This window comes from Boleophthalmus pectinirostris, unplaced genomic scaffold (genome assembly GCF_026225935.1).
Source record: "Boleophthalmus pectinirostris isolate CB_2022bp ecotype Guang Dong unplaced genomic scaffold, ASM2622593v1 HiC_scaffold_5, whole genome shotgun sequence".
Taxonomy (NCBI): domain Eukaryota; kingdom Metazoa; phylum Chordata; class Actinopteri; order Gobiiformes; family Gobiidae; genus Boleophthalmus; species Boleophthalmus pectinirostris.
The window spans coordinates 20,124,655-20,413,012 of record NW_026571404.1 but is presented as its reverse complement, the minus strand read 5'-3'; the positions used below and the strand labels follow the sequence as shown (position 1 = coordinate 20,413,012).

The 288,358-nt window shown below is 37.7% G+C and overlaps 3 protein-coding genes across 3 annotated transcripts in view; 1 reads left to right on the top strand and 2 right to left on the bottom strand.

Moving 5' to 3' along the window:
• The window catches only part of dst (dystonin), a 317,525-nt gene extending 306,626 nt beyond the window's left edge, over positions 1 to 10,899 (bottom strand). The window contains 1 exon segment of the mRNA XM_055163095.1: positions 10,894 to 10,899. The gene's annotated coding sequence lies outside the window, so the exon portion shown is untranslated.
• A 113,708-nt stretch (positions 10,900 to 124,607) lies between these two features.
• Positions 124,608 to 239,537, top strand: adgrb3 (adhesion G protein-coupled receptor B3). Its single transcript, XM_020921426.2, has 30 exons — positions 124,608 to 125,361; positions 172,194 to 172,304; positions 174,465 to 174,626; positions 177,708 to 177,872; positions 179,130 to 179,294; positions 181,890 to 182,054; positions 182,505 to 182,606; positions 188,753 to 188,859; positions 190,100 to 190,294; positions 193,967 to 194,035; positions 197,088 to 197,196; positions 202,621 to 202,767; positions 205,248 to 205,323; positions 207,859 to 207,961; positions 208,402 to 208,445; positions 216,953 to 217,079; positions 218,983 to 219,086; positions 219,350 to 219,452; positions 227,375 to 227,525; positions 230,014 to 230,083; positions 230,448 to 230,514; positions 231,779 to 231,864; positions 232,231 to 232,329; positions 233,394 to 233,565; positions 233,887 to 233,982; positions 234,662 to 234,701; positions 235,856 to 236,529; positions 236,627 to 236,662; positions 237,498 to 237,602; positions 238,582 to 239,537. Exons 1-30 carry the CDS (start codon positions 124,608 to 124,610, stop codon positions 238,768 to 238,770), a joined length of 4,593 nt encoding a protein of 1,530 aa, XP_020777085.1. The 3' UTR covers positions 238,771 to 239,537.
• A 6,277-nt stretch (positions 239,538 to 245,814) lies between these two features.
• On the bottom strand, positions 245,815 to 281,084 carry lmbrd1 (LMBR1 domain containing 1). Its single transcript, XM_020921309.2, has 16 exons — positions 280,993 to 281,084; positions 279,765 to 279,941; positions 278,606 to 278,669; positions 271,503 to 271,600; positions 271,002 to 271,069; positions 269,201 to 269,286; positions 266,706 to 266,779; positions 263,057 to 263,182; positions 262,522 to 262,674; positions 260,724 to 260,788; positions 260,547 to 260,649; positions 259,769 to 259,873; positions 259,545 to 259,694; positions 258,230 to 258,293; positions 248,086 to 248,177; positions 245,815 to 246,827 (listed from the first exon to the last, which is right to left on the bottom strand). Exons 1-16 carry the CDS (start codon positions 281,056 to 281,058, stop codon positions 246,717 to 246,719), a joined length of 1,602 nt encoding a protein of 533 aa, XP_020776968.1. The 5' UTR covers positions 281,059 to 281,084; the 3' UTR covers positions 245,815 to 246,716.
• Positions 281,085 to 288,358: the final 7,274 nt, after the last annotated feature.

Here is a 288,358-nt window from a genome sequence, read left to right as displayed (position 1 = left end):
TTGTGGCACTAAGCAGTGACTGGAGGCTGTTCCCTGACAGAGTACAGAGGGATACCCCAGGCAGATGTAGTCCCTCCATCATTGGCTCCAGCTGCAGCTTGTGATCACAGCCCCTGCCAGTTAACGTCTCCATGGAAAAGAAATTGTAGGTAATCCCTGGTGGATGCACAGCTAACTTTGATAGACGTTTCAATTGAAAGATGACTGATGTCTTCATTTTAAGAGTGAGAATTTAGTTTGGACCACGACATTTGTGTCTATAGTCTTCTTATCAGAGAGGCTGTCATGCAGATGGGCCCGCTGCTCAAAGAGAAGCCTCATGTTATATTACGGTCCTGGTGTGGTATAGATAATGGGCTTTGTCTGCGCTGTCACACCTCAAACCAGCCTCAGTTAGATCTCTGCATTATATTTATGACACAATGTGAACTGCTAACTGCACTGTTCTCTGAGCTGACACTAGCTTGAAGGATCCTATGGGAAATAAAATCAGTGACATTTTTTTAATATACTGTCTATGAATAAATGTGTTTTTGTTTCCACAGAAAAAGAGGGTTTTTCAGTAAGACAAATATACAGTACGTGACATATTCAAATTTATGCTCCTCATGCTTGTCTATACTGGATGAATAAATGACGTCAGCAGTTGAGGTAAAGCCATTATAATAATCGTACTGGCTACAACAGCCCAAACAAGGATATTGGTGTAAGTGGGTTAAAGACACAATTCTTATGAGAAAACTTCACTGAAGACGTTAACTGCTCCACACCTAAGCCACCCCTCAGCTTTGCTAATAAAATACTATTTAAACTTTTCATTCTGTGCAGCTGTTGTAGCAAGGACTATTTTTATACCTTCAGTATAAATGGTGGCTTAGACCTCTTTCTGAAATAATTTGAGCAGATTATATGATGTTCCTGTTTTTACTAAATACTATGAGACTGAATGTGCCCTAGATCTGTGTACTGTCATCAGCGCATACTAACTCATTCATACAGAAAATGGAAAAAAGACATGTGCAGCAACTTGAGCACAGGTGTTTAGTGGTGGAGGTCTTTACAAGACACCTGCAAGTGATTTTCTAAATACTGGAAATACAATCATTGTATACAATTATCGTGCACCATTTCATCATTGAGACCTCATAACCATGTTATTGCTATAGCACTAGTTATAATAAACAACATTTGCATAATGAATGGCATTTTTAATCCATGCAGCATAAAAAGTGGAGAGCTAGCCGCATCTATACAGTGCTATTATAATCAAGACTGCAATTTCAGACCACTTATCCCATTTTATTTTTCCAATTGTCAAGTGGCAACACAGACTTTCCTCTCAATAGGGATAACTCTGACTCATTTTCTATCTAATAAAACAGCACAACATTGTGCTAATGTGATTGTCTGAAATAAAATCCCTAACCTGTTTTTTTGACTCATGCTCAATTGTATCTACAATCTACTCATAGTTGCCTCAGAAATGAAAAAAAGGTTACTAAATAGATGCTGAAGCATCTTAATCTAAAAACCTTAGTTAACATGGAACTGCCTGTATAACTGATGGGCTACACCAACACATTAAATTAAAAAATATCTCAGTGTATAAAAATTCACATTCACTCTGCCCTGTACTGGCCAGCTGAAGAAATCAGAATAAATGAGCCGAGTGCCTTAAGTGCCTGTTGCTGCTGTAGGTTGCCATTGGCGTTTGCCTCCCTCACAGTGACACATGTAGAGCACTTTGGTGGCTGTGCACAGTGAGTTTGCCTCCCAGGCTACACACAGGGCGCCCTCAGCCATTTGATTGGTGGAGCTTGATGCGCCTCAATGTTGCCTGGCAGCTCTGCCATCAGCAGGCACTAAACAGGGCAGAAGAAAACACATAACATAAATGAAAAAAACATATTCCTTGCCTTCTGTTAAATTCAAAGGGCAAACTATATCATGGACATTACTACTTACCCATATGGTCTTGGTATCCATATCTACCACACGTTTTCTTACATGTTCTTATTTGTAGTCTTTGAAAAGAACATTTAAAAAAAAATGAAACGTGGCACTAAAAATATAAGAATCTTTGTTAAACCCTGACATCTGTAAAGGTAAGGATGCAACTTTATTCAGTCATATAAGTGAACTTGAACTGTGAAGACCAGAAGACAGGCTGGCCCATATCATTTTGCTCAAGATATATTGTAATTTGCTTCAGTAGCAATATTAAATCTGGAAAATGGCGATATAATTCACTTCTCAAACACCAAGAAATGTAATGACATGGTTTGTGTCTAGAGAGCCTAAAACGCATGAAGACTTAAAGTAAAACAATAAATATGCTCTAGATATCCTTAAACAAGTTAGTACATACCATTAACCAATTTGTCCAGCGGCAATTGCATTGCAAATTTTCTCTTTTGTATGAGAAAATGTTGGGTCATATTGCCCTGCCCTATTCTGAAGTAAATGCTATTTAGAATATATTTATTCATTAATTCAAAATAATACAATCCCTTTAGACAACTGTCCCCATGTGTCTGGGACAATACTGTGATTACTTGCTGTTCCCAGTCCGCAAAAGAAATAATTTCTCTCTGGAGTCTGTTACAGGCAAACAATCAAATAGAACTCACAACAGAAAAGATACCTTAGTAGATAAGTAAGACTAGACATCTTTAGTGCACTGCTTTGATAAACAATAGCTGATAGCACTGTCCTTGGAGTGGACTGCTCCCCCTTCAGTATTTTGACCTGCAGCAGTGAAAACAGGGGTTAAACGTTATAATGACTGGAGAGGTGTATAAAAGCTATACCTCTGAAACCACTGTGCTCACCGATGCTTTTCCTCCTTGTGAATGCAGTGCCTGTTCAGGCCTCAAAACAAAGGTCTCAAAGCAAAAAGTGGAGAATAAAAATGCCCTTTTGCCCTCAGCGATGGAATATCAGTAGCGTGCCAGGACCTCCGCTCACAGAGGGGCCTGCGTTTTATGCCGAGACCTGCTACACCTGCTACATTTCAATATTTCAGTCCTTCACCGACCGCCATCACATTTATAGAATATTACCTAATACTGCTCCTACAAATGTCACAGTGGATTACATGCAGGGGAATGTGCTTAACATGCAGCAAGGCAGAGGCCTTCCAAGTTATGTGCCGTTACCTCATGAGGAAATCTGATTATTCACCTCAGTAAAATAGTCTTTTTTACCTTAGCGTGGCCTTCATCCTATGGCAGAATGCACTGTATGTATTTATAGGAGACCACAGAGCAGTGTTGCTAATATAAATGAATATGAATAATTAAATACATAAATAATATCACTTTGTTGCATTGTTTTTAAATTAAGATTAATACAGAGGCTTGTGTCAGGAACAGCATTCAGTCTGAAGTTTTATAATTTTGCAACTACAACTTCAGAAGATATAATTTTATGTTAAAGCAAAAGGCTTGAAGAGTCGATGCTGTAATGACTTGTCATTTTGCTTCTTAAATATTATAAGTTGTTGCATTCAGGGCTGCTAATTAGTATTTACCCACTATAATTTGCCATACCATAAATTATCATCTTTCATATCTATAATTGAGAATTATTACTTGGATGATCTCACTGGGATATGCTTCAAACATATCTTTTAAGGCTTATAGTTTCTGTGTGCTTCTTCAAAGATGATATGAAGTGTGTGTCAGTGCACTGGTTGGCACAGCCTCCTGGCTGCTCATTAACCAACTGTTTGGTCGGACAGAGTCTCAATCTTGTGGAAGGTGAAGGCTAGTGTAGCATGGCATGCAAATATGAGAAGGTTTGTACTCCATCTGTCCAGGAACACCTCTGGGGATATTCTGGGCCATGGGACCAAATGGTTTTGCATGTGAAGAGACCGCACAATGCCTGAGAATTAATTCACCCATGGCATACGAATCATAATTCCTCAGCTCATACAGGGTACTTGAGGCAAACTATATGTCATTTTTAAATGGCTCTATTTAAATCATGGGAATGTGCCAATGGTTCTTCATAGTCACACTGAAAAATATTATAATGCCACCAGCTTTTTATACACAATAGTTCTTCTATTCTCTATAATTAGCTAAAGATGCTGACTCCACTTCTGGGTAAATGATGGTATTGTATCATGAAGGGCATCTGGTATAAAGTTCAGCTGCAAGCATCACCAGACAGGACTTGTCCCTTTGTAGAAGTCACCTGTCTCTGGTAGTGTTCTCTTCCATTTTTAAGGATATTTTTAGTATTATTGATATTTAATGTTATTTGTACCTTGCTTAAAAAAGCAATTTAGCTAGCTGGATATTGCACTGTGTGTCTACTGGATGTGGATTTTACTTCCAGCTGAACTAGTGAAATTATTCCACTCAATATTGTATTATGGAACCTTTATAAAGCCTTTGTTAGAAAATTCTAAACTTTAGAAAATAGGGTTAAACAACAGTTAACATTGGCCAAACTACACTCCAAGGACACTGTAGCATATGGGCCGTGAATCTAGTGTACCCTCCCCTGTAAACTGCGCTGAACGATGCAGTGCGTGTTTGTTTCATCTGTTGTGGTTGTCGGCCAGTGACCCTCACCCCAACCTTTACTCTAGCTCTCCTGTTTCCAGGCTGCTCCTCTATCAGCTCTGGCACTCCCCGCTGTGGTGCACTCATTAAGGGGAAAGTGGAACATCTGTGCTGGTCAAGGGAAGATGACTTAGGCCTCCTGGACAGAGTCTCAGCGGAGAACAAAAACTCCCCCCAAGAGCTACAGTAATCAGGTGGACTGTGGAAATGCCTTTACATTTTTACTTTCAGAGCATTCTTTCAACCTGGTTTCGCTCTGGCCCGCAGGTCTCACTCTGTACCTTTGTAGACAAAACGCACTTCCATTGTGACTGTGTTTTACAAATCCCCTTAAAACTGCTCCCACCAGGCACCTGCTAATGGCTCCTTTTTAGCTCCTATTGAACTAATACTAAAGTTGCTACATCACCCTTTTTGTGAGAGTGACACAGTGAAGTGTCCAGGGCAAACCAAGAGTGCATACTGTGCATAACAATGCTTTGAATACAGCAGCGCTAATGTATTCTCTATTTTAATGCTTTTCTTTTTGAATAGATGCAGACAAGGGCATTTCTTCTTTTCAAGGTAAATTATATTTTATAGTAAGAAATAATAAAGATAAATGTTTCATTTATATTATATTTATTCATATTAAAGAGCAATTTTGCTTTTGCATACACATAAAAATACTACAGTATGTTTTATGATCAATGATCAGTGTTGGGCAAGTTACTTCAAAATTGTAATGTGGTATTTCTTACTTGTTACTGTCATTTCAAGTTTTTACAATATTACTATATGTAAAATGCAAGGCATTACACTACTATTGCATTTCTTTTCAGTTACTCTCAACAAAATAACTGGAAATATGGATTTGGCAAACTAAATGTAGCTCAGGACACTCAATTAGCTCATCACACATCCAGTGGAAGGTGATGTTGTATCTGACTGAGCTAAACAGGAAGTAGAGCTACTTTGGCTAATCTGCATCCATGTGCTGTCAATGTAAACAGACAGTGGAACTACTGTTGCCTTTTTACTTTTAAAGAATGCCTCAAACTGGATTAATAGCGCTGTTTCGTGGACTGGGTGTCATTATTTGCTGAGGACACAATTTTATAATGTTTGGTGGTCATGATCTGACAGGCCCACTCAGTGTCACACTGACACTACACACACGAGGAGCGCAGTGGCTTCAAAACTGCACACAAAGACAGGTCATGCCTCCCAAACTCAGGGAGAAGAAAATTGTAGCCTAAATCGGGTAAATTCTCCTAGTGTGTGGCAGCCTTTAATAATACATCGTACAACATTGTGTAATACAATGACTTTATGTATCTGTTCTGATCTGATTGGACGTTTCCCCGCTGCTGATCTCACAGTGATTTTAGAGAATTTGTATGAAGAAAAACAAAAAACCCACCACTTAATTCCAGGTTAAAAAGGCATTGAAATGTGCATTACTGACATTTGTATCAGGTCAAATATCATTTTTTTTGTAATTCCTTACATTACTGCTTTACACTAAAAAGCAATGCATTACAGTAATTCTTTACTTTTGTAAGGTATTACTCCCAACACTGATGATTACCCTTCTATAAACAAAAATGTCAACCATAAGAATTATTTTTACTATGAGATTACTATATTGCAAGCATTTTGTAAACCAAAGTTCCCACATGAATTAAAAGCTATCTGCAGAACACATTATGTGACTACAAGTGGATAAACTGTTACTGCCTGCTTTATCAGCAGCTAAAGCTTTGTGTCTGCCCCAGGCTTCAGTGATGTGCAGCTGCCACAGTACCACAGCCCATGGAAAGTCTCTACCTGAGAGTAGAGCAGAGGGATATTATAATGTTTACATATTTAAACTTCCATAATAATAATGTTTTTTTTTCAATATTATAGTAAAGAATTCATGCCTCCTCCCATACACAACAACATGTCTGAGGAGTTAATTGCTGCTGATTCTATAACAAGTTAACCTTGATAATGTTTACCATGAGGTGTCTGTCCTCTGTGAGTGGGATGAGATTTGCTTATGGCAGTAAATCTGGCAGACACAAGCAGACAAATTCTAATTTAATTAGGTCTGGGAATAACATGAGGCCTACACAATTTCCTTGACAAATAACCTACACTATATGGTAAATAACAAGTCTGAAAAATGGTTGCACTGGGATCAAGTCAGGGGTTGTATAACAGCTTTGTGTTTGTTGCGTAGTAGCTCTGTAGGATGGATTTATGGTGAATAATAATAGTGTGAGTCACAATGCTTGTGTGAAGTGAAAACGACCAAGCCCACGCAAAGCTCTTGGTGTAATGTATGCAGCCAGCACCTAATTTCCTATTCCTCTCCAAGGAAGCCTTCTGAAACCAACCCAGTCGCTCTATTTATATCTGGTAACATCTTTTCATCTCTGCACTGATAAAACCATTGGGTGCAACTGGCACCTATACAGTCTTAAGCCCCTCACTTATGCACTTAACACAGGCACAATGATTCAGAATGTTCTAATCTAAATACATGTTCATAAGATACTCATTCATGCAATCAGTGTGCAAGAACATGGACAGATTACATCATTAAATACCGGCTCTTATAAAAGGCATCAGGATCTTCAGCTCTGATTTGTCCCTCTATGACATTGGCATGAAACAAGTAGTTTAACAATGCAGTGTTAATGGACGGGCATCAAGTCTGAAAGCCAAGTCAACCACACAACATATAAATGAATCTGATATAAACAACAGCATTATGCAAAAACTACCATATTTAATCAAGAGTTACTTTGATGACAGACCCAATGTATTCAGTTCTGATAAATGAGTTGCTGATTTTCATCTTGGCCTTGGCCTAGTTTTGCAATGAATATTATCTATAAATAACGGGCAAATACAAAGGAAATTTGCTCTTCCACAGATGTAGTTAGCACAATTAGAAGCTACAGATGAAACAGGATTATTACAGTGTGCCTTTCCCAATTTGCACATTCAGTGGCACATTAAAATACAACTTTTTATCAACAGTGAATTTTACCCCACATTTTCCACAACTGCAGCGATATCAACCAATCGCATACATCAGGCTTATTTAGTCTTGAACATAATCATCTCCAGATGGCAGTGTCAGAGATTTAAGGTGCCATTTGTTTGTGAAAATCTGTTTTTAAGCACTTGTCATGCTGATTTGTTGTAGCATGATATTGTAGAAAAATACTTGAATATTGTTCCGCGGTATGGGAAAAATTTACCAATCATCTGAAAAATTCTACATTTTAGCGACACTTTGTATTAAAACTTTAACTTATTTTGCAAACCAATAGGAAATGTCTGTAGATAAAACTGAGAAAGACAAATATAGAACTATGTTTTACACCTGAAAAAGAACACTGTTTTGGAGTTTGTTCAAGAGTTCAACTAAGGCGTGAAATACCTGTCCTAGGGAGAATGATTTCAGTTAAAGACATTTTTTTGTTTTAATTCATTGATTATTTTAACCGTGAGAACAGTAATATCATACTTTCATCTTATACCGATAACATTTATCATCACCCTCAAAGCAACTAATATACGACAACAAAATATTTTTAGGAAACTCTATGCCGAGATAAGAAGATATTGTATTTCAAATCCCAAACTCATTCAAATAACAGTATGGTGCAGGTTAAGTCATGTCATAGAAGCGTACTGTGTGTGCAGAGCAGTAGTGAAGGTGCGCTCACTCACCAGCTGGGCACATGCACGTGGCTGTTCCATCGGAGCGTGACAGGCAGGTGGAGTGGTGCTGGCAGGGGTCGTGCAGGGGGTGGCAGGGGTCGTAGGGCTCGCTGCACACGGTTCCTCTGTAGAAGGGGGGACAGGTGCAGTGGAACTCTCCAGGTACATCTGACTCCTGACACCGCGCTCCGTTCAGACAGGGAGCCGACTCGCACTCATTCACATTCACTGCACAGTCCGCACCTGTCCACCCGGGCCCGCACGTACACCTCACATAGGCAACAGAACAGAGGTCTGCATTCAAATCAATCCATGATAAACACATTTTCTATGAATATTTTTTACAAGATTATGTATCACTGGTTCAAAGAGATCAAACGCCAATTTTGAACAATCAGTGCTTAAAGGTTTTTTTCTTGTTTGCATTCACCGGAGAAGCAAATAGCATTAAAAAACAGGACACACTGGTGCTATAGATGGTTACTGGTGCAGCTCTGCAAAGCATATTTGTACAACAATAATAAGGCTGAAAAGTTCAACCTGAGGTACAAAAGCACATATTTCATTTGTGTGCTACATTACATTTTAGTATTCCATTATGCAGTTCACCTCTTCTTATTGTAAGTCCGGCATGTATCGTTGTTTAGAGTATTATCTGTTATCTGTAGATTATCCATCACATTAAAATTGATATTATCTACTGCACTGAAAAAAATAATTATAGATATTCTCAGTCATTCATATGTTCTGGTAGTTCCATCCAAATTTGAAAAAAAAAACAAAAACACAAAAAAACACCAAGATGAAAACATCCAACATAAACCCCACTTATCATATCCAAATATTGCTAGGCACTTTTCTATACCTTGACAACAAACATTACATTTTAGCCATTTCTAGCATTTTAGGCAATTCTGTGAAACCGCCGTTTACACAATTTGCTTTGATGGAGTAAGCCATTACGTTGCCTTGCATACAAATCCAGAGTGTTTGCGGTGCCCTGGTCCCCTCCTGCTTCTTACCAGCAGACAGTGCAGGGGATTTCACAGGTTAATTGCACCAGTGGCCAGAGCAGCCTTTAATTCTGGACAGCTGAATGTAGGACACAGGAGGTTAGAGCACTGAGTGGGATTAAATGGAAATGTATGCCTTGTAAGAGACAGACCAGGAGAGCCAATTGTACTGGGAATCCTTGTGTGAGAGAGAGGGGGTATATGTGAAGTGTGCGCTCTTAAGGCAGCTGAATATTCCACTTGGTGGCAGTGAGCACCCGACCACTGCTAACCACTCCACCGCACAGCCCCCCCAATCTCCATCTTTTCCCCCATTTTTCCACCTGAAGCAGTTTTACGTGTCCCCAGTGAGAGGGGCATTAGCTGCAGCAGATAGCGGCTACACCGATGAGGCGCAGATCCCCGGAAACCTTTTCATGCTGTGAGCCATTGATTGACTCATTTGTTTTACCTGCCATCTGCAATTCATTATCTCCACTGCCACTGAAAGGACATTTTGCTACGTATCAAGCAAGACCCACACTACTGTCCATAGAAACAGGCTACAGAATATGAGAAAAGCATGTGCATTAACTATGTAGAACTACGACATTGTGATAAGCCTGTTTTTTTATGATTTTATCGTATATTTTATAGTAACAGCAACAAATAATGGAGTTTAAATTGTTATTTTTAAAACTAAAGTATTCATTTGGTAGGCTGTTTTTTGCTAGCCTGATTCATCCTCACAGACCTCGCAGCAGTAGAAATTGTTCGCTTGACTGTAGGCGGGTACTTTTTTTTTTAACCAATCACTTCTGTTTGGTTGTGACGTATGTTATGCGCCGCTAACAGGGCTAACTGGTATATTAAGCTTTTCCCAAATCCCATAGGAAGAAGGGCAATAACGTCTTTTACCCTGAAAAAATTCACCAAACATTTTCTTTGTTCCGGCTTTAAATCCTTGATCTCGGGAATCATTACCAACACAGAATAGATGGCTCTTCGCTGATTGGCTGATGTTCGGACTTGCACTTCCAGGGTTCTTGCAAACCATCTAGTGTATTTTGATTCCTGACCTAATTGCTGGAGAGAAATGAAATTGAGTGGAGGCACTAGGTGGTGGCAGCCTGGCTAGTTTTCAACTGTTTTGTTTTAACTGTCACTTATGTGGTTAATCAGTAAACATTATTATTCAGGTTGCAATACATTCATAAGAAAAAAAAAATCTTAAGAATTTTAGACACAAAGGTTAATTTCCCTTCAAATGAAACCTCAAGTTTTTTTTTTTTTTTTTTTTTTTTTTATCTGGATGTCACATTAACTTTACTTTATTATTCAACATGTTTGATTTCATAAAGCTATCACATACCACAGGCAGAAGTACTGTCATAGCCAATCCAAATGAGAGAAAATTGTTTCACTGTTGTTTGGTCATGGCAACATTCATTTTGAAGATTTTTTCTCATTTATCGTAACACAAACATTTTTGCAGTTCTTGTTGTGCACTAGTTTTCTCCAACATACCAATGAGGCTACATATATAAAATTTACCTGTCAATAACTAACAACATACTACTTTATAAATGGATGATAATGAATATAAATTGTTGAATAATATGTTGTATTTTTCCTCCCTGCTATATATCGAGTGTGTGATCCCCCAGAAACAAACGTACTTGTATCCATTGTGAAGATCCATGCAGGTGCCGTTGTTTTTGCATGGCTGAGATAAACATTCATCAGTTTCTTGTTGGCAGTACTTCCCTTCCCAGCCGGAGTGGCAAACACACTCATAAGTCTGTGAATACAAAAAACAGGACGATCAGGTTAACAGTGAAATAAAGTGGCACCTTACACCTGCACTTGTCTCAGTGTCGTAAAATAACTGTTTACAGCTCTAATGGGGCTATGGCGGTAATTAAGCGTCAGTGTTAATTAAGCAGTAATACAGTCTGGAGAGGGATAAGGCTGTATTATTTATGACCTTTTAGATTTACTGCACAGATACTGCACAGCTTACAAACTTGTTATTTTGAAAAACATTTAGCCTCCTACTCATACAAGTGTTAATGTTCAAGTGTTAATGCCCACAGTAGCTTTTCAGCCATCGCCATGCAGATGCTTTTCTACCAACGCCTACACTGTATGTAAAAAGAATGTTCAATCTGAGGAAAACTACTAAAAATACTAAATATACTTAAATCTTAAACTTGAACTGTGAACTGAATTGCCCTTTAAGATTAATACAGTTTATTGATTGAATAAAGGTACAGGAAGATAATAAATCTATCTAGACAAAATAACGTAACATGCCCTCTCACTGCTATAACTACTACTTCTATTACAGTTAGCTTTAGATAAAGTACTTCAACCACAATGCCAATATGTATCACTAAAAAGTACTAATATCATCACTGTTATCCATATTAATATAACAGTATAGTAAATAAGTAATGTAAGTAAAGTAGGTTTGGGTTATATGCCAAAAAAATCCAATTCCAATTTCTAATAACCAGATAAATTTTTTTTATTTCTTTATATTGCCTTTACAAGGAAATTGAATAAAGTTATCTGAATCTTAGGACATCTGCTTCTTCTGAGAATGTCTTTCACCTCATTTCAATCTGATTGAATAAATCACTTACTCAGAGGCTTATGGAGGTTGACCACATGGGTGAGAAAAGTGTATTTGGGTACAGCACTAGGGATGCACTGATACAATACTGGCATCAGATATTGGCACCGATATTGAAAGTTTTGGTGTATCAGATATAGGCCTCCAAGATATCAGTTCAGCTAGTATCTCAAGTTGGTCTATAAACTGGTGTAATGAGACAATACTACCTAGTGTTGGCCCAAAACTTCTCATAATATTAAATGTGTAATTTTACAAAGCTGTTCAGTAATTACAAAACACATTTAGATATTTTTTTTCACTTTAATGAAAATATTATGTATTTCATTTAAACTCAAATATTTAAACAAAATACAGAATATTTTCAGTCTCTGCCCTAGTATCATTTGATATCAGGTATCAGCAGAGTATTGATGGAAAGTACAAAACAAACGTATAAACATCCTTCTATCCATTGTTGCCGGAATGAAATCACAGGATCATTCATTTTCTTTGGTTATGACTAGTGATAAATGTCAAAAAGACTTACATTTTCATATTTTACACATACAACTACTTCAGCTAACTAGAGTATTCACTTTTACTACCCGCTTTGCTACTTAGTACAAGTACATCCAGTTCCACTCCTTTCATTTGCATTTAAAATTGTATTATGTTATGTACAAACAACATATAATCCCTTTCTCCTTGAGTATTTGCATTTTCATACGGCAAGGACCACTCCATGTTTATTCCATCAATGATATGTAGTGCACATAGTCGCATTAATCACGCAGCACCAGACGAATGGCTGGTTGTCTGTTGACCGTATAATTTACATGGCTCTCTGCATACAAGATGAAGAGAGTCTTACAGAGTCGAGGGTTTTTCCCACTTCCTTTCCGCCAACTTCCTGTCTAAAGGTCCTGGGTGCGTCTGGTTGAATGCATGCTAATCTATGTTTTATACACTGGGGGGTGAGCTGTTAAACTTTGTCTGATATAATTTGTGCTACAGTAAAGGTGGAGGGAGAAAATGGCGTCATCTGGTGATAAATTAGATACCTCCAGGAGACTGTGATTCCTTACCCCTGGCAATAGGACATAATCTCATTTTTGCTGCTAAGTCACCTTCAGGGACCACACTTCTCTGAAATAAGTGAAAGCTTGGTGGGACAGTGTGTGAGGATGGGCAGGATAGCACTGTAAACAATATTTGAAGGAGAGCCCAATCTATATATCTTTGGAACAATGGGTTGGTAAAATAAATAATAAAAGTAACAAATTCGATAAGAGTATTAAGAAGGGTATCATAAAATTATATTACATAAGGGTATCATTATATAACTATAAACTACCATTTTCAATTTAAGTCATAGAGCCTTAGTAAATGTTTTGTTTTCTATAAAATATGGCAAATAAGCAAAACATGTTATATTAAGTTTATATACGCACAAAAGTTCTCAAGTAACTTTACAGTTCTAGGCCAATCAGCATTGTCTTTCAAGAATATAACAGAATGGAACAAATTACCAGCACATTTAAAACTATGAAAAGACTTTTAAAAAGTTTACTGCTGAATTAAGAAAACTTCTTTTAGTACCAACATTAAGTGCCAACTAATGTAGAAAAAAACAACGTATAACTAACAACTAAATTATACCTGATTAGGGGCACAAAGGAAGTAAGTAGTAGTAAGAAGTAATGGGATAGAGATAATACTAATAATCTCATTGTACTTTTTTATAGCTGTTAGTATATAGATTGCATTGTACAAATAAATACCACAAAAAAATACTGACTATGGCAAAGGAAATAGCTTATTTCAAAATGTTGAAAGTAACTACATTTTGTTCCCTATACTGTGACATTTAGATAATTAGATACTTACATTGACAACATTATTCATTTTTATATTCTGCTGTTATGTCGTCATTTTTACCTCTGCAACAAAGTCACCTTGGATATGAAATCATGGGGCTGTAAATAAAATATTGTCATGGTATTTTACAGTAATTAAACAACAGCAACATTACGTTAGCCACCTACTGTACATTCCAAGGGCGCAGGATTACTATAAAGCTACACCATACACACTATAGGTGTGCGTTGTACAGCAAAAGTTATCCGTCTTTGTCAGAGCGGGGTGAAGAAATCCCCAAACTTTATCTATGTCACATCTGTTTTAGCGCTGCAATCTGTTAGCACATAAGCAGCTGTTGGAAAAAGGCCCCTGGTACTCATTGCACAGTTTGTGAGCAGTGTGCATTTCCCCAAGCCTTTCTGCAGCGGAAACAGATCAATGTTATTGGCTGAAAAAGACTTGAATAAATATAGCCCGGGTTAAAAAAAGGTATATAATTTAGCTCCAAGTGTTTTGCCAGTATGCCTGTAGGAGACAGTGCAATAAAGCGCACACAAGAGAAAATTTCATCCAATGCCAGTCTATTATATTTAGGTAGGATTATATTTGGGTAGAGAAGAAATACTACACAAAATCAGTCAGTTATTTGCAGTAAGAGTTGAAATGACAACTTTAGAAGTTTGTACAAAAATGGTGTTTTCCAAGAACAGTCAAATCTACATACTTTTCACTCACAAATAATTTATGTAAAATCCCAAGTCGTTGTCAACATTAGCTACTGCTAGTATCAGTGCTGTTACTACTGATAGAATACTTCTATGACAGCTATATGATATACATAACAATACAACCACTATTATTACTACATCACAGCTATCTAGTTACTTTATGGTGCTATTATATGCAAAGTTTAGAAAGTGGAATTTAATGTAGGCCTTAATAGTTCATCATATTTCAATCAAAGTCACTCACTTCTAATTGCAAATGACATGCTTAGGCCTTTTTAATCAAGGTCTAAAGCCCATAATCTGTTAGTAAAAGTATTGGGTTTAGAATAAAGACAAAACAAAAAGTGGGACTGATGGAAAAGGAGAAATTCAATTTGTCAGCTGAACAAAAGTTGACAAATGAGCAGTGGCTCAGTTGGTAGATCATTCATCCACTGATCTGTTCGAATCCCGCTCTCGACATAAACATCATGGGTTGAGCGGGGTTGAGCTTCACAGATTGGCTGGTGTACTTCCAGCTCCCACAGATGAATGCTGTCGTTGTGTCCTAGGGCAAGACACTTAATCCACCTCACCCACAGTGTCTGCATACATTGGTGTGTGTGAATGGGTGAGTGGTTCCTTGTTGTAAAGTGCTTTGAGTGCCTTGAAGGTGGAAAACGCTGTAGAAAAATGTGACCATTTACGTTTTGCAGGTCACCCAAGCTCCTTCTTCTGTTTTGGTCAGATTGCTGGTGGACACTGCCTTACATATATAGAAAGGAGCTAACTACATTGAAACTACCCTGAAACTAACACACCTACTCATTTACAGTTTCTGTTTGTTTCTGACAAAAAAAGAAACATTTATCCCATTGACAAATTGAATTTCTCTCTTGCAATGGATTCTACCTGGACGACTGTGGGATTTTACACACACTGGGATTGATCATTTTTTTGTCATATTTCCTAGGCCTGATTGAATGTACTCGGAATACAAATGCATTTTTCAGTTTTAGTTGCCTTAGTTATATGGGCATTGTTATAAAATAGAGCATAATTATTCCATTGACCTATAAGCCAACACATAGGTTAAATAGCATCATTATTAATTTATTGATTCTTATTGCAGTAATCTATCTCTACAGTGAGGTAAAAACAATAGAGTGGGTTTGTTATAGGAATGTACAGTTAATTGAATTTAAATTGAGACCTATTCCAACTTGTAATGTCATGTGGTAGTACAGGAGGTGCTCCACTGCGTTTTTAAACTCCATACACCTTCACTAGAATCATTTGGATAATTTCAGCCCTGAAAATGCCAGCCTCTACTGAACTAAATGTAAAAGATAGTAGTTAACTTGAAGACTACCACTTCATGACATCACAAGGTGGAACAGAGCATTTTGTTCTTTGGAGATGTAGACAGATTAATAATAAAGTTCAAACCTGTGTGAATGAAACAAAACACACCTCCAGGTCTGTTTTTGATGAGGTAACAACATTATAGCATGGATTAAATCTTACATGAGTCAATTTTGCAATATAGGCAGTCAAAACTATTAAAATGCTATTGAAGCGAAGCAAAGATTATATAAAATCAAATCAATATTTTTGTGTCACAGGAGCATATGAGAAGCACCTACCAGGTGAAGGTCCCTACACTCTGAGTTCCTGCTGCAAGAATGGTTCACACAGTCATCGATGTCCTGCTCACATCGGTGTCCAGCGTAGCCGGGATTACACAGACAGTAAAATCCATCCACCACTGAAAAGGCAGGCGAAGAACAACAGTTACTACACCTTGCATCATAAATTATCCAGATATTTCTCAGTAGGCCTTTGATAATATACAGGATCCCCACAAAGGTAAATGCTGATTATGAAGATCAGAAGCCAATACACCCACTGTGACTTCATCTTTTAATGGGTACAGTCATTAAAACATACGTCTCTGTTGTATCACTCAATCCATTTGTGGCTGAATCTATGTGACAGGTGGCCTCCCTCTCCATCACCCTGACAGACGCACTAACCAGCCCTAAATGAACTGTCTGCAGCAGTCATTCACCCACCCTCACTCCCATTTCTGCCTTATCTAACTCTCCTTCAGAGAAAGCCTGAATACCCAAAATAGGCTTGAATCATTTGTTTCACACAGACACACATACTAGAAAAAGAGATGTTATCTGTGGTAACTTAAGATAACATACATGCAAAAGTGTATCAAAGGAAAGACACATTGCATAGCTAGATTAAGTTCAAATTTAGATCAGACAAAGCCTATGGTGGCCCCCCATTTCCATTTCTGTCTTAAATAAGGTGGACATTTAACTGTTATTACCTAGGATTTTTTGAGTTTTAATATTATTAACATCTAAAATAATATAAAACCAGGTACCTCAGTGGGGTGCTGGAGACAAAAGCTGACGTGTCCTTAGGCAAGGCACTTAGGTAGCCTTTTCAGTCTACCCCAGGGCAGCTGTGGCTACAATATTATCTTGACACGATTGACTATGAAGAGAATGAATATTGAATGAAATTGTAAAGGGTTTACCATCTACACAATATAGTAGACACCAAAACTTTTTGTACCAATTGCCAGAGAATATTTTACTCATCTAATATTACACAGTATTTCATTTATTCAGTATTAATGTATTAAAAGAGGAATGCGTTGCTCTGTTTTCCCCCCAACACAACAGTGGTGTACACCACTGACAGAGGTAATTGCGGTTCTTACAGGAGTGAATTTATTACTTCCACGGTCAGGGTCCCAGGATTCTTCATTATCCCAAAGATTTACCACGTAATCTATGCTGTCACTCTGTCTTGGTGCATGTTCTTGCTATTACTCTCATTAAATGCTTTAGGTCTGGGGTGGCAGTAGCATTACTCATCTTGGTCGCTGAGGCTATGCAGGACTCTCCAAATGGGCTACAGGCTGCTGGTGCAGGCAAGCAAAGGCCAAAAGGTCCTGCAGGCCTGGCTCACTAACCCAGGGTGAACAGACTGTATTTGAGATTAGTTAAGACAGCTGGCCACTCTCCACTGTTAACGCTCACTGTAGGATTGCAATGGCATTCTCTGCAATCAAGTTTTTTCTAAGCATTGAGCAGCATTTGAGAACATACAATACTACATTATTCCAAGATAGACGCAGTGGATAATTACTGTACTGCTACTGTAATTAAAAATGTTATTTAAAAAAATATAAGAACAGTGAGAAGGACATTATAAAGGATTTTGTACTTGTGAAAATCTTAAATGTAATATGTTATTAGTAAACCTGTACTTTTACATGGTACTGAGTTGCTCAATTCCTTACCCTTTGTTGTTTATCAAATAAAAAAAATAAAAAATTTCAGCAGTCACTGACAGTTAATTAAGGCCTCAGCTAATGCCTAATGCAAAATATGTCATAAATATAAAACCCATGCTTGAGAGCAACTTTGAACTATCAATTCTTAGCTTTTTAATATAATCCAATATTCAAATTACACCACTGCATTGATGCCTAATTGATTCTATTTGCTCTGATGTTAAGGAACTAATCAAACCTACTCCAGCAGGTAATGTTCCAGATCCTCCCATCACATGGAATAACTCAAGTCTCATAACACAGTAATAACACTATTGCAACTAATAAGCAGCAGTGGTGACCCAATTGAAAACTGCCAGCTACAGCGTAAGTGAGCAAAACCAAATTTGACATATCCGCGGTATGCGTTGGTGTGTGTGGGGGTACCTTTCTGTACTGTCTCTGAATGACTGTTATTAAGCGTGGCGCACAGATAGGCAGCTTCTTACCGTCATAGCAGAAGCCGTGCAAACATGGGCTGGAGCTGCATTCATTCACATTGATTTCACAGCGGGGGCCATCGAAACCTCTGCGACAGCGACAGCGGAAACCCAAAGGGAAATGGTCCTGATCCAACTCCTCCACGCACACAGCACCGTTCTCACAGGGATTACTGGCCTCACAGGGCAGGAACTCACAATTATGGCCTGAAGGGAGCCGGAGAAAGAAACACTCAGGACCAGCACACTACTGAAAGTATGTGAAGAAAAACAGCGCCATTGTATACCTGCGGGTGTAAAGACTAAAGCCATATTGGTTGTTCCCTTGAACCTGGCCTTGTGATAAGAAAGACTACATGCTGTTACAACCCTGCTCTATAAAACACAGACAAAAACAACACATATCCACTGCAAGGCCTATAAAGTGTATCAAAAGACACTTTACTTTTACACTTGAACATTTATAGTGTACTTTCTGAGCACATTTTTATAACATACTTTTACTGAGGTCGATTTGGAATCACGGTTAAGGCTTTTGTGTGTGTTATTTCTGTCATAGCAGGGTGAAGTGAAAATGATTGCATAGCAACAATGGGCTGGGGTAGGTAGAAGTATTTGTAGACATACACTTGCTGTGAGGCATAGAAAGGATTTATATACCCAAGTGGACCAGGCATTAAAAACAAATGAATCATGTCTATACTTGATTGTTTTAATTGCAACTTTTTGATGACATTTTCCTCACACAGCCTGCTCTGCATATGCACTGATGTACACAGTAGTATGTTTTTATATGTTATAGTCATAGACTGTATAAAAGAAGTGGACTAAGCGAGTGTGACGTCACCCATAGCGTTCAGCGTCACTCAAATGAGGCTCGCGATACTAACGATTACAGGAGCGAATCTGGAGCCGGGCTTTATGTTATGAATAGGATTTTTTTGACAGACAAAATAGCAAAAAAAAAATTCAGGATGATGTAGAACGGGTTAATACAAACATTTTAAAACCAAAATGATGAGGCTCACAGCAGCAGGTACAGAGAGAGGAGCCGCAAGATCCTCATGTAAGTTAACTGGAGCCTGGGTCAGAAGGGAGAGCTGGAAGAGCCTCCTGATGAGCTTCCTATCTGGCACGTGGTGACTAGCGCTACTCATATATATGGTCTATGGTTATAGTACATGAATTTGTATTTTGGTATTTTGATCAAACAATCAGATTAGTTTGTGCTCAGACTGAAGTGAAGGTTCATGCTAATTTGAAGCACAATTGTGACTGTGGCAACTGGAACTTTTCTTAATGGAAATTCATGGTTTTAGAGACACAGAAGAAGACTTCACATCCCTTAAAGGGACATGATAAACAATATTTAAAATTACAATAATGTGGATTGTACTTAATTGCATTCACCAGAGAAAAAAAATCTGTCAATGTCCAATCTCCAGTTAACTTTCATGACAGATCATTGACTGCCCCTAGTCAGAATAACAGTGACATGAGTAAAGATTGGATTATGTAACTGACAATATTTCCACATACAAATTGACTAAGTGACTGTGTGTATATTAAAGAGTTGCTGGACCTGTCACTCTCATTGGGAATCAACAACCCACAGCACTGCGCCTCTGTCATCCCCTCTCACTGTTTTTAAATGCCACTGGCTCTTAAGGCGCTCTGGAGTGGAACTGAATGGAGTTCCTGTCATCAAGATGGTTATTGTCATAGCAGCAGGCCTATTGTACAGCTCATTTGGGAATGGACTGAGTAGTATACTGGTACATTCAGGAAAATAGTTAACAAAGGTCATAGACAAACAAAGACTTACTATACAATGTAGCTGTTGAAATATTCAGTGTCATCATGCTATGTGCCAATTGGCTCGGAGGCTCCTAAAAGCTTTAAAGTTACGTTTTGTTATTTTTTTTATGTCATACTAATGTAACTGCACTGCCTGCTGGCCAAATCCCTCACGCAACCTTACATTTTTGTTTTATATTTAAATAGCTCTCACTGGAAATTTTAATAGTATGTAACCAAATAGAAAAACTGTAGTTACATAGTGCTTCATATACTCAAATGAAATAACTCTAAATGACTCAACGTTTTGTTTGATCCCTCAGTACTCGTTACAAAGGATCTTGTGTATTGCATGATTTTTTAGTCGGGCCACTTTAAAGTCTACATCAGCTTTAAAGGCGACAGACATTTACAGAGTGGTGCTATCATCTTAGTCAACAGCCAGTAATCACATTTGGTCTTTCAGAGTTTGACCTTGGGTTGTTACAAAGACTATTTCTGAATATTTTACCAAATTATATCAGATAACAAGCAAGTAAAAATAGAGGTGGCCTGAATGGACTTTCAAACAGATTCATAAAAAACAAATTCTGGTCAAAAGGCATGTAATGTAAGCTTTAAGTTTACAGTTATAAAGGTAATTAAAAATGACTTAACACAGCTGAAACGGCAGTAATTGTTCTGTTCAGCCTTCGATGGCAAATGCAGACATAGTACTTTTATTTAGACATGTGAGGAGGCTTCTTCAGACAGGTAAAAATAATAGCATGTGAAGTTAATTAACTTGTCCCCATTGCTTTTGTCCCTATTCCCTCAGTGCGTATTACCTTTAAATGGAGCCACACATTGGCAGAAGTAATTACCAGGCTGGTCAATGCATGTGGCACCATTCTTGCAGGGGGATGAATCACACTCGTCAATGTCAACTTCACACTTTGCACCTGAGACAGAAAAAAGTGAACATATTTATTTAATCCATGACTGACACCAACTTACAGCACTTCAGTATTTGTGAAGCAGCTATGTGTATATCTATAAAGGTTTATCTGAATTGAATTACTGCCTGGATCAGAAATGTGTCCTTTATACTGGACAGCTTTAAAAAATAAAATAAAAATATATTTACAAGCTGTTAGTGGTTGTATTTTCTTCTAATTGCAGATGCCATTATACTATTCCCTCAGTGAAGACTCAGGGAAGGGTACCTGAGTGTTTATCTGAACAACAAACTGGACTCACAATACAGATGCTGTACTGTAAAAGAAGCACCAGAGCAGGCTCCAACTCCTGAGGAGACTGTGGTCTTTTGGAGGGAGGGGGCTAGTCCTGAGGACCTTCTAAGACTCTGTGGTCTGCTGGAGCAGCAGCATTACAGAGAGGGAGCAGGAGAAATTGGACAAAGTCATCAAGAGGTCCAGCTCCGCCCTAGGCTGTCCTCTGAACTCAGTGCAGGAGGTGGGAGACAGGAGGGTTCTAAACTCACTGTTGCTTAGAGCACTGATGAAGCCTTGTATTTTTAACATGATTATTTATCTTTATTCTTTATTTTTGCATATTCCTGTTGTTCTTGAACTGTGCATGGCAACACTGGAATTCCCCATTGTGTGACAAGTAAAAGTTCTCCTATTTGATCTTATCTTAAGCGTGTTCAATTGCTGATACTTGACCTATTCATACATTGAACATTCAGTTCAAATTTCTTCATAGCGCTACAACACGTACAGTGTAATTTCATCTATTACAATAGATCTATTATGTAACAACCTGCAATACATTCACAGTAAGAATGGTACATTTGCATAGATCTGTACCTGTGTAGCCCGGGCTACAGACACAGTCATACCCAAGCACAAGGTCAACACACGTGGCTTTGTTCAGACAGGGAGATGACACACATTCATCAATGTTGACTTCACAACTGCTGCCTGGGAAAAAGAAAAAAGGAATGTTCTAGAATACGTAATTTGTCAAAACATCCAATTTTACTTTTCAACATGAAAAAAACAGCCTGAAAAGTTATTGTTTCATTACTTCAGTGTCTATCTATGCAAGTGCAAAGTCTTTCTTAGAATTTCTTCCTTTAAAAACTCCACATGTAAAAGGGGAAAAGTACATTGCAATAGAAACAGGGTGCCCCATTTTTCTTTTATTGTTAACTGACATTTCATTTCTGCACAGCTTGTCACTGGCATGAAAAGCAAACAGCCAACGCTTGGTCTCATAAAACAAAAATAAACATCTTCAGCCAGTACAAGCTGCCATGTTGGCTACAGTATTCAATGTACTAAATTATATACCCGCTGTGCAGAGAAGCTCAGGCTTTTATGAACACATAGTATTTCAAAAAGAGTTTGCATAACAATAAATAAATACCTGTTATTCCTGGAGGGCATAGGCACCTAAAAGAGTTGAGTTCGTCAATACAGGAGCCTCCATTTTGACAAGGATGGCTGAGGCATTCATTCACTTCAGCCTCACAGTGAGGTCCTGCACAATGTGGACAATGGGTTCATCGTATAAGTGAAATGATGAATAAAGTTAGAAGTTACTTTTAATCAGCAAATGTGACTTACCGACAAAACCCGGAGCACAAAAGCAGAGAAATCCATTAAGAGCATCTTTACAAATACTCAGTGAGCCGCATGGGTTACCTTCACAGTCATCAATATCTGTCTCACAATATCGTCCTGTTAAACCTGTAAAAAAAAAAACATTAGATATAATAAGTGATCAATTAGAAATGCAAATTTCTTTCAGCAGTTTGATTCAAGAGTAGATAGCTTAAGACCATTAATAAAACACCAGTTAAAATTAATGTTTTAAAAATGGTGAAAAGTGGTGTGTACCAATTCCAAGTGAGTGAACTACAATATAAATTATTATATTGTGTAATACCGGCATATTACAAGATAAGCATGTATTACGTTTGATCCAGAACATGTAAAACAGAAGGCAATGTCTGGATGCCTAAACATTTTATAACATGAAGGGTGTTTTATCTTTGATTTAACACAGAACAGTATACACAGTACAATATACACAGTCTCATTCATTCAGTAACCTATACATTAGAGTACACAGAGTGACCTCCCACACGCGTTGAACCCACCTGATGAACAATAGCACTTGAACCCAGGTGACAGGTCTATGCAGGTAGCTCCGTGCTGGCACAGGTTGTCAACACACTGGTCTATGGCTGTTGTGCAGTGGTGCCCTGTGTATCCATGTCGACACACACATCTGTAAGTGTTTGCCAGATCTTCACAGTGGAGAGTCCCCGCAGGGTCACATGGATTAGACACACAGCGGTTAGCAGATGAGGAGCAGTCGTAGCCGTAGTATCCTGCAAGAAGTGGGATCAAAGCAAAGAGATTGTTGCTATGTACACTATTTACCAAGCTTCCCACATTCATCCATACTTACTCTGGATTGTGAATTTACATAACATTGTCATTGCCAGATTTTTTTTTTCCCTTTCCGATTAACATTGATCCAACCATGGCCTGCAGCGCTATTGGCACTAGAGGAGTATCAACAATAAAAAGACTGCGCGGTGTGGCTTATACCACCATTTGGAATTAATGTAAGCGCCCATGCATGAAGATCCTATATTATTCTATGTGTAAAGCTTCACTACGGAATGAAAGTAAAGAGGTGATTTAAAGATTACTAAACAGTCACTGATAGGCTCTGCATGTGTGAATTACATTATTTACCCCTCATGTACACTACATTTATTAGGATTTCTCGTGCCTTAAAAGACAATGATTTAAAAGCAACACGTAGCATTTGAGATGTGTACTGGCTTACAGAGTCACAAATGTACTGCAACTGGATGACTGTACTATGGTATATAGAAGAACAGAGATTAGGCACAACATAACACCCATCAGCTCAATATACAGTTTAATATGTAACAACCTGAATGAGCTGATTACTTTTTCTTTTGTTTTTATTAATTTAGTATTTACCCAAAAGAGTAAACACTAGATAAGAGTATTACCCAAAATTGACTCTTGTGAACTTTAAGCCATGTTGGAACATTGTTACTTCCTTAAAACATATCTGGAGTTGCGTTTTGTTTGATTCACACGTTTGAGTAATCCTGCACTATAAGTCTATCTTTATGTTCAAAGTTCAAAATGCTCTGTTCTTGTGACGTTATGAAGCAGTAGTTTTCACGTTAACAGCTACCTTTTACCTTTTGTTCAGTACAGATTGACCATTCTGTAATACAGGCCGTTTTATTTAAAATAAGAAAGCAAGAACATTTTGACGCATTTAGCCACAGACGCTCAGCTACTGCCAGTTCACCACAATTCACTCCATGGATCACTTTTGAATTGTCGCTTCAATTTTCAATTTCAATTTGGCCATTGTAAAACTGGGTTATGCTAATTTTAACAGCTTCAAAAACATTTATTTTGACAGAAAAACCTTCTCTAGCTTCTTAAAAACATAACTCACAACAGATGGAAGGATGATGTGTTCCAAACTTCCTGCTTGAAAGAAATCAATTTTAAGAGTTTATTTCAACCATGTTTCAATTGTTTTCCATTCTCATTTACCCATGTGAACTTGTATTTAAGGCGAGATAATACAGGCAAACTTTTATTTATTTATTTTTCATTTTTTTTGTCATCTTGGTTTCTTAGCATATAAGCTTTTACACTGAGACAACAAAATGTTCCATTATGCACTGAAATATGGTCTAATATGTAATTCAATCAACTTGCCTCATAGTTTTATATGAGAAATTGCATTTTCTGTCCATAGAGACATAAGGATCACCCCTTAAAGTAGCACCTACACATAACACAATTTCCAGTTGTACTTGACAAGATTTTGACAAAACGTATGGAATTATTTTCGGTATCTAATTCTGTCTGACTTAATAAGGTTTTAACTTTAAAAAAGTAGACAAAATTATATTTTTTGTTTTCTTACTCAAATAATATATAAGATGTCCAAAATCTCCTCTGTATATTTTTTAATAACTAATATGTCACCAAAAAGAAGCAAGAATTTTAAACCTGCCTTTTTGGATGTTTGTTTTAAATGTCCCAAAAATTGTAAATTTCTTTGCACATAAAATTACTTATTTTTATATGAAAACATTACATGATGAAAAAATAGTTTCAAACTTAAGGATTTTTTCCTATTCACCTGCAGTGTCAGTGATTTATGAATGTTTGAGTAATCTTTATTCTGGTGCATTCAAGATGCTATTACACTGGTCTAATATTCTTTTTTAAGATTAAATAATAAAGTACATTGTCCTTCTGAAAATACCTGGAGGACAGACGCAGCGCAGTTCCCCCACAGAATTGTATGCACACGTTCCTCCATTTTTGCAATACTCGACATCCACCGCACACCCAGAGACAGCTGTCGAGCAATTTTTACCTGAGAGGTGAATAAAGATGTTAAATGAGTGCCATACGACTAATACAAATGAGAAACAAGATCCCACAGCTATTAGATTAGCTCCTCATCCAAGAGACTACAGAAAGTAATGACAATTCATGTGATGGGGTAGAAAGATGGCCAGTGGAGTGTATACGTCTCAGTAATAGAGCCAGTGAGGGTGACATGTCGGGGCCAGATTAAGTTAGACACTCATTCTACCAGTTTCATTTCACAGTCACAAGACAATGGCTGCAGATTATAGTTTTAAAAAGGAAAAAAAATGCTTATTGAACAAAACATATTCCAATTACAATTTAAAAGCTAAAAGCATCTTACAGCACACACATTAGCTTATTATGTGTCTATTGCGTTGTGTGCAGCAAAGCAACTCAGTGTAGAGAACTGGAGACAAATAAAGTATCCTTGATCCTTGAATCTTGATCCTTCAACATCATGTATATTTAGATTCTTATGTACAGACCTCTATTTATTTCATACATTGACAGTTTTGGCTATACGAGGAAACATGCCCACCAGACTGTAAATTAGGATATGAGGGGGCATATTGACTTTCTCACATCTGGGATACAGTTGTGAAGAAGCCGGACTGCAGATGGCACTACTGCTCCAAATAAGAATGCAAAGTCAAAATCTGGTTAAAGATCCTGTATTATGCAAAATTGACTCTTGTGAGCTCTAAGCCACATATATAATATAATGCTCCTCACCAGAAACATAAACAGAGTTGCATTTTGTTTCATTCACACATGCTTGAGTAACACTTTACTCTTGTCTACATTTCCAAAACTCAAAATGTTCTGTGCCACCTTATGATGTCAGGAAGCAGTAGTTTCCAAATTAACAGATCCTTTCACCAATTCCAGACCTGAAATTATTCAAAAGATTCTGGTGAAGGTGTATGGAGTTTAAAAATACAGTGGAGCACTTCCTGTAACACTGTTGTTTGACTGTCTGGTCTAACATAGAACAGAAAATAAGCGTAATATGGGCCCTTTAAAACAGCGGCCCAGACACGTCACAGCAACATCACGTGACACTTCTGAGGCAGGTGGCAGAGTGCAGTTGAAACTGTCAAGGTATGAATGAAATAGAGGTTTGTACACGAGTAAGTATAAACATAACAGGATACCTAAAGAACATAACTGGAGTATCATTACACATTTCCTGGGACAAGGAGTCAGCTGACACCCAACCAGAAAAATTACATGGTGCACCCATAGACTGTATATATAAATGAACACAGTATAAAGCGCTAGTGACCACGTTCCAAATAGGAAGTTCCCATGCGGACTATTCCGGTTCCTACTGTCCCAGGCTCTCATTGACTTACACTGAAATATTGTCGTCCCTCTCTCTGTAACTGCTGTAGTAAGCCTCGTCATTTTGGTCTTAAAATGTTTGTATTAACCCATTCTACATGATCCTGGTGGGTTTTTTTTCGCTATTTTGTCTGTTAAAAAAATCCTATTCATAATACAGAGACTATCTCCAGATTCGCTCCTGTAACCATTAGCAACGCGAGCTTCGTTTGAGTGGCACTGAACGCTGTGGATGACGTCACCCTCACTTAGTTCACTTCTTTGTACAGGCTATGGGTGCACCTTTAATTTTTTTTGTTGTCGTCATTGCAGATTAGATGTATACACCAGCCATTTACAATAACATTGACTTTTTGTCATAATATGATTTCAATACAATTTTTGTCTTGCAATACTAACATTGTGTTTGTCAATATTGTGAACGATCAATCTGTGCTATATTCTGCAGCCCTAATTTATATCTATTTAGTCAGTTGTATTTAGACGAACACAAGGCCATTAATCTTCACTAGACTCAAGTCCAAACGATGAAAATGTTGATGACAGAGATAACTCACCAGAGTAACCCAGAGGACAGATGCACTTATAGTCTCCCGCCAGGTCAATACATGTAGAGTTATTGGCACAGTATCCATAGACGCATTCATCAATGTTGATTTCACAGTTCAGTCCTCCGAACCCTAGTGTCAAAAGAACAAAATATAATATAGTGTCTGTAAGCACTATTGAAAATGACAATTGTACAACTTTCTAATGGTGAATCATGTTATATATATATATATATATATATATATATATATATATATATATATATATATATATATAGGCCTGTCACGATAACAAAATTTGAAGCATGATATATCCCTACAGAGATATACTGCAATAAATGATATTATTGAAACTACTTTATGCCGCTGACACAATAACAATAAAGCAAGATGATCCCAGTAAACCTTTTTTTTAAGTATACTGTATAATCAAAAAGCTTGAGCTGCAACAATCAAATAACAGAATGAATAAATAAATAGCCATAGAAGCTACTTATTCAACTCTCTCCAGCTCAAAACTTGTCCTATTACAACTAAAACAACACTACTCTTACTGAGCCCAAATATATTGAACGATAAGTTGATATAGTAATTATCATGACAGGCTTACATATATATCTAAAGCAAATGTAAATGTCATCAAGTAAAAGTAAAGGATGCCAATTTCTGACATTTTGGTCCCTCATAAATATACTCCAGTGCATGGTCACGCTACAAAATGACTATCATTAGCACTGTCACACACGGCGGCTACAGGAGGCCCATGACTAATGCTCGGCTATCAGCGCCATCGGTGCAGGTCAAATTCTCATCATTTCTCAAACTGACCATGGAACCAATTTCCCCCTCTCTCCATGTCATAAAATTTGACAATTATCTTGACTTCATAAAAAATGCATAACAGACTTTATCCGCAATCACGGTTTAATCAGAGGTATGTCTCATAGGTAAGGTGTCAATTGGAGCACGAAATTATTGGGAAAATGCTGCAATTTATTCCACCATAAATCTAATGTTGTGAGGTACAATTTGTTAAGAAGCATTCAATACAGGCACCACACTAGAGAAACATAAAATAAACATTTGCCAACATGAATTCAAAGTATTCACAGATCACTAATTTGAGTGTCATATATGATAGAGAAAGGTTCCTGTTCATTGGCTCATATTCAACGAGTCAGCGAAATCTGACTTCAGCTGACCTCCAGCATCCTAAGGTTCATAAGTCCCATGAATGTGTAACATTTACTCATATGGACATAAACTGGTAAGACTTATACATTTTATCACATTTCTTATTGTAGGAGAATGAATAAAGTAATCTATCTATTTGTCTATTTATCAATATATCTAAAGAAAATAACACAAAAATACTGCACGTTACATCTATATGATTTGTGACATTTTTTCTAATTAGAAGTATTTGAGGGAAAAAAGGTTATAGACGACAAGGACACTGACCAGGAAGCAGCTCTTTGTACAGTCTGAGGTGGTAAACATTTATTACATTATAAGTAGTAAAGTGGCCTGAAAACCTGACCAGTGTGGTTACTCAGTCTAAATTTAGTGATTCTGAAATGTCACTATATATTACTTCATATACATATCAGGTAGACTGTTTGATAACACACCTGTATCACAAGTGTGTGGTCATAATATTATGCTTAGTGTGTGGTGTATGATCATGCTTTATATGCTCTATATTTTTCCTATTTACTTGCATTAAACATACCATTTTGACAGAGACACTGATATTGGTCGATCCCATCCACACAAACACCTCCATTTTGGCAGGGCCTCGATTCACACTCATTGAGATTTACTTCACAAAATGACCCGGCGAACCCTGCAGCATGTGTAGAAAAGAAAAAAGAACGTTATTTGGTTCCTTAGCTCAATTTGTTTCTTGTGCCAATTACAATCAGCGTGACTGTTTTTCTTTTTACACAAAAAGGCTCCTATTGATTCAAGAGATTACTGGCCACATGCAACCTCAGCTTACGAGATCTCACCTGGTGAATAAGAGTCGGTCATTAGCCTTCTGATTTTTAACTAAATACTCCACCAGTCCTTTTTCAAAGGCAGCACACGAAGTAAAGAAACCAGCTTTATAAACAATTAATATCTAACAAGTGTTTGTTTATGTAGTACGTTTTTTGAAGCACAATCTGTGGGCAACCCCTCACATCTTGTTACTTCTTAATGACTATAGCAGGTTTAACACATTTAAAAGGAAACAATAATATATCCATAATAATAAATGTTTTGCTACTTTACAGATCCCCTGTGGCTGAAGTGTCTGGCTGTTTCATAACAAAAACTAACCACGTAAGCCACGTTCCATAAATTACATAAGCTTCAAATTTAAGATAAATTGTACAATTTTTGTGTTGTGTTGCTGATAATAAAAAACATGGGTGTAAACATTACTTTCTTAATCTTACAAATATATAGCAAAAAGAAATTAAGATTCATTTTGCAATTTTGAAATATAAAACCCCATACAACTGAACAGCACACCACATCACTGATCTGAAATGACACAATTAATATGGCACAATACTTTTCCAAATATGATTTAGTGTAGTCCCTAAATACTAGGTCAAAACCACAGCAGCCAGGAATACATCATACAGTTGGGTGGTGTGTGAGTAGCATGTTTTGCATCACATTACACTTGCAGCCATTAGATAATATGTGTACCCGCACTGCCGGTGAAACATGAAACATCTCCATACAGAGGCAGCAGCTTTGCCCTTGAGAAGTGATCAGGCTAAAGCAGCGCGCTGCAGGTCTTTCTCATTTACATAGAGAATCAGTCACTATCCCTCATGCTGACATGCACCCAGCGGAAGTGCAACAAGAGTAATGAAGTTACCAATATTGATTGAGTTACACCAACTTTTATATAATAGCCAATCATTTAGAGGCTCAGCTCCAGAGGGTGTGTGTGAGTGCCTGAATAATATGTGAATTCTTAAGGAAAATACAAGTTTAGGTAAATTTACTATAAAAGTGCATAAAACATTTTAAAAGCGCTTTGAAGTTTCCAGAACTTAAACATTGGGCTTCACAATACTGGAAGATGTATTATGCAAAGAATATGATCAACATGCTGAACATTGCTATAATGCTATTTTAAAAATAACACATATATATGTATATACAGTATATGGTGATAGTGGTTACGGAGATGGAGTGGTTATTTTATAAGATTGTTAGCTCTCTAACAAGCAAGTACTGTCACTGTGTCTTTGTGCAAGACCCTTAAACCACCTTGGCAAAGTAAATACAGTGGCAGACATATATTGGTATGCAAGTTAGTAAAGTGCCATATGACACTGAGCAAATAGTCAAATCATGATTAAATTCATAAAGAACAAAATTTCAAGAAACATTCAAATTAAATTCAAATTCAAATTTAAGATTAAACTAGGTCAAAACCAGGCTAAGAAAATAGGAATGTCTTATATTCTGTGATAAAACAAACAGCTTGGTAATCATGCTAAAACTCTTGTCTTCATATGAAGTTCTTTGGAAGTCTTTGGAAGTTCTTTGGAAGCGTTCATATGAAGTGTTTCATCGGGAACACAATGCAAATGAAAGAATGAGATGACACAGTGGTTTATACTTGGTGTGTCTTACCTCTCTCACACACACAGGAAACATTGTGTCCATCCCTGGTCTCAGTGCAGATTAATGTATGTGTACTGCATATTCCAAAGGAGCAAAGGTCAATATCCACCGAGCAGTCCTTACCCTTGAATCCTGAAATAATAAGGCTTTAGTGAGTAGACCATATATTAAATATTAGTAAGTAAGTAACTTTTTATTTATGTAGAGCTTTTCACAGATATATGTTACAAAGACACTTTATAGAGCATTATTCATTCACACCACACTCGGTGGTGTTAAGCTATTATTGTAGCCACAGCTGCCCTGGGACAGACTAACGGAAGTCTGATGGCGCAGCCCTTCTAAACACCACCATCACTAACACACACACCACTTCCATACTAGGCAATGTGGGTGAAGTGTCTTGCCTAAGGACACAACAACAGCTTTTTGTGACTGGCACCACTCTGTGGCACCTGATATTCCCAGTGGTCTCCCATCCAAGTACAGGCCCAGCCCGGCTCTAACAGGATCAGGTTTTGACAAGTCGGTATGGCCAATTGAATATGCATCTTATATAAACACTATATTGTAAGAAGCAATTATGAAACACGTTATATGTTATTGTTGCTTAGTGATTCTTCTTCAGCCTAATACTTGTTCTAAACCTACATTATTGTATTGTATTGTATTACTGTATTTTCTGAGATAGATGATGTCAATCTCTCAGACAATGCCATGCAATCAAGAGAGTTTATGTTAAAGGTGCATTATGTAACTTTTTTGGTAGAGGACCTGCCAGTTGCTTGTTTCTATGGAGATGTTATTGCTTTGCCAGCAATATATGGCATTAAATTGATCAGTCTTCATAGAGACAAGCAGGAGATGCCACCATGCCCATTTACAGGTGAGATCTGTGAAGAGGCAACCCCACTCAGTCAGTTATATAGGTTTAATGCCATACTGTGGAACATTAGAGGCAAAGCAATAGCATCTCCATGGTGGTGGACCCCCAATCTGAAAAGCTGTGCAGTGCACCTTTAATGACACTTGGATTAAAATGGTTAGACAGCTTTTATTTAGAACAAAATAAAAGTACTAACATTTAATGCTTGGCACGTTGATTCTGCAAGACTCTGCATTTTTCTGGTGTATCCGTCCAGCTTTATACTTGATAAGCTTAATTAGGTAACTGCAAGTACTTGAATAGCATGATTTCACTTTTACTTCTAATTGAGTATTCATTCCATGTCTGGTTACCTGCTCACCATCGCACTGATATGGCCAAACCCTGAAAAGCGATAGTGGGACATATAGTATATAGTAACACATATTTACGAGGCTGGATGTTTTATTAGGTTAAGACACCTTTTCTTTTGCAGATTAATGAGAGTATTGATTTTTCCTCTGGCAATCTACCTGGAGCGCAGTATGCTAATTGAGTGAATCATTGACAGAGACCCACCCTATACCAAAATGATCTATATCACATTTATCTGCTCCACCAAACCCAGGCCTGCATGTCACTGATAGATACCCGTGTCAATATCTATTGTTGTAAATAAAGCAAGCATAGATGGGGGCTGATGCTCATTACATGTGTTTGGACAAATAAGGATGAGCTAACAGGACAGGCCTGAAATAAATGTTTCATGCACATCATGTGAGGGGAATAGCACAACGCCCACTGTTTTTTTTACAAATATAGCACATTAAGTCACATAGGGTTGACTTAGATTTTAATGCATTGGGAACACATTGCACTCATTATTTTCAATGGCTTTCAGATGTCATTAAAGGCATTATATTACACAAAGTTGACTCATGTGTGTCTTAAGCCATATTATAATGTTGTTACCTCATCAAGTTACCTGGAGTTGTGTTTTGTTTCATTCACACATGTTTGATCCTGCATAGCAAAAACTGGATGATTAATATTTCAGGATAAAATATTTCAGAGTTATTTTTAACACAAAAACTGTGATTTTAACTTTTTGAAAGTTCGAGGGGGGTTCGAGTTGGGGTTATTTGCCAGAGTTGATATGGTTGAAGTTAATTCAACTTTCCCCTAGTGTTCATTCAACTTCCCTTGGTGTTAATTTGGCATCTCCCACCCACCACTTCAAACTCCCGAGAGAAGACCAGTTTGAAGACCAGTTTGATTTCAGGGTTAAACAGGAACTCTGGTCCAGTGTTACTTGATTAACATTTCCAAAAATGTTAAATTAACTCAACAGACTGGACTCATATAAACCCTGAGAAAATATTAAAACTCATTCTGTGAGAGTTAATTTTAACATTCCACTTTTTGCTGTGTGCATTATTAGTCTGTGTACATCTCCAGAGCTCAAAAGGCTATGTTCCATCTTGTGATATCATGAAGCGGGAGTTTTCAAGTTAACAGCTACCTTTTACTTTTTGTTTAGTATCAACTGATAATTTTGGGGCTGAAATTACCCAAATGATTCTAGTGAAGGTGCATGGAGTTTAAAAATACAGTGAAGGATTTCCTATATTGCCACATGACATCATAAGATTGAACAAAGAGAAGAACTAAGTCTAAATATGCAGGTTTTGCATGTTAAACATGTGTGAATGAAATAAAACACAACCGGGTGTGTTTTGGATGAGGAAACAACTTGATAACACAGATCAGTAATATGGGCCCTTTAAAAGATTCTGAAGGTCTATTTTTAGTTTGGCTAGGTTGTATAATGATCATATGGACTTAAACACTACAATATCATTTTTTTCATTTATGGAGTTTCCTTTATGACACTTATTTTTAAATGGTACTATCAAAACAGAAAGCTGTCTCCTGCCCCATGTCTACCTGTGACAGTTTTGTGCACATAACATCACAAACGCCTAGTGTATAGTTACAATCAAGTTTTACTCAAAGTGTCGAGACTTATTTACCATTTACCGAATACGGGTTCAACAAAAATCTGGGATATTGATAACACTGTTCAGTAAAACTTTGGATTAGCTCAACACTATTTCATATTATTTTCCCGAAAAACATTTACCTCTAATGTGCTTTCTCCATCAAATAAATGTGTTCTATTTAGTGCCTGAAAACTCCGCTTCAGTCTCATAGTCCTTTATCACTTCTAGTCCACACAAACAGACAGTATTTAGATTACCCCGGATTATCAATTACACCAAGGTTCAGGAAACTCACCATATTTTATAACCTACCTCTCCCCAGTGCAGTATACTCTACATCAACACATCTATCTGGCTGTTTGATGACCTTCCAACTACCCTTTTCCACTCCTATTATGTATTGCCTTGACTAGTTAATGGACAGCTATTGCCTCCAACAGAGTGTTTCAGAAGTGTTTAATAACCAATTGTGCATGCGATTCACTCCCAGGTTAATGTAGCATGAAGGAATGTCACATTTACAGTGTCACCGTCTCCGAATGGGACTCCCTGTTTTCTAACCCCTTCTGCGAGCTCCGGGCACAAAGTTAGTTTTAAGAGTTAGTGTTTAAATAGAGGTATCGGACACATGTTAAACATACTCTCCTATAATCCACCAAGGACACACAGTGCAGAACAGAACTCTTTAGTTTAGTTTTTCAACTTAAGTAATTGTGTTATGGACATCCAACATTATGCTATATTGAAAAATTTACTAAATCAGATGGTGTATAAAAATTTGTGGCTCAGTATCTTAGTGGCTAGCATTCTCACCTCACAGCAAGTTAAGAGTTAAGAGTCCCCATCAACCCACAACATGCACAATAGTTATAATACCCCAGCTATGGTTGTTCTAACCAATCCCTGCTGATCTGGATATGGTGCTGCAATGTGGGTCACTGCTCCTGGCAAGTCAGTGGAAGGATGAACGATGGGTCAAATACAGATGATGAATAAAGTATACCGTAACCTTAAAGGTGCAATGTGTAACTTTTCTGGGTCTGGCATCTGCTTGTCTCCATGGTGATGTTATAGTTTTCTCTGGGATGTTCCACAGTATGGCATTAAACAATTATCTCTTGCATTTATTCAGTTATAGGAGTTTTTATTTCTCAAAACTCTCACAAAACGTGCATTACTGCTGATACAGATCTAACCTGTAACTTGACTTGGAGACGTGGGACCTTGTTTCCATGGAGATATTTACATTAAATGTCATACTGTAAAACTTTCCAGGAAAAAAACAATAACATTTACATGAAGTCAAGCAGGTGGCAGACCCTCTACCAGAAAAGTTAAAGTACACCTTTAAGCAATGTAGGAACAGGAATAAACCCTGCTACAAAAGCGAACTGGTGCAGACATTGCCTCTACCCAGTGGTGTTAAGTCATACACCCCTGTATTTTCTCACAATGTTAGATTCTTAATCAAAGGAGCAAAGATGACTCATATTGCATTTGCACACAGTACAAAATCTGTTACAACAAAAGCAAAACACATTTGACTTCAAGGACTTGCCAACTACTGACGCATGTAATGTTGACTCCCCTAATTAGACAAATAGTTGATTCAAGATTGTCCTTGAATGACAGTTAATTTTTTTCTATGTCAGCCATTTTGTGACTTGTGATGCAGAACAATAATCACCTAATAACATGGGGAAATAAATCAGTCGGCAGTATGCAGCTGATTTGACTATAGCCTCTGGTGAAAATACTTAATCACTACTTGATTGCACACGTTTGGATGTGGCAGGCAGCACTTGGCATGACAAGTCCAATGTCACATTCAGAGGTAAACAGCCACAATCAACAAAAGCACAAATATTTGAAAAATTAAATCCGCCCGATGTACACGTGTTGACACAGTGCATGCTCACGAGGCAGTGCCAAAATTTTAATACGTTCTGCAAAGAGAACAGTGCAGGTTATCCTTGAAAATAAAATGTGAACATGATTTGAAAGTAAATGAAATGTAGCTGTACTCAATCCCATATCATTCATTATATTTTAGCTCTTAGTGCCAATCTCTAATAAAAATCACCTGCACTTAAATGGACAATAAATCACAATGGATATGGGTGAAGTCTGCACAACATTTACTGTCTTATAACACAAAAACAACACCTGTTTAGAGCTTTTAGGCAGTGTTTTTACGATATTATGGCAAGACTTTCTCCTCAAATTAGATTTTGGGCAAAAACAGAGCCCCAGAATGTCACTAAAGCTTCCATTATGTTGTGGGTTTTAGTGACAGATTTATAGGCAGGTGCTTTTGGCCTCTTTATCTTCTTGTGGAGGATTCAATTAGATAAGTGATCTGTCAGGTTTGCTGGAGTTTCACGCCAAATCCCACAGATATCATTACTTTACTACAGTCCGCCATGTTTTTTCAACATACAACAATAAAAAGAAAAAAAAAGCTGGAAGCATTCATGATTAAATTCACTATTAACATTTTGCATTAATACCAAAAAATAAAACAAAAAAAAACTTTTATATTATATTTACTGGTAGTTTTCTGTTTTTAATGATTGTGAGTCTAATACCTCATCAAAACAGTTTCAGATATTGCTAGCTTTTAGTAGTTATAAAATAAAACCTTTTTGACAATCTGAAAGGGATTTGATACACATACATTGAAGCTTTCTTATCCATCTTGTCTGTATGTAATATACCATGGTTTAGAGAAAATTATTGGGCTGGTATTTTGGGGAACAAAGTGGTTTGTACTCACCAAGAGGACAATGACAAGTGTAGTCATTTGTCAGATCCACACATAGTCCTCCGTTCAGACAAGGCTGTGACCAACAATCATTTACATTCTCTGAACATATTCTCCCTGCAGAACAAAAACAAAAACAAACAAAGTCTGGTGTTATAAGGCCAAAGTTAATGTCATCCTTTCAAATTAATGCATTTCATTGTTTATACACTTCCAAAAAAACATAATTTCAACTCACAATATATATATATATATATATTTTGAAAGCCATACCTAGAATGTCTGACAAAAAAATAGTAAATACAGATTGCTTTTGCTTGCCTAATTGTTTGTTAGCCTCGCATGGATGAATACAACTTCAATTTAAGAATATTTCCTCAAGGCTGGAGTTTGATATGATTTAGGATTTTACTGAGAAATTTAAAGCCCTGCCAGGTCTGGCCTCTGGCGATATTTCAGACCTCCTGGTTCTATGAGTGTGCTCCTCTCTCTGCCCCTGAGGTTACTGCTTTTGCCATCACAAGTTCATAAACAGGTACATGCTGTTAAATAGCAGCAAGACATCTTCGCTTTCATAAATGCTAAGTTTATTTAAATTGTGGTAAATAAGGTTTTTAATTCAATTTTCAGAGAGTAGCATAAGTATAACAAATATACCCCAGCAAAACCGTAGGTGAGTTGCACTGTGGATAATGACCAGTTTGTTGCATGACTAACAAAGCGATGTACAGTGGGTGGACAGATGACTGCACTGTATATTATTTTTCACTTACTCACTGATAAGTAAGATAGCCAATTTGAAATTAACATATAGTTACAAATTGTTATGAGTAAGTTTTAAAAGGAAATGTGTACATGGTTGCTTTATTAGTCTTTGATCACTCCATATAACTAAATAAGCTAATGAAATATAGTCTCATTCAGTGCCACCACCTAATGCTGCACTATCTAATGACATGTATTCCTGTTGCAGGCCACAGTAGAAAGCCCTATAAATAGCGCATACAGATCAGATCTCGTACCCTCAAACCCTGTGGGACAGTGACACTGATAATCACTGATTAGGTCCACACAGGTGGCTCCGGCTGCACACGGCGAGCTGCGGCACTCATCTGTCTCTAGTTCACACAGTGGCCCTTCATATCCATGCATGCAGCGACAGGTGAAGTTAGACTGGCCATCCACACAAACACCATGTTCAGAGCAGGTATGGCCCACGCAGAAATCAATGTCTTCTTCACAGTAAAAGCCTGTGTATCCTTTGGGACAGAGGCAGCTGGCAACAGTTTAAACAGAATTACTTATTATAGTCCTGGAATTTTTTCAACCCTTAGGAAAGAAACGGTAAATGTCACGGCTTCTCCAATCATTCACATTGAGCAGCTCAAATGGCCTGAAGACAATCATGAATTTAACACTTACCTATAGCCATCAATCTCATCCACACAAGTGCCTCCATTCTGACACCAGTGCTGAACACAGTCATTGACATTTATGCGGCAGTTCTGACCGGACCAACCAGGTGTGCACACGCAGGTGTAACTACTGGCATCATTCAACACACAGCGGCCCCCACTAGCACAAGGCTGCAGATGAATAACACAAGATTTTGAGTGAATATACAACATATGTATTATTATAAAATAAGATTAAGAGAATACAATAACCAGCTTTTGTTAGCACAGATGTTAGGTGTTATGATTTCTTCATAACAGTACATCACATTTTTGATGTGATGTACTGTTCCATCCAATATCAATATTTGTACTATATATTTTTTCCTGAAATACTGTTAGTAGGTACTGACTTCTTTAGACCAGGAACACCCCAAAAGAACAGCAGTCAAACTAGCTCAAATGCTTCAATTTGCCAATTTATCTCCATTTTACAAAGCAAGACCATATGATCATTACATTATACATTATAAAGTATAACCCCTGAACCAGTGCACTAAGCATTCATCTCTGTGATACTCACCTCTTCTGTCAATAGTAATACTGACAGCCTGATTGGTTTATGCATTATACTTATTTTGCTCAAGATTTTTTCTGTTGCCATAGCATAAAGCTGCACAACACACAATGCCACCTTGTGCATGATACTTTACAATAAGGTCTAGCCTTACAGTATGTGGGATCAACAATACATCAGAAAATGTATGTTTAGCGCCAGGAAACAAAAGGGCAGAGGAAGGAGTGGGCTTGTGAGGAAGGCGTATAATGCAGACATGATGGCATTTTTGTATAGCAGCCAATGTGAGCTTTTCTGCACAGTGAGCCATCATCTCCATCTGTCAACTGAAGGAGCATCTATGTTGTGCTGTGCTGGCTGCTTTTTACTCAGTGCACAGGGTCAATTCATCCACGTATAAACCAATTCAAATCTGTGCCAGCACTCATCCATGTCAGGTGGAGCAGGTCTTTTCAATCTTCTAAATTTGTTCCCTTTGTTTGGGCCAAAGCAAATGCTGACAAGCCATCACACAATTTCAGCTTTTTTTTAAACACCAAGGCTGTTTATAGTAGTAAAAAGATTGACTACTACATTCAAGGATAAGGCTGAAGAAATTCTGTGTATGCTTATGTGAGAAGATAAACATGGCTTCTCTTGTGTTCTTAGATCCCGACTGAGACTGGCCCATATGTTTTCTTTTTCCTCTGTGAACTGGATAATTTAAAGCACACTTCATGAGCAAAGTAACATATTGGTGCCAGATGATTACCATGCGGTAGTGTAAATCATCATTTGCTGTCAGTCTTGCAGCACTTTGTAAGTAAATGTGGGGCTTGGGATAACATGTATATATTTTTTTAGAAAACTAAAATCCAATTGTAGATACTTGAAGTTTAGTCTGTTAAATTACTTTTTTTTTATTTCAGTTGCTCATATGTGTCTAGTAGATTAGTGATTCAACTCAGTTTGTTTTATTTTCCAAAATCCCATTCCATGGTCATGTGACTGTTGCAAAAAAGCCCCTGTTCACCTAACAGAAATGAAAACCCACAAAAAAGCACCACTTCAGTTGTCAATTTGTGAAAAGGTCCCAGGTTTAAGTGTGGGAGATGTAAAAATGCATATTATAGTAACTGTTGTTTTGGAGAATATTGTATATAGTATAAAATCCATAATAAATATTATTTAAAAAGTAATTTTTAGTCAAGATTCAGTTTTACAGACAAACGTTCACATATTTCTAATGGAACAAAACTACTATAGTACAGAGAATGGTTTAAAAAGACAGGAAAGGAAGGCAGGGCAGAGCCTGAGCTAGACAAAGAGGAATGACTAGGAATACAAATGACAAAGAAAAAGGGAGGACAAATAGTCTATTGATAACACATTATCAGTGAAGCCATTATCGCTACACATATAGATATTATAGTATGCAAGTGCTTTCTTTTCAGCCTTTCAGTACACTAAGTAGTATTATAGACTAAGATGTACTATAGCAGACAGCACTGCACCTGTAGGCTTGGTGGACAAGGTATCCGGCACATATACTGAAGGCCATTAGGAAGATCCAAGCATTCAGTCTCTGATGGACATGTAATATTGGGCAGAGCACATGCATTAATGTCCACTTCACAATTCTCTCCTTCAAAACCTGCAACACACAGTACTATTTAAAAAAAAAAAATGCAAACACATTTAAAGACATTTGAAACACTTTTAAACTTAATGTTAATATATAAAGGCAGTGCTCAAGTCTTTGGTTCACCAGGCAACTGTTGAGATTTAGCAACAAGACAGACAGGAAATCCAGGGCCTTCTTTCTGAAATAGCGTTACTATAGATCTACAGGCACATAGAAGCAGTTTATTCAGGGAATAGGGGATTCGTGTTCAGGGATTATGGCAGGCTGCAACACACATCTGAGGCAGAAGGAACCATGGCTTACACTCAAAGACAGTCGTGTGACAAGCACAGAGCTCACATGTAGGATATAAGAGATATTAGAGCAGAGTTGTGCGCAGAGCAGGTGCAGCCATGGTGTTACATGATGTGAGCCTTATGTTTCAGGGGTTTAATTGAGCTTGGCGTCTGTTAGGAAATTCACTTGACAACTAATTGGCAGATAAAGCACATGTCAATAAATCAAAATGCTTTATGTATTTTATTATGAAGTAGATTTTAGTTTTTTCATCTTTAAGAACAGATCCACACTAAAATCTATGATATCTCAGTACTGAAGCAGACTACTGAAAGAAATATTCAAATAATTTTACTTTTGTTCTTTCTTAGTGATAGTGATTTATCCTAGTTTATCCTGGCCAGAGAGTGGCAGAAAAAGTACACTGGTTTTACAATTTGGATGAAGAAATTATTCTATGTAAAGGTGCACTATGTAAAATTTCTGTTAGAGCGTCTGCCATCTGCTTGCCTCCATGGAGATATTTATTATTTCCATGTATGGCAATAAACCTTTTTGTTTTTATTGCTAATTTTAAAATATAGCTCATTTTAAAACTATACCGTGTAATATTTTGTGCAAACCAATAACATCTCCATTAAGACAAGCTGGTGGCAGATCCTCCGCTAGAAAAAAATTAAATTAGCATTGTTGTTTTGTTAGAATATTTATGAGAAAATTATTATACAAAAATATTATGTTATTAAGAAGACAAGCCTGTACTGTTGCTGTCATCTCACAACTGGAAGCTGGGTTCAAAGTTGGTCAGTTTCCCCATGTGGCAGAAGATCCTCCAGTTTTCTAGCCTAGTTCAAAGACATTCGGGTTAACTGAACTGGAAACTCTAAATTCCCTGTAGGAACAACTGCGCTTTTTTCAGACTGTGTATAAGCCTAGAGGTAGACTGGCAACCTGTCAAGGGCGTCTGGATGTCTGCCCCGGTCCAGGCTCAAGAAGACCTAATACTCACTATAACATATGACCACTGATAAATAATTCTTCATGTCAACTTTTTAGAAGGCCCAAAAATGTACAGAAATACAGCTCTTTTATATGACATTTCTGTAATATTTCCCAAATGTCAAATTAATGAAGCAGATAATATATTTCTCTTGCTAGTCATTTCTTAATCATTATTTAAAATCAGTCCTATATGAACTCATTGTATTTTTAGCTAAACTTTAACATTATATTATTACAGTTCCAAAAAGTGTAAAAGTTACATTAAAATTTGAACAAGGAAGACAAATGTGCTCCCTATTATCAAGAAATAACTCAGCATATAAAGGAAAAGGCAAGAAATAAACAGACATGGTTAAAATAAATTAATCAACTAACTGTGTATTCCTGGGTCTTTCTAAATTCTTATTTGTTATAACAGTCCTAATTTCCCATCATTCTGGGACCCTTAAATAGTGGTTTAAAAGGAAGTTAGGTTGATAGCATTATGATCATGATTGCCGCACTTCCATTAGGGTAGAATTACATCATGTGCTCCCTGAGACCCTCGCCCACTGTGTCTCATTCTGGTGATTCACAGTGAGGTCTGAGGAAGCAGCCCGTGGATTTGCCAAACACACGGTTAGAGCAGTGCCAACAGCACAGAGCTCCTGGGAACCTCAATCCATGAATGTAAATTTAGACTCAGCCGGTGAGGCACAATAAGCAATTACTGAAAATGTATATTAATGAGCGCTTCCTGGTGAAATATTTGCCCCATTTTGGACTGACAATAGACTCCATGGTTTTCCTGTGCTGTCAATCAATCTGTAAACCAACTGACCCTCTAGTGGGGCTTTTTGATGAGGTTCCCTTGCTGTAATTTCATGTATAAAGATCTAAGAATTTGAAAGATTAAATTAAAAGAAACAATTTGATCCAAAATCCAAAATCCTGCCATGGAGTTTCACAAACCAGAATACTCCTTACGCCACTCCCAAGCCCATGTAAAGTGAGATTATATCAGAAAAATCAATGCCAAAATGCAAGACTACAGAGAAGGAAGCAGATGGCTTGTGATGGAGTCCCCAGAAGGGAATATCTGAAAGGAGAGAAGCTGCATATGCATGACTTCGTAAACATAGCTTATAGTACTCATACCTGTAGGACATTTGCATTTGTAGCGTCCCACCAAATCTGAACATGTGCCATTGTGTTGACAGGGACTGGAGTCGCATTCATTGATCTCAGTCTCACAGAGCGTTCCTGGGAAGAAGCATTAAACATGTATTAAATGATTTGCATTGTGTGGCCATCTCTATATAACGCATGGCATCCAAAGTACGATTTTCCTTCATAGTATCCAATCACTCTCAAGTCTAAAAACATTTGCAGATGTTAAATATAGAATGCAGGCAAGGCTCAAGGACCCAACTTTGGTAATGGAGATCTGCTTTGAGCTTACAGCAGCATCAACTCGTACCATGGCTGAGTTTGAGGAGTGGGGGTGTCTCCTGGAGCAGGTTATTAATTTAAAATGCCCTATCATCAATAACACAGCAGCAATGGCATGAAGAGAAAGTTCCTTCTTGACAGCAGCAACCTCATGCTACTGCACAAACACCATGATTGATATCATCTGTGCACTGGCTGCTTCAAGTCATTATATAAAGAAAACCCCAAGCTCTATAGCCGTAGTTTCTTCTATGCACATTTACATGCATTGCAAACTATATCACATCTTGAGTTTCAGTAGGTAATTTTGGAGTTTAAATAAGATTATATAAAATGTAATTGATATGTCAGATTACATTTTATTAACAATAGTAAAAAAATACAACTAGACAAGTAAATGTGAGATAATCCAAGTCTGTGTAAATTTAAATTAATTATTGTAAACATCTCATAAACTGAGTATAACCCTTTCACAAGTCATGTCTGAATAATGACATAGGTAGGGCATCTGTTGTAACACTCTGTGCCATCACTGTGTAAATCACTTCACACAAAAGTCTACTGTGATTCTTGAAGTGAAAGAAGCCTCCATACTAAGAGACTCCCTGTTGTACAAACACATGCACTTTTCCCCATCAAAATAAACTAGAGCTGCTAGACCGCTTTGAGTAACACCGAGTTATGATCTATGGAGTACAACATTTTTTCAGGGCAAAGCCTGAGATTAAATTGGCCTTTCTATGCTGCATGGCTCAGAATTTCAAAGCAAAAAATCCCAAGATGGCAGAAAATGATGAATTCTATCAGTCACTAAGACCTGCCACGGTAGGAAAGACAATTTTCCATTACTGGAGTGGTAACAGATTTGAGCTTTGAACAGAGAGAGAAAAACATGTTCTTGTAATGCTCTGTAAGGGCTTATCTGACTGACTGGTGAAAGAGTCAGGACTTAAGACAAGATAGGGAGGACATCGTAAGCTGGGTTGGAGTGCACAAGGAAGTAGCAATTCACACTGACTGTTTAGGCAAAAGGAATTCTATTGTTCTATTTACTATTAAAATATGTGTGTATGCGTAATTTCAAAGGCTAATGGTTTTATAATGATGATATGTGTTCTGTTTTATACTGAAGTGTTTACTGTACCACAATTATAGTTTGATCTCCATGACACAGGGATTATTAACTTAATTGGTTTCAGCATAATTTTCACAGACGCTCCATCGAGTCAATGCAATGTTTTGTGGTAGCGCTTAATTAAAGGGCACGGCTTCTATAAGTAAGCATCATATGTAGTTTAAGACGTCTGCTCACTTGTGAAAGAACACTTACTTAAAGAGGACATATTATTATGCCTTTTATGCCTTCATATTAAATGATAATCATGCACACAAATCATTATTTAATTTTTTTCATTGTAAACTGCAATATTGATCTAAAACAAGTAGAAATGGGTGGATTGGCTCATGGTTCAAAACAGAGTTGATTCTCATCTGCTCCTTTGCCCTACGCAACACTGAACCAAGTTACAGCCCTGCCTCAGCATAGTGTTAGTTTCCCGTAATGAGCAGTGGATTTTTTTTATTTTTTCATTAAAAAAAAAAAAAAGCTGCAAACAATATTGTTGGGCAGTACATGGCACCTTTTAATGCAAAATTACTCAAAAATGCATGACATGCAACCCTTTAAATCTGAAATGTTTTATAATAAACATTGAAACATAAACATCAAGTTTAAAATGTTTACTACTATTACAGTTGTAAACACTGAAAATCACCTTCACAATGATGCTTGATTTTAGCTGTGTGTAGTGGAAGGTCAAAGATCAGAGCTCATTTAAAAGTGCACAAACTACAAACTTGCAATGATTCAGACTTGTGCTGGTCACAGCAGATGCGTTAAAATTATATTGGTTTGGTCCTTCAGTCCGACTCCCTCTGTCACCCTGATCTACCCTCTCTGCTCTCTATTGAACTCAGTGTACGTGTGATCAATGTATGGCCTGGCATGTATTGTACTAAGCCCTAAAGAGAGTTTTTCAGCAAAATTGGTATTTTAAGGAAATATCAAAGCAGAGAAAACTGACAAACAAAAACAAAATTATATGCTGTGCTTGGTTAGGGCATTAGAACTGTTGAGTAAAATCAAATAAAACATGTTTAATTTATTGTTTAGTTGTCATGTCATGTTCACCTTGAATATAGTTACACATAATCAAAGATATTAAAGAAGTTAAAATATTAAATATGTTATTATTTCAGTGAATACTTAGTTGGTTTAGAACATAAACCAGATGCCCTGAACAAAGTCTTTCACTGACTTCTGACCCTACAAAATATGATCACAATGTCTCAAGCATGCCCCATCACTTTAGGTTACTGAATTTATATCATTAGTTTTACAATTTGAATAGTAAAATGAACAGTAAACTTATTTTACATGTACAGGTGTGCACCTGTATTTTATGGCTTGCCTTATATCCACCAACTAATGAATTCATTTTTCACAACTAGAAAGTTAGAGACAAACGTAAAAGGTCATATTTTTTCTCACCTGTGAAGCCATGGGGGCACTGGCAGACAGACTGAGGAGGAAATGATGGCTGATTTGTTGTGATGCATGTGGCACCATTCACACAGCGGTTTGCATTTATCAGACAAGCATCTGCTGCATATTGACAAAACTCTCCAGTCCATCCAGGGGCACAGATGCACTGCAGGAAAACAACAAGACAGGCACAGAGAAAGTTATTGTGGTCTGTGTTCAATATACTCTATTAAAGGTCCTATATTACACAAAACTGACTTGTGAACTTTTAGTCATGAATGTTGTTAACTCATCAGAAACATACCTGGAGTTGTGATTTGTTTCATTTTGTTTTATTCACACATGCTTGAGTAACCCTTTATTAGTAGTCTGTCTACAGCTCCAAAGTTTAAAAAGTTTTGTTCCACCTTGTGATGTAATGAAGAGGTAGTTTTCAAGTTAACAGCTACCTTTTACCTTTTTGTGAAGATGTATGGAGTTTAAAAACACAGTGGAGCAGTTCTTGTATTACCTCATGACATCACAAGGTGTGTTAAACATGCGTGAATGAAAGAAAACACAACTCTACACTATAATATAGCTCAGACAACGGTGCAATATGGACCCTTTAAACGTGTTGATACTGAGAAAAAAAAAATCACAGGACAAATTTGTAATAAGCTGCGGCAAAGTCTATTATTTGGCATAGATTTTTGAATATTGATGTGGTGATTAAGGTAAAGGTAAAAGGAACTCATTTTGGTTTTGTTTCATTGGCAGCATTATAGGGTGATGTACCGGTCATATTTTGTCTGGCTCTCACTATTTCATTATAGCTCAAACATTGAATTACTTACCTGATATGAACCAATTACACTGAAGCACAATCCTTCATTTAGGCAGCTGATATTGAGCAGCCTGCAGTAGTCAATTATTTCTTCACAATTCTTCCCGGAAAATCCTCTCCGACATCTGTTGAGAGGAAAAGTCGGTGTCGTCAAAATTAATTCATCCAGAGCCTGCCGACCTAACAAGCCATTTTGATTTGTTTACAAGATAAACTGGGACATAATGTGGTTTTCTTTATGACCTCTTTGGGAAGTAGGGCCACGTGTGCCCATTACAGTCTGACCTCAGCTGCCAAATTGATAGTTACAGAGCTGCAGTAATTGTTGTTTATGGAGCACGTGTGTCTGGTTTACTGTAAAGATTTGCCTAATGTACTTTGTCTATACGGTAAGCCTCTTTATATAGAAGTTTATTTATACTTTTATAAATAAATACTCACACAAAATGGACTGGAAGTAAATGTTCTTAACTGAGCAGCAAAGTCTTTATTTCACAAAGATTAACTGGTTCATTTGTACTCAATCTAATGTAGCCTACTCAATCTATTGTCCATTGTTTTAGTCTGTGTAAGAGGGTGGATATTTATCATCAGGGGGACAAAAATTAGATCTCCCTAACTTAAATCCTTTATTATTAGATCAACAATATAATTTAAAGTTCAGATATGGGTTAAAATGGGTGAAGGTCGGGTTGCGCTTTGGTAAGTAGTAACTATGGTTAAGGTTATGCAATGTCCCACAAGAAGCATGGAAACCCAACTTGAGTGAAAGAGTGTGTGTGTGTGTTTGTGTGTGTTTGTGCGTGCGTGTTTGCGTGCGCGCGTGTGTGTGTGTGTGCATGTGTGTGTTCAAAGTTTGATTTGATATACAGTACTACCCATTTGTGGCAGTCCTGGCAGTCCTGACAAAGTCCAGGCGAGACTTTGTCCATCAATATTTATGTTCCTCTAATTTTTTAACCTTTTGTTAACCACTGATGATTTTTACTACATCTTTCAAATGTATAAACCAACCAAAAAAATAAAAACAATCAACTCAGACATAAGAAAACCCTTTGTCTTACATAATACAACTTTTTATGTCGATGGTGATTCTAATATAAATGCAGGAGCTGGTTTAAGCAAGAAGTGTGGTGTGTCGGTGTGAAGCGAATCAGGCATCAAAGGCACACTTTGATCTGCTCTGAGCTTACAGCATGACAGGCTTTCAGGCAGCAAATAGTTAAAACCAATGCACACAGTGTACACTGAAATTTGGATGTAAGTCATTAAAGAGGGGGTATTATGCAAAATTTACTTTTGGAGCTTTCTACCATGTTATAACGTTGTTCCCTTATCAAAAGTATTCATATAGTGGTTTTACAATAATGTTTGAGTAATCTTGCAATCTCTCCCGGGCACTATTTAAACCCTCCTTACAGTTAGCACTTCACAGATCTGATGCAATGTGCAGTAGTTTCATTTGTGAAATGCATGCCTGTTGTGATGTGATAGTGCTCTGAAGGGGGAGTGAGGGAAGGGTACATTTTTTTTAATAATTATAATAATAAAGTATAAGATGTAGTCTTATATAACACTCAAAATCTCTATACAATTTACACAATACAATATTATCATAAAAATATGCTTTTCTTAATAATAATAATTTTAATCAGTTATATTGATTAGCAAGTCACAATTACATAGTGTAATACAGTAGAGGAAATTAATTTATAAAAATAAGTGTAATACTCCTTCTTTAATTCCCCAGTGAAAGATGTCTAATATCCAAGAATGGAAGGCAGTAGTGAAATGGTGTATGCTTTGCCTACAAACTAGCGAGTGGCCAAATCTTGCACACTGTCTGTATCTCTGGTTATTAGGATGCACCTATATAGACCACCCCAGTTCCAGTTTAGTTTCTGGTGAGGACAGAAGAGAATTGGCATATCATAAACAGTACTATCTGTTAAATCACTATGTGACCACTTCACTGTGGAAAACCCTGATGAGAAACAATATTACATTGCTTTTCTGCTCTCAGCCTCTATCTGAGCCTATTCAGGGTCAGTGTCTTAGTGGTTACTCCACCAAACACTGATCTCTCAGAACTGTATTTCTGTTAACACTTCAGTTATTCTTATTTTGTTCAGTTGCAAAGCTCTGAAGAATACAACTTTCATTCAGAGATGACAAAACCTGAGCTTGAAGGTTACAAAAATAAAGCAGTGTTCAGTTCATTATATTATATATTCTATTATGATATTATACTAATTAGCCTTATGCAATTATCTTTATTTTTCCAAAGCTGACTATTCTATTCTTTGCTTTTACCTGCAGATGTAGTCACTTCCCTTGGACACACAGGTGGCATTGTTGAGACATGGTGAAGGGCTGCAGAGGCTGTGTTGATGGCTGCTGCACTGAGGAGTCTGCAGACAAATGAAATCTATGACCTATGTATAAATCAAAAAATACTACAGTGTGAGTCTATATTCTCTTTAATAAAGTGACACAATCTATATTATGAAGCTGAACTGTTGATTAATGGTAACCAGTAGTAATTAGGCTATTGTACACATAGTTTTAAGAAAGTGTTAATGTATATATAATATATATAATCTATAGCAATGTTATCACAATGGAAAAAGATCATAATTCAAAATAGTCTTAATTAAGCTTTTAAGCTTTTGTTATTTTAATGATCACATCTTACCTAAAAAGCTGTAAAGCATAAATGCATTTTAATTAAGAAATAAAACACTATACATTCTCTATTTAATTACCACAAAGTTAATGTGTTTAAATGGTCACATTTTTCTATAGCGCTTTTCCACCTTCAAGGCTTCAAAGCGCTTTACAACAAGGAACCACTCCCCCAATCACACACACATTCACACACCAGTGTACGCAGACACTGTGGGCAAGGTGGGTTAAGTGTCTTGCCCAAGGACACAACGGCAGCATTCATCTGTGGGAGCTGGAATCACACCAGCCAACCTGTGGGTCAGTGGATTTGACCGCTCAACCTGTGATGTTTTATGTCGAGAGCTGGATTCAAACCGCCAACCTTCAGATCAGTGGGCGAATGCTCTACCAACTGAGCTATTGCCGCCCTATATCGTTTAGACCGATATTTATAATAGATTTTAGACTTAAAGAGGAATTATTTATTGTACATTCATATAAGCATTTGTATCAAAGTTTAATGACGCAAAATATGAAAGACGAATGTGCTGCTTGGAAACTCAAAGGTCAGCATAAGACAATTAGACCATTATTGTAGTTCTCCGTGTGAAGCCTCTTGAATGCCAGAGCTTTTGTGAAATGTATGACCACAATAACATTTACAGTGAAAGGTGAAAATTACACCAAGAGTCCCATTACAAAAAGCTTTTGAAGGGCCCCATTTCAAGCTAGCACTTAAATATGCACTGGCTCCTTCAATCCTATCCAAAGCAGCTTTCTCTCTTCCCTGCTCATCTTCAGCAGGAAATATTAATTGCTCTTGCAGCCTTCAAATTGAACCTATTTGATCTTGTTTCAAAACTGAATTTTAATTTCCATGTGCCAATCCCTGTTTATGTCCCACCAAGATAAAATAAATAAGGGGATATTAAGTCCTCACACGCACTCCTGCAGTGCACAGTAGTTCCTGATGACATGCTGAAGACGAGCAGTTTGAGGCGGTGTGGGACTCACAGCGGACGCCCCCGAATCTCTCTGGACAAAGACACACCAGTCCTCCGGGCCCCTCCACACATGTGCCTCCGTTACTGCAGGGATTGGGATCACACGGGGGTTTCCTCTGCTGACAAGGTGGGCCTGTAAACAGACAACAAAATAATAATACAATTGTGTCCAATGGGAATACGGAGCAGAAATACACTATTGCCACATAGAGATAACCCTAAAGATATGCTTCTCTTTAATATCCCGGGTTTACATGGCATGTAGCTTGACTGATCATTTAAACCAAATATACTGATTAGCAAGTCACAAATACATAGTGTAAAAGAGCAAATAAAAGTATAAAAATAAGTGGAAAGATGGTGGCAAGACAGTGTTGAATCAAGGATCTTCTATTTCTGAAAAGTGCAGTATGTAACTTTTCTGGTGGGGTTTTTGGTGAAATGTTATTGACGTTTTTTGCCTGGAAACAGTATGGCATTAAACTTTCACTATCATATTTATTCAATCACAGGTCTTTTCATTGCTCAAATATACCTGTTGCCCATTTATTTTCTCCATCTGACTTGGCTTGGCCATGTTAATAGATAAATTGAATGCCATTCCGTGGAACATATCAGGTAATCATGGAGACATGGTGGCAGAACTTCAACCAAAAAGTTATGTAGTGTAAGTTTAAGTTGTAGATTCTCCAACCATTTAATCCCAACAATTACTTATCCCACAATGGAATACTCAAAGTGAAGAATGCACAAAAACAAATTATTGGCTTGTTTTGGCTAGTAATTGTATCCTTATCTCACAATGGTATAGAGTAATTTATTCCTTCTTTCTTATACTGCTAATACAGTATCAAAAACCTACATTTCTCATTTTGTTTTCTTCTCTATAAACAGCCAATATTAAATTATTACACTTGAGTCAGAACAGGGAATTGTATTGTGGTAAAACACTGTCAAGTAGAGGCCTTCCACACATCGGGCTTATTTAATATGCCTAAAACTATTTAACTCTAAGTGGCTAATAGGAAAAACTAACAGGGGACAAGTACAAAATTGCATCAAAGCGATTCAAAGCAAGTTAATGTCTAGAAAGACGCTAGTGATGTGATTTATAATTCACTGAGGATGCCTAGATTGACATGTTTAATCATTCTAGATGTGGGAGCGATGCAGAGCCTTCCTCCTCTCCCTGTGTACAAGCCAAACAAATCTCCTCATAACCATGTAAAATGAACTATAAACACTGTCGAAGCAGAGCTGTCAAGATCTTATCTCAGCCCCTGACTGATGACAGCACAAATCCACTATTGCAAAAACCAGCGCGCAACAGCAAACCAATATAAAATCGGTTATTTTCTCTGAGATTTCAACCAGATAAAGGAAATTATCATCATATCTAGTGAAATGTTCATAGCTTCTCTGTATGCAAATGAGTGTCAAAGAGTCAACAAACTTGGACACAATAGATGGATGTATTGTTTCCTGTTAACACTTGGAAATAATCATAGTTGTTATTCATTTAAGCAAAAAGGGCTTATTTAAATACAACAGTATTATTAGTATTGACAATCCCCAAAAAGTTAAATGTTGATAGTGGTATGACAGACCTGATTTTAAAAAAGAAAAATCCAATAAGATGCTAGTCATTCAAGTCGCTCCAGGGCCACATACAGCACATTTGGTAAAGTACGTGAATGTCCAAAAATATGGCCTTGCCACAGCTGGACCCTAAACACTTTGGATGAAACTGCTCAAATCATAACATAATTCAGTGGTCTTCATCTATTACTTTTGTGGCCTCAGCTGTCCTTGGGCTGAATGACTGAAACATTGGCTCATGCTGCAGCTATTTCACCCTCAGATCGAACATTCACTCTAACACTGGTGTTGTTGGTGAATGTCTTGCCAAGGACAAACCAAGAATATCAACAACCATGGAATTCAAACCAGCAACCTTGTAGTTATAAAACAAATCCAGAGCCACTATTACCCCTTTACTCGGTTAGAAAAAATGAAATGTCAAATAGCAACAGCTAAACCAGAATGGAGCGTATGTCTTACAAAGGGACACAGTGAATAATTGGGTTCACATGTGGCAGAAACAAAGATGGTGCTCAAAGGGAGGTTTAAACAAAGCTCTGGGTGTGTGCCCTCCAACAGCTCAGTCCTTGAGACAGACAATGGCTGCATCTCCGGATGTTGTGCTTCATGCTGTGTGTTTATATGAATGTTTGTGCGGCAGCGGATCCATCGATGCTGGCATCCACTGATGTCAGGGACACATGGCATGAAATATAAATGAAGTCATGGATAAGCATCATAATGAGGCTTGGCGGTCCTCCCTGCTTTTATGGCATTAACACAACTGCACCTCACACTCTAATGGTGGGATGAAGTTATCAATGATGTCACTTTCCAGTTAATATTATTATTATGAGTTACACAATTTAATACTAATAAAACAACAATAAAAGGACTGAAGTAAGTTGTTTGTTTATACATATATTTTGCCCACACAACACGAAAAGTCTATCATAATGCATAGTATTGGACATGTAGATGTTACATATTGTATTACTTTTAAGATTTCAAATGAAAACTGTACAAACACAGACACGTCCTTGTATATTCTCTGGGATGTGATCATCATTGTAACCCTAAATGCGGTTTTAATTTAATAAGTCCTTTCTCTGTAGACCCTGAACATACCTTTTGACCCACTATGAAATTGCAATACTATAGAAAGTCCAGTCATATAGTGCTATTGTATAGTGACATTGTATGGATAGTGATACTGTAGGATAATTTTAGCTTGAATCCGCAGCCAGTTCAAGGTGAGTAAAATTTGATGGTATTCCCAGGAGGGCCTTTTCAGTTTTGTGTTCTTCACAAGAGGCCTCCACATTTATCTTACCAGCACATTTTTCTTTGCATATTTTTCTTTAATCCCCTGCTGATACAAGCGCCTACGTCCCCAAGGCCTCGGCTAGCCTCCTCTGTGGGCATCAATCTTACTGTGCACAGTACAAGTACAGGGCTGCCTTCTGCTGCACTTTTTATTGTCCACAAGAAAGTGAGCTTTGTCTTAAAGTTAGACCTATACAGACTGAAATATTTTGGTAACACAACTCTTAGTTTGTGTTCTTTTCATTGAAGAATTTCATATTCTTAGGTAGATGTATTCTGCTAAGATATATTTTGGACTAAGACTTGAACTTTAACAGCCACATCAAATCAATAACATCTGCAGCCTTTAACTATCTAAAAAACATAGCAAAAACCCTTTGGTTTTTGCTATGTTTTTTAGATAGTTAAAGGCTATACCTTTGTATTCTGTCTAAAGCAGATTTGGAGAGACTTACCCGTGCATTTGTCTCCAGTAGGTTAGACTACTATAACGGCCTACTGACTGGCCTCTTCAAATGCACTGTGAGACAGCTGCAGAACATCCAGAATGCTGCAATTCAGGTCCCTGTCCCTGTGTCCTGTGCTCAGGTCTCTGCACTGGCTTCTTGTGGCTCAGAGAATAGACTTTAGTCTCTCCATGGCCTAGCACCAAAGTACATCTGTGACATGTTAGTGCCATATGAACCATCTCACACTCTGAGGACCTCAGGGACCGGTCTCCTGGTGCCCAGAGTCAGGACTATACATGGGGAGTCACTTGCAGCTAAAAATTGGAACAGTGCCTCTGAACGTGTGAGACAACATGTCTGCACTGACTCTGTTTAAATCCAGGCTCAAAACAGTTCTGTTTAGCTGTGCATATGTCTAAAAGGTTTTTAGTCTGCACTCTTCTCTCTCATTTAATGTCTCTCTCTCTCTCTTTTTTTTATTTTATGATGATTATTTATGTTTTGATTTGTATTTATTGTGATTTTAATGTTTCTTTTTCTGTAAAGCACATTGAATTACTTTGTGTACGAACTGTGCTACACAAATAAACCTGCCTTGCCTTGTCATATATTTTTGTAATGAAATAATTAGCCATTTGAAGTGTCTTGGTCAATCAGAACCAAAAAAAAAACCCACAAAATCCCTGATGCCAGACACAGTGACACAAATTTTATTTAGACTTTCTTGCTCAAACTGAAGATATTTGATAACATTTTAGTGGATGATGTGCTGCAGCATCTTTTTAACAGTGAAAGAGTGCCATGACTCAAAACAGATTGAAAAGCACTGGGCTAATCCATAACACATGTATATTTCACTGTACATATTATTTATATTAAAATGAACCTTTTCAATATTTACAAAACAACATCTGAAACATCACAACTACCAATCAACCAAAGTTTCAAAACAATTAACACCTCGCCCAAAAAGAAAATTGCCCTCAGATGGTGGTAACAACCCACAACAAACACCCTTGGGCTAATCCAGAGGAGGCAAATCAAAAGAAAATCTCATTTGAAGCGTCCCATGAGTTTGGCTCATTATTCTGTGCGCATAGACTTTGGCCTGTGAGGGCAGCCAGCGCCTGAGCAGCCACTAACTTCACTTGATTAATGAGGCAACTGCAGCCGGAGGTACAGGAAACTCCAGCTCTACAGAACTCCCAAGAAGCTGATGGGACAGCAGGACACCAGGACTGTGCCAGACGCCTGGAGAGGAGGGGGCTACTCACAACATCACCAATTAAAGCACATTACAACAAGCAACATCTCTAGCTAAAATAGACTGGCTTGGTATTCAGACAGTGAACTAGTGTATCAAACTATTGTCTTCTTCATCTGAGTATTCAATGTAAGTATGGGACAATGTAACCTCCAAACTGCATCTCCAAAATTAAACTGTTCAAACTGCTTACAGAAAGATAAATGTAGTTGTAAGAAATAACAAGGCTCTTAAATTATTACAGGATGTCTACAATTTGTCTTCTTTTAGCTGACACAAACATCAAAACATCAGGTACCAAGTAGTAACATGCACTGCACATACACTTGGACATACTATCTTATTCAATGAGTTTTTTTTGTCCTTTTACTTTTTACTACTTTCTACATTTTGTATACACACTGAAGACATCCAATATATGAATTAAAATATATGGAATTATTTATTGTTTTTTAATTAAGAAAAAAAGTAAAAAAAAAAAAATAAAATCTTTAGTAAATAATTGCATATATGTTGTCATATATTTGATGTCTTCTGTACAATGTAGAAAGAAAGAATATTCAATGAGAAGATGTGTAAGATAATAATTTTAGCCTTTGCTCAGTAGTTTTTTATTACATTTTTTTATTATTTATTTTATTTATGTATTTATTTCTTTTTTTATTAGCTTAATAATCAACGCAACTATAAGTACAGGTATGTGGGTGGGGATAGGGGGTAGGTGAAAACAAGAATTTGGCTTATGAGCTAAGCTAATGAATAGGGGACAGTGCTGTAACAAGGTTGAAAGCTCATTAAAATTGATTTCCCATAAAATGACCCATTTAAAAATCCCACACATGACTGAGGACTAAATTAACAGACCTAATGTGCCCCATTATTTTCTTTTGGTATTTTTGCTAAACTTCATGCTGTGGACAAAGTAACCTTCAAACCTCATCTACAAAGGAAATGTACATGCAAAGTTATGACAGATCACTGATGGTGCCAGAACAAATGGTGCTCCAACCAGACAATGAATCACTGAGGAGCCACCTGGAGTTTGTCTTGAGAAGGTTCAGTGCACCTTGGTTGTACAGCAGACACTGATATCGAGGGCAGCAGCCAGACTTGCATCTTGTTTGTGTGTCACAGTAATTAACCTAGCTCTGATACTGGAGCAAGTGGAGATTTGTTATCTAATGGCTGAAAAGGTAATGTGTCATTATGAAGTCTCCACGCCTAGCTCTAGCCAAAATAATCAGACACAATTTAAATAGCAAAGAAGAAACTAACAAGTACGGCATTGATATTAGAGAAATAATATTTTTTATAAAATACATACATAAAATACAGTTACACTCAGTGCATGGTCTTGTTGCACACAGCTAGGATATATGTAGCTAGGATATTTTTTATATAATTAACATATTTAGGTTACACAAATATTATTTTATTTACAGAATACAGACAAAGGCTGCAGAAGTGTACTTTGGGCTTTTTTTTAGCTCTGTCAAGAGGTTTGTGTTTAGTAGTAGCTGGCCTGCAAGTAGCAATTACTTTTTTTTACTTGTTTATTTTTGTTAAATCACTAGATCTCAAAAGTGAATAACACATTATTTTTAAAACAGATTTTGTCACTGCTTTAACAGCTATATAGACACAATATTTGTTATTTATTTTTGAAAGAATTGCTGCTGTCTGAGATATAAAACCTCTTCATAAGTCACACAAGTCCGTTTAGTCCAGATAATGATGATTTGATTACTTATTTGTTTGACAGTTGCCCTATTCAGTAGAGACGATTATAATACAAAAATGTATCACATTGTTGTGCTTTTGGGTACGTTCACTGTTTATTAGATTCTCATTGTTATGGAATACACTGTTGTTTCGACAGTGTCATTCCACTCAGTGCAGTCTTTCACTAATTGCTGGTTAAAGTTATAAACTATTACAATTACTGCAGTTATTAGAACGTGGAGCGGAGGAGAACTCACCAGAGCCTCCTGTGTCACAGATGCAGCTGAAGGAACTCGCAGACACTTCAACACACGACCCATTTTCACAAATCCTCTCACAGTTTTCTCTCCCAATAATTTCAGAGCAGTTCACCCCTGAAAACAAAATCAAAGTCAGAGCTAGACAAAATTATGTTAATACTTTTTGCATGCAAAATAAAATTGATTTGTGTCTAATATCTGAGTACAACAAATAAATGCTTAAAATTTTATTTTATATTATTATTTTTGTATTTTATTGATGGAGAGCAGTCCATGAAAATACTGCATTAAAGCTATACAAATTGCATCATAGTGGTAGTTTTAAGAAATAAAAATCATATAATTGAATAAATGCAGAATATAGTTGTTTAATGCCATATTGTGGAATGACAGTTACACATTTAAAATAAATGTGATCTTGTATGCCTTTTTTTTTTTTGTAGTAATGAAATGTACTTTACCTGTAAAGTGTGGAGGACATAGACATTTATAAGCTCTGTGGTGCAGATCTGTGGTCCCATTGCTCAGACAGATGCCTTTGTTTTCACAGGGGTTATCCAAACACACATCGAACTTCTCACAGAAGCGTCCAAAGTAGTGGTGACGGCACCTGCAGTGGTAGGCCCTCTCCCACAGCCCTGTTTGACAAATACCATTCCCAGAACAGGGCCGAAGCAGAGGAGATGCTTGGCAAAGTTGAGTTTTTACTGTAATGTTTATTCTTAAACCCAGTTTGCACAGTTGGATGTCTTGATCATGAACAGCTATGAAGTAATGATTTCCCGGGATGAGCCACTTCGCTTCAACATGCACACTTTCATTCAGATTATGTGGGAACAGAAACTGGTCTGTTGCCTGTGTACGTGTGCAGCTCTCAAAGTCGGATTCAGACACATTGAGGATCCTGAAGCCATATTGTTGGAGTGTTTCATCAGCCATCATGAGCAGTGCGTCTCCATGCTGCAGTTGGAGAGGGCATAACTGTGGGTATTTTGCACTGGCTAAAATGTCCGCCCTCTGAGACTCCCAACACTCAGAAAAGCTCCTGCAAATGTTCCCTGCCAGAGTCCAATTCATTTGCACCTCGTGTTGTTTTGGATGCCATTCAGAAGAGCCCTGCCTGCTACAGACCGGCTGACAGTGGTGCATGTGGATAAAGCACAGTACAAAGGTAGTCAGGACTCCAATTACACCAAACAATAGGGTCCCCATGTCTCCTCTGTCCTAGCTTTTATCCTCCTTCACATGCGCTTCATAATGTGTCATCTGGAAAAGCCCGAAGCCAATGTTCAGACTGCACTGTTTATGTGGGCCAACCTAAAAACAACAAAGACATTGATTAACACGGGCAGAATGCTGTTACAATATTAAAACTTAAAAGGACACTTTTAATCCCCTTTTTGTGTGCACAAGTCCACAGAGCCATAATCCCCCACTTTTGATCGACTAGCCAATAGAAAGAAAGAGGCTGGCGGTATAATGCCAAAGAAATGTAGGTCACACTAGTAATCTGTCTCTCCAGGATTTGTTAAAGCAACAGGGTCCACTGGATCAACCTACAGTAGCCAATGTCCCAGTTAAATACAGGTGACAAAATACAATCAGCTATTTTGTTTCTATATAGTAGACCTGATTAAGCAATAGAAATTAGCATGTCTTAAAATGAAAATCAATCTAAATTTTATTTTTTTTTTTTCTCAATTTCAAATTCAGATGGTCTAAGGCTACGTCTACATTATTTCTGCTTTATTTATTATCCGAGTCTAAACAATGTTTTATTTGGAAAATGACCGAATTCTCTCCATTACATCCGTCAGTGACTCACTCTTGACTCACGTCTGGATCATGTGATACATTAATGCTTATATTGAACCCACAAGCTAGCAAAATGAGTAAGAAACAGACGTGGTTATAACCATTTATTATTATATTTACAAAATACCACAGTTTTTGTATTGGAGTTATTTTTTTCAGTAATTGATTACTTATATGATTCATTGATTAACTTGTTTAAGCAAATTACAATTACAACAACATCTTATGTATGTATTGTTACACAACGTAGTCAAGTAAGTGTATTTGTGATTTCCTTTAACATACGATTAAGCATAAAGACAACTATAAATTAATACATTAATAATATAAATATTATATTATTTATTTTACACTTTTTTCAGAATCAAGCCATCGATCACAATTTGTTTAGGACTTTTTGAATTTAGTGTAGCAGCTGCCATATTAGACAGCTCAAAGTGCAGCCTCAGCTAGTTCAACTTACCAGTGGTAATCCTCAGCACTGCTGCTGACCACTGTCTCCCTGAGGTTTCTCCGACTCCAGAGTGACAAAGTCAGATTAAATATTCTCTCTCTCGCTTCACCATGATACCTCCATGTCAAGCGGTTAAAGTTAAATCTGGCTGCATTGTCTTTTTCCCTTAGGCCTTTTTCACACACCAAAAATAAAGAAAAGATAAGATAAAACAACAAAGTACCAAGCACTCGCAGCAAAGACAAACCCGGCCCTTGATCAGCGCGCAGGCCCTGATATGAAGAAGTGCACGCGATAAGTAATAAAAGGCTGAATATGGAACACTAATATCAATAGGAGAGCAGCATGAGCTGGAGAAGATTGGGAGTATTGTCACGAGGCTGTCGCACCCACAAGACTTCATTTAGAAGAGATGAGCTTGTCCATTGTGTATCCCCCGGACGGATCGGGACGCTGTCACCTGATTTCAGATGAAAGAGCATCCAATTAAAATTTAAATTAAGAGGCGACTCCCCAACATGAGCTCTAGAGTGGACACTGTGTAGGTTGTTTATGACAAGGAAGTTGAGAAAATTATACAGCCAAATAAAATTACAGGTTCATTTAATTAGAAAGCCCACAACATCTACTAAAAGTTGGGAGGCACAAGCAAGGGGTAACAAAAATCTGAAATTCTAGTAGATCAGAAATGGATCTTATGTAAGTAGCAATACTTTAAAATAACTATCTATAGAAATAACTAAAAAGAACACTTTCCAAAGTAAAATGGGATAAATGGATTAATACTAAAAAGATAATCTCACTTAATATCTAAAAATAAATATGCACCATTCTAAATTATATACTCTGTTTTCATGTATCGTTTTGTTATTATATTTTCTGGGAATTGACTCAGACAAAATAATCTAAATATAACTTTTCCACAGCCAAATTTCCAGTTTCCCCAGCAGCTCCTATATAGTGTATAGTCTGTGTAATGATGTGCAGCTGCAATGGTGTCTGACAGGCACTGGCCATTGTTAGTAATGTGATTTAGGCGGAAGGTCATGACTGTTTGTGCAGATGGGGATTGGGCGGATAAACTAGCCTTAATAAGACTTTGCACCATAACATATACAGTAAATAATAGAGAATGCATGTGTTTTCGTCAGCCGTTCCCCAGACCCTGGTCAGTGTACACTACAGCAATGATTCTCCACTTCCCCGAGTTGCAGCAGAAAGACAGCAAGGATAAAAAGACAAGACTTTTTATATCCGCACATATGTGACAGCAAACAGGCAACGCCACAGCAGCAAGCGGCATGAGTAATAGACTGGAGCTGCAGGAAACAATGAGTAACAAAAACAGGGAAACTCTCATTTCTCACACATATTCCGCTGCCACTAAGCAGACACGCAGTGGAGGATTACCGCCGAATCATTCACTTTAGTTAAAAAGTTTTCTTATGCTGATAATTTAATTCAGTTCTAAAAAGTTGAAATGTGCAAGTTGTAAAGGACATGATGACATAAACCTAAAAACAATGTATTTAAATATAAATATTATATTTGGTATCAAATTTAAGTTTATACAAATATACAATTGTGTGGCCAAACCTCTGTGTCAAAGCCTCATCATATCTCAGAAGCTAAACACGGCTAAGCCTGGTTAGTCCATGGACGGGAGACCTCTGGAAATTCCAGGTGCCACAGAGGTGAGCCAGTGGTCGTTGTCCCCTTAAGCAAGGCACTTCACTCACATTGCCTTGTATGAAATCGGTATGTGTAGGTGTGTTGGTGGTGGGCGTCGGGTCAGTCTACCCCAGAGCACCTGTGGCTACAATAGTGGCCTACCACATACGAGTATGGAGTGAATGAATAACACACAAAACTGTAAAGTGCCTTTGAGCGTGACACATTTGTTGTTGCTGTTGTTGTTGTTGGTAGTGGTGTTGGTGGTGCTAAATTAATAATTTCTGATATAATGTTGTAACTTCTTGAATTTGAAGATCACTAATCTTTTCTTCAGTTAAAATAAAAGTAAATAGAAACATGTTTTTAAAAAAGTGCTATGATAATATCTGAAGATTTAATTGGTGAACTTAAAGCTTGGAATGACGATTTGTCCTTAAAATTATCCTACAAGGACTGGAAAGTTGCATGTACATTAGCACATATCTACCAATGAATAATAGATACCTCAGACTTCAGTTCAGTTCAAATGGTTACGATGAACTCCAGTCGATCTCAACATATGTCCTGAATGCAGAGGAACACTGGTTAATTTTATGTTCTGGGAAGAAATGAGGGATATAATTTCAAAGTAATTTATATAATATAGGTTGTTCTTGTTTGGCTTAGATGCTGAGGTACATACAAAAGGAATACTTTTTTTTTTTTTTTTTTTAATGAGCCATTTACTGTGAAAAGATGTATTTCATTTTGATGGAAGAAAGATTGTTGGGAAAAAATTTAAGTATCTCATTCTAACACTTAAAATCATTAAATTCTCCAGCATTAAACCCATCACATGTTAAACACAATCATGTCATGCAAATCCAAATTTATTTAACCCGGACCACCGTTCATTACTAATTCGCCATATACATGCATCTAAAGGGCTGGTCTGCACTTGGATATTAAGACGCCTTAGAGGTATTGATCAATAAGGATTAAAGCGTAGGGCTGCACCGTAGAGTGGTCGGGGTAATAAGGGCCACACGGGTCACAGGCAAGGTCATGCGTGTGGGGCCAGCTAATTGTCTCCCATAGAGCCCTGTTTTCATTACAGCTCGGTCCACACTGCGCATTAAGATGCCCATCACGCAGGTGAGCAGAGGCCAATGGATCATGGGAGCTGCGTAAATCCTCACTTGACCAATGACGAAGAGAACAAATGATCACATCATGTGTAAGCCTATATGTCACCTGTCCATCATAGAAGTCACACACCTACTAATACTGATGCATTGATTTTTTTATGGGCTTGACAATTATCCTTGTCTTTTTGTGTATGGTTTTCTAAATGTATTCAACATCATTAGCAATTCATTTATGAGGGCACAACATAATACACTGACTGACACACTGTGAATTGGCATCATAGTTTGAATATTAGTCAATACAAGAATGTTAGTCAATACAAGAACTACAAGAAAAACATGTTTGATATAAAAGCAACTGCACTCTGCTCTAATCGGCCCAAAAGAAGGCCGTTCTGGACTTTTCTAGAACCCACAGATTGCTAGTCCGCCCCTGGTTCAGTTGCTTTCTCCTACATAAATATGCACAACTGCTAGTTGTCAAAAGTATCAAAAACCATACTAATTGATACTAAAACTAGTATTAAAACTAGTAGATAGGCATTTGAGGCTTAAAAAATGACAAGAGTGTTTTTGTGGCACACAAATAGGTATTGAGTATTATCCTTTTTTCTTGAAAATGTTTGAAATGTTAGTATTGTGATAGCACTACTACACAATATTTGATCCATTTTGTAATAACTGTGTTTTTTGGGGGAAAAATGCCATCCTCTGTCCCTACACTGGTAGTGGTTAATATCGGGTACATCAGCACATACTTAAAGCTAAAGTGTCTACATTGGAGGTGAAAAAGCTGGATCACTGCATCCCTAATCACTACAATAACTACTTGAGAAATCCAAACCCAGCTCAAAATCTAGAGATGGGCCTTGGGTGCTGCAGAATTACTGCTGCTGACACTACACTACAGGTTGTCCCAGTGATATTCAAGGATGGGTCAAATGCAGATGACAAATGGTGACAAGAACATAAAATGTCCCAATAATGGAGAACCAACAATCAGTTATGAACCTTATACAGTTGCACAGGGGGAAGATCAATCAGTCATGAGCTAGAAAATGCTGTTGACCAGCTCTAGAATCCAACCAGGGAACAAGGATGATCGCTAACTGGTGATCCACAGTAAAAATATAGTAATAATTCTGAATATTTTGTGAGGAGATATACTATAATAACACTAATGCTGATTACAATAAATGTAATTTCATGCAGCAGTTTTATGCATCAAACCACACTAAACAAGGTTCCTTCTAAACTAGGCCACATCTGAAACCTTTTACTTACACAAGTAGAAAGTTTGGCTCATTACAGTGTCAGTGCAGTGTGTAGACAGTGATAAAGCTGGCTGGTGACTGAAGCGAGATTGCTAGTTACAGTGTAATGACACTTATACAACAAGGAGGACGCACAGGTGTAAGCTGAGGCGAACCGTGTGGAGATGAATAGTTCAAGCCTCCTTGTGTATGGAAATTTCTCATTATGATTACATTGATTCAGAACTTCTAGGATCCAGGCAGCTGTGCAGACTGCATGTTGATGGTGCTTGCAGCTCTCTGCTTCAAAACTGTCCTCTTGTTTTATTTTTTCACTGGCAACAAGAGGTTGGTTCTTGACAAGTAATTATGAATTCTAAATGTTTATTTTATTTTGTTGTTATTTATCATTAATAAAAGACAGATTTTCCAACACTTTGTGACAGACAAAAAAGTAAAGGAGTCTGGTTTACATCAGATTATTACAGCAACATAATTACAGTTTGCTGCAAAGATGAGATATTTATGTAGTGATTGATTATGTATAACATAATTATATATTCACTAGGGCTGCATCTAATGATTATTTTAGTAGTTGACTAGTCAGCAATCCTTTTTTGGTAATAATACAAAGTTGCAATATTATTAAGACTTATAAATAGAGAATATTCACGAATAAAGCGTATAATTGATGAAATGCAGTAACAATTCTGTTTTGATATTTTCTGTCTTTGTTTTAAAAATATACTTGCTTATGGGTTTGTCTGTGTGTCTGTTTAGTCCAGATAATGATTACACCTATCAAAAAATGACCACTATTATTTTTTTATAGTTGTCTGGTCACGATTAGGGGCTTAACCATTGCAGCTTTAATATTGCACTAGTTGCTAACCTCTAATATTGTGCTGTATGTTTCTCAGTGGGAGAACATGGTTGTTTTTTAGCCCTTGATGTGAGTGCAGTGGGAGGGAGGCAGTGATTGGCCCTGGACACATGTGCTGCTGCTGGACCGGGCACTGGGGCTCTCCCTGGGCAGCGCTCTGACTCATCACTAATCAGTAATAACACTGATGAGCGTCCAAGACCAGCAGCCCTGAAAAAAACAACCAGCATCAATCTCTGCTGTGGAGCCTCAGTAATTGGTGCCAGTGACAAAATAAATTCCACGGCATATTTTAGAAGCTCTTTGTGCACATTTTCTGGGAAATACTAGTTACATGAAAATGAAATTTAAATTAGACATTAGATACAGAACACTGAATTGGGCAAACGACAAAATGTCTCATTCTGATGAAAAATAAACTACAACTAGACCTACTATGCGTAAAACGACTCACAAAGAGAAATTATGCCTTGATGGTAACAGATAACAAACACTAAGAAATTGAGTGAAGCACATAACATTTTATATTTAACAACATTGGACCACTTGGGTTTCATGTGTGCCAGGCACGATTTGAAATATCTTCCAATGTAAAGATGCTCGTCTGCTTACAGTTCATTTATAGAAACACAATATAATTGATTAGGAAGGCATTGTGTTTTTCTGTCAGAGGCCAGGATAGATTGTATCTTGTGTGTATTTTAAATTTCTGTAAAGCCACAGCTGTCAAACTGAATTAATAAATCACAAGGTTAACAAGGCAGCGAGATGAACTTTATTGTGGGGCCACTGCTTCCCTGCAGAAATGGGTTGTATCACTTGTAAATAAACTGCACTGGTTAAAAGGACAAAAGTAACAGAAATATTTTGATGAGAGATATTATACTGTTAAGTGTCTGAAATGACTGAATAAATGTTGAGTACTAATAATAATGCCTAGATGATTGAGGGATTTTACAAACAAATAATGCCTTGAGTTTATACAGGAAACACATTACATTACATTGAAGCTTCCTGACAGTCTGTACAATCAGCTCTTCACCCAATGACAGTATGCACTGGTCCAAGCTGGGATCAAACCCATGAACTTCAATGAACCTCAAGGTGGTGGGTGAACATTCTAATGTTCTGAGTCAATGACACAGTCTGTAAAGTTCCCTTAACATAAAAGAAAATTAAAGCAAATATTGTACTCATTTATTGACATATAAGCCTACACACAAAAATCAATGGCACAGCTCAAGTATTCATCTGTAGATTTTATTCATGGCATGGTGTTTATATGGTAGGCTATTTGAACACGTCATTCTTAATAAAAAGACCAGGAATAATAAGTGAACAAAAGTGGAAAAAAAAAAAAAAGAAAATAGAAAATTGTAATGCAAAGTGACCACAACAACCATTTTATTTCAAATGCTGTATAGAGTAACAATGCTACTTTCAAGTGTTCAAGATAGAATCCCTACAGAGATTCTTAAGTTTGTGATCATATTGTGGAACATTCTAGACACATCCCCATGGAGACAAGCATGTGACGGACCCTTCACCAGACAAGTTACACAGTGCACCTTTAAACTACCTGCTTTCATGGTATAAAATGAGAACGAACTGGCAATGTTCAGCTTTCACACAAATCTTGGCTCAATATATCAGCATAATAATTGACTGGTCTATCTCCATTAACTGTGTAGGCAAACAGTTACTCGCTACAAAAATAAAACATGCCAGCAGCAATGCACTGTCTGCCTCTCTACAAGATTAGATAGAAGCCCATAGTGCCACTTCAATTGGATGATGGCCCTAAATGGGGTAGCTTCAGAAATTTAAACATTACTGCCAATAACTATGCAGCCTTTTTGAAATTCAATCATCAAAATAATGCCAAAAGTACCAGATGTCCTTAAGTCCCAATCTAAATGAGGCCATAGATAATAAAGGTGGCTTAATATCACGGTGACAAATGGAGTCAGGGTGAACTATGCCTTCCCCTGATGAGATGAGAGCACATGGGAGATTTAGATACATTAGCTGAGGTACAGGGAAGGGCCAAGGGTCTGGAGCACTCACTCAGCATGTGTTATCTGAGTTTAACAGACCTTCCATGTGCAAAAGCGTCCACAAGTTTATTTACAAAGCAGGACCAATGAGGCACTTATCAGGTAAGAAGCTAACTGACAGCTGCGGCATCATACATACTTCACCTGTGCAGGTGCTCAAAGATGTGAGGAGATGTTCACCCCAGGGCTTTTCACAATATCAAATAAAGCTTAACTCCAAATAAGCTTGAACAGCAGCACATGTCAAATAGTAATACAAATCAAAGCAAAACATGTGAAGATTGGAATTTTGGAGTGGGTCCGTTTACCTCACTCTCATCTATCCTATTTAAGCCCAATCTAAATCTTACAGCCTACTTCTTAAGAGTTTAGTACAATAGACAGTAACTTCACTTCGCCTATTCTTTCATGACTTATTCTTTTTATAGTCTAATTTATTATTCAGATTTCATTTCCGTGACGTTTCCTGGTTGCTGTAAAAAAAAAAAAAAAATGCAGAGTTTAAATATGTTTAATTTCAAATGTCAAACCCTATGTTTATTCTGTTTGCTACTTCCGGCAGCTTTCATTGTGGGTGTGGTACATGGATCTATTAAAATAATATGGGTGTGGTAGGCTAGTTTACGCATAGGCAAGTTACCTCACGTACAAATTATTTTCCCCCTAAAATGAAGAGAAGCATGAAGAAGATCCTCATTTAACAGGAGGTTAGCCAACACCGTGGTCTGGGATTTACTGTTTCCCGTAGGCCTGCTAATCTTACTAGTAGCGCGAACACGAGGCCATCTGGTGCAGCATACAGTGATGGCTAATTTAGGCAACTGTATGTCGGTGTGTGAAGATGCATGCTCACCGTTAAACTGAAATGGCGTTGCACGATGGGTCGGCGACTCGTAAATTCATTTTAGAAAGTCCTGCACGCCTAATTCATTGAGAGGTGACGGGGGCATGTGGTGTTTCCCAGGGGAGTGTCGGCGGAGGAAGCGCGGAGCCGCCGGTGAGCGGCGCTCGACAGACGCGCACGAGACCGGCGGGACAGGGGAGGGCAGGCACACGGGGATTAGGTGGGCTTGTGTCTGCCTCCCGGGAAAGGTAGGGGGCATCTGGGACATGCAGACAGGGCACTGAGGAGGGCAGAAGAGATTATCGCGGGGATACACCCTGCCTGCCTGATTGATTATTTAATTAGACCTAACAAATATTCCGTGGCGCCAAGTAAACATGTTGGCCTATCTGAAGCGGTCGATATGATAGAAACTTACGTTAAAGGTTCTGTTACTCTGAATTTATTCTTGTGATCTGAAAGTCATGCTATAATGTTGTTACCTCCTCAAAAACATACCTAGGGTATGTTTTGTATCATTCACACATGTTTAATCCTTTGTGAGTAATCCTTTAATATTGCATTGCAATTGCTTTGTTCCACTTTGTGATGTCATGAACCTTGAACCAGTAACTTTCAATTTAACAGCTAACTTTTACTTTTATTACCTGGTTCCTGAAGGGTTGACCAAGTTTTGTATTTACCCTGCGTGTCCACCCGTGATAATTCCGCCATTTACGGACGGATTGTCATCAAATTTCGTACGTGGGTCAAGCCCCCGTTCCCGATGCCGCAAAAAAAAAAAAAGTTTAGTGACGATCCGAGGTCATTTGAGGTCACACGGGTCAATTGAAAGGTCATACCATTATAAAGGATAGGCAATTTTGGCAATTTCTGAACCATCTGTGGGCTAAAATATTCACCCAATCATCACACAAGTTGGCACACACATGGGCTTGTATGGGTATGGGCTGGGCTACTCATATGCTGGCTTATGTGGTGATGAACTGCCCCCACCGATGCCTCATGGGGGACCAGGTTTCTATCTCTGATTGCCCTTGTTTCAGCTGAGATGGCCAGTTCCAGGGCTAAAATCTACATGAGTGAAGGTGTATAGAGCACCTCCTGTATCGCCACATGACATCACAATATGGACCGTGGAGCATTTTCTGCCTAAATTTATGGGGTTTGCATGTTAAACATGTGTGAATGAAACAAAACAAAACTCCAGCTATGGTGCTGAAGAAACTACATTATAACAAGTCAGAAAATAGCGTAATATTGGCCCATTAAGTGCTAATCAGTAGATTTGCTGGTTGGATGAATTAATAAAAATACATAAATTAGCTTACCTTGTGTAATTAAAAATAAGAATAAAATATGTTTTTTTAATAAACTTTAAGCTCTGGCATATTTTCCTCACGTGATAGTCTACTTCTTTCCACTTATTAGAGCTTTGGAAGAAATCTGAATGCTGATGAAAGGAACAAACAACTAACTGTGATGCAGGGGACATGGTAAGACTTTTTTGTATATTGCTGGGTTTCAGATGACATCATATTCACAACATCCTATTGACCAATAATATTAATGACAGATGGGACAGTCAAAATTAAGATTGTTAAAATGCTTCTTTGGTCTAGTCATGATTAGACTTGATCAGAAATTATCATTTGGATATTTCATGGTAAAGGACAATATAATGAATAAGGAAAACTGACTCTTGCCCTGCATGTAGGAGTATGACATCACATTCTACAATCTAAACCCACCAATAGGCTGCTGTTTTATTCTTCATTATCAATATCTTAACTTAAATTATAAATCATTGTCTGTTGTTTTTTCTAATTAAGCATAGTATATAAATGTATGTAGGCCATGTAGTACGTATTTGTATGCTTTGTATGTATTTTAACAACTTTGTTGGCTCGGCTGTTTTGCCCATGACCTACATCTCATTTCGCTTGCTATATTCACACCAGGGGGCTGCGGTGCTATCTTTTTTAAACTGAATGATATTGGGCGCCCTCATAAGTAAGAGGTAAATGCCTTGCTCCAGGACTCTTTGGCTGCCATGGAAGCACACATTTGGTCTTTTACATGCCTTGGCCATGACATATGCTGGCAGACAATTCCACCTTTCCACTCTGCTTTTGCTGTTAGGCAGTGAGCCTGTCACACAACATCCTTAACTGGTCCCCAAGTACAAATAGGACCGACTTATTTTTATTCATTAACAAGATAAATTGAAGACCACTTGGCTAATTGTGGTTGTGGGACCAGCTCTAATTGTGCCATGCATGTGTCCCCTTTTGGTTAGGTATTTCAAATCAGTTTATCTGAAATGGCCTGTCACAGTAAATACTATATCGACTTATCATGCAATATATGAGCTGGAACTAGATTTTGGGGGGTCAGTATTTATCATGTGAACTTTTTCTTTGCACTAGTGGGGGATTTTTTGTTATTTTTTTGCTAATATATTAAGATTTAAGTTGTGAAAGGTTGATTTAATGACTTCTATGACTCATTACAGATACTAACTAAGTACTAAAGTGCTTCATTCTGCTATATGTATTGCAATTTACTCTACTCACAATAAGTTAGAGATATTGTTATTTACATGAGTGCTTTTCCTATTTGGTCTGAATTTTAATGAAATAAGTAAAAGTTCCCTTTGATATTACTAAGAATGAATGAGAAGAAACACCATTTTCATTAGTTTAATATTTATTACCCCCAAAATTTAGACAATAACAGGGATAGCCCCAAGTAACAAAAATGAACAATGTCAATAGCGGGTGTTTCCACTTTTTGCCTCAATGGTAGCTTGACAGCGACGTCTCATGCTCCTCACTAGCCTCATGATGTTGTTCTGAGGCAATATTGTTCCACTCTTCCACCAGTGCTACATGCAGTTCTGTCAGGTCACGTGGGGGTGGGCTACGATCATCCAGTCTCTGCTTCAGCTGGTCCCAGACGTGCTCTATGGGGTTCAGGTCAGGGGACAGTGCTGGCAATACCATATAAGGCACTACGACTTCCTGAAGTCGAGCTGTGACAATTTTGGCAAGATGTGGTGGAGCATTTTTATCCATGAACAGAAAGTTGGGGGTGTGCTGGCAGAATTGGGGGATGATGATGGGTTCAATGAAGTCTCTGAGGTAAGAACATGCAGCGACTGAGCCATCTACAGTAACCAAATCTGTTTTGCGCTGAGTGGTGATGCCTGCCCAGACTGTTGCACCTCCTCCACTAAAGCGAACCCTGAGGACCATGTTGACCTCGGCGTATCGCTCACCTCACCTTCTCCAGCAAAGCTGACGATCATCATTTCTGTGCTAAGTGACCCAACACTCATCAGTGAACAGGACGGTGGACCACTGCTGCATTGTCCAGGTCACATGGTCTTGGGCCCACTGCAGACATTCATGGTGGTGTCTTGGTGTCAGTGGAGTCACCTGCAATGGTCGTCTGGCATTCAAACCAAAGCGGTGGAGTCAGTTTCAAATGGTTTGTCTGGAAACCCTAGTACCCCTCACATTTCGAAAACGAGCCTGCAGCTGTGTGGCAGTTGCATAACAATGTCTGAGTGCATAGGTCCTGGGTTACTGGTCATCGTTGTGGTCTGTCAGTCATGAGGCTCCACTCCTGGGTCTGTCACGAACTCTGCCAGTAGTTCTGTGTCTTGATGCAAGTCTGCTGATGACACTTTGAAACACACGAAGTCCACGAGCAACATCTGACTGCCTGCCACTGACCCTGAAGGCGCGGTATGTCTAGGTGGCGCTACTCGTCTGTTAAGTGACGTCGTGTGTTCGTGGCCGTTTGAATTGTGAACTTGGAATGACTTGACAATACCAGCTTTTTATACCTAAAGTATGTTGAAATTGATGCCACATTAAAAAGGGTTTTGGCTCCAATATGTAAGGCACACTGTACAGAGTGAGACCATTACATGGAAAACACAAAATGAGGCTTGTCTATCACCCCAATACAATTGCCTCCCTATCCCAAAAGTTTCTGAAGTGAAACAAACACCATATATATGACATTCACTGACTCTCTTACTCACTTATTGTGAGTAGTGTAGGTTTAGAATAGTTTTTGTGCTTTAAAAGTGCTCTTAGGTTATTATGTCAGGGGCATACATTTTTGCAATACTATTGTTTATCGTCTATATTTGCTTTATCACACTTCAAAATTTGTTATCGTGACAGGCCTATATCTGAAGTTCCTGGTGAATTCAAAAGAAGATCATTTGGCTTTAAAATGTGAACTGTCTTCTTGCAAATCAATAGGCTACATTCTCATTCTTCTCTCTTGTGATGAAAGGAAAATATAGGAAGGCTTCATGCTATTATAGGCAGAGGCAATTGTTAAATTAGACTTTATGTGCCCACAACTTGCTATATTTTAGACCAACTATTATAACTGAGGCGTGTGTAAAGGTCACAGGACACAAGATTTGACTTTTCCTGACTGTTTATTCACAGTGGGATTCAGAGCACACTTTTTCTGTACCTTATTTTCTCCATGTTCCCTCCCTCTGCCCTTTCTTCTCTCTGTCCCCTAACCAACTGTGCAGACAACACTTAGCGGCCATTTTTGCATCATTTCGGGTGCATTTTGTGTCATTTTAGCACATCAGTAAAATACCTGTCTGACCTTAAGATTTGACATATTCTATCTCCTACGCTTATCCTGGTGAAGACATTCAAGTTCTCGGATCTGGTTTGCTCCAGTGTCGTGACTAGATTAACGAGCTGCCCTTTAGCTTGTAGCGTCGGCCATATTTTCTGCAGCTTTAGGTATCTTCATTAGATATAGAAATATTGACCTTCTGTGCTTTTTATGAGAATGTATTCTGGAGAAAAGCAAGCATTTATCTATATAGGCCTGCAAAGTATTCTCATCACTCTATATCTTCCTACTGTACCAGGCGCAATGTGTGAGCTGTTGTTCCTTGTGGGGAATTGTGGAAATGTGTGTCCTGGTTTGACTTTACAACGAAATACCTAGAAAAAGCACTGCTAATTTACTCGGCTTTTTCTGAAATCGGAATAGTTTTCGGGAAACAAAGGAAAAACATCTTTTTAAACAATACATAAATGTGCCTTTAGGGCTTTATTCTAGCTATTCATTTGTAGAATTTATCCAGTTTTGTAGGCCAACTCAAGTGTTGTTACTGCACATTGATATCACTCAAGCAGACATGAACTTAAAGTATTGTTTGCAGTGAAGTATCATAAGTTAAAAATTTATATGAAAAATACTGGATTCAAAGTAGTCATTGCAGAGAGTTTGACAATGCTGCTTCAGACATGGGGGAAAAAAAAAACATGAATTTAAAGATGTAAACTGGTCAGTTATTTCATAGTCCTTTTTACCTTGCAGAAGGTTCTGTGGGTTTGTAGCTCTTTATGGTGTACGCGCTGACTCAACAACTTGTTAATCAAGGCCCGAGTTATGCACACACAGTCAGCTGCATGGAGCCCACTGAGAAATGCCCCCATCCCTCTTGAATATAGATATAATTAGATTGTTGCACAGGATCTGGCCAGCTGAATTATGAACTTGGGCTTATAACATAACTAAACAGGGTGTAGTGGGTGATACTGTAGTGTTATAATGAGAGTTGAATGATAAAAATAAGTTGCCACAACAATTAATACATAATTGAAAATGTCAGTTAAATCAAGTATCTATGTGTTAGTGTGTTATTTATATAAAAATAAATGTAGTCATAGCACCATCATCAACAAACAACTATTGCTGTGTGCATGAATAGTTTGTTGTCACATCTGAAAATAAAGACCTGGTTGGGCTTCCTGTGGTGTGCTAAAAGATTTAAGTGGACAGCAAGAAAAACAAAAAAACAATTTCCTTGTAATTTACTGCGGCATAATAAAATGATTCAAACTTTTGAGAAGATCTGTACTAACAGAGCATTTATCCCTTAGAAGCTTTTTTTTTTAGCTTGACTACAGATCTGTTTTTATCTTCTTTAGACCATCACTGTACAATACATTTGAAAGTGCTATATAATCTATTACATTTCTTCAGTTTGATCAACATTTCCAGCTTTGTTCTGTCTCTTGCAATTGTAGAAACTCTAGGGTACAGTCTATACAGCACTGGTGCTGTATGGACTGTATGTTCATTTAATACAAACGCAATACATTATCCCACACTTCCCTAAATTGACCTACAAAGAATGTATTCCCATCAGGTTTAGAGGAAGAAAATATACAACATGAGTAATTGTGGCTAAGAGAGATAAATGAATCTGTGTTTACACTGTTAAGAAAACCTCTGCAGCCTCACAGCAAACAAATATAATGACAAACACTACGGAGATGGGAGACATGGCCTGAAGCATCCGCTGCTTTTGGTAAATAGGACAAATGCGTGTGCAATAACAAGTGGACAATATGAAGCATGAGACTAATCACAAACAAAAAAAACGTCATTATCTTGGCGATTCTGCACGGATATTACATCACGTGCTCAAGCCCATCGACTTTTTCCATTCTGTGAGCCTTTTAACAGTTACCAGCCTTTGTTGCAGGTGATTGTGAATTCAGATTGCGTGTTAGTATTTGACTGATTATTGGGGTCTGACTCTGAGCTGATGGAGTGGGGAGGACATGTGAAACAAGGGCACCACCATCTTTCTCCCCCCACCCGTGGGATTTAAATATTAAACATAAAGGATGGCAGATTATTATCCCTGTCACCTTGCCTTAAGCAATGGTATTCTGTTTTAACACCGCCATTGAGGACCTGCTGTGTCAAATATTAGTGTGGAACTGAGAGCAGAACCAGGCTTGGATGCAACACACCTGTGTAGCTTTCATACTAATACTGAAACTATTTATATTATGTGCTTCTTTTTGTTTAGTGTTATGTATTTGATATTAGTTTCCATTTTCTTCTGAAATGTAATAAAAAAGAACATCCTAAATATAGGTTAAAGGTTTTACCCTGGTTATAAACGTGTGAAAAAGTAAAGAATTATGAATAGACGAGCTTTGTTACAGGTCAAAGTAATGTTAACATTTCCCAGCAAATATATTTCTCGCTGCTCAGTTCATATTTATTTGACTTTTAACAAGATTTTCTTTATAATGTCATGGGAGTTCGCTTATAAAAGCATGTGAAAAAGGTGAATTTTGAATGTCCATATTATATTTGTGGTATTACATTTCTCTTCTGCCTCTTGTCTGCTCCTTATCTCCTCTTATGTAGGTTTGTGTGTGAGGTGTGGGCACAGACATGCATGGTTGAACCCACCCACAGTGATGAGGTAGTTGTGCTGATCTCTCAACATGCACATCCCAATTATGTAGGCATTGGTAGGCATCTTCAAACCTAAAACAGAGTACAATAGGACTAGCCAGGTCAGAGCCAGAGGTGTGAAAACATTCATTATGGGCCTCAATGATTATGCTAATATGACCCCACACTCTGTACAGTTGAATAGGCCTAACTAAACATAAAGAAACTAAACAAGTAGGTGTGTTAGTTTCAGAGTAGTTTCAGTGTATTTATCTCCTCCCCTTCAGGCAGTTATAAGGCAGTGTCCACCAGCATCTGACCAGAAGTGAAGAAACAGCTTGGATGAGCTGTGAAACTTTTTCAATCTAAATAAACATTTGTCCAGTTGACAAATTGAATTTCTCCTTTGCCATAGGCTTTGATTTATTATTTCATAAACTATGATTCATTGCAATTAGATATTTATGTTTTGGTCTTAAACTATGATATATTCCTGTGTTTTGGCTTTGTCCTAACCAGACCATGTCTTAAATGCCCAAAAGAAATAGCAACCTTTCCTAAACTGAAAGTGGTCCTCTGGGTGTTTTAAGAAAAATGCTGTGTCAGATACATTGTACCTCTATTATGAGTCCATCCAGAGTCTTGGAAGAGGAAATGTTACTAGCCTCAAAGAAGGCTACAACATAAATATAGCATAAGCTCTGGTCTCGATTTATCATTTACTTAGATCTGAACTCTCAGAACAGCCTAAAAAATCACTAAAATGCTACTGTGTCTGTACCGGCAGCATTTTCAAAGTCTTCCTGTGAATTTATCTTTGCAATCATTTAAATCCAATCTCCATGACACATAAGATACTGCAGCTCTGTTTCTTTAACGCTGTAATCTTTAAACACCCACACAGGAAAGAAGCCATATCGAGTGACTTTTTGCTTTATACACTATAAAAGATAAAATACTAGGTCAAGATCATATAGTTTTAGTGCAAAGAATGACATCCTAATGAAAGGTGGTAGGTGTAAATAGGCCCACATGTTAACTTCTTTTATGGAAGACTGAGTGTCAACATTGGCTAAATAGTTAAAGCTAAAGGTTTGTCACAAAATTTATGATAGTTTTTATCATAACCAGAAAAAACATTATAGCCATTATAACCTATGCAACATAGACACTGAAATAAGATCGGGGACTACAGTTGTTGTATCCTGGCATAGGCATGTATTGAAAGGTACTGAACTCCTGGGAAGAATGATTAATGCAATATGTATGCTTCGGCTGTTTCTGTCCTACACATGTCTGTGCTACCTACTATCAGTTTTTTTCAAGAAAATAATTTGATATATTTGCACTAACTCAAAGCCACCTCTAACCCTATAACTGAATTTAGATCATACCTTAGTGGTAGGTCTTTATCTCTTTGACTTATGCTATGGAGGCATGAAGCATTTTTCCTGCATGTACAATATGTTCCCATTGCAGCGTTATCTTGGGATTCCATATTTGTTGTGCCCACATCGTTTATTCATCTTCACTGGTATTTTTCAGTTATGCTCCGAGGATGTTGCTGTTCATTGGGCTGTGAAGAAGTTTACATTTGCCTGTGCGCACGCACCAGAAACTCTGCGTCTTCTGAAGTGAACCTGGATGTGCTGTTGACAGCGAGAACAAATGCTCCTACTTCTGCAACGTCCATTACACCGGATTGCATTAGGTCAGTTTGGGGTAGAGGAAAAATATTGAAAATAAAAACAAACAGTACGAGGCTATGAGGCATGCCATTACCAGGAGGTAAAGGTGCGTATGCAAACCAGAAATATGAACACATTTAGAATACATTTGCTTATCCAAGAAATACATATTGCACTTATACTTGCATTGCATTATTCTTTCAATCCCCTCAATCATGTCAGCTATTTTGGTAGCTTGTTATAGCTCTCAGAGACTCTCATACAGAGGCAAAGGCAAGAACACTAAGGTAGTCATTGCTGGTAGCTTGGATTGAATTGGTGACCTATGGGTTAGTTTGAGTGTATTTGATTCGTTTGCCTCTTTGAGAAATTCGTCAAATCTCTTTTTTTGCCCCAAGTTCTTTACTTTATGGTTCAATGGAGTATTTCCTCTTTAATTTGAATATCCCCTATTCTGAGTCCAGCCTTAAGGATGTAAGCTATTTACAATTTTACAGATATTCTTAAAAACAGTCTCAAATTTGTTCTTAAAGCAGAACTAAGTACCTTTGAGCGACGGAGCTCCCCCTGCAGCTCCTGTTTGAGAATACACTGTCAGGGAACAGACTCAAAAGCACTCTTTTCTTTTCTTTTTTGTTGAAATACAGCAGTATAATCACATACAAAAGTGTATGACGTGCTGTATATCAATAATGTCTGCACACAGACAGCTGAGTTAGATGACAGACACTTTAAACACCCCAGTACAGTATACATATACAAAATACATTGTTACTCCATGTGATGATTAAATACCTTCTTGACCAACACAGGGACCATCATTAACAATGTTTAATAAGGTAAAAATGTTACTTAGTTCTGCTTTAAAATGTGTAAAATGTGTAATGCGAGATTGATTTCGCCCAAGCCTGGCCATCCTTCACATTCACAATTGGTCTGAATATTAATTGATCTAAACCATTAGCAGAGAGAAGATGTCTGATAGTCCCAACTGATTAACAGCCTTTCTTTACTTTTGCTGATGAGGTAGATTTTTTCTCTTGTCTTTTTAATCAAACTGAAAAAAGAGATAATTGAAGTAGGAGAAAGCCCTTCACTTCTTTTGACCCAGTTATCAGATTACCTGGACACTCTCTCCTTAGCTTTTGGTGTGATCCCAACCCAACGCCACGAGTGCCCATTACCCACAGGTGTCTGCAAGTGACTTCTGACATGGAGAGGGCCTCAGCCATAATTCCCCTGATATATTATGGGATGGTAATTGGATAGGGAGTAGCCATGACTCAGAGTGGCCAGCACATGAATCAAGTTGGACAGGGCATATCTTTGGAGCTGCTGTAACCTTAGGGGTGATTGCTTTAGAAGACTGTAAAGACAGACAGATGTGTGTGTGGCGGACATCAGCACTAAAACTCCAGCTCCTTATATGACTATGTTTCAATTAGATATTAAGTTTGTTCATCCATCAGCAATATAATGCAGAGTATATTAAATTTAAATTGATTACAAGGAAGTGTTGGTAGAGGGACAGCAACTACACATGCTGTATATTTTGAAAAGATAGTTCATCATAACTTTATTGGAGCTAAGAGGACTCCAGCCAAAAGAGGTAAATAAAGTAATACTATTTAGTTATTTCATTGTATTTGAATATAGGGCTATTATTACGGCATTATGATGGTGATTAGATTTGCAATTTATGTACAATAGTAGTTTCAGAGTTTACATTTTCTGCACATCCAGGACCATCAACATTTGAGAGAACACTGAAGGTGAAGCAGATGTTGTACATAATAACACAGATTATTTTGTTTTTTTTGCAGATAATTTCAGTCTTTGCAATGTGCTTATTATTTTTGCAGCCAATCAGGTTCTGATTTCTGTTTGATAAATCATGCACTCTTACTTGCATGTGATTTATAATAAACAATACACATTATTCGCTGTGAAATATGGAATACAATTTTGAGCATTTTTTCATAACTCTGAAGCTGATAAATTCATGTATAATGCAGCCAGAAGAGACCTTATGTATTCTTTATGCCAGTCCCAAACTAGAAAAATAGTCATGTAAGAAAGAGACCTAGCAAAAAAAGAAAATCAATGTCAAATCAAAATGCAAAACACGAGGAGGTTCATGATTTATCGTGGCTCGTGATTTGACTAATCTACATAGCACTGTATAATTGATTTTAAAGAGAAACCTTGATTTTCAGAGTGTGTGAGTAGCTGTGACTCTTGGCTGCTGTGTCCTGGTCCCTGTGCTCTCCTCCCTGCCTTTTTTCCATCTGGATCAATTGTGCATGAGAGTGGGTCCTCTGCTCAGCTTCCCTTAGTCAGCATTGCTTCCTTAGATGTAATATCCTGTTCCTATAGTGTGTGCCGGAGGTTATTTGTTATATTTCCCCTGGTACTCGATACAATATGTTGTTCAGGTGAAGTTCTGTCTGATCAGTAAAAATCACTCTTTGCTTACTTTGAATTTCCTGCAGCAGTATTCAGAATGATTTTAGGGGTTAATCATAGTTGTTGTGGCATATTTTTTAGGTGTTTGCGTTAACCTCAACTGTCAGTGTTTCCTCCCCTTTGTACTTATGTGGCCTTTCAAATCCCAGTGATCCATATAGAAATACGCGGATGTCTACTTTGACTTGATTGAGACATATTTTATGCAAGCCACAGAAACCCTCTAGAGATGCATATCATCAAAAGTGCAAACCAAGCCTGCAGTTGAAAAGTGAATTGTTTATCATGTGTCAGTATTTACATAAACAGCTTAGGCACAGTGTTAAGATCAATAATTATATCAATAATGTGGTTTAACTAGTTTACATGCCCCTGAGATAGCTAATTCAGAAAGTCAATAATGTACACATCTACGTAATCATTTCTGTGCCAGGGGGATTGAGGAAAAAAGAAAAGTAGTAATGTTTTGAAAAGGCGTCGTTTTGACCCATTTTACCCATCATAGTTTATTTGCACAGACAGCAACATTCTCTGTGCATCTGTGCTCCGAGGAAGAGATTTAGTTGCTCATTGCATAATCATTGCTTTCTCTTGGCTGGCTATACTTAGCAACCTGTCATGCCTCGCCAACAGGGCCCACAGACACCTCCATCCTCATATACTGTTTTCAAGGACTTTTTTTCAGCTTTGATGCTCGGAGACGTGGCATGGGAGAAGATATGCCGAGCATGCTAAAACACTGTGTATGTATTTGTGGGAAGCACAAGGCCTTCACCTTTTCTCCTTGATACATGTGATGAATGTTGGACTCACTGAATATAGATGTGTGTGTGTGTGTGTGTGTGTGTGGACAACATACTATTGTTCATTCATTTTATTTGACTTGTTATTCCTGTTTGAGGCTGTAGAAGGTTGGAGAAGAGGTTGAAAAAAAACAATACTGAAGACGAGTGAGATCTACAAATGTAGTTAGAGCACTTGTGTCGACAGTTGGAATCCCGCTTGGACACTGTTGTTGTGTCATTAGGCAAACACTTTCCAAGGCTAGACATACTGTTATGTGCAAACAATGATTTTAGATATTCAAAGGGTGATTTCAGTTGATTGTTATTTCTTTCATAGAAGTTGTATGTTGTATTGTCTTTGAATCTCTATAAAGTTTCCAACTTCAGCAGCATTGCCAAACAAGGGTTTATAGTTGCTGACTGACCATCAAAAGCTAAAAACACAGGTTCAACTTTAGAAAGAAAGTCTAGTTCATCATGAGGCAGGACTGGTTGTTTTGTAATTTCTATTGCTAATTATTGTTTCATTCTGCTTTTTATTAGCTGCAGCTCATATCTTTTAGTGATGCTGTACATAAAAAAATCCTAGGATTAACCTTATTTAGGATTATTGTGTCTGTGGCATAAAGTCATTTCAATATTGCCAGTTATCATGATATTTTTCTGTAAAAATATATCTCACTTCAAAATTGGTTGTTATCATTACAAGCCTGTATTGACCTTGATTAAAATTCATTGAATTGTGTAGTTATACTTGATTAATTGCAAAATTTAACTGATTGTAAGACGAAGGACATTCAGCGTAAAACGTCTGACTCTGTGTAATTGATTTTCTGTTGCGTGTCTCTGACCCCAAAGTCTCTGAGCCAACTACAGTTGTATCATTAACTTCTCTATTGATGATAAGATGTCCCCAAAAAGGCCAGATCAAGTGACGATTACTTTATATTCCTTTAAATGGGACATGGTCAACTGAAGGAGTGTACAGTAATGTAAACTGATGTCTTGGCAATATTCCAACAAGCCAGTAACAAAGAGCTGTGGGAAGGTGCAGTGTGCCAGGTAGAGAGGCAGCAACAACAGCAGCCAACACCTTGACATGAGGGGGAGATGCACAGCTCAGGCCAGCTGGAGTTTACTTCACCCAACTCCAGAGTAAATCAAGAGAAGTAGATGGCAATGCTGAACTGGTATTAGGCCTATTGCAGAAAAGTGACCCTTCACACTACTGGTATTCATTGATTTGTTTTTGCTTAGAATTGCCCCTATATATTCACGGTTTGGATCGTATTGCAGTTTAAGGTCGCGGTTTTCGGTTCGGTACTGTTCTTGTTGTCATTTTTCTTTTTAATCTTTAATCTCCAGAAATATACTTCATCATATTCTATGTTATCTTAATTATCCACAATTTAGGGTACAGCATTAAAAAAGTTATAAAATTATAGTTAGTAATGTAATCATGCACAAACTGGATTTGACTTGACACATTATTATGGGACATAGGCAGCAGCTGTTGTGCTTCGGTAAAAAAATGTTACCACCTTCCTAACAGTCCTCAGGAGTCGGGATACTTGGTTTAGTGAGATTGCGCTCTTGGCTGCAATGATAAGGGCGTGGCTCCATGCACGCAACCTCACGAAACCACATCCGTGCGTCAACGCAAAGGTGGCTTCACCGGCAGCTGCAGCAGGATGTACATGCGCAGCACTAGCTCTGTGTTTGTCACTGGGAAAGACTATCAAAATTGACTGGGCGCGTTTAGCCTCTTGTATCAGGTCCACAGTGAAACTAACAGCTGAACAGGCTTGTAATTATTTATTATTAACAGTCTTTCTGGACCTGGGCTCTTTCACACCACACAGAACTGCCCCAGGAGTAAATGCACAAATACAACCAAAAATTCATGCTCTTTGTGTATTTTGATGGGGATACGCACCTACGCTCGCGTAGAGCGTCAAAAAGTAGGATGGATCCTATTTACTGAAATCTATGCGTGCAGGACGTGCTGCTCCATATGCGCATCTAGCGCGTACAGTGGAGCCGCCCTCAATCACTTTCCATGCATTCTAAAATTTACGCGTCCAAAAGCTGCAATTTTTACATTCGCGTAGGGCGAACACGCGCCCAGTCAAGTTTGATCGTCTTTCCGATTGACAAACACAGAGCCAGTGCTGCGCATGTACGTCCTGCTGCAGCTCCCGGTGGAGCTACCTTTGCGGTAACGTGCTACTATGGTTTCACGAGGTAACGACACTTACGCATCCTCCATCTCCGGGCGGCCCTCTTCTCTCCTACTTGCCATTTCTACACGAGACGTGCAGCACCCACCCTCCACACCTCTTCTTTTGTGCCAAAGCGAAACAGGACAGGACACATATGGGCACGAGGCTACAATGTGCAAGCCGGGAACCGTGGAAACTGTACGATATACACACGTCCCGAACCGTGCCACCCCTACTATATATATTTTACAGCTGATGTCAACAACTGAGGGTGTTCTGGGTTTTCCTGAGGGTGTGATGCTAACTGAAGGTACTACGCGATCTGAAGCTTTGTTACTAAAAATAGACTCTGAGACTTTATTTTAACACAGTCTGACCAGTGAGAGAACTCACTTGTACAACAGATGAGCTGATTTGTGCTCTTAAACAAATCTCTCACACATAAAATTGCAGTCACAAGTTTGCCCGCATTAGCCAACAGTTTTTCAGTTAGTCACTCTCACCTTTTTGTTGAAAGTCAAACACCTAAATAGGACCATGACTGCTTGTATTGATCACAGGCTCCTGAAAATGTGCTGTTTAAATCCATTTTGTGCTTTCTTAAAACTCCTTTGGGAGTGTTTGCTACTGTGGGTCTTGTGTCTCCAGAGTAAGTTAAGTAAGGAGTGGCTGGAGTTTATCCCAAATGCAAGTTTTTTTTTTTGGGATAGAATCTTATGTTTGCAATTTTATTTTATTTTTTATTTTTTTGATAGAGACAAACAGCATTTTTATAAGCCAATTTTATACAGTAACACTGTTCTACAATTATATGAATGCATTCTCACTACAAAAAATAATCTTGTATACACACAGTCACAAGAGCTAACTATGCCACCAAAAATCTGTCTTAAAGGTGCACTGCGCAACTTTTCTGGTGGAGGGTCTCATACCTGCTTGTCTTCATGAAGATGTTATTGCTTTGCCTGGAACGTTCCATGGTATGACATTTAACGACACTAGTAGAGCCTTTATCCACTTATCCTTATGTTGGCGATTTGGATCCCGCTCCTGACATATATCATTGGATGAGCAGTCAGATTCACTGACCCACAGGTTGGCTGTCATTGTGTCCTTGGGCAAGACACTTAACCTACCTCACCCCCAGTGTCTGCGTACACTAGTGTACGAATGTGTGCGTGAATGGGTGAGTGGTTCTTTGTTGTAAAGTGCTTTGAGTGCCTTGAAATCTCTGTAAAAATGTGACCATTTACCATTAAACATATCCATCTAGCATTTATTCATTACAGGTGTTTCTGTTGCTCAAAAATACATAAATTCCCTCTAGGAATAGGGACAACTTTCCATGGATCTGAATTATAATCTGCATGGCTCCCTTGTGATAGATAGCCTTAATCAAAACTGTTGAACATCCGAAGGTGCCGGACCCTCCTTTTAAATATAGCTATATTCAGTAAGTCAAAGAGTGACATTGAGGTCACAAGAAGCAATTAATTTCTGTGGCATCATACAGCCCAGATAAACTGATAGAGTTTCACTTGGAAAGATATTTGTTATAATGTCATAATTATCACTGTGCATTAGAAGGCTCATTTGTTGTGGCAAATCTGAAAGGGAGATGCTGAAATGGAAGACTTATTTCTACTTGAAAAGATACTGCACTGCTTTTGGAATAGAAAAGTGAACATTTTTGATGGATTCTTGGATTCTCTCAGATCATAGCTATTCAACCAAAAGCCTTTTAACCCTGTGCACTAATGAAAGAATCAGCCCCTCAGACAGCCACCATATAAAATACAGCACACTCCCACTCACCGTGCTCAGTCAGATACTGTGCAGTGAATATGTTCTCAAGCGTTCCCACTGGAATAGTTCCTTTGCCTCTTTCAAATGGCAAAGAACATCTGTAGTACTTTTACAAAAAATATGTATATGAAGAAAAATACAGCAGTTATAATTTAATATGTAACCGTAAAATAAAGGCATTTCCAGGTTAAGTGAGTATTTTTAGTAAAAGCCTGTAGTTTTTCTTTCTATTATATGAGCAATTACATTATGCCATAGTTTCACATCATTCTTGGATAGAGTCATCAAAAATAACAAACATCTTAATCTATATTATACTATAGTATAGACACATGGCAATACCAAATACATTATTGCTAATATTATTTTGTGTTGAAAATTCAGGTTTTCTTTTTAAAGTATTAGAGTACTATTGAGGTTTGAACCCATTCCTTAATATCAAAATCAAGTTTCAGTCTGCCATGTTTGTTTCATGACATCAGTACTGGTCAGACCCAAACTAGATGAGTTGAGTAAATAGAAATAGAGAATACCAAATCAACTAGATCTATCTTTGATGCTAGTTACAATTATGCCCAATAACTATATATGCCCTGTCTCATATTTTGAAGTCCAAATCTCCTGGATAATATGTTTTGTTCATGATTTTCCAACTATTACATAGGACAACCACAAAGACATCTAACAAATATTGGCCTCAGACTTTGTGTCGATAGGCACAATGTTGTAATCAAACATAATCAAAGGTACCAGCACATTTCTCCCCTGTGTATTTACCAGAACACAGTCCAGTGTGAGTCTGTGACACAAAAGCCTTTGTCCTGAAGTGGCTTGTTTTCGCAGAGAGGGAGAGAAGGGGCAGGGGGCATGTCGCCAGCAGGTCACACTCCTTTTATTTTACAGACTGTGTAATAAATGTTTTGAACCGTAAAATTAAGATACTCCCTGATTAACTTACACTGGCACTGTTCTCTTCCTCGGTCTCAATACCAATTATCTCCAACAAGCACTTGATGTTTATGAAAAGTTGAGTGAGCCCTCCTCTGGCTGCGTCTGCGATCAATCACTGTGACCAAGACTCAGTCACAGTTCCTGTTTGGTTTGGTTGTACAACAGTTCTGAGTTTGATCTTTGTCCTGATCTCACTCTGAGACCTTTTGATCCACCAGTTTTAGACACAATTTGAGATTTCCCAACTATTAGAAATCTCATCACAAACGGACAAAATCCTGCAGTGGACACCCATCTTAATACTGTTTATGTTAAATGTGCACAGTTAATTGTCCTAGTTAGGTGTTTGATTTTCAACAACAATGGTGAGTGTGAGTGACTGAAAAACTGTTGGCTAATGCAAGCAAGTAGTTGTATGTGTGAGAGACTTGTTTAAGCACCTGATGTTCCAACTCAGTCAGTTATTTCTGGTCAGATGTGTTAAAAATAACACACGGATTAAAGTCTAAAGCCTTAGACAAACTAGAGCCTACAGTTAGCATCACACCCCGTGGGAATGTTGATGACATAAGCTGCAAAACAGCAATTAGAGCTGAATAAAAGTTAAAGGTGCCTTATATAATTTACTGATGGCAGGTCCACCACCATTGTTGAGATGTTATTTCCTGGAATGTTCCACAGTACAGCACTGAAGGATATCTATCTTTATGTAGACAATCACAAATTAATATAATCATAGGTTTAATGCCTGTACTGTAAAACATTAAATTAAGAAGGTAACATCTCATGGAGATGAACAAGTGGTGACCTCCCCCCAGAATAAGTAACATAATGCATCTTTAAGTGCTTCCAGCATTCAGATGCACATATTAAATTCATTATAAACTGGCAACTCACATGCCCATTTTTAAGGTGCTTCATCCTATGACTAATTAAAATGACTCAGTCTCCTTGATAAATATGTGCCAGTATTGGAACATGGTGACCTTTTGCAAATATAAACGTCTCTCTGAAGACTGTGTAATTGGCTGCGCTGAATACATTGGGGAGAACAATTAACTGTAACAAGCAAATATCCTCAACCCCAAATAGTAATGAGAACTGAAATAAATTGTATGTCTTCTATAGATGCATTGTCAAATTGGCTCCATGCATATACTGTAAACATGTGCACACTTCCATGATTGCTAATGTTGCTGCAGAGGTTAAGTGGTGTGCGGCGAGTGCTGGAAATGACAATGTAATTACAAAGATGACTGCAGCATCCTGGGAACAAAAAACTGCATTGGCTCAGTATGAAGCTGACAACAAACAAGCGCAAGCCCAAAATGTGTCCTGTCATGGTCTTGGAGCTGAGTGTGCAGCAGAAAGGCACAGCAGGCAAACCAATCACATGCAGTTCCCTTCACCTCTACTCTTTACATTATCTGTCACAAACATGTAGGAGTAAATGTGCTCTACAATTTAGGTCCATACAAAATAAGAAAAAAAAGGTAATACTTTAAATAGAAGGTTTCATAGTAAAGGTATTAATAAGCACTACTTATCATTTTTAAGCACATTTAAACTTTTGAACAGAATGAACCTAGTAAAGCATGCGTGCAGATTTGTCAGCTGGACACAATGACATACAAATCAACCAGCTATCTGAACAAAGACTCTAGTGCTCTCTAAAAGTTTTATTTTGAAAATGTCTGTTTATCATGGACAAATTACAGAGAGCTTATTTGGAACAATCTGACAAAGTCAAAGGTGAATAAAAGGTGGAAAATTGTTTCCATAAGTAACAAAAACTTGTGGAAAGTGATTTTCCACCTTCTACCTCAAATTTGAGATAATAATAAAGTGTTCAAGTATTTAATTAGTTCATGTTTTGTTTTTTAAGTTTCCTGGAATTGTGTCAGTGAGAGATCCCAAGATCGCTCAAGCATACACAAATTATTCAGAAAACCAAAATGTAAGAGAAAAGCCTGGTAAAAAAAAAGTTTAACACCACAACTGTATTTTGTATATAACATGACACATCACACCAAAATGTTGTAATGTAAAATGTCTATTTATGATGGACAATGGATGAGGATAGGGGCTCTATTGTAGTGTGCGCTCCTCTAGTCGAGGGACCTCCTCTAGAGTGATAGATTTTTAAAATGAGAATCTGCACTTATCACTGCATTTGGGTGCCAACCCTTGAGACTATTGCATTCATTTAAAATTCTCCATATCATCTGGCAAAAACCCTAAAATTATTTTGCCAACTCCATGAGAGGCCTCAGGTTGAGAACCATTTGTCTAATGTAATGTAACTCAGCTAAAACGCCAAGACACAAAGTCAAGCATCAAACTAAAATGGCTTGCACAAACAGTAGTCATGCCATAAATAGTGGTCGGTGGTGGCGGTGAGTTCTGGGAGGTACATAATGGACTAAACCACTGCAATGAATTTGTGTAGTATTGATTGTGATTTTTATGGGTTTTTTTTTGTTTCCTAAGTGTCCTAAGTCCTGGGATCTGCTCGAGAACTGGGAGGGTCTCGAGCCCTGGGATCTGTTCAAGTCCTGGGAGGATCTCAAGTATAGGTCTCTGCTCGAGTCCTGGAATGGTCTCGATTCTCAAAGTCCCACATGTGTACAGAGATGGACTTCTTGGCCCGCACCTGCACTGCCTTGGTTATGTGATCAGTAGAGGACAGCAGGCCCTCCTGCTGCTGTCTCAAGAGGTGCAGGATCATAGCAATCTGAGGGACATCAGAAAACCAACACATTTTAGAGTTCAATAGTCAACTTTTTTCTAGTAAAAATGCAAAAAGAGAGTGATACTCACGGTAACGTTATATAAGGACACGTGCCAGCAGAGCTCTCCTCCATTTCGGGGTGATGAAGAGCACCTGTTGAAAAGACATGATTGTGTTAAATTTCTCACTATGCCAGTTAGCTGGCATATATATATATATATATATATATATATATATATATATATATATATATATATATATATATATATATATATATATATATATATAGTGCTGTCAGGCGATTAAAAAAATTGAGAGATGAATTAATTATGATCTGTAATTAATTAATCTAATTAATCTCTTTTTAATCTCACCTAAAAAATGCTGAGAAAAGCCTTCAACTTGAGGTATTTTCATTTAAATTCATTATTACATTATTATTATTACATATGAACCATGAACACTCTAGAGCCACATCAGCTCGTTTGAAATTATAATGTGTTTAATGCTGATTTGCGCAACTCTCACAAAAAAAGGAAACTTAAAAACCAAAAAAAACAAAAAAAAAACTAAAAAAAAAAAAGCTCTTGTGTCGCTGATGCGGTTCAGCTTCTGTGGGACTGAGGGACACGACTCAGTGGAATATGAGTGTTCTGACAGACTGTTGAAGGTGAAGGTGAGTCTGTTCTGTGTTTGTGTCGTGATGTTTTCAGAGATCATACATGTGCAGATTTATCGCAGATGCGGCGAGAACGAGAAAGAAAATCACAATTGTTTGCGGAAGCGATGTGTTATTGTCCCAACAACACATAAAAACAGATTTTATAATAAGGCAACTCGCGTACAGAAACAGTAAAGTTAGAGATTAAAAATGAGATTAACGCGATTAAAAAAATATAACGCGCTAAATATGACCGTAATTAATTAATCGCAATTAACGCGATAATATATATATATATATATATATATATATATATATATATATATATATATATATATATATATATATATATATATATATATATAAATGTTGTGGAGTACAGGGCTCAGTTCTGCATAATATTAATTGTATTTAAAAAAACACCTCTAAAATAAAAGCAATGCAGCTTCAGTCCATGCATGAGGTAAAATTATAAAATATGTTTATTTTGTAATGCCAAATGAGCCAATCAGAGTCATTCAAAGGACCATATGTGGCCCGGGAGCTGTACAGTGCCCAGGTCTGATCTACAATGATAATGTGTTATGAGTGCAAATAAACAAAGGACTAGCCAAAAAATATACTATATTATTGTGATATGTCAAAAGAAAGTATATAGTAAATTCATTTATTTATTTTTTAAATATAAAAGAAAAGGTTACTGTAAAAACAAATTAAGGACAACAAATTACAACTAAAAGGCTAACAATAAATAAATATGGATATAGATCTTACATTAAGTATATAGCAAAAACATACATATATTGTACCACTGTACAGTATATCCCTATATACTGGGATATTAGCCTGGTTGCCATGCACTGTGTTGTGTCTCAAGCCAGAAGTGGTAGGTTTTTTTTTCAGTAATGTATGTGAAATGAAGGAGCTCATTGGTCAGCCTTCATTTTGAATAAAATAGCATTTCGCACATCTCAGATTAGCTTCATTCATTTGTAGAAATCTTCAGTGTTTTTCAGTCCCCTGTAATATACATTTTTTCTTTCTTTTTTTCCCCAGCAGCAATATTTGTTTTGATATGGACATACCCTGTGTTTTCCTGTTTGGCTAATTCACCTGTCTATATACAGACTCACTACATACCCTATATACCCTATCACAATGATTTTTTTGTTAATCTTTTACCATAACTAGCATATTTTCTGAATAGTTAAAATGTGTTATCCCCTTATATTATATGTGTACCATATTATGATATTGTGTAGGTTCCATTTTATTTTCCGTTCTTACAACATTAGTTTGCCTTTACATAATGCCACATCTTTTTTGTTTGCTTTTCAGTTGCGTCTAATTTCACAAGGCAATATATAAGATATAACTGTAACTTGTAATGAGATGTTGCATGTTATGTTCCTGGGACTTTGCCCATGTAGCAGTAGTGCACCAGTATCTAGCCCTACTGTGCTGGAGCAGTCTTTTGTTGTCAGCAGTATTTTTTTCACTCCTACATAATTCATAACTATGTCCTTCACTTTCATATAGTTCTACTCGAATGCAAGTCTAGCCTCGTTCCACACAAACATAAAAATAGATTTAAGGCTGCTGATGTATCCTCATATGTTAAACTTTAGTAACATGCATTGGAAGAAGCCCAGATCTGACTCTGGCAAAGTTTAACGGCGAGTAGTAACAATAAAAGTTGCATTTGCCCTAGTGCAAAATGTGTCAATGTCAAGGCTTTGAATAGAGGCACAGCCATAGCACAGCCTGTACAAGGGTCTCCATGGAAACAGCTACAAAATACTGGAAGTATCTAAATAGTTGGGATTTACAGGAACACTATTGGTAATCTATTACATGGTCTGTCCCCGAAAAATGGCCAATAAATGATGTTCATTGTGCACAGCCTCTTTAGATGATGCTTGTTAGTTGCAGGGCTGACACTGACAAACATACTGCCATTAAAATATAGCTCCTCACTTTATACATCATTGGTGCGGAACACAGAAAATGTGTGAATTGCAAGAGGCTGTGCCGCATGTGTTTCCAGAATAGGTCAAATCATGTTGCCATTAACATTTCAATCACTCTAAATGGAAAACGATGTTCATACGGTTCTAGTGTCCAAATAGCTGTCTCACGTTCTAATACGATGATATATAATAAAGACAATTTCCCACATCACATCCACAAGATGGCTCTATCTATTTCTTGTTGAGCCATTTATCTTCCCAACATTGATGAATTCATTATGGTGACAATCCCTGTCACTATAATGAAATGCCATCCAAAAATTGGCCCCTGGTTGAAATGGAGTGCACACATATCTAACCCAATTATTGTAAAAATGAGTCTTTAGGAGATCCATCTTTCTTCTGGAGGCTCTTATTACTCAGCAGCTATTGTGTCTGCCATTGTTGAAGGTCCCTTTGACATCTAAATGAACAGAAAACACGCCCCCTCAGCACACTCCTATCCAGTAATCACAGTATTACTGTGGTAGGAATCAAGACCAAATTTACTGTAAAAAACTGTTCTAGATTATCAGGTTCAAACTGATGCTTATACCAAGCTAAGCTGACACTAATAAGCATTTATAGTGAATACTGGCAAGGTTTTGGGACAGTCTGACAACAACTCATCACTGAGTTGTCCAATGGATTGGGTTGCTTTTAATAACACAGTAGTTTGTGTAGTTTAGAAAAATCCTGTAGGTAGAAGCTTGCATCTTTGTTGCTACCTTTTTGGCCCATGTACAAGACTATATCTGTTCAAATAATTCTGTTTCCTTGAACACTGCTTAAAAGTAAAACACATTTTTAACCACGATGTTATAATATCTTATTTTAGCATGCTAATTTTTTTCATCTTTTTTTGTTTTGTTTTAGATCGTACAGTCAACAAATTGTTGTTTTGTGTGCACTAAAATTAATCCTGAAACACCTGTTTTCCAAAAGAACAACAATGTCATTACACTAGCTTTAACAGAACAAATATTCTATGAGTGAATTCTCACCTATTTAAAGGTGAGAAAACAATCGATATACAGTAGTGATAGTCGTGCCCAATGGATGTCTTTGCGGATAAGCAAAACAGCTTCTCTATTAATTATAATTTTCTCTAATATAATGCACACCATATTTAACCTCTACCAGCTGAAAACAACCTCACTAAAGCAATGCAGTCTCAAAGTCAGCCCTGGAGGTCTACATAATGGATTAACATGTGAAATCAATAACAATATCTCAAAGCTTAGATAAAACACAACAGCCCTTCAGCAAAACATTATTCTGTTTTTGATACAATCCCATTAAAAAGCAGTCACTATAGACAGTTTAAACGCAGTGGGCTCTGAATAGTGGCGTCACTGTTGGCTGGCCAATGCTGTAAAAGTTTTTGATGGGAGAGTGTCAGTGGACTATCTCTCCCCTCTCCCCCTCGGGCGTTCATTGTGGCTCAGTGACATAGGCACGGGGCGTTTAGCGAGAGTCCCGAGTGTCAGTGGCAGCGCAGCAGGACGTCGCGAGGCTCCAGGAAGCATCATCTATCATTGTCATAAGCCCAATCATCCACACAGAGAAGCTTTTCTTTCAACGGGAACCCTGACACCCATTAGGCCCCACACAAACACGGTAGCACACACACACGCACACACACACTTCTGCTTTTATCTGATGGGTTTAGTTGCAATTAAATTATATTAAAAATGTTTGTTGCTTTTGATTGTTTGTTTGCGTTCTAAATTAATCTAGTCTCTGGACTCCTCGGTAGTTATTAGTTGCTGTAAAGAGGTAAGATTGAAGATAGATTTGAACTCAGGAAATCAGGCAGTATCCCTAATTTCAGGAGTACATTGCAGAACAATGTTTGCCTATTAATAAAATAAAACTTTTAATATTTTATTGTATATATTTTATTGTTTATTGTTTGATTGTATTTATTATTTTTAACTCATGCTTAATTTGTCTTACTCTGGTAATACATCATTGGCCCTTTAACTGTAATTTACTCTGTTAATTGTATGCAGTGCAGTGTATTACTTTGCACTTTGATATACTTTGCACTTTCCTCTAGCTCGCTGTGTAATATGTGTGGCTAGTATGGACATATATCATTTATCTGCTTCTGTGCAGGTTTACCTCAAATATTACTACAAGAATTGGTCTCCAAAGGATAATTTTAGATAGTGAGGATTCCATTACAGGCCGTCTATCTGGGTGATTTGTACTTTTGTTTATATTTCAGTTAGCTTTCAGTACTCAAAACATGCTTTCGAGTTCAATTACAAAGACTTAACACTGGACATAATACATCAGTGTGATTGTCAACATTCACAGAATTAGGTGTCTAAGCCCTAAGACAATTGTGTTCAAAATTTTCTTTTGTGTTGGATAAAATGCTAATAATTTTACCAACACTGGACAAATCTAAGGTGGGCTTAACTGTGGCACAGGCCCAACGTTTCAAGAACCATAAGCAGTTGAAGCATGTGTGTGCTGTTTTACACATGACTGGACTAATACTTTTTTTTTTTTTTTTTAAAGAATGAAAATCCTTGTTGTCTGCAGTCCAGTTATTTAGGGTCAAAATTTGTGCCAAGAAATAAAATGCAACATTCACTTAGCTATAGTGTTTAGTGAGCCAAGAAGCTAATTTCAAGCCATACTGACAATGCACACATGAAAAGAGGTATATTTTGAACAGTGAAAAACTTTCTTAGTTTCTTGGTTTACAGAGATTATTAAACTGACAGTTTAAAACTTTATTATTGTGGAAAAACAATGTTTTGTCTGTGTAAACACAATCACTTTAGCCATGCACATCTGGAATAATCCACCTGCGCCTCTAGAAGGTGGTTCAGTTCAGGGCGTGCTCCATTCGACCCGTGTCCAAACAGCTTACAGGCAGCATCATGCATCATTCTCTTTGCTTGTCCAGGCAACAAATGGACAATGGCATTGTCTGTGTCAATCATTTTTGGAAGGCAAATTTCAGTGCCTCTGGCTTTCAAGTTTGAAGCAAACACTGGATGGTCCTTATTTGGGGACAAAATGATATGAGACATGAGAAAGGCATTCCAAAATAGCCAAGGTCCTGTTGCTGACTTTAGTTCAGGTCATTTCAGTGACCCAATATTTGTGTAGTACTTAGCATTAATCCCTTTCTGTTAATATATAATTACTATCTTTACTATTACTTTGAATATATATATATATATATATATATATATATATATATATATATATATATATATATAAATTTGTTTCTCACCTTCCACGGTGGTAGGTCTCTCTCACCCTCATTCAGCTCGGGTCCTCTACCAGAGGCCTGGGAGCTTGAGAGTTCTGCGCAGTATCTTTGCTGTTCCCAGTACTGCACTTTTCTGGACTGAGATGTCCGTTGTTTGTCCCGTTATCTGTTGTAGCCACTCTTCCAGTTTGGGGGTTACAGCCCCGAGTGCTCCGATCACCACAGGCACCACTGATGCCTTTACTTTCCAGGCTCTCTCCAGCTCCTCCTTGAGCCCCTGGTATTTCTCTAGTTTCTCGTGTTCCTTTTTCCTGATATTACCATCGCTTGGTATTGCAATGTCCACCACCACTATGTCTGGTTGGTTCGCCATCACCATCCTGTCAGTCTGTATCTGGAAGTCCCACAGGATCTTGGCTCGGTCATTCTCCACAACCTTTGGAGGTGTTTCCCACCTTGATCCTGGGGTCTCCAGCCCGTACTCTGCGCAGATGTTTCTGTACACTATGCCCGCCACTTGGTTATGTCGCTCCATGTATGCTTTCCCTGCCAGCATCTTACACCCTGCAGTTATGTGCTGGACTGTCTCAGGAGCCTCTGTGCACAGTCTATACTGTGGTAGATCTGGGCCTCTATTGCTCGAGTGCCCAGGGCCTGCTCCTGAGCAGCCAGGATCAGTGCCTCTGTGCTGTCCTTCAGCCCTCTCAAGCCATTGGTAGGATTTCTTGATATCAACCACTTCAGTTATGTTTCGGTGGTACGCCCCATGTAGGGGTTTATCCTGCTATGATGGTCCCTCCAGCACCTCTTCCTCTGGACCCCACTGTCTGAGACATTCTCTGAGCACCTCATCTGTCGGGGCCTTGTCCTTGATGTACTCAAGGAGCTTGGATGTTTCATCCTGGACAGTGGTTCCCACACTCACTAGTCCTCGGCCTCCTTCCTTCCGGCTTGTGTACAGTCTTAGGGTGCTGGATTTGGGATGGAACCCTCCATGCATGGTCAGGAGCTTTCGTGTCTTAACATCTGTGGTCTGTATCTCCTCCTTTGGCCAGCTTACGATTCCTGCAGGGTATCTGATCACTGGCAGGGCATAGCTGTTGATATAGATAGATATAGATATATAGATAGATAGATAGATTGATAGATAGATAGATAGATGGATGGATATATTGCTGTATGTGCATTTATTTTGTTTGTTTGTTTTCCAGATCTAAAACAATGACTTGTACTTTTCCTCTCATAAACCATGATAAAGAATATTGTTTCTGTTGATAAAATATATATAGTTTCCACTTTCTTTATTGTGTTAGTGCAGGGATGACAGATCTTGTACATCAGTCATAAGCAGTTGCATGTGGACCATCGACAGCTGTGTTGCCTGAAGCCACACAATAACTGCTCTTTCTGATTTGGAGCTTTTGCCGTGAGCTTCTGTGTTATAGCAGAGCAAAAAAACATTCCCTAAACAGGACTGATGCCTAAAAGCAACATGTATGGCTATAGCCAGTTGAGCCCGAGACCCATCTTTCAGCTTCAGTGCAATTTGACTGCAACTGCCTTTTGATCTACAATACTAAGTGACTTCTGGCTTACTATTAGCATACATTATAGAGCAGTGAATGAAAACATAATAATATCATGATATGTGTGTGCCAAAAGTTGACTGAATTGTTGACATGTTTTTAGATGTTTTTTCCTCTGCTGTATAATTAGCTACTTACTGTTTTGTCATTTTGTTTTGATACAAGTTATTATAATTGCACAAACAACAACTACGATATTTACAACAAGTTTAATTAAAGCTGTTTTAGTGGTAACTTTGATTTCATGTTCTCTTGGGCCCTTGTGGTGTAACTGGAGTGTAATGAATAGTTTCTATAGGATTGTCTGTTGTCTCTGCACCGTCCTATACCCTTTTGTTGAATGTCACAATGCATTGTAATCATGGGGCTTATTGTCTCTTATGAGCTACATGCCATGCATTATGGTACAGGCGTGTGGCACTGTCTCCGCAGACAAAGCCTTTTGACGACTCCCATTTATTCTGACCAGACAAAAAGCCATCTGGCAAAATGTCTGCAGGAAATTTATTTGGCCAGATGACTTGATTCATTCTGTGAAACCAGCTTTTATGGCTTTCACTGCAGTCGTGTGATATTAGAAGAGTGTGTCATATACAGTAATTATGTGGGATATTATGATACAGATTATGTAATTAGTGATATATGGAATCAACTTTCAATAGTGACTCTGCTAGATGTTAAATAAGTTCTGTTGTATTTGCTTGCAAGGGCAAATTTGTTGTGTTGCCAGTTTACTAGAATGACAAAATGTTGTGGAATTTGTGGTCAGAACAATAGAGAAACTTAAAATGTGTGATTTTTTTTTCTTCTTTTTAAACATACAAAAATTATCAACAACATTTAAGAGAATTCTTTGCTATACATTCTTGAGTGCTCCAGTGTCGAAGAATTCATAAACACATCCAGGAAAGCCATACAGTGCTTTGTAATTGACCCTTATAATTACCACATTCTCTGCCCTTGTGCAACATAAAACACCATAGAGCCCCTCTACTATTACCACAGTCTGCCTTCTATGTTTCCTCGGCTAAAAAAAAAATCATATTTGGAGACTACGAGGCAGGTGCAAAGGGTTGGCCCCATTCCCAATTGATTTTCATCTTTGTAAGCAGCATTTATGCGCTGAGTTCTGGCTCCTCTCTCTCCTCTCTGGGCGCGGGCGTGCTGTGCTGCTGGAGTGTGCATGGAAATGAGATCCGCGTATAATCCTGCACACTCACACGTCTTACAGTCTACGCTCACCTGCTGTTTCCGAGAAAAAGGAAAAAAAAAACTTGGTGAAAGATCTTCTGCAAACTTGTTATTCAGGACAGTCTAATTGGAAGATAGAAGTATTTATCCGCCAAAGAAAGGAATTCGAAAGACACAATTAACCCACATTTGCGTGTGGCCTTTGTGTGCATAATTCTCCTCAAACTGGATTTATCATAGATGTGTTAATCTGAAAACATTGCTGTTCACAAATTTAATATTTCTTCTTGTCATTTTTGTCAAACAAGATCTGAATGTTCATTGAATTGCAGATAGAGTCTGAATTTATTTTAGTTTTAGAATTTTTATGGCTCCAAAATAGAAGTGAGAACTAAAAGTATGAAAATGGTTAGTTATTCATGATGTTAAGGATGGTGCTTGTAATATATGGTGAATATTTTAAAACATATCTTTAGGTGTACAAAGTAATCTTTTTCCAGCTATTTCCCATTTGAGTTTCCTGAACTAAGGAGTTTGTCCCAGCAGCTTTAGGACATAAGCACAGAAGACATCCAGTAATATTACTTCTTTGCTCTCTTTTCTTATAATGGAATTGATGCTACAGATGCTGATGATGACCCAAATGTTTACAAGGAGATTAGACGCTGTCTTATGCGAGTCCAAAATATATATAAAATAAATATATACAACATATTTTAATAATTTTAAATAGTTGCATAGAGTTTTTCTTGTTCCCATCCATCATGCAGACGATGCAGATTGTGGTGACAGTCTGGTGCAGCCCCAGCCCTAACCTGCACTGACATGTTTACTCGGAGTGAGTCGCGCGTGTGTCCCCCATTACAAGTGCACTGCAGCTATCAAAAGGCACAATACTTAGCCTAATTCTGCAACCGCTTTTTTCCACTCCAATTTCTTAATTTCCTCTCACTGTAAAAGAATAAAAAACAGAAAACAAAATTACTCAGCGTTTTGGAGCAGGGCGTATCAATTGCTAAAAGGATGATGAATAATTAACAGGAGCTCCCATTAATGCCTAAAGAATGCTGATGAGATGCAATGCCACTTGCAGAGATGTAGCTTACATTAATATATATTAGAATTGGAGTAGGACACATTAATATAGATTGGCATTTTTTATATGGGTCAGTTTAGCTGGTCAAGCAGCATCTGTGTAACCTGGATTTATGAAGACGAAGAAAGCGGTGTGGCAACAGTTGACCACAGACTGTACAGAACCAGAAAAGGTACAAAGTGTACTCTCAAAGCTAATTCAAGTGTAGTTATTATAAAGTGTATCTGAATTGTCAAGATAAAAATTATTAGTGTTATTGCTGAAATGTTTCAGATTTCTAAAACTACACCTTGATAGGGAAGTACATTAACCAGAACCTGACACAGGCTAGTTGCCCGGGATCCAGAATCCACACTTTTTCAATACTTTACAAAGATGTGAGTCTGGTGCCCAGCGAATCTCCCCATTTTCAATTAGGCATGATTGACAGGTGGATTAGCCAGTTGGTGACACATATGGTCTGTCCAAATCAGAAAACAGTAAAGAAAAAATAATCACAGGGAGCTGAAAAACATCGCACATTTCTGCAGAATCACTGAGCAAAGCACTAAACTGTTACTCTTCGGTGAGATTAGTTTAATTTTACTTGTAATTCATAGGTGACCAATGAGCTTTCATTTCACATGTATCACTAAAACAAACAAATTTGATTGTATGAACATGTTTGGCCAGGCTTGAGGTGCAGTGGAGGGTGTGGGGACCAGACTGATCATTCTAAACTTGTCATGTGTCTTGTTTGACTGTAAAAAGTTGAAAATGTCCAAGGCCACGACCAGTGGTTTCAGATTTATATTATTATCTTAGCTCAATGTGACACACTTGAACTTATTTTCTGTGGCAGCTGCTGTGATGCAGCAGTCACCATGTCATTTACAGTAGAGTGCTGTACAAATGTTGTTTACTGTGGGAGAGAGTGGACCTGTATGGTGGACTCTTGTGTTACATTAAAGACCTGCATTTGCTCTTTTGAAGCAGCCCCGTCAGATGTGCTTTTTAAAGGAAAATCACATATATGATTTTGTTAATACTCTGCTAGTGGAAATGTACAAGAAATGTCAATTTCATACAATACTTGTCCGATAGATGGTGATAATCGTAGCCTATAATGCAAGCCTTACCTGAGTTAATTGTTTTATTTCAAATGATTAATATTTCTACTTTCTTGCATAATGTTGTCCTTGTTTTGCTTTAACAGGTATTATTTGTTTATGGCTTTCACTCTTGGGACCCGATAAATATTTATTCTGTAGCACTTTGCTGCCCTGAGCTCTTTTACAAACCCTTTCATTTCATTGGATAAAAGCTCAAATACATTTTGTCTTTTCACAGCAACTCCAGGAATAATTTATAAATAGGAAAAAAGAACAACCAGTTTGCCACAACAATTATAGGGCTTGTGTGTTGACTCAGATAGGCTGCACCACTCATCACCTCATGCCCACTTTGAGCCATGGGTTAGTTTACATTAAAAATTAATGTCCCATTGTACCCTCTGGGCTACTGTACCTAACCTTGGTCTAGATACAGGCAGCAATGTGTCCTGGGGGAAAGACCCTGGCACCTGGACATATTCATATGACCTAAATCTGAGCAGCAAGTGGTGACTAGCTGCTCTGAGGCACACTGTCTGTTAGTCTCATCATAATGTAATAGATGGACACAAAGATTTATACCTTTGCTTGTATGCATTTCGCACTAGTCTATGTACTTATTATTAACATTTGATTATTGTTTTTGCACTCACCAATGGTTCTCGACATTTTTCATGCCAGACTAACCCAGAAAAGCCCATGGATGTCATCCAAAATATTAACAGTTAATTGTTACTGTATTTTATAAATTGCATCTCTTGACAGCACACAAGTTCAACTGAAGATTTTGTAGGTTTGTAGGTTGATGCTTGAGTTGGAGTCAAGCTTATATAATTTCCTGTCTTGCTTTTATTATAAAGGCAATACATGATGTGTGCACAATCAAGCCACTGTGCATAAAACTATTAAGCATTTTTCATCCATTTAATAAAATACCATATTTCATTTATTTACGCATTGTTATGTATACTTTAGACAGCTGGCAGCATCTCAGGAAAAAAAAAATCCTGCTGTATTTACTACAAAGTATTGAGCGGTTTCTGTATGCACATTTATCCTTTAACTTGTAACTTGTACACAAGGCAGTATGATGAAAACATTCCTTATCTAATAAATAATCAAACTGTGCTGGATAAATGAAAGAGCATCAGATGTGAAAAATGTCCACACATAAGTCATCCACATCTGTGTTTGGGAGGCTGCGAGCTCCTGTGTGAACTTTTATGACTTTTAAGATGAATAAAAAGATAAAGCGTGATGTATCATCGCGTGGGGCTGGCCTATTTCTCCTCTGAGCATCAGTGCCTTGATCTGTCACAGCGACCAACAACTGCTGAGTGAATGTGCTTCTCTGTGCAAACACTGCAGCTGCGGCTTCCAGCAAAATATATCCTCCCATTCAGCACACTACTAACCACAGCACAATTTCTATCACTAACAAGCTCTAGTGTGCCATATGCTCAACAACATGGGTTAGGAATTAATAACATGAGCTGAGGTTCATAGACAGGCTTTCTTGTCACAAATAATTGCTTAACCCTAATTATAGTAAAATATGACCTACATTGTCATAACTTTTTACTGCCCTCTAAACTCAGTAACATTTAGTCACAACCCCTCAACAGTGGGTTATAAGATTATGAGCTGCAATCTAGAGCATCTTCTTGTATGTAAGCATGGCACATATTTACTATATTGTTTTTTCAACAAATAGCAGAACCAAGGTTAGTTCCCAGTTTCACACTATGACTTTAAAAAACAAGAAGATATTGCTGAAATTATATTAAGTTATGGTGAAGATGGTACACAAACTTTCTATCTGTGGTCCTCCTTGCTCGAGTGTATAATTAAATGTAAACTGCCCAGTGTAATTTGTCATGTCATTTGAAGGACCCAGGGCGTTTTCCCAGAGAACAGATGCTACTCAGCACTTCTCCAGCTACATCTTTCATATGGGTCACGCTTTTCTTTTACTCTTGTTCTTCACCAGATGGTACAAGTTTGGGAACTGACTTTTGGCTTTGGACTTCACCCTTGTGCCATGTTTTAATAGCCTGGAAATGTAGAGCGGTTGGTCATACCCAGGTGCCTTTGAGCAACGTACTTGACCTCCAGCTGTTTGGTCAGCAGCTGCAATCAGGGTGTGGTTATACGAGGCAGGACACTTGCAGTGAGACCATTTAGTGGAAGAAGAAACAAATTATTCATAGTCATAGAATGGGGTGGGAGTAAATACTTATTTTTTTCTTCTTCTCACTCCCTTTCGAGTGAGCAGTGATTTTTGTGGTATATGTACATTGAAAAATTTTGAAATTCCTTTTGTTTTCTTCCATTTCAAAGATCGCTGTTAATATAAGTTACAATTTTATTTGGTCTGTGCGCTTCAAATAAAATATTATTTTAAAAAATCTTGACTCTTAGTGGTGGCCCAGGAGAACTAGAACAAAATATTTAATTATCTGTTTTACAAAGTCACTACAAGAAAAATATGTTTTTTATGACTCCAATACAACACAACAAATGTTTGGAAATTAGCTTAATAGATATGTTAAGTAAAATGTAAGATATGTAGTAAAATGTAATATATTCTAAAATCTGATTTTGTCTTAATTTGTCAAACACAGCCACGAGTGAAGTTTACTGTAATGTAATTCGCAATCCTGCAGTGAACAAAGCGATTAGAATGGGGGTTGCGTAAGGATTAAATACTCAAGTGCTTGCCCAATTTTTATCGAAGACAGCAGCCAAGATTCTTAGGATTTATGTCCAAAACTGGAAGCATTTTACAAATTATAAGTTCCAGCATACACTCACTTACTACTTAAAAGTGATGAGCTGTAATCCTCTTTCCATAATGACATTTCCATTTATGTATATGAGTAAATGAGATAATAAAGAGGCTATTATCTAATTTAGCATATGTAGCTTATTGCAATTCAAAGTTGCTCTGAATTATAGCTGGTGAAAATGAACTTTTCATAACAATATACTTGTCCAACAAAAGACAATTTTTTGAAAAGCAACAGCATCAGAATAACATACAGAATACCATAGAGGCATTCCTAGTGTATGACTTCTTTTTGTAAGATCCTGGTAGCATACCTTTTCATACGTTTTATGACTCTGTCTGTGATCCCCACAGCTTTGATTTTAGACAAAAAGTTGAGCTTAAAATAGACTACTTAAACTCAGTGCGTTCATGTCGTGTCCTGACACCCTCTTCAGCTAAGGGCCAATTGCGTTCACTGTGAATTCAAATGTATTTTTAATCCGAGGGCTACCTTTAAACAGCCAGTTAATGCACTAAAACAAAAATGTCTTGACCTTATCTTTATAGCTGGCCTCATAATTAGCTTTCACTCTTAAATGTCAATGAGATAACACGTATTATATATCCTCTGTCTGTAAAATTATTCAGTAAAGTATCCCCCTAACAGCTTTTGACACATTGCTTCAGAGAGTTAGATCTATCTGTCTTAATTAGGATTACATTTCTGTGAAAAAATATAACCTATAATGCACTTTGGTACATCTTTGTGTGTCACAGGGACTGGCTAGAGTCTAATGAAAATTATATTTTCACCAATACTCCTCTACAGCCCCTAGTTAATACCTAGAGCTGTGGATATCAGGAGGAATACCATTTGGACATGGGGGCAACACTCCTCACAGAAAGACATCACATGGACTAGAAATTAAATGTTAAAACTACTTGCTGTTTTTTGTTACGCTTATTTGACTATGCCACAGAGCCACCAAGAGGATAATTAGTAAAGTTTTTAGATAGTATTTTTATCTTATAGAAGACCTATGGTGCTTGTATAGTGCTACATATAATATGACACCTGTGGACCATTATGTTATAATTTGGACATTTTAAATCACAATATTTATCCAAAACAACTTCATGAAAGACAAAGAAATAAGAAATAACAAAAAGAAATAAGTTCAAAGAACTGGGCCTATACTGGTGCTGATGAAAAGTGGAATTGATTGCTCATTGATTGGAATGATTTGTGTATGTTTGAGCAAATGCAAATTCAGGTGATTAAATGGTGATGGGAAACAACTGTAACCAAGTTAAAAGTTGATTTTGGATAGTAGGTCTGCTTTAAACTAAATGAAAGTACATGCCACATTTATCTCTGCAGGACACTTTACAGCAAGCAACCACTCACTACAGTGTACACTTTAGGTTTGGTGAGTGAAATGTCTTGCCCAAGGGCACAACAACAGTATGCATGGTATGGTAAATCTTAAACCACAAAATTGTAGATCAGTGGTTATTATCAGTTGACCTAATGCTGGGAGTAAGATTCAAAACACTGACCTCTGGACAAACTGAGCTACATAGCCCTACATAAGCCAGTGCACTGAATATTGTAAAACCATAATTTTATACAGGTGTGAATGTTCTTGTCCTGTATTTACAGTTCTCCTTGTCCTCTTTTCTCCTCTTATCTGGAGTCATTAAACCCTGCAGACCTCATTTGTTTGTGGTCCTGGGTAGAGCCTTCATCTCTCAGATTGGTGCTTGTGAGGCTCACAACAACTGCACTTATTGATCCAGCGGACTTGAATGACCTTCTGATCCATATCACAGACCAACCTTATCTGTGGCATGCAGGGATTTGACTGGGGTGCTTATAGTGTCCATTGAAGTTTCATGTGAGGATGCCTAAAAGGATCGAGCAATATGCAAATGAGTGTGCACAGAATAACAAGATATTATGTAATATTCATGGTGGTTGAAGTGTTTTGATCCAACATCACAAAGTTTCTATGCATTTAATTGCCCTCAGTGGACGTGTGCTCATATTAAATCCCCTTGTAGCCTACTGTTCTTCACATGTTTTGTTTGTCTACTACAGGCAATATAATACAAGACAATCAGTGGTTTGTTTATTATCTGATCAGTTTTGGTATTAGCAATATCAGGCTCCTCAATATGTACTAAGCAAAAAAAAATGTGGTAGTTATGGTATGGTAATCTGTATAATTTTGGATTAATAACTTTTTTTTAATTCTGAGAGTAGTTATGTAAATAGTAGCATCATTGATCATCCCACTAATGGTAGTAGTTATGACACAGTACCAGTAGAATCAGCAGTGATTGGCCCAGTTCTCTAAATAAATGCAGTATTTTACTTATATTTTTTGATTCTGTGTGTATTTCACAAACCCAAACTTGCATGTACTTCAACCTGGATAAACTGCATCTCTACTTCTATTTGCAACAGTGCAGGCAGGGGGTTGTTGGGTCACGACTCCGTAACAGCATTTGAAAATCTCTGTGGTCTTATGCCTCACTGCTTTCAGAGAGAGACACAATTTTGGTGAGGAAGATGCATCCGTTCCCATGGTAATGTCAACTCAGTACAGTCCTGCTTTAGGTCCTTAGCCTGTTGTGAGGATTTGCAGACTGACCTGTCTGGACTTAAGTGTGGCAGAGAGCAGGGTAATCAGTTCTTATAAGTAAAAAATTTAAGTTTGTTGTGCTATACTAACATCAACAATATGAAAAAGCTACCATAAATGCCCATGTCTTTGATGCATACAAATCTCTAGACCTTTCCAAACATACACACAAGATCTGCACTACTATATAGCTTTAGTCCAGCTTGTCTAACTGTCAGGTCCAACTCTTCAAATCCTTGTTTAAAGTGTGAATACCATGAACCATCTATGAATAGTACTACCTGAATAATCACAGCCTGTACTGAGTTGGCAGACTGGACTGTCAGCCACCACATAATCGCTCCTCATTTCATAATACTGTCTTTTTTGTCAGGCCAGTGACTTGTGTTTTGAGCATTCGTAGTAACATCAAATATTAATGTGTCATGTACTTCTTTTAAGTCTGTCCAAGTTAACAGTTGCAGCACACCTAAATCCCATATCAAACGGAAGCAGCTGCAGAGAGGCCCGGAGCCACCTCAGCTTAATCCAATTTGACTGGCCATCACTGTAGGCAACACTGGATGCAACACTGTACGACAGTAAAGGGGTTTGGGATAGAGACTTATCTTACCTATGAATATCAGACTTACAAGCAAGATTTTAGTTTATTCCAAAAATGTACGATCTGCTTCCTGCCTTGGCTTGTTCTCCGATTAACTTAAATTGGTATATTATTTTATATTTCTTCACAAGCAGCTCTTCTTACTCTTTACTAGCAGTTCAAATACCTTCACCTGCACCTCTAAGTACTATAAAGATTAAGAAGTAGAAAACAAAGTCCAAGAGGATTTGTTGTTACTTGTTTACAGCAAAATATACAACTTGGACATTCTCCATTTTGTTTCATACTTTGCCCGTTATTTGGAAACCAGTAATTAAATTCATGTTTCTTTATTTGGATGAAACTGAAAGGTGCAGAAATAATCTTCTGGCTCGTCCCTCTTAGACATCCCAGACATCTGTCACTCGTGATTCTTGCCAAGTTTCTCTTTTGCAACATCACTTGGCAGTAAAACTATAGATGTATGAGTATCACGCTGGGTTAGTATCCTGTATAAGTTTGCGTGATGCCTGCTCTTTCTCCTCTCTGCCGGTGAACGAGGTGCTCCCTGTAGTGTAAATGTCAGTGCGACGCTCATTGTAAGAGACAGAATGAACTTCTTGTGGGCTCGGTGAGCAGGGGTCCCAGGATGACAAGAGCTAATGTTGCTCACCTGAACAGATGCAGCAGCAGCGCAGAGGAGGGACAGGCTAGTAAACATGTTTTTGTATACTGTACAGTGTATGTAGAGTGTTGTTGCAGGAGCTATGGCAAAGTGTCATCATCATGCAGGTGTCTGTGCTAACAGGTTTGTTTTTATGAGACATACACACTGTTCAATTTTGAATTTGTCTTAGATTTGATGTACTGAAGCCAGTTTTACTTATGTAACCAAATAAAAAGGCATATGCTTGTTTTGGATTGATTGACTTCATGTTCAAAACTGCAGAGAACAAAGAGATTTTTTATTTTTTTATGTTGAAAAATAAATTGGATTCACACATGTTTAACACACAACCCCTGCATATTTAGGCTGAGTTCTCAAATGGAAAACACTCTATTCCACCTTGTAATGTCATTTATTAATACAGTAAGTGTTTTTAAGCTCCATACATCTTCACTATAATTATGTGGATAATTTCAGCCCTAAAATTGTCAATCTCTACTAAACAAAAGTTAACATGAACTACCACATGATGGCATCACTAGGTGGAACAGAGCATTTTTAGCTTTGGAGATGTAGACAGACTAATAATAAAGGCTTACTCCAACATGTGTGAATTAAACAAAAAGCAACTCCAAGTATGTTTTTCATCAGGTTACAGCATTATAACCTGCCTTAAAGCTCACAAGAGCCAATTTTTGTGTAAAATAGGACCTTTGATGAGGGAAGTCTTCTATAACCTGTTTAAAAGCTCATAAATCAATTAAATATATATGTCCCGTTTATGTTTGTGTATTACTTATTTTTCTATGTCAAAGGATTATGGTAAAGTGAAATTTGTAGTATATAGAAGCAGAGTACCTCTAATTGTGAACCTGTTGATAGCTGTAGTAATAAAAGCAGTAACTGTTGCTAGTTCTGTTGTTAGTAGTACCTTTACAAGCACACTTATGGTAAATTGAAGTGCTTTAAAAATTGTGTTGTCCTAATATGCATCTATACACCTTGTCTTCCTTTTGTTAATTGCTTTGTTCTTTGTGTAAAGTGTTAGGCCTATATATTGTACTACACTTGGATATGTCCTTAAGAGCCCCATTTAAAAACAGTAGTTACCCTAATGGGACCGCCTGTTATCTCCACAACACTCGACACGGCTCCGTTACCTCTGAATGTGTTGCTTATTCCGCACTGAGCTTTAATTATCAGAAATAGATGGTGTATGATAGTGTGTGCATTACAGGTGCCTTTTGTCTGTGTAACCCTAGGCGCCTCTCATTTAAATATTGCTGTGAAATTAGTTTGAATTGAAAAGGAAGAAATATGCAGGAAAAGAGTAGAAGGCAGCCGTGCAGTTAACCCAATTATCTGTATCGTGTTTCCATTTGGTGCAAATTGGGTTCCTTAAGTTCCTGCAAAAAGGCAAGAAATTCCTTATAACACGGGCAGAGGTGGTGACAAGAAAGCTGTAAAAATCTAAAGTAAAGAATATTACATACTTGAAATATAATATCATGCACATACTGTAGTGATATTAAAAGCACCAGTCAGGTTAACAGGATACACATAACAACATAACTCTCATATTAAGTTAATAGCTTTCTTTGGGATACACAATCTCTCCCTATTGTGGAAAAGAAAGATAATCTTGTACAAAAATAGAAAGGTTTATACGAGCCTGAACCAGTGTGGAGGGAAATCTAAAAGTGAAAAGACTTTGGCACCCTCTGCTGTTAACTGGGATCTCCAGATGGAGCTGTTTACACAGAACTGCAGAGCTGGGGCAGACGTGGCAAAGAGGAGAGGGGCTGGTGAATACTCAATGCAAGAATTAACACATTGTGAAAAATAATCCATGCTACCTTTTGTATTGTGATGATTTTATTAACACATAATGGTTTGCATTTGACAATAACTAAGCTGTCACATATAATTTTAAAATCATAAAAGAAAATTGAAAACTTCCTTCATATGAACAGTGACAGTGACAGTGACAGTAGTCATTCACAAAACACAAAGTATTAGTCCAAAGTGGGAATCGAACCATGAAATACATACTACCGGTCAAACCTAAACCTCTGCATTTAATAGATTATTTAATTAGTAAATAATAATAATATGATAGAATTACACAGAACTACATTTAACACAACAACATTTAAAAACAACACAAAGCAATTAAAGTTTAGTGCTACTGCTGTATAGTGCAGAGTTGTTCTTCCCAAAAACTCCCCTCTGTGTGTCCAGGTGATGATTCCCCGAGGGCCCTACAGACTAATTGTCCTCACTATTTGGTTCATCCTCACCTAATGCCTTGCAGCCTCCCTCGTGTTCCCAGGGGTACCACTGCAGCATCGGCTTGGCTATTATTTGTTAGGCCACTTGCTTTCTGCTTATTGGCATAGACAAACATTAATTGGTGCCACCGTATCCTCTGCTCCGTACATGCTGTGAATACCCACCGCAGCCTGCTCCTGTGTGGTGGCCCCGATCATATCTCCTATCTGAAATGCCCTCGGATGGAGCCAACATTTCAGCTTTACCATTCATCACACTCCCAGATTGGCTGCTGTAGCACATGGCAGAGTGATGGGTCAACCTCATGCTGGGACGGTTCTGGCTGGACTCTAAAGCAGTGTCCAGTGTGTGCATGATTGGAGAGCTGAGCAATGGCATTGGTATAGAGGCCATGTCATAAAAAGGGGAGGGGTAGACGCATCTAATTCATCTCACAAGTCATCGCTTCTGAGTGTAAGTGCTTTAGACAGCGCCAATATCAGATTAGCGCACCTGCACAAGCCCCAAGAGGGAAGGCGTAGGACTTCTTAGTGGTGTTCCAAAGCAGGTCCCTCGGAGATGTGCACCAGAGATTACCCTATTAATATGTCTCACTATTCACACAGGGAAGGGGGGGGCAAGGGAGTACTGGTAGAGTCCACACAGAGAGGAACAGTGTAAAGCAAAAGTTTGGGTGTGAAAACTGTATTAACATCAGAACTTCTTAAGATCAAAATCCAGCCACTTGGAGCTGTTTTCTAATTATATAAAGCGTTTTTTCCCCTTGTGGATCAATAAAGTTTGTCTATGTTTTTTATTGATTGCAAGCCCAGAAGTGCTAGTGCTGGTGCAGTTAGCAGGCGGATTGTTGTCAGCAGCATGACGCCAAAACTCTTTTTTGACCTCCTGAAATTTGTGCTTAGAAACCTATTGTGGTGAAGAATTTTGATTTTCAAGAAGTGAGTAATGACTTTGGCCAACTGCCTTTAACAGTTCATAAGAAATGATCTTGTTTTAAAAGCTCAGGAGAATCCAAGGTCCATGGACCAAAGTCAAAAGGTCCAGGTCACTGTTTAGATCAGGGACTGCTTCATGAGATTTTCACAGTATTTTAATAACTTCATATCAACATCCTTATTCGCTAAAAGAACAAATTGATATTTTCTCATCATTTTGAGAGTGGGATTTGTTGCTCAGTGGGAGCCACTATTTCTAACCGGCACACAGTAGGACCAGTTCCTTGGCAGAGGTGTATGCTTTTCAATTGCATTGTATTTTCATCTAGTTGTTATCTCTGCTCTCAGTGGTCTTGTTTTGATTTGTGCCTAATATGGTGTGCCATATACAACAAACTGTGATGCGATGTTTATTCTGACACCTTTTCATCACCACCAGTATTAACAACTTCAGAAATTTATAGCTCATATCTGTTACGTGCAGCAGTCTAGCTTTCGTTCCCCAGCCACACTGACTATCTCTGGTTTCCCACATAGACTGTATATATAAATGAACACAGCTAAACCGCTAGCCACTTTCAGGTCCATCTGACCCTGGCTCCTATTGACTTTACATTGGAATATTGTCACCCCTGTCTCTGTAACTGCTGCACTTAGCCTCATCACTTTCGTCTTCAGATGTTTGTATTACTTTTTTTTTCTTCTTTTGGCTGTTTTGTCCATAAATAAATTCCTATTTCTAATATGGAGCTTGACTCAAAATTTGCCCCTATAACCGCTTGCATTGTGAGCTTCATTTGACTGGAGCCAAACGCTGTGGGCGACGTCACACTCCCTTAGTCCACTTCTTTATACAGTCTATGGTTTCCCACACTACAATCCTTGGACCACTACTGACCACAAACTAGAATATTGATCCACTTTTCTTTGTTTAAGTCCCTTGCATAACATCTAAGAATATAGAGCATTAAAGAGAGACAGATTGTTTGCTAAGACCCCATCAGTGCTGCATATGTTCACCACAGCTTTGTCTTCAACAGTCCCCACATCACTGTCCTAATTTGAGCACAATATTCTGCAGCCAGTTCTATTTTTCTGTTTGACCCAAAACAACATGTTTCATCTCCGCCAGAGTTCAGCTGTTGTGAGTGTCTTGGGTTGATCAAAGGAAGGAGGTTGACAGGTCATCATTAAGTAATAATCCACCAAAACTCCCTTTGTTAGAACTGTGGGTCTTGGCCAATGGGGCGTTTATATGGAGCGGTTATTTCGGAAGAGGTCACAGTGCAATGACAGGACAAAGAGAGGAGAGCAGCTTGGAGGTGACTTTGTTAACTCATGGGGATAGTGCGTTTAGCCTCCACACATTAATGAGCTTAATTTCATAGTAAAAAAACGACAAGGGAATTGTACCCACTCGCTGCACATCACCATGGATACGCACTCTTACTCCGTGTTAATGGAGCAGAGACAGGCTGTTTTTTTCTTTGATTTACAGACTGCAGTATTGGCTAGAATTATGTAATTTTACAAGAAATATATTAGACCAGGACCTATAATTCTGTACTCTCTTCTGTAGGAATGAACAACCAAACCAAATGGGATGCAGATTTACCTTAACCTTAAGTTTCACTTTTAACATAAGATTCAATAGAAAAATAAAATGTTACAGGGTTGGGCAGAACAATCCAATTTTCATAATAAGCATATCCAGAGATGCATATTTGAGTAATTCTGCATTCAGTCAAAATGTAAGGTGGTAATGATATTCAAACAAACTACATTCACTATAGGATTTTTAGATTTAAAGAGAGAGTATTACACTATGGCGTATTCATTGCTCACAGACTTAAGTGATAGCAGAAAGATATCTTTGTGCCTTCTGCTGGCAACAATTTTGTGTGCAGAGCAATTTAGGCTAAATTACAGAAATAAAATGCACATATAAATTAAAATACACAATTACATTATTAAAACACAAAATATTGCACATTTTCTTCTGGGGCCCAATCGTGGTTGGAGACCCTTGATATAGAGCATTTAATTGAACCCCCAACTAAACAGAGTTGACTTCAGCCAGTGGCACTGCTGAAACAGCTTTGTGCAATTATGTGAGAAGCAGGCTGTGCTGTCTGACAGAGCGCGCTCACACAGAGGAGATGTGATCAGATCAGGGACAAACCACTGGAGCAGGCACTTTACAGACGGCTGCTCCACTCTGGACAGGTGCAGCCAGCAACTGCTCCTCAGACACACAGGGACGCATGACTGAGATGTGAGCTGTAGTCGTTATGGTGGAAGAAAACGTACATACTATTAAAAACCAACTACATGTAACATTCAAACACTTTTATGATCCATGAATGTTACAAAGGTGCACAATATATCTTCTGGTGGTGGGACCCCTGCTTGTTTCAGTGGAGGTTATTGCTTTGCCTGCAATGCGCCACAGTATAGCATTAAACTTGTCTATTTTGCGTATATTCAATTATGTTTTTATTAATCAAAAATACATTTAAAAATATACATTCTTTTTATGAACAGGGTCACCTCTCCACAGATCTGACCTGTAGCTTGGTAGAGTCACCTGCTTCTTCATGGAGAATAGTTTAACATCATTCTCTTAAACATTAAAGCAGTAACATCTTATAGAGACAAGAAGATGGCAGACTTTCTCTCAGAGTTAAGTTACATAGAAATCATTAGTTGTTTTTTTTTTATAGTAATTACTATGCTCTTTTAACTTCAGATCGTCTGTGGTTACTTTCCTGGTTCTGTTGCGAGGTAAGATTAGTGCCTTAGCTAGGGTCTTCTCATTCAAAGTGCACTCTGATTTTCTACGGTTACATTTTATGACCATGAGATGCTTTTCCATCTCATAACTACACCCAGGGCTCTGCATTCATATTAGTATGGCTGTTTCTCACTGCAGCTCTTAATATCACATTGTCTAAAAGGCTTCTCTACCACTTAATAGAAACCATTGGATCAATTATAGCATGGTCTCTCTCCAATTGAAGATCCTCTCATGTGTCACACTAACCATGGCAGGGGCATAATCTCCAAGCATTAATCTTTATTATTCTACCGAGCCACTACACATTGAAATCAGAAACCATAAATCCAAGGTCACCACGGGAAAGAAAAAGGAAAGAAATTGCGTTCATTATAAAAATCACAGAAGATTAATATGACTTTAACTGGCTTGAACAACACTATTTTAAATGCAAAGCTTGCTTTTTATGTAGCACTTTCTATACAATAAAATATATATAATTGATATTTGTTTAGTGTTTATTATTTTTAGTAATGTGACTAAATCTAGTGTCCTGTTGTACCCTCCAAAAACTGCATCTGATGCTGCCGCACTGTTTAATTCACTGACTGAGCTAATTCAATAAGTGATAATATAGGAGAAGATGTAATGTCCAGAAGAGAGGATGATTGATATGCACTTTAATTGAAAGGAAATTAATTTAATGGGTTCCTATAAGGATCTGCAAAGTAGCTGGTTGTGTGTGGTTAAATATTAAAGGGGAACTGCAGCAACTTGTTTCTCAGCTGCTAGTGTGGCTCTTTCTCTTCCACAAAACATAAAATCTTACAAGTCCAGTTGACCATTGTGTGACCCCCTTAATTCAGCTGACTTTTGTTTTTACCTCTGTGCCGTGATGCTGGTCATATATATTACATTTGCAGCTAAATTATGGCATGTACTCCTCATGATCTTAACACAGCAAAATCCTTATTTTTTATCTATTTTTATGAATATGAATATTTTTATCTCTAAAGCACCTAAGTGAGCTGATCTCTGTGAAAGGGGCGACAGTAGCTTAGTTGGTAGAGTGTTTGTTCCACTGAGCGAAGGTTAGCGATTTGAACCCCTGTTGTTGTGTCCTTGGGCAATACACTTAACCTTCCTTGCCCCCAGTGTCTTCATGCACTAGTATGTGAATGTGTGTGTGAATGGGTGAGTGGTTCCTTGATGTAAAACGCTTTTAGTGCATTGCAGGTGGAAAACTGCTATATAAAAATATGATCATTTACCATATATAAAAGTAATTTCTATATTTGGGGTTTCTTAGCTTTCGACATTTACATTTTATGTTTTTGTATTCGTTTTTTATACAAGGGCAGTTATCAGAGCTGCAACAGCATGGCAATTCATTATTATATAATTTCACTATCTACTAATTCTCCTACTGCTACTATTACTATGTAAGTGATGGTAGTGTAAGGAACAGTGTCTTTATCAGATCAGCAACTAATTGGTCATTGTCCAGATTGTACTTCCCAGTTGCAATAGGTGTCTGCTCCACTACAAAATACCTCTATGAACTCATTAATTTACACAGGTGTATAATAGAGACAGTGTTACAGTGGATGTACATCACAACATACTTGAAAACTTTCTTATCATTTCATACAAGTGATTACCAAAGAATTTCACTTTCCATTGTGTGCTGGGCAGCTAATTATTTTATCATAGGAATTTTAATTAGCAGTATCTCACAGCTGACTGCTAAGCCACAAAAGCTCCAGAAGATAGTGCAAATAGTGTACTGCAGGTTTTTCACAGCCTTTACATAGGGCCTACAAAGGAAATGAAGGCTGAACAGGATGAATGGGAGAATGGGGCTTCAGATGATAATATAATGCTATGGGAGACTTTTTCTAGTTCACTGAGCGCATCTCAAATGTTGAAGAAACTGCGGACTCTGTCTCAGAAGTTGAGAGATTGTAGAATATTGATACAATTTCAGCCTTTTACAACTCCAGTGCCAAGTGAGTTGATTGATTGTTGAAATTGTGAAAAGAAAAAAGAGTCAGTCAGTAGCGTTTGTTAGATCATACCTACGTCTGCTGTGTAAGAATTAAAGTCAAACAATTCAGAAGGGGTGAAGCTTTAAGTAAAAAACTGTTGTGATTGATTTTAGTTAGAACACAGCCCACAAGGAACATAAGAAACCAGGATACAAGCTAATAACAGAATTAAAGGGTTAAACTCATACCCATGTCTGTTATTGATAAGAGGCAGTATGTTTCTTTCCATGTGCCTTTCATCCCCCCCTTCACTTTCTATAAAATAAAATAAATTACATATTCTTGGGCACAGTTATAAGTAATGGCTCAGATGACCTCTGACCTTTGTGATGGTCAAGGACAAAGCTGCCTGTATAATCCATTATGTAAAGTCTAATTGAAATGATCAGATCAATCTTCAGAAGTGTGGAATTGTGTATTCATGGATTTCAAGCATTGATGCCATAACAATGATATAATTTAAACCAAAATATTATAACTTTGTGCAAATGTTGAAGTCCTCAGAGTTACAATTACGATCATATGTAAAATTAAGACTAGGTTTTAAGTTGAAGATTTTTCTCTAATCCAACAGCCTTTGCTGAAATCTAATCATTAGAACTGAATTTGATTAGCTTATTTTAATGGGAACACTGGCTAAGAATTCTTAGAAAAAGATTCTTGAAAGTCTTAGTTTCCTGTTTGTTTTGGTTTATTTGACAGGGCAGTACAGCATGAGTTAGTGTTGCGAGTGGGGACGAGACCATTGGCAAATTGTCAGAGCTTGGACCCAAACTCTCAACCGCAGGGCTGGCAGATCGTCTTTATAAGCGCTCAACCACTTAACCAGCATTGTCCACCAAACAACATTTGTTTTCAGGAAGTTTCTAATACGATGGTCTTCACTTGTTCCTCTTCTCTTCCCTCAGTGTTGTATTTAACGTGATTCTTGCATCTTGGAGTAATCTTTCTATGTTCAAGATGTCATTTCTCGAATCAACCTGGTTTCACTCCTACTGGCATATCCCCATTGCTCTGCGCTTACTTCATTCTCCAATTTCATGTTCAGGGCCCATATTATGCTATTTTCTGATTTATGTTATGATGTTGTTTCATTCACATATGCTTAACACAAAGACCCTGCATATTTAGGGTGAGTTCTCCTCTGAAACGGAAGACAATCTGTTCCACTTTGTGATGACATGTGGTGCTTCACTGTTTTTTAACCTTCATACACATTCACTAGAACAGTTTGGATAATTTCAGCCCGGAATTCCCAAATTCTACCAATCAAAAGGTAAAAGTTAACTTAAAAACTACCACTTCATGACATCACAGACCATTTTGAGCTTTGGAGATGTAGACAGACTAATAATAAAGGATTTACTCAAACATGTGTGAATGAAACACAACTTCAGATATATTTCTGAGGAGGTAACAGCATTATAACATGACTAAAAGTTCAGATGAATCAATTTAGCATAATATAGGACTATTACTCAGTCATTTACTTCCTCCTTTTATTTACAATCCACAAAAGTGAATGCAGGATCACACTGTAAAAGCAACAAGCCATAAAGAAAAAAGAACTGAATTACATTATTTAGCTCTCATTAATATTGAAATAGCAAGAATTAGTGTATTACCTTTCATAGAAACCTTGTGGTTACAGACGATGAAGTTTTCAAGTCGGGGATTCTTGTCAATCCCCAGAGCGGGCTACAGCCTCATGGAATATTTACATAGTCGGGGGGGGGGGGGGGGGGGCTGTGTGGGAGTATAAAAACCCTTGGCTGTGAGCACATTCAAAGCAAGTGGATAAAGGCCCCCAGGATTCATGCAGCGTAGCATTGTCTCCCACAAAAAAGTGCAACGAAAAACACCTTGATTTAAAATTCAGTTCTAAACCCAGCTACAGAAAAGGCAAATAGCAATGTGAGGGGAATGTAAAGCAGGACTGTAAGAGCCACTCACATTGTGGGGTCACACTAACAGCATGTGCTCTTTTTATACTTGTAGTTAGGTGTCTTCTGCTCTAACATTGTTTACATACGATGCATCCGAGGAGATTTCTTTTTCCCCAGGTAAAGTAATAATCGGTAAAGGATAACACATTGTTGTCTTTACTCCAATCCTGAACTGCAATAATTGTATGTAGTTTCAGGTTTGAGTGGGCGTAGAAATGTTGTTTCAGTTACTACTTTATTCAATTACAAAAAAAAAATAACGTAATCTAAAATGCAATTAATTACCTTCTGTTCAGAATACGTGTCCGAAAGATCTAACATGCCACAATTACTTTTTTAGTTAGTCCCTTAAATAAAGTTTCATCTACATTAAAAATTGTATCTAATATAATTTTTTGTAATTTCTCTTTAATTGTTATTTCAGAATCATACAATATTTTTTTATACACATTAAACCAAAATATGTTTTGGACCTCAGAATATTCAAATAGCTTGAATGACTGTGTGCATTGTTTAAGTCTTATAAACATATATATTTTACAGTTAGATTTGTCTTGTCTTGTCACACTTTTTTCATATCCAGTGCCAGGGAATCATTGAAAACATCCCCACTCTCTTACACATGTATTAAAAATGAAAGTGAATCTATTAATATTTACACAGCACCATATGGTAAACAGGCAAGTGTGTGGCGGTGAGATTTGGTCTGGTTTGGTGCGTGTCAGCATGATTTTTGAAAAAGGCCATCTCTGAAAAGCACATTTCTCAGAGTTGACAGCAGAGTTGTATATTTAACATCAAAAGCGCCCAGGAGAAGAGCAATAAAAGATGCTAGGGATTATGCAATCTTGTGCTCCACTTTGATTGGCTTTTGGGGGCTGTTTGAGATAACAGCTGCTGATGAGGCAAAACATTTTTGTTTTCAAAAGAGGATGTTAAACCATTGTATTTTGTATTCACTTTTATATTCTGCTTCTTCTCATGGTATTCGAGCTGGAGCTTCTGACAGTATCTGCTGTATACCCAGTTGGTCTCAGTATAGCAGGCTTTTGATGAAAGAATGATAGAATATATGGACCCCACTAAAGGCACTTTGTCTGTTTAAAATTTATATATAGGCCTAGGATCTCATCATGTTACCGAATAATATGATATTTATATGTAGAGTGCCCTCATTAACACCCTAGTTACAGATAGACCAGTGAATAATTTCACCCGTTGCAACTATTACTGGCATTTTACAAAATTTCCATTAACCACCAGAACCACTGCTGTAATTAGTTTGTAAGAGAAATATGCCAAGTAAGAGGTAAATATCTTGTCTATAGTCAACAGTAGCAGCATTTTGGACTCCTTTCTTTAAGGGTTACAGTCTAAACTCATTGCTTACTGCTTGAGTAAATAGTGTCTTAATTACCACGGCTTTGTAATAATGGTCTATCCTAACATCCGGGCTTGTTCCAAAAGACTGTCAGAGCACTGAGGCAGAGCACCATATTTAAGCTTTCTAAGAGCTGTTAATTCAAAGTCCAAACAGTGAGTGAGTGTGAATGTGTGACCACTGAAGTTAGTCTTACATTGATTAATTAAAGACGGCACCTACACTGTGTGAGCACCCCAACTCATTTTCAGCCTCATCATGCTCCCGTTACACTGTCTATACTGTTGACTGGCTGTTATCAATAAACACAGGGGTAGCTATTATAAATACATATATTAACTCTGAAGACCCAGGGGGAGGTTAATATAACTTTTAGATATATTTATACAAGTAGTGTCTGCTATATAGAGTTTTGAAATGTATGGCATGGTTACAAGACAATAGGAACAGCAGTAACAATTCAGCGTCAAGGGGACACAGCGCAAGTACTTTTTGTGCCAGTCCTAAGCCAGTTTTTTTTTTTTTTTTATAACCTACTTGACTTATTTATGGAACACTATTTGGTGTGATGATGCGTGAAACCATGAAATGAAAATATCAGAATTCTTGCTCTATTAACATTTTTTATTACAACACACGCACACTCATGCACACACATACTCACACACTCACACACTGTTTGCAGATATGGCTTGGTCTGGTGTCTCTGAGTCCAATTCAAGAATGTGTTTTCACAGCAGGGATGGGTCAAAGGTCAATGTACCAGAGCACTATATATTTCTCCTCATTAATCAAACAAGGTTACTCCAAGAATACTTCCAATATGGAGTTTAGCGCAAACAAGTCTGATCCTATTTGAATGTTCTAGTCTTATTTATCAACCTGTATTATTTGAATACCAAAGTTATTATGTTAAAATAAAGGGTCTTTTTTATACAGTAAATGCAATCATTGTGACATTGTGTGCAATTGGCCTACTTGGAGGCCATTTTGATACTCTGAATGGGTCATGCATCTGAAAAACGCCTTCTCTATGCATCTTTTTGACAGCCATTGATTATCTCATACAGTTAACATACATTTCCCTTTGCACCGTTGAGGTGTTTATGATTGCTATACAAGAAGACGCGCTAGTACTGCCCCCAAGCACTTAACCTCATCTAGCTCTGCAGCCCTCTGCCATATCTCCAGCAGTTTTAATTAAACATGAAGAAAAATGTGAAAATACTCCTTGAAGGCGCCTATACACTTTAATTTGTTAATAGAGCACCACATCGTTAGGGTAATGATCGCATCGAGCCATGAGACGAGCTTGTATGTTGGTGACATGGAGGAGAGGTGATACATGGAGAACATTACTGTAAGATCTAATCTATAATGTAAATAATCTGAGAAGAAGGAGCTGTCCTGTCTTGTTTTTGTCAATGCCAGTGTTGTGGAGTATAGACAGTTTGAGGACTTTGGCATTTGCACTGAAAATACATTTGCAATTCTCGTCATATGCTTTGTACTTGTGCATACTGTTTTTTTTGTTTTTGTTTTTGTTTGTTTGCTTGTTTTATTAAAGAAGACATATTGTGCTTATGTGTGCTGTATAGTTATAATCTATGAAACCCGTGGATCACTACTTTATAATTTGCATATTTTAAATATTCATCTAAAATTATTTAAGATAAGAAACAAGTCAACTAACTTCCATGTTAATGCACAAAAATTACACGTTTAAGAATTAAGAAAACTAAATTGGATAAGTAAATACAGAGCAGTGGCTGTATACTGGTGGTGGTGAAAATGAGGGTTGATTGGCAATATAGAATCTTGTAAATAAGTGATTAAAGATTGTTCAAACATGCACAGATCACTCCAAATTCAAATTTGAGAGGGTAAATGAGAAGGGGAGACAACTATAACATGGTTAAAAGCACTGGAACGTTGATGCATAATATGTCTGCTTTAAATCTTTGACTTTTTTTGTAATAGGAAATTAAATTTAGACAGGATTCCAAAATGGGTAATCTGATCAATTTCTTTCCTGTACCAGTTTTTTTCCTATGTTTTTGAGTAAACTTTGTCTTGCGTAAGTACAGATTTATTGTATAAGCAGCTCTTGAGATCAAAATAAGTCAGCTGTGTATACTGGCTTGATAATCATGAAGTGCACATTAGCACGTGAGCTGCTGTTACCTTGACAGCAAAACCCCACTCTGGACTCAGAGAGTTGTGAAATGTGCTTATAAACATATTGCAGCAATGCTCGGAATACATAGGTAGAAATAACTTTGGACTGCTGCAAACCATTTAAAATGAATCAGTTATGTTTTTCATATTTTAAGACTGTAAAAATCAGGCCTTTAATTGCGGATTTTACACAAGAACATGCTGTGTTCACTAGAAAACAAACAGACTTACCAGGATAATGAAAATGTTGTGTTGAAGTATTCAAGTAGCCTTTAAAACCTGATGTCAGTGCTAATGAAAAAGGCTTAAAACATATTCGATAGCACCATTGGTAAATACGTAGACTACAACATTTATTAATTGTTACCATGTTGTCTCACACTATTCAAATTTATAATATTTATAGTTTATTTATAATGAACTCATAGCATGGAACAGTCACAGTTATAAGTTTAGGGAGTTTTCTATATAAAATATGGCATTTACATTTTAGTCTTTGTTACATTAAGCTGCAAGATGATGCAAATCCATTGTCAATATAAAGCAGTGTTGCCAGATGGTGCATGTGAAATGTTAATAGTGTTAACAGACGCTTAAACAGTAATTATCATATTTTGAGGAATATGTTTTTTGCACAGGTTACACATTAGACACTTGCTTTGGGTAAACACAGATGTGGCATCCCAATTCTGGTGCATTTTAAAGCAACATCTTACTGCAATGATATTGTAATATTGTGGACTAGATGAGCTGTGTTTGGTAAGTTCTGTTCTGTTTTTGCCATGTGATTCTACTGTACTGGCAACAATGGTGTGATATTCAGAACAGGAGCAATTTAAGGCTATTTTATCATTATACTGTAATTACTGTTAATGTTGAGATAATTTTGATCCTGATCAGTTTATCTTTCTAGCTCTTATCAGGGCCTAAGTTGTATTATATTATCAGTATTTTACTACGTAGACTAGAGGATTATGGCAATATACATAATAATTAGGTAACACTACACTAGAGGTAAAAACTGAGGTATCCAACACTTTAACTCATGTAACTCAAGGTTAAGTACCTTTGTGTAGGGTTGGGTAATATGGCAGTAAAAAATGGAATGCTGATGCTTATTGGCCAGGACAATCTGCTATTTTTGTGATATTGCCATACTGTGAATCTATGTGTCTCTGTTAATGTTCCTATGCTCAAATACTGACACCTACCTACACTTTCTACAGCTTATCGCCCACCCCATCCCTAGTTGTATACTTTTCACTGCTTCAAACGTAAATCCAAATCCATGTTATTTATATAGCACATTTTACATACAAAGCAGTTTCCAAAGTGCTGCACGAGATCATAAAATGAAAAACAACGTAAGGTGTAATTGCAAAAAAATATGATCAAACTGAAAAACTAGTCCTAAAACAATAAAACCATTATAAAAAGAAATAAAAGCAAAACCATAAAATAGTGGTAACTGTATTTAGTTAAAGTAGTTTGATTTGTATTCCATTGCTCTGTAGCTGTACTCTAATTTCCCTTTAAAGCATTTTGGATTTCACTTAGCAGATTCACTGTGTACTGGGCATGCAACCATCTCTTGAGTACCAGTTATTGCCAAATCAACACAAATATCCGCAAAATGTGTTGGAAAGCATAGTGTATAAGTGGGTGCAAATCCTACAAAATATTTAAGAACACATACACCGTTAGAAGCTCAATTCATGCTAGAGACCAATTATTATTGCTTTATCTAGCATGTCTTGCATACATAATTCATTTAAAGCTAGTTTGGGGAGATAAACAGGCTATTGTTTAACACCACACGAGAATACTACTTTTTGACCTTGAATATTTCCTTCTATGACAAATTATGCAAAAATGTATGGCGTAATTAACTCACAAGAGGAATTTAGTTCATTTGTTTATCAATAAGTCATCCAGCTGAGCGTCCTGCAGAGAAGGGGCAATAATCACTGAGCTAAACAAATGCAACATATGGGCATCTTGTTTGTGCTCAACTTGAGCTCATAATCTGAATACATTTTACAGGGACCAAAGACTAGACCGAGGACACTGTCTCCATTCTACAAACAATAGAAGAATCAATCAGCATCTAAGGGCCTTTAATGGGGTTCACTCTGATCAACTGTGAGTTTTTTACTGCTCAGAATATTAAGTCATTTGGGGACATTTTGGTTAATTTAGTTTGTATTGGGTTGTTCTTGTTTTTTTTTGTGGAAGTGACAGAAAACACAAAAAGACTGACCCACTTTTTACTGAAAGGTGAGACAGCACACACTGCCACATACATGTAAGAGGGACCCCCAACCCTATTTGAACACAGATTGATACAGATGAGCTCCCTATTTTTAACTTTGCATAATGAATTGAAATGGTAACCTCAAATCTGAATGAATGCTGCTGGCTTGTTTGTGACTGTACAAGTCTTTTGGGGCTATGCTTTTACAACACAGTCTGAGTCAAATCCACAGCCTTCTTGCTGAGAGGTTAGAAAGCTAACCACTCTCCAACTGAGAACTCCAGAGGGACCTGCCATTGTGCAAATTGACCATTGTTGCATTTGAACTCTGTACATGGCATGTGCTTAAATGGGTGAATTTGATAGATAAATGAGTCAAAATGGCCAGCTTAGGACAATAGTTTGTTTGCTGTGTGGTCAATGGACTTGTTATGTGGTTAATAGACTGGTGTTTATCACATGTTAGTTTTGTAATGGACACAAATGCCGTAAAATAGCCATAACATCCAACAGTGATTGTATTTGGCAGGCTGACACACAAACATATGGGAGCGGGGCCACACCAGCCCAGGCAGGAGCAGGTGATAATGGGGCTATTCTTTATGTGAGATCATGAATAATTCACCAAACCATGTGCTCAAACGGATTCTTGAATTGACAGAATAATATGACAGATACTGCGAAGGCTATTAGAAGAGAAATATCACAAATGTTTTAGAGATTCAGGCGACAAAAATTGATGCAGCATATGCGACTAGTAAACTCTCACTGAATTCAAGAACAGGGCAATGCTGAAAACACAAAAGCTTTGCATAATATCAACACAGCCATATAAAGTATGCTTGGGGTGAACTACTTTTTGATCTTTGTGCACATTATTCGAAAGGTTGGCAGTTCTTGGACATGAATACTGAGAGGTTTTTGCTTGATTTTGGGAGTTTCATAAGAATACTTGAATGATTTGTGTGTCTTTAGAGATACAGTAACAAAAAGAAGAGGTACATATATATTTTACCTAACAAGATATAGAATGTGTTTTATTATTAAATTTTTTTTATACATTTACATGTATTTCTTTGGGTTCTTCCCATCATCCTCAGATATGCATGATCAGATAAACAGCCACCTTGCTTATGGCCCCTATAGCTGCTAAGACAATTGACCACTAACACATGTTTGCACAAACTTATAGTGTCTCCAGCATTCAAATCCAGCATCTCTCATAAAATATCAGAAGCCCCATTATACCCATTGGAAAGTGGACTGGCATGAGGTCACCCCTGATGAAGACAGAATTAAAAATCCACCCAATCACAGTTCATGGCAACTCACTGGGGCTAGCAGTTCAAATCTGGTTTTGAAGTCTGGCAGCAGATTCACATGTTGTAAACACTGCCTATAAACACCATTTTCCGCACATCTTAGATTCAGAGCCGGGTTTTGGCACTGTTTTTGGAAGGATCCTTTTCTCGCTGCCACTTCACACCAAAACTTCCCCGAAAATAAATAAACAAATGGGCTCTTGCAGCAGCATCTGCTCACATGGAACACTTTCAGTCGCGGCCTGAAAGAGAGGGCCAGGCTAATGGGAGTTAACTGTGCACAGCAAAGTGATTAGAGCTAGTGACCCATCCTCCAGAAAACAAGGAAAATATAATAAAGTGTGTCTGTATGTCCATTGCAGTGGTCTTGATAAGGGCACAGACTGAATCTCTTTTACAATATGCAAATAAATCTTAAGATGCAAATTGGCTGAACTCAACATGTGTGAAGGTCACGTACGCTAATTTCTCATTCATTAACTTTTCCTAATGCATATGTGGAGAGTGGGCCTATAATTATAAATCTCCCACCACCTGATGAAAACGTCTGCCAATGAGCAAAAAATGTGTCCTGTTTTGAATTTAGAAACATTCTGAGCACATTGAGACTGGTATAATAAATTGTAATTGTATAGGTTAATAAGTTTCCTCCTCTGTCCATAAGACCATTCTGTCCATTCATTCTGTTCTCAGGATCTTTGGCTGTAATTGATGCTGTATTGTTGGTGACCAAGGAGAACTTACGTGAGTAATAATTGACTGTTGATTGCAGGTTTGAATGTCTTTCATGTTATAGTAATAGAGAAGAAAATCCCAGGCTGCTATGTATTTCTTTAGCCTGTTTCATAAGCACTTATTGGGTTAAATGCATTACCCTTACCTTTATGATAGCAATTATGCCATAAACAATCCCTTGGGAACATGAACAATAGTGGAGATGAGAATGTATGTGCAGGTGAGACTTTTCCACGTGAAGTTTGTAGTTTTCCTCCTTGAGCATTTATTCCACTTGCGAACATGCTGTGAGTCAAGACAAAATAGTGTCCTGGCAGACAAGGTAATCAGTCTTTACACATGCTATTCCCTTGAAGAAAAAGTCCACATATGAGACTCTTGAATTGGAGAAAATGCCACTAGATTTGAGCATTACGCAGTCGCCATACATGATCCAGTTGTCTTCCGCTGGGCACACCTTTGACAAGTGGATAGACACTCTGAAGAAAAGGAAATCTGGAAATAAGAAGAGGGGAGGGCAAACGGGGAAGAAAGCGCTGCTGGTGCCAGACGCAGCGAGGAGCGTACGTACGTGCTTTATCTTAGCGGCTGAGAGAGTGTGACGTGATATTGCAGCCTGCTCCCGGAGCTCTGCAAGCAGCAAGGCGAAAAGCGCGTCTATTCCTCCCTCTCTTTTCTTTCTCTGTGTTCTAACTCACGGGTAGCCCCCCAACATCTTTTACATCCACCCACTACGGATCTGCTTTTTTGTACCGTTTTCTCATTTTCTCCCTCTCCAACAAAAAATACAACACATCAGGGGTGTGTGTGTGTGCGCGCGCGCGGGCAAGTTGCCGAGGAAAACATTTCATTGGGAATAGAGACACTGGAGGCTGCCGATTTATTTGATGGTGTAAGAATTTTGGTTTTCTTCTTGGCGTCTTTCTTTGCCACTCTATGAATTTTCTGTCTCTCCCTGGCTGTCTCTATCTCTCCCCTGCTTTCCTCTACTCTCTCTCTCTTCCGTCGTGTGTTTGTTGCGCTCCGCGTTTCTGTTGATGGGAAAAACCCAGAAGAAGATATGAACGGTCGGACTGGAGGATTGTAAGGAACATATAGGCTGTTTTTCCAAATGTTCGCCCATTGAAGCATCTTGTTGCGCCCGGACTTCTGCTAACGTCGGGGATGGAGACTATTGATTCACTGGAGGGCTGTACGATTTATTTATAAAAGGATGTGGTCAAGTATGTTGGAAAAATAGCCATAGCTTCCGCAGTGTAAGGTAAGAATACTTCTGCATGATTTTATAACCATGATGTTAAGAAGGGAGCTCATTTCATGTGCCATCTGTCTCTTAAAGTTTCGCCACCCCTCTCTGACACTGCCTCGTCTTTCTTCCAATTCTGCGCTAAAAGACAGTATTCTGCCCCGTTTTATTATCACATTAAATATCATGAGTTGCCCGGTTTCACAGAGGCTAAAATCACTTTGGAACGGCGTGCGTCGAAGTGGCATTGGATGAAAGGCAAAGTCAATGTCTCATGCGTTTCCTTCATTGCTCTTATAGATGCCCAGCGATAAAACCGTACCCTGTCCTTCGCTGAATACTGATTTTCATGTAGCCTTGGCCGTGAGTCTTGCGGAAGGGTGGAATCATGAGGTTTTATCACGACTAAAGCTGCTCAGAATCCTTATGTAACACGCATATCATCCCCCTGTGGCGACTGGAAAAGGGGAAGAAGTTGGAAATACAAGTGCGAATTAAGTGCATGTCTATTGTCTGGACTCTGGCTTCTACTTCAACGCCTACACACATGCACATACACATGCAGTTCAAGCCGCCACACACGCACACGCGCGCCCGCGTCCGCACGCTCTGCTGTGACACCGCTCACAGCTGCATTGCCTGTAGGATTAAAGCAATCAGGACATCGCATTGCATTCTCCCATTCGCTCCATCTCCCAAGTCCTCCGCCGTGTGTGTGGGAGCGCGCGCCATCCACGCAGTATCCACGCGCACACTGGCTCTTTATCAAATTGCATTGTCAAATATGTCAAGCCCCGAATTTCAGAGACGTGCAGGTCGTGGATAGTGAGCGAATGGCACATTCAGGCGCAGCGAGACAGACACAGGCAAAGTGACCAGGCGGACACAGAAAGACATTTTTCAGTCTGCGATTCGCTTTAAGTGTCGTCGAAGGAAACTGGCTAAATCTCTCAGACAGCTGCTTGATTCAAACACAGTCATTTACTGCGTAAAATGAGCATCCGGATTACTAAACTTCCCTGCGTCACATCTAACATGTTTTCATTCCACATTATCAAGACGGCACTACTCCGTGTAGCTTTACAAAATATAACTCGATAAATACAGTTTAAATGAGTCACATAATTGCACCCACCACCTAAAAATCTCAAATAAATATATAAATAACCGCAAAAGCGACCACAAGGTGGCAATGTTTGCACAAAGTAAGGAAGGTGGCTTGTGATAGAAAAGACATGTTGCTGGGGTTAATGTGTCCTTCATTTCCATTCAGAGCATTCACATATTAGAAATATTTAAACTATTGTGTTCTTCCATCAGCCTCACGTCATGTCGTCTCTGTCTCTCCTCACAGGCCAAATGACATAGGATGAAGGCTGTTCGAAACCTGTTGATTTATATATTTTCCACCTATCTTCTGGTTATGTTCGGATTAACTGGTGCCCAAGATTACTGGTGTTCCACTCTGGTGAAGGGGGTCATTTATGGATCATATTCAGTGACTGAGATGTTTCCTAAGAACTACACAAACTGTACATGGACGTTGGAGAACCCAGACCCAACCAAATACAGCATCTACCTGAAATTATACAAGCAAGACCTGGGCTGCTCCGAATATTCTTTACTTTCTTATCAGTTTGACCACTACTCACAGGAGAAGATTAATGAGCTGCTCAGAGTCAACGAGTCTATAGTCTACTTATGTGATACAAAGAATATTTATGTATTCCTACTATACGACAAGAATTTTGTTCAGCTGCGGAGAGTATTTCCTTATGATTACAACGGATTGACGCTACAAAAGCTGGAGGAGGAGGAGAAGTCTATTGTGGAGTTTCTTGTGTTCAATAAGGCCAGTCCGAGCCAGTTTGGGTGTCAGGTGCTTTGTACATGGCTGGAAAACTGCCTCAAGTTGGAGAAAGGGACAGTGGAGACGTGTGGGATCGTGTATACAAAATGCACTTGTCCTCAGCATTTAGGCGATGGAGAATCTGAGAGTATGCTAATGCTGAACAACGTGGTTTTACCTTTAAATGCTCAGACAGAGGGCTGCCTGGCACCGCAGCTCCAGGCTGGACAGGTGTGCAATCTGAGTGCGGAAGTGAAGCGTCCAACTAAAGAAGGTGAGTATTCTGTCATCTTTCTATTGGATAAGCTCAGATAAGGAGAATAAAATATAGTTTATATAGATATATGATGTTATGTTAAGTTGAAATGTGCACGCTATAGTCACTCCCCTCTTTACCCTGTTATTGCATGTTTGAGGTGTGATGGCCCATGAAACAAAGAGCACACATATGTAGAGACATAGGGTGGCTTTGAGTGCACTAAAGACCACAGTAGTTCAAACTCATAAAAAAGTATTAAACCTTATTTAAAACTGTAATTTTTAAAATGATTAAATCAAAGGTAGCTGTTTTGGGTTCAAACTACTTGTTTATGGTGCTTTTGCATTTGTATTATATAGAATTTGCATATTAAAGGGATAGTTCATTGTTGACCTTCAGATACATTTGTTGTATCTATTATGATGCAATGAGATACATGACAAATATAAAAATGGCTAGGAACTATGTGGGTTTTCTTTTAAAAAAAAATATAATTACATTTTGCTGTAAACAGATAAACCAAAGACAGTTTGCTCTGACATCAAATTTATATAATTTATGCAATTTAAACATTCAAAGATTGTCCATAAAACATCCATGTATTTCCAACAAACAAAGCAGAATACATACCGAAGCATCATCATAATCTTACTCAAGACTGTTTTCCATACTAATAGTCCCCCATTTACCCAGGCTTCACAGTGGCACCAGTCTTAATCCTTTTCGTGCATTTTATACAGTTAGACATATTGGCCTATGTCTCACAATGAAAAACAATAACTGATAGTAGAAATCCTACATAGTATCCTTACCATGGTTAGATAATTAGAAAACTCAGTCAATTCTATTTGATGGTGCAGATTGGCAGCCTCACTTCCATCAGTCTGCCCTGGGGCAGCTGTGAATACAAGAGTTTACCTCCACTGAGAGTGAAAAATGAGATGTACTGTAATGTATAAAGTGCTTTGGGTGTCTTGAAAGCCAATACATATGTTATTATTGTGCAAATTGTATGTGATTTGTCTATGAACTATCCCTTTAATATGACAGAAACACCAAGGTGAAAATTACACAGATGGTTCTTGGTGTTGCAATAGAGCAATGCAACGTGTTTGACTGCGGTTGGAAGTGAGCTTTAATGAACACAATGAGGTAATGGCTTTATGGTCGACAATGGGACTCGATCGGTGACTGCATCGGTAATTGTCACACATGAAAAACACATATTCCTCACACACGCACCCCTTATCACCCTCTGTAGTTCGCACACTGACAGCTCAATGATCTTTTAATTGTGAACGCCTATGATAAATATAAAGTAACGCTGTAATGATTGTGATCATTAGTGCCACTAGGTAGACCTCACATTCTTACGGCAGCTGGAATTACAAAGGCAGCCCTCCTTGACACCAGGCTGCTTAATACACAGCGCAGAGGGGAAAAGCCCAGAGGAATTCTGCGTATGTACTTCATACAGGGTGAAATACCGTGAGACATAAAGGAGGGGCATTCATCACGGCACGCTGAACCAAAAATAATGAGTCAACCTTTATATATTTTTGGGGTAGAGGCGGTGATAGCACAAACTGTTACTCCGGCGGTCTCCCTTGTGGCTTTTTACACGAATAATAATAATAGCGTAGAAAGCAGGTGGCAGTGTTTTAATCAAATGAATGGGCGTATATGTGGCTGGCTTAATGCTGCGACCCATTTGACAAGTAGCTGTAGTAGCTGGATACACTTGTTTTAAGAGTTACTTGTTCTGATTTTCTGAGAAGATTATTTTGAACATTTACCCCTCAGGCTCAAAGATGCCTTGAGCAAAAGTGTGCTCCACAGTTATGGTGCAAATTATTATTAGGCTACAACTAATCCTGCATTCAACATCACAAGTAATTTTAAGCTTGAGATTTTTGTAAAGGAATCAGTACTTTGGCTTGACCCATTTTGTGGTTGCAGTCAGATTTTTTTCTCAGATGAAACCCAATATATAGTATAGTTTATGGCGTAAATGGGTTGTATTTGTTTCTTGTTCTAACCAGATATCCTTTATAATTACAAATGTATTCAATCTTGGAACTAGCACAAGTCATATGATAAGTGGATTCTGCCTCTTTGTCAGAAGTCATTTGCATACTGGTTTAACATTTAGCTGTTAGATTTTTGTACCAGATGCCCTCCATGAGGCAACATTATTTGTCTTTTTCAAAGCACAGTAACAGCACAAACAGTACACCCCATAATGTTTTCAATGAGGTGCCTGCTGCTTTGCATTTTAGCTTTGCATACAGGTAAAAGTGCACTATATATTTTTCTAGTGGAGGGTCCACCTCCTGTTGTCTCCATGGAAATGTTATTGCCTTGCGTTGAATGCATATGTCTTGCCTCAATACAGAAATTAGATAATATTTTATTGTCCGATAATCAGGAAGTGCATGTAAGCATCCTATTGCTTTACCATCATGGAAAAACTCCACACTGACACATCATGGATGTCATGTGAAGTAAGTGAGGACTTCTGTAAACCGTTTCTTAAAAACAGAAGTTTGTTTTAGTGAAAATATGGTACAGTGCCTTTAATGTAAGTGGGCTTGCCTCTCCACATTTCTGACCTGTAACTTGCCTTGGTGCCATCATCTGCTTGGCTCAATGGAGACAGATAAGTTTAATAAGATACTATGTGGAACCTTCCAGGCAAAGCAATAACATCTCCATAGAAACAAGCAGGTGGTGCCCCCTCCTCCAGAAAAGTTGCACAGTGCCTAATTTTTTTTTATCCAGGCTTGGGGCCAGTACAAATACTAGTTAAATACCTTATTATTTTGACCCCTTTGTACATACTGATAAACAAGAAAACATTGGGCTTGCTGCTTCAGAATGCCATTTTTTCTATCTGCATGTTAATATCAGCTTAAGAGCACAGCTTATTTTCCCCCCTCTCTGTAAAGATTTGCTACTGGCTCTATTTATAGGGCCGGTTGATGGGTGGTTTGAATAAATCCGTTTTCATCTGGATAACGCTGAGATCACTGCTAGGTTAAAAAGAGCACGGTGCCTCCTCTACTGTGGCAGTCTGGCGACATACAAAGAATACAAAGCAATGTAAACTGTTGTCAAGGGAGCTGTTAGATAAAATAAGAACTTAAATGCTCAAAGATATGGCAAAGTTTTTGATGCAGACCTTGGCACAGAACAATAATGCAATTACAGACCGTATATGATGGACTATGGCTAAAACATAAATAAATAGAAAGTATATAAGTATGTAAGAAATCATTTTTACTATTAGCACCAGAATAAAATGTAATTGGAGTGTTTGTTATAATTTACCAATTCATTCAAATAATACCTTTGACTTAAGTTGTATTGTGAATCTCATATCAAATGCTATTAATAAATACACTTTAGAAAATAAATTACTTAATTTTGCACTCTTAAGAAGTTGTCTAATTACTTGCTTTAAACTGCAGTTTAGGGCTTTTGTTTAGATTTGTTCTGCTTTTCAGCCTACTGTGCTGTATTTTTTATTTTTTTTTACATGGTACATTGTTTTATTCTTTAATATACCATCATAATTACTGTTGGTAACTTTTGATCTTTTGTGTGTGACCTGGCACAATGACATTCAGGTGGCGGATGACTCATTTATACTATTTTATTTCGGCCACACTCACATTTTATGAATAAAAGCTGTAGAGAAAGCTGCAGCAATAATATGTTATATGACACATCAAATTCTGGACATTTTTACCCTATAGCAAATAGGGTAGCATATAAGTTTAGCCAGTGGTGGAAGAAGTACTTTTTCTTTTTTTTTCTTTTTTTTTACCAGAACAAAGAAATACTCAAGTAAAAGTATCAGATGAAAAAAATCTACTTTTGTAAAAATATTAATGTACCAGTTTAAAAATGCACTTAAAGAGTAAAAAGTATTTTGCATATAACTTGAGGTTACATGTACTGATTTTGATACAGATTTGTGCCAATTTTTGTTGAATAGAAACAATGGGCACTTGTTTTTCCTAGTTGTTTGCATGTCTATACTTTTGTTTGCTCAAACTACAAATCTGTGAACAATAAATTCTCAGCCTTTTCAGCAGGTCTCACACAATAATAAAAAATACTTTTACTTTTCAGTCCTGCTCAAAAATGTAGTGGAGTACAAAGCACAGATACTTGTTGTCAGATGTAGTGAAGTAAAAAATATCCACTTTAAAATTTAGATATCTAAAATTTATACTTAGGTGCGGTACTTTACTGCTTTTACTTTGTTATGTTCCACCACTGGGAATAGCAAATCCAAACATGTGTTGTGAATTTTTATCTCTTGCAGTGTTTCGCAAATGACCTGCAAAGACATTTGTATAGGTTTCTTCCCTATTCCCATTGTCTCCCTGCAGACCATTTAGTTCACTTGACTGTGGAAAAATAAGCAGCCATAGTCTTGTGTGTGACAGATATTTTGGTTGAAACCTGACAAAGTTTGGTGAGATGGGGTCAAAGATTGTTGACAGCTGAGGAGAATATCTGTAATTTCACTCTTTTCCAACACAGTGTAGACAGTGACATCCATGTTAGACCCAAATAGAAAATACACCATTGTCTAAAATATCGTAAAGTGCCAGTTAAACCAAGTATATTTCTAGTTGAGTACTAACTCCATAATAATGTATAGTCAGTGTGGTCTTTGCTGCTGAGGATTAAAGCAAATGCAGTAAATGAATGAATGCAATGTTCAGTGATTTAGGCTCAACTACAACTATCTAACTATAACTAGAATATTTTTAACCTAATGTTTTAAGACCCTACTTTTACAAGGATTCTGACACCATTGCTTTTGCGCACGACAATTCTTCACCAAGATGAAAAAACGGAAACTACTAGATCTACGAACGCCATGACGACCACCAATACGTCTATGATTAATGCTTTCATTATCTCTATGCATTTATCTTCTCTTGACACTCAAAGCAAGCAAAGCATGTTCTTAAATGTACCCCAAATAGCTTACTAAAATGTACTCTTGGTAGAACTAAGACGATTCCAAGTTTGAGCAGCCCCACAAACCAATGCAATTAGCTGCAGCAGATAAAAGAGCACAGGGGAATATGGAGACAGTAAGGCAGCAGTAGGGAGATCATTCATAAAGACAGCCAATATAATTTACTTCAAACTTCGCTAATGCTCCGAAGGACTGCAGCTCATAAGTATGTAAAATATTTCCATAAATATTTGATGAGTCTCCAAAGTAGGGCCCCAAATTCATTGTTAGTACAAGAAGTGGGTTGGAAATGACTTTGACGGCGCAACTTTGAGCCTTGATCTGCCGTTTAGAGACACAAGTTGTAGGTTTAATTCACATTATGAGTTCAGAATGTATAAAAAGTACTAAAGTGCATATTCAAAAGATGGCAGTGGAAGAAGGTCAGTACATAGATTTGCATTGTAAACATAAAAGTTGTATTATCTAGTATTACTCAGAATTTGCGAATGAGTGAATTGGAAAATAGCAGCCATATTGGAAGTAACAGTACTCGCCATAATCAAGCAGTTGATAAGCTAAAGGTATCATAGAAAGTACTTCTAGAACCATCAATGATTCCAGTTAGGACTGGGTGATATAAATTAATCATATAAAAAAATAAAATAAAATATGAGCTCATTGCCCAGCCCTAATCACAATACTGAAATGATTACACAAAATTCATACCTGTAGCCGTTCTAATTGCAGAAAAGTTAAAATAATACATAAACAGAAAACCTATTATTATCTGTTATATATTTTTATGTAAATCTAATTATTTTGCTGCACTTTTTTCTATACCTGAGGAATATTTTTACTTGATTACTTTGTCTGTGTACTTAAACAGCAGATCACTCAAACTTTAACTCCAGAGGTTTGATGTCACAACCATTGAACATTGCACCTCCTCTTCTCCTGTCACTTGAGGCAGATGCTGATTTGTGCACTTACTGATGCTTGTATTTGATCATTACACTGTCTGACTCCACAGTAGCTCCACGTGCTAGATGGCTATCGTGCTTTATTGGCAAATGAAATGTGTGGTATAGAGTGGTCCGAGCACAGCAGCGGCTCAGCTCCTCTCTGTCGCTGCTGCGTTCTCATAGAGAGCCCTTTATTCACTTTGGATCTCAGTCAAGTCACTCAGTAGTCACACTGCATTATGCTCAGCCCCATTGTTCTGTACACTCGGAGGCCATTTTAGTTCCAACTCAGTGGAGGAGCGTGCACAGATCAACAACACCAAATCTGGATTTAGCCCACATGTTCATTATACATTTTACTCATATAAATCCTTTGGTAATTCATATCTTAAACAAAAGGAATACTACAACGGTCTTAGCATAGTGATATTTACTCTATATTGCAACGTGGTCTTCTAAGCGACCGTGATCATCTCCGGGAACCAGGTCAATGTAATGATGCAGAAATTCACTAGAAGCTATGAGAATCGGATCGACAGCCAAACTTTTTACTTCTGATTTTCCTGATTCAGACTCAAAGCCCTTGTAATGGTACTGATATAGTACCCAAGTTGATGTGAAACTACTTGTTATCCAGAATGCACTACATTTGCTTTTATAGTCTTCAACCACCTGTTACTGTGAACCAAAAATGTATATTTGTAAATATTGTGTACATTTTTTTTTTTTTACTTAAAATCAAACATGGATGAAAATATGAAAAATGACTCAGTATTGTAGAGATAACAGGAAATAACCCTAACCCTATCTTGTATTGACTATGTATGTATGAGTGTGAAAACTATCCAAACTCTTATAACATCAGTGGCCTCGCTGGACTGACAAAAAAAAAAAAAAAATCCTATTTCTAATTTGAATAATCTAAAACAGATTTGAAACAATAAAGGTTTGGACCACACTTGATCCAAAAAAAAAATGCTGTTAATGTACATATTATATACATTATGCAACTGGACACAGTATACAGGTAATAGCCAGAAAGAAAATGAACTTCAAAGGTGAGTTTTATTTTAAAATTATAATTTAAAGTCTCCCAAGTTACAGACATTTTAGAGTCTCCCAAGTTACAGACATCAATTCAAGACGTCATTCTACCCACTGTTTGCGCAGATAAATGACATTCAGCGTTCATATGCTTAATAACATCATGATGCAATAATTCAAAATGGCTGCGGTCATTGTCCTGTGATGATTGGCTCATTCATTTGCCTGATGGTGCTTTGCTAATGAAGCCATTCTGTGTGTATTCAAATGGAGCAGAGATCTGACCTGCTCTGCATCTCCATCAGAGTGACAGGCCCTCCTTTTTAACTTTACTACACACAGTAAAGTCTCATGTCATTCAGGCCCTGTTGCCCATAACTATGTCATATTACGGCTAGTATGGCAATCACAGTAATGGCTTTCAGTGTAGTGCAATGCTGTGGTAAAGCTGCACTTCACATCTGCCCAACTGCACTAGCAAACCAGTAAAACTCAGCATAACAAAGACGCAAGCATGTATTTATATGCATGCTCTCCCCACCTGTACTGCTAGCATGTTTCTTCGTATAAATCCCAAATATTGTTAGATTTGTGAGCCCATACCCACAAAGCATTGCGTTTCCCCACAAGTGCTCGTAAATTCTGCTGCAAATGCCACATACAGTATGCGCCTGTGTAGCATTCAGCTCTTATTCAACTCTTTGAGCTCTGCCTATTAAATAAAAATAACACTTGGCCGTAAATCTGATCCGCCATCTTTTCACTGCCGCTGACAATGTTGTATTGCATTTGGTTCATGCGCACTCTGAATGTGTAATATTTGGTTTGAGGAGATGCGGTAGTATTAGCCTGTTGTGGAATGTAAGCTTTGATTTTGACAGATTAAAACTTCTTTTAACATATAAACAACTCTTGCTTTCATGAAGGTAAAACAATGTAGCAATAAATCTAAACGTTGTACGTGGAGAGGACCAACAAGACTGAAAATGTGAAATGAGCATTGAAAAAAAATCCATTTGTGGTTTAGATGAGTACACAGTGGAAAGTGTTACTAGCTAATATCCCTTCACTGTACATCATCCATTTGTGCCACCTAAACACTTATTTTCAAATTAGAAGAAACCAATTGCAGCTGAAATATTTTTAAAGATTTAAACATTAGTCACAGCAGATAATTTTTTCCATTATCTTTTTCAACCATTTTCCTCTCTCGCTCTCTCTGTCTCTCTCACTCACTCACTCATTCTTACTCTTTCTCTCTCTATCACTTATTCTCTCTGTCTCTCTTCTGTGCGTATGTATCTCTCTCTCTTTCTTTCTCTTCTGTCTCTCTCCTCTCTCTGCCTATCATTTTCTCCCTCTCTTCCTCCATCTCTTCTCTCTGTGTGTACATCTCTCTCTCTCTCTCGCTGTCTTTCTCTCTCTCTATCTCTCTCTCTCACGCAGTCTCTCTCTGGCTCTCTTTCCTCTGTGTGTGTGTCTCTCTCCCTCTCTCACTGTCTTTCTGTCTCTCTCTGTCTCCCTCCTCTCTCTCCCTATCATTTTCTCCCTCTCTTCCTCCATCTCTTCTCTCTGTGTGTATCTCTCTCTCTCTCTCTCTCTCTCTCTCTCTCTCTGTCTTCTCTCTCTCTCTCTCTCTCTCTCATCTCTCTCTCCCTATCTTTCTCCCTCATGTCCTCCATCTCTTCTCTCTGTATGTGCATCTCTCTCTCTCTCTCTCTCTCTCTCTCTCTCTCTCTGTCTGTCTCTCACTCATTCTCTCTCTGGCTCCCTTCTCTGTGCGTGTGTCTCTCTCTTTCCTTCTCCTTCTCTCTCTCTCTCTCCTTCTCTCTCCCTCTCTCTCTCTCTGCCTCTCAGTGCTGGCCTGAGTTGGCTGTGGAGTGCAGTAGTAGTAGTCGTAGTGTGTGGTGTGTGGTGTGTGTGGCATGTGCTGACGCTGGGCTTTGCGGGGGCCTCTATGTGCACTATACCACTCTGCTGCTTCATCACAACAGCACCAGTAACAGTTCCAGAGAGAGGAGCCCTGCACACAACCCCAAACATTTACATTCTTAATTGTTTGTGTTGCTCCGACATCACAGCATTTTATTTATGAGGTAAAGACGAGTGTGTTTTATAAATCAAAGCACTATCTACAGGCCTCTTGTTCTTCTCACTTCAAAAAGGTTCCTACATTAGGTAGAGAGGACTACTTGTGTTGAGCTGAGAACCATTTCTTCATTAATTAAGTATTGATGTTGTACCGTTTGTGCTTCTTTTATTTTATTTATTAGGTTTTCTTTGCCTTTACATTTTTCTGATACCACATCATGATAATTGCGTGTGTGAAGGCTCTGGAAGGGTCTAGAACTGGACCATAGACATACCTCTGTTCTAACTTGAAACAGTCCAACCACAGTTGCTAATTTAAAGTACGTGTCTCTCAAATGTGGAAGTGTAAAATGTGAAATGTTTGCTTTTGCTGGAAGGGGCCGTGCGTCTCTCTGATTGGTTAATCCTCCTGTCAATCATGCCCTCTGGAATCAAGGAGACAGGATACGGTTCCAGACCCACTCGTCTTTGTAAAGTTTTGTCAAAGTGTGTGGTTATGGCTGGTCAGGTAACCATGCAAAGATTTTATAATGGACTTTGGAAATGTTCTTGCTTTTTTGAGTAATGGCCCAATAAGAAAGTCTTGCTTGACCCCATAAAAAGTCTTGCTTTAGCCATGGTTATAACAAATGATTACTTTATATAACGTTGTGAGCAATGGATGTTATGCCACAATGGAAAGAGCTTCTACCCTGAACTAAAACATTTATCTATTTTCCATTACAAGACTGGATAAGTTTATTATTAAAGGTGGACTCTTGTGAGCTTTAACACATGTTATAATGCTGTTACCTCCTCAAAAACATACTCAGAGTTGTGTTGTGTTTCATTCATGCATGTTTGAGTAATCCTGCATTATTAGTCCGTCTACATCGCCAGAGATCATAATTCTCTGTTCCACCTTGTGATGTTATGTAGTTTTAGTTTCCAAGTCAACAGCTACCTTTTAACTTCAGTTCAGTAGAGACCGGCAGTTCCAAGGCTGAAATTATCCAGTTGAGCCACATGACATCACAAGATGGATCTGTGCATTTTCTGTTTGAGAGAAGAACTCAGCCTAAATAGGCATGTTTTTGATGAGGAAACAAGAATATAAGATCAGGAAATAGCGTAAAATGGGGCTTTTAAGATTCAATACAAGGGATGTTACAGTAAAAGAAATATCGTGATATCGTATCGTCAAAAGTCTCACAGGAATATTGTGGGCTGTCACAATATATTGAATCACAAGTTTCTTTGCTTAAATCCATGGTTTTATAATAGCAACAGCTTATAAACATAGAGAACTACATATCCCTTGATTCATTTCGGTGCAGAAAACATGAAGAAATATGTCTTTTACTTGAATTCTTATGACTGTAATAATTCACACCAAAATCTTGTTAAGGTATTTTAAAAGCAAACAAAAGTCCCATCTTTAATTATTAGCTCTTCAAAATATCGCAATAAATATTGTACCTGGAGATGCATATCGTGATAATATTGTACTGTGAGATTTGGATATCCTTACATCTCTAGAATATGACAATAAATGTTTTACCAAATGAGTGATCAAAGCATTTTATTATGTCCATGTTGTTATTATGTATTATATCATAATATCGTGAACCTCTCAACCATACCGTGAGCTTTCCTGTGATATTGCTATAAATATCGTACCATGAGGTTCATACCGTGACAATATCATATCACGAGACTTGGATATTGTTACACCCCTATTCGTTACATATTTACGACTTGTATATCTTACAAATAATACCTTTTGCAAGATATTGTAATAGGTATAAAAAACGCATTGTATACTATATATTATGACAAGATTGAGACGTTGATGTTCGCCACACACAAGCTTGATATTTAAGTTTTCATTTTGACTTCAAACACATCAATGTCCTGCGGCACTTGTGCTTTTGTAGCAGCCCATATTACATTAAAGTGTTTAATAAATGAAGGTTTGGCATCTCCTTTGCAACAAAAGTAAGATTTGAGCGAAACAACTGTTGTGCTTCTCGTGTGACAGTTCCTAAACGCGTGGGCCACTAAAATGGTCTTATTCATCCTTGTCAGAAAACACACGGGGCTGCTGCAGTTTTGCCCCACAGTGGTAAGCGAGGCAGTGCTTTGAAGCTTGTATACAAATAACTCTGTCAGATATCTTCCACTGCTCACGTAATGCGTTTTATGCTAAACTACCACACATTTAAGCTTTCTGTGTAGGCTGGTGTAAGTTCTGTCATACCCCCCATTGTTCCAAGGCTGTTTAGTTATTTTAATGTAAATGAAGCGCCACTTTGAGGCTCACATTTTACTTTGTGCATATCCAAGTTGCTTTCTTTCTTGTGGGATGTTGTTGGACATTTGTCTCAGCTCATTGTCGAGAAACATTTACATAAACATCCATGATCCAAACCTGGCAAATGAGTCTGCCAATCACATCCACTGAAAAAGAAAAAAAAACTGTTATTTTCTAAACAGGTTGTCAAAAGAAAAAAAAAAAAAGTTAATAGCTTTCTGTGTTTTTGTGTTTCACTTTTTGTCCCGAAGTGAACTGAATTCATCACAACGTCAATAGCGTATTGTGTATTTTATTGACACCTGCTAATACCCAATTTAGGCTTTAGGTTTAGTGTAATAGTGTAAAAATGGCAAGGAGAGGTTTTGTGAGCTGCAATTTTCTGAAATAAATAGCAATATTGTTGTCCCTTTTCATTTCTTTTCTTACTTTAAACATCATAATTAAATACAACAAACTCTACCTTTGAAGTTTCAACCATGTTATTATATGATATTATAAGCCATTTTCTCTGCCACTTTTCTCTTGAAGTTTTTATTTACCAAAAAAATGTAATATCGAATCTTTATCAGAATAATGTGTGTGTGCTACAGAATGTACTATATTGGATAATTAGTATTTTGAAACCATAGCCATCCGTGACTTCCTATTACAAAATCACTTCTCATTAAAGATGTCTTTTCATAATTAGATCATGTTTCAGTGGGCAGTTACATATATATATTCATTTTTAAATTTAATTAGTATGTGAATGTGTGTTAAATCTGTTTTATTTTGCACAGCATGTACATCATAATTACTTAACTTTATTGATCCACAAGGAAAATGATTTGGACACAGTAACTCACAATTCACAATATATTATAATAACAAAGAGCAAAAAAATATAATTGGTAATAGCGAATTCAAAATAAGTAGCAAAAATAAGACTTAGACTAATGTCAAATAAGGCATTATTATATAAATACAAACATATCTCAGCTATATACAAGAGGTCATAAGGAAAAACAACGCAAAGATAAAATAATAATTCATTAGTATGTGAATGACTGTCATATCTAGCCATTTTTTATTTTATTTTACAGAGTATGCACATTACAGCTGAGTCATATCATAGTTTGCTGATGACATGTTTGGCTTTTGTGACCTTTTGACCCCAAGCAGGATAAGCTGTCATACTGAACACGCCCTCTTCTCCTCTAATGCCATGTCCTTTGTTAGGGGATTTAGATTTTCATTTGCCTAAAATAGCAGCCCCGAGTCTAAATAAATTATAACTTGACTTTGTCTCCGAGCAATAGTATCCAACACACGGTGCTCTGATACTGTGATGATGAACTACATTTTAATTGCACCAGTCAAACGTGGCCATTTTATTAGGCACACTAATATCAGGGAAGGGCAGACACAGAGGTAGTTTGTTTCAGAGACTCAGTTGCAGGGGCCAGGTCTTGTACAGTTGAAGTATAGTAAGCAGGGATTTGGTTGCTATGGTTACATTTGTCTGACAGGCGAAGACAGTGTACCTAATAAAGTGGCCAGTGAGTGCATGTGAATATTTTCAATACTTGATTGTGATTGGTATTTTAGGCCTTAAAAACAAATGTCAAATTCAGAGCAGGGCATGAAAAAACTATCAACCTTTGCATATCTTAAAGGTGCATTGTGTACATTTTCTGGTCCACAATTGCTTGACTCTATGGAGATGTGATTGTTTGCCTGCAGTGTTCCACAGTGCATTATTAAACTTGTCTATTTTGCATTTATTCCATTACAGGTGTTTTATTGCTTAAAAATTCCATGAAAATGATACACTGAGACGCCTCTACACAGATCTGAAATGTATCTTGGCCTTGTTTTGTTTCTGCTCATCTTCATGGAGATAGATGACTTTAATGCTTTGCTGTGGAACATTCCAGGAAAAACAGTAACAGCTCCATGGAGAGAAGTAGTTGGCGGACCCGCGACAAGAAACCAAGAAACAAAGCTAATTTCTCATCAGCGCTTTTCTCTTCACAGTGGAATGTTGAACGTGTATAAAAAATATAAATAAAAATTAAAAAAAATCTGACATTGTTTGTAAAAATGAGCACAATTTGAACTGCAATTTGTATTTTGTATAGTTTTTGTGTCTCTTTGACTAACACAATTTGCTTCACAGTTAACTTTTCAACTAAGAATCAATTTGAACTTTAAAGCTTTAATTATAATAAAACATAAATAGTCAAAATTGCATAAGTTACATAATGCAAGTGTAAGCTGTAGGGAGCTGTTTTTCCATCTGATAAACTGCATGTCAGAAGGCTAGATCGTCTCTGCTCCATTGTGCGCAAGAAGAGTAAGGCCTCAGAGGACAAGAGCCATAATGAAATATGACAGATAAATCAGGAGGTCTCAGGATATGACTTGAGATTACTGGATCAATACAGCACCATGCACTTTCCAAAATGCTCTGTCCCCCATCTCTACCCCTCTGCTTAAGTACAGCCTTGGGTTTGGCATTTTTATCGGAGCACATCACGCTTTCATAATTCAACCGCTGTACCTGAATCCTAAAAAAAAGGAGAAGCAGTGCAGTAAATGTAAAAAATGAAATGCCAGATGTCCCATGGAGTCATCTGAGTTCAGTTAATTTTGTGGAGAGAGCGAGGTGATGCCGCTCCGGGACAAACGCACAAATGCACTCAGACGGGGAGTGCGTGCTTGGCTCTCATTGTGGGTGACTTGATAAAGGTGCACCCTGTGATGTAAGTGTCCGAATACAAGGTTACGGCACCAGGAGATGTTATCGTAAGGGACAGAACAGGTCACCTTAGAGGGCGAAGCAAAGTCAAGGTAATAAAAGAATAGTCAATGGAATGTGAAGGTACACGTATCCAAATGACTCAATAGGCTCTGAAGCATGCTAGCTAGCGCAGTGTATCTCCAAGCTAGTATTTACGTTTATTAAAAGTACATTGTGTAACTTTTCTCGTGGAGGGTCCATTAAATGCTTTTCTTTGTGTTTCACAGTATGGTAAACCTTGGTATACCCTTGTTAAACCTTTCTACTTTCATAAAGATCAAACCAGACCACATTACAGGTTTGATCTATGGAGAGGAAATCTTGCTCACAGTCAAAATGCTTTTTTTTTTTTTTTTTTTTTGAGCAGTAAAACCACCTGTCATTGACTAAATGTAAGGCAGACTTGTTTTACTACTGTGGAACATTCCAGGCAGAGCAATGACATATCCATAAAAATAAGCAGGTGATGGACCCTCAAACAAAAAGTTACATAGTGCACCTTTAAAATAAGAAACCTTTTCAGTTTAATTAAAATAAAGACTATCCAATTATTTTTATACATAAAATACTTCAGTTTGTGGTTTTGTATTAATCCATAGCTATTATGTCTCAAAATTAGCATTAGCATTGAGAAAAAAACATCTCTTTTTAAGTGTGTACAGAGCCTATTGAAAGTAATGACAGGAAGTAATTCACATTATGGAGAGACCATTGTTCTCTATACTCCTTTTGTTTTGTTATGAAACCATAAAATATCAATAAAAAAATAGAAATAGGTTGTACTAAATAAAAATTTTAAAAAAGCATATCAACTTAAAACATGTTACTACATTATTTGTGGTACCATTTATTTACTCCATCTTAATTAGCCTTAATAAAGGATGAATATGGATAGGCCTGTCATGGTAACAAATTTTGAAGTACAATATATTGCTGAAGTAAATTTAGACAATAAACAATAATACTGAAACTAATTTATGGCACTGACACAATCACCCATGAGAAAAAAACACAAAAACTAAACAATGTTGCAATAAAACAAAACATAAGCTGCAATAAAAAATGGCAGAATGAAACACTTTAGTATTTAGTTTACCATAGAAGTTATCAAATTCAATCTTCTACAGCTCAAATAGCATATAGCCACAAAATGTTCCAGTAGTGCAAAGAAATTGCATACACAATAAATAGTAACCACCCAAAATTATTGTTCCATCTAACATATACTGAATGATAACTCCATAGAGTAATTAGCGTGACAGGCCTAAACATAGACTTAATCCCTAAAGAACAAATAGTTAAGGGAAGGGTTAGGAATTGGAGTAAGTCGGGGTTATGTTATTAACTGAGTACTTCCTAAGCTTGAATCATTCTTAATAAACAAATAATTAAATCTTTCTTCTTACTTTATTGGGGCTAATTAAAGTGTCATTATCATTTAAGTTAAAGTGTAATTTTTTTTTCACATACTACAGCCAAGGAAGCAGATGCAGAGTTGATTTGAATAGATGATTGAATGGACCAACTTCAGAGCTTTGGTACATATCCTAAGAGGCAGCAGTTAGGAGGGGAGAGTGCAGCTTTTGAATGGCTTTAAATTTGTTTAATTAAGAGACAGAGGCAATAGGTTGTCATTGTCTACCAGCGACAGACAGGTGACAGGTTTATTAATAGAGGGATACCTGTTGAGCCTCTGCTTCACTGTCATCTAAACTAAAACACATATTCTTTTATCCAGATTTAAATTGTTCCTCACAAAATGGCAGAGAGATTATGTCTATTAGTTTTGTGTAAATAATGAAACATGAACATTTATTCTAAATTGAGAAACAGCTACCAAATAGCGTAACATGCATGTTGTAATCTTCAGTTATCAGTCAAAGTTGTTATATTTCTTTAACAAATTTACATTTTTGAAACGATTTTAATCCACAAATGGTTTAAAACAGAACAGATCCCTTCATATTTTGCGTTGTGTGATGATGGTGCATGAAGTAAATGAAAGATGGCTGACTGCAAAGCGCGTTCCTGTCTGTGATCGGCTGGCTCTTTGATTTGGGGCATTCAAAGACACCTTTGTTTTCTAAAGGAAACAGTAATAGACCTTCTCTATGTGTGAAGCAGTTCTGCAGGGCTTTGATTTGGCCTCTTTGAAACATACATCTATGAAGTGAGGTCATGTGACACACAGCTGCTGTGTTAGAGAGTGTCTTTGTGGATAATCTCAAACTAATGAATACACAGAAAATGGATGAAAATAATAAGCCTGTAATTTGTGGCTTGCCTCCAAGCTTCATTTGCTTTCTGTCATTATTGATTAGCATCTAAAAAAAAATAATTTTTTTTTTCCTTTGGAGCATTGCAAAATTAACGCATTTGTCCCTTCACGCAAGTCCTTCTAATGAAATGAGTTTATGTGGATGCCATAATATGATCTAGCTCTTATTATGCTACATTAGGGTTATGCAATATCAGAAATATACATTTGATGTGTTAACCTAACCATGCTAAATATAGATGATATGGATATGCTTTTTATACAGCTACTGTCCTGGTTAATTTTATGACTACTTTACACCAATAACGCTGGGCTAAGGCATGACAAATTCTGTAGATCTCCAGATAGATGTGTGTTATACTACCTGTTTCGGGCTATGAAGCAAAGCATGGTGTGATCTAGAGTACAATTTCTATGTATTTTGATGCTATCTTTTAAAATTTTAAAATGTAATTATTAGTAGAATTATAAAACAACATTTATGGTTATTTATTGTAAACTGGTTAGAGAAGAGCAAGATGACTTGTTCCAGTGTGGATTCACTTTGGCCCTCTGGTCTAGAGTTGTAATCCACAATATTGTAGATGTCTTCATAGTGTTAATTTCCAACAGTGTTTCATGTGTAATCGTTTCGATCTTCAATGGTGCTTCTAGTGCTTCTGCTGGATTTCTGTGTTTACAGTGTGAGAGGCAGGATGAGAGCAGGTGAGCTCTTGTGTGGAGTGTTCATGTGGACACTCAGTCCAAACACACACACAAACTTCTCAGGTCTGTGGTCATGGATTTCTGGGGAGAAACAAGGATCATGCAACCAAAATTATTCTTCAAGTTTTGCCATTTAGGATAATATGCAAGTATTGCAAGCAACAGGATTAAGGCACCACTAATTTGTACATACTATAGACTGTAATACAAGCACATAGCTGCAAGACACAGTGCTTGATGAGGGCCAGGCTCAAAGTACAGTGGTCTCTATGGAAACGCTGGTGCAGATGAATGTATTCAGAGCGGAGCTACGCAGTGCAATCATTTTAATCATCATTTAAAGGGAAGCATCCACACTCTCTATACCAGTCTCTTTAATACAATTTAGAGGTGACCTTGGCTTCTGCAAAACATTGATTAATGTTTTATCAAGAATATATGTTTTTACAAGAAAAATAAGACTTTTAGATTTTGCATTTGAATGTGTGCAGTTTTTTTAAGTAGATTTTTAAAAGTTGATCTTCACTATACATTTATATTATAATATAATGAATTATGTACAGTTCAGATGTGTTTGTGTATATTATTGTTATTTACACTGTAATACTGAAAAAACAGTTGAGTTGAAGCTCAATTTGTCATTAATATTCCAGGATTTAAACTAAACTGTCTGCATATATGTAGTGTTCATAGATGTACATACAGTAAGTACATGCTGCTAAGCTTGAATGAACTGAGCAGTGCTCCTGGCCCAGTGTTTCTTGTGGGACATTCCTATAGCTGTACTCTGATCCCTGCTCCAGGCTCTAATCTAAAGCTGTCTTTTGGAGCTTGATTCTCAGTGTATGATCTCCCTCCTCAGGCCTGCCTTCACTGCAGCTCAGCGGTGTCCAGCGTGTCTCTGTTGTTGTTGTCTAACAGTTTGTGAAGTGCAATAATTGCAGCTTTCTCTGATGTGAGGTGACAATTAGAAGAAGGGGGCGACTGGAAGAGATTAGTGAGAGTGAGAGAATGGTTTGCCATTTGGCAGAAAGAATTCTCACATCTTCAATTGTTGAAAAAAAATCTAAGCATTTTGTAAACATTGTTCTTTGTTGGTGTCAGAGACTTGAATTGAAAAGTCCAACATGTATTTCAGTGCACACACATGCACACTGCTGTACTCACTGCTTTACCTCTAGTCTCCTTCTATGACACGGTTCACCTGAGCCACCTCCGTGTAGTGTAATCATCCTTTTAAGGTCACTATATTACCTCATATCTCTGACCCCACAGACACTGACAAATGAAGAGCGCTGCTGGAGCAGGTGATTTTGTTATCTGTCCTGTGAGCGGCCTCACTATTACAATGAGGCTGGGTCAGGGTCAGACTGGACTCCTCTAATGTCAGCACTTATCAGCCTATGGCTGTGTGACCTTATTAATATACATCTTCATGGCAATATAATCCAAGGTAAATATTCCTGCGTCCCTTTAGTGTCACACTTGTGCCATAGTGCAGAATGTGATCTACATAGAGGATGCAGATTGGAGTGAGGCAGTGACTGCCAGCACAGCGCCACAGGAAACGATATCTTAATGAATTTACAGATTATCTGTGATCAATATGAGCAGGCAAAAAAAAAAAAAAACAAGGAAAAATTAAAGTGCTGAATTATTAACATGGACAACTAGTGCTGAAACAATTAGAGCATTGATTGGCTGGAAATTACACAAGAACAATTTAGAAAACAAAATCTGTCATTTGTTATTTTAGACAGTTTGTTTTTAACTAGATTGTGGTATCCAATTTTATCATTATCATTTTATTGTGACATTTTTATGAGTGATATTTTATAATCACATGTAGAGTCAAAATAAAGGACATATAATATTAATTAAATGTTGGTATTATTTTAAATGTGTGTGTGTTGGTTGTTAGTAGGTGGACGTAGTAAATAAAGTTCTAAATAGGTACATAAACAGCCGATGTGTCAGGGCTGATCATTTAGCGCTCCGGTGGGCCTGTGATCAGAATGCTTTGTCATGGCAGCATTAGCTCAAGTGCACATTAATTGGAGCGGAGCTGCATATACACTGGTGTATTAAGTCCACAGCAGGAAACAGGCTACACCCCGGGTGCACTCCCCCCTACAGTAACTTCTGTCTCGCTCGCTCTCGCCGAGGTAACACTGTGATTAAATTACATCAGAAATTTTCCTTAGGCTCTCCTTTTGCACCACGGTTACTGAAGCATTCTCGGATGTATTTGACAATTCAGATATCGAGTTAGGAGTTATTTTTACAAAGCGGTGCGAGTCAGTGCGTGGATGTTACCAAATGGATCATTATCAAAAAGGAACGCGCACAAACACAAACCCAGTGTCAAGAGACACGCGGGCCAAGTCAAGTGAACAACTGCATACAATATGGCACCTTGGAGGAACATTGCATCATACTCATAGTAGCGGTACAGTGAGACGAGACCAGAGCTGGAGAGACTAGAAGAATCAATTCAAATAACATGCAAAGAAGCTTACGCCTGTTTTGCCTGATTGGTTTATTTGTTGATTAGCTTGCAAGAAGAAAAAGTTAGAATTTGATACACTTTTAGCTGAGGTGGCACCTTCCTAAAGCCAATACTAAATTAAAAACTCAGCTAAAAGAGTTCCAAAATCGCAGCTGTGATCACAATATTAATTTTACCAACCTGGTACATATATTTATATTTGTATCCCAAATAAAAATAGTATTTTAATGTTCAGTGTAAATTCTTGCCCTTGTACTGTTTTCCTCATTTCAGTTTTGTTATGCTTCCTTGTGTACATCATGACTTTGTAATGAAATTGCTAAGACGACTTCTGTTGTGCAATAAAACTGTTTCACCCCAAGGTTTCATGATAATAAAAAATAAATCACTGGTACAACATTTATTTTCCCACAGAGAGACATCTTAGAGTACAGTATTTGCTTTGTCCTGCTGATGCCCTCTATCAATTTCTCTGCGTGATAAAGTGTTAGAAAAATACACAGATGAATGGAGCTCACCTTGTTTTTGGACGTTAAAAGTGAAATTCCCACAAGCCATGTTATCCAGTTTCAACTGTCAGTGTGCTTCCTGAATTTACAAATATAAATTATCTAAGGCAGATCTTATCATATCCGGAAATGATGAAAATCACCCACACAATTTTGTCACTAGCTCTGGATGTGAGCTGAGAGATTCTCTGAGTCATTAATTTAAAATTTTGGATAAATAATATTCATGTTATTTTTTTTTATTTCTTGCTCTTTGATATTTATTTTGATTCATGTAACAAATCTGAGCAAACAAGTGTTCACAAGAAGAGCTTTACAATACAGTACTGTATAATACAGTAGACGCACTAGAAATATATTACCGGTAATTAGATAGAAATATATAATACCTTTCAATTTAATTTCTGTAATAATATAGTAGTATAGTATAGTATAGTATAGTATAGTTTGATACATCTTTTAAATGTATATTTTTGGTTCATTAGTGAAGTATTGAAAATAATACAGGATATGTTTTGGTATCTCACAAATTTGATTAATACAGATTAATACTTGGTTTATTTTCCTTAAAAAAATTGTAATGTACATCAGTAAATATTGAAGATGATAATGTTTGAAGTGATTGATTCATTAGTATCAATAATGTGCATTTCATATTTTAGCTTCACAAAAACTTCTAATATTTTAGTTTGTGTCAGTGATGTAGTCCTCATCGTCCTTGGGCTCTTCCTTTATGAGACACAGCTAACCAGCTCTGTACTACAAGAGCCAGTGTGCTTAAGTCCAAACAGCAGAGAGAAAATCAGATCACACATCCTCATTTTAAAGCAGCATATTTTACAGTAACACCAATCCCCAAAGAAGATTGGCCATGAAACACGACGAGAGCCTTTAAACAAAGATATGATTCTGCAGAGGCTTGTTTTGCTAAACCATTGCACCAATAAAGCCAATGAGACACTGCAGCACAGTCAAAGGTAATTTTCTTTTCAATCTATAGTGCATGTTATTGGTGGGCACACAGCTAACTGGCTCGTAATGCTCACATGTGTGTTGATTAATTGTCCTATAATTGTCGAAACAAACAACATGAGGAGTGCTCTTGGGTTTGACTTTGCATTTCACGCAATGGTTTTAGTGAATTTCACCAGGACAAAGGCACAAATGAAGCTTCAAATTACCACATTTAATCACTTCAATGTAATTTCCATAGTACTTGAGATGCCATTATTGTTTTCCATTGGAGTTGCACATCACTACAACCAATGCATTTTTAGACACAGAAAAGCAGATTATGGAGTAATTTACCATAATAACATAGGATTTGTTGGTTTTCTGAGTTGGGTTGTATCCTTAAATTCTAAGATACAAAAAGTACACATTTCTACATTACAATATGAGCAATGTTGTAAGACAGCTGTGTATTGTGCATTCTGTTGTATAGTTTAATTTAAGCAAAATAGGTATTTAGAGGTTACTTTTGAGCACTGACCTTAAGAGTTTAATTAAATGTTTCAGTCCTGTTATTTATAGACTTGTCAATAGTATGGATAATTGGATACTAATCGAAACCTGAAAGTAGATATTCATTTGAGCATGTTGTGTATTGAATTTTGCAAAAAAAATAAAAATTAATAAAAAATTATGTTCCATTAAAAATGTTCTACAAACTACAGAAAATGGTCAAAACTGAAAAGATTGTATTCACTGATCATATTTAACCCATTGACAATTGGGGAAATCTTTTATGAATGAGCTAAAAAAAAAAAAAAAAACTATTGCATTAAACATACAGCCCCAACATGTAATTTCACATCAACTTCAAAGCAATCAGCACTACATGGCCCTGTGCTAAAAAATTGAATTTTACCAAGACCTACTTTGGTTTTAGTTTTAGAATGATCTTGAGCTTTATCAGAACCACATAGTATAAGACCATATTGCAACATAAAGAAAGTACTGTTATTTTTTTTGTTGAAAATTTGTCATTTAGAAAAAGTTAACGTTGTTTAATGTTGTATTATCGTGACAACATTAATCTTATATACTCCTTCCAAATTAATTTCTAATCTCACTATATTGCACTGCACATCATCCCGGTGTGGCTCACTTGCAGAATGCCCTGTGGCTTGATGCATATGAGGACTTCCATACACAAGTCCTATTAATATCTGCTCAGGCCTCTCCTCATGCCGTCTGTGTAGCCATTACTCTGCCTATGTGACTCACGCGTGGATCCTGCCTCCCAGCTGGCCATAGGCGGACACTCTCTTCCACCTCATTACAGACACAAGCCCCGCGATCCCTCCACGAGCTGTGCTTTCAGTCCAGTTATAGGGGCTCGGGCACCTGGGGCTCGCTCAATAGGTTGTGTTCATGTTACAGGATTTGGTGATATCATACTTTCAGATGGAGGGCAGGGGCCTATGTGACTCTATTGAAGATGATGAACAGTTTTTAAAGGAAATATTCAAATGTATGATCTGCCAAAGTTGAACCATATATTTTCCAGGGATTGGCTCTGTAATCTTTCCATATTAATTTTATGGGTTTAAAGTCCTTTCAGCCAACACCAGTGACATCTTTGGGATTGAATACTGCACCCCTTTCTAAGACAATTGTGAAAAAATAATTTACACTCTTGTTTATTTATCCTGACAGATGTTTTTTTTTTTTTTTTTTTGCAGAGGCCCAGTAATTAGAGAGATAAGAACTATAAAGCAAGCCGAGAAATCTGCAATCTGGCATTTAAACAGCAAATTCCACAGCAGAGTTCTGACCTGCCCCTCAGCACAAAAATAAACTTAATTGTAATCTCACTTTAAAGGGCCCATATTATACTATTTTGCAATTTATGTTATGAGATTGCTTCCTCATTAAAACCATACCTGGAGTTGTGTTTTGTTTCATTCACACCTGTTTAACACACAAACCCTGCATATTTAGGCTGAGCTCTTCTCTCAAAACCAAAAGTTTTGAGAGGGCTCTACTGGGTTTTTAAACTCCATACACCTTCACTAGAATCATTTGGATGACTTCAGACCTGGAATTGATGATCTCTGCTGAACAAAAGGGTTGGTGTTAACTTGAAAATGTGGAACAGAGCATTTTGAGCTTTGGAAATGTAGACACTAGACGGACTAATGATTAAATAATGTTGATCAAACGTGTGAATGAAACAAAACACAAATCCAGGTATGTTTTTGATGAGCTAACGATGTTCTAACACGGCATAAAGCTCACAAGAATCCATTTTGCATAATATAGGACCTTTAGCTCAACCTTTACCATATTCTATTTACCTTAGAAGACGATTGCAAAAAGACTCACAGATAAATATGTTATAGGCAAGAAAGTCGTGCTACCGCAAGATTTATCTCTGCGAGGTTCTGTGAGGATTGTAGGGATCAAAATATTTTTCAGATCAGTGATTTTAAGGGATTTTGAATGCTTTATGAACAATACTGTGAAGAAATTTGAAAGAAATTTTGCACCCTTAGGCATCAGAACCAGCTGAAGTTTTGCTATGCTGCCTTCTTAAGACCAGAGTGGATTTGGTGTACTGTGCCCAAAGCAAAAACAGAAGGATTATATCTGTATAACAACAACAACAACTGCTTCTGCTACCACTACTTCCTCACAATACTTCTACTATTACTTTGACTACTGCATTGAAATGTAAGATACTTCTCTATTTTTATATTCACAGCATCATATACATTCCAATATTTGTCAGCATCCAGTGAATCAGTGGAACATTGGATGCTGTATGCACAACACTTCCACCCAAAGAAGTCGGGACCAATTTGGACTTTGTTAAGCTTGAGTGCCTCTTGTTAAGGACAGTGTGGATCCAGCTGGCTGCGTTCAAAGCTAAAACTAATGTGTAAAAATTGGGAGTCATGCTAGCTTTAGCACTAACAGTCTAATGGGTGCCGATCTGGAAAGCGTTTTAACATTATACTGATAATTTGTTGACAAAAAGCACTGAACTGTGTTTATGTTAGCCTCTGAACCAGTAGTAAGCTTGGTGTGGGATTATTAATTAAGTAAAAAAGGGAATCTCTTCATCTTAGAATGGATTATTTCAAAATCAGTGCAAGATGGCTTCAGATTTTAATTGTGTCATTTTATTTAAAGGTGTAACTTTTTGGTTGGGTGTCCGTCACCTGCTTGTTTCTGTGGATATCAGACTTGTAACTTGGTCTGGTTTGGACATGCCAGACAAAGCAATAATATCTCCATGGGAAAAAGCATTTGACGGACTCTCCTCTAGAAAAGTTACCTTTAAACTAAAAACTGCAATGTAGTTTAGCTAATTAAAAAGATCTATCTCTTGTATTTATGCCACAATTGTGCTAGTCTGTACCTTCTTGTAGTGTGCGGTGGTGCTTGCTAAATTGTTTTCAATATAACCAAACTAAATATTTCACAGTATTACCCTGCACAAATAAATAAAACACTTTTCTCTGTATAAACAATACCCCCCTTATAACCTGTACCTTACAATGGTGAAGAAACAGCATTTTAGTTGTGTATTTTCTGGCTCACAGCGGCAGTAGTCATTTCACCTGTCAAGTCAGTTAAAGGGCAGTCTGTGTTATTAGTGGCTTGTTTGCTGCAAAAACATAAGGTCACCTCTGCTGTTTCCGGGCCACAGTGGCTCTCCGGTGTGAAACTTTGCCATTTGGCTAAAGAGAATTAATTATAGTTGGACCAAAGCTCTCATTTATCAAATTTCACTCCCAATATTATGACATATTTGTCGGAGGATAATTTAGATTAATGGTGTGGGGAGGTCTTGACAGCTCATCCCTTTTAGAGTCCAATGGGTTTAATGATCACTACAGTAAAGGAACAGGCACGAGTAAAACCTCTTTTAGCTATATGGTGTGTTTTAAGGGACAGTTTAATATGCGAGAGGTGGTAATTGTGCCATTCGTTCGATTGGGTCTGTGTGGGGAATTAAAAGGAGGCAGGTGCAGGGGCTAAAAATAAACAATTGTAAGTGTGTGTGGATAGATAGAGTGAAAATGAAAAACAGCTTTATTGACCTCTACTGCAGGTATCAAAGTCATGATTAAAATGCTAAAATAGATCAAAAAAGAGCTTGTAAGGTTCAACTGGTGATCGATGTTTTTGAATTTTAATATCCACCGTTAAAGGTATAGCACGAAAATAATGAATACAAAGCTAACATAATATAATCCACAGGCATAGCAGAAAGGTGAATGATTTATTATGCGTTGAAGGTAGGGTTTTTAGCTACAGGTCTTTAATATTTTGTAGTTTACGCTTTTACTATTTTTATTTTACTATTTTAGTTGTGTATTGTTATGTTGTTTCTCACCTGTACCAAATCTTTTGAGATCAACACAGCAAACCATCTCCGCTCTGATTTACAATTCTAAAATTTGATTTGAGCTAATAATTGCTCAACTAAAATCTTTCCACTTAATAACTCCAGGGTTTTGTGGGAATAAGAAGAACACAATTATTTGGTTCATAAGTGAAATTATAATAATTTGAAACTATTATTTCTGCAATATAAATAAAATGAGCAAGCATTATTAGTAGTAGTATTGTTTTTGTTTTGTTTTCATGTTTTCAAAAGGGATTGTAGATGAGCTGTTTTGTTGCAGGTTTTAAAGGGAAGAAGGAGCACCCATTATTCAGAGTAGGTTTATACATAACACTAGTATTCATAGTGCCTGGGATCCAGAATACACACTTCTTCAATACTTTATGAAGGTTTGAGTCTGTTCACGTGTGAATCTCTGTGTTTTCAGATGGGCATTTATTGACAGGATAAGCCGATCCGGGACACACATGGTCAGTCATATCGGAAAAAAGAAAGGACAAAAATATCACAGGGAGCTGAAAAACACGGTGGATTTTTGCAGAATCAATAGCAAAGCACTAAACTCTGTTAATATAAGGTGAGAGAAATTTGATTTTGTTTGTAAATAATAGGTTGCCAATGAGCTCCTGCGTTACATACATCACTGAAATAAACAAATTTAATTGTGCGATCGCATTTGACAGGGCTTGAGTAGCAGTAGAGGATGTGGGGACCAGACTGAAGTAATCATATATTTGTTATTTATTAGCAATAATTGTAACCCAGATTAAAATTCACATAACAAGATAGGCTCTATGTAAACAAGTCTGACAAATAACTTCTCACTTTGTTTTAACAAGTATGTAGTGACCACATGCGTGCAACATACGCTGGTTGTTACAGTCAGTGCTCCGGCTGCTTGTGTCCGTTGCCTTGGCTCTGGTCTTGCAGCACATTTCCAGCTTCTGCATTATTCAGATGTATTTTGTGTCAGTTATCTGTCATATACTGGGCCCGTGGACTGGCATAAAGAGGTGGGTGGTGCCGTCATGCCGCTGAACCCAAATGAACTTGACACACTGGCTCTAGCGCAGAAACTGTAAACAGATAGAGCAGTGAGAATGCATTTTTACAGGCTCCTCTCTTCCACGCACATAATGGGACAGATGCAGATTTTACTTTGTGCTCATAACAATGCAGACAGAGTTTTATTAGCTGTCGGACAGTTGTGACAAGCCATTTTGTGTTGAAATATATTTAAAGCCATGAGCACAAGCACGTCTGTTGATTTAGTTTTAGAAGACACATTGAATCACTTTTTGCAGTATCTTCAAATACATTTTTTTGCACATTACTGTAAATTTTGGTTGTATTATGTTTTCAAAATGGGTTTCAAGAGTTTCAAAAAGTACCTGCACAGTTTTACAAATAGATTTTTTGAATAAAGTAAATGAGGAGTATACTATTGCAATTGTTGTGGTTAATTTTTTTTTATCACAAGGAGGAAGGAGGAATTCAATGCTTTTGTCAGATGCCCTCCCTGACACAGTTATTGTCCCTGTATGTTAGAGAGTTGAAAATAAGAGCAAAACAAAACTAATAAACCCTCTCTATCTACATATGATTTCTGACTTGAATTGAAAAGGCAGTACACATTTCAACTTACTATAATAATTCATTATTTCATACCTACATGTAGTTTGATTGTCACAAATACACATCCACATTATTTTCATTTTATATGTACCTTTATATGAAACCCATTCTCATACTCCTCTAGTCAGACAGTGCTCTGAAAGGCTCCAAATAAGACACAAAACTGCTCGAGGCAATCTCTGATTTCTCTTTTCACTGCAGTCTCGAATTCTCTGCACACACGCACAGCTCCCAACCCTTTTGCCTTTGTTTGCCTTTCTGTTCTGCCCTCTTTTCTCTTGTTTTAAAGCAAATTTACTGCAACCACTAACACCGGCCAAATGCACCGCCCCAGTCCGCATTAACTCTGCAGCTTCAATAATGCATCGAAACAAGACACTTTCTCATTAGAGGGATTTCAAATGGCTCACTTTAGGCCTGATCTCTTGTCCATGTCCATACTGTTTGTTTTCTCAATAGGCGAAGTCCAAAAAAAGGGATAAACAAACCAAATGAAAGCCTGTCGTTGAAATGGACAGGATCGAGTGCGCTGATTGGTTCACTTGGTTGCTTGGTAACAGGGCACTAGGCATGTGATTTCTTTCTCAGCTGGTTTAGAGTTTATTTGTCTTACTGTGGACATCTGAAGAAATGTAATCTCAAGTAAGAAACTGCAAAGGCTGCATAGTACTCTACTAGTGCATCAACCATTTTAAAGGGTTAGGTGACACTTTATGTAATCAACAGTTTTAATAATTATGGAGATAAATTGTGGACCTATAGTATCTTGAAAACTTGCTTCACCAGAAATACATTACATACACTTCCTAATACTGCCTGTTCAAAGTGAGAAATAAACTCTTGCTCCTGGGGTTTGTCTGTTAACTGTATTATAATGTTACTGCTATTAGATGTAGTATGAGTGAACATATAGTAATGATTGGGAATACAAACATTAAAAAAAAACTAAAACAAATTTGGATTCATTTTTTAACTGTATTGGGTTTCAGTATTTTGTTAAAACTACTTTTCAATATTTTTTTTTCTCCAATAATGACAAAATATCTACTTTAAAATCCATGGCTATTTAACTCAAAGTACTCTCCACTCTGGAATATATAGAACTATAGTGTCATATAATGGCATATTAATGGCAGAAGTGGAGATAAGCATTTCACTGATAATTGAAGTTCCCCTTCCTTCTCTCATTGTGATGTACTGCAGTCCATGGAAATACAGTTGTTGACAGGAAGATCAGTAATGGTGTTTTAATGGAAGGGAATAGCTTTTTACATTATTTACTGCACAAAGAAGTCTTTCAGCTTTATTATAGGGCAATTATAGGAACCAGAGCCAAGAGTATGGGCTGTGTGTTTACTATCATTGCAGTAAGACTCTCATTTCTACCTTTCTACATGAAATGTCTTTATTTCATTTTCCATATGCATTCCACTTGAAAAAAATATGGTTCTATACTTTTATATACAGAAAAGGAAATGCTCACTCTGATTAATGAGGATATAAGAGATACAAGACTTAGGGGTTATATTAAAAGTCAAAAAGTTGTTTCCAAAACGTTTGGGGAAAAGTTTGGATTTCAATAAAAATTTAGAAACACAAGAACCCAACCCAAGAAAATTTGTATTTGAGTGTTTGGAGTTCAATAATCCCATATTGTGGACACTATTAGATTTGAAATTTCCATTTTATAACATTTGAAATCTTTATTCTGGATCCCCTGGAGGTAACACAAGGGATTGTGTTGGCACTAATTGCCCTTGTCCGACCCCAAAGGCAGGAGTATAGCCCAAGTGTTGCCATGAATAAAAGTGTCGTGAAGCATCGGGGAGAGACAGATAATGAGAGAAAATCTCCGACTGATTCTTGCTCAGCCAACATCTCCCTTTGGAGGTTTCTGGTGCAGCTCCTGTCTTGGGCCGGAGATGTGAGAGGAGCGGGGCAGGTGCAGGACAGGTGCAGGACAGATGCTATGAACTTGTTTCCTGAAAGGCCAGTATAATTATAAGCCAAGGTGGGTGGTGCAGGCTGCAGTTGTCCAAGACTGAAAAAACTACTGAGAAACAGGAAGGGCCCGTTTGGAATGAATTATTAAGAGTGCCATATAATGAATCCTGTCTCCTGTCTCCGCGGGGTGCCCAGAGACATTGGAAATGCTCATTGCTCTAACTTCAAATGAACGTATTGCATTTTGCATGAACTTATAAATATAGTCATGGAGAGAATGTCGGGCCTCATTAGTTTTATATATTTACATGGCTCTGCATCGAGTTAGTCACATACAGTACTATAAAGGTATATGTGCTAATGACTGAAAGCCACAACAACAATGAATTACCTCCTGAAACTATGTGCAAATATATAGACCTGTCAGCTGTATTATATTCAATTTACATTAATAATGCATTATTAATTAAGGCTATTGCAATGAGGGCACAAGTAGTTAATAAGTTAATAAGCATGGACTATAAGCAGCTATTTACAGAACTGATAAACTCACAGACAACTGTTCTCTTCCATTGATTCACGCCTGGGGAAAATAATCTACAAACCTAAAATTGTTCCACACCAAGTTAGTAGTAAAATATGCTTTTTACCAAGTACCACCAGATGTAAATCAGGTAACAGGACTATTATTGCTACAGTAGTGTTAAGAAAAGACTAACCCAAAAGAAAACATAAAAGTGGGTAAAGCTGAATCAAATTAAGCAAATACTATTACTGCAGAGGAATCCATATTCTACCAGAAATATGGACAGATACAATTTTCAGACTAGAAGAACATGCAGAAGAGTTGTGCAGACTTCCAGAAGTGGTAACCACTTTGCATCCTGTCTGTTTTACGGTCAACACAATTTCATTGGACAATATAAGGTGACATAAAGTGAAACATTTGTGAGGGTCATAAAAGGACACAGAAAAGACTTATTTTATTAAATGCTGCAACTAAAGCACCAAACACCAAGAAAACATATATTTTACATAATTACTTGTACAGTTAATTTTAATGCCAGAAGTAGACTGTCAATCATATCACCAATATCGGCAGTCACTTGACCAGTCAATATTGGACATGGCTTCCCTATAAGTAAGCATAAAGCATGTAAATTATAACAGCTCCAAGTGTGAAATTGTTGACGCAGGCTTTTAAAACGCACAGGCTCCATAAGATGCTGTAATAGGCGTACAGTGCATAGGGAATATATCTGTCAGTCATGAGAAATGCCAGGGGACCATTGATGATTTGGTCTGTGGTGGAGAGCTGTGCAAATAGTGTTCAGCCTACAGCAGTAGTGTACAAGATGCATGAATGAATCATGTACTATTTACTGGTATTTACATTTTATTGACTTATATATATGCTATATATTTATTAAAAAAACATATTGAAAACATAGCATTATTTTTAAATATATAATTACAGATCATTTCTCCATAGTTTAAATCATGTTGTGTTTCTGACAGAATATAAGTGGTTATACAACCATTTAACCATGAATCCCCACGCTTCTTTGCAAAATGGTTTTAGTTTTGAAGGAAGTATGTGTTGTTAGTCGGCATTGCAACATTTTATTTACCCTGTTCAAGATATGTCCTCTAAACCCTGTGCAGCTTCTTAAAATGTAACAGTTCTTCCTGTAGCACAGAGAGGCTGAGCTGGCAGAAGGTGAGTGATCGTCCTTGAAGCCATCCTTTTTACAGCCCTGTCAATCTGATTTTTGATTTAAAGACCATCAATGCAGCGGGGCTGTTTCTGTCTGCACAGAAAGCTGCTTCATTGAAATCTTTGACATTTGAGAAACCAATGAAAGTGATGAAAACATTGATCAGTCCGACACATGGTCAATCAAGCACTCATTCATCCTATACTTATCTTTAACCTTAAGTGACACGTTAATTCAATGTATTGACTGAGGATCCATACTGTTCTGATGAATTCTTTAGAAAAACATGTTTTTGTCTGCTAAAAGGAATACTGGATTTGTTGTTTATGGTGCAATCTGTTATGGGCACGATTGCTCTTTTAATAGCTAGCATATGGAACATGAACCAAAATAAATATAACTCTCTACTCTGTGAGTCACTGTGCATCTGTAAGGTAGTTGAATCTCACAAAATATAATACAAGTATACATCGTTTATCTGAGTGATTCGCACAAATCATCCACAAATGTGTGTGCAAAATGAGATAATAACAATTGGCACAAGCAAACACAAAAGCACAGTCGATCAACCATTTGAAATCTCAAAGATGTTCCTGTTTTGAAAAATTAAACACTTTTGACAATTATTTGGCCATTGTAGACTGAAGTGATTTTCAGTCATATTCTGATATGCCATCTTTTGTTATTGTTTTGTCCAATAACTGCTTCTGAAACACACGTCCCTTCATTATTTTAAATAAAAAGCAAATAGTACAAAAAGATTTACTGCCAATTTTGTTTCAACACAATACCTGTTTGTGTTTATGCCCAAATCATTTCTTATCAAATCTTTCTTCCAAATGTTTTCCATTTTTACTTACAAAAACAAGTTTGTCTTTTGAAATATCTAGTTAGTTATGGAGAGTCTGCATATCCTTCAGGGCGCTCTCCAACTTCCTCCATCTAAAGACGTGCCTGCACTTCATGAGTAGGTCGATCTTAATAACCCACAGTGAATGATTGTGTGCCAGTTTTTCTTCTTCTTTGCACTGTCCAGTCCACACACAGTCCACATAAGCTGGATGCACTCATGATCTATAACAGGTCCAAGTGAAAGATGATGTCTGAACCAATGATCATTGACCTTTAACCTTCGCTTTGTGTTGCTGCCCACATCTTTTGTGGAAACAGCTTCTAATAGATGTCACGCAGACTTATCCATACGATTTGTGCAAATGTTTAGCTTCTAAGCTAATAAATGATGCCTTTTCACACTATACATTGATAAAAGACTCACTCAGTGGTTTCTATATGTTTACTACTTTCTACATTTGATACACATACAGAAGACACCAAATATATGAAGTAAGATGTATGGAGTTATGTAGTAAACAAATTACTACTAAAGTACTACTAAATATTTTTAGACCAAGCAAAAGGTGGATAATTGGAGCATTTAGTAATAAAATATTCTTTACTTAATTCCAAACATCTTACTTTATATATTTGTTGTCTTCTATATGTATATCACATGTATAAAGTAGTAAACATGAAGGGAAAAAAAAACACTTAATAAGTGGGTGAGTTCAAACTTTTGACTGATAGTATATGTTATTTCGTAGCATATTTCAGTTCTTGTTTCAATTTTCCAGTCACTCATTACCAATAGCTACACACTGAATATATTTTCTTTACTATGATGCTCTTACGTTCATCTGTAGTGTTTTTTATTTTTCATGCACATATAGAGCTTTTCCCTTTTAACAATAGATAGTGAAATAGCTCTCCTCCACTGGTGCTTTTTCATTCCACACTAACACGTCCTCAGTAAATATACAGCCTGTACATTTTGCCCTCTGATTACCCTCTATTTTTATATCATCGTAGGTCCATGGAGATTCAATTACTGGCTGAATATACTAGATTTATGTGACCATTGAGTGCTGGTTGAAGGCTTGTTTGAAATCAGGGGGAACTAAGGAAAGTGTGTTTTTTTCATTGACTAAATGCCAGAGAGGCAAGTAGGTGAAAAGATTCAAATATATCTGTTTTTCCCCCTCATAATCAATCATCTCTTTGTGAAAAACCTGTCTATCAGTCTCCCCGGACCTTGAGAAATCCCAGTAGAGACTTGGTCATTATTTTAGAAATAGCTTTTGCTTATTTGTTGCATTGACAGAAGAGAGTGGTTTGTTAAATTTATGGTACGGTTATTAATGTAGTAACTGAGTGTTTCATAAATCTCTAAAAAAGATGAATCAGGTGACAGTTCACACCTTAGGGTAGCAATGACATTGAGCAAACCAGATGTATTGTTTATAGTGTTAAAGCAAAAAATGCGTATTTTCAACATTGTTCATAGGAGGCTATTCAAATAACGCAGCAAAAGTAACGTTAACATAACATTAATTTACATTTCATACAGCATTATCATGCGTGCAACAGAGACTCCTTACTGAAAACAACTAGGGTGTGTTAGTTTCAGTTTAGCCCCTCTCTTCAGGGATGTAACAATAACCAAACTAGAAAAGCACTCAGAGAGCGCAGACCTCCGCCAAGGACTACCCCCATTTTTTATATAAATTGCGATAAAATCAGTCTTCTGGATCCGATCCGGATCAGCCTTTGGAATATGAAAGAGGATCCCATTGTCCATCCCTGAGTCAAATTTCATGGGGTTTGGTCAATAATTAACTGAGATATTGAGAAACAAAATTTTTGGCCCCATTTACCACAATGTAAAATTTCAAAGTGATCCAGAATCCAGGATTTCTTCCAGATCACCCCCAAAATGAAATCAGTTCTTAGTTTTCACATTTCCAACAAATCCTGAAAATTTCATCAAAATCGGTCCATAACTTTTTGAGTTATGTTGCTAACAGACAAACGCCGGCAAAAACATAACCTCCTTGGCGGAGGTAAATATCATGATATCATATCGTCAAATGACTCACAATAATATCATGGGCCATTAGAATTACAAGTTTCTTCACTTAAACTACATAGACCATCACGCTTTGCTCCATTTCAATGCAGATTACATGGAGAAATAACAGTTATAAGCATTTTTAAATCTTGGTAGCATAGTCACATTTTTGTTATCCTCCACAGAATACTACAATAGATATTGTACCATTCATATTGTGAAAATATCGTACCGAGAGATTTTAATATCGTTGCATCCCTACTCTTCAGACAGATATAAGGCAGTGATTTACCAGAACCCTGTCAGAAGTGAAGAATCGACTTGGACGAGTGGAGAACATATTCATTCAGTTGACAGAATTCAATTTTCTTTTGCAATAGGACCTACCTGGACGAATATACATTTCATCAAACAGTTTTTTACATATAGGCTGAAGACACATCATCCCACATAATTCTGCTCTTGTTAAAGTCCCTGAGTTCTTGTGTAGGGCAGGCAGAGCTCTGAGTGTGTATCTGACAGGTACATCGACAATAACCGAACCGGCCACAATAGGTCAGACGGCCCATTGAGGCGCAGCTATGGGCCCAGTGGGTGGGGGCCGGGGGGGTGGGGATCTGTGGTGTCAGGGGCGTTTACAGCAGCCGGCTCCTCTGCTCTGAGTGCTCTTCTGCTCAACTCTGCAGCACCGCTCTATGGACAGCCGCCATTGTGTGCCCGGATAATGCACTTCAATCATCCTTAATGTCATCGCGGCCCAAAAGGCTAAGGAGCCAGCTTGACAGCACTTTATTTCCTCACATATATAGCAGCTAAAATGGAGGTTTTAATATTATTAACTAGAGTGCTTGTTTTACAGTTGTTTCAAGCCAAGCCCTTTGTACGACGCAAGGACAATACTCTGGCTGTTTTTGTTGCACATTAAGTTGACGCCCATGGGCATGAAGCAATTATTCTGCGGTCTTTTTAGTTAAAACTGATTAAACTTCCTTTGTCAAACATTTTCTAAATCACTTGATATTCTGAACATGCTAGGACTGCAGGGCAAGCTTGTGGTGCTAATCAATTCCATACATTGGCCAACGGTGAGATGTTGAATGGCTAATTGACCACAGTAATGGTGCATAGCTATGCGGCGCGAGACAATGGAGACATGCACATTAAAAACCAATTAATTTTCAATACTAATGTCACACTTGACTGCGTCTGCCACTGTGTATAACAAGGAGTCATCATTGATAAGTAATTTTATGCTCCTTATACAGTCTCATCCTGCAAACTTATAGACAAACTTTGCATACGTCCTTTGAATCTAACAAGATGCCTGACCGCAGAATACAAGGTCACGGTTGGAACTTTATGCTAATAAATCTTCAGAGCGGCACTACTTTTCTTACTGTATATTTTAGGCAGCTGACAGTAACTTTTGTGTGGCAGCTCCACATGACTGACAGATAAAATGATGTTCCTGCTTTGCCCTAAACAATGTTGGAGCTGGAAAGGCTTATTTATAAGGCCAAAAGAATGAATAATTTATTATATCAAAATTAGTTTATGTTCTGACTATCTACTGCCTTTTTATTTCAAGTACAAGGGGGTGAGACACAATTCTCAATGATGTGAAACACAAGATTGGGTTTATGTGAATGAGAGAAGACAAAAGATTTTGATGTAATTTTTTTATTGATAAATTGTGCGGGGTTTATTTTGATATTATTCTATTTTCTGATTGTTATAATGTTGTTTCCTCATCAAAAATATTCCTGGAGTTGAGTTTCATTTCATTCACATATTTAACACACAAATCCTGCATATTTAGACTGTACTCTGAAACAGAAAACAACATCCATCTTGTGTGGCAATACAGGAAGTGCTCCACTGTGTTTTTAAACTCCATACACCTTCACTAGAATCATTTGGATCATTTCAGCCCTAGAATTGCCAGTGTCTTCCAAAATAAAGGTAACAAGTACATGTTAACTTAAAAACTACCATCACATGACACCAGTAGGTGGGACAGAGCATTTTGAGCTTTGGAAATGTAGACAGACTTATAATGCAGGATTACTCAAACATTTGTGAATGAACCAAACTACAGCTCCAGGTATGTTTATGAGGTAACCACATTCTAACATGGCTTAAGTCTCACAAGAATCCATTTTGTGTAATATAACACCCTTTAACCCTATTTTCTTTATGTAAGCTAAATTCTTCCCTTTTATGTCTGCAGATTTTTACCATGCCCCCCTAAAGTACACAGTCACATTAAGGATATAGTAGTATCATTAACCCAGTTTCCTTTCCAACACGCAGCTAAGATCAGAAAAGATGTGCACTAGATCACGGCGGCCATGTTTGCGCATGTCACAGTCTGAAGTGGAAATGGGAGCAGCGTTGTTAGCGTGAGGGATTTCTTTTCTCTGATGATGAATGAATGCTCCTTTTTACCCAAAGTGTGTTATTTTGGTGGTTTTGTTCCTGCCAAGCTTCTCTGTACAGCTGTTTGTACACACACCATGCCACTTTGCATCTGGTTGACTCTGGCTGCCCTCGGAAATGAGCTATTGAAAGCAAGAGTTGTTTTCTTTCAAGTTGGTATGAACTGTAATAAGGGTCTCTTAAAAACAGCTATACGATCATTATAATTTAAGACAATTAACTCTCACTGCTACAAGCAACCTTTCTTCTCAAGGCTTGCAAAATTTGTACACCCCAGATTGACCCCATTCATTATGACTATTAAAAATGAAATTGTGTTATTTTTGCTTTAGAAGTGAAATTATACCTTGAACCCTTACCAAGGCGCACGTGAATTAGTGAACCTGTGAATCAGAATTATCCACAGAGGGTTATTCAGTAAAATAATGTGACTTTTTGTGAGAGCCAAATTCTTCTTCATTGTGTGGGAAATTTTAATGATAAGAAATAGGAAATAATTTGGTGGCCTTGCTTTTTTATTTCCAAAATCATATTACTCTTCATTTGGAGAAACACTACAGGTGACATTTAGTAGAAGGTCATGCACTATGTTCAAACCTGCCTACATGTATTTCAGTGGTACTTAACAATGAGCTGTTCTGAGTGTATCCAGGATCATGAAGTGGTTAAGTCCCCTGCCTCTTGACTACAGCTCCAGTCTCCCACTGAGTCTCTCTCCAGAGCTGTTCCTCCATCCCCTGATGATGTGAAAGCTTTAAATACCGTCCAGAAATGCTTTTTATGGGTTCTATGAAATGGAGGCGGTGATCATTTTAGCTAAATAGAATAGTGTTTTTGCAACCTGAATCTTGGATATTGTTGTTGAACCAAAAATAAGAATTAATTTCCAAATGTAACATTTTAAGTGAATAGTTTGGTTCATACTCAGGTGGAGGTTTAAATGAACTCTGGTCCCTATTGTATTTCTTAAATGAAAGCCCTAGAGGTGCAGCATCTTGGGTCAAACACTGGTTATAATGCAGTTGTGAAACAGGAAAAGCTCTACCTGCCTGTAGCGCAGTAATAAAAAGGTTGTGTCTGTCAACATATGTCCATAACTAACTACCATACACTTTTTCCTATAAGAAATGATTTCTCATTAGTATCACTATGAGTAATAGGCTGCGTGGTACATGTAGGCTAATATATTTTAGATACATTCTCAGTGTCCCAGAGTTGCCACCATGATGACTAAATAGTATCAATTCACTCTAAATGTAATAGTATTAGTATTTTTAGACACACAATATAAATGGTGTTATACTAAGGTCCACAGTGGATTCTTATAAATACATTTATTCTTTAAATTGGACTAGGCAAAGTAAATGCTTGTGTAAAAAGATTCAATTCAGATGATTTTCCAGTTACATCAGCACTGTTTATCAAACACACAGAACCACATCTTCGTTCAGCTCATATTGCAATGGCCCAAACTTGGCATCAGAATAAATTCAATGAAAAGCCTCTTGGTTGTTGCTGTTTCTGTGGCTGTTTTTGCTCTTGTCTGGGGACATTTCATCATGGCCGCCGTGTCCTTGTAATTATTTTGGAGAGCATATTTGCTTTAACATGAGCCCAGCCAATGAGCCAAGACAGGGCATGTTGCAGGCATCTTCCTCATGACTAACGTGCGTATGACACTATGTTCCTGTGCTGATAGATGCGGGGTGGCAGTCGGAGGCAGCGGCTCAGGCTCGGCTCAGGATCTCATCTGATTGGTGCTGTGCACGAGCTGACAACATGAATTATGAAAGTCTCATTAGGGGCTGCTGCCAATGATTTATCTGCCCACAAAACGTGGCCATCTCAACGCATTCTTAATTCTCAGTCACAGTGTATGTACTGTAAATTAAAAAAATTGCACAATATGTGAAAAAAGAAGGGAAAAAATTGGTAGTGCTGTTTTAAATTCACAAAAAAATATGATGTTTTGATTCAGGACATTTGAAAAGTTTACAAACTATGTTAGCTCATTAGGAATTTGAATTCATGAAATATTAATGCCAGCTAAATATTGACAATTTATTTACTTAGATTCTTTTTTAGCCTTATTATGCTTAAAGGTACACTGCACCACTTTTCTGGTGGAGGGTCCCTTACCTGCTTGTCTCCATGCAGATGTTATTACTTTCCCTAAAATGTTCCATGGTATGACATTAAACATATCCATCTTGCATTTATTCATTACAGTTGTCTCTATTGCTCAAAAATATTATAATTCCTTTTGTGAATAGGGGCAACTCTCTATTGTGAAACATTCTAGATAAAGCAATAACATTTCCATGAAGACATAAAGTGACGGACCCTCCACCAGAAATGTTACGTATTGTATTTTATTAAATATTTCTCTGTGATATATTGTTGTTTGAGATTTGCAAATAACTTTGCACCCCCTTCCGAATGTTATGAAAATATATTCAGTTTTTAGTGAGGGATATCGGCAGACGTCAAAGCATGACTCTATTAAATGGAAGGTCACACCGTTGGTATGCCAAGCAAAATGGCTCCTGAAAAAGGACAAGGTATGCTCTTTGAAAATTGGCCGCGGATGCAAAGGTGCTGGAAAATGTGTCATGTTTCTCACTTGACAGATGCATTGGTTGGCATGGAGGCTGTGTGAGTGACTGCCAGGTCATCTACCGGGCTTCTGTGTGCGTGTGTGTAGCTCTGCCAACAGGAGCAGTCTGTGTAATTCCCCAATATCCTTCTGCTAAAGGTACATTCAGTTGTAAGACAGATCCATAGACAAAGACATAAGTCACCACTGTAGTTAATTAATATTGCTGAAACTCTGTTAAGTTTAAATTTAAACTAGTAACTCGGATGATAATAATATGTTAAAGATGCACTAATGCAACTTTTCTGGTGAAGGGTCTGCTACCTACTTTTCTCCATGGAGATGCTTTGCCTGGAATGTTCCATGGTATGACTTTAAACATATACATCTAGCATTTAATCATTAGGGGTGTATGATGAATGAATAGAGGCGTCTGTCCTCAGATATGAACTGTAATGTGCCATAGTGCTCTAATCTGCTTGTGTCCTTGTGATAAATATATTTAAGCTATGCTGTAAAACGTTCTAGACAAAGCAATAACATTTCCATGTTATTTCATTTCCATTTCCATGACAAGCAGGTGGCAGACCCCTCACTAGAAATGTTATGCAGGTTATCTCATTAAGGATGCAACTTAATATATTAGTTTATAGCCATTTTGTAGACATCCAGACAGAAGTAGACACAAGTATTAAAACATGATTACAATAAATACATACACTGCTGCATGATTTATACTAGTATATATGAAATTAATAACTTAAAATTAATGTCACATGTTTAAATCCCATCCCTGTGTTAAAGCTTTCAAAATAGGAGAGTAAAGACAACACAACATAATTGCAAACTTAATACATTCATTTGATGCTCATGACAAAAGACCTTAGTTTGAGCAAAAGTAATCTCAAATTTCTGTATTTTTTTTATATCTTGGCTGTTACTGAAGGCATAGCTCAAAGCATAATAAGCCCAAAGCTGCTGTAGTAAATCAAGATTAGGTTCCTTCAGGGAGGGGGTGTTTTTAGGTTATTGGCTTCAACTTAAAAGAGAATATTTCATCTCAAACATTAAGAATAATAGTTGTGCCCCAGATTTTTTGGAGTTTTTTTTTTTTTTGGAGTCTTTCCATACCTATTATGGGATGTTAGCAGACTTCTTCTATCTGTGTGAATTGCTTTCATTAGTAATCCAGCCCCATCTCTGTTTCTGACGGCGCACAGTAGCCCTTTTCACTCCCCCAGCACACTTTTAGTCACGGGTGCCTCATAGTGCTACATCTCTGTTCTCAGAAAAGCCTGGGTGATTTTTGTGAGTTTTAAAGCTGCATTGCTGGCGTTGCTTTCGTTTTTTGGCCGTAGGGATATTCATTTTCCGATAGCATCATGCAGCATTCACGCGGCGATGTGAGATAACAAAGAGCTGCTTATTTATGCTGGTTCATTTACTATTTATAGCAAAACTGCACTTCTAAAATGACAAAAAATATAAAACCATCTTGATTTATTTTTTTTTTTTTTTTGTATTTTTGGAAATGTATACATTTTACTGTAATCCTAATTTTGAAGAGTATTGTATTTCTTATTGACATTTTCCCTTATGAAAGAATCAAGATTAAATCATACTTGTAATAGCTCAAACCCATCATATTCCCTGAAGCTATAGCAGCCGAGCAAAGGGGAGAGAAAAGAGGAGAGGAGAGGCTTGCAGCACACACATAGCAACAGTGTTCTTCTATGCAGTCCTTTGATAACGTCACAGCTCCATCTAGGTTGCTTTGGGAGGTACTGCTCGATAGATGGCCTTATGTGATTTGGCATTCGCTGTAAATTATCAATGCATAAGGAGCTCTCTCCCACTACCCATGTCACTTGTTATAGAACGCTCTCTCAAAGGTTCAGTTTCTATTTTAAACTAGAGATAAGACTTGACTGGATTTTCCATGAGGTGTGTTGGTGGATGCACAGAATCCTAATTTGGATGGACTTGGATTCATTAGGAAAGTGAACAGGAAGTAAGCAGATGGCGGCGGGAATGTGACGGATAATTGTGCGTCTCTGAGGACAATTCATAATTCGTATCTGATTCAGTGCAACCCCCTCATTTTCCTAATGAAGGTCTAATTGAGTTTTTTTGATTGGTGCGGGCATATGGTCCCACTAATAGTCAAGGGTTTGTCTAATGTTTGTAAAGAGATACACATAGGGCATTTGCATAGGTTTTAGTTTTGAGAGAGTAGGAGAGTGTTACTGTGCACGTCATCACATCATCACAGTTCGTCATCATCACATCTGTGTTAATGTGCTTTACATATGTTAGAATAATTTAAATTTGAATGAAAGGAGTGTGTGTTTAATTAAAAGCTGTTTTTATCTTATGTAATAATTTTTTATATTTATTATTTTAAATCTCAGCGAATTTTGGGAAGTGATGTTTTTTGTTTTTGTTTTTGTTTTAGAATCCAGGACATATCTGGGTACATTAAATATTTTTTCTTTTTTTGGCTTTTACATCTTTGGGTAATTTGTATGGGTTTTTTTAAACATAATTTTTTACTTTTTATCCCAGTGTAGCTTGACCAGTAACAGCCTTCTGCCTCTGGTTTTGTCTCAGGAGCTGAACTGTGGAGAAATTGATCAAGCTTCAGTGTGAAGTATATGCCTCAGCCTATGGCTTGTGTGAAGTATAAGCTGTCTCTATTTTGGGACTTGCTCTCTTCTTCAAAGTGCAGTGGTAATGAAGTGGCTCTCATTAAGGGCTACATTTGTGACAGTCAGTCGGACAGGCAGGAGCAGGAGGAGACCGGCGAGCACAGCTCTGCCCCCCTGATAGGAGCAGCTCACTGGGGCCTCCCAGTAAAGGCTCATTTCATGCAAGGTTAGACACATCAGTCATTGGACACGGGGCCGGCTTTTACTGCCTTTCAATAAAATTACACATGGAACGTGTCGGTGCGGCGGCGGATGGACCTGGAAATCAAATGTCTTCCAGTGGGCTCTCCACAGCTGTGATCTGCACCGCTGCTTAAGCCTTTAAATGCCCCTCATGCAGTGGATCAAATGCCCTGACGACAAAGGTCACGCACCCAGGGAACTTCAGTACACTTTGATTGTGCACTGTCTCTATTTGTGTGCTGTGTACACTGCACAGAGTACAATGTGGGACAGTAATTAATCCGTGGATGGATCTCTTTGTAAATGTGGCCTCTAATTAAGCTCAGTGACCAGTGATGGGTCAGAAAAGCTTTGAGTCCAGAGGGAAGCTACAATCTCACGGGGTAGAGATTTTGGCCACTAACTGGACCGTTGAGCATCTGCTTTGTTAATTGTCAGTGGCACAGATATTTCAGAGGTGTTTCATCTCACTCTGCCCCAGGGCATCTGTGGCCTAAGCGATCCATCAGTGTGTGACCAAGCCACAATTGTAAAGTTATTCTTAATAATCCCTGCCAGTCATAGACCTCTACTGATGCACATTCTTATCTCTCACTTGTGAACACATTTTCTATACATCTTTTTTGATCTGATATCCTTGAAAGCCTTTACAATCAATTTAATATGAGGTATTTACAACACACACACATTTTTTTCTATGACCCTTTTCTGATCTTGTTTCTCTATATTTAAACACATGTTTTGATATATCTTTGTGAGTTTGTGTGCAGTGGTTGGTTGTGTGCAGCTCTGTGTTTGCTCTCATCTGTCAGTGTGACTGTGTGTGTGTGACGATCAGCCTCTCTCCAACCCTCGCCAGTGTCACCTGCAGGTCACAGCCCACAGCCCTGTTATGAGAGCCCACATTTTGCTGGCCAAATATTACCTCTCCTCTCTCCAGCCACCCAGTCTGTCCCCAGAGATCCACTTTTAAAAGCTGATTGGAACAAGTAGCCTATCTACAATGTCCACAGGATTAGGTCTGAAATGGAGGAGAGAGGTAGTGTGAGTCATACGGGAACATTTTGGTCAGGTACTTCTAGCTAAACCAAATGTTATGAATTACGACTGAAATCGTCACACGCTCAGTCATTCTCACACATAATTTCACAACTTTCTGAAAACTTGTGAACGGAAAAACATACAAAGGAAACTTACAATGACCAATACTTGGATTGGGCAACTTTATAAGATGCAGTATGTTCTCGGATATGAACAAACAATGGACAAACTTACATAAAGTTGCACTTGTAGGAAACAGGAAGAACAGCATAGACAGCCAAATAACTGGTCCTTTTCATCCAGTTTTATCTTTTGTAATATTTTTTTTCTATCATATTTTTGTATCATACTCCACTATAGTCCACTTTTTGCATATCTCAGAGAACTAAATGCTGTCAAGGCTTTCAGTAAAACATAATTCATAAAGCATATATAGTGACCCTGTAATTTCTGCATGGTCTGACTGAAAGATACTCCACTCTCTAAATTCCTAATGTTCTATGTTCCTCCATATATGAATAATGCACCATCAGTCACTGTAATACATGAGATTCTACACATATAGCAAGCAAGAAACAATTTTTTTAAGAAGAAATTTTTCCGTTTTCCTTATGCTAGTATTAACCTCCTAATCTGACCGATGCATGCTGTTTGAAATATGCATGTAAAGGTTAGAATGAGTGCATGAAAGTCTATTGAATTTCTATTTCTTTCTATGTCTTTTTTTAAGGTTTAGAGGAAAAGGCAAGAACAAAGCGAGGAATTGATTAATGTTACAACTCGTGGTAGAAATTTTGTAGCTGAGAATCATATGGGCATGTGAGGAAGAATATAGGGAATGCACGTATCTTATGACTGCAGCCGGGGATAATGATTTTATTTCAGTAATAAGGAAAAGACGTGATACTCAATACCAATCTCCATACCATAATGATAATGAAAAACACAATTATTTATACAGTTGAATGTAATGTCATTTTCAACACAAAAATTATATATATATATATATATATATATATATATATATATATATATATATATAGAGAGAGAGAGAGAGAGAGAGAGAGAGAGAGAGATTTTTTTTTTATGTGACCGTGCAGTCTTATGTGGTTGTGATTAAGACCATTTAAGATTGTTCAGGAAAGATCCAAATCAATGAAATTTGCATAAGTTCATCTGTACTTAAAGTTGTTAAAATTAGTTTTGTCTAGTTTTGACAATAACTTTGGTATTGATCTGTGTCTGGGCATTGAAATTTTAGCCCCATAAGCAACAAAAACGACATTGTGTAATTATCTAAATAAACACTCAATTCTTCTGCCAAATTAACATTAATTACATAAATTTTAATTTGTTTTAAGGTACAATTATACTTGGTGCTATTATCAAATAAAATGTTCAAATTAAATATCACACTTTTTAGTTAATTTGAGGTTGCTTAGAATTATATGATGCAGATGATTGGATGTGATCCCCAAAATTGATCTGCAAGTGGAGAAAAAGAGCAATCTTTCTGAACCAAAATACAAAAAGATTTAGTAAATGCTTTGCTAAACAAAGGCCAGAAATTCGGAAAATTCTGTTTTAAATGATGACACGCTACAAGCTTCCTCTCTACTTCCTGCCATGTAATACAGTGAAGACACATTGTTTTGGGCTGCTCTGACAAATTACTCTGAGCGCCCGCCTCAGTTATTAAAACTCTGCTTTGTCTCTCATGTTTACTGTGATATACTATGGCTACAGGCTTGAATACCATCCAAGTAGTTAAAGAGTCAAGCTTGTTGTCAGCGCATCTTCTTCTACTCTCTCTACCTTTAGGCTGAAATGCATTTGCTTGAAATCTGCTCCAGAGATATTTTCTCCTCCGACGGCATCGTAAGACTGATGAATACAGAGTGATTAAAACACTTGTGCTGGAGCGGGTGACGCACCATCATGTGTGGCTGACTGCAGGGCTGACATCACAACAGAAGGGCTGTGGAGACATTTCAAAGATCATTATGAGGGTGTATCTAAAGGGCATACGTGGAAGTCTTCGAACTTTACAGGAAATCATAGTTTGATCTGACAAGATAAAATACCAATTCCTAAAACACATACTGAAGAAAGGAGAACTATTTGGAAGACCCCAGGCACTTGTTCTATCTTGGAAAGGTAAATAGTCTCCAGATTTGGATTAAAATTCTAAAATCTTCTATGGTTATTACTATTTATTTATTTTTTTATCTCATTGTGCCCTAAACCCTAAAATATGTTAAAATCAGTATCTAAAAATGAATAAATAAAAACACCCTGACTATTACAGATTTTTCAATAGATAAATGTGGTGCTCGGGCCTAATTATCACCCCACCAAAAAGTTATAATATTTCTTATACCTATACAGCTTGAACAAATATGATTAGGAAATAGTGATTGTAGTAATATGCTTCAAAATATATGATAGGTTTATAGGCTAGTCTTTTTAACACTTAGCTCTAACTATAAATTATGTTTTGTATAACATGTCAGATCATCTGTTTAGTCTGTGCCGCCGTGGGTCCGTACTATTATCAAACGCGCCACAGGACATAGCACATGAAACATTGTCAGATAACAGGAGGTGAGAGGTTCAGTGGTAGTTAGCCTTTTGCGTGACTGGGAGTTAGAATAGGCTCCTGCTGTTTATCCAAGGCCATCAGCGGACCCTCACGCCCCTCAGACCTGACCCCCCTTCTCCTTCTCTCTCCCCTCCCCCCCTCCTTTTCTCTTAAAGTGAACAAAACAGACGTAACATGTGACCTTTCCACGCGCCGCTCAGGCTTGTTAGCTGTGACTGTGATCATCCCAATAGGCGTCAGGGGATGAGATGTTGTTCTTACCTGCTGCCCTTTGTAGATCAGTGGCCATGACATGTTTCTCTTTTAATTAGACTCAACAGGGTACGGATTTGTGTTTATTTATAATATATTGTCTAGTGCACTAGAAAAAACAAGATCGCATTTGAAAGCCACAGTCAGTGTTGTGAACTATGACGTCCACTTGAAAAGCTGTGGGGGGTTTTTTGTTGTTGTTTTTTCCTTTATAGTTTTGGTCTGGTTTAGCCCACTTTTACTCTTGTTTGGTGTTGGTTTAGCCCTGTTAATTCCTGCACTATGATCTGGGTTAATTGCAATGACTGTATGGGTGTAAAGTCAGGGTAGCTACTCAAGAGCATCACAGTACAAATGGTATTAAATGTAGACTCAGTAGCAAATTTCAAGCTGTTACATTCTTTTTATTTATTTATTTTTTCCGGAGTAGTAGTGGATGTTTACACAATTACAGTGTGGAAATAGTTGCAGTAGACTTCATTTGAGGTTTAACATACAGGCTCTAATCATCATGACAGAACCTTTTCCTTGTCAATGGCTGATGTATTGTCCTATGTACTAACATAAGCTTTGTGTGACTCTGTTGGTGCATCACCCACATTGCCTATTTGAACAAAAACCACCTCATTGGGACCACACTGCCAAAAGTAATGCTTGCTGTACAATTGCAACCTTTTAGCATTAGCTCCTTCAGCAAATAAATACTTAAAGTTTATTAAAATTCAAGAAACTTCCGCTTGCATCACTTTCTCCAGTGTGGCATCATTGTCTCTTTGACCCTGTATGGGAAGCAAAGAGGGCATGCACTGTACAAAAATACAGCTCGGAATACATTTGTGTGGTTTAGCCAACTTTGAAAATACTATTCAAAAGAAGGGCGGCAGGATTTGTGGATCAATAGCATGTTCTGTCCATGACCCCCTCCTCTGTGGCTTTCTGATGGCTTACACACATTTTACTTTTATTTTATTTTTATTTTTTTACCCTCGGGCATGCAGGTGGGTGGGGAGGGGCGGTGCTGCTGGTCTGTTCCTATGACGAGATATAAAAAAAACATAAATAGTTTCTACCTGCATGTTTTTACTCATGTGTTTTCTACAATGTGAATTCAAAGGACGATTAATACTTCCAGCTCACCCTATATAAATCCGTTGCATTGTTCTATTAGATAGTAAATGTGTGTTCTTTGTTTCAGTAGCCATTGCCTCAAATATCAAGACAAATCAATATCTTCCTATGTAATAATAATAATTTTGGAGTATGTTTAAGTCTTAGCATTCATATCCTGTATTTTGTCCCTAGAATATGGAATGATCGGAGAGCATACAGTAAAAAGTCAGCGGCCAAGATCAGTACATGACACAAAGGCACTGCAGGAGAAGGCTGATTCTGCTAAATTTATGGCACAAACTGGTAATACTATAGTTATTATTATCTTTCTTTGTTATCTAAACTTAATTTCTTCATCATGCATGCTCTCTCTTCTTGTACTTGCACCTTTTTAAGTGAAAATGTTTTGCACTCTTCTGCCACCCATGACACCGGAAAGATACATTTCTATTGTATTTTGGTGTTTGTTTTACTATTGCATAGAGATTTGGCAAGTGGACACTATTTTATACATATCCATAAAGCATTAATTAAAAAGGTTAGCTTCAAACTTAGGTCCAGATGTACTTAATCATTCGCTCCAAGGCGTGATAAATTAAATATGATGAAAAACCCCATCCCCTTTAGCCAAATACGGAATTTGCACTTGATAGCAAATGTCAGACTGATAGCTACTACCCTTAAGGAATAATAATTATAAAAGTGTGGCTTAAGTAAGTGTCAAATCCAGTAAATTAAAAGACATGTATTATCTTTTGCCTTATTATTTTTGGGATTAAGATAATGTGTCTTTATTTTTTTTTTCTTTTTGCTTTTGGGAATCATTTCATGTTGTGCCAAATAATTCATTGTTTGAAAGCTCCACCCATTTCTACTTGAGTTGCGACACATGTCATTCACGACTATTACTAACAGCATCACTCCATTTTGTTGCTATTTCTGTATGTTTTTCCCTGTCTAAGTCGCAATGCCTTTTTCCCTTCATTCTCACACGATTTACCCTCCCTTGTGCTGCCTCATTTAACAAATTGATCCACCCTTTGGTCTAGTTTATGATGTGCAAAATTAAAAGAGCAGGGCTTAGATCCCCATTTGGCCGGAAGATACAGAACAGTATGTGTCCTTCCATATAAATGACATGGCACTCCATTTGAATATAATCAGATGATTTCAAATGTATTCAGAGCTGCAGTATAAATTATACTTCCCATTATGTGAAATTACCTCTCTATGCACAAAAACCACAGAACACTTAACGAAATCTAACAGCTGTAATTTCATGTAGAAATCTGGAAATCTCACCTTTTCATCAAAAATTTCCCTTTTTTCATGCAGTTTTGACAATTACCAACTGCTTTTGCTTAATATGCACCTAATTTGACATTTCATGGCTTTTTGATATTTGGCATTTGAAGATCAGAAAAAGCAGTTATTATCTTTACTAATGTAGAGGTCCTTTTTGCTTACAAAGACCGTGAGCAAATGTCAGTGTAATTTTCGTTTTTATTTTATTTTTTTAACTAACTATAAAAAAACACAAAAGCAGCTTAGAGTCACATTTAGATGGCTGCAAACCAATGATTAATACTGAGTAACTCCCATTTCTCTCAGCTGGGAAGCTGAGAACTGCCAGGTTAAGATCGATCTGGAAGTGATTGGGAAAAAACACTGTCTAAAATATACTGTGCAGTTGTCAAGGCAACCCCATGCGGTGCATTGGAATTCATCCCTCTCCCACTTTTCTACTAACACCCATTAAAAGTCACAATTTTTATTTCTTTCTGCATGTCTTCATTTCTTCTTGTTTGCTTATGGTAATTCCTTTTGTTGGGCTTCACTAAAAATGCATGACTTAAAACAAAATAGATAACCCAGAGTGGTCCTTTATTATTAATGTCTTCTCTATGATCTTTGCATAAATGTATCTTTAATTTTTTGGGGGAAATTGTTAATTTATATTTGTAAATTTGTGACTAGTGCATTGAAGTTTCTGAATAATTTAGTACCCACAGCTAAACATTGCTAAAACTGAAGATCATAGAGAGGTCATTTCAGTGTGTGAAGCAGTGTTCCAGTCCTAAACTCACCCAAAATTGATCCCCAAAATATTGATCTAGCAAGTATGGGTCAGACAGACGTTCAACTGTGACTGGCCTGTTTGGCTAAAGATACTAAAGTTTATTCTAAAGACATTGTAGATATTAAATGGTACAAGAAAACAGTATAATTCAATACAACACTTGTTTGATTAGTAGATCACAAAATGTCAAAGTAAGTTATTTAAATTAGTAAAAGGGTCTGTTGACCATTATATTAACAGCCAATCACAGCAGTCCATCTGGTCCTTACTGTAACCTTGGCCTTCTCAAATCTGGCACACTTGTCCTTTAACCCCGCCTTCTTCAGCCCCGCCCCCTCTGGAGCATATTGCTGCATTTAACTAGTGTCACTTCTCCCACACAGGTGAATCAGGTGCAGAGGAGTGGTCCCAGTGGAGCTCATGCTCTGTAACTTGCGGTCAAGGGTCGCAGGTGCGAACAAGAACATGCGCGTCACCATATGGATCGCACTGCGCCGGCCCTTTAAGAGAATCAAGGGTTTGCAATAACACTGCCCCTTGTCCAGGTAGTGTTAGCCGCAGATTCTTGAATATTCATGTTGATGCTATTTGATTGTTGATGGAAATGTTTGATGATGTGTAATGACTGTTTTTATCTAGAGACATAATTATTATTTGTCGCTTGCATCTGATGTTCTTTTGTGAATGTGGATATTTGTATTTCATAATCATCTTTCTGTTTTCCATCCCACATAACTACAAAGCAATCCATCAGCATTGAGAGGCTTTACAGACATGTCTCTGTGCAAAGAGCCCAGGGAGCAGCCAGTAGGGATGTACTCGTCCGATTTATTTCCTTGAAGGTCAGCCGTGCATTTTAAAATAGCTTGGCAGCATTTCTTCAAACACGCTTTGAGGCATTTCTTCCTCAACCCATGATGGCACAGCAGATGAGTCACAGGCAGGTATCAGGATCACAGGGCGCTCTGATTGGAGGCTGGGCTGTGGTTAGGGCTGCTCTGAAAGTGGGAGGGACTGGTGGAGGAATCCTATTGTTTAACTTGCTTTTACACTGATTTTATTCCTACAGGTGTAAATGAATGATGTATGGTAAAAGCTACATTTCCCTGCTCAGTAGTAGCAGTGATTCAAGGTGCTAGGGACGTGATAAAAATGTGATATTTAGCATTTTTGAAGGATCTTTGTGTTTGTACGTGGACACTATGGAGGTAGAGACATGAGTCATTTTTAAAGCACAGTCACCCAAATGCCAGCTTGAATTTGGCCTAAAGCTGTCATCACAAAAACACGTACGAGCACAATAGTTACACTGAAGCAGGGAGGCTCTTTAAAAACTGTATGTTACTGATGAATATTGACCGTTTCAAATATACTAAAAACTTCCCCATTGAAAATAAACATTTATTTTTGCATAACTTATGGTCCGTCACTCTAAAAGATTAAAATACTAAACAAAAAGGCAAAAGGCTGTTTATTTTCCACTGAGTAATTCTCCATGGTCAGGTGCGTTCAAATTAAATGTCTTGTTTCTTTCCCTGTAATCTCTGACAAAAACAAAGAAGTCTGTGTTTGAAACATAACTCCACAACTGTGGCCGTGTTTGTTTTTTACACGTTTAAAAATGCACGCAGCGGGCTGTTACTAAGCTTACTTAGTTACACTTCTGTGGCACATAGGGATAAAACATCCCAACTGTGCCCCACACAAAATGAAAATCTGTAACAAACGCTCTGAGAGGGCATGGACTTTCTCCCTTCTGTGATTGCGAGGTGCACCAGGATTCTTACTTATTCTATTGAATGTGAACAACAGTTCAATGGCCCAAGGCAAAGGATAAGTGCGCATTTATCAGCTCTGGTCCTTGGCTCTAACAATACCTTTGGAAAAGTCTGAGAAACTATTTTAAGATGAGAAATGGTGCATGGTGTGATTAATACAGTACACTGAAGCAGGAGCTTTAATTTAGGTAAAAGACTCGTATGGTCTGGACAAGCAAGATACCGTCAGTGCCCGAAGACTGATTATACTGGAATTGAATAAATCTCTCCGGTTTGATGCCTCCGGCAGCACCAGACGGGGAATGACATACCAGTGTTGCACCAAAGTTATTTTAGAGACTTTACAGCAATAGCTGCTGGCAAAGTATGGATTTCTGTCTCCAGCAAATCACTGTTCAGAGACTGACTAAAGCGAGTGATGCTCTATGAGACACTGTCCAACCTACTTCACTACCAATTAATAGCAACACATTTGGCAAGCTCTTTCCTGCTGTCCCATGTCACATTCCCATCCACAAGTCTGAACGGGAGCAGGAGTGGGGTTACTTGTGGCTGTGGTGAGCGTGGTTAAGAGAAAAACAACCTGAAAGAAGCAGAATTCAATTCCATCACTGGTAGCCATGGGTACTGGGCCAGCTTTGAACTTAAATTTTTCAAAGTAAATGCTACGACCACCATGGGACACTTAGCTAAGAGCATCAAAGTGGTGCCGAGAGGCAGGGGATGGGACCGGCAGTGCCTCCCCTTATGGCAGAGCATGAGCTGGATATTCTCCACTTTCTCCCAAACCCAGATATTTCTCTGAGAGAGGCTATGGGAACCAACTAGCTTCAATTTCAAACAGGAACTATTATTTTCAAGTGTATCGGTTGAACAGATTTTCAAAAGCTGCCCTAATAGAATGACTCCAATATTGAGCGGGACCACTTTTATCAGAATATAAAAGGTGGTGGTTAATGTGTGCAAGATTATGCCATGCACCATTTTATAAAGCCCCCTCTTAACTGTACTATGTCTTATGCATATTGAAGAGAGCATAGTCGTCACCTCAAAAAGTTAAGTATGATTTAGGTGTGGGAGTTCTGAAGTTTTATTCTATCTCAAAATGCAGGCATATAACAATGAGCGCTCTACTTTGCACAGTTTAGAAACACATAGAACACAAAGACAAGGCTGGAAGTGACTAACTTTTCTATTGGCATTTCCATTTCAATAGTTAAAACTCAGGTTGTGTATCAAACGCTTTGTGCCCTTTTAAATAATACCCTTACAACCCAAACCCAGTTAAATCATGACGCAGGGGGACTGGGGGCTCCTGCTCACTGCACTTTGGAGTGGTTATCAATAGTGTTATATTATAGTGACAAATAGACTGGAGATTTCATCTGCTGTGATGGAAAATAGGAAGAGGAAAAATAATAACAAACAGTGCCACATGGGATCTGGTTGAAAATTTGTTACAGCCTATTGCAATGTTTTAGCTTGTGTTGATTTGTGTGAATTGAGAAAGCCTTGTTTAGAAATCAGGCGCGCTTTGGTTATCAGTTCAGTTAGGGAATACTTAAGGTAGTCCAACAGGTTCATTGCTCTTTTGCATACTCGTTATGCTAAGTACAACATTTAAACATGGAGCCTTGCTAATACTACATCGTAACAACCCCCAATGATGGACTCAAGCTTGTGTCAGAAAAGCTGTCTGTGTGCTCCGTGTTTCATTTGCATTAGTTCTGTTGCCTAATTATGCCCATCGGTTTAATTTCATTTCATTTCTGGCTCTTGAGCAGTTCATTTGTGCCATAGATCCACTTAGAGAGAGCTCTGATTGTAATTCTGTGCGTGTGTCTGCAGTGCACGGTGTGTGGGAGGAGTGGTCACCATGGAGTCTGTGCTCGTTCACGTGTGGCCGGGGTCACCGCACTAGGACTAGGATGTGTGCCCCTCCGCAGCATGGGGGGCGGGCCTGTGACGGACCTGAGACTCAGACTAAGCTTTGCAACATAGCACTTTGTCCAGGTACTTTATTAACACATATTTATATCACTGCACAGATACAGTATGTAAGACGTAGGTCAGTGGTTCTCAAAGTGTGGTGCAAGCTCTTTCACAGTGTGCTCTGTATTGGACACACCTTTCAAATCTGCTCTCCCATTCTGTCAGGAGCAGCGGGGGTAGTGTTTGGAACCCTGGATCTTGGTCAAAGGTCCCCATCTAGGAGAGTCAAGTTCAAAATCTTGTGTTACAAAATTTTGTTTATTTAGCACTAAATTGGTTAGTGCTCTAGTATTGTTCTTTGTAAATTTTGGTTAAAGGTGCTCTTTGCAATTTTTCTGGTGGAGGTCCGCTACTATTGTTGTCTCTATGGAGATGTTGCTGCTTTGCCAAGAATGTTTCACAGTATGGCATTAAACAAATGCATCTCCATGAAGACCAAAGACATGAAGACTGAGGTTAAATATGTGCTCAAAGTAAGAGTTCACATTTTTTGAGGTACTTTTAGCAGTAAATGCACCTATAATTGCAAGATAGATAATGCCATAGTGTTGAACATTCCAGGCAAAGTGATAGCATCGTCAAAGACACAACAAAAGCAGGTGGCAGAGTCTTTACCTGAAAAGTTACATATTGCACCTTTTAGTCCTATTTTTTTATTCTTCTCTGGTTTGGTCCATGTTTATCATACATTTAGCACAAGTCATTACTTTATGTGATTTGTGGCACTTGCATAAAGAGCTTGAGAATCACTGACATATAACACATACCGTAGGTGAGTAGTACATAAATAAACACACGGGACACAGTTAACCATATGCTAATGGAAAAATGACTTGGAGATTGCAATTGCCTGTGAATACTAAGCAGATTAATGATGATGAGTTTTTCCTCTCTGTAAATGAAAGCTTCACTCGGCCCCAGAGGCTTTTCCTTGACCCTGACAGTGAAAAGCAACTGTTTTTTTTTCACGGATTTGTGTTACTATAACAAGTTACACAAAATCAGTTCAAACATGTGCCTCAATGGTCCACAAGAAAATATGGTTGTTTTTTTAATTTGCAGATACGTTGGATTATACATCAAGTGGAATTTAAAAGTGCTTAATAAACAAATGTTAAAGTTGCAATGTATTATTTAAAAGTCTTTCAAATATGAAAATCTAAACTGAATAATAATAATTCCCTATTCTGTTGAGTTTTAGCCTTACGTCTTATTACTTATAAAGCTGAACATATATCTGTCTGTGCCCTCTCTCTCCCCTTATCCCTTACTCTTCAGTGGATGGGCAGTGGCAGGAGTGGAGCCCGTGGAGTGATTGTTCGGTCACCTGTGCCAATGGGACCCAGCAGAGGACCAGGCAGTGCTCCGCAGCGGCCCACGGAGGATCAGAGTGTCGAGGCCACTGGGCTGAGAGCAGGGAGTGCCATAATCCAGACTGCACAGGTACCATTCTCACTCACACGGATTTAACATGCTATTTGACTGTGAAATTTACCACAAAATTAGGATGGAAACCACAGTGTTTAATCACAGAATATTTGGATTCAAATTTAAAGGTCCTGTATTACCCAAAATTCACATTTGTTGTTATGTTATCATACTGTTAAATTCTTAAAAACATACCAGGAGTTGTGCTTTATTCCATTCACACATGCTTGAGTAACCCTTTCTGTTACTCTGTCTTCATCTCCAAAGCTCAAAATGCTCTCTTCCACTTTGCGATATCATGAAGTGTTAGCTTTCCAATCAAGTGAAAGTATTCAAATGATTTAAATGAAGGTGTACGAAATGTAATTACAATGTGGAGCACTTCCTTTATTACCACATGACATCACAAGGTGGAACAAAGTGTGTTTTCTGTTAGAGAGAAGAACTCAGCCTTAATATGCAGGATTTGTGTGTTAAACCTGTGTCAGTGAAACAAAATAAAGCTCTTGATGAGGAAACAACATTATAACATAGATCAGAAAGTTGCATAATATGGGCCTTTTAATGTATTGATCTTTATGGGGACAGGAGGAAAGCTTTAATGAGATATTTAAACTCTAATTTAAGATCATGACTAAAAAGTTATAGAGAATGTCTTTTCTGTTAACTTAGAAACTACAGTGACAGATAAAAGCCATTACAGTATGCATATGTGTACATGTATAATAATAATAATGTTATGTTAATATGATGTTTTTAATTATGTAGTTGTACACAAGATAATAATTTACTGGGTTGAATTAAGATATCTTGCCATTACATCATTTAATAATGTCAACATATAGTTACAAAATTCAAATACTTGACAAATCTTCAGTTAAGACCTCTTCTCATACTCGTATCTTATGTTTATGCATCTAACTTTTGCAATGAAATAAACCATAGCCACGTTGCAAGATTCAAGATTTAAGACCATAGAGGATCAATTGGATATGTGAAATCTGGTTAGAAATACACCATGCTTTTCACATAATTCTGGGCTATTTGCCTAAAGCGTCTGTCAACAACACTGATGCATTAGAAGCTAAAGACGTCTGCATCGGGATTTGAATTGTCTGATCACCAACATGACCATAATCTCCTGATGCAGTTTTTACAGCAGAGCAATACAAATGCTCAGTTTTTTTTTTGTTTTTTTATAGCAATAAGGAACATATCAGCTATAGTAAGGTGGAATTTTCAAAGGTGCTACATGTTACTTTTCTGGTTCAAATGTACACCTTTTTTAATTTAAGAAAGTTTATATTTGTCCAACATGCTGATAACGAGATTAAAATCAACAACAACAAAAAGATGCACTTTGTCGGGACATAATTCTGCATGATATTGATCAAAATACATCTTTTTGTATAGCAAAATGAGCATCAAACATTGTAATTCTTGAGTTTTGTACTATTTTTAAGAGTAAAATATAACCCACTTAATACAGTTTATTCATTTTCATAGGTGGTACAAATGTTTCAAGAGAAATTATTCAGTGATAATTGTATTAGAGCTGATTTTCTTTCACCTGTGGGAGCTAAAAGACAATAGTAGCCAATATTATACTCCAATGAAGCAAACCCCCCCATCACAGAAAACTGCAACGATTTCTAGCGAATTCTCTCGGTTGCACAGTGAGCCTCTTTGAAACACATGAGGCTGCATCTGACAGTGCAATCATCTGCTCCTCTCTCATATCTACTGGGATTTGATCAATGCCTCGCCAATAGTTTCTGCCCAACAGGTCGCAGCTCCTCAGTTTGTTTGGTTCTTGCAGAGGCACAGCTGACAGAGGTTAGTGGTAGGACAAAGCGCAGCCCTGTCTGTGTGAAGGAGGGGCAAGTGTAGGTTAAAACCAGGAAGCAGCGTGTTTCTGCTCACGGGCTATTGTACCTTTCTATTCGGACAAGGGCACGTGATTTACTACATCGCTGAAGGGAAGCATCTGTGTAGCATTTTTCTTTTTTCCCCCCTTTCTTTTTGGTCTATTGCACATTTTAATAGCGCTCTTTTCAAGGACATAAAACAAGTTGTTAATCTTGGAAACTTCAGCATAATTTCTATTAATATTAGCGAATAATTAAAACTCAAAGGGCAGCGTGTAGTGGTTGCAGTAGACATAAACTGCATACAGCACTGACAGTACTTTCAAAAAAGGCACATACAGTATTCAGATTTAAGTGTAGAGTTCTGCTAAGGCTTTTCCTCTCTATGGTCAAAATATACAGTCCAAATCAGGACACTAGTTCAGTTGTAAATGCTGTACAATTAAGCTACAAATCTCTCAAAATAACCTAACATGTATTAGTTTGGTACAGAAACAAAACATATTAGAATCGGTGATGGAATATTTTTTATGTTGAAAAAAATATTACATAACAGAATTTTTATGCCTCACTAAACTCTTTAATCCATTGGTATTTGCTAACCAAATCTGCACAGTCAAATTGTGTACTCAAACTGGAAATATTGTGATTATTCTAAAAACTCAATTTATTCTTCAGTTGTAAGTATTGTATTGTAAATTTGACAGATATTTGTAATATGAGGGAATTTGTGTGATTTCAGCTAATGGACAGTGGAATCCGTGGGGTCCTTGGAGCGGTTGTTCGAAATCGTGTGATGGTGGTTGGCAGAGGCGTGTCCGAGTGTGTCAGGGCGCTGCGGTAACGGGACAACAGTGTGATGGCAACGCAGAGGAGGTCCGCAAGTGCAGTGACCAGCGCTGCCCAGGTCTGTACTAGCTATACAATGTCTGAATTACACATGGCAAATGTGGAAGGCAATAATTAGAGTACAGGTATATATGGAAGTTAAAATTCAGCCTACGTATTGTTTGTAAACTTGTTCATTTCTTGTTACTATAAGCAAAGGCAAAAGATTTGCTGTCAAGAGGAAGAAAAAAACACCAGTAACCACATACTAATGCCAAAATCAAAATCAAAAATGAAAAGCTGAAAATTGTGTTCTCAAAAACTGATTTCCACATTCCATATACCAGTAAGTAAAACAGCCAAGGACTATTATTGTATACAAGAAAGCAGTCCTTGATGTTGTAAATATACAGCTTTGATCTCCTATAGCCTCTCCCATACCGTGTGCAACATGGAGAAACGTTTGCATCATGTCAGTAATGTTAAAAATGTCTCTAGCACTGTGCTCTGACATTTGATGTACTTTCAGCTCCATATGAGATCTGCCCTGAGGACTATGCAGTGTCCATGGTGTGGAGACGGACTCCTTCAGGGGAGCTGGCCTTCAACAGATGCCCTCCCAACGCCACAGGTGAGAGCCCAGGCGACACTGCTCATCTGGGTTTATCTGGTCTCTCAATGACATCTGTGCCTTTTGGCCATGAGGCTTCAGAAGGTGGAACAAAACTACAGGGGCAAAATCATTCATTTCAATATCTTAATTTGAAGGTAATTGCATATAGGGCTGTAATAAAAGATGTAGTATCCACATGCAATTATTTAATGTTTATGGCTTGAGGACAGTGAAAAACTTCAAGTTAATTATTTTATGACATTGTCATATATCAGACAATGCCATAATAACTGTGATCGATCCAGCTTCATTGGGACAGTAGCAGTGTCCTATTTACTGAATAGCTGAATATGTCATTAATGTATAAGTCCATAGCAGTTGTTTAATATGACCACTAGAATTTTGTTTTCATAGGTTTCTAATTTATTGATGTGTGCCTGCAGTGTGGCTTTGTGATCATTTGCTGGACATTTTGGTCATAATTTTGTTGTGCAGTAAAATCTCTCTCACTCATATTAGGAGGTTCGACATTGAACTAATAAATCGCATTTATTGAGCCATCTATAAAGACTGCAAGAACCAAAGTGGACATCAGCAACATAATAATATGATTCACAGTTTTATAATGAACCAAGTTAGAAAAGACTCTTGTGGGATACTTTTGTTGGAAAAAAAATAATATTTTTTGGCAATATTTTCATAAGCATAAAATAACAGTTGAACTAGAAGTGAGTGAACATGCTGTCATCCACAGATGGCTCACCTGAGGCACAATCCAGATTTACTTGCGTGACATTAGCTTTTATAGCTAATAACGGTCTGGCATTATAAAGTAATTTTCTCCAAGCACTGAGGGCTTTTGTATCCTTTTCTATAAGACAAGGAGGATTTATCACCTTTACTCATTAAGCACGCAATTTACAGTGAAATGCGCTTTGCGTGCGCAGGTCAGACAAAAAGGTCAGTCTCTTGGCCACTTTACAGAGAGAGTTAACCTTATTAGCGTTGTGAGCTGAGCAATGCTACATGTGTAGATTAAAAGGCTATAAACATTGTTAAATTGGGCATCATAAGAACAGCTGGGTTAGGAACCTTTAGCTGTGTATCCAAGTATATGGTGTTTTGTATGGGTGAACTTTGACCTATCTAGGACTTTTTGACCTAGTGTTGTGATAAAAGCACAATCCTATTCAATTCCAGACATGTTTTATTTTAAGAACAGAGCATCAGCACACTGTCAGATGACCACAGGCAAAACAATGTGATGGACAATAGTGCAGGTGAGGTCAAGTTTATTTGTCAAGCCATTAATCACTGATCGAGTCTCTGTGGGGATTACACCGAATAAAACTACAGCCGATGCGGACAACTTGTAACCTTTGATCTGTAATTATGACAGGTGAAGAAGCGTCTCACATCTGTGCTCAAGTAGAACTACACTGTGATGAAATGTTACCACTGAAGTAAGATGAGGCAATGTTAAATGAAGTAACTCAAATACTAAACAAAAACATATTCAAGCATTAAAACCCTGCTTTTTAGACTACAGTTAAAGCACACTTTTTAATGTTTTTATTGTTCTGAAAAATGTACTAGAACTAAGGCAAGAATTAGTTACAAAATCTCAAAGCAAGTTTGTATCTCCTCAAACCTGACTCTTACTTGGCCGTGAGGAGGGCCAAGTTACAGGCTGTTGTTTTAAGTACAGCGCTGAACTCTGGACTGTGGTCTTGTGTGCCCTCCATAGTGTCTAAATAAGACTGAATCATTTCTCAAATAAAGACTTTATTTGAAGAGAGCCCTTGTATATTTTAGGAAATTAACTGCAAATAGTAGAAGTAGATGAAATTAGTTTAAATACTTTCAACTCACTGTCACAAACTATGAGTCACAATTATTTGCTCATTAGCAGAAGTAGCGTAGATACAATATTGATTATTTTTGCATGAAGACAAGATGGCGGAGGCGCTCAGGGGAAGTGTCGGGATGTGTTAGGGTGTGGGTGCTTGCTCAGCTTTAGTCACATTCGTCGTCAAGGTCATCGCCAGGCGGAGGGTGTCGCCATGGTCACGCGTATGACGAGTGGCACCGGTGGCTCCAATGGACACATGGAAAATATAAGGGACAGTCTGAGGCTTATATCAGAAGAGGGGAAACATATTGTCAGAGTGGAGAAAGGAGCATGGATTTATACATGAGGTTTAGCCCTGTAAATAAAGACTCAGGTACAAGCCACTGTTGTTTGGGTTTGCATAGTCATTGTTTGGTAAGGAGTAATAATAAATAAGCTAGTATGTAATTACAAAAGGGTCAACGTCTGAGAACTCTTAATGTCAATTACAAACTCAGATTAACTGAGAAGGGCGAGTACGGAAGGGCACCTTGTATAAATGTCAAAGTAATAAAGTAAATTCTGAACTTGTCAACAGGTAAGAAGAACTTTATGATGTGTATCAAACAAATGCAGGTTATATTAAAGGTGCACTATGTCACTTTTCTGTAGAAGGATCTGACACCTGTTTGTCTCCTTGGAAAGGGTATTGCAATGTTACAAAGTGTGGCATTAAAATCATCTCCATTGGGAAAAGCAAATCATACCATCAGGTCATGTTACAAGTCAAATCTGTGCAGGGGCGATCTTACTCACTATAAGAATGCATATTTTTCAAGGTATTTTTGAGCAAGATAGATGTTTAAACATTCTAGATAAACCTTCTAAGCAAACCTTGAAAGTGTTCATTTTCATACAGTAGGTGATGGACCCCATACCAGAAATGTGACACACAAATGACTCTTTAAAAGAAAAATCATATTACACAGTTTTTACCATTTTTTCTTCAATTTCAATTACTTTAATGACTCCCACAGAAGACCATCCAACAATGATGCAATACTTTAAATCATATTCTCATTTGGCACACAATATATTTTATGCCAGATCCCCTGTGCACCCAGGCTTTGAGTTGACACAAAGGATAGCCTAACTCGAGCTTGTGGCTCATTGTAGCTGGTTTCAAATGCAGTTAATATTAATCATCTTTTAATCTAGTTTTTGCATAATCTGTATTCTGGATCATATCAGTGTCCTTGTGTAACGCTGTGTCCAGTCTGAATGGAAACTCCCCTTTAATCCCTGTTCCTTGGTGGCTGGTGTAAAAGTGGCCAGCGACAGGTCAGGTCCTCTGCGGCGTTCTCAGCTCTTGATTTTTTTTTTTCATAATCTCCATCACCGTCTCTGACCCATATTGGAATGTACTACATGTTGATGACTGGTGATGTAAGGACAGACGATACATCAGTGTAAATTAAATCAAATATGCACAATCAAGACATACACTATGTAACTTTTCTGGAATTGGAAACTACACCAGATGTTTGTCTCCATTGAGATGTTATTGGTTTGCATAGAATGTTCCACAGCAAAGCATATATCTGTCTACGTGGACATGCAGACGACACAACGAGGCCAAATTGCAGGTCAGATCTGTGTTTCAACGCATTTTATAGCATTAGAAACAATGCTAAGATAGATAAATTTAACACCATACACAGCATTTCAGACAAAGCCATGAGATCTACATGGAGATGAGCAGACTCCCCAGAAAAGTTACATAGTCCACCTTTAACTTAAAAACAAATACATGTAATTTTCTACCAGTTGCTTGAATATATTCCCTGTGCACATTACCGCTGACAGATCATGGTTGAAGTACTCCATTATATAATGTAAAGGTAGTGGATTTTTACTACACAAATGCAAAACATATATGTAAATATGGATGATAATGATAATACTGAAACCAAACCACAAAGGAGAACTATCTCCTGAAAAAAGTATTCTACAATATTGTACATTTAGAATACTTTTAATACATAAAAAAAAGAGAAAAGAACTGAAAATAAATATACATATAAGAATACAACGGCTGAGTAATTAGTTTGTAGCTATAATGAGTCATAGAAGTTCATAATTCAAACCTGGACATGTTAAAAATAACCAAAAAATTCCAATTAACTCAAAGAATCCCCATGATAAATATTGACCCCCAAAAATTACTTCTATCATTTATTTATATTTCTTGTCTACCACTTGCTTCTTTTTTGATTACTATATTATGTGCAAATATTGGAATATTTTTTTTAGCTGATATTATAAAATCTAGAAAATGGCAGAATAAACAAAAAATAGTGAAACTTAGATCATGGTGCTTTTGTGCAATTGGCCTTGGGCATTTTAGATCTTGAAGTGGTGCTGCTCTGTTCTGCTGAATGCACACAGTTATAAAATGAAATCAGCCTCTATGGGTCACAGACAAGTTACAAAAAATGAATAGATATGAAAAATCGCATTTGGTTCTGCATCACATCTACAATCAAGCATTTTTAGCTTCACAACAGTTCAAATTTAATCATTGTTTATTGCCTTGTTTTTCTCCCCATAGCAGTTTCTCAAACTTTAGTGACCTTTCGCAATGACAGGGCCAGAATATTGCTTGCTATATGATCATAATATCGAGATCTTTGCAGTTGTTTTTCTGTTTTTGAGTTGAAATCTTCACTTGTATTCTTTTGAGTGCTGGCAATATGGCTGTTGGATTATGGAGGTAAATAAAAGCGACCAGGCGGAGCAGCTATGGAGGCAGACGGATGCTCAGCCTTGTGTGAAGCACGGCCTCCTCCTGCCTCTGGGGCTGTCTACAGTTTTTTGGGTGATGGTGGGGGAGATTTTATGGCTTGGATGGGTCACAATGTTCTGAGAAAGTGGGCGTTAAGAGGTGTGGTTTGGAGACAGAAGTCGTGGTCCTTGTATAAATGTGTGAAGACAGATAGCAGGGCAAGCTAGGCAGTAGTGAATTACACCGTTATTTATTTGAGTATCTGAATAAAGTGTTTTTATATACACTTTTAATTATTAATTCCTATTATTTGATTAGTTTATTTATTTCATTTTTACATTTGCTGCTGAGAATTTTTATTTTTTTTCCTGCGTTCTTGTTTTTTTTCACATTTATTTATTCTTTCATTTTTATTCATTCATTCAACTAGACAAAACATGAATAATGAAGTGTCATTTACAATGTTGCCCTATTTGTATTCCTCTACACATTTTTGGAGTGACAATAGTCAATACCCTTCTCTCCTCTTTCAGTGGGTCCAGAATGCCGTTTAGAAAAATGTTTTGTTTAGTACTGGTGCTGGTGTGCGTGTGGAGTACCCTGTATGCAGGTGAACAGCTGGCAGGCCGTAATGTTGCCATGGATGTATACGTGTGTGTATGTGTGTGTGTATATGTGCGTGCGGGTGTGTGCATGCCGTGGGTGGAAGATGTTGTTGGTTGGGTGGTTTGGACTATTTTTGGAGCGTTGCTTAAATGCCTGACAGCTATCACAGCCACAGCTCGTGCAGGCTCAGTATGTAGGGCGCTGTATGGTAACACAGAGAAATCAAAGTAGTGCAAAACAATCTTTCTGCATTTTTCTGCACTTCACTGTCTATTGTGTCTGTGATTTACCAGACCTAAGTGTGCAGTTTGTACCATGGGGCTAACAAGCAGCACATGTCAGACTCAAAATGTCGCATACTAAAATCTGAAAGCAGTATTCAGGCAAAATATCATGACAGAAAGGACATGTTTAAATTTAAAGGTGCTGTATATAACTATTCTGTTGGAGTCCAACATGTGCTTGCTGCCTCCATGGAGATGTTCATTTATTCAATTAAACATGCATTCTTTTGTGAGCCGGGTCACAAATGCCACTGATCTGACCTGTAGGTGTGGGCATCACCAGGTGATGCCTACACTTTAAAAGTTGTATAGGGCATCTTTAAATTTCAAAAAAGTGACAGTTTAAAGGATTTCTTACCTACAATTTTATTCTTTATGTTATAATGCATTACTTTTTTTCCACAGTACAAAATACAGGAAATAAATGAAAACAAACTGACTTAATTCAAACAATAGACAAACTCATATTTTTCTTGCTTTATCCACTGTGTCTCTTCTGCTACGCCTATATTTAACTCCCACACCACAACCATATGTCCTTCCCTTTTCCTTATGCTGTGGTCTTAATCCTGTTTCTCCTCTCTCTCTTCTCTCCTCTCCACACTCTGCGTTCCTCTCTTCTTTCCTCTTCTCTCTCCTTTCTCTGTCCCCTCTGCAGGCACCACTAGTCGCCGCTGCTCTTTGGATCACCGCGGTATGGCCTTCTGGGAGCAGCCCAGCTATGCTCGATGCATAACAAATGAATTCAGATACTTGCAGCAATCAGTAGGTGCAAAGTCAGCTGCCTTCCACTGCCTCTGTTTCCAATGCATCATAAATTACCTCCCCCGTGTGTTTCCCCGTTCCCCCCATTATCATCGCACTGTAGCCAAAGATTAACCGCTTTCAATAGACGAGCAAATTAAAACACTAATTTCACCATTTTTGTGAGGTGCAAGGCATAAGCACTTCATGTCCTTTAACTCATTTTTTAGGCTTTCTGGTACCTTCATTTATACTACTGAGACTGCTAGAATATGCTGCATATATAGAAGACGGAATCATTTTTTATGTGGGGTAAAATTATGACCACAAACTAGATTATCTCTCCATGGCTGCGCAAGTGAGAACTGTGTCCTCATAATGGACAAATGGAAAGATTTAGATTTGAGAAGGGCCAAATTGGTATGACCTGGTGTGATCAACTCTAAAACTGCTTTTGAAGGCTGTTCTTAGCCTGCAGTGGTTAGCATCTATCAAAAAGTGTAAACAGAAACAGTAGTGAACCAGGGTTGGAAGGATTTAGAAAACAATTTATTGTATTACAGTTTGCACAATATTAGACATGCGGTCAAATTGTTATCCCGAGGTGAGCACATTGAGTTCACCACAACTCTTTGTTGACTTTGTTCATAAAAATATCCAATTGTGAATTGAGCCACTAAGATAACAAGGTGAATGTGAAACATCCTTTTCAATAAAATCTGTCATCAATTGAACTGGTTTTGACTTTCAAAAAAATATATTTGAAAGTAAATGGTTTGGAAAAAGATTGAATGAAACTGCAGAATTGTGGCTTGTAGCCCGGAACACATTGCAGCATTCCATGGAAAACGTAATATTTGGTATCTCTCTTTCCGTTGTTAAAAATAAAATAATTCCAAAGAGCTTAGATAGCACAGCGAGTCCTGCACCTGTGAACGTGTATTTATGGACATAAACCCCTGCGCAGTGATGTGAAATGTCATTCCACTGTGCAATTTGGGCCTAAATGCATGTCTTCTGCTCCAGTTACCTCTTTTATTCATATTGGCTCATTTCAAAAACATCCGCAAGGCACAATGCAGTCGGGCCTGGCTTAGACATAAGTGTCACATAAATGGCCACAGAGACTGGATGCTTTCTTCCTCATTTTCCCACCCCATTGGTTCCATTGTGTGTTCCCATGTTGTGTGTTGTGTGTCTATAACTAAATGTGCTGAGGACACCGATGCCCCAAGTTGTGTGTCTTCTCCTGTTTTTGGAGGTTCAGGGTCATCTTGCGAAGGGACAAAGGATGCTGGCGGGAGATGGCATGTCCCAGGTGACCAAAAATCTGCTCGACCTCACCCAAAGGAGAAACTTCTACGCTGGAGATCTGCTATCATCTGTGGAGATACTTCGGAATGTGACTGAAACCTTCAAGAGAGCCAGCTATGAGCCTTCTTCTGATGATGTGCAGGTAAATCATAGTGTTATTTAAATATGAATAGAACTATACAAATATTGTAGAGCATGTTGTAGAACTAAATCTACCTGAGAGGTACAAAGAGAGGTAGTTGACTCTGGGTGTCTAGCTGATGATACAGGTCATAGATTGAGATGTTTTAGTCTTTCTGGTTTCTAAAGTGTTATGTTCTCTTTTATATAAGAAATGTTTGTTAGACAGACTTGAATTGGCTGTATTATTCAAGTGATTTTTTTTTGTGTTTTTCTAATTAATACTTGATTTGGTGGGATAGTGTCTGTAGCAAATATTTAACATAGGTGTAAAAAAGTTTAAAAGAAAAGTACAAAAATACAGGAAGTAGTGGTTAGTTCTGTAACTGAATACCTACGTCATCAACACCGGAAGCTCCATCCAAAATGCAGGGACAATTTATACAAGGAGGGCATTTTTCTGAGCTTCATTTTTTAAAGCTTCATTTGACAAAAGAAAAGTATTGCAATGTATTTTTATTAGTCTAATCATAACTATTGTGCAATTGAGACAAGTTTTGGCCCTCTTTAACATTATGGTTGCTGGGTAACAGTTGCAAAATTATGTGTATTGTATGTCTCATCTTCTGTCCAACCAGGATGAACTTGCCTGTCATGGCACTTTGAATACTTTTTCCTGAATTCTATTGATGTCGGCTTTGATTGACTGATGGGTAAGAGCTGCTCAGAGTTATCCCTGTGGACTTTTGTCCTCTGGATCTGACTCATCCTATAATGCCACTGGGGCAATGAGCCAGAAGCAGCAGGGGACCACTGTGTGATGTCCACACCATTTTGAGCCAGGATCATTGCCAGTTTTTACCTGGAAGATTACCTTATTATGCATACTTAGGTTTACTATGGTAAATTAAAGTACTTTGAGGTTGGCAGTTCAAATCCTGCTCTCGACATAAACGGCATTGGTTGAGCAGTCAGATCCACCAACCTCCAGGTTGTCGGTGTGATTCCAGCTCCCACAGATGAATGTCGTTATATCCTTATTCACGACACTTAATCCACCTCGCCCCTAGTGTCTGAGTACACTGGTCTATGAATGTGGGTGAATGGGTGAGTGGTTCTTTGATGTAAAGCGCTTTGAGTGCCTTGAAGGTGAAAAAGTGCTATATAAAATGTGACCATTTAGCATTTTGAGCACGTAAGCCAGCGGAGAAATACCCACATTATCTGGGAGTCAGAGTTGGGACCGTCTTGCTAATCACTGTAGTAGCCATACTGTCATCGGTCAGTGGGGTGGTTCCAAACACTTTCCAGCTCTCATTTTATCAGCGTCCCGACAGCAGTAGTAAAATCTGATTGTCTCAAAATCATATCATTTGAACTGGCACAAAGGCTAAAATCTCTTTTGTCTATGGATATCCTCCCCGTCTGAGGCTGAGTCATCTCACATCGAGGTCGTCTGCAGTTCTTGATCCTCTTTGTGTCAATAGGATGATAGAGATTATCTAGCCAAAGCCCCACCTCAGTCTCCAATACGATAATTTATGGACTTTCCAAACATCCCTTTAGTGTCTTTGATTCTTTGTGCCGCCATTTGCCCTTCTGTCGTTATGGTGCTCTCCGAGTGAGTTAGTCTGGGCATGTGTTTGGTACATGCTGTTTTTAGAGTGAAATAAACTGGAATGGGGCTTTATGACAGAGCTATAAAATTAGAACAATATGAGACTAGACTATCAGCCAGTTTCGACATGGCCAAACAGCTTGAATAGTAAAAGAGACATGGCAAAGTGTGCTAGCTTCATAATACGGGCTTTGGTAAAAAATAAAAATAAAAATGTTTTTGTGATGTTAAAATTTAGATTGTTGACTGTTAGTCAAGTGTGTTACAAAAACATGTACATAAACAGATCTTTGTATAGTCTTTATATAGTGCCTTAGTCGTGCATAGCTCTTTCCCAGACAGTCAAGTCGCTTAACAGTTTTGTGCATTATTCATTCCATCCCGCAGTGGTAAGTGATTGTTGTAGTCACAGCTGCCCTGGGGTAGATGGATTTAAGTGAGCCTGCCAATCTGCACCAGATTGACAAATCTGACCACCAGTCACTCATCTACACACTAAATCATGCAAGGCAATATGGGTAAAATATCTTGCCTAAGGACACAGTGACTACAGCAATGGAGCCACTGTTGCCCCACAGTGGCATCTGTTAATCTCAGTTCCTCCATCCAAGTATGAACTAGGTCCAACCCTGCTTTGTGTCAAAGATCAGACGAGATGGCCACAATACCTTTTGATTGTGTCCTAAGTTAACACCATTATGAAAAAAAATGCCTTACATTTGTATTGTGCTGGATAAGCTTGTGAAGCCTGTGTAAGCGCTGCACTAGTCTGTAATCATTAATCAGTCACACAGTGCACCAGGTGGTAGTAGAATGACCCCTTCAACATCCATCAATAACATTACATTTACACAGGCAAAGTGGGTGCCCAAAGACACAGCTACATTAGGAACCAGCCACAGTAGAATTCAAACTGGCAACCTTCTTATTACAAGGCACTGTGCCACTGATGCAGTTATTTTCCATTGCTATTCTACCATTTTGTTAGTCTTTACAAAGATATATTTAAGGAAATCTCAAGGACATGCTTCCTCACCACTTCTTGGGTCGATGAGCAATTTTGCTGTCTATGAGTTGTTGTATGTATGAGGAATAAATTGGCACGCGGCTTGCTCTTCAGCTTAAGACGTACATAATTAAACAGCCACAACATCCACCTCAGTTAATTATGGGCTGTCATTGTGCAGTGGTATTTGGACCACAAACTGTTAAGGAGGCTTTTCCCTTGCAGCTGACTATGTACAGTATGCACATTCATATATCCCCATAGGATGTGTGGCGCAAGGTATTTTGTAGCAGTTTAAAATAAAACGCCACAGAGCCGAACAGCCATTTTGTCGCTATAGGAAATCAGAGATATGAGCATGGCAGCATCCTGTCTGGGGTTATTATGCACTCGATATGGTGTGTGTGGGCAGACAGGAGAGCACCGAGCCAGCCCACCCCCTCTGTGTGTCTCTGCGCTAATGCAGTGTTAAAGTGGGCACATTACCACCAGAGGGAGCATAAGCATTCAAGTAGAAAACAAGATAGCCTGTGTCAAGAGAGAGAGCCACTCCCTTAGGCACACTGTAGACCAGGCAAAATAACAAGGCTAAAGATCAGACAGGGGTCCTATTACCACTGGAGACATGCACCCCGAGCATTCTGCCAAAGACAATCCCCACCACGTCTCCTCAAACATCCCCTCTCTCCTCTTCTCTTCCCTGATTGCAACTGGAGCATTTCTCTTAAATCACAAAGTGTAGGCTGCTCGCTGCGGGGGTGGGGTGGGATGGGGGGTGGGGGTAAGGTGTGTTTTGGTCAGCCCTGATCCTCAGCCCCATCTCCTCTCCTGATCGCTGTCATCATGGTTTCTGTGGCAGATTTCCTGGTACTGTGCAGCACCGCAGGGATCTTCATTATTCTCTTATAGAAACTTTTGATTCCCTGCAGTCAGAGCATTATCCTTAACAGCCCTTAAGTACATAGTGTTTATGTGTCATAATTCAAAAAGGTCTTGCTGCAGTGGCTGTAATACTTGTGTGTGGGAGGAAGTGATAAAGGATAAAGATTTTCTCTTTATTATCTCCACAGAACTTCTTTCAAATCATCAGCAACCTTTTAGAGGAAGAGAACAAGGACAAATGGGAAGATGCACAAAAGGTAAGCGTGCTTCTTGTAAGCTCTGTAAATAATTTAATGTGCATACATAGTGTTATCATGTCATACCTATAACAGGCCCACAGTGGTGGAGACTGAGGTAAATAGTGTGTAATGAGGTGATGAGATGTGTGTCACACTCCCCTGCACTGTTGGTAGTGGTCATTATGCAGGTGCGACATCTGGCCTCATTTAGACTGACACTACTCCAGACCACCACTTGGGGGCAGCAACACAGCCACAAACAGCCATTAACACTGCAGGACCTATTCCTAAGGCACACACGTGGCTTTAACATCACTTTAGAAATCAATACTGTCAATATTAATCACAATTATTGTTTGTCAAATACAAGCAGGCATTGTATTGCTCTAACAATCAAATAAACTTTTGCATTTCATTTTGAGCCCTTATAGGACATAGAGTCATACACATGAAACATGATTTCAATAGCAGGGCAAATGCTGTGGCAGCTCTGCGGTAATGTACAGAGTAACAGATTTGTGACAGCCTGTTTATCCACAGAGATTGGCTCCTGGCTTCGTCCTCTGTTGGACACATCTCTCAGCTCGAGAGGTGGTAACTCTTGTTTTCCAAAGTGCCACTGGTGTCTACGCTCCCTGAACCCTGAATCACACACGCTGCCTCTGACAGGGATAGCATCTGTGATGACGGAGTCTGTGGAGGGCAGATGCTCTCTTGTCACCTTCGCTGCTAAATTGACTTAAATTAGGTCTCACCTGTTTTGACAGAGGACTGAGGGGATGTCCTTAAATCTGCCATATTCCACACATTTTGTGTTTGTGTCTTAGGGTAAAGCTGGTGGGATGTAGAGCAGTTCAAAGTGGGCCGACAGTGCCAGTCCTGGCTGTCTCTACAGGCAGTAATTAGGTGTTTACTCACTGCAGCTTTAGTTTGGCAGGGCCAAACGGAGGATGTCGCTCAACAGACCCCTAAAGTAAGCACTTTTGTCTTCAGGAAGGCATCAGAGCGCAGACTGCAGACACATCACAGATGAGAACAGGAGACCAAAAAAGCCCTGTGTGACTGAGCTCCAAGAGGAGCTCTGCGACAGGGTTAATTATTTCTGCCATTTTTAATTTTCCCTTCTCGTGCTTGTGGACACGGGCTCAGGACTGTCATGTGCTTTGGACAGATGATGCCTGAACTTCGCACTAATACATTTCTCTCACTATCTTCTTTTTCCTTTGAATTAATGAGTGTCCTGAGCCGGGCCCACACACTGTGAGAGCTGTGTGAACATTGAAAACGCTCACATGAAACGCCTCACTATGAGCTTTTTACTCGCCGCGCGCAGATCACTATATATTCACCTCCTGTCACTGTTACCATGGCGAGGAGAGGAAGAGGCTCTGTCTACAGAAGCAGCCTGCACTACGCCGAATACACCGCAGCCATTTTCACATCCCGACGTTGCCATGGAGACGGACCGAGCGAATGAGCGTGACTGCACTGTGCGTCAGACATGCCGGAAGGAGAGAAGTGATGTGCTTTTCTCCCCCCTCCATGGCTTTCACTCTGCTGTGTCACGGACTCTCAACTTCAGTGAAGGCTCGCTAGGTTTAGCCTCTGCACATGTCAAGGCATGTGGCCATGCTCCACATGAGAGGGGAATACCTGCCTGTGGGCTGTGGAATAACAACATTCAGGGAGGTGCTAATTGCTATATGTCATTCAAAGGCATTCATCATGTGTTGGACTTCACTGTAGAATCGCGTAGTCTTTTGTCCCTATACAATAATGTGATTTACGTAACACAACAAAAGATGTTTCATCAACTTTTTGCAGTTGTTCATGGAATTTAGCTGGAAGAAAAGCAAAATTACCCCTTTACATGTCACAAACAAAAAAAAATGTTTTAAAATGATTGTAGGATCTGTGATTGAAATTCTGGCTATACATTGAAGTTCTGATTTGATTTTGGTCTAGAGCTTTATCTGCTCTGCTCTGTATTATGAAACCATCCATAATCATAGCAGCATTTACAAAGGTATTCATTTTCTAATACCACTTCAAGAGCTTTTTTTTATTTGCCTGACTTTATCCAGGCATGATCACATGATGTCCAATAATGTCATATGTGATAGAACAGCATGTTCTCTTTTATTAGAGGGTTGTCCTATGTTTTATTTTGAAACACTGCACTCAGTCAAACAATCAGTATTATTGGAGTCAAAGGTCTGGTGAATCAAACCCTCTTATTAGATCTGACCCATCACGTTCAAATGAGCAGCAAGGATAATGCCGCAATTTGTGCCGGGTCACTTATTGGATGAGGCGGTCTTTGATTTATTGACTCAGAGACGCAGAGGCGCACTGACCTGAGCTGTGGTGCTATTGTTTAGCCAGCTGCACTGTCCATGGTGCTGAAATCCTCTCTCACTGTCTACGGCCTTCAGGCTATAATATCAGCCACTGTATTATAGTCTTAATATACCATTGTATTATAGTCTTAATCTTTATTGCGAAATTAAATAAAATGCAATCTCAAATTGTCAATATGGGATTGTTAAATGTGTCATCATCACTGCCTGTTAGGGAGAGGCAAACGGCATAAATAGAAATTTTTCTGAACTGTCTGATGGCTTAAATCAGGTGCAGAAACTGTTTCACACTAAATATTATCAGTGGATTGTTTCAGCATTTTTATTTTTAAACATAGAATTGTAATAGTAAAATAATTGAACATTTTATTTCTCAAAATAGGGATGGGATGAGCCACAGAAAACTAATACTATTTGTATAAAGGTGGTAAAACCCCTGGAGCAGGTTAAAGTGAAGCAAGAGTTAAAACATCATCACTTAACAGTTCCAAAATTATACATTTCAACACATCTTCTTGAGAGGCTATTTACATCACAAACATCTATACATTTTTTGTTGATACTACTTCAGTTATTAAGCTTCGTACAACTTCACATTTTGCAGAGATCTCAACTTTATTTCATACCAGTTCCTGTCAACCTCCTCAAATCTTTGCCGCAGTGTTGAAAATTTAAAGTGTCATCTTGTCTTTTTCTCTTGTGTCCCACAGATATACCCGGGCGCAGTGGAGCTCATGCAGGTTATAGAAGAATTCATTCACATTGTCGGACTGGGGATGAAGGATTTCCACAATGCCTATTTGATGACTGGCAACTTGGGTAAGAAGCCTGTCTGCAGCCATCAACTGTATAATACATTTTACCATTTCTTTCTGCACAACATAGACTCATATCCTCTGCTGATTCACCATGTCAATTTGCTCACTAACATTAAATAAAGACAAATGCTGTGTAGTGGGAGAAATGAGGTAAAATGAACAGCTAATCAATACAGTTAATTAAAAGAGTAATGTGTGCCCTTAATAGGGTTAGCTTAATTTCAATGTTAAGGCTAAAACAGATGTGGAATTTAACTACTTTCTATTAACTTAAATCAATAATTTAATTTCAGTCAATAAGTACTTCCTGAGTGTATTTTTGAAATTTACGTTTTATTGCATTGTTAATGGAATATTTTACTAAATTAATTGACCACTGATTAAGCACAGACTGTTTATGTAATCTTGATGACAGAAGCTTTTGTTCAGGCATCTCCAAACTATGGCCCAAGGGCCAATGCTGCCCTCAGAGTAATAATAATAAATTGAGTTGTAATAGTTTAATTCAGAGATTTAATAGAGAAAGTAGTGCACAGTAGTAGAATTAGTAATAGTAGTTGCAGTAGTACTTGTAGTAATACTACTCTGAATGGATGAAGAGCAAGTTTAAGTTTTAACTGTTAAGTCCACCTACCTAGTCTCTTTTCTCACTCTGTCGTTGAACTAAAACAGACAAAGTGCCTGGGATTGTGACAGGCAATGTCCAAAAACAGCCTTCTGTCCTTTTTCTATTATTATTATTTTTTTTATTAATATTTCATAGTAAGCTAAAAAGAAAATGTACCTGAATTAGAAGAAAAGAGTCAGATACAGTTCCTTTAAAGTAGACATAACTAAAAGTAGCCTCCCACTTTTGAAGTACTGTAATTAGAGACTCTTATCCAAACTGTAGTCAAGCTATACACAGGATACACACAATTTTCTTCTTGTTTTATTAATTCACAGACTACTTTTGCCTCTGCTTGCAATGATATTATTCAAGTCATACCCTTTTTGCAACTAGGGACCATCTTTAGTTAAATCCTATTCAGCATTTTCAAATTGTATAGCCAGTTCTTTTAAACAGTAATGAGTTTGGGGACATTTTTGTTGTTATGCACCAGTGATTATGGAGTCTCAATTTGGCTTTACTTGCTTAAAAAGAGTCTCGGGGTGCAGGGGATAGTTCTCCTCCTCAGTGCTCCTGTTGGCTTCTTTAGCTTCTGTCGCACACACGAACTGGCTCCGGGCTGGTCTCAGTGGGATTACATTTCCTACTCAGCCATAAATGCTATCTTACTGGGATGGAGTAATAGAAGTGTGCTTTTGATTTATTCATGCGTGCGAATCTGAGCATGTAAAGTGAAGTTCGTTTCTAGCATTCTTTACAATAGCCTCACATTTGACCCATTTAGAGCTGATCCATAGCGCTCTACAATATATGCATGGGAAAGATGGATTGCTCCCACAGTGGAACACAACACAATGGATATCAGAATACCATTATAGAACACTGGGCGAGTTGTAATTAAGTAACGGATGTTGGGAAATAAGGTTTGAATGCCTCTCATGAGCTGAGCATTAATGACTTCTTTCATTGATGTGAGAGTATTTCTGTAACACTCCTCCATTTGAAACCATACTGATTCCAATTTGGCTTAATGGAAGTCATCCAATCTCATTGCCACCGCCGCCTCCTCTTTATTCTCCAAAAAGCATTAACACATGACCTGCCCTTTACACACAATAAGAAAACCATTTTGGCTCCAAATTGACAGCTAAGCCTTTTACACAAGATAAGCCTGGCATACTGCTGTTACTTATATTATACACAGCCTGACAAACTGTTTGATCAGGGAACTATTTTGATTAAATAACAGAAAATGTGTTATGTTGCTTTTCTACAGGTATGTGCCTTCTTTAATGAGTATTTTTAATATTTGGAGATGTGGGCAGCTCAAGAAAATCCCTTGTACTTTTTCTTTTAGTTTGATTTTTTTTTTAATAATGATGACTTAAATTGTTTTATGATTACTAAAGATATCAGTTTACTCTTATACTTATTCACTTCTGACACAAATATGAAGTAAAAATTTGGTAATAATAAGTGCAAAGTATAATTTTAGTATTATCTGCTGTATTGCTAATCCACTTTAAGAGTCATGTTAAAAATTATAGTTGAGTAATATAAAAGCAGCCTTTTTAATCACATGTAATGGTGGCAGTGCTCAGTAACATAAAAACGTATTGGTAATTCATGTCTTTTTGCATGATCCTGGCATCATCCTCGAGCTCTCAGCACTCATTGCCCAGCGGCCATTTTGATTAAAGGAATGGAAAGTTTTGTGGGAGACAAAGATAGTGGCCAAGTAGAGAGCATCTGGCTGAGTAAGATATTGCAGCATCATTTCGTCACTAATTTATGGCAGCCTCCTGACACCTAGATAAATATTGGCTGTCACCACTGCAGTCCTGTGTCCTACCACTTTTAGTCAAATAACCTTGATTGCAAAATGCTCAGGGCGTGTTCTGCCTCCTCACAAACACTCGGAGGACAATGCTGGGACATTATGCAAGGCTAAAAACATTCTCAATAATATTCACAATTAGAGAGCTCCCAATTTACCTAAGCTTTTAAAAGTGCACTGTGACTGATCTGGTCTGGGGGTCTGCCAACTGTTTGACTCCATAAAGATGTTATTACTTTATTTGAAACGTTTCTTTGGAATTACACATATCTACCTTGCATTTATTCAGTTACAGGTGTTTTTGTTACATAGTGCACCTTTAACATACACTGCTGAGCTTAAAACTGTTAGCCTAGCTCTGACAGGCACACATAACTGGATTGGTGAATGTAACAGAATCTAGGGACATTAGGTGAACAGGCGTGGCTTGGTGTTGGACCATTGTGTCTCTGAAAGTTTATGAAATAGATAATTATGAGCATGGGCAAAATCATTACAGAATATGTTTAAAATCCAAAATTGGCAATATGGGGTTAAAGGATTGGCAATGTTTATAAAAAAGAAAATTAGAACAAATAAAATGTACAGAAGTTGTATACCCCTATCTTTGACTTTAAAAAGAAGTTTACATGTTTAAACTTTGAGCAGAAACATGAATTATGATGCTTAGTTTAGCTATAGTACTTTGTCATACTTTGCTATGACAGAGGAATAAAGCGTAGGCCTAACAAGCTTAAGCTTCAGCCTTCACCGTTTTGGTCTTCATGCATGTTAAATATTACTGTTTATGGAATAATGTCAGAATATACTTGTGACCGAAATAAACAAATCACTCTATCAATCAAGTATGCTCTTAAAAGGTTTTTTCAATAATAATATGTAAAATCTTCCAAATATCCACTGGTTAATTTGTTATTGTCACACTAAACCTACTTTCTTTCTCATTTACAGTATTCTCCTTACATGCAAATCTCATAGTGGAAATACAGAGCTATCCTGAGACTAAGTTTAAAATTGAAAATCATGCCTTTAATGTACTATATCATACACTTTTGACATTTTATTCCTGGCATTTTTTACTTAATGGTTTTGGTGATGCCCTAATATTCATTGCAACTAAATACAATTATAGAAATATATCAATGCTGCAACTGCTCATTAATTCATTTAAGTATTCTTACATTGTTTGTGCAGTTTAGTTAATGTTGATACTTCTTCAAGACATTATGAGTAATGCTGTAATTTCCCAGCCATAAGGAGTACACTTAAACACAACACAAGGCTAAATGAAGACTTTATTGTTCTGTCTAAGCCCCATTTACTCAGAGAATTACCCACAATTCTGAGCGACAGTTTTTCTCGCACCCTGTTGTGTATCCTAGTCTGCCCTTTGACTAAAACCCACAAACACAATATATTTATACCTCTACTCCTCAGAACATCTGCTCCTCAGAAAAATGTCTCTTTTCCTCCTTCAAATGCCAGGACGTGTGCAGCACTGTGACTTCATTCCCAACCGACAAACTCTATGTGATGTATTTCCCTCCATCTTCTCACCCAAATCCAAATTGTATTATTCTCCTACAGAACAGGGGAAAAATGGGGCGTTGACTTCGCAGCTAGGATTAACCAGAGATTCTCTTAGTGTGAAAACAAACTACAGCCTGACTGTGACTGTATGTGCGTGTTCTGGAGGTACTCTGAAGGTTTCACTTAACCAAATTGGATTCAATATTTTATTTGTAGTGTACTTAATTTTGCATGTTTCCTTTTTTCAAATATAAATAGTAGCACTACTATAAGAAATGGCAGGTATTAAGAATAAGTAACAGTATTATAAGACATGCTAACATTAGAAATGGTAAAATTAGCTTGGTGTTGTACGTGTTGTACTTCCGCCATTCCCAGTTAAATAAAAATGTAACAGGGATATCAGTCTGATTACAGTCTTGATTTTGTAATTGGTATAGAGTCTATACTATTGATACATTTAGCTACATACATTTAAGTTTTGTTCTTCAATTGTTCTTTTTTATTCTGCTCCACATAGTTTGAGTAGCATCTAAGTTAGAGCCTCACTATGATAGCAGGTAGATAGTATTTCTTTCCTTGCCTAGTCATGGCCTTGTCTTTCCCTGTCCCTGTCAGTGGCTCTCAGACTGGCCTTTCATTGAGCTCCAAAGGGGAGCTAGCAGGAGCAGTGATTAAGGAGATTACCTGTCCACTCTTTGGCAGATGCCAGTTGTAGCTGTGATGTCCTTTTATGGCACTGTGTAATGAATGCATTATCAGCTCCTGGAGGGGTTTTGCTGACATCCCTCTAACCCACACTATACTCCACTCATACGTCCTACTGCAGCTGAGTGGCAGTCCTGTCAGAGCAGGGACTAAGTCAGTAACAATGAGTAAGAAATAAGCCATGAGGCATGTCTCCATGGTGACTGCTGCTGAAAGTTTGATCAAACTACACTATGTTTACAACTGTGTTTTAGAGTGCCATGGTCCTTTTCAGGTGCACTTAAGGTGCACTGACTCAAATAGAGTTTTATACATTTTTAAATACAATGGAGACCTTCATGGTCCATTGGCATTAAATTTTTAACTTTTTATTACTTTCATAAGGTTACACAAACAATTTGCTATACTTAAGTTGTAAAAGTGTAAACATAGTTTAGATGTTACAAACTTTTGACTTAAACACAGTTTCTGTAATGTTGGGTTGTTTTATTACATTACAATACTTACAGTTAATCCTCCAATCTTATTGGTATTCTGCACCTGGCTGCACCGCTGCACTCTTCTCCCCCCACATCCTCAAACCTGCTATCTGCATAACTGATCATATTTTATTAGTCTGCTCACACAAATCACTTACCCATAATCCCCCTCTCTGTGAATCCTCCAACCTCCAGCTCTAAAGACTGAAGTCTATTGATCATCAGTATTTCTTCATGGCTCCGTTTGTTCCTATCCCGCAGTGGCCAGCATCCAGAGACTGCCGGCCGTATCGGTGATGACTGACATCAACTTCCCCATGAAGGGTCGTAAAGGCATGGTCGACTGGGCCAGGAACTCCGAAGATAAAGTGGTCATCCCCAAGGGCCTCTTTGTTTCGCAGTCAGCAGGTTTGTCAGTGCACATATCTCACTGTGCTGTATAACACTGGGGGAAACACATCCTTCTCCACCTCTCAAAACACTATCACAGTATGAGGTACAGTAGTATACAGGTTTCATAATTCTGAGCCAAGCTATCTAAAAATGAAGTAATCCAATGATATATTAAAATGTGCAATGTATCAGGAGTACATCAATAAAGTAAAAATTGTGGAAAAGTCAATGCATTTCAGTAGTTCAACTAATCTAGCCTCAAGGGGGCACAAGCGAGCATCCTTATTGTGCAGGTCTTAACTTGCTGTTGCTTGCTGTTGGGCTTATATTGTATTTACCAACTAAATATGGCACTAGGGAGCAAAACAATTAAATCAAGGCAACAACTCTACAAATACTAGTAATCCTCCAATCAGTTAAGGTCTAAATTAACTATGTGGAAAGTAGCCACATCGTTTAATTAGTTATAGTTTAGTTAGTTTATTTTACAGGGACCATGTACAGGAGCATTAATTAAAGAAACACTGAAGGGATGTTCCAGACTATAGCTTTATGAGCTAATTTCCATCTGCGACATATACACACAGAACACAGAACACACCAATAGCATAAATCAATGCAATCTATTTAAAAATAGTTATAAAAAGTACAATGACATTAAATATCTCTAATGTCTATGTCTAATCCTGCCCTACTTCCTCTGTTCCCTTAATCAGATAGCTTATTTGTAAGTTGTTATGTAAAAGGCAGACATTCTCCTCTGCATGTGGCATGTGCTAAGTACGTGAACACACACGTTTTTGAAGGGCCGCATGATGGCTTGTGCTCTCATGGTTTTGGGCTGACTCAGCACCATGCAGCAGCTTCTTTCCCGTGTGCCCGTGACCACACAGGCAGACAATCTGGCTAATTGGTGTAATCAGTCTTTTGCAGTATATACCTCAGAAAACAAAACACTGAATTGATTATAACTCGGTGGCACGTGCCTAAACACAAACCCCAAAGAGCTGACTGGAATGAGGAGTGAAGTGTCCATGGGGAATGAGCTCTGTAGCTTTACATAAGTCCAGTACCATTAAATGTGCTTATTTAGTCATCTGTTTGTATGAAAGATGCACTGTGTAACTTTTCTGATGGGGGGTCTGTCACCCACTTGTGTCCAAGGAGATATTATTCCTTTACTTGAAATGCTCATTGTCATTAAAATCTCCATGGAGACAATCAGTGAGAGAATGCATGTTTTTCCAGGAACCTTTGGCAGTAAACATACCTGTAACAGAATAAATGTAAAATATACTGTATGTTTTGTCACAATGTGAAAAAGTCCAAGCAAAGCAATAGATGGATTATTTGTTTATCAACACAGCAGATGAGCCTGAGTTCAGAATGTGCTGCTGTCTGCACGGTGAACATGAAGTTGGTCTATGGTTGCAACATTAGCTAGCGATGTTGTCAGCACACTATAACAGTTTATCGCCGTGTGATAAAACAAGATATGATGCTAAATTAAGCTTAATGAGGGGGATACGGCTTGACTCGTTTGCGTTAAATGCAGGTGAGTGCATAAATGATGAGAAGAAATGGCTCAAACTTCAGTAGCTGGACATCCATTCATACCTGAGGAGGAGACATACGCAGTAGAGCGCAAAGTGACGTAATCTGATAATCCCTCTATAGCATTACCAAGAAAGTAGAACCCCTCCACTAGAAAAGTCACTGATTATTTAACATTGTATTAGAACACTGAGTGATACTGGACTTCTGTAAAACCCATTCCATTGCACTTATATTTTTTTACTACATTATGTTGTACTATCAATACAATAGATATTCGTGTGGTCTACGTGCTTGGCTTTAGAGGATGAAGTTAAATATTAATAGTTGCAACCACAGACTGTATAAAGAAGTGGACTCAGGGAGATTGACACCACCCATAGCGTTCAGCTCCAGTCAAATAAAGCTCACGATGCTAGCAGAGGCAAATTTTATAATTGTAGATATTAAGAATGAGACTTTATTAATGGATAAAATGGCGAAATACATAAATAACACTAGGATCATGTAGAGCGGGTTAATACAAACAATTTAAGACCAAAATGAGGAGCCTAACAACAGCAGTTACAGTGAGAAGGCTGATAAGTCATTTAGAAACAGAATTCAAGGAGCCAAAAGTGTCTCCATGGACACTTCCTATTTGGAACGCGGCGGCTCGCTGGTTAACTATGTCCATTTATATATACAGTCTATGGTTGCAACTAATTAGCAATAATAGTTTTAAACCTGACCTTTATTTACAGGAAACGTTTATGTCAGCCCTAGTTGTAGCTCTGGTAATGGTATTGGTAATTCTAGCACTAGAAACACAATTATTAGTAGTAGCGGCACTATCTAATATAGTCAACACACTTTTTAAACATTTTTCATTATTTGTGGAGATTTTGAGTTCCACCTCTGGACTTTCTGTACTTAATGTCTACATGTACTTTTCTTGACAGATATGGAAGGATCCCCTGTCTTCATTCTGGGAACAGTCCTCTACAAGACGCTGGGACTAATGTTACCGTCACCACAGTAAGTGCAGCATATTTCTCGTCTGTCTGCTGGCAAAGGGAAAACCGAGACAGATTTGATCCTTTGGAGACGCAGATGTTTGCATATTATTCACTGCAGTCTCCAAAACAGGTTGTGTCTGACATTGGCAACCTAAAATTTCAGGCTACATTTTGCACATTCAATCAAATTTCCACAGTCAAACTTGGACGGTCATTTTTAGTTTGAACCATATTGCCTGGTCAGTGGACGTACTTCTTCCAGCATGAAGAATGGGTCTAATTAAGGTTGACATGATTGCAAGGGGGAAGCGGGGGGATGAGTCACACAAACACCTGGTGTCATAGACCTGTCCACATATCCCTGGCTCCCTCTGCCCCAAGGACACCACGGTCAGCCCAGGACCATCCCAACCAGATGTCCTCTGCACATGTGGCACTGGGCAAAATAGACATTACTCAGAGTGCAATGGAAAAACCTAACCACAAAGAGTCTCAGGCAAATAAGGTTGTGTATGGCTGGACAGCAACAAAAACAGGATGATAAATTGCAGAGGATGCACCTGTTACTTTGTAAAAGCAGTAGAGGGTGAACTTTCCATAAAACATATGCACATCAATCTGCACAAACATTTTATGTATCTATATTTCTAAACAAATATTTCAATACATACTAGACCCCACAGACCCTAAAATCTTAACAGGTTCTAGTTCTAGCTGTGGTTCAACACATTTGCATAAGCATTCTCATATGAATCACAGTGTTTGTGATGTATTAGCTGTAGAAAGCAGTGATTTTTGTCGAACAGACATGGTATAAAGCTGTCTCAAACGATTGTACAAGTAACTGAACAATTGAGTGAGAGATGCTTCTTTATAAAATATTATGAAATAACTTTTTCTTTCTTCTATTGTGAAGAACTTTCTCATTCCTAAATTTCAACTAGGACAAGAAAACTGACTTGAAAAGTATGAGACGTAAATATAGAGTGCCTGAGTGGAGCTGGTAGGACAGGGGCTGGTGCAGTCTCACTTCTGTGCTTCTTTGTGAACATGACAGCTTTCCTCCTAGTGGGAAGTGCTTCTGCTTATAATAAAAAGAATATTCTGTCGACTATACAAAAGCTGGAGAACTGTTTTAAAACATAGCTCTATAATGGTATTAAAGGAATCTTTGATTGCACTGTTTGTATATTTTCAGTCCTGCCTCGGCCAAATGTACAAACATACAAATCATACATACTTGTCTCTAGCCCTAATGTGCAGCTCTTACCTCTACTTCTTTTATGTTTGAGATTGTCTGAGGTTAGCACTCAAAAGAAATTGCTCTGAAAAAGATAATCTCAGTCTGAAAGGTTTAAAATATTCAATTAACTTGCATTTTATATTTCAGATAAGACTGCAGGAGACACAGTACGCACCAAATCCACAGAATATACGCTCAGAAATGTCAGTCTGAGGCCAAATGAAGTTTTAATACCAGCTTCCATAAAGATCCAGCCAAACTCCCACTGATTCTAATCCTCATGTTTATACTTTAATGAGCTTTAAGAACTGGTTGGTTGAAAGGATAGCGGTGTTGGTGCTTTGAACACAGCAAACCATGACATTTATCTCTTGTATCACAGACCTAACACCACATATACATGCCATTTATGTTTTCTAGTGTTTCTGAAGAATTCTTCTATATGTAGATTACAGCATTCTATGCAGCTAAGCATTTATCTCTGTATCATATAGGGATAGAATCACATTCTCTGCTTTTCAGTGGTAGTAGCAGTAGTATTTGGCACTCTGGCCTCACATCAGGAAGGTCCTTTGCACATTCTGTGTCCCTAGATAGTTCTGACTAAACAAAGTTCAAGAAGTAGTGTCATCAGTGTCATCAGGTATTAGAATACCGGAATCAATATTGGTGCTGATATGGGGTCAGATATCAATTCCAGATCTTCTAATACTGATCCACTTTTCCATTTCAACTGAATAAATATGGGCATCACATGCATTATTTTAAAGCTCAGAACCTACTGTCCTAATTCTGTCCCTGAGGTTATTTTATAATTCATACATTTATTTGACATTATTGTCATCCAGTTTTCTGTAGTAAAGTACATGTAATGGGCATATGAAAAATATTATTAGCCTATTATTACTATTATATTAATACCTAGTAACTGTTTAGGAACCGTTTTGATTCATGTGCAGCAATTTTGAAAGAAGTCCCAAGGTTACAGTCACCTGGTTCCTCAAATCCCAAGTATCAATATTAGAATTGGAACAAAGCTCAGTTGGTGCATTCCTAATTAGCAGTCACTGTAGAGAAAAGATTTTGGTGACCTGGTAGTATTAATTACAGAAATTTACACTGCAATCAATCCCACCTCATTTAACATTTTTATTTTATTATTGTTCATTCGAACAGTTGGTTTACTTTAGATGGCAGAGATTTATGTATTCTAGAGAGAAACCATTTTAGTAATTTTGCAGTCCAAAAGAGATAATGCTGTTAATTTAAACTACTTCTTTATTCAAACATGATTTTGATCTTTTCTCATAGGAACTACACTGTTGTGAATTCCAAAGTCATCGCTGTGACAGTGCGTCCAGAGCCTAAAGCTACCGAGTCCCATATGGAAATTGAACTGGCTCACTTAGCAAATGTAAGTATCTTTGTGACATGTCTATACTAATCTTAGGTAGAAAAGAAATAATTTTACTTTTCATCTTGAGAAAAAGTATTACATTGACTGAGTGTTCCACAATGACCAGCAGCACAGATTGCCTCCCATTACAGCCTCACAATGGCTCTTAATTGGCTCAATAATTAATTTGCAAGCACTCAGTGTCAGGAGAACGCACTGCAGTCTGATAATTACAAGTGCAACCCTTTTCATGATCCAGGCCTTTTTATTCTGCTTAAAGATAAAGTGTGCCTGCTGGTAACATGGAGCACTTGTTAGTTCTCAGCTTGTGACCCATGGTACCATTTATATTCAAACCAAGGACAACTATGTCATTGATTTATAATGATGATGGCACTGATGATGATATCTTGTTGTCAAAATGTACCTGCTAATAGTTGTGTCCTTTTGCTTGGCAGGGAACAATGAACCCATACTGTGCGCTGTGGGACGGCAACATCATGTAAGCAACTGCTTTTTGGCTCTCAGACTCATTTTCCCATTTCGTAAAAAGTAAGAATTAGTATGTACACTTTTACATCGAATAGGTCAGGAGGCAGGGAAGAATTTCTGCATTATAGGAAATGTTATATTTTGGAAATAAATTCTGGAATGTTGACAATTTTTAGACATTTTTAGCATGCAGAAGTTGTAGTTGAAGGAAGAGCAAAGTAGCATAATCTGTGTGTTCTAAAGAACATTTTGACTATAGTGAACAAGGACAAGACAATAGTTGGTGAATATATGATTAGATGACAATACACAATGTACAAATGTGATTGACCCATCTGTTAATAGCGTGGGCTCATTCACATAATATCTAATTAGCTGTAATAAAAAATAGAAGGATATTTGCTGTATAGAAACTATAAGTAGCAGTAATGACAATTATTTAAGAGGCCAAGCATCATTTGAGTACATTTGAGTCCACCTATACCAAATGATAAAAACCCAGACTTACTGAGGCATTCTAATGAAACAAGTTGCACTCCAGAGGAAGCTGCTCCTTAACAATAAGGTGGCATGTTAAGTGCTCTTCATTCAGTGTTATTGTGGCCTGCATGTTAAGCATATGGCGTCCGCTTTTTAAAGCTTTGGAGGAGCATGAATGAGTCACTTGTGAGTCACTCGTGAAAATTACTCCCATAATGATAAATGCTGATCCCTGTGGCTAAAGCAAATGTGTCAGTTGGAACAAGGTATATGATTATTGATGTAGACCATACAATGAAAAGCTGTATTTAATGATTAAATTGGTTTAAAGTACTACTAAAGGGCATTATATTGAATTCATATTGCTTTTTAGTTAGTATTTTACGTGATCCTGGTGTTCCTATTTCACCATTTTCTATGTTAATAAATTCCTATTCCTAATAAGGTGCTTGGGTCCAAATTTGCCCCTATAACTGCTAGCGTCATGAGCTGAACACTATGGGTGACGTCACTCTCCCTTAGTCTGCTTCTTTTTCTATGTTTTGTATTGACTAACTACTTTCTTCTTCCAAACAATTAACTAGTTTGATAACAGATGTCTCAGAACTTTTCTAGTGTGAAATATGCTCTTTGCTAAAAACAATAATCTGGCAGCAGAAAATGTGCAAAAGGGTTTTCATTTTGCCAAAATTTGCATTCATATTTTACCAGAGCCTGTTTTTACTACCAGCAACCCTGCTTTGCTGAAGTTGCCTTGGTTTCAATACAGTTTCCTTCATATAGTTTGTTGAGTTCCTCCAGTGACAGTTAAGGACAAGTGTCTGATTCATTTAATTTGTATCAAACCATTCACTGATTTGATGAGTGTGGCCTCCTGACCTAAAGATGGAGGTGATTGCCGTTCTGTGTGATTGAGATAATTGAATTGAGATGTAATGTTATAGTCCGTATATGGCAGTGGCCTTTGGAAATATTGTCCGTTTTCTATGTGGGTTTAAGAGCAGCTGTGTGCAAATCACTGCAGCATGTATGTTATTTTTACTTGTGAATTGTGCATGTCCTCTATCATGGTATTTGAGGGCAACTATTTTTGAAGATACAACTGGGACAACTGTGCTCCCTTCTCCTCCCCTGACTTTCACACACCAAACATTTTAACACTTTATTATTATTATTTTAATCAAAAGACCATAAATTAGCTTGGTAGACTGACAATGGCATTCACTTTTAAGACACATCTGTCCTCTATGTCATCCAAATGAGTGAGCTCAAACTAACAGCTGTCATCATGGCTGAGAGACAAAGATCAGGGTCATAAACAATGGTGGAAGATGTACTGAATTTTGTTACTTAAGTAAAATTGCAGAGACTGGAGAAAAAAAAATACTCAAGTAAAAGTATCACATGAAAGTAAAAGTATTCAAGTGCCTGTTTAAAAATGTACTTTAAGAGTAAAAAGTAGAAGTATTTCATACAGATGTTCAGATCTAATAAAGCATATACAGATTTGTGTAGTTTGTCAGAAAGAACTCAATTAATAATTTTTTTTTTCCCTAAGTGTTTTTATTTGTATATATGCACATGTGTTCAAAATACCCCTCTCAGCCTTTTCAACAGGTCTCAAACTATAATAAAAAAGTGCTTTTTCTTTTCAGTCCTGTTCAAAAATGTAGTGGAATAGAAAGTACAGACACTTACTCTTAAATGTATTGAATTAAAAGTAAAGTATAGATACCTAAAATGTATTGTACTGTAGTACTGTACTTTACTACTTTTACTTTGTTACGTTCCATCGATGGACATGAATGCAGGTTAAATACATACAACAGCAACTGAATAAAAGTTAGTCGCTGTGTATGCTGTAGATTTTGCATAGAACAAACATTTTATGTGTTAAAGCAGAATGTGGTAGTATCATTGCTTTTTCTGTGTAATGAGTGCTAATTGTGCTCCAGGACCAAAAATGGCTTCTGGGAGTAGTTCTGGTCCATGTAGGGGATTTAATTGTAAAAAGTCTGGCTTAAAGAGCTAGCTATTATGAACATCCAATACCTTTACAACAAATTATATAAATGGTTTCTTTCTGACATGCTCTTTACCAGTTATTTTAAGAAGTTTTTCAGCTCCATCACAACTATTTTAAGATGCATCCATCACTTTGAAGCAAAGTATAATATTGATATATAACCTTATTTTTCAATGAATGGTAAGATGTTCCTTTCACATTTAGTGTAATTTTAGGTTAAATTTGGTTTCTGCATATTTTTGTTCTCGATTAGTCCTGGTTTCTTCTAGACTGCATTGAATTTCTTGCATGATGGGTTGATGAGCCCAAAGCCCATATTGAGCTCAGGACCTCTGTAACCTCCATGACGCACACAGTTATACAGATCATTGCATTCTGTTTCATTTTCATTTTCAGTCTGCGTCCCAGCTCTTTTTGAAATGCAGGCGCGTACAATAGTCTGGGAGGCAGAGACAGATGCCACACCTGAGCCTGTGTGGCGCAGCTCCCACCATGAGACTGGGAACCCGAGGCACAAATATCCCTGCGTGCTAACAGAAGGCGTGAAAGGAAGGGAGGATTTCTCTCTGTGTAAGCAACTTGAGCTAAAATAAGAACATGCACAGGCACAGATCTGTAGATAATATTATAATAACCATTTTCTTTGTAGCATGTTAATTTCCATCTTTTCATCTGAACATGTGAAAACTGCTTGGAGATTGAGGCTCGCTGCATGGATTAAAATGGAGGAGAAACAGCGTGACAAGATCTTTTCTCACCAGTGTTTAGCAGTTAATGTGATGAAACAGTTCGGGCAATACAACATGTACTTACAGCAACAGTAGGCACCAAATGGAGTAACAAACAGATGAAGCTATAATAGCACTGTCGCCTATGAGACACAGTCTGGCAGCCACTGACCAATACATCTGTCAATCATATTTTTAATGTCTCATGAAAGCATCGTTTGTTGATACTAAAAACAAGGACATTCTTATATCAATTCTTTTTCTTATATCAATGAAATACTTACAAATCAATGCACCCTTATGGCTTATAAACGATTCACTATAGACTTTCGGCTCCAGTCAAATGAAGCTCATGATGCTAGCAGTTATGAGAGTGAATTGAAGCCAAGTTCCATATTAGGAATGGGAATTTATTTCTGGATATAAATACAAAATAAAAACGCCAGGATCATGTAGGACAGGTTAATACAAACAGTTTAAGACCAAAATGATGAGACTCACTGCAGCAATTCAGAGAGAGAGGTGACGATTTTTAATGTAAAATCAATTGTAGCCAGAGTCAGTGGAGCTGAATCGTACCCATGGCCACTCCCTATTTGGAATGTGGCGACTCACGGGTTTGCTATGTCCATTTATATAAGCAGTCTATGCTACTGACAGGCTGTAAAGAAGCACAACATTGATAAAGAACTGGGGGAAAGTCATGTGGAATTCAGCCAAGGCATTGGGCACCTCTAAACAATTCCCACACTTGAACTCCAACTTACACATTTTCCAGTTTAGTGGTAAATTGTTTATTTTTATGTAAATTATCAAGTATTCCTGGTGTCTTAGGACCTCAGTTCTACCCCATATTCTCATATTTTGATTTACTCATCAAGTCTGTGGCTCCACTGCACCAGGAGTAAACAGATCTGATGCAAATACTGATATTGCCTTTTTGAAATGTCAACATTTTTATCTTTAGACCAAATATGGCTGCACTTGATGCTCCCAGAAGACTATTCTAACTGTTAGCACTGCAATATGAATGTGTTCACCTTCTAAGCCAAAGGTTTTCAAGTGGTAATATTTTGGACCAGCACGTAAAACTGTCATTTCTATCTGGGCATCTCATTGAACTTGCCCAATGGGTACCAATGAGCTTTCTTAATTAATTTAGACCAAGAAACTTGACCAAGTTTCTGAAAGATATGCTGTATGCCTTCTATTACGATTTGAGATGCAGTCGGAATATGTTTGGAACACTATGGCTCCTAAAAGAGTTGAATCTGATTAATGATTTACATGTTGCCTTTTCAAAGCAGCTTTGATAGCTCCAGGTTTTGCAAACATCTGGAGATTCAGGCACTGAGCCAAATAGGCTGTAACTAATGCAACTAAATACTGCAAAGTTGAAAGATTTCTTAGTATGCAAGTCAGACAAAGTCCTCTTTCATATTCTCTGCGGTAATAAAATGGGCCAATCAGTCCAAGTAAAATTACATAAAGGACAGACAGACAAGCAGATGTTCATAGGCTGCAAAAGCATTTCTATATTTCAGTGAAAGTTACACTGGCTTTTCTTCACAGTGTTCGACTTAAGCCTTCTCTCTTGTCTTCTTCTTTGACATTTTCGTATCTGACATGTCAAACACTTCTCCGTCATGGTTCTTTCTGCAGACTGGCTCTGATCAGATTTAGGCTCCAAAAGCAGAGCCACGTGGGAAGGGTTTCTGTTGTTCCCTTTGCAGGGTTTAAATAGAAAGTGTCTACCCACCAGATGGAGAGTTGATAATGTTGTGAGCACCGCCATACTTATTTTTAGTCTCTTTTGTATACGCTTTATAATGTACTGGGGGGCCTATTTGTATACTTCAAGCTATCAGATATTCCTGTGAAAATTTATTTTGACAAGTAAATCTGTTTCAATACACTTCACAGGGTACTGTGCTAGGTGCATTTCAAAAGACAAAAACTACACAATAAAACTAAACAGCAATGCAACTAAAGATATCTACAGCAAATGTTAATATGTCTTATGGGGGCATTGTATGTGCAGCTATGGGCTCATAGGACTAGAATACAAAGGAGTTCAGTTTAAGGCAAAATTATGCTTTAAACTGCTGCTATGCATACTTTAAATCATGTCATAGGTCTCCCTCACCATTTACTCACCCGAAGTTGTATTTGGAGGGATTTGTGGATGTTGTGCATGTCTTTAATTGCTTATTTTCAAAACGCCGTTTTGGTGATCAACTCCAACTTTCACTGCCACCAGCATGGGCCTACTGCTTTGTACTTATTTCATTCCCTAATTTTAATTTCTTAATGATAATCCATGTAGGATTCAGTAGCACCATACAGTAATTTTGGTATAAATGAAAAAAAAAACTAAAAACTTTGGTGTGATGACGTTTACAGTGACGTCATCACATGGGCACAGCCGTTTTCTGAAGCAAAAGTCTGCACTTCTTTTATTTTATTAAGTTGTTTTAGATCACTATTGAGATTTAAAATGTGCAGATTATAACATAATGCTTCACAGATTATTACTATATAGCAGGCACAAGCACAATAGGTCTTCTTGAACAGTGCAACAAAAGACAACTATTCAGTCATTTACTAGAAGGAACAGTTTGTCATCACAAATTATCCTAAGAAATGCATGTTTGTGAACAGTGAAAAAGCCAGAAGTATAAAGAAAATTCTGAAATTGGGGAGGTCATGCAGACTAGAGAGATTGAATACCCAAACATGATTTTATTAGTTGGATGAATGTCTTTGGATGTCTATATAATTTATGAGTTTGGTAAAAAGATTTCTCCATCTGAATTGCCTTTCTGAGGCCTCTTCAGTTCTGACTATACAACTTTGTCATGCACTGCCAATTTTGCTACACAAATATTTGCTTGACAGGGCCATACATGTCCAGATGTGTCTAATAAATACAATTAGATTTTCTTGGAATGTTTGATATTTCACTGAGGTCCACAAAGATCATAAAATATCCAATAAACTCATATTTATTATATACATATATTATGTATATTGGCTTAATAAGAACATTTTAAGACCAACATGGCAAGGCTCCCAGCAGCAGTTACGGAGAGGGTGACAAATTCCTAATGTAAAGTCAACTGGATGCTGATGGAGCTGGAAGCCTCCCCATGGTCACTTCCTGTTTGGAACAGGGCAGCAAGTGGGTTAGCTATGTCCATTTACATCCTGTGATCCAACCACAGAAAGTTAGAAAATTTTGCATGTTACAAGTGTGAGCCATTCTCTGCAAATGCCCACGCACTCATTCTATCAGTCAATCACCAAACTTTGACTATCACGGTGTACATTTCCATTTACACTCGTCAGACATGTTAGGAGAGTAGAGCAGCTCAAGGAGTAATCTCGGGTGGCAAGTGTGGAGATTGTGAATCCTGCTGCTATTGCTTATCATAGATGGTTTCTTTGTGCTGGTGGGATAACCCCGAACAGAGAAATACATAGAAATGGGCTTCCAGAAGAAATGTTATTCTGTGCGCATTCAGCCCAGAGGGGAAACTATTTAGAGTACTTGGGGTATGTTCGGGGGGCAAATTTGAATATAGTGTCAATCTTGGGTTTTAAATTACACTGGTGTTCTGTATTTTAGGATTGTTTATGGATTCTTAGCGTCTTGGTAGCAGCGTTTCTACTGCATATTCATGGTTTATGACTCAGATTTGAAGTTTGGTTAATGGTTTTGTATTTTGACAGCCACCAATTTGTAATTACTTTTATAGATTTTTTAAACAGAAAATGCCTAGCCTGTTTGTCTTTAATTTCAGCTCCAAATGCATATTCATGTTCTGTTCATGTCTTTAAATGCAACCATCTTTTAATCAAGCTTGATACCAGCACAAAAAAAAGTTTCATATTCCCCATATCGCTGGATTTTGTCAGTATGAATAATATAAAGATCATTTGGATGAGACCGGTTTTGTGAGTTGAGATGAGTAGATGTCATTAAAATATAATGTGTAAAATAAGGCTGCAATTTGTTGTTATGTGTGTTGGAGTAGAGATAGGCCTAAGTAATGAGCTTAAGATTTCACATTGAAGGCAGCGGCTTATATTGTTGCATTACAGTAAGCTCTAAGGGGTGAATTTGCTAGGCTCCACAGTCCCTTCCAGGAATCATAAATATTGCTGCCATATTGATCAAATGACAAAGCAGGATTGGCTCACGCAGCAAAGGCAGCTTGGCACACAAATCAGACTCTTAGCACGCCCTGTATTCCCGTTAATCAGGTATGAATCTGTACTAGGATAAGACGTTGTTGCAGCTGAGCTAAATGTTATAAAGAGAGAGAGGGGAGGATGCTTCTGAACAACAGGTGTTTGGCTTAATCATTTATGACATGAATTTTAAAGTGGTCTTTTCCATCAAAGTAAATCAGATGAGTCATAGTCAATTTGCAGCATTAAAGCTTGTTAAATTGGATGTCTAATTTTGAGGACCATAGACGCGAGTGCCGAATAAGAAGCGCTTGTTTGATTTCACCTACTAGTGATGTGGAGTGGGGACTGGCTGCAACCATTTGCGCTCCTTCCGAGGGGTGGTTTTCTCTAGCAGAGCTTTACTGAAAGGCAAATATAGCAAACAATCGTACATAAGAATGCTTCTGAAGAACCATCCAACATGTTCCACTGTCAAGGGGTTAGTTTGTACGCCTGATAAACACATCCTGCGCCGGGTGCGTTTTATTCCTTCATCGTATCAGTCACCCCTCCCTTCCCCTTCCCTCCTCCTCTCTCTCACGCCAGCAGAAAGGAACAGTATCAATCTGATGCTGTCCACCGTTTTCAGGGTGAAAATACCCTTAAGGAAGCGATCTAAAGCGACTAATTAAACCGGATAAACAAGCGACTAAGGATAGAAAAGGTTTAAAGAGCGCAGGAGAAAAGGATACTGTCGTTTGGGGAGCGGGAAAGCTGGAAGACGCGCAGGTAATACGAACTAATCATCATGTGGGAGCGATGGTGTTGTGATATGTGGTATTCATATGGCTATGGCAAATCAATGTTCGTGGACAGCTCTCCCCTCCTCCGTGTCTCTATCTGCTACAAGCGATGATTGTGACCACACATCCGCGACGATTTATCAATTCGCTTTTACCATGTATTTTTCTTTTTACGCAACGATCTATAGCGGCTCTCGATACTGATAAATAATAAAATAAAGCGCTGTCGAAAAGTCCGGGGGAGTCGTGTCTCAATCGCTGCTGGAATTAAAATACCTCTTCATTTTCTCTCCCTTCTCTGCAGGAACGATTCTTGGGGAGCCTGGTCCTCTAAAGGATGTAAAACCGTGCTCACAGATGCATCCCATACAAAATGCTTATGTGATCGCGTATCTACCTTCGCCATTTTGGCTCAGCAACCAAGAGAAATAGTAAGTAGGCTCTCTCTATTGATTTGTTATTCTGTGTGGGCTTTATTGGCTAATGTAAACGAGAGGACGCTGTGTGGTGCGTGCGTGCGTGTGTGAGAGTGTGGGGAAGACAGTGCGAGAATGGAAATTGAATATCTGCAGCGCTAATCCAGTTAAATTGTAATTCGCCTGCAACGAGAGATTGGGGGGATATTTTCGAGTTTGCTCATAGATTAAGATCGAACTCAGTGCGTGGTGTGCGTACGTGCGTGTGCGTGATGGAGGGCGTCGTGCGTGCTTTTGTACCAGTGGCTCCACATCAGTCAAATTATGATCAGACAGTAAAGATAGACATCCGTCTTAGCATTTTTATAACTGATAGAGTAGGCTTTGGTATATAAAGGCTAAATTGCTGCATTGGTAGAAATAGCCTGTCAATTTGCAATTGATAGTGCTCTTAATGTTAGCATCACATCGAGGCCTGTGCATGCATTTTAATTGACATGCCTCAAACCTCATGGGAAATGGGTGAGAGGCAGGCTGCCCCAGTCATGCAATTGGAACCACCTTGGAGCCACAGTAAAATGAAAGCTAGATTATAAAAATGAAATATAGATTTAAAAAGTCTTTCTATTCGAAAAATACAGGATTTATTTGTATCTCATACAGAAGCATTTGTGTTTGTTCACATGAATAATGTGTGTTGTGTGTTTGTCACGTGAATAATATTAGACAGGAAAGCCAATTATCATAGTTATGCATTTGATTTTTTATTGATTAACAGAAACCAATCTCCTTGTGCCTGATGTGCCTCCTTGGACTGTCTGGATTAAGTTTTTTTCCCCAATCAACACATGCCAATCCATTGTCTAACTATCTATAAAAATGATTGTGTTTTATCTTATAACTTAACCAAACAATAGCTGTGAATTCAACCTAAATAAGTCAAATGTTAAAAACATGTATAGAAAGTATCTTCAGTCTTAAAGGTGCACTTTGTAAGTCTGTTATCTGATTAGGGGGTCTGCCACCTGCTTGTCTCCATGGAGATTTTTTATTTTTTTTTTTTTTTTATTTTTTAAATCTTCAGTCTTGCATTTATTCAATACAATTGTTTATACTGATAAAAAAAAAAAAAAAACACACACATCTCCACAGGTCTGACATGTAAATTGGTAAATTGGTAGCATCACCTGCTTGTTTTAGTTGAGTTAGATGCGTTTAATACTACACTGGTGAAAATCATTGGCAAAGCAATAACATTTTTGTGGTGACAAGTAGGTGGCGGACCCTCCACCATAATGTAGACATGGTGTGCCTTTAAAGATGTTTGACACAAACACAATTTTTTTGTACATCTCCATTTTACTGATAATGTGTTTGGTGTATATATGCTTAGATAAACACTGTATACAGATACAATGGTAAACTTTTATATTTCAGCTGATGATGCCATTCAGTCAGTACTGAAAAGTTGTTACTATGTTATGCAAAGAAAATGCATCTTTGAATGTTTGTGATATTAAACAGGTAATGCCACATCAGTATATCCCAAAACATATAATGTATATAGCCTTATGTATTAATATTTCTTTTTATTGCATGTGGTCTGTACATACAAGAGGCAGCTGCATCCCTGGGCTGTTACTTAAACATCTCATCCTCTGTGAACCCAGTGCATTTGTATACCATGGATGGAAAGTTTAAGTGTGAATATAAACAACCTTCTAGCCCACGCAGTGCACTTCAAACCTCTTACTGCATTAAAGGAGCCACTGTGGGCTATTGAGATGCATGCACTTGTTGTTATTGGTGCTTTATCTCCCTCTCTCTCTCTCCCTCTCTCTCTGGGCTCCAATAAAGATTTACTGTCCTGGGTGAGCAGCCTCCCACTGACTGGTCTGTCTCTGCTCTTCCTTCACAGACCATGGAGTACTCAGGGGTCCCATCTGTGACATTGATAGTTGGCTGCGGTCTGTCCTGTCTTGCCTTGATCACCTTGGCAGTAATCTATGCTGTGCTATGGAGGTAATAGTCCCAAACACCACATTGTACATGCAAATGAGAAAAGTACTTGATACTTTTACTTAAGGTTACTCCAAAATGAATGAACTATGAGTATTGGTAAATGATATCTTTAAATGTGTGGTAATTTGCAAAGCAGCTTCAGGACTAAGCATAATAATAATGGTACTGTTATTAGTAATAAACATAGTATAAGATACAAAAACCCAGACTGTGTCCTGTGTACTACTCATGTGTTGATGTAAACTTTGACATTTCTTTCACAGATACATTCGTTCAGAGCGATCCATCATCTTGCTTAACTTCTGCCTCTCTATAGTCTGCTCCAACATATTGATCTTGGTTGGACAAACTCAGACACATAATGTGGTAAGTGTCATTCACTGCTCTATGTATTGTGCGAGAGTAATTTCAACAGCTAAGAAATATGAGCTGCAAAAGATACAAAAAAAAACAATCAATTTGGCCTTGGGTTTGTTCACTCAAACTCAATGCTAGAGGTTTTTGAGGTAATCCTTGAGCTTTTGGAATTTTCCAAAAACTAATACCTTTGTTTGTTGGAATAAGTGAAAATTGAAGTGAAATTGCATTGGAGTGTGTACACTGGCATGGTGGTTGGCACTCTTGCTTTTTGTAGTAGTTTTGGAATAAAAACTTGAATGTGATGGTGCAAAGAGGTGTTAGTCGAAGGGGAGATGGCCCTCTGGGAATAGGTGGTGTGTCTTTGTGTTGATGTTTTTATACCAGGCTTAGAAATGTCTCCAGTCTAAGGCCCATAGGAAATAACTCACTCATATCTTTTATGCAGAATATTATTGACATTTTCTCATAAAATTTTTACTTACGCCTCTGGTGTGTAGGGCAGCAATCATGAAATGATGATCAGCATATGCTATACATATTTCAAAATAGACTTAATTTTAAATTCTGTTCTCAGAGATATTCACAGCTTTGTTTTTTTAAGGAAAAACAAAGTTATCTTTGTTTTTCCATCTTGAAGCTAAACAAAAAAATGGGCCTTCCAAAAGGAATACCCTTACTTTGTGCTGCAGTTTCAAAGCTGTGTTTTTCTTGTTGGCCTGTCAGAACTGCTTAGCAATTAAGAAGGCTTGACAAATGCAAGAGTAGGAGTATAAAGGCAGGCTTGATGCACGGCAGGAGACAGGATGCACAGGTCAATCAGGCCATAATGAAATCACCAAGATGCACCACACACTCAAAGAACTCTATAATGTTGATGTACTCTTTAAAAAGGTTGATCAAAGGTTAAAAATGTCTCCTGATTGGATGTGTGCCGTGCTTACTAAAATGTTATATAAAAAAGCTAAGGAGAATTACAAAATTCTTTCAAGGCCAGTGGTACTTTGAGAATCACTTTTCAAAAAGCCAAACCACTGAGAAAAAATGACATTTTAGACAGTCGAAGGAGCACATTTCTTTTTGTTATCATTTTTTGTCTTTGCCAGGGTGATTTATTGTGTGTAATATATAACCTGGCAATATATTATGCTTTCTTAATGTATCCTGTCCTCCCTTCTTGGCTTTTGTCGCTGTCCTGTAAACAAGTTTCTAATGTAAAAGATTGTTTGGCAAACCATAGTTAGGATTTACAGGCTGCCCACACAGATGCCCTTTCAGTCATTTGGCAGCACTACAGCATGACACACCATCCAATTGCACAGACATTATATTGTGTAACCTTATTCTCATTATACCTTTACCTTTTTCGCAACCAGCACACAGTTTATAGTCATTACGTGAACCCTTTCTATCCTCTCTGGCTGGTTGGCTCATTACCCTCGTGCTTTAGCATTTAGCCATGTTACTTGAGTGTTATTTTACTGGCTGTGTATAATAAGAAATGTAATACCGAGCCAAAAACCTACAATACATTAATAGAAATTTATGCATGTCTTCTCAAATGCACTTACTGATGCGCGGCTGCATGGCTACTACTCTGTGTTTATAGGTATGACTTATTCTAGGAGCAGATGGCCTCAGCAGCAATGAGAGAGCTTACATTGGACCGGACTACACTCATAAATCAAAATGCTTCTGCCTATTAATTTCCCTGCGTTCAATGAAAATTAGATCATAAATAATGAATGCATGAATCTTGTCTTCTCTCCAGTCCACCAAAGCAGAACAGAGAAAACACTGTGATTACGTTATGTACAAGGCTAATCTACAAAATATCAGAACACATTAATCATGATTGGTTGATTTGTTTGGCCTCCGATGGCTCATAGATAGTTGTAGTCTACTGAATACAGTAAACGCACACAGCTCTAGGGCATTTTCAAAAGCTCACATTATTTTGAAATGTGTCAGATTTGATCAAAGCTTCAGTCACAAAATGTTTTTGCTTTGTGAACAACCATTATTTTCAGTTTGTATCAAAATTCCTTTTCATTTATTCATGACCAGTTCAGAATGAAAACTTCAATACTATTAAGAGTGAAATAGTTTTAAGGAAAAATGAGTTCAAAAGTAGAGATAGATCGATTATTGGGCCAATATTTGCCCCTGTTAGAGTATTATCTATCAGCCTTAAATCTCCAGCACCAGCCAATATTATATTTTGCCCGACCTGTTGCCTAAAGAATATGCATTTAAACTTAATTTGAATACTTGAGCGCTAAAAAATAACTACACAAAACAATGATGACACAGCTCTCTTAATTAATTAATATGATAATATTATTGCCATTTCTTGCATTTGGTATCACTTGTCTTCCTAATCAACAAATCAGGGAACCGGCATTAGCAAACCATAATCATGATCATGTATTATATGGCTTCTGAAAAGAGGTCACTCGATTGTGGAAATCTTATGGGAATCACGATTGATCAAACAATGATTTGTTTAGATTTAAAAAAGAACGAACAGATGAAATGAAGGCGATGAGGTGAGTTGAAGAGATGATGACGTATCTTGCAGAAATATTCTCTTGTAATCTTAAAAGTACAATCAATGAGCAACTTCCCCAGTCAAGAAAACATGTATTGAACATTAAAACACAACACAGACACAACTGAAATTTGATTATCTGCACAGCCCTACCTCGATATTTTTTTTACAATGATAAATATTTAAATTATTACATTGTGCTCTGCTCTGTCTTCCCTTTTTGTGGAAGGCAGTGTTTGAGTGTCAAGATAACGCTGGGAGAACATATAGTTTATATAGGTTTAATTGCCAGTATTGCCCTACACATGTCTCCCTTCCATCTTTTATAACCAAAAAAGAAAAAAAAGCATATAATTGGCTTCCGTGTTTGTAGATTTTGCTCATCGTCTAATAGAAATCATCTCTTTGCAGTGGAGGGTCCTTAGGGAGCAGGATGTCAGTGACTCACCTTTCATACACAGAGTGCTCCCTTTGTCCTTGTTTTCAATGTTTATTGCTGTATGCAGGCGAGAGGATAAATAAAGAAACGCAAATGCACAAGATGATATTTGAGTTTCAATATATTTACATTTGGGACATTTGAATGCATTTTTGACGATTCAGAAAAAGAACGACTAATAAAAAAGGTTTCACTTAAGCAAATTGTCTGTAATTAGAGTTGAAAATATAGAAATGTTACTTTGTAGCTAGGCAAACTTAAAATATCAAGTATGTTGTCAATAATAAGAGAACTATTTATAAAGGTGCCAGGAGAGCTAACTGTTTGAACACCACCAAGATATTTACAACAGTCACATTCTAGCACATTTATAATTGATTGCAAAAATATTATCTGATTATCAGTTCCGGAGCAGAACTGAGATATTCACTTTTGTCACTATTGCTTCTATTTGAAAGCTGTATCGAACTATCTTTCATACATTTCAGTCACATTATGCAGTGTAGCGTGTCACTGTAGATGTTTTTGAAAGCACTTGTATCACGGCAACAAGATATAAAGCAGAACAAGCATTATAGTATAATGTTTCAGGGATTTGTTCTGTTTTCTTTCCATGTTTGCATATTCTCTTTGCTTTGTTAATCCACTCAGAACGCATGTCAAGCCGTGTAGGAGTTTGAATCATTTTGGTAAACTGTGACAGTACCTGCAAAGCTGTTTCAGGTGAGGGACAACTTCAGCAGATTGTTTCTTGTTGTAGCCTGAAGTGAATTGTGCACTATATGGTACTTGTTGTTGTTGGGTTTAAACGCTGTGTACTTCAATCAAAAAGAGTCAACCTCCTTCCCCCAGGACCACACTGTAATACCAAATGAAAGTTATGATTCACATTCTATAGTGCTCTATGCTATAGAAACGGGACAATAACTGTATCCATTATAAAATAATTGCTCAAATAGCATGAAAAGGGCCTGGTAATAAAATGACATAAGCCCTGATTGGCAAATGTTTAATCTTGTGAAACCTTGCTGAGAAAACTGGCTGTTACATGACTTAAATTCAATTAGAAATCCTTGAGAAGAAGAGGTTTATAATAAGAAGGCTTTATTTCATGATGGTGTCATTGCTTATCCTTCCCCTCCACTTGTCTTGTCCATCACTGCAACAGGAGCACATGTGCATTACATATCTGTGCCTTTAGCGTTTCAGCTTTGAGAAAGCTCTGGGGCTGCTCCAGACATTTTAGTCAAAGCTTAGTCAGCCTGTGACAGAAAACTCTTAAATTTGATGTGCTGACCTTAAACTGCCATTATGAACTGGCTCCAAGTATCAGCTCCCTGTACCTTCATGTCTATTAGCTCGGCTGTGTTTTAATGTGGTCCCTGCCTTGGCTCCTGTTTCCATGGAGACGGACATAGAACGCACGACATCACCGGCATTTGCCTTTTTAAAGGGCAGCATAAACTTCAGGTTTCACCCCTATTTTTCTGAGAGTCCTGAGTCCAACTAGTGCTATCACTGTGTACCTGTCATGCTTTGCTGTGCACATTTCTCTTGTTGCTAATCAGGCTGCAGGTTTAGTAACGGCGTCTGCTCTGTGAGACATTATGGTTGTAACTGACCTGTTTCCATGAAAAGCACTCTCTGTTTTCAGCACAATGGACAGCGACTGTTCAACTAGCAACAATTGTCATCATATAGAACATTTTGTAACAAGTGCTCCCTGTTATTTTCTAATCTCATTAAATTAACATAATAGTAGTGGTCTCTTACTCTTTTAAACCTTTTCCCACCATTTGAAAGCCTACACATTTCCAGTATGAACGTATTTGCATCAACAACAGTCTAATTTGATTTCATGAACAGCACAAAGCTTCTTTTGAGTATAAATGTCTGTAGCTCCCAGAATCCACAGCATTCTTCTCCATTCTTTGTGAATATTCTCCCTGTCAGTTGTTAGGTGTTGCAGGATTACTGTGAACCCCAGCGGCGCTCCAGGAGATGGATGGGGTTCCTGTCATAGTCTCTGTGGGGAGGGTGAGCGTATAGGAGATTTCACAGTGTGCTCTAGACGCCCTGGGACAAGATGATGCACTCCAGTATCTGTTCTTCTCTAGGCTTTGTGCCACCGAGATTACCACCACTTCACCTGACAAACAATATGACAACCCAAATCTGCTAAACCTACACATGTGATACTCCTGTGATAATCCTCTAACAAGTGAGAGGATTCATTCTGAGAGAAAAGCCTTACCTCATAAAAGTCAAAGTGAAACATGATCATTATTTTATACAGGAATCCAGCTTAACAAACCAATGCAGAGCTCCAATAACTTCAGAAACTATTGCTAAAAAAAATAATGATGCACTTTGATTGATCAGTTTTAAGTAACAACATGATAGAGCACACCTGGAAACTCCCAACAGTTATGTCAGGATGCTATTTGTGGATTACAGCTCTGCATTCAACTCTATCAGCCCAACCAAACTGTTTAATAAACTGCTCACTCTTGGCCTCTCACCCCTCTTGTGTCTCTGGATAAAGAACTTCCTGACCAACAGACGCCAGCACGTCAGAATTGACCAGCATTTGTCCTCCACCATCACTGTGAGTACAGGTCTGCCTCAGGGCTCTTCACATATGACTGCGTAGCACACCATAATTCCAACACTGTCAATAAATTTGCTGATGACACAAACATTGTGGGGCTCATAACAAACAGTGATGAAGCTGCTTACAGGGAGGAGGTCCTGACACTGATCTCCTGGTGTAAAGACAATGACCTGCACTTAAATACAAAGAAAACTAAAGAAATGATAATTGATTTTAGGAAAAACAAATGCATTCCCCATCACATTGGCCTCTACATCAACAGAGAAGAGGTAGAGAGGGTCTCCAACTTTAAGTTCCTGGGTGTGGAGATCAGTGAGAATCTAACCAGGAGCCTAAACACCATCAGCATTATAAAGCGTGCTCAGCGGAGACTGTTTTTTCTACGAACACTCCGCCAGAACGGGCTCTCCCAGAAGCTCCTAACCAACTTTTACCGGTGCACCATCTAACGTACTGCTGTACATCATGGTATGGAGCCTGCACAGCTGCTGAAAAGAAGGACCTGCAGCGAGTGGTGAGAACACCTGAAAAGGTGGTGGGCTCCTCACTCCCAAACCTGGACACCATCTACTCTTCACGTCTCCACACACGGGCCTCCAACATTTTGCATTACCCCACACACCCTGGGAACTGCCTCTTCCACACTCTCCCCTCAGGAAGACTTCAAACTCCCCTCACACGCACAAACAGGCTGCACAACAGCTTCTATCCACGAGCAGTGGACGTGCTAAAAGGGCACAGGCACAGATAAAAGACCTGAAGGGACTCAGTACAATAATCTATTTATTTTATTTAATAAATGTTTTTTATTGGTATGGATGTGAGGATGTGTGTATATTTGTAAATTTTTACTGCTACAGATCTGCTCTGCTGAAGTTTCGTTGTATTTCATACAATGACAATAAATAAATCTATCTATCTATCTATAATAAATAACAAAATATGAAACAACAATAAAAGAATGCTGAGTATCAAAGTCTGGCATATTTGAAAAGGACTTGGAAGAGGTTAAAAGTTTAAATAAAAATCTGTCACTTTTATATTATCATTATCATAAAGTACCTATTCAATTTCATCGTAAATTTTTTATTTTAACAGTCTTTAGTTAGCTTATTATAGTTACATTTTTGTACATAGTAAGTTCTTTGCTCTGTACCTAATAAAAATTATTTGCTTGTACTTGATCTTAAATTGACCAATATTTGTTCACTTTATCCTATTTGTATTGTGAAAAGGGATGACTAATCCTCAATTTAGCAATCTAATGAATATTGACAGGCTAACAAAGCAGAGAGGTGTATTCAATTTCATTGTAGCTGTTGTAGTGTCTTCTTCCTGTCTGTGTAAAGCCATTGACCTTGGTTCTCTGTCTTGAGGTGGGATCCTCAGCATACTAATCAGTTGTAGTGCAGAGAAATACTACGCCATGGATTTGGTGCCATCCAGGCCTTCCTCTGATGTGAACAGCTAATGCCTCTGCCTTAGCCGCACTTCAGACTCCTATGCTCTGTTTCAGTGGCTGCTTCAGTGGGCAGGCTAGACGGACAAATGTGATTGGTGCCGCTAGACCAGTTCTAGCAAATAAAAAAAATGTCGATACAATTGATGTGTATCTGCAGGAGCTCTCTGTTTACAGAAATCACTGCTTGTACAATCGAACTTGGCTTTGGTTTTGTAATTCTACCCAGTGCCTTGTTTATGTTTTTCTTTTTACAATTAAATATAAGTTCTCTATAAGGTCTCTATATTAAAGAAAAACATGATTGTGAGCTTTTCGTCATTTTAGAATGTTGTTGCCTCCTCAAAAGCATACCTAGAGTTATGTTTTGTTTTATTTACATGTTTGATTAATCCTAGTTTATTAGGTAGTTTGCATTTCCATAGCTGAAAATGCTCTGTTTCACATTGTGATGTCATGAAGCGGTAGTAGAAGAGATTAGCAATTCCAGGTCTTAAATAATTGATAATAATTCTAGTGAGGCTGCATTTGAGTTTAAAAACACTGTGGAGGTCTTCTTTATTACCACATGACATCACCAGGTGGAACAGAGTGTTTTCCGTCAGAGAGAAGAACTAAATATGTATATGTTAACCATGTGTGAATGGAAAAAAAACACAACTCCAGGTATTTTTGATGAGGAAACAACATTATAACAGAGATCTGAATATAGCATAATATAGGCTTTTTAAAATATGCACACTGCCACTTTCAATAATGTATTAGTGTTAATGTATTCAAAATGTTATATTTTTATGTTTCTGTTTATTTTGTTAATTTCTTAGTTTTAATGATATTGTTCTTTGTGTCTCTGTTTTGTCCTCTACAGGGAGTTTGTATCATGACGACAGCTTTCCTGCACTTCTTTTTCCTGGCCTCTTTCTGCTGGGTGCTCACGGAAGCCTGGCAGTCGTATATGGCAGTGACAGGGAAAGTTCGAACCAGGTTGATCCGCAAACGCTTTCTGTGTCTGGGCTGGGGTAAGTGCCTCTTTCACCCAAAAACCTCTCCATTAACCACTACTGTGCCTTAGAAGCTGCCATTTTGTGCCCTAGCTCTGTAGATTTCAGGCCAAAGGTATCTTTCCAAGTAGTCTATTCAGTCTGTTCTTCTCATTCGCTCCATGGGGCTGTAAGATCTTCATCCATTCTCCCCTTTCACTCACAACACTTTTGTCTGTCTGCCTCCCTGCACAGCCTTTTAAATGGATAGCTAGACAAGACCAGATAGATACAGATTCGTTTTAGAAAGTTGCATTGACCCCATGTTTTGTGTGTGGAGAGGATCCTTTTACTGGGTCATGTTATATAGTAGATTATATCATGCAATACATAATGCTGTCTGTCTGTCTGAAAGTAAAATTATTATTCAAGTAGAAAACATTGTGCAACAAAATATGTTTTCTCACCTGCTGTTTGTGTCTTAATTGAGTTTTTCTATCCTCCCACTCTTGCAAAATAGTTTGTCGTACAGCCGGTGTAAACTAAAATCTGCAAGAGTTTTTTGTAGGCAAATTTCAATAAAACTGATATAGTCCTCAATTAGAATGTGTTTAATGCTAATGAAAAAGGCTTATTTTAAAAACAGGACAACAAAAAATGTATTCACAAGTTTTCCTCCCCTTGCACTGTACATTTGAATACCACCTCAAAACTTGGCAGGCAGCAAGTGGAAACACAAACCTACAAAAACAGATTTCTGTAACTAAGAACAAACTATTATTTATCAAAATGTAAATGGCTTCTTAGATTTTGTTTCATAAATAATTGACTAAGCTTTGACCATGTCTTCTTTTTTATCTCTCGGATGGCCAGAAATCTATCTTTTAAAATCAATTTGATTATGAAAGAGCCCACACTCATTCTTCCTGTTACCTAGCAACAAACAAGGCTCTCTTAGTCATTGCGGTGCACTGCAGGCTGCAAAAGAAATGGACAAAGCCAGTGCTACAATCATATACATGTGGAGAGAAATGCCATCGCAGATCATTTCCTGGTCTGGGCCCCTCTAGAACATATCCGCTGTCAACCAAAAGGGCGATTTTTGAAGATAAATCGTCCATGGTCTTCTGGCTTGTCACTTAATTCATAGCGCCACATCTTAGGCACTGTGTTGGTTGCTATATGATTTATGGTCTGCTTGCGTGTACACTCACCTCTACAGCACCACAATAGGGTCCTGCCTTGTGCCTCCCGGAAAGTGATTACATGAATAGCACCTCCCTTCAGAGCTACCAAGAGAAAAAGATTAATATTCTAGGCATGCACTGGAAAGGATGGAATCTAATATTTCAATCAACAACAAACAAGATTTTATCAATGAAAACCCACCAGCTATTTTAATATGTACCTACATGAGTCTGTGATGAGCACTGTGAAGTCTATTCACAAATCACATTGATATCAACTTATTGCATTAGTGATGTCTGACAATCAGAAGCTATTGACCTATTGGATTTCAGCACATCAGTTTAAGATTTACATAGTAGAAGATGCCCTGTGAGTGTACTCCTTTAATCCTTTAGTTGGTCAATGTATTTTCCACATGTTTTTATTTATATTAAAGGGCCCATATTACACTATTTTTTGATCTATAGTATGTTATAATGTTATTTCCTCATCACAAACATACCTGGAGTTGTGTTTCATTTCATTCATACATGTTCAACACACAAATCCTTCATATTTAGGGTGAGAAAGAAAACACTGTTCCACCTTGAGATGTCATGTGGTAATACAGGAGGTGCTCCTCTGTGTTTTTAAACTCCATACACCTTCACTAGATAAAGGGTTACGCAAACGTGATACAGAATCAAAACTTCAGGTATGTTTTTTGATGAAGTAACAACATTCTAACATGGCTTAAAGCTCACAATAGTCATAGGCGCTTTAACAAACAACAGCTTTTTCACTTGGAAGATGCTGTTTATTAATACTTCACAATATCTTAATCATTTTGAGAGCTTACTAGTTTCACTTCATGCCCCTTTTAGTCATTTAATTGCATATGGCATGTCTTTAGTCAACCAAGAATTTCTTTAGTTGACCATAATACTGATATCCAATGTGCAACAGATGTGCACTGCTAAAGAAAATATTGTTTAAATCATGTAGGAGAATAAACAGCCTCAACTTAATGAAACAGTATTAAGGAAAAACAAAACAGAACACAAATCTACCATCTGGATGCCATTGATTGTTATATTTCTAGTGTAGTATATTTGTAGTATTTCTGGGATGATTACAATGTGGTCAATGTGTTTGTACAATATTTTTTACTATATTTCAGTTTATTGACCGTTTGTGCTTGTGTATATGTTTGTGGTAGCATCTCTTAGTGCTTTAATAAAGTGTGTCTAGCAGCACTCTGTCTAATGACCGGGAGGCAGAGGAGCTGACTTTCTGACTGTATTGAAGTGGCCTGAACCAGAGCGGCCTGACTAACTATTGATTGTTTTCTCTTTTGAAGGATTGCCAGCTTTAGTGGTTGCAGTCTCCATGGGGTTCACTAAAACAAAGGGCTACGGGACACCATTATAGTAAGTTTCTGCTTTCACATGGATTCATTTGAACACCAAACGAATAGCGTTTTAGTAATTCAATTTGGTTGACTTACTAACTCCAAACAGTGCTATAAACACAGTCCCATGAACCCAATCAAATTTCAGAATAGCGCAGCGAGAGGCCAATTTCTCTTGAGTTGTATCCCTGCAGGATCCCAAATGCATAAACACTGCTTAAAATCTCTTTAGCATTTTATTGCCCTATGAAACTTTGGAAATAGACCTAGAGCATATGGCATGTCCCTTGACAGTTAAGCAGAACGTTATTGTATGCTGGAGTGCTCTGTTAACTGCACTGTTAATGTCTTCACGGGAGTAAAGTGTGTTTTTCTCCTCACAGCTGTTGGTTGTCTTTGGAGGGCGGCCTCTTGTATGCCTTTGTCGGTCCTGCAGCTGCTGTTGTTTTGGTGGGTATCAATTTTATATGTTCTGTTTAAAGTTTAAATGTACTCTTATGTAACTATGAACAATATTCAAAATGTCACTACATGTCACTGTAATACTTTTAAATGAAATTTGTATTTTTTCTATTTTCAATTCACTGCTTTTCAGTTCACTGCTAATCAATGAAAGAATAGGGTCAAATATTGTACAAACATTATACATTATACATGCTTTGCATTGACTTTAAATAGTGCTGTAGTTTCACGATACATAGTGTGAAAACTATAGCACCACTGGGTCAATACCTAAAACAACTCATATCTAGGAATGTGCAGACGGGCCCATCACAACATTAATATTTTATACTGTATAGAAATGGTGTGTTTCTAAACAGTAGTTTAAGAAGAGGATTTAAAGAGAATCCAGCCATTTGGAACAATAAATTTCTACTTTCTTAATCAAAGATGGAGGGATAAACCACAGTTTCGAAGAGTCCCATCGGGCTGCTTGTGCTGGAGTAATTCCTTTTCATTCACCGTAATGGAAGGCACCATGTGGTTAGCAGCTTATTAAGTATTTATGCATTAGATTTTCTCAAAATCTAATAACCAAGCGGGTTAATCATCTTCAATTTAATATAGTGAGGAAATTCACAAATTTCCCCATTATGCAAAGACAACACAGACGGAAACAGCTATGGGTAATGTTTGTTTTGCCCATTACGGGCTGTGTATAGCATTACCAATAATTAGATTTCCATAGTTCACTAAACATTTTATTGTAAGCAAAAAAGTATTGCAGGAAATTGAGAGTTTGACCATATTGTTCTGTTTCTGGGCAAGCTGCACTACTTTGTCAGGAAAGAAGTCTTTGCATATATCAAGTTTATGATCACATTACAAAGCTGTATTGACACTTATAATTATGTGTCATTGTTTGTTAAGTTTACACCATAAAATCTATTGCCCATAAATATTTAATTAAACCAAGTGTATGTGTGTACAGCACAGCACAGCCTCTTTCAGTGTTATTAATAGTAGAAGGTGCCTTTGAGTAGCCCAGTGTTCCTTGTCGTCCGATCTTTCCTTCAGGCTGTTGTGTTGAGTGTGCGGGGCTGGCCTCATCTATTGGCTCATGTCACACAGATGCTCCAGGTCAAAGCATCAGACATTTGAAAAAAAAAACTGAAAAAAGAGAAATGCTCACAGGGCCAACATATCAGTCAGCTGCTGTTGTGTGGCAAAGACAATTGAGAATCTCCTTTTTTTTTTCTGTCTCTGTTCACAGGTCAACATGGTGATCGGTATACTGGTTTTTAATAAGCTTGTGTCCAGAGATGGTATTCTGGACAAGAAGCTGAAGCACCGTGCAGGGTATGACAGCACGTCCTTGTTAGTACCTCTTTACTTTTCTTCTCAACATTTCCGTCTGTGTTATTGTCCTTGTCTTTGTAAACTTGAACATGCTTTTTGATTTTGTATTTTACATATGGAGATTTAGACCTCATTTCCCCTAGAACTGAAATTAGATGTATAAACATAAAGGGGTCAGATCTCTCCTGAGAGCTGCATTGCTTCATGCTTCTTTGGCAGAATCAGTGCAAGATGAAAATCATTAAATCGCCCACACATTGGCTCTTGTTGAAATGATTGGAGGGGGGTTGTCTGGGTGGTGGTGGGGCAGTAGCTGTTAGCTGTTGGCTGTCTTTGTCATTCTCTTGTCTCTTTTACGTCCTGCAGACAGATGAGTGAGCCGCATACAGGATTAACTCTCAAGTGTGCCAAATGTGGTGTGGTATCAACAACTGCTTTATCAGCAACTACAGCGAGCAACGCAATGTAAGTGCCTGTCAGTGTCTCGCAATCAATAAGAACCATGCTACAGGGAGTCTGTGCATGTACACCGTGTCCACTCAAGCACTTTGGCCCGGTCTGCGGTCCACTGCAGCAGCAAGTGGCTAGTCTTATTTACAGTGCGTTTAGTCTCGATTTCTGGGTATCCTCACATCCACAGTTTATGCAGTATTTATAATGAAGTTTCAAGTTTGAAGCTTTGTATTGCTACATTATAGATATACAGTAATAAACGGTAATATTGAAGCTATTTTATGCCACTGACACAATAACCTAAAAGCAGGATAATCCTACTAAACACAATTTTAAATATACAGGATCATTAAGAGGATTGAACTGCAACAAATAAATATCTGAATGAAGCAATAATTAGCCATAAAAATTACCTATTCAACCTCCGACAGCTCAAATAATTTAGTATTAAATCATAAATAAAAAAAATCCCCCCCCACTTTTGCAAAGATATTGTACACACATATTGTACATGCTCCAAAATATATAATTTAAGTTCTTGTGGTTATTATTGTGACAGTCATAGGTTCAAGTTCATCTGATCACCAGAAAACAGCAACTCAGAATTATGTAATTCTATAGCATGGTGCTGTTTGTTCATATTCAATTGCAACATATTCATAGTCTTGCCTCTTACTATTGAAGGAGGAGAATTTGGACATTTGCTGTGTTTGTAACCTTGTGTTTGCTGTTTATTATAGTAAGGCATTATTGGGTAAAGCATTCAGCTATTATGAACGTTTTCTTCATCAATAATGCATGAAAGATGCTCCTACAGCCACAATAAGAGATTGTACTTAAACAAAAAGAAAAATGTTAACTTTTTTAAATTTGCATGAAAAGTAATGAAGGAACACTTATGCAATATAATCACAAAACTTTCACAGCTGCATCAATACAAATTATATAAAATAATTTAAAATGATGGCAACTCACCTGTTACCTGCATGCTGCTTGATTTTGTCCATAGTTCTTATGTTATATCGCCTCCATCTCTTGCTGTGCATCCCCCTATAATGTATTTTTCTGTCTCCCAGGGCGTCCTTGTGGAGCTCCTGTGTGGTCCTGCCTCTGCTGGCACTGACCTGGATGTCCGCTGTGCTCGCCATGACGGACAAACGCTCCATCCTCTTTCAGATCCTCTTTGCCGTCTTTGACTCTCTGCAGGGCTTTGTCATCGTCATGGTGCACTGTATTCTGAGGAGAGAGGTACAGAATTATTTGTTTTCATGGGCATTTTCCCAACTAATTTATATTGCAATAGCACATTTAGAGACATTAGTTTTATTTTATGCAAAACTGTAATCTATGGACAAGTGATGAAGCAGAGATTAACACTGATAGCAGTTATTTAAAATGATGTAAAATAAGATAAACCTTTCTGTTGCACAATTGTGGCACTACAGAGGGCCACAGTTTTCAATATTTATATTTCAATATATGAAAATGCACAGTACAACTGTCTGTCTTAAATTTTATCAGGAATACTGTAGTAGTTACTGGTTTGAGACAAACTGTTTACTTCCATAGGTCCAAGATGCATTTAGATGTCGGCTGAGAAACTGCCAAGATCCAATCAGTGGGGATGCAACAGGAACCTTCCCTAATGGGCATGCTCAGATAATGGTACGAACAGCAGCTCTGGCCTGTGTGTTATTTAACCAGTGTTCTGTGTTATTTATGGCGCACATTTACTACCCTGCTCTCCTTTGCCCTTAATTTCACTCGTGTTCTCAGTGGAGGTATTTGTTCTTTAATATCCCCATTCAGAAATACAAGACATTATTTCCAATAGGTTTATAGTTTATGGTTAAGCTGCAATTACATGTTGTTCACAGTAGTGGCCTGTGATGAATGGCACTTGGTCCCTTTGATTTCTTGGCGCCCTCAGCACAGTCCCTTTATTTCTGTTTGATTGAACTTACAGTGCGTGTTTGCTGTGCATCCATCTCATTTCCTCCAGTAGGGAACTGAGGAGTGTCTGCAACTGACCTCTCAAATAGGACACCAGTCTATTCATCCAGTGCAATGCCACTGGCACATCTCAGCTATTAGTATTCTAATACCATTCTCACTCAAATGTTTTTGCAGAACACAGTCTGGGTCCCATAGTTCAACACATTCATTAACAGCAAGTCTATAAGCCATGCCAGCGGCTGGGGAGGATTCTTTTTCATAGATGTTTTATTGATATATTGTTAGGATAAAGATTAGTAAATTATTGTATGCCCCAAAATGTTTTTTAAAAAGTAACTTTAATCTCAAACAGTTTTAAATTGAACAAAATACTGTTTCTCATCTACAGACTGACTTCGAGAAAGATGTGGACATTGCTTGCAGATCAGGTAAGGACCAGTTATTTTCTTGATTCTGCCTACACATGCAAAAAGAATTGTACAAAAAATACTTGAATTTAGTTTGCAAAACAATCCTGACATTTATAGTAAGGAATTTTAATGGAGGGAGATACTGCTTGCAATTTGAGCTAAGCATTTCATTATTGTGAAAATGCTACCAGAAACTGCTGTGTGGGTGCAAGTTTTGGAGATGCCAGTTTCTTACCGTGCTTGAATAACAACTTTCTAGCGGTAATGTTCTGAATAAATAATTGTAGTTTAGCGATATCCTTTCTACACAACTGTAGTTACATGTGACTAATATGATTTTTTTTGTCCAGTCATTATTCAAAGCACACCCTGATAAGAGCTTGAAGCGCTGTCGTTGGGCTCTTGTAGCTCGTGTTAGTGGCTGTGTCGTCTTGTAAAGTGGTCATCCTCGATAAGAGGCAGAGACAGGTGTCGTTCATAAATCATGATCTCTGCTGAAGGAGAGCAGCATTCACACAACATGCACTTTACAGATTATTCCCTGCGGTCAGGAAGTCACATGTCACAAACAAGGATTATGAAGGGACAGAGTGGAAGTAAGACCTACACTCTTACGTCATGGTTTATGTATAAACGAAAACACTACTTAGTGTTAAATATTAAATTAGGCTAAAACAGGGTGCAGTTGTCCTTAAAATGTACTTTGTCATCAGTTAATTTAATTCCTCTTGATTCGTGAAATTATAATATTTGGATGATAGGACACAGTATGTTCCCAGATCCGAGTATTTTGAGAAGCTACCTGCAGTCTGCCTGGTAAATATATGGGGTTGTGCAAGGTCATCACCAATCATAAAGTTTGGATCAGGGTGCGATGTTCTGCAGTAGGATAAATGAAAGCAGACTCTTCATTCGCTCCCACATCCTCCTGAGATTCAGAGGCTGCTTTATGTCTCTTTTCATTTCGCTGTTGTGTCTGAGGCTCTACGTTTTCACTTATTTGTCCTGCCATTACAGTTTCTCACAGCTGTGCTAAATCCCCAGAGAATTGGCTTACATTGGTTTGAATTAGCTGTCTCTTTTGGTCATATGCAAAGGAATCTGACACAAGCAGCGACACTACTTTTGTCACTTAAATTCTCAACTAATCCTTGTAAATCTCTGCCCCACAGCTCTCCACAAAGACATGGGCTCTTGTCGTGCTGCCACCATCACAGGCACCCTCTCCCGCATCTCCCTGAATGATGAAGAGGATGAGAAGGCTCCCGAAGGCCTCAACTACTCCACGTTGCCTGGCAACATCATCTCCAAAGTGTTAATCCAGCAGCCGTCCGCGCTGCACATGCCGATGGGAGTGGGAGATCTGAAGGAGCAGTGCATGGGAGACAGTAACACAGACATGCGCCGCACTGTTTACCTGTGCACTGATGACGCCCTACGGCAGAGTGAGCAGGACATGTCCCACGAGCTAGAGGCGCACGCAGCCGGACAGATGATGGAGACTGACTACATTGTCATGCCCCGTGCCTCCGCCGCTGCCGCCATGCCTGGCTCCAACATGCCCACTCTGGTCAAAGACGACACAAAGATGAACATCCCCATGGATAAGCTGTCCCACGAGAGGCTCATGCACTACAAGATGAACCCAGACTTCAACATCAGCCCACAGGCCATGGACCACATGAATGTGAACCTGGAGCAGCAGTACCCCAGGGCCCCTGAGCAGATGCAGAACCTGCCCTTTGAACCGCGCACTGCAGTCAAGAACTTCCTCGCCGAGATGGAGGAGTCTGCAGGCCTGTCGCGCAGTGAAACAGGGTCCACAATATCTATGAGCTCACTAGAGGTATTATATAGCACAGTAGAGAGCCACTGCACAGATTATACATCATGTACGTAAACTGTCTATATCTGTCTAACTGTCTGATATTTTCTTTGAACAGAGACGAAAATCAAGATATTCAGATCTAGACTTTGAGGTATGTAGAATACTTGTTTCTCTGAAGTACATGCATTTAGCTTCGTTATGCAGAGAAAAGCCATTTTTGTAGTTGTGTTTGTCATTTGATTTATTAGTACTTGCCTCTTAAGCTTATTGGAGTTACACAGCCTTGACTGAAGATTTATAGTACATGCTGTGTAGTTAAGGTAAAAGCAAGGCTGTCAACTGACAAACAGGGCAACAGTTCTCATCAACATTTTATCCTCCTCCATCTCCTACATCCATTAGCTGTACGCTGATGATCAAAATGTATGCTTTTAAAGTCATTGCACATTTCACATCTGATTTAATCACCTGGTCTCAACTCCAGTATTATGTAGCAGTGTTTCTTTTGCATTTCAATATCAGAATGTACTGCATATATATTATACAGGCCTTCAAAGTAAAGGAATGGTAATGAAGGAGCTTGGCATTTGACTATTTTGGCACAGCATTTTGAGCTTTTTGTTTTAGCTTAGATGCACACCACCTCTTTAAAGGGGGAAAATTCTGCCAAGGTCTAATTATAAGGATTTCCCATACGCCAACAAAGCACTAAATGAGCTAGTCAGCTAAGTATTCCAATTAATGGAAATTTAGATAGATAAGGTTTTCTTAGTCCTGTAATTGTGACATAAAAAGAGTTATAAAAGAGTTCCTTTATTCTGAAAGCTAAATAATATATATGCAGAGTTATGCAAATTTGTTTAAAATCTGGCCTTTATGTAAAATACCATGACACTGACTAATTGATCAGAGTTGACGGGGGTGGAGAGGGAGATGCATTTCCATTATTGGCTGTCAATACCAAAGAAAACCCCTTGCCATTGCAGAAAGTCATGCACACCAGGAAAAGACACATGGAGCTGTTCCAGGAACTGAATCAGAAATTTCAAACCCTGGACCGATTTCGAGACATACCAAATATGGGCAGCATGGTGAGTAACAGGAAACCAGGGGGGAGTCTGTGAGCCAATTAGAGAGTACTCTATTTAGACATGTGCTGGGCACATAATGTGTGATTGTGCAAATGAGCAGTTACGTAGAAGTGTTCATGTGACTTCCTGTAGCAGCTGCAGGGAGTCCTCCCCTTTAAAAGCACAAGGCCAGTCTGAGGAAAGACTTCTGTGCATCCATTTCAATGCAAGGTCATAAATGCACTTTTCTTTACATGCATTTATCTACTTAGCAACCCCATTGTTTTTCCATTAATGCATGGCAAATTATTTAATCTATCAACATCCAAAAGAAATTTAAGGCTGTTAGGCTTTTAGGGCATTTCGTCACTAATTTGATGCCAATATTCAAATAATGAGCTCTGCATTCAATAAGCACACCTGACTATCCCTATGGTATTATGAGTCTGTCTTACAACAACATTGTTGTCAGTCCTGAATCCAAAAAAGAAATCGCACTGGTGACCAAATGCAGCCTCAGAGACAGTCGCCGGCACAGGAGTCTCTGGCTGCATATAATACTCACATTTCAATCACTCCAACTCCACAGTATCGGGCCAGTTGCTTAGTTACCACTGAAAGTGCTTTTGTAGAGAAAGACGACAACTACTGTAGATTTTTTCTTCCCGTTTCTCTCAAATGAATTTGCTGCAGAGCTGGCTGCAGATGTTAGTATTCATTCGACATTACACAGAGCAGATTCCTTCTTATTTGCATTAGTTTCTCTGGGATAATCAGTCAGAGTGCAGTCAGACGAATAGCCCAAAACAACTCCATGATAATAGCCTCCTATGAGCATGCCCATATTTAAACCATTATTTTTGTTATTTAATGCTTTCCACAACATGTATTCATTACTTTAGCATAGCGTAGCAGTAAATGATGCCCCCTTGAACATGTTGCAAACAGCTAGCATGGATATGAGGTTACTAATGTGATTTCCCATTGGCCACATTCACAGGACAAGGCAATGCCCAACAAGAATCCATGGGAGAGCTACAATCCATCCTGCGAGTATCAGAATTACGCCACTATGAATGTACTAGAACCTAACACCAAGGACTCTCTGGAAATGACGGCAGCCGAGTGGGAAAAGTGTGTCAACTTACCCTTGGACGTCCAGGAGGGTGACTTCCAGACCGAGGTGTGAGGAGAGGAGGATAGAGGCCTATAGAAAATGCAATTGTTGTGGAAGAGTTGGATAACAGATGTATTTTGCACTGAACAAAGCAACAGACTTTTTTAAAAACAGCCTTGGCATACATATCGTATGACAGTATACGTATGACAGGGACATTATGTGCCAATCCAATATACGGACTGACTGACGAGAGAGAGAGAGAGAGAGAGAGAGAGAGAGAGAGAAAAGAAAAAGGGAAAAAACATCCGTGTTACTTTTGTATTCTCACTAGTGTACTTAGTGTGGGACAGCCTGGTGTACTATATCTACCATCCTGTGTTTCAAATGATCCGTGGAGGAATTGGCCCAAAATCTCCAGAAGACACACCTCACAAAGCAAACGACATGCCATGCAGTCCCAGCTTCGTCGGGCCTAGTTTTGATTTGAGAAAACTGGACCCACGCAGCACAATGTACATATTTATGCAGGTTTTTAAAAACGTTTATAACAGTCAGTTTGGCCATTACACTTTTTACTTTATAATATAAAACATGGAAGGCAAAGAGAATTTTTCTGTCATATTAAAATGAATGTTTGTCAAGCTACATTCTTCATTGCTTTAAATGCAATAAAGATAATACTCACTTTTATATAAATAATATATTTCACAAGTTTAATACTGCAGAATCTGCTTGAAGGATCCCAGCAAGCTCTCTCATCTGCAGCTCTGTATAAAATATTTAAAAACAAAATGTTGTATGGTGTAAATAAACTTTTGTCTACATATGTTTTACTTGTGCCAATTTATTTTAATGAAAAAATGCCAACCTGATCAAAAGTTATAGCGAAAATGTTAACATTTGAAAAGGAATGTAAATAAAAGAGGAAATATGTTCGTACAGCTCCAGAGGTTGTGTCAGTTAATCTGGTGGAGGAGGTGGAGATATTTGATGATAAAGAAAGTATATTGATAGACAAAGAAAATCAGGCAGTCTTCATAATATAATTGTTCTATGTGATTGAAATTTACTGACGGTTATTATACTCGGCTATGTGCAAAATGCTCATCAGTAAGCCTCTGTTCTTTGTGGTTGAATTTTGGCTGAATTTTTATGTGACAAAACGAAACAAATTCTTAGTAAGCAGTCCTTCAAACCTCACTGATACCTTTGCACGGTGCTCTATGGCCTATGTATTATTCATGAAAAACATGTTTTTCATTTGAACATGTTCAAAGGTAACAGTTTGAATGATAAGCATCTCAAGTCTGTCAATATGCTTTCTAAGGATTTTTTTGCTTCTTCTTACAGCCGTATATCTCACATGATCTGTGCCTTATTATATTTACAAATCATTCCAAGTCTGTGAAGATGAAGATGCTTTAAGTGAAGATCTAAGGTGTGCTGCTGTTTGTTGTTCCCATCCTGTTGTTGCCTGGGGCATCCAGAGCACCCGTCTTTGTCCCCTGTGTGAGTGATGGGACAGAGACCACATGGCACCCATAGGACATCCAGGAGGAGAGGGTGGGACTGAGACCACTGAAGAGGGACAAGAGGACAACCCACAAGGAGGATTCAAGAGCTACATCTCAATGCTGTTTTCTTGATTCCTGAATTCTTCTGTTCTACAGTCCCACCTCTTAAGAAGAGAGGCAGGTTGTTTCCAATTGGCACTCACCCAGTAGAGTGATTGACAGCTGATGATAAAGGGTGCTGCAAGTGTCTTCTTGGTACCAGTCTTTTAATTTACTGCCCTGCCTTCATGTTGATTATGTTCATACCTGGATTACTTCTTAAGGTGGTTTATGGAATTACGATTACTATTACATTGTCTTTTACATCCAAATTCCTATAGAGATAGACTCCATTAGAATAATTATACATTGCTGGATGTTGAAGACTTTGAATGTATGACATTTCTAAGCCCTCTTCCATAAAGACCATTTTTAAAAGCTTTTACACTTGTACAATGTTGACGCTGTAGAGTTATCTTGATGTTTGTGACATGAAATTGAAATGTCATTTGAAGTAATGATTACCACTTCCTCGACTAAGTGAACAAAATAACAATTATTTGCACAAAGAAAGTTATATCATCCAAACTAATTGACGTTTGGTGCTGGAAGAACTCAAAAGTTTCATATGATATTTGCTGTCATCCTTGCCCTTGCCCTTGAACATGTTTATTTCTTAACAGCAAAAAGAACTTGTTCATTAAATTCATGACTTCCAGACTTTTCTTTTTTGCGCATATTCAATTTATTTGGAGTGAGATTTAGACAGACAGGTCCCTCCAGCAGCAGACATCATTGGCCTATACGACCTTATGGTATTTAAATGAGACTCTCAGCCTATGTTATTATCACAGTGTTGTGTCTGAATGAAGTCACTGTCTGCTGATTCACTGTTGATGGAGCATGACAAACAGGCAAAACCAAATGGCCTCAAGACTTGAAGAAAGTTGAAATTTGACTTCGAAGTGTAAACTGTGACAGTATCTTATGTAACTAAACCACAGCCTTTACATTTACATTATACAACAGGCCTACTTAATCATCTGAGTAATGCAACAAAGCTCCATTATGACATTTAAGAATTATTCTCTACCAGTGTTATTTTTAGGGATTGGCAATATTAGTGCCATATCAGGGACATTGTTTTTCACATATTTTTATTGGTATACTATTCAAAAATTCCTTGATATTTGGTTAGTAGCACTGAGCAGTACAGTATGCCCACGTGTCATTCCCAGGAATGGAAATAGGAGCAATGACTTTAAATATGTGCTTCTGTGTTTCATATATAATATCCCAAAACATTTTGTACTTATTTATTTTGTGAATTTAGCCCCCCCAAAAAAAAAAAAATGTTCTTGCTTTATCAGATTCACATCACATTTTTGATTACTAACAGATTAGTTGGAGTTTTGAAATGTTCTTACTATAACTGTATTATGAAGAGGCCAAGCTGCCATGTTAAGTAAACAATCCTACAGCTAGAAAAGGACAAGACCTGTAAGCCTTGTCCAAAATCTGATTTAGGACACAGGTCTTCAGTGAGTGAGGAGAGGTGAACCTGATGAGGGGCCCTGCGCTGAAATCAACATAATCACACTGATCATTCGTCATTCCACCCCCTAGAGGCCACTCCAGGGGGTACAGCGAAATGTTTGTCTATCACACTTCTTTCTGTCAAGAGTTGTGGAGCCTGGAGAGGCTCTACAGGGCACCTAAAAAAATAACCAAAAATAACCTCAAAAAAGAGCAGCATGAGTAGCAGGAGCAGCTCAAAATACTAGAAGCATGCTCCAAACTTCCAAATACACCCTTGGATATTTATGGCCATCTCTGAAAGGTGCAGAGCCAAGTCCCCAGTGGTGAAGGTGTTGCACTAGTTTAAAGGACTGTTGCTCTGGAAAAGGGGAGAAAACCTGAGAGGAGACCAACAGGCTTGAAAATCCTAGTTGTTTCTTACCTTGAGCTGAAAAATTCATTACAGCGTATATGATGGTGGAGAGGGAGAGGGACCACCACAAGGCTGCACTGATATGAGTATCCACTGTGCACCATGCAATCACGGCTCCAGGCTCAGGCTCTTTCATTTTCAGTGGAATAGAGGTCCTTTAATAAAGCTTTCAACGATGCTGTGTAATGCTGAAGAATAATGTTGAAGTGCCTCTAAGAACAAATGCAATGTAATGCTCTGGCGAAAATTGAAAAAGCAAAAGGCTCCTATGTATCACCTTACATTTAATTAGATACTTGTGGGGTTCATTATAACAGAAGTGCGTAACATTGTTCTTAGTGAGGAAATGTAAATGCTATTATGAATGCTAACACTTTCTAATGAGGTCAAAAATGCACAAATTAAACAGTTATTAGTTACTTTCCATGTCTTTAAAGGCATTATACCTGATTTTATATTGCCTTAAAAATGTGAAAAACAGAACTGTTTTTTAAATTATTATTATTATTATTATTAAACTGTATCCATCACGAGCAGCCTATTTATTCACCATAATGAGTTTGTAAGTGTTTTTACAACTTTCAGAGACTAGATCGGGGTTTTGCCATCACAGTAAACAAACATGTTAGCTGTTTAAACAATATATCTCTATGAATCAAGACACCATGTACCACTGTGACATTTCCATAAAGATAATATTTTAGATGGGCACAATGGATTTCTTCCCTTGTTCATTCCAAACCCAAACTAAGATGGCTTAAATCACGCCAACCTTTCCTGAAATTATTGGTAGTTGGAAATGAGCAGTCTTTTTGTAAAATCCCCAAGGTGAATAAAATAGCACACATCTCAAGCTTTGTGACACATACTGAAAATAGCCTTTGGATGGATCCCACTATGAGACAGTGTTTTGAATTGTGCTAATTCAGTAATTTATGCAGGATAATCCCTCTTTTGTTTGTAAATGTTGACTATTTATGAGAGGAACCAAGAATGTACTGGAGACTGCAGGGTAAACTTACATGTGCATAACATAGGTCTAAAAAGTACAACTAAACCAGACATACAGAAGCCTGTGTTAGACCTGTACACAACTGGAACACCCTTTAAAAGCATTTATAAGTTTATACATGCCCTCCAGAATGGACACAATTGAAGACAAGTGTGGGACATAATGCACTTTCAATGAAGAAACCAGAGATTAACATTAACAAATAAATTTTAGATGAATTGTTTTCTTGATAGGTGGTTATTATTATACAGCTTTTTTGATAAAGGCAAAATTGTAATGTTTAGGTTTTATTCCAATCCAATCCATTTTTTTTTACCAACACAAAGTCTAAAAGTGCTGCACAGAGTAGGCACAATATAAATGATCACATTAAATCAAATAAAGTATAAACTGAATAAATTAGCAAGTCAATTAAAAAAACATAAAAATACAAAAATTAGCAAATAGAAAAATAGCAAATAAAATCAATAAAAGACATGTTAAAAGCCAGTGAGTAAGAGAATGTTTTTAAATGAGACTTAATAGAATCAACTGAAGGCGCGGTCTTAATGTGAGGTGAGAGAGCGTTCCAAAGTTTGGGCCAACCACAGAAAAGGCCCCGTCACCCTGGCATTTGAGTCTCGTTTTTGGGACTACAAGTTGAAGCTGGCCCTCAGACCTCAGCGTGTGAAGGAGTGTAGGGGACAATAAGGTCTGAAATGTACATTGGGGCCAGTCTATGAAGTGCTTTAAAAAAATACAATACAATTTTAAAATCAACTCTAAAATGAATGGGGAGCCAGTGCAATGAGGATGAAATAGGTGTTATGTGTTCTCTATGATGTGTGCCGGTTAAAAGACGTGCTGCAGAATTTTGGACTAACTGTAAGTGTTATTGGACAATAGCTATAGTTATGTTAACCTTTCAGTATCACAAATTTGTGCTACTTTGTGAAATAAAATTTTGAGGTTGAAACAGCATTTTTCCATCCCTAGGAAAAGAGAAGCAAACTGATATATCTACACTGGAAACTCAAAATTATTGTTATAGATACTTCTAGATCAGAGGTGTCCAACCTATAGCTCAGGATTTACCAGAATCTCTCCACCCTCTTTCAAGTAGCTCGCTAAAGGATTTCTGAATTACATGTATTGTTCTGAATAACTAAAACTTGATGAATTAAATACCTATTATTATTGTAAATCTATCATTTTGATGCCTGACTTTGTGTACTCATAAATAAATAATGGTTTATGTTGTTTTATCTACCTGTACCCTATGTAAGTTTTGCTATGTCTCTTATGTATACTTTATTTCTTGTGATCACTAAAATGAGTAGCTCTATGGAATTTTTGTTTTCTAAAGGTAGCTCACTCAAGAAAAAATGTTCGAGACCCCTGTTTTATGGGCATTTAACTGTACCCAAAGGCTTGCCCTCTTTCTCACAATCATCTCAGTTTCTTGCGGCCACTAAAATCATTAGCTCTCTGGCATTTTTATTTTGTAAAGGTAGCTCACTAGAGGAAAAAGGTTGGAGATCCCTGTTCCAGACACTACTAGATCTGAAATAAGTTAACCAGTGTTTGTATAAAGCTGTTTTACATTTGCTTTCAGTGGCTGATCTCTGTTTTGTAATTTTGAACGTTGTGATGACATAACATTTGAAGGTGTCTGCAGGCCAGTACCTGTACCAGACTACTGTAGCTTTAAAGCTGATGTAACCCAGCCCTCCCTCCAGCTCTGGCCTGATGCGCCTCTCTGGCTTAAAGTTAATTTGGTTTATTAGTGCATGTGGGGGTGGCATATCACATAATGGCTTAACTCAGAACAGGTCTGCAGAGTAGTTATGACAAGGTATACACGCTACAGGCTCTTAATTGGACAAGCGCAGAGTTTTATGCAAATCCATCCACAGCGAGCCGTCAGCGCCTCTATGCTAATCCACGTTTTACTGTCGGCTTCATTTGATACATACTCTCATCACTCCGCAAGCTGTTATATTAGAAACACTGCTGTAAACTACTGGGCCCTGAATAATATGAGAGGGTTTATTTCATGTAGATACAATGGTCAAATCAATTTTAAAGATGACACTGAAAGGAAAGAAATTCAGCCACTGACTTTTTCAGTGAAGCAAAAATACTAGTAAATATGGACTAAAATCCTGTAATATCGAGTCAAATATATAATCAATAGGGATGGGATGAGTCAAAATTTCAACGAGACGAGATTGGACCCATGAGAATAAGACAAGATGAGATTTTAACATTATTCCTAATATACAGTATAAATTTCATGATTAAGTTTCCAATTTTGGCCTCACAATTTTTATTTACATTTCTAGTAATGCTTTTTGGAACTGTAAGAGATGTAACTCACCAACATGTGACATTTTTGTCCGATCCAAAAAATGCAAAAAAAATAAAATAAAAATCTCAATTATTTTTCTCATGTGCACAATCTTGTGGTAAAATATCTTGTACCATCCCAAATAATAGAATATTGAATTAGTTTTTCATTTTGCATTTAGAAATAGTTAGTTCTCTCCTAACTGTTCTTCACAAAAGTTACAGGAATGTGGGTTGGCACGGTGCACAGAAAAAGCAATAACTAGTAGTACTTACAAATTGGTTTTATTTTTTGGAAATGCTTCATGCATAAATGTCTCATTTATCCACAAAGGATGCAAATCTCAGTAGCAGTTTCAATAATTACAACTGTATTTTTTTTAATATATACAATGTTAACTAGAGTTGGTTGGTCAAATTGATTCACAGTCAGTTTGTGCCCATCATGTTGCATTGACATTCATTAGGTACATTTTGTTTTCACTTTGTATATACACAGGTTACAGCAATAATTATGACTGGCAACTTCTTAAACATGAAATCCCACTTGAATTACTTTGTTACATTTACGTAAGAGCAATAAATCAATCCACTCAAAATTCAGTGAAATACGGTAAATTGAAAGTGTCATAGTTGGTCCTAGCTGTTTATTCTAAGATCCACTGAGTAACTTGTAGAAATGCAACACAATAACAAGCTCAAATGCAAATAAACAGAAAACTGTCAGTGCTGTCAACACTTTGGTATCAATATTTTACACTTGGAAATCATCAAAGAAAATAAAGGAAAATGTATGTACCAGTACCAACAATTCAAAAGTGCGTTTAAAATGTCACCTAAACTTGGTATGAAGTTCAAAAATAAAATTCAGAAACACCCAGTCTGCTGCAATAGGCATTTTAGTGTGAAAAACAATATTAACTTGTCAGAATCAAAGCTGTTGGAAGTGAATTCTCATGGTTGGGCTGAAATGAACCAAACTCCCTGAATCCCACTTTCATCTGTAATATTGACTGAAAGACAAAACAATCAGTCTGCTAGGTTCTTAAAGGTGAGGGGCATTTCCACTCCAACTCAGAAGACAGGAAACTTTTAAAAAATGAGTGGCTTCTTAAGACTAAACGATGACGAGCAGAGTTCACAGAAGAGTCTGGGAGCCCTTTTCTTCTCTTTAGTGGATATATTCGTCATCACTTAAGTCTGAGTCATCTGCCTCCACCTCACCTTCTATCACAGACTTTTTCCCTTTACAGCAGGAGACCACCAGGCCGATCAGGAAGGTCTAGGGGGGAAACAAGGAAAAAGTTTTCAATATTAGCTTGGTTAATGCAAACGTACAAAAGAGAACAGTTTATTTTCATCGTTAAAACATTGTAGATTTAAACATACAGTTGACTATTCAAAAAAAATAAGTTAACCATAATATATTTTACTAAAGGGGCACTATGTAACTTTTTGGTTGGGGATCAGTCACTTGCTTGTTTCTATGGAGATTCTATGGAGACAGTATGGCATTAAACAGCTCTACCTTTCAGCCTTTCTACCATTCAGTTGGTTCAGGTGGTTTTACTGCTCAAAATACTTAGAAAAACCGGCATTCTGACTATGAGCGGGGTTGCCTCTTCAGAGATCTGACCTGTAACTTGTTCTGGTTTGGTCTATGTGAAGACAGAAAGGTTTAAGACCACACTGCGAAACATTCTTGACAATACAATAACATCTCCATGGAAAAAAGCATTTGATGGACCCTCCACCAGAAAAGTGACACAGTACACCTTTAAGATGCTACTTCATCTTAGGGCTGGGTAAAAAAAAGAAATCATGCTTTTTCCCTCATTTTGATAGATGATGATCTTTACTTTTGTTTTAATATTAATCTTATGAACACATCTCCAAACCAAATGTTTTTACTAGCAGAGTTTAGGTTGTGGACCTCTTGATTGAAAAGAAAAATTCAAGCTGATCATTGATGATAAGAAAAGATAGAAAGTTTGATTCATTTCACAGCCCTACTTTATCTGTAACCATGTGAGACTGGGCAAATTTATATTTTAGACTTAAACTTTAGTGTGGAAAAAGGGACTGCACTTTTTGTTGCAAGTTAGTCGTTGTTAAGAGTGTTATTTAGAGGTTTTTATGGCTGTTACAAAACCATTTCATTTAGTATGTTCTGATATCTTTGAGATGTTTCTTATTTTTTACTAGTTAAAGGTGCATTTTATAACTTTTCTGGTGGAGAGTTCGTCATATGCATTTTTCCATGGAGATTGCTTTGTCTGGAATGTTTCACATGGTATTAAACCTTTCTATCTTCTTGCTTCATGTAGACCAAACCAGACCCACCGCTCACAGTCAGAATGCCAGTTTTTCTATTAGTTTTTGAGCTATAAAACCACCTGTAATTTAACATTTGTAAGGTAGAGCTGTTTAATGTCACACTGTGGAACTTTCCAGCCAGAGCAATGACCTATCCATAGAAAGAAGCAAGTGACGGAAAAGTTACACAATGCATCTTAATGATTTGTACAAAGACAACTTACAACAATGAAGGCCCAGTTGCCAAAGTAGTAGATAGTGCTGAAGAACCAAAACTTGTGCAGGAAGAGATAAGATCTGGTCACAGTGCACTGGTCTGTAAAAAACAAGAAAAGCATTTAAATCAAGTGCCAAAAAGACCTGTCAGAATCTTCAGTCAAACTGCATTTTAAATGAATCCTTTTATAGACCATATTTTTATAGAAACATCAAAACAACAGAACAATAACATTTAAAAATACACCATATCCTTTTTGTAGACATAACTCATACTTTTAAGCATCTTTGTAATTTGAGCACGAGCAAACACATTTTCTAAAGTAAAGAAACACAAAGCTTTCCATTACACGCATTTTACGCTATTCAAACACCTTGAAAACATAATGCCAACATTCACGCTTCTTTGATTGAATCGCCATGCACTTGTGGTAAGGCTGTCGAAAATAAAGCAGACAAAGAATGTATCCTTGGATATATGTAACTAAAATATTAAAGGGCTCATATTCCGCTATTTTCTGATCTGTTATATAATGTGTCTTCATCATAAACATAACATGAGTTGTGTTTTGTTTCATTCACATGTTTAACACACAAATTCTGCACATTTAGGTTGAGTTCTTCTTTCATGTCTGTGTTCCACTGTGTTTTTAAACTCCATACACCTTCACGTTTTGAGCTTTGGAGGTTACTCAAACATGCGAGAATGAAGCAAAACCCAACTTCAGGTATGTTTTTGAGAAGGATACAACATGGTAACATGGGTAAAATCTCACATGAGCCAGTTTTGCGTAATACAGGACCTTTAAAGCCAAGCATGTTTAGTTTGAACTGTTGGGGACCGCGAAGTTGCTATAAAAAATAAAAGTGACAAATCAATTTCAATGTATTTCTAATGATTTATCCAAAGAGGGCATTGCGTCTGTGGTACGATTCAAGCCAAAAATGCTGGGCAAATAGCACATGAAGGAGGGCCTGGGGCATTTTGTCACTGTAACTCAAAAAGACAAGCAGAGTGGGGAGAAGAGGAAACCCATGTCAGTGTCAGCGTGGATCTGCTCTGGCCCATAGATAAAGCTGCAGTGATGCAACATTTAATAGAGCCTTACATACAACCCGTCTTTGTTGAAAAGTCAAAGGAAACAGCTTGGACATGTGACAAGGTTGACATGTAATATTAATGCAAGCATGGTTTAATAATGAGGGGATGGGTATTCAAGTTGAAATGCTTAAGTTTTGGGGTCAGTTTTAATTTTATATAAATTACTGGAAAAATACTAGAGTTGTAGTTTACTAAAGACATGCCCTGCCGATCGATTATGCCCTGCCAATCAATTAGTTGACAAAAAAAGAAAGCCTGGCAAAAGCTCTTAAAACAATTATGTGTCTCTATATATCAGACTCAAACTGCACTCACAAGACTACATCTGCACGGAAGTTCATGCAAAAATAACTATTTATGCAGAAAAAAAGAACGTGGAAAAACGTTCAAATAAGAGACCACTGCCAGTTTAATCAACTAAATGACAAAAGAAATCCAAAAAAGTACACTAATCCAGATGATTTTGAGGTAGGTCTTCATGTTGGTGTAAAAAAATTGCATGAAACATAATGGTGAATTTTCAGTTTGCCTAATGTTAAACCAGTGGAAATGACTAAACTTAGCTCTCATTCTAAAGTATTTTATAGTGTGATACATGTATTTGCCGCGAGTGAGCCAGTATCTTATTGAGATGTTTTACTTTTTACATTGTTTTTGTATCTCTATAGACTTTTTGGTAAATTATATATATTTTTTTCCTTTCGCTTTTCCACTTTCAAGGCACTCAAAACGCTTTTCATTAAGAAACCACTCGCCCATTAACACACATGATCATACAATAGTGTACTCAGACACTAGGGGCGAGGTGGGTGAAGTGTCTTGCCCAACCACACAACAACAGCACTCATCTGTGGGAGCTGGAATTGAAGCCCCAAACTGTGACATTCAATCCGCTCGCTCTATAAGATTATCTTGGAAGCAAAAGTTCGCCTTGAGTTCTGATCTAAATCCTTACACTGTAAACAAAGGAAGTGAATGAATAAATATTTAAAAAGAAATAAAAATGAAAAGACCCGTATAAATCTATCTCTATAGATTAAAAAAATGTAAGAGTTGGAAGTTTTAAATCGAACTGTATATTAAGAGGTACTGTACACGTACACAAACACATTTTTTATAAAGTTTTAAAAGCATTATAGAAATCACTTAAAGTTGATTTTTACACATGACAGACGTTCTTTTAAAGGAATCCACTACTGGTAAAAGAGAATAATTTGGACCAAGCCAGATCGACCAGCATATCGAACGACTGAGAGACTGAACAGCAGCTGAACAGTTAATACATGGTTGAAGGCTGGTGGTTTCATTGCTTCTATAAAGTGTAACAGTTTTTATAGTGGATGAGATCACCTTTCGAGTGATAGCGCTCCAGGAATTTGACAGAACTGATACTGTTATTGATCTGGCTAGCAGAGACGGCGCGAATAATAGAAAAATTGAAGCTGAGTCATTGTCTTTTTATGAGCATGGATGAGTATTGGCAGGCATGGAGGAGACAGCTGACGTCATATAGTGGAAAGAGCCAACCATTAGCTTGCACTGTGTGAGTCAAATTAAACAAACTTACTTCTGAACTTGTCTAATATTTCCACTAAATAAAACAGTAAACAAAAGCTGAAGATGGGGAGATGAATGCACTGTCTGGCTATATTAGAAAACCATCTGGAGCTTTCGAGGCAGCCCCGCTGAGCTGCTCCTCTCACACTGTTTGTAACATGGCTGTACAGACTGTGATTCAAAGCACATAGTCAAACATGTATAAAGCCACGGGACATCAAAGACCAGAGAAAATAAGTGATTTTTTTTTTTTAACTCATAAAAGAATTCTCAGTGAGTGATGAAATACTCACAGACAAAGAAAACGCATTTGGGGTTATATATGTTAAAGAGCAAACCTGGTGTATGGACTGTAGCCTCATTTATCAGCCGGTTTTACTCCATGGAAACCATCTGCAGCATTAGGATTCATTCGCTCTACGATAGGTGGGTACTTTTTTAATTTAACCAATCGCTGCTATTTGGTAGTGATGTATGTATGCGGTAGGAAAAAGAGTAATAACATCTTTCCCCTTGATAAAATTCACCAAACATTCTCTTTGTCTCGGCTTTAAAGCCTCGATCTTGGGAATCGTTGTCAACATAGAATGTACGGCTTCGTCTACATCCATCTCGATCACTTTGTTTACTGTTGTGCTGTACCACAAAAGGGACCCAGACATGGCTTCACAGCTCTTCGCTGATTGGCCGTCTAGTGTATTCCAATTCCTGACCTATTCGCTTGAAAGAAATTAAATTGAGTGGAGGCACTAGGTGGCGACAGCCTGGCTACATGGACTGTGGAGAGTAACTAGAAACTTAAACGGTGCATCAACTAAGGATGTTAAAATTAAAAAATGTTAGTGTTAGCCTCACTCCAAATACGGTGCTCCTCCCTGCTGCTCGCTGCACCTCCTCCTGTCCAATTTAAACCCCCACTGGTTTTGTGCCATGCTCCACCTTCTTCCCAGCACCCTCCCAGCTTCTCATCATCTCATTGTCCCCTTCACTCTCCTCGGCCTCACCTCTACCACCTCCAGTGTCCACGCCCTTCATCACAATGTCTTCTGCATGAGTTGGACAAAGCCAACTCATCCAATAAAACTACTAATACTTTTTTCTCCTTGTGTCTGTCTTGAGTCTCTCCAGGTTGAAATGGCCTGTTGTTATTTCTTTTTATGTGACTGATTAATCTTTCTGGTCTAAGAGAAGAAAATGCCACAATAAAAGCTGACTGAGAGATCTTATCAGCGCTTAATTTGGTACAAGATTTTTGTCAGAAGGAAAAAAGAGCACAAATGTACATTTTAAACCAATCAAATACCCTGTTCAGATGTCTTACCTCAGGAAAATATAGTAACGTAATAAATATTAGTAGAGGTACACTACAGGATTTGATCCAAGTGAATTAATTGTATGAGCATGAATGGTTTTATGAGAGGATCTTATACTAAAGGTTGGCCAGGCTAAAGCTTATAATAGAAGTACTAGACTATTCCTGATTCTCAGTGTCTCCTCTCTACACAGCTCCTCTGCAAACTAAATCTCAGGGCTCCAAGTGGGTCCTATAAATAATTTTCAACAGTGGTGTCTTTAAAGGTGCATTGTGTCACTTTTCTGGTGGAGGGTCCATCAAATGCTTTTCTCCATGCAGACATTATTGCTGGAATGTTTCACAGTATGGTATTAAACCTTTCTATCTTACCCTTCTTTTCCTATTTATTACGCTGGTTGGTGGGATAGTACCTGTGGTAAATATTTATCAGAGATCAGTTAAATAGCAGTTTGCGTAAAAAAGTTGAGAAGAAGTTGAGAAGCACAAAAATAGGAAAATACCTCTGCCTATATCGCCAATACACAGAATTCCATCCAAAGTGCAAGGACAGTTTACGTGCAGACCATAGACTGTATACATAAATGAACATAGCTAATGGGCTAGCTGCTGCAGGCCAAAGTGAAAATTAGCATGGAGGCACTTCCGGCCCCTTCTGACCCTGGCTCCCATTGACTTACATTGGAATATTTTCACCCCTCTCTCTGTAGCTGCTGCTGTGAGCCTCGTCATTGTGGTCTTAAAATGTTCGTATTAACCCTATATGCGCCCCTGTAACCACGAGAATTGTAAGGTTCATTTGACTAGAGCCGACTTTGTGGGTGATGTCACTCTCTTAGTCCAATTCTTTATACAATCTACAGCGCAGACTACTCATAACTATTGTGCAAATAAGACAAGTTTTGGGCCTTGTTAAAATGATGGTTGCTATGTAACAGTAGTGGAATTACCTCATATCTGCTGGACATGTGGAAATAAATCTTTAAATATAATTATGTTAACTATGTTTTTGTGAAATGAGTAACTAACCTGACATAAGAACTTTAAATATGTTACTGTGTACTCCTGTGACCTGCAAATTCTCGTTGGGAGTGTAGAGCGCAGGCCATTGTATAGGTGCTATCACCTTGACTTATGATACTCGAGTGAGAGTCCATGTCCATGCATTATGTATAACGATCAGCTATGTACTGGAACACAAACATAAAGGCACATATATAAAGCTACTATACACAAGATACTAGACACCATAGTCTGTAGAAAAAGTCATGTTAATACATAAGCTTTCACTTTACTTTGTTTCATATGTCTTTTGAGCATGCTGTTAATTTATATCTTCTGTTACCAGTTAAACTTAAAGGATATTTTTGTTAGTGTCAAGCAATACTTTTCACATTCAAGGTAAATTCACAGACAAGCGAGCTGCACTACACTGGATTTATATTGACAGCAGGTCAGGTCCGGTATGTACATTGAGTGGGTTACTGGCAGATTGTTTGGCGTACCATGTTATACGTCGTTATCATTCACATTTCCAGGCGAAAGGTTTTTGTTTTGTTTTTTCTTAGTACAATATTCTAGTTCTTATTTTAAACGAATTCAAAATCAATTTAAGCTTCTGCATACAAGTAGTATTAGTAGAAGTACTGAAACATAACCACTGCAGTTTTATTTTATCCTTTGGAGAGTATTTATAGACTATTTAAATTTTTCGTAAGATACATTTGATACATGATTTTAAAACCTTGTAAAAATCCTCAAGTGCTATTATGATAAAAATTAACAGAAAATGCATTGTTTGTTACATCCAATAAATCCACCTTAAGCAGAGGTTGATTTCCAATTACATGTCTCTGAAAGTCAATATTAATATAGATTTGACCTCTAACATGCCAATACCTTTGACATAAAACCCAATAATGCTTCTGTTTTTAAACAGAAGGATTATAGATATTTAAATACCTCACAGGAGTAAAACTTTTGACTGACATTTTTCATTGTGTCATAAATTGGTGCTAATCCCCATGTTGCTGGAAAATTACTATTAATTTGTTTTGGGGATGAGGGAGTGGTGTGTAGAAAATTGCCTGGACACCTGACACTAGTGAGTAAATGCATAAAACTATGACCATCATCCCTGCGAGCTCTTTAAAACAACAGTGTGGAGACGGCCAAGTTGCTAGGAAACTGACAGCACTTCACATTACCATCAGGAAATTGAAAATATACCATACCACATATACCATACTGAGACTGATCTTATTCAAAAATATCCAATTGTGATTTTTATGACATGATCTTTTTTGTTTGTTTGTTTATTTGATTGATTTCTTTAACATCAAATCTCAGTGCACATTTCAAACATGTCCAGGACTAATAGCATTTGAAAAAGGACTGAAATATACACTGCTAAACTAATGCAAGAATAACATGCTCGTCCAAGTATGTTAAAGGTGCTCTATGCAATTTTTCTGGTGGAGGGTATGGGACCAAATTGTCTATGAAGACGTTAAAGTATATTCCGGAGTCTGGCATTAAATCTCGGCATCACCAGTGCTGGGTATCATTAAGAAGTTGCTCATATGATACATACCTTGATACATAGGCAATGATACAACGCATATTTTGATACAGTGCACTTTCAATTCAATACGATATATTTCAAATCGATTCAATATGGTTCAAAAATAAAGGTTACATCATGGCTGTGATAGAAAAAAGTCTTTGTTAAATCACTTCTTGTGCATGAAACACACACATTTTAATCATCAAAACAAGCAACAAAACTGTAGCACTACATACCAAAAAATACTCTTGGTGATATATCGATACAGCAGCCCACGGCATCGATACTGTATCATCACATTAAACGATACGATATATCGATATTTCGATATTTCTGCACACCACTATGCATCACGGAGTCATAAATATGAAGTTACCAGGCCATGTTACTTGTCAGCTCTGTGAAGATGCAAGCAAACCAGCCAGAGTAAAATATTTTAGCAACAAAAACATCTGCAATTTAAAATATGCCAGACAGATGTTTTTAATGTCGTACTGTGGAACATTCCAAAATATTCATCTCTCCATAGAGACAAGCAGACGGCAGAACCCACACCACAACAGTTACATAGTGCAGCTTTAAAACATGTCAAGGTCATGATTTTAGCCTCAGCGTTTTATGGACCAATAAAACAAACAAAGCAAAACTGACAATGGGATTGTTTGATAAAGGCTGAAAAGATATTTGTTGATAATTCATGAAATAAACACTATCTAGCATTTTAAGTAACCCTACAGCTTTTTAATCATATTGTGTGTTTTTTTTTTAGTTTTGGCGATAGAAATTAAGCCATGGAAACTGGACAGATGTCATTTTCACTGTTGGCGAAGCTGCCAAGGGACCTGGTGCAGCCAATAACGTGCAACGCTTATGTGATGATGGTGCTAACACGGCAGCCATAAACAACTGCAGAGACAGTTCATTTCTGTGATGTGCTGACAATCATTAGAAAATGGACACAAATACTGATAAATCTTTGATGGGAGATACAGGGCTTGAAATAAAATCAAACATGTCAATATGTCAGAGAAATTCGTATTTAGAGCTGCTAGACTGATAGGTAAAGGATCCTTAATGATTAGAAAATTGTCAGTCAAAGAAGAAATTGTGAACTGAAAAACGATTTGCTTTGCCTGAACATGGAGGAGTAGCAGTATAATAATTCCATAGACAAGACCAGATGGTAGAAGGTAATGTTAATGTACCAGCTTTTAAATTAGGCCCTACAACATGATCAAAGCCCAAACCAGAATATATACTGAGTGCAATGGTTAGTGAGAATCTGACAGCGACTGCTTGTGCAACCCCAAGAATTTTGCAGGTTGAAACTGGGCTCCATGGATCTATAAATTATTTAAACTTGGCTCATTAATAAGATTATCTATTTAAGGAACTTTCAAGTCAACTGATGGAATATGCTTTAAAACCGAAGTCTGAGAGATATTGGAGCGGCGAGAGTTCAAGTCGGCATAAATGGGGTGAGTAGGCTGAACAGAAATACATATGTGAACACAGAAGAATGAACAAGCTGCATTTAAAGAGCACTCCGGGGTCTGCCACCAGATACTTTGTGAAGTCTATTTGTAACTTCGAAGGCCATAAGATCATACTTTTTCCTGCTAGCTGGAAAGTTCTAGAAAATGGCACAGCAGCATAACCTCAGCAGCCGACAGAATGGAGGCCTTTTAGCGAACTGCATCATATGATTGTGCTTCAGAAGAATGCGGCTTGTGATTACCTTGTCAATGGAAACTTATTACAGAAGACTGATTTACATTATGTTCTGAATGATGGGTAACAAATGAAGTTAAGTAGTAGTTGTAAGTGCTGCATTCAGGCCAGGTATAGCCTCACCTCTACATGTTGTTGCTTCAGTTAGGACTAAAACTATAGGAGCTGTATGTTACACTGTTTTAATGCACTGGTGCAGAGCCTAGATTACTCTGTGGCATGTATTAAAACTGTGTAACGCACTGCTCCAAGTGAAAATAGTTCACTTTTAAATCTGACAACCTTTTGGCTGTCGATGGATGTTTAGGGCATTGTTTTTGTTGAAGCAGTAAACCCCTGAATGTAATAACTTCTAGTCAAAGAGCTCAAAGGTGTTAGATAAATAGATCAATCAGTTGATTTTCCTTCATCTCCACAGAGCAAGTAATATCCAGTACAGAACTCGGGCAGATGGTTTTGGCTTGAGTTGTTTTTCCAATCGTGCCAGCGCTCATGTGCATTTATCAACTTGGAAAAACATTTTCCAGAGTTCCCAAGGACCACATGAACACAGCAGTAGAACAGTGATTATTAACTGTTGCCAGATTACGTGTGCGGTTATTCACAAATAATGCACGGCATCTCACTGACCATGGTATAATCCCATTTGTATGTATTTCACGGCACAGTACTGATCAGACTTATCTTACTCAGATCCCTATGTTACTGATTTCCAGTTTGAAGCCAATCAAAGACAATAGGTGTCCATTAATGATGAAGAAACAATCAGTTATTTAACATTTGCCAATTGTTGCACATTTTAACTACATCATTTTATTTTATTTTGTAATACGAGCTATTAATTATGCATAGATTGAGGGAGAAAATTGAGAGAAGAATGTTTAAATAATTCAAATTCTATCAGTGAAAGTTAAAACCCTGCACTATTTATTCCATTGTGCATTATTTGCTGGTTTAGAAAGCTGCTGATTATATTACGTTTTCATTAGCATGTTTGAAAAATGATGAAAAATGTTTGTGTTCAAGAAAATAAACCTATAAAATCTCAAATTATATGCATGGTTATTATCTCATAGCTACACCATCTTCAGTTCAGAACAAGTAGATCTTTCTGCATGTCTTAAAATATATTTTCAGACAAATTAATAAATTATCAAGACAAAGCTAGAAAGGCAATGTTCTGCACATTCGCACTTCATAGCTGATTTAGTGTAATAAAGGTTGGCATGGAAACAGCAAGTGGTCACGTAATTGCACCAGTAAATGTTTGTCCTTGATAATTTATCCTCCATTGAATAATAAAGTACGATTATATTGTTATGTGAAAAAGTTGGGAGCACACTTGACTTCTTAAGATTTCTGTACACTGGTATCAACTGTTTTTTTTTGTTTGTTAAGTGCACAATTAATCCAACCCAGATCACCACCACTATATTTGTTTCTGATGGCAACTTGTTTAGATAAAATGTAGTTCTCAGAGGATTGATAAAGAGGAAGGTGTTTTAAAAAATGCTATGGAACTGCAGTAAACCATGGTAAGATGAATGTTCTAGGTCCTGAGAGCGTCAACCACCATATTGTATAAGTCTCTGTAGCTTTAGACAGATTTTCACAAAAGAGAAAACACTCAAAGCTGATCTTTACCATTTACTTGAACTTATATTGACTATCTTATATGAAAGGGGGTTTAATTATCTTGATATTGGGGTGCACAATCATTCCACATGACTGCACAGCTCAATTGCACAGCATACAATGTATCATGATTCTCCTAGTATAAGCTGAACCAGAGAGGGATAAATCTTTAATGGCGTGTGTGGTAAGTTCTTTCAACATCTCACCATTGGACCAGTGCTACCTCTGCGTGCTTTGTGACAGACTTACCCTCAGGCGCATCTGCATCACAGCTCCTCGTGGTGCTGAAGGTACCATTATCCACAGAGGGCATCTGAGGAAAAACACACAAGAGATCATATCACAGAATATAGCAGTAGAGGAGATGCTACTCAAATACAGTGCATTGTGTGTAATCTAAATCATTTTATATAGAGTAATATTCTGTGTGTTTTAAAATAGAGTTGAAAATTTAACAGTATTTTTTATTAAGACAGATAACATTGCATCTAAACCACATGCATACTGTACTGTACACCCACACAGACAGAGAAAGTGGCTGCTGCAGCACTGTATTTCTCAAACTATTTCACTTCTCAACAAGAACTTCAGCACATGGTTGAAACAGTTTGAAATGGAACTACAGCAATATGCCAGCAATGATACATACTATATCGACTGTGTAGTATATGATAGTTGGAACAATACTTTTTTGGGGGTCATTACTTATCTTGGGAACTTTTTCTTTGTATGAGTTTGCTTATTTTTATTTACTACGATGAGATCAGAGCTGTAGAAGGTGAAATTATAACTAATTATAGATACAAACTTACGATTTGAGCATTGAATTCTGTCATCTATTTATTGCAGTTTGTATATTTTAAACAATATCATAATTAGAATTGACTCTGGGGGATAATGCTGCTTTATGGTTTGGTTTCAATATTATTATTTATTGTCTGTATTTACTTACTTATTTATGTACTTACTACAATATATTGTAATATATCAATATATCGTATTTCAAAATTTGCTAATGTGACAGGCCTATATAGCACTAAAAGCCCCACAATTTTCTATAAGTCATCTGAACCCCCTTTCTAGGGCTGCATGACATGGGGTTAAAAACTGAACATGATCTGATGCTTGTGACAATCTGCTATTTTGTTTAACGTGATTCACAATTTCTTCATTTTAAGCAGATATCTTTTTTATTATTAACACACTTCTCCTTTTGGTTCACATCTATAAGGCTTTCAGTGAGTGACAGTGGGATATAAAGGTCCTATATTACGCAAAACTGACTCTTGTGAGCTCAATCCTTAATATGGGCCCTTTAACCAATCACAGTGAAGTGTGAACTTTCAGAAGATGATGACTTTACCTCTTAAAGAAATAGAAAAATAAACATCTATATGATTAAATATATAAATAAATGATAAACATTTAATCTTATCTGGCTCTAAGAAAATCATGATAATAATTTGTTGCCATATTGCCCACTCCTACCTTCAACTGACCACTCTTGCTGTTGTCTCTCACACAGAATGTGTGGATGAATAAATATTTCATATGTATTACTTACCTCTACAAGATACTTCTGGCTGCCATACATGACGTACTGAGGTGCTAAGCTGTAGATCATGTAGCTGGTGTGCAGAACGATCAATAGGAGAATCATACAAAGGAAGAGCAGAGCTTGGGGTCGAGTGCGCTTTGGTCTGATTTTGTAAAGCTACAGAAAGAGAAAATAAAAAGGACAATTAATGCTTGAACTATTAAGTTGATTTAAGTGTGCACGCTGCTTACCCTTATCCAAAAGAACCAAATGCCCATGTTGCGAATACCAGCCATGGATGTGAACACGAAATACATGGTGATAACAGTGATCAGAATGTAATCTAATGGGAAAACCTGAAATTTAAGAGACAACGGTCAGTTTGATGTTTATATCCAAATGAATTAGTTGGCTACCTCTTTGGGATGCTCAAAATGGCAGGTCTATTATAAATAATACTCAATGTGGGCCAACTAATTTTATAAATAGTGTTCCGCATGTGTTTACAGTGTCAAATGAAGTGGAACTGCTTTCTGGCTGCTAACTCTACAGTAATGCTTTTTAGGCAGAATTACAATGGCGCAACAGAAATACTGATCTATTCATTGCATGGTGCACTTAATGTCTGACTGAAACATCAAGGTCAATGCTTTGAATGCTTTGTGTAGACATTTAATCAATGCCACAGTGTATGAAGCAATTCTTAAATACTGTGAGCTGTCAATCAAGTTTTTTTCCCTTCAAATTCTCTAATAGAATACAAAGCACGGAATGATAAATTTAGCTTGCCAATGATAAAAGTTTGCTAATGTCAATTTCTTTCAGTCAACTATCAAAGCCGCTCAACACATGCTACAGAATTAGCAAGTACTGAAATTGCCCCTCATATTTTTGAAATATTTCTTGTGCTCATATCTGATATAGGATCTCAATGGGTTGGACAGCCTTTGTACTTAATGTATTAAGCAGCATACCTGCTTACAAACAGGAGTGCGCATATTTCCAGAGAGGAGATGAAAGAGTACTCACAGGTTGCAGTACCAACAGAAGTTCGTTCAGGGGATTGGTGAGATTTGTGCCAAAGACTACAAACCCAGAGCTGATGCCTGCAGAGTGGAGAGCTTTATCCAAACTACCACACAGAGATACAAGTATTAACACATACATGTAAATACTACTCTTAAATGAGATGATAAGAGTATTTACTTTGAAATGAATAAGGCAACAATAAACAGCAATGCCACCAGGATGAAGAAAATGCCAAGCACAATCTGTAGGGACAAACACAAAAAGTTTAATTTACAAATCGCCTTGATATAAATCGTTAAGTGCGCACTTACACAGTAGTAGTGTGGATCTAAAAACTGGCACAATCAATGTACAGCAAGACACAAATGAATATCAATAGCATGTACTTTGAAGAGACAAAACCCTCGCCATCATGTCTTTCATCAAGGAGGGACCATATGGCACAGCCCACAAACCTGGCAGCAGGGCCTAAGGTGACAAAAGGAGGCAGAGGCACAGCCCAGACGGCAGGGAGGCTGCACCACGGAGGCAGAGGCGTGTGGCAGCCAAAATGGCAAAGCACATCACAACAAAATAACTAAGCCACAACTCCACAGATCATTTTGTATGGCTTTTATAGGAGAAGCTTTGCATCTTTTCATCAGCAGAAAATGTCCAAGTGTAAAAAATCATAACCATCAAATGTCAGACTGTCAAGTGTAAAAAAGCAGTGGTGGCTCTGTACTAGACAAACAACAATCATTTGGCTTATCACTCTAGGCCAGTGCCCGAATACACAGTAAATAAATCTCCCAAATCATTACTGTTCATATTTGAGTCTGGGGACTGTCATTAGCAGCAACCCCCTTGGATAAAGTCAAACTATTACAGACAGCGGTTTATAATGTTTGGGCATTCCTGCAGTGCAGTAAAAGACTGGAAATTGAATAGCTGTGGCAGCAGAAAAGTGAATTAGGAGAATGATGTGGGACTCACGCTGTCCTTTTCAGAGATGGGTTCTGAACAGAGCAGCCTGATTTATAACTTTTGTTCATAGCAGAAGATACAAAAATACCTGATGAAATAAATGAGGCTTAACAATGATTTAAAGCATTTTTGGGGTTTAAGATGAAGAAAGACGAGAATGTGAGTCACAATGTTTTAAAGACAGACTGCTGTGCATTTTCATACCTGATTAACCAAAAAAAATAAAAAATAAAGCAGGAAATGTGTAATTAACTCAAGCACTCACACAATCATAAAATGATGATTAAGCATGCAGGGGCTGCTCCGACACCCTTGGGGTGACATACCATTATTTATCATTAAGCCCAATTCTACCAATGGAATTTTAGGGGCATTAAATTATGTAAAATATACTTAATAATAAAATGTAAAATGTACAATTCTAGTAACTGCCTCGTTGAGTGTTTAAAAGGGTGATTTTGAAAGTAATAGGTCTTCTTATAGACTTGAGGAAATAGCTCAGTTCAGGACAGATTAGTCTCCTTCTGACAAATGGTAGACTTGAGATAATGCGACACAGTATACTGTTAGTGTGATACGTGTAATAGTATTTTAATGACAGCTTTAATAGTGAAGACAAATGCATTTATGCTGGGGAATTATTTGATCATTCTGATCTGGAAAAAAATGAAAGACCAGTTTGAGGTCGGGTTGTTCCATCTCTGGGGACAGAGATCCTACCTGAGATATGCAGAATGCCCTGGGACAAATTAGGTGTAGACTACCCATGGGAATTATGTAAATACGCAGATGACTATAGAAGAACTAAAAGTGAATCTGGAGCGGAGTTAAAATTCAGTACAAAGGACGAGTTTGGAAACAGTTGTGGAGATTAAAATGCATCAAATGTTACATAGCTTGTTGTAAGTATAAACAAAAAATAATATAGTTGAAGCACACATACATTTTATACACATTTATAAAATTCACATATGACAAAGACACAAGCCATCAGTTAATGGACAGTCACCTTGAAAGGTCTGAGAGCACTGCCCACTTTAGTGCAGCAGTTCCTCTCTGCAATTTCCAGGTGTCTGCTCCTGCGTCGAAGCACCTGCAGTTTCCCCTCCAAATCGTGAAGGCTCCGTCTGTCTCGGGAGGACAAGGGACGACCATCTTTACACTGTCAAAGAGAGACAAACAAACTGAATAATACACATTAAAATGTAAATAGGTCTCATATAGAAGTCCCCCAACAGTATAGCTATAGAAAGAATGACTAATGTCCTACTCATTAAGTTGAATTGAAGGTTACCACTAGCAACTACAGCCTAATAACCACAATTATATGATTTTTCTTCCAGCAGTTTTCTCCACTGTGCCAGTCAATATAGGAAGCTGCTATCCCCATCTATAATTGCATGCAAACTGCACAGTGAGGCCAGGTAGAAAGATAAGGAGAGGGGGATGAGCTGGAGGTTATGCACAAGTACAGTAAAACGCATGACTAGACTTGCGAATGATTACATTAAAACGTAGAAAAAGTGTGTTTGAGTTGCACACACCTTGGATTTGAGGTTTTCTATCTGCTGCTCCACATCATCCATGTCCTCGGTGTTCTCCAGGCGCTCGTATGCTACACTGCGCGTGCCCTTTATCAGATTCAAAGGCAGAATCGACATGCCATATGCCTGCAACAGCACAATTGCAATCATATGTTATTGTCATATGGCATCAGAATTCACCCACTCATTCCTCCTCAGTGGCTATAAACAAACAATGACAATGTTGAAAAAGACACAATTTCTGTAATGAAAATACACATTAAAATATAGCCTCTGCTTGTGTAAACTATGTGCTTGAAAATATAAAATGTGATCTACAATTTTGCACAGCAGAATTTTAAGTTTGCTGCAACCATTTTGTGAGGATATTTCAGCCTTATATCAGCCTGATGCAATTTACAGCTTAACAGTGCCCCCATGTGACAGCACTATCCGCTATCCAGGATTTGATGCTTTTTATAAGAAGATTTTTTTTTTTTGGAGGGAAAGGAATATCTGAGTAAGATGAGAGCATTCATCAAAAAGAGCCATCAATGTAGTCAGGATTGAATCAGTAAAGGACAATGTTCTTTCTGCTCTATTTCCTGTAAGATTTCTGTTCAATGCTAAAATATAAACATGCACAGTGGAGTACACAGCAGCATTCAAACTTTAATGAAAATAGATTTTTTTTTAAATCTAGAATAAAATATATTCCCAAAATGATCGACAAAACTTGAACAGATAGTCAGCCATCTTGCTTTCATAAACTCAGATATGCACTTAAAGGTTCAAAATATTACAGAGAAGACCTGTGTAAAAAGATACTTTCAGCAGTGTCAAAAGATAGTGCCCTTTCTTCAATTTCCAAGCACAAAAATATCAAACCCTATATTTTATATTTTTCTGAGACAACTTTTACTAGTTTCTGAGTGTTAGATAGCATTAGGCAAGTCACTGGGGATACCAAGTCAGGCTCGACTATTATTAGTTTCTGCTGTGGATCTTTGCTACAGGCGAATGTCGCCTTCTGCAATGAATCATGGAGCTCTTAAGGCCGGAGCATGTCCCGAATATCAAACACACTCATAAAAGGAAAACCTGTCCCAGATCCCCAGAGAAACATTTCCCTCCCCCACCAACGTGCAAGAGCATGGGAGAAATACAGGAACACAGGTGTCCCCTTGTAAAAAAGCTACTATCACTTCCTATTACCATATATGCTCAATAATTCCATTAAAAAGCCCATGGTGGTCAATAATAGTAGCTACAAATAGATTGGATAGGGGTGATGGTCCTGCCTGATAAACAGGGAAGCCATGTGACCACAAAGTGGGCACCAGTACAAGCGTGTGGACACAGGGCAGACAGGGCCCTCTGTGTTATTCAGGCGGCTGGTGATAGTGGAGCAAAGGGGAGGAGGAAGGACTGTGCAACCATGTCTTTAACACCTCCACATAAAAGCTATTTTAATTACTCGCTACAACCAACAATAAAGATTAGGTGGTTTACAATTCAGCAGTACATTCAACAGTGTGTGTAAGATATAGCATAATTAATATGTCGTAATTGAAAAGGTGCCTTTAATTAATACAAGTTAATTAAAAAAAATATTGTGAATAAGGGGAGGCATCAATCAAAAACCCACATAAGCCTTATGCATTTTTATTATGAAGTGTATAAGTAAATAAAGTAATTTTAATAATGTTATTTGACAGCCATTTAAAAAGCTTTGTTCTGGATGGATATTATGATCAATCAATATAAAAAAAAAAAAAATGGAATCCTAGAATAAAATGTGAAAAACAAGTTTAAGATCCAAAACCAGACGTCTACAGAGGTTGTCTGAGAGACCCCATTTCCCAGGTCAATCTGAAGGCTGTGATAGCATCAACAGGCATTCATCTTGTGCACTCAGCATCAACATCTTATGGAGGAAATTTAAGAGTAGAAGGAAAAAAGGGGATGCATGCGGGACACAGCCATGAGCCAGTGCACATGCTGGGTTTTGAAATGAAGCTAATGCCCGGGCCTCAGTGGACCTCATATGGTTCCTGCTGCAAACAAGGCACCATAGAATAATAACATTAAAAGGGCTTTAAAGTTCAGTCTTACATTTCCAGGGAAGGACAGGATTTTCTGTAAGATCTTCTCTGAGAGTTGAATCCTATTATGTTTAAGTGCACAGTGTTATATAGCATGTACATTACGGGCAGTGGAAGTGGGCCGAGGGCTGGTTGCACACACAAACAGTGCTAATAAATTTACAGCAGTCACAGAAATCCCTGTTACTTATGGAGGCTTTTACTTACACTCCATTAAGTTAATCAGCCGAAATAGTAACACATAGAAACAAGGATAAATCACACACTCATTTTGTGAGTACATGTACACTGAACTGCAACACTAAAAACTTCCCTAAGCGTCTCTAGTGTGTAATTTTCTTTACATGCAGGACTAACACTGTAAGACAATACAATGACACTACCACTCCATCACTCACCGTGGATGGTAGAAACAATCTTTAAAAACTCAACTTTGATTAATACAGTTTACAGTAATTGGTTCTCATTTAGAGAGAAATGAAAGCTTTCTCTGTATATTATTAAGTGTGGATTTCATTGTTAATCCTTATGTGCGGTCAGCAATGGCGAGTGGATAAATTGGGTTGGCTGGCTATATTTTTTCCCTTGTTTATTTGATATTTTTAAAACAGCAGTGGCACAAGCTTCAGGGAAAATTTACAGTCTAGTTACCAAGATAACAGGAGTGAAAAATGGACAGCAGTAACAGACACAGTCGATTCTACCGATTGAAGAAAAAAATGACAAACTACCCAATGAAGAGAGAATCAAAATATAGGCATATATTAATGGACAGAGGGTAGATCCATATATATGCAGGAATATCAGGTCAGAACAGTTAAGAATAAGAAAACTGTAACAAACCTACCATAAATAATAAAAGTAAAGTTATACCAATAACTCAACTTAGAAACTGCATCTTTAACTGAAATTTGATATTTAACTTACCTAAACTAAGCATTATGATCCATCAGTGTTTCCCACAGGTTTATGGTGGCAGAAGTGAGCCATATTTAAATAATTGTATTCAATATAATATTTTGGTATATAAATGTCACCTATTCCTCCCACTGATTTAAAATGCACTGATTATAGATTAAAAATGGTTAGTTCTATATATTAACAATAACACTACAAGCGTAAAGTATAATTTGTTTGACAATTTTTTTTGCTCATCTTGCTTTTAGACTATGGGGCATCACCATAATCTCCTCTATTACTGGGAAACACTTGATCCATCAGTCTATGAATATATGGCTGTTAAAAGATACTGCTATTAAATAATACTATTTCATACACTTCTTATTCGTATCAACACTTTATGAAGATAATGTCAGAGTAAAAAGAAGAATTACTAATTTAATTTAGAATTAACAACACATTTTAATAATTAACAGTGATTAATAATTTGGACAGGTTGAACGTGTGATTTGACCTCCAGTATGCAAACTAACATGCAAAAGTGGGCAGGGTATATTAGGAAGCACCCCAGTGAATAATTTACGAATCAGTCTTCTTAATGACTGTGCAACGTGGCAACACTCGAGACACAAGTTCACATTAAGTCAGAGCGGGTTCCAACTCACCGTGTAAGTGATGACGGCCAACATGCCGATCAAGGTCAAGGAGCTGATAGAGAATGACAGCGCAGGTAGACCATCTGCAGGTGAGAGGCAGGGGACGCATTAGAGACATTAGAGACATAAGAGACACAGGACACAGACGTGGCTTCTGCCCCTCATGTGGTACAAAATTCACCAGCTATTTGTTCATATCTAAACGAAAATGCCCATGTCAAGACAGTACAACCCAACTTATTTTTTGAGGAATACAATAATGGTTTTGTTAAAGAAATTCCTAATAAATGTGCTTCTGAGGTAAATGTCTTGGCATTTTAAGTTCAATTGTCCCTTTCTATTCATTCCATGAAGTAACATTTTGGTAGCAATTTCTCAGGATGCAGCAACTTAATTAGATAGGAAACATTGTTAAACCATTTAAATTAGAATATTTTACAAGAGAGTTTCCAGTAGGGTCCGGCAATTAATTGAATGTTGTCAGAATTCAGTCTTTTCAAACGATCAATTACCAGCTTGAGGTTATTTAATCAGTAGGTCTACAGCCAATCCTGTCAGTAAAAGCATGTGGTTTATAATATTTTTGTCTTAAATGGCACTAATTAAAAGTCCATCTTTGTCATGAAATCAATATTGAGAGCTATTATTTGGCAAAAAAATGTAATAAAATGGTGACCAATCATTTTAAAACAAAAAAGATACATTCTCTTTGCCATATTGTGCAGCCCTGATATTCCAGGTTTCTGAATGATGCGTGAACTATATAGCATAGTAGACAGGAGGTTGTATCTTGTCTATGTCTTTTTCACATCCATGTACAATTTTAGGCTGGTCATCTTGTGTCCTCTAGAATCATTACAATTCCCCCAAATCATTTTCTTAACTGCTGTGATTCCCACTGCCTGTATATGTACTAAGCTGATGCATGTCATCTTTGATTGGGGTGGAAAGTGGACCACCCATAAGCTGAGGGCACCCGTGGATGTCACGGCAGCTGTCAGAGTTGGAGTCAGAGGACAAGGATTGATGAAGAGACTGATCGGCACCCTCCCCTGTCACGATCCCACCTGTCACAGAGCTCAATGCTAAAGTCGCCCCTTAGAAATACTCTACTAGTCTTCCTCCCTGCAGCCTCCTCACTGTGCTCAGCCCACCTGTCTGCATCGTGCCTTTCTCCTTTATCCTTGACAGCACCGCTTGATTAAGAATATTAAGTTGTTATTTAGAGCATGTATAATTTTGGCTCCATCAACTCATGAGAGATGGACACAAGCAAATTTATAGAATTGTGTGATTCTTACAGCACTATTATTTTACCTTTACCTCTACATGCATGCTATCACAGTATGGCTTCTTAATACTTATATCTCATATTTTATTTTGAACAAAAATATCCAAGTATAATTCTGCCAACATAACCCAAATGTTCAGTATCCACACCTTTGTCTTAACACAAAGGTGGGTAACACAAACCACATTCGTATGCTGTACAATGCATTGACCTTAATATACCCTAAACAATGTTGACACTTGCTGACATCCTTCTTAGTTTGGGGGCAAATTTTCCAGGGCTTAAACATGGAGTATTGTCATCTATTATCAGCAGTGTGACCACGTTGTAGCTAAGGCATAAGCACACTGTTATCTTGGCTTCGTATAACCCTTCAGGCTTGTGTGCATATACACAAGGCTTTTACTGAGATGTGTTTTTTAAAGAGATGTGTTAGTCATAGCAGCCGCTTTCTGTGGAACGACAACATCACCAAAGGGTTAGCACAGGACACAGTAAAATTTACTCTCTCAATATTTAATCATCACAGTCTGCTTCTTTATTTGGGTTTGTTCAATGCAACATCAAAATAAGTTACAGTAAACACACTATACAGTATGAACCATGTTTTGTGTATTTAACAAACCACAAGTGGTGTCTCTTTTCCACTATAGCTACACTTCATTTAAGGACCATATTTCAACCATAACTATAATAGCTGCATTAGTGGCTACTAATGTAAAAAGCGTTCAGGCATTGCTATAACGCAGAAGCAAATGAAATGCTCAAGCCATTAAAGATGTAGTGGCTTTAATGAACAATGGTAAAAGAGCAGTCAGCAGGGTTATGTGCCAAAAGTGCCTTTCCCTTTATGCAATTAACCTCCCATCTGGAGCCAGAGGGGTGGGAGAAGGCATGAGGTATCCACGTATCCACAGCAGTGTGCCTCTCCCTGGGCTCCCAGTGAAGGAGGTGAGGGAGAGCGTGTAGGGGTCTGTGCTGGTGAGGAGAGCCAGATGGTTGAACTTCCTCCTTGATCCTCAGATGGCAAAAGGCCAGAGGACTGTTAGGGGCCCACATTTGGTCATGATCCTTCATTAACATTAGCATAAACAGGCCAGTGTGCCATTCAACAAGCCAACAGTAATATGGATTTCTTCAGAGCCATATTAGAGAGTAAAACAACATAAACAGTAAACATATCACATCATAAAGTGATAATAAAATAACTTACGGCTGCTTCCAAGTTCCTCAAACAGGTACTGCACCTTCTCCCATTGGGTAGTATTCTGATGTGGAGGCTCAAGTGGAACAAAGGCCCTGAAAATGTCAAATTATGTCAATGTTGTTTACTTTGCAATAAAGAGAACTTTATGCCATATGTGTCACCAGAGAACAGAGGACAGAGATATGTTAAACAGCCTTGTATTCAGTGTTGTAACCTTAAAAACATTCATTTATACAGACAAAAAACATACCCATGTCCTCAAAACAGAAAATAAAGAACTACTAAATACTATATTTAAGTGTCCTTTTGAACAAGGTTCACAGAGCCATGGATATCTAAGTTCAGGGTCCAAAGTAGTTCACTCGCTCGCCAAGTTTAAAGGGAGCAAACAAAGGCTTGTAACATCAAACCAGAACCCAAAGAGTGAAAATTCACCAAACAAAACTATTATGTCTCACAGTATTAGAAAACCGGTCCACGATAAAAGCCATCTTGTTGTTGGAAATCAAAGAGCAAAGCAACAATTCCCAGAACAAAGCCGCAACAGTTCCACTTCATGAAGTAAAATGGAGGGAAATTGCTTCTGTCTATAAAAAAGTCCAAACGGCCTATAGGAGAGTATAGATGTGTGTCCTTTTAAGCCCCTTTTCAACAGGGACACTGTTAGTGGTTATAGGTTAAGCACAAGGCATGTAGCTATCAAGACAGCTAAGAGAATCCATTGTGTCGAGATAATAATAAATAGGACTATACTAGTTCTAAACAATATGAAACTCTATCCAAACAAGTGCTTGACAAATACATAACAAGCACTACAGTAGAACAAAACAGCAATTTGACCATGTTGTCTAAACCAGAGACAACAGATACGAAGACCATGGAGAGGTTGTGTTATAACCTCTCAGTTTCAGTGCACACTTTTGTCATGTTTAATCCTGTCAACATTTGTTGTGTTTAATCCTGTCACAATAACACATTTTGAAATGTGATGTATTGTTACAGAAGGCAATAATTAATAATAATATTAATAAGTAGAGCAACATTTCCAGACACTCAATGTGACTTTAAAGAATGATCCAATATTGTTAAAATACCTGAGCTGCAACAAATAAACATATCAGAATGAACACTTTTGTGGTCAGTATCTATGAGTCATAGAAAGTTTCATTGTATTTGACCCTTTATATTTTAAATCGTATTGTACAAAACAGTTTACCTAAGTGTGCAGACAAAAGGTAGTCACAATAAATATTGAATGAGCTCAGTTGTGCTAATTTAGCACAACAATTTTTTTTAGCTACCATTTATTCAATATACTTTTATAAGTCATTATACTAATTATTGTAAGAAACCTAGTTGAATGTTTAGACAAGACACGTGATCCAGTTTAGGTGTGGTGTGTGAATAAGTGAAAAGCCGTAAGTGCAGCCTCTGTATTAGACAGCCTCAGAGCTGTGGTATCTTGCTAAAAGTGGGAATTGAATGAGTAATGAAATTTTAAGGTTTTGAGTGTCTAAAAAACAAACTAGACTAGATTTTAACAGGGAACTGATCAGGATAAATTGCAGTACATCTAAACCAGTAAACTGTTATAACAAAATTGCACAAATCTTCATTGAACTAGTGGTACCTGCTCCACTATTTGAGAGCCGCTGACTTTGAGCATAATTAAAGGGATTGAGTATTTTTAATAGCTAATAGTCTGACAAGTCTTGCTGTAGCTACCTCTATGGGTCCTTCTCTCATTACCAGATGGCAATTTCCACCTAAAGTGTCACAGAAGAAGTCAGCCGTGCTTCCAACTTACCCAATTAAAAGCAGTGCTATGCAGACAATGGCAAATCCAATTGTGTACTTCAGTGCGTTTTTTACTTGCTGGAACACACAAAAAGAGGAAAATTAAAAAGGGTCAATCACAAAAATGAGGTAAAATATTTTATTCACTGTGGTGAGGAAAGTAATGGGAAAGGAGGTGATGGGGTTGTAGTCCATTTAGCTAAGGACAGTAGAGAGTGAGAGCTTTATAGAGGTGCCGTAGATCCAGGTTGACCTAGCGAAGATAACGTGTCAGTCTCACTGCTATTCAAGGTGCTTTTAAAGTAACAATACAAAAGAAGGCTGTGCTGCTGGTGAGAAAGTGCCTCTGTCAGCTTAAAATTGACATATGGGGAAGAGAGAGCACTACCAGAGAGACTACTCGCATTTTCTACATCACTTGTCATCTATCAAAAGATTTTAAAGGTGTCACTAAATTGTTCTGTTGTTATATTTTTGTGTGATTTTTCTTTAGTCTGAAGTGATTCCTTACAGAACATTTGTTGGTGTTGTCATCGTCCCTTTCCTCATAGTAGAAGTAGACGAAGGGGATCCACAGAAAGACACAGAAGAGTATGATGGAGTAGAGGGCTGTGGGAGAAGAAAACATACATTATGCAAAATACAGTTTCTTCTTTTGTAAAACACAAATCCATTTCTCCATGCTGCACAATAGGCAAAGCAAATTGACATCTTACAATAGAGTATATTATATAGACAAATTTCATGCCTTCACGGTGAATCAATGTTATGTCTATGTGTATCAGGATAAAATGTATAAATACATTCTGAAGACCTATTGAGAGTTAACTGCAAACTATGCAGCTTTATTTCTAAGTGATTCTAAGTATGCATGTACAGTGACAACTACGACAAAGTTATAATCTTTCTGAAACCATCCTTTTCATTTATTATGGTTTGAGAATGTCACAAGAAGTTACATATCTAGGGCAAACATTTTTTTTTTTTTATTAAAAAAAAAAAAGGAATCAATAACACACTTCTGTATAAATCACAAATTCTAAGTCTACCCAACAATTTTGTATGTAGAGTTTGGGTACTTGTTGCACTTATGCAGCCACTCAGTGAGGGTAAAAGACTTTTAAACAGGGAGTTGCTATTTCAAGATGGGTGCTCCTTTCTTTTAGAAGTAAATGGATTGTGGTGAGGTTATTTCAGACGATCCTGAAATAACTCAATGAAAAGCACAGCAGCTCTTGGTCACAACAATCCTGTTAGTGAAAGGCACCAAAGAATTACTGGACATAAACTGTGCACTCTATGACAGGCCATACTTGATAAATCACTGTTGACAATCATTTTATATGATGCCATTTATTATTCACGTTTACTGCATAAGAACTATATTATTTCTAACAGACTTATTACATAGATATAAAACACGCAATCACACATTTTGCTGACTGAATCCAAGCTTAGGTTGCCAAAAGACAAATGACAAATCAATTCTAGGAAGCTGAACTAAACTTGCATTTAACGTAACAATGCAGCCTAAAAGTTGTATGAAAATGACTAGATATGTAGTATCAGTATATATGTATATTTTTGGTATTTTACAGTATTTTTGGTTTATTTAGCTAAAGGAAACTTGTTCATGCAATACAGTTGATATTCACTGTTTTCATTTAATATTAACATTGCACAAGTAGTGGTTTAACAAAGAAATATTGTTGCTAAAATGTATTTGGTTCTTAAAAAACAATAATATATAACAGAGTATCATGTGCCATATATCATTTATTGCCATATCGTGATAATCATAAGCCATGTATTGTGTATCGTATCAAATCGTGAGGAACCTTGTGATTCTGAGCCCTACTATGAAGTAATATGACTACAGGGAGAAATTAAAAACTTACTAGTACATGTATTGCATTTTCATAGAATTATGCCAAGTGGAAATGTGATGTGCATCTTGTGTTTATTAGAGATCATGTGGAATTGAAACGAGTAAACAACTTTTTTTCCCTCAGTAATAAAAATCAAGTTTCAAATCAAGAACAGTGAGGCAATCCTAGGATACAAGCTGAATCTGCTCTATATCAGTCAAGTGAGGATGTCTATAAACAAGTACAACACAGTCTTTTGTAAATGGGCTATATTTCAGGAAATGTTCTCGCTGCTGCAGACAAATGAACATCCCGGTGATTGTGGCTCGCCGTTTTGCCAGCTGTGACTCTGACAGGGCATTACTTTCAATAAACACATGCTCATCGCTGCACTGAGGTATCCATTTACACTCGTTTACAGGCACACCAAGCAGGTTTAGGGTGAGGTTCGGGACAAATACTGCATATGTGTATATCGGGTATATACTAAAGCAAAGGGCTAAGATTAATCATAAGTCCATGAATAGTAACGTAGAGTAAGAATGGGCCATATCACATTCACAGGTACCATCCATTACACTCTGAGCAGTCTAAGAAACACAGTGTGCATTTATCCAACTGACACAGCGCACAGGACTGAATAACACCGTGTCCTTAACCCAGGCACGAGATTTGCATTTCAGATTCTGAATATTTTACTCAAGATTTCATGACATTTGTGTGTATTAAAATGTGAGTGAGGACAAACAAGAAGATTTGTATAAATATATTAATGCTCTGATGAATCTAAATCATTTTGGGATTTATTATTCTATATTACAGAAACATTTATGTTACATGTTTGCATTTCATATTTTATCATCTTGATTTAGAACCTACAGGAGATTGTCTTGATTTTGAAGATAAATATATTGTTGAACAGAGATCAAACATAGATAGTATATAGTATCAAGATACAGCAGCTAAATAATGGTTTAATATAAAAGCATAAAAGCATATTGATCAACACTTATTCTAAGCCTTTTCTTTCCTGATCCGAGTGTTGTAACCTTACCTCAGTCCTGCACAGTGACTCTAGCCCCTGAACGCTTGTCCCTCACAGAAAAAGTATTACATTTTATGTGAAAATGAAATGCCAGGGGAGGCTGCACAGAAACACAGCCAGTGACAAAGGGCTCGGGAGACTGATGAAAATATCTGTCCGGACAGACACTTGCTGAAAGGTATGACACGAATGGCTTGCACTCTAATTTCCTGTAAACATCAAGGGAGGCATCATTTTTGGGGGCCACCGCAGCAGTGATAAGATGCTGAATATTGGGTCTAGATTTGACAGGGAGCAGAGAGAACCGGACGCCTGTGTAGCTCAGATTTGCCTGGATGTGTGAACAGCTGCTGCCTCCTAAAAGCTATATAAAAGCAGCACAAATACAGAGGATTCATTGGTCTACAGCCTCATGTTTCCTTCAGGAGAATGTACAGAGCTGGAGCCTGTCCCAGCTCCTGTGGGCCCGAGGTGAGGTACAGCCTGGACAGAGGCCAGTTAGTCACAAAGGCTGACACAAACAGAGACAGACAGACAGTCATTCACTACATTTACTCAGGGCAAATGCACACAACAACGATTCTGGTTTGAAGACAGAAATAATATTTAAAAAGACATGAGTTATGCCTGTCAGGATAATTACTATATTGAGTTATGACTGAATAAATAATACACCTAACCATTATCACCAATCACTATTTTTGGGGCTCAATATTTATTGCATGTACATTTTTCTTTGCTCTAATTTTGTAGTTTGATAACACTGACTTCTATGACAACTTCATGTGTCATTCTGTTATTTATTTATTGCAGTTTTACAAAAGAGTAAAATGAGATTATCCTGCTTTTAGTTTGAAGAATATTGTTTATCACATCATGATATATGACAGGCTTATGAGTTCCTTGATCTTTAAAAAATCTGGCTGTTACTAAAGTCATAGGACATCATTCAAAACTGTGATATTTCTTGTACTTAGAGAGACAAGGGTTAACTGAATAACTGCAGAGTTTCAGGAACTGTAACTGCAAAACAAACCGAAACCTCATCACTTCTCTACTGTTGTACTGGCTCCACTGCATGGGGCCTCTGGCACTGCTTGCTATTTGACAAAACAGAAGTGAGTCCAAACAGTTCCTCCGCAATCTCATCTGTCTATAACATATTGTTTCAGGAGTCGTCTCTGTTGTATTTGTTCTGTTCTCCATTTTCAAGGAATAGATTTTCCCAGTGAGCCCAATACAACCCATTGTCCTTCTGTGCTGTCAGTGCAAGTTACAACTAAAGATCAAGCAAGAATTTAAACCTTCACTTTTTGGATTCTTGTGGGAAAAACAATCAAACTAATAGGACTACAAGATCTTTGCAAAACAAGAATGATCCAAAAGCACAAACCCAATGTAAAATTGCAGTACTGGCATAATACCTTATGTCTTTGGATGATAGTGATTAGTGAAAATACAAAGAATAAATACCCAAGTATTTTAAAATACAATGCAATGTCTGTTGACCCACAAGACAGTTAGGGTTCTAACGTCATTGCTGCTGCCATTTGACATATTCTGTAGCAAAATGCCCTGCTATATGAGAAGGTATTAGTTGCTATTATTCCGTAATGAATTCAATGAACATTACAGTGCTCCTTTACAATTTACACAGTAATACAAGGTACTTTCCATTAATATTTTGTAGCTAACAATTTGGGAAGATAGCACTAACAGGCCTTTGAAATAGTAAAGGAAGCACAGGGTCAAAAAGTAGTGCAGCTTTCAAAAATAAGAAATAAACGTGCAAAACTATTTTAATGTGAAGCCTAACTCAAGTTCAAACTAGTATCACTTTTATGTTTTTCATCACAAACACAAATATAGCAACACTTTTATCAACAATTTCATTGGATGGATAAGACTAGAATTACACACTGAACTAAATAATAAGAGAATGCAATGGTATTTCATTTTTGTGGTGATACGGCATAGAAGTGATTTTAAAATATTTGTAAAAGTTTTTAATGGTAAGACGCAAGTGGTTGTTTCTGTGCATGCTGGGCCTTTTTCTTACTTAAGGCTCTAGTATCACTGAAACCTGTCGTCCAAAATAAAACTGTAATTTGTCAATGTTTCGAAGCCCCCTAAAAGCGGCATCCAAACCCTCTTTCCAGCAATTTCTGTGCACCCAGGAGAAGATTGGGACAAAAGAAAAGTTCTAGCGGTATATTTATTTACAAAATGGCTATGTCCGTGATGGCATCTTTTCTAAAAATGGCATTAAAAGGGATAGAGAAGGCCAATGATTTATTCAAAGGGCCCAAGGGTATTTTGCCCTGTTGCTTATGGGTCTTGTACTGCTGCTTTGAAGTCGTGAGCAGTCAGAGGAAATAAAATGGACAGAAGCTTGAGATTGAAAAGGCCAGGCTTTTAGACTTCGGAGTTCATCAAAGATCACAAAAAGCTATTTCAACTCGAAAAGGAAATGGTGTTAAACGAGACCAGAGACATCCATCCACTTATCAATTTGAGCAATGGAAAAGCTGTTATTACACTGTTACAACTGTGTTGGCAGAGTTGTGCATTTTAAAGATTTGCAACTGAAAATGTATAAATCATAAATTATCCCTGCAATATATTGTGACGTGATGTACAGTATTTAGTCTAAATCTGCTCTTGCTGTCATGACATTATGATTATTATTATGCTTCATTTTCACATACGGTAGGTGTGTTCATATTGACCGGGTCACTGTAATGAAGTTGGCTGAACCTTTACAACACCTGCTGGTTTCAGACAGGCTGATTGAGGGCATAGAATTGTCTTGGTTAAATACAACTATATATTGTAGAGTAAACATCACAGACAGAAAGGGGTGGTTGATGTATTGTGTTAGGATAATTGCTAAGGGAAATTGGACATAGTTGAAAATGTTGAAAATATATCACTCATTGCATTTAGACAATTATAGCTATAGAGAAGCGTGTGCGAATCAAACAGAAGTGTCAACACAACACATGCCAAACCTTTGTACAGCATGTCCATCAAATGAGTAAAAGCATAAAGTAAATAAGAGAAACGCTTGATAAGTGAATGTGCATATGTTCATTATGTGCTTTGAAAATCAGTCTACCTGAGAGAAACCAAACATGGATCAGAGCTGGGAAAGGGGTGAGCGTCAGCCATGTAATTATTCCATTTGTGAGGAGATGAATAGACAGCTCTGTCAAATACGGCCTTAAGGAAAAGTGCTCTTTAAAGGTTACATTTGTACGGAGGCTTTTGCATGTGTCACATGTGGAGCTTGGTCTCCACCTACTGGCAAAGTAAAAGGGAATGTCCTCAGAGGAGACAGACTGCAGTGTCTTTGGTCACACACACATACACACATACACACGCACACACGCACCCCCATGCACGCACGCACACACACACACACACACACAGCAATGTCTATATATAAGCCTGGACCTGGCAAAATTTATATTTACAGGTCAAAAACAAGTTATAATAGGTTATCACATCAAAAGCAGTGCCTTAAAAGTAATTAATTAACACAAATGACTTCTGCCATTGCAACACTCCAGTAAGACGCCAGCACATTCATTCTCAAAACAACACCATTACCATGCCACAAGAGCAATGTTAAAATTCAAGAATGAGGGTGAAAACTCTGAACCAATAATGTATTTGCAATATTATAAGATATGCAACTTTGTGATATAAAATCAATGATAACAGTAGAAATTGTGAGCTGCAGCGGTTCCCAGCAGCCAAAGGTTACAAGCTCGGAGAAAGCACATCATGGTGGACCTACTGCCCCAGGGCTATGATCATGTGATCCGCGCTCGAGGGAAACAGCAGTGTCTTTCAAGTCTTTCTATTCAATCTCCTGAATGCGCACATAGCTTTGGCATCATTCCTGCAGTAAATATTTATTATTCATATCATGTCGGGCCTTTCCTAGATGTATAGTCTGAATGCATTCTGTAGTTAGGCTTGAGGGGGGAAAGAAAGTACCACCAAATGAAACATTTCTGGAAATGGATGCACTAATTAATTAATTCAAAACTTGTTTTCTCTCAAAAATCCCTAAAAGACCTGGATCTGAGACAATTTTAACTAATGCTTGACAGTTTTCTAAGTTTTATGCTGTAGTGTAAGTAGCTCAGCAGTAAACTTGTGAAATTAGTGACAGTTCTTTCCTTTGCATGCATAACTAATCCTACTGACTTATTTAACACAGTCTGAACCATAATTTGTATTTGGCCATGTCATATAAAAGATAAAAGTAGCAACAGCAATAGAACAAAATATGTCAACATTTGATGATAACTACTCTATTCTAATTCTGCAAAGATGTGTACACAAACTGTGAGATGTATTTCCTGATGTGATGCTGTTTAGTGTCTGGCCTGTCTATTTGTGGCTGTAACTTGTCATCTATGTCTTTCCAAAACAGAAGGTGCATTAATAGTGCTGCTGACAGGGACTTTACTTAAAACATCTGGTCAACATCAAATGTCTTGATCAAATGTATCTAACCACAAATTATGTGATCTCTGATGTTTTCTAAGAATACATACTCAAGGAAACATTAACATGTTGTCAAAAGCTGTTATTGACATAGCATTACATTGACCACGAGTAGATGTTTACCTACAATTTTCCAACTGTGATCAGTGGGGGTTGTAATGCATTCAGGCAGGTACTTACTGTAATAGCCATAAAGCACAGAGTCCTCAATTTTGGCCCTCGTCACATTATCTGCAGCCCATTCCTAAAACATAAACAAATACAACAATTATACTAATATATACTACAATATAATTTGTAAAACATAGAAAACAGTCATGAGGCTATGACTAAAAATATTTTATATTACTAGTATAATCAGTTGTATTTAGTAAGTACCACCAAAACTCAGTCAGCAATGCACAAAAGATTGGGTTCACAAGATTCTACACTGCCCATAGTTTAAATTAATCCTGGGTGGCATATCCATGGTAAAATTGTGCCATTAAACTTAAAATACATAGAAATATATGTTTGACCTGTTTTATATGCAATATTTTTGTAATTACCAGGCCTTTCCAAATGGAGAAATGGTATACATTTCTTCTCTGTCAGTATAAAAAGAAGTACATTGAAATTATTTATCTTATATAGCTGCAAAAAGTGGTGGCACAGCTCTATCACACAGGTGCTTTGTCAGTTTAATAAAGTAAATTTATGGATCTAAGGCCCTAAGAAATAATGATAATGCTAGGGTATTTTTGACATTTTGAGATCATCAGTTTCGGAGCTTAATCAAAATGTGCCTGCTTGTGTAATGGTCCAATATTGTAATAAAGATCTTGGCATAATTTCAAAATATAATTTGTTTACTGATGTAATAACAGGAAGTTACCACATCTGTGATTCACGCCCATTCTGTCCTTTTTGTTTTGGACCAGAAAAAATATGCTAGGTATCATAATGTTATATAATTTAAACATGTTTGCGTAAAGACAAACTGCAGTAAGAGAGGTGAGTGTTTGATTGTGAAAAGTTTAGTCTATTCAGGTGGATTCTGTCTAAACACTATATAAAAGCCAGTGCCCAATAGCAATCAGACGACCATATCAACCTAAATGAAACCCGCAAATTACCTCCTGCTCATTGTGCCTGTACCACTTTGGCAAATCTTTAGAGAGCAACAAATGCAATGACTTGGCAAAAAGTGATGAGCATAGACATGCATTCTGCAGTTAGGCCAGATTAAGACATCGTAATTGCATAGAAAACAAGATAAAGGGGGCCATGGGGAAAAAGCATTTTGTTAGCATGTCTCAAATAGATTTAGCTGAGGTTGCTACAAGAGAGAAATACTAACCTTATATGTGCCATTGGGATATTTCATGAATGATACAAGGAATATGTCTACGGGAAGAAGTGCTGAAGTTATCAAGGCAACAGCCAGGGCGCATATTGCTGTGATGGTTGAAACAGCCTCGCTCTCTTGACGACTCTGAAATTTACGGATGTAGACCCAGCAAAAAGCCAAGATTACCTAGATGAAGAAAAACAAAAGAAAGATTACCAAAGCAATGCAACAAACATACAGAATACAACAATCCAATCCTATAAGTCTGTTAATTAAGAGGGAATACAAAATACAGTGTAACAACTCCCTTGAAAAAGAGAATTTGAAAAAGAGATTTCAAAAGGACTGGTTCAGCTAAATTGTGGTGTAATCAAAAATAAAGTGCCATATGCTATACATTAATTCTGAAATACTGTATGGCCCGATGACCCACTTAGGACATTATTTATACGGTGCTAGATGTGTCAAGGTGAAAAACACAAACAAATGTGTAATTGAAAAGGTAAGAAGCTGCAGGGTATTGTGTACTGAAAATAGCTCATCGCAAGGTGTTATAAAACAGCTGATCTCTCTACTCTCTCTTTATTCACATGACATTATGCGGAGAAAATGCAAACTTTGTACACTGTAGTTTGATATTATATTATTTTAAAGTAGTGCGTAGTTTACTTGAGCACAGAGACTATGTTCAAGAGAGCATTAGGGTTCAATCAAAATGTTGTATTCCAGGCACAGACCGAGGAGGTGAGGACACTACTAAAACTAGACCCTTTTATCAGGGCCTGCCATTCACAGCCTGTGCGATCAATTAAAGTCCAAATCCCTGAGCTCAGGGGAATAATACTGTGCTTGCATCAAAATAAGATTCCTTTTTTATTTAGACTGTGCTAACATATTGAGTTAATTGTGATAGAATCATATTTGTTCTCAAAGTGAAAACGTAGTATAAACAGAGAACACAGTTAACCGATTACATAAATAGACCCGTGGAGTAACAAGTCGGGAAAGTCAACTTTATCGTTAATATATTTGTAAATATATAAATAAACGTAAACCAGATTTAACGCTACGCCAGAATGTTAAGAATAGCTTATGTTAGCTAAACCGATTTAGAGCTAATATTAGCGTTAACAACAGACCGCGACACACAGACAAACGTATGTTTAGGCAATTAAAAAACTAGGCACGTCTGTGCCATAGCTCTATTCTGTGGAGATGCGACTTTTATTTGGCTTACCAAAAGTATTATAGTGAATATAGACCATCCGAGCACTGACTCGGTGAGCAGCGTCTGAGCCGCCATCTTCACTTCCTGTAATAACAAAACCACGTGACACACATGACGTTTTCTGGAAGAGCTGCTGACTGTGAGTTAAAATTGCATTTGTGTCTCTAATATTTTAGAATATATTTTAGAGACACAAATGGCAAATTATCACATAATTCTGATTACCTTATCCTTCATTTTTCATGTTAATATATCTGACAATGTTGGTGAGACTTTATCAATTTATACCAAAGGATTTATCTGTGTCAACTGTCTACCACACAGCCACAAAGCCACACAGTCTACTTGTAAGATGGAAAGCCAGTATGTCATAGAATTGCATTTTATTGCCATCCTACTTTCTTTTCCTCTCCGCTCATTGAGTAGGCTATAAAAAAGTATGTGAGTGTTGCACTAGGCTAGTTAAAATGATGCATTGTCAGTCTCCTATGGGCACCCCTATTCAGTAGTTAGTAGTTGTTCAATATATTATGAATCCTCCCCTGAATCGTTAGCCTTATGTTCACCAGAAAAATAGAAGTAGGCCAGTGACAAATCTGGTGTTGCACCTGTAGCTTTGGTCCCATGTGAAGAGCAGATTACAGAGTTTACTCTTGTGATCAGTTATACAGTCGCAGCTCAGGCACTCAAAGTATTCCCTCTATACGCACAATGTATTTCTGGTTATCCTGACCCTTCTCATTGGCCCAAAAAGTCAAGGCATTAGTTTTATGCCTATGTGCATTCAGCTGTATAATTCCACTATGTCTATAGGCTATTTGTTGTTGTTTTTATACCTTAAATCTGCCAACTTGTGTTATATTGTTCAGTATTGACCAGCCTTCTTAATAACATATTGCAAGGAGTCAAGGGGGAAAAAAGATTTTTAATAGCCTACTATATACAATCAGAGACCCTATAATTTGCAGTTTGCCTATTACCGGCTTGAACACTTGGGATGTAAGCTAATATCATAGACATTTTATCTTGTTTAATTTCTGATGCTCTAGGCTATTCGGGTTTGTGTATATGACCAAACCACTGACTTCCAGCAGGGGATTATAACGTATACTGCAGTGGATTTATATAAACCTCCTCAGATTTAATGTGAAGTGCAATGTAAGCGCTGGGTTTTTTAGGACAGAGAGGGGTTTCAGGAGGTCCCAGGCACCCTCCCCATTTCCTTCTACTCTTATCAAATTCATCTTGCATTCAGGCCCCATGGTGTCTCTATATAAAGAATTTGCTGTGTTTTCATTTTTACACCCTTCTCTCTACCCTGAATGCGTTGTGTCTATTACATTTATGGGAAATAGTGCCTCTTAAATGACAAAAGCCTACGAGCAGTCATGATTTACATTTGAGAAAATTATTAAAAACTAAATAGAATTATTACAGAAGTAATTGCTTTTTGATGGTGAGAACAGTGTTCTGTGACACAAGGTGCTACTAATTTCAGAAAGTGGAAATTATACTTGCCCCATAATATTAGAGAAGATTTGTCTTGTGCTAATTATATTTTTACCATGTTAATTACTAAGTCACTGGTTTGAGCACTTTTAAATTCAGCTCACAAAAACTGATAACAGTATATCTGCACTTCATTTCTTGACTTTCAGAAATGTAATTAAACTAATGTATTCGTGCACTGACGTTCAGTGCACCTAAGCCAGACCTGTTCCTTTTTCAAAGCAGCAAAATACTTTCATTATTTTATTATTTATATGAAGCTTGGCAATGGTCCATTCTGAAGACTGCTCAGTCTATTAGAAGTAGTGTCATGTAGTTGCCTAGCAAGTCCAGAAAGATAGCTCTCTGTATTTTTGTTCGTAAAGGATAGGAGATGTCAAGTGTGTATTTTGGATCTCAGGCAATAGTACATGGTTTCCTTTCAGTCTTTACCAATCATGGATGCACAGGCTATTAGTAGTTGCCCTTGTAAATAAAATCTGCCTTGTAAATTAAATTGTGAAGAAAATGTACATATTTCTGTGAAAATTCTGTGTTGTAAGTATACTCCACTCTAGGGCCTCATTGGCTGAGATCTATCATTTATAACTGTAATTTTGTTATAATGTATTACCTAAAATGTATTGCAGTTAACATATTAGTTGCACAGCCAGTGAAAATGGATATGTAGGTCATTATTGGTCATTAAGAACTAGTGAATACTGTCTATTTGATAAAAATCCACACATTAGATTTTCCTTTTTGGTCCTATATGTTTAAATCTTCTAAAATGATCAATTCTACCTCTGACTGCATGGAAATAACCAATAGCAGTTGCGATTTAACCAACTTTCTTTCACTACCTTCAATAGTCAGCTCAATTATGCGATCATTTTTCGAGTGGACCCTACACCACAGCTGCAGGCCAAACTGACTTTTATTGATGTTATTGTTTCAGTCTTCATTCTTTATCCAGTATTTTAGAGAGGATAAACTGGTTGTATTTAGGCCCAGGTGAGCATTCACAGGTTCTGAATGAGTATGCTTTAGGCTCTTTTGTGGTTTAAGGTACACACGAGTTATGTCTGCATAGAGATGAGTAACACACAGTGAGTTTTTGTTCAGCGTTTTGTCAATTTTGTAAATGATACGCTCAAATGGACAGGTGTTCTCCACTAAAAGCCAGTCACAACAATAGCTTCAATGCTATGATTAAGAGACTACAGTGATTAGTCGGCTTTTGTATGAAGTAAACAAACAGTGTTAATGCTTTGGCTTATGGACTGTGCAAACAGAGCAACACAAGCCCCAATGGTAAAACAGCATTTGCTTTTATGCATTTACAAACAGAGCAAACGGAGGAGCATAGATCAACACATAGGCCTGTAATACAAAATTGGACCTGGTATTGGTATAGCAATATTAAAGGGCGCATATTATGATATTTTCTGATCTATATTATAGTTGCTTCCTCATCAAAAACATCCCTGGAGTTTTTTTTGTTTTTGTTTTTTTTTTTCATTTAAGACACAGACCCTGCATATTTAGGCTGAGTTCTTCTCTCAAATGGAAAAACAGTCTCCTCCACCTTGTGATGTCATGAGGGAATTCAGGAAGTGCTCTACTGTGTTTTTAAACTCCATACACCTTTACTACAATCATTTGAATAATTTCAGCCCTAGAATTGGCTATATCGCTACTAAACAAAAGGTAAAAGGTAACTGTTGACTTGAAAACTACCCCTTCGTGCCATCAGTAGGTGGAACAAATCATTTTGAGCTTTGGAGATGTAGACGGACTAAGAATAAAGGGTTACTCAAACTCCAGGTATGTTTTGATGAAGTAACATCATAACATGGCTAAAAGCTCACAAGATTAAATTTTATATAATGCAGAACTTTTGATACTGTTACATTCAGTAACATCAGTAACAATTCTGTTTTGGTGTAATATAATATCATTTTTCATCCAATGATAAATTTAAGAGCAATGATTTGCAAATTTGTTTGGAAAGGTTTTCATCTGGGATATCTCTCCTGTCAAACTGTTCTGTGGCTTGTAGTGGCAGGATATGCTGAACTTTTGGAGACATTTTTGTTGAGACATTCAAAGGCAAAATAGCTATGGATACAAAAGACATTTCTCAAACTATTTTTAAGTAAAATATGGAAGGCGCTTAGTAGATCTATGCAAATTCAGGGTTACAAACAGCATGACCATCTGTCTGGCCTCTCTCGCTTCTATTCTGCATTTTGAAAAAGTCCTAAAAGCAAAGACATTAAAAAGACTGCTTTTGTCAAAAGGGCAACTTCACTAAAATGTTAGAGTGTACCACAAGACATTTTCCAGGAATAAATTACTGCACATGTATTTCATGTTTATACCTTAAGAACCACTATAATTATAATACCTACCTACTCCAATGTTTCTCAAGCAATGGTGTGTACCACAGATGGGACCAACCTCCCTCTGGCCTTAGGTGGATACCTCAGCTGTGGGTGTCAGTGGTGTAGCCCCATTTCAGGCTTAGTTTAGACCAATGAATAGTCGTATTCTAGATTTGGGTTAGATCTGGTTGTGCTCAGAAAACCATCACCTTAGATGGCTCTTGAGTAAAAAAAAGTTTGAGGCTTGCATCATTTTTCTAATTTATATTTGTATGATATTGATGTTTTACAATGAAACTCTAACACTCAATATATAATAATAGGTTTGGGCAATGTTGTTGCACAAGCTCATATGAGTTGACAGGAAATACAGGATGCTATTTCTCTTATTGAGGTGACTCATTGATGCATGAATCATGAATTGATCCTATTTCTTATCTCTTGTTTTTAGTGTTTCCTGAGTCAGCCTAAAGGACCTTGGAGCACACTGGCTGTCACTCTCATTTGATGCTTTGAAACATTTACCTTGAAGGATGTCTGGTGGGTCGGATGTTTCACCTTTATGCACTGACTCACAGCATACTTTATTTGTCAAAAGAAAATAAAAATCTCTATAAAAATACACTTTTTGGATCATTTTAATCCTAACATATATTTACTGAACTTTAAACCTCTGACTATTTCGCAATCTTCAATATTAATCTATATGTGATACATTTTACATGTAATTAATAATACATATTTATTTTCTTATCTATCTGCCTGTCTGTTTGATACTTTGAATTTAGTCAAGCAACTCACACCCGGCGAAATGCAACTCCAGTCTCAACATTTTTTGGCATCTATATAAAGGATACTTGGTAGTGACCCAAAGAAATGTACTATGACCATCCTTAGATCATCACATAGTTTAGATCCAGTCCAGCAACCCCAAACTGCAAGGTTTTTCACACACAACTGACGATTTTGGGTTGCTGTTTGTGCAAATGGGAGGTTAAAACAGGACATTTTCTTATATAATGGGGACAATAAATGGACACTGGTGACAAAGACTACCTCACAATATTGTGCTGATGTGGAGCATATCTTTTCTTGTCAATGTTAGTTTTATAGCTCATAAATATATCACTATGAGGGCTATTAAACACAAGTGTATAATACACCTGCAAAGCATTTTCTTTCAACTGATATTTTGTGGTGCTACCACCCAGGAGAATATATTTATGTTAGATGCCCTTCCCAGCCACACAGCCTGATATTTTTTAATGCAATTTGCCCAAAAACTTTGAGTACCAGTCCACTGAAAATAACAAAATATAAGAATATTTTCAATAAATTGTAACTTAGCCAGACAAAATACATACAATGTGAAGCTCACTGGTTACATTCAAAATAACCTGATGGAATATGTGAATATGTATGTGGGACATTTGTCAAGATTCTGAGTCAAAGTTAAGTGCAGACATTTAGCCCACTGCTGGTGTATTTTTGCTCTTTCTTTATTCTTTGCTGAATGTCTGTGACAGTCTCCTGGGGGGTCAGAGAGGCAGAAGGAGGAGGTGGGATAAAATCATCTGTCTAAACACTTACTGTAGGCTACGTGTGTAGAGGCAGAACACCTGTTTGTGTGGGTGTCTAGGATGGTACCACAAACTTTAGGGAAAAATCTATCTAAGTTTTTGAATTGTCTTTAACTCTACTTTAACTATGTAATGAATTAAAATCGGAGCATTATTAAAACATAATTTAATAATGGTTATAATAATATGCAATAATATCGTGATTTAATAATGGCAGATAGCAAATAGTTACTGGACTTGAAGATACAGAGAATGTTGTTGACTTCTGAGTGGGGCAGCAGCATTACCACATGACATTGCAGTCTAAAATAGTATGTATGGGTGTGCGATACTTTTGGCTGTACGCAGTTTAAAGTCATGCAGGTATCAATAATATTTAAGGGCTTACTAAATCTGAACTGTTCTGCACAGTTCCCGCCTTTTTCAATTTTGAGCTTGGGTGTTTTTATAAAACAGCTGGGCAAATCAAAGTGAATAAGATTGCTAGTTGATTTATTTTGAAAAGCTGATAAAAAAGTGAATGGTTTTGAATAGCACACCTGGACGCCTCAAATAGCCTTTGAGTTGGTCTGAAGCCCCAGTGGGCATGTATTCCCAGTGCTGCCGACGCTCCCGGTGCGCGCTGCTCGTGTTTGCTGAAGTCTTCTGTGGCAGTGCATTTCAGTGATAATGACAGAGTGGGAGGGCCACTCCGTGCAACTAATAAAGACCGCTATCTAGCTGCAATCCAACAGTGACTTTTATTTCTAACTCCAGGAATTCGGATCCATACACTCGCCGTGATCACTAATGGATTATGATTTTTACGCAATGTTTTTATCCCCACTGTCCTAGAGGAAACTTTGCCAGCGAGTGTAAGTACAACAATTCATTCAACGGGACAGTGTAGTTTTTCTTTCTTTCTTTCTTTTCTTTCTTTTTTATAGCCTCGCGGCATGCACCTTGTTAACTTCATGCTAACTCGCTGTATGTTACTTTTACGCACGGCTTGATTCCAGAAAGTTTTCTGTATACACGAGCACGTGTTATAGGAATGATTTATTATTTATAACAAGTGTGTATTTGAACACATGTAATGCGTTGCTTCAGTTGACGAACCTGTGGGACTCTGTATGTGGCTGTCAATAAAAATCTAGTTTAATAATAATACAAAAAATAAAGACCGTCAATTAGCCAATCAGCGGACGCGCACATAGTCTCGCGTTTTTGAACTATGGCAAGTCATAGGAGATGGACATGGACTGCTTGTTGTATTTTCTGTCATTACTTGCGTGTCTTTATTTGCTTTTAAATAAAACATCTTTCGTTAAAGTCCCCTATTTAAGTCCTCAATGAAATTAGTCATGCAAACCGTCGCCGCAGGGATCGGCTTTAGAGCTGCGTGAACTGAATGCATTTACAGAAATAACAGGAATAACATTACGCCTTCTCACAGACCAGGAACGTGATAGCTCTGTAGTACTGCTTCACGTCTACGACCTCGTGCATGCTTTGAGTTGTTGCAAAGAGACATGGCCACTCCGTGATATTGGAAAGTTTATGGTCTGGAGGGAAGAGGGCACAATATGGGAATTGGCTGCAAAGGCGCTGGAGTAAATTGAGTGAAGAAACATGAGAAAGAGTGCCATAAAACACTATTGCTTACAGTTTGATAGATTGATCATAAATTAACTTGATGTGTGTATCAAAGAATCCTCTATCTGATGTCACATGCACTCAAAGTGCTGTAGTTTTTTGCTGTTTTCGGGATGAAAACACATGAAATATAAGTTTTACATTATATTATACTAATAGGAGTTCATTGTAATGTAATTTATACTAGTACCACATTGGACCATAGCACCAAAACATTATTGTCTTTTGCTCATGGTATTAAAATGATGCTGAGAATTTCACTCACTACATAGCCAAATAATCCTT

Excerpts from the sequence above, each read along its gene's own strand:
- adgrb3 (XM_020921426.2), top strand. The coding sequence starts at position 124,608 with ATGAAGGCTGTTCGAAACCTGTTGATTTATATATTTTCCACCTATCTT. Across the intron at positions 125,362-172,193 it reads GAAGCGTCCAACTAAAGAAG|AATATGGAATGATCGGAGAG; the intron begins GTGAGTATTCTG and ends TTTTGTCCCTAG. Across the intron at positions 230,515-231,778 it reads CTGCAGCTGCTGTTGTTTTG|GTCAACATGGTGATCGGTAT; the intron begins GTGGGTATCAAT and ends CTCTGTTCACAG.
- lmbrd1 (XM_020921309.2), bottom strand. The coding sequence starts at position 281,058 with ATGGCGGCTCAGACGCTGCTCACCGAGTCAGTGCTCGGATGGTCTATA. Across the intron at positions 271,601-278,605 it reads TGTGCTTTATGGCTATTACA|CCCTCTACTCCATCATACTC; the intron begins GTAAGTACCTGC and ends CTTCTCCCACAG. Across the intron at positions 258,294-259,544 it reads GCCAGAAGTATCTTGTAGAG|ATGCCCTCTGTGGATAATGG; the intron begins GTAAGTAATACA and ends GTTTTTCCTCAG.